The sequence below is a fragment of the Parambassis ranga genome, chromosome 17, assembly GCF_900634625.1.
Source record: "Parambassis ranga chromosome 17, fParRan2.1, whole genome shotgun sequence".
In the NCBI taxonomy this organism is placed as follows: domain Eukaryota; kingdom Metazoa; phylum Chordata; class Actinopteri; family Ambassidae; genus Parambassis; species Parambassis ranga.
The window spans coordinates 3,212,983-3,451,343 of NC_041037.1; the positions used below are offsets into that span (position 1 = coordinate 3,212,983).

General features: G+C 42.7%; 7 protein-coding genes across 11 annotated transcripts; 3 read left to right on the forward strand and 4 right to left on the reverse strand.

The window, feature by feature from the left end:
• Positions 1–265: 265 nt before the first annotated feature.
• On the reverse strand, positions 266–24,958 carry LOC114449525 (rho GTPase-activating protein 29-like). 5 transcript variants are annotated; one of them, XM_028427259.1, is made up of 22 exons: positions 24,794–24,958; positions 23,940–24,304; positions 13,583–13,726; positions 9,849–9,945; positions 9,540–9,612; positions 9,239–9,299; positions 8,471–8,620; positions 8,045–8,109; positions 7,849–7,959; positions 7,471–7,551; positions 7,026–7,193; positions 6,799–6,936; positions 6,351–6,538; positions 4,989–5,158; positions 4,653–4,742; positions 4,362–4,460; positions 3,566–3,729; positions 3,276–3,464; positions 2,870–3,007; positions 2,541–2,773; positions 1,822–2,122; positions 266–1,435 (listed from the first exon to the last, which is right to left on the reverse strand). In XM_028427259.1, exons 2-22 carry the CDS (start codon positions 24,232–24,234, stop codon positions 278–280), a joined length of 4,113 nt encoding a protein of 1,370 aa, XP_028283060.1. In that variant the 5' UTR covers positions 24,235–24,304; positions 24,794–24,958; the 3' UTR covers positions 266–277. The 5 variants fall into 5 exon arrangements, with proteins under 5 accessions (XP_028283060.1, XP_028283062.1, XP_028283061.1 ...); XM_028427261.1 differs by lacking the exons at positions 13,583–13,726; positions 23,940–24,304; positions 24,794–24,958 and adding an exon at positions 10,638–10,923; XM_028427260.1 differs by lacking the exons at positions 13,583–13,726; positions 23,940–24,304; positions 24,794–24,958 and adding an exon at positions 10,232–10,550.
• Positions 24,959–26,002: 1,044 nt separating this feature from the next.
• On the reverse strand, positions 26,003–37,521 carry LOC114450081 (activin receptor type-2B-like). The gene is made up of 11 exons (XM_028427988.1): positions 36,940–37,521; positions 34,775–34,982; positions 32,633–32,748; positions 31,977–32,128; positions 31,743–31,886; positions 31,426–31,569; positions 30,330–30,478; positions 30,132–30,246; positions 29,873–30,011; positions 29,543–29,673; positions 26,003–29,272 (listed from the first exon to the last, which is right to left on the reverse strand). The coding sequence occupies exons 1-11, from the start codon at positions 36,989–36,991 to the stop codon at positions 29,078–29,080; spliced, it is 1,545 nt and encodes a 514-aa protein (XP_028283789.1). The 5' UTR covers positions 36,992–37,521; the 3' UTR covers positions 26,003–29,077.
• Positions 37,522–40,353: 2,832 nt separating this feature from the next.
• Positions 40,354–42,228, reverse strand: LOC114450114 (gamma-crystallin N-A-like). Its single transcript, XM_028428053.1, has 4 exons — positions 42,208–42,228; positions 41,829–42,077; positions 41,269–41,414; positions 40,354–40,623 (listed from the first exon to the last, which is right to left on the reverse strand). Exons 1-4 carry the CDS (start codon positions 42,226–42,228, stop codon positions 40,488–40,490), a joined length of 552 nt encoding a protein of 183 aa, XP_028283854.1. The 3' UTR covers positions 40,354–40,487.
• A 2,520-nt stretch (positions 42,229–44,748) lies between these two features.
• ly97.3 (lymphocyte antigen 97, tandem duplicate 3) lies at positions 44,749–45,995 on the forward strand. The gene is made up of 4 exons (XM_028427889.1): positions 44,749–44,840; positions 45,092–45,159; positions 45,406–45,528; positions 45,734–45,995. Exons 1-4 carry the CDS (start codon positions 44,791–44,793, stop codon positions 45,838–45,840), a joined length of 348 nt encoding a protein of 115 aa, XP_028283690.1. The 5' UTR covers positions 44,749–44,790; the 3' UTR covers positions 45,841–45,995.
• Positions 45,996–46,458: 463 nt separating this feature from the next.
• On the reverse strand, positions 46,459–52,364 carry LOC114449757 (Ras homolog, mTORC1 binding). The gene is made up of 8 exons (XM_028427587.1): positions 52,065–52,364; positions 51,371–51,442; positions 49,797–49,864; positions 49,602–49,684; positions 49,286–49,342; positions 49,052–49,099; positions 48,694–48,775; positions 46,459–47,239 (listed from the first exon to the last, which is right to left on the reverse strand). The coding sequence occupies exons 1-8, from the start codon at positions 52,114–52,116 to the stop codon at positions 47,147–47,149; spliced, it is 555 nt and encodes a 184-aa protein (XP_028283388.1). The 5' UTR covers positions 52,117–52,364; the 3' UTR covers positions 46,459–47,146.
• Positions 52,365–60,883: 8,519 nt separating this feature from the next.
• On the forward strand, positions 60,884–62,533 carry LOC114450002 (leucine-rich repeat-containing protein 30-like). Its single transcript, XM_028427890.1, has one exon. It carries the CDS (start codon positions 61,162–61,164, stop codon positions 62,053–62,055), a length of 894 nt encoding a protein of 297 aa, XP_028283691.1. The 5' UTR covers positions 60,884–61,161; the 3' UTR covers positions 62,056–62,533.
• Positions 62,534–69,639: 7,106 nt separating this feature from the next.
• Positions 69,640–219,218, forward strand: LOC114449324 (receptor-type tyrosine-protein phosphatase mu). Its single transcript, XM_028426882.1, has 35 exons — positions 69,640–69,752; positions 104,610–104,732; positions 117,751–118,025; positions 121,283–121,361; positions 122,956–123,071; positions 124,752–124,926; positions 130,710–131,003; positions 144,672–144,980; positions 147,113–147,222; positions 151,458–151,659; positions 152,081–152,183; positions 161,524–161,797; positions 164,021–164,057; positions 164,701–164,775; positions 167,166–167,301; positions 169,062–169,091; positions 177,965–178,182; positions 181,313–181,393; positions 181,916–181,942; positions 184,941–185,134; positions 186,512–186,520; positions 189,400–189,487; positions 190,736–190,812; positions 198,245–198,281; positions 204,651–204,748; positions 207,009–207,125; positions 208,725–208,879; positions 209,108–209,243; positions 211,173–211,322; positions 211,704–211,877; positions 213,593–213,724; positions 215,576–215,701; positions 216,762–216,925; positions 217,076–217,211; positions 218,588–219,218. The coding sequence occupies exons 1-35, from the start codon at positions 69,680–69,682 to the stop codon at positions 218,639–218,641; spliced, it is 4,584 nt and encodes a 1,527-aa protein (XP_028282683.1). The 5' UTR covers positions 69,640–69,679; the 3' UTR covers positions 218,642–219,218.
• The last annotated feature ends 19,143 nt before the right edge of the window (positions 219,219–238,361 follow it).

A 238,361-nucleotide genomic window follows, 5' to 3' on the forward strand; every position in this document is an offset into this window, starting at 1 on the left:
TATTTTGTAGCAAATTTATATTTTGACACAAAACATTCACTTTGAGGTCAAACTTTTAGCATTTGCTTGTGTTGAGAGCCGACCACCGCTGACACAATGACTTCAACATGTAAAATAGAATATATTAGTACTTATAACACTTTCATGGTTCACTTTCACAGGCCTACATTTCCTCCCCTTCTCAGCTTGCTGTTTATACACTCCCAGTATACACTATGGCACAGATATATTAATATTTACAGATATAATATGTTCATAATTTTTGTTTTTTTTGGCATCAGACAAAGTGAGCCTCTCTGTGTTCGAGCTCCTGCAGCCTCCGTGGTCGTAATCTTTGGTACACGGGTTTAGTCTCACTGGGACTGAGGTCGTCAGGGCTGCTGGGGGGAGGAGACTGTGGGGGTGAAAGGGTGGAGGAGGTCGAGACCCCAGGGTCAATGGCACTGTCGGTGGAGTCCTGTGTCTGGAGCCGTGTCTTTGTGGGGCTTGTAGGGTCAGGGGGTGGGGTGACTGCTTGGGTGGGGAGGATGGGGGAAAGGGAGGGGGTGGTGACGGTGGTGGTGATGGTGGTTACAGTGGTAGTCCAGTTTGGAAGCGTCCTAGCTCTGCTGGTAATGGAGGGCGGGGGCTTGTAGAAGGTTTCAGGTGGAGGCTGCAGAGTCCTCGGTGCCCTGAGTGTTAGTGGAAATCTTGCTGAGCTGCTCGTCTCACTCACTGAATTTTCTGTGTCATTTTCCCTTTTAGAAGCCCAGACAGACTTCACTGGTATCGTGTAGGTGTTGTTGGAGAACACAGTACTAACGCTACTTGTGGTAGGCACGACGGAGGCAGTGGTTACTGGGACAGGCATCGTGGCCTTTACTGGCTGCGGTCCAGAGCTGGCTGATGGCAGGTTGGCCACTATCATAGCAGTCCTGGGTGTAACATCATAGTGCTTGTACTTCCTATCCCAAGTCCTCCTCTGCATTGTCTGCGTGTCAATAAAAGGAGTGATGTAGTAGGTGCTAACCCTGGAGGAGCCACTTTGGCGAGCTTTCTCTGGCTCTGGCATTTCCTGTATACTTTCAACGACGGTGCAGCTCCCATCGACAGTATCAGCGGTGTTCCGGTTATTCCTCTCGCTGATCTGAGCAGGGGCGGGTAGGCGTTCCAGCGGCATGCTGATTGGACGAGACACTTGTCGAGTACGGTGTGTGCGTAGCTGCACCTTTGGTGCTGTGGTGGTGGTGGTAGTAGTGGAGGAGATGGCGCTACTGGGACGGCCAAACACTAAGGTTGATCTCTGGACTTCTCCTCCACCAGAAGTCTGGATCCCGTTGAGTCTGTCCAGGGCTGACACCTCTGTTTTGTCTCTTCCTGGCTGGACCTCCTGCACCTCACCCAGGATGTGTGAGGATGGGATTACTGAGGAGTATCTTTTGAACACTTTAGCACTCTGAAATGACAAAAGTATTTTAGAACTTTATATTTGATAACTATCACTTAAGGTTAACTGATTTCACATAAAATAAAAAACAATTTCCTATTGTGTCTGTTATTATACCCCCATCATCAAACACACACAAACACACACATATTGGAAAAATATATTATTATTAATGTATAGTGTCCACAGCATTGTTGTGATTGTGGACAACATGGATGTTTATTATACTACTTTAAGTCCACCAGGAGTCTGTGCCCCATACATCCACAGTGTGTTTACGGGATAATATAGTCTGTGCTGTTTTTTCAAATACCCGCATGCACCCAACAAACTGGTAGTTGGTACTGTAGTTACAGTCTGACAGCCTTAAGTACAACCCTTCAATCAATCCTCACCTCTTTTATGTCCATCAGGGAAGTGGAGTGTCTGCTAAGCTGCCGCACCTTCTCTTGAGGGGTGAGCCTTGGGGATGCCTGGCCAGCAATTGCAATGTCAGAGCCAGGGAGCAGTGATGCTTCAAAGACCGTGTGGAAGTGTCGCACCAGCAGCTCCACCATCAGTGCCTGGTAGGGATAGTCCACCAGGGAGGACAAGGACACCTCGGCATCCGTCTGCCGTGGCTTCACCAGTGTAGGGCCGAAGATTATGCCGAGGTTACTCGCGGTCATCTTGTTCTCCTCTGCCTGTTCAGTTACTCTGTGGTGGTAAAGCATTATAATGAGTTGAATGTGTAAATCATAGATAGACAGAGGAGTAGTGTGAGTGAAGGTTAACTACCATCAGTAGTGAAGTGAAACCTGCTTCAGAAGCCACTAACATTTGAGGTCACATCTGTCATTGTAATAATCATCAAGTCTACTCTAAGCCCTGAAAAAACAAATCCTTTCAAAGCCAGGAAATTACAAATAGTAAAAAGAATTAATAGAAGTATCAGAGCGATCTTGTTTTAAGACGACATCGTTGCTGGTTTCAGATTTCAGAACACAGCTTAATGAGAAAACACAGAACTGCTGTGCTACTTCCTCTGTGCTACAGGGAAGTCTCAGTTTTCCTTTGCATGGTATGAGGAAGTTTGAATGTTGATGTGCTCTGGTTTCTACTTTACAGCTCTTACCTGTTTAGATGTGCTATAAGGTAACGCAGAGTCCTGTAGTTGGCTGAAGGCAGTTGGCGGAGAAGATCTCTAATCTTGAAAATCACTCTGTTCAGCTGGATGCTTGGGCCATCTTTCTCTCCTGCCTGCGTGCCCTGAGGTTTGTCGACCTCCTCCACTATCACCCTCTGACACTCTTTTGCCAAGCCGATGAAATCGTTGTAGAATCGATACAGGATCAGCGGCTCTGGTAACTAAAAGAGTGACACAGCATGAGATTTAACCACAGGGTAAAACCTAAAAGATCAATAATTATTTTAAATAACATCAGGAACGAAATGAAGACCCACCTGTCTCAGGTAGAGTTTGAGAACATTGCTGATGTCATGAGGTGAGAGGTCAGACAGCTCTACCAGGTCCTTCCCATTTTCAAACGCCTGGCACAGTTTTTCGACACGTGATTTTGCACCATTTACTCGATAAATCCCCTGTGAAAGCAAAACAGATACTTGAATGAGGAACTTTGAATGTGATATGACTGAAACTTTAGTATCCATTTACACACTAATCAATTATTCATTCAACATTTACTAAAGTAAAGGGTGCTGCAGTATGTTCTGGTTATGTACTGTAAGCCTAGATGGGTAAATGCTTAAAATAAGCATACATCAAGGTCAAAAAACATAAGGTAAGATAATAGTGTTAACAGCTTGAAATATATATGTATATAAATCACTCCACTTCAGAAGGACTTACCTTGATGTTGAGGGCTCGACTCTCGATCTCAGATGTGCACTTCTTGATTATAAAGGGGATACCGTCCGAGTTGTTTTTTGATGCTTGAGCAAAGTCGATACCAAACAGATGTAATCTGCCTTGCAGCTTTTTATGTCCACACTGGATAGCTAGCGTCTCCAGACACTTCTTATGGCAAGCCAGAGAGCACTGAAGAAGTCAAGAATGGTGTTTTTTTCTTATTAAACGTATACAACATTAAACAACAGCATAATCATTACAGTTAATAAAAAAGTATGTATGTTATGTACCTCTTCACACTCGGCTCCGTGGAAAACCACCAGACTGTCGCATTCTCTGCATTTAGACGGGGCTCGTAGTTTTCTGAGCTTATGGGTTTGAGCAGCTTTGGACATCTGAGCATTTCGGAAGGGACCGGGGGAACTGGCTGTCTCTGTCACCATCTCTGCCAGACCTGAAAATCACAGCCGCTGATGAAAACCGTTGACAGATTCTGACAGTAGGAAGACAGCAAAAACTAAACCTTTGTTGACACTGCCACTATACACAAACAGTGTACTAATGTTTCTTAATTCAAGTAAAGAAACATTGAGTAAAACAAGGTGTATTGTATGATGTAGGTTTAAATATACATACAATGGGCTGCAAAAAATTAAACCATGAAATTCAGCACACAATTATGTTCACAAAAAAAAAATAGGTCAAATAGTGGAGCAGCTTCCATTCACAATGAAAGAATAAACACACTGAGTGGAAGAGGTCAACACAGATACAGGAAGGCTAAGCTAAAACCACAAGCCAAAACTAACACAGCCCCAACCTGTGCAGCTCTGTTGAGTGTAAAAACATTCGATTAAACGCAACTCCACCACCATTCAGACCAGTTCAACAGTACCCTGCATTATGCAAGATAAAGAATTGTGCAACAGTCTCTCACTATTTCTCCTTCCTGTCTTTAACTTCCCTGTCACATAAATGGATACTCTGACCAACTCTGTTATTGCAGCCTAAAATTAGCATAACGCCAAGGCAGAAAAGTACACACAGTCATAAAGACAAAACACAACATACACAGACGTGTCTCACCGTTGTCTGATGGTGACGGTGGCTCTCTCTCATCTAGATCATCAGCAGAGGACATGGTCCCGGTGGAAGGAGTTCTGGGAAGCCGGCGCTTGAAGTCACCTGCACATATATACACATGTACATTTTCAACATAGACTGGTAGAAAGACACAGAGGGTCAGCTGCACAGGAAAGAGGTAGAGAGTGATGTAGTTTCACTAAAAAGATAATCAATAGTACAGTAGTATATAATAATAATTTGTTTCATGTTCTTCAGGGGCTTATAAAAATAAATTATTGTAGATCCTCTTACCTGGACTGGCAGTGGGGGAGTCCATGGACCTCGACTCACTGCTGCCTCCAGCACTCTCCGAGTCGCTGCACATCCCACCCTGCCTCTGCACTATGAAAACACACACAGACCACCAGTCACAAACAAACAGAATCACAGTCATGCAGCCAAATGACAGATTTGTGTGATAATAGCCTCGGTTTAAGTTATTTTCAGCAACAAAGCAGTCACACAGATATTCCAGACTTGTGATGAGTAAGTAACACACAGCACTAACTGTTTTGGCTTTATCCCTGTGAATGTTTCCATGACTCAGACAAAGGGGTCAGGGCAAGTATTATATATTTAAGTACGTACTTTGTATGTCTGTGCTGCTGTTGGACCTTCGTTCGCTGATCTTTGCCGGCCTGAGTAGGGCATTGTCCACTTCATCTCCGCTCAGCACGTCACAAGAGGTGATGGATGCCTGTGACAGGTTGCCGTGGGAGGAATGCATGCTGCCCACTGACCTTTTGTTGAACACAAACCTGGAGAAACAAATCAGGCAGCATTTAACATTTTGTGTGATGAATTTAACAGCAAGAAAGATTTTTTTATTGTGCCATCGGTCAGTATTATTACATTACACAGTGGGGGGTTTGACAGGGCCGTTGATCAACAGCAGTGACTCAACCTTTTCACCAAGAACTGAAATTTTTAGGCTATTGTTTTCTAGGATAGAATAACAGCAGTGTTAGCAGGCATCATATTTCAAGCTGCCTGATTAAAATATGTTAGAGCATTATAAGCATTTTACCCCTTTAGGACAGCTTTTAAGTCTTATTTCTATCCTTTAGAGTCCTCTCAGGGTATTGTTTTGTCATAATTCTACACATATGTGCTGATGAAGCTGATGCTTCTGTTGTTTTGTTGTGAGCGATTGTTAGTGGGGGTGTTTTCAGAGGGAACTATTGCAACAGTTGACACTGAAAGAAAACTATAGGAACAGAAACTGAAATTAACTCTGGCGGTGGACTGCGGTAAGCTGTCATGTCAGGTTAAAAATTCCAGTGTCTTCACAATAATGGAAGTTTAAACTTGGCTCAGCCACAAAGACATTTTTCAATCATATCGACACCTGTAATTTACTCTTCACTGTACCTAACACCACATCATTAATCTTACATTTAACTTAGTGGTATGAAGTAAGTATGGTTGTAAAGTATTCCTAATTTTCTCTGAGGTTTTGAGTGTGTATGTGTGGGTGGCAGATTCTGACAATGTAAGTAAGCTCTAAACCAAGCCAAATTCTCATGCTCGCAATCTTCCCTGCTGCATTCAGCTTGTGCCACAGATATTTCCTGAGGAAGGCAAGAAACTTAACATGCATTCTGTCTCTCCTAGATTCTCTCCCTCTCTTCCTCTCACTCTGACTCACTGCTACCTTTTGCTAAAAGAAATGAGCAACTTCAAAATGGTTGGGAGCAGCTTAAAGATATTTCAAAACCTGCCGTCTGAAACCTCAAGTTTAATCCAAAATATGACCTAAAACTACAAAACAGCTGCAAAAACACCACCGACCGTCTGTATTATGATGACTAATTCTGAACCACAATGCACCATCATTAAGAGTGTTGCAAGCAGGTTGACATCAAAGATGTTACATTCATATTTGGCAAAGTCATTTGAAAGTCATTTTTTCAGTTCTCTTCCTGAGCGTAGACTAAAAATTCTTTGTACCTGGCATTATCAGAAGAAATGGAGTCTGAGTGAAGGCGCTCTTTAGGCAGGTTTTTGGGCAGGTTCCGGGCAAACTCTGCATAACATTCGCCTGGTTCATACAGCTTGGCACTCTCACTCAGGACCTGGTAGTGGGCAGGGAGTGACACAGTCTGCGCCTGCTGCATCTGAAACCAGTTCACGGTCACCTGAAAAAACATGAAGATTAAAGGAACTAAGTTAGCCTGCAAACAACCCACTGACTGACTGAAAGCATGGAATACCCAGAAAATGAGAACTGGAGTGATCGCAGTTGAACACACAAAAGTACAGCAACAGGAATAATGTGGTTTTTATTTTTTACAAATTTGAAAATGTCAAAATCTGATGAGGGATTTCATTTTAAAATCCTGTAAAATGCCTGTATGTTAGAAATATTTAAGGCAAAATGAATGAAAGTACCACTCACAGCTTTAAGTGTGAGGTCACACTGGAAGATCATCTCTCGAATCTGAGTGAGGATGGTGCTCTTGGCGTTGACCAGATCCATTCTTCTGACGCCTGCGTCAGCCATACAGCTCTGGTACTGGTTCTGGGCCTCCTCTGCCTTGAATGGACAGAGAAAAGTGGGCAACACTGTGCAGGTTTTCACAACAAATCATCAGTGTCACCAAGTAGTGGTTACTATTTGTGTACCTTCTGCAGAGCCTCCTCCTCTAACCTCCTCTTCTTCTCCAGCTGTTTGTTCCCAGTATTAGACTGCTCCTCCTGGGAGCGGTTTGTAGATGACTGGGCTTTCTGGTACTCCTCCCGTCTCTGAGTCTTTAGCGCCCGCGCTTTACGCAAGGTTGCATCTGCCTCTTGCTGCAACAAAAACCCCACATGGATCAGCCAAACGTCCCGCATTGTTATAATTAGACAGAGGTGTGAAATGGTTATCACAAGTATGATCAGACACGGCTTTGTGGACATCTCTGCATAATTATGAAGCAACACAGTAAGATTTGTCTAATACAGAGCGAGCATTTTGACAGAAATCTATTTTATATTCTATTATATTAAATTCTAATTTCAAACATTTACTGTAAAATACTGAGTAGTTTGTGGAGCTGATGTATATTTTCAGGGACTCTTTACATACCATTTTCTTTTGTTCTCTCTGCCACTGCTCCTTGATGTCTTTCCTTAACTTGTCGAGTTCATTCTTGCGAGCCAGAAGAGGCTGAAAACAAACAGAAGGTCAACAATTACCAGAGGTATTTCAAGAGGGCCTTCTGTTTTTACTCCAAGGTAATTTGCACATGCTTTATATTCTGTAACAGGAAGGACATACAGTATATCTGCTCAGATCAGCAGGTAGTCATACAGAAAGTGTCCATTAATGGCCTACAGTATAAGCAAAATTCTACAGGACTTGCATTTATCAGTTTGAAAAGGACAACAGTTATATTGAGGTTTGATTAGGACTAAGATAAGGTAATGGACCTGGAGAGCCACCACGTCTCTGGATCACTCTTACCTGTATAAATTTATTGCTTTGAAGAGCCACTGTGGTTTGAATGAGCAGCTGGTTGTATTCGATGTCGCTCTTGAACGTGGAAACATAGACATCGCTGAAAGGCATGTAGTCCTAAGCAAAATGAAACAAAGAAATCCTTTCAAAATATCTTTCAAATAAACATTTGATTTTTTTAAAGGTGTGTCTCTTTGGTTACCTGTTGACTAGCCAGTGTCTTTGCAGACTCTGCCATTTTGGCATAGTTTTTAGCATACTCGACATCTGAAAGAGAACAATTGTACAAAAAGGGTAAGGAACTGCTTATATCTGTAATGACGCATTATGTCTAGTCTATGTCTGCTTTGAGTGACAGGTACATGCCATCTCAAAACTGTGAGCTGCCTGTGTGCATGGCTGTTCACTGTCCTTAAGTGTTACTTTGCCCATATTTAGAAAGTTAGACAGACTCTGACAAGGAGCTCAAAAATGAATGCTCTTCAGAAGGTGATACTATGAAAGGTGTTCGTCTTTATCCACAGTCCATGATTATTTCAGATATAAAGGGCAACAGCCAACATTCCAGACTCACTATTTTTAACTTGAAAATATCATTTACCAATTTTTATTTAGCACATTGTCTTACCCATGGCCAGTCGTTTCTCCATCCAGGCCAGAAGGTCTTTGATATACCTGGACCAGGCCTTGGCATAGAGTAGAGCAGACTCCACCCCACTGTCATTCTTCAGCAGAGTCAAGTCTACTTCTTCCTCCCGTGACAGCGGCACCTCTGGGCCTGTAAAGCCAACAGAGGTAGCACACATACAGCACATAAGAAATAAGAAATTTCCCAATTCTGGATTGATGGATCTCAGTTCTACGATCCAAGCAGACGTGTGTGGGAGGTAAAACTAAAACAACCAACGTGGTCAGTAAAGTTGTCAGTGTAGGAGGATATGAAAGTGCCAGGCATCTTTTAAAGTACTCCTTAACGGTATGATTTTCTTTTTACTGGTTTCACTGTATAACCTCTCCTTGCTACACACCCTTCTGATTCAACACAAACCCCATGTGTTTCCCATCCCACACTGAACTACTCTTCCACAGAGCAAGGAATGTCAGCTATGTGGACAGAGAGGGGGGAACCGTGCATCTAGCATGAAAAAAGGAGCAGAAATAACAGGGGTGGAAGCAGAGGTTTAAGGCGGGTCTACCTCAGGCATTCAAGAGTCCAAACCCTAAATCACTCAGCTAACTCACAAACTGACACTTCAGGCTGCCTTGGGCTGCAAAGCAAGCATCACAAGCTTTGTAAAGAAACCATTAATAGCTATTACATTTCAAGCTGTTTTTTTTTTTTTTGTTGTTTGTTTTTTTACACACACACAACAGATAGAATGTGAATGACACTCACCCACAAGTTCACTTTTCTCTGAAACATATCCCTCAGGATCCTCAGAGAGGTTGTCAAAAGACTGTGAAAAAGACATTTCAGATTAAAAGGAGGGGAACGCAGACATACAATTAAAGACAGACATCAGAAGCAGCTGAGTTTTCAACACCCCAATTAAGCACAGAAAGCAAGTCTTTGAGGCTTTTTAAAATGGAGGCGTGGTGAAATTGCTGCTTTGAGTGCACCCTTTTGAAAACTGTCACATTTCAAAACAAAGGCAGTGAATAAAACGAAAGATGGGAAAAGAAAGACGATGTCTCACCCTGCTTCTCCCTGTCTGGGGGATCCCCAACCCTGAGCTGCTGTCCACATCTCCCATAAGGAAGTCAGACACTCTAAAGGGTAGATTATGTATGACAGAACACATGTCAAACATACAGTCTGATATGGGCATTTAAAACAAAAACAGACATACTATTTACATATATAGCACAGGGATAATAATAGGCTTAAAAAGACCATGAAGCGCCAGTCTAAATTCAGCCCAGCATTCTCTGGCTGTAGCACAAAAAAGCAATAAAAAAAAAAAAAATCCTGTGGTGTTGAAAAGGTAAACAAGCATAGTACTCACACATTGCCGAATGTGAATGCCAAAGTGTCAATGGATGCGTGTATCTCGCCAAATATAGCTTTTTTGTTTTCTGGGTTCACTTCCTTGAAGTTAACGCCTGTAGAGAGTGATAAAATACACAAAAACTTCAGCCAAAGGAAAAAAAGGAATTACAACCCACTTTTGTATGCATATCTTTCAACAAAGGCATAATAAAGCCTGTGTGTGGCTTTAGAACAGACCTTAAACACCAAAAGAAAGACATGGAGAAGAGATCACATAGGTCACAGCCATCATAAGGATTACAGCTAAACGTCATGTTTTAAAACAAGTGCTGACATATGTGATGACATGCAAAGTCTGACCCCGTTAGAGCAGAAACAACAAAAGGCAATGTCATGTACACTCCACACGTCCTCCTGTCCGACCAGCGTCTCCTTGGAACGGCTTCAAAGTCATTCAAGGGTGGATATTTAAGGAATATTCAGAAACAATCCCAAACTTTTCCTCCTCTGTGCATAATCCCTTGGGCCATCATCCATGCTGGTCATGCTCAGAGCAACCAATCAATTCTAGAGCTATTGACAACAAGACCTCCAAGTTCGCAAACACTTGTGCATTGAGCTTTCCGTCCCAGAAAACGCGACTCAGCAAGAACACATTTTTTGCAGAGAGCAATCGGAGAAACCAAAGACACAGTCAGTGAAATCCGACTAAGCGGAGTACTTCCTGTCTGCCCCGCAACAGGAAACACTCACACAGCTTGAGTTCTGTGACATGTAGCACGATAGACAAGCGTACAACACTTACCTTTTCCCTTTGCCACCGTCAAAACTGAGAAAAAAAAAAAACTCCAAACACTTTGAGTTTTCAGATTGCTCTCTAATTTTTTTGCTTCCGTTTTCTCTTTATGTGTAAATTCCCCATCTGTGTTAAATGGGTAAATATAAATTCCAAGCCTATGAAGAAGCACAGAAAGGTCATGGCGTCTTGGGTTGGGGAGGCAACCCTTGCGTTCCAGGGAGACTCTTGAGGACACCGAAAGAGAGGAGGCGTGGTGTGAGCCTCCCTGCTGTGCACCTCCCTGGCCCTGAATGCTAGCGTACAACTCTGCGCTGACTTCTTCCTCAGGACATCCTGTGGGTCTCATAACAATGATTTCAGAGCTCTACCCCCCTTGTCATGACTGAAATATGGAAACTGCATCATTCAAGAGCAGGGCTTATTGTTTTCTCACAGTTGAGCTGAAACTGGAACTATTTATCAGTGAAAAAATGTCTTTAGTGTGTCTTGACCTATTTTTTAACAGATAACAGATTTTAAAATGCCAAAAAAAATTGCATTGAAAGGCATTAACACCATGCTTTTGTCACATCCATTGCCTACAGTACTTCTACAATAGGTTACATGGGAACATAAAAAAATGCCATTGACAATACTGAATGCAGTAAGGCTGACAGCTGTAAGCATGTTCTTGGGTCAGAGGAGAGACAGAAGGCGAGGAAAGAATTTCAACAAGTTGAGGAAGTTAACACTTTTATTGCAATGCCCTGCAGATTTTTTATTTTTTTGCTGCAGAAGAGGGAGGAGAAAATGAACATTCTCTCAAAATGTGACCAGGAAAGAAACATTTTCTGTTTAAAGAGTCTGTGTCATACCTTTGTCAACACAAGAGCAGAGGAGACAGTGATAGTAGTTGTCCATACCCACAGTGAAATGCAGCTAAGTGGAGGTGAACATATTACAAACGTCAAGTTTATTACAATTTTTATACAGTGTCAAAAGAAACACTGTAGGAGAATAGGTTGAGTTGATAATACGGCATTTGAAACAGGTTAGACAACCATGTGTTTGGAGAAGGAAGGAGGCAGATTTTTTTTTTTCCAGTAAATTTTGGCAGCTGTCCAAATGCCTCGGGCGTCATGACCAGCCTTCAAAGAGAAACACAGGTGAAGAGACAAGACACTCTGAAGACAGATAATACACTCTGAAGACAGTGAGGCGCACAAGGCCTGTCATCAACGGAGGCTTTGAATCTCCATCTGTGATGTCTGACTGATTCATCCCTCTTTTAGGCTCACTCTCTGTGACAAGGTTATGTTGCCGACTGGCCATTAGGGACAATCCATCCAGGGACTGAATTGATGTAAGGCACCCCCTTGTGGACAGGGAAACTGTAGATATTTAATGTATTTACCGCAATGACAGAGCTTCCCTTGTAAGAACAATGGCACATGGCGCTGCCTCGTTCAGCATCACTATTAGTGTTTTTGCATTCCGGTTTTGTCTACTTCTAGCACACCAAATATTAAATATCTTTGCGATACACTTTTCTAATACATATCATTTTTGGGAAATCACATCACAAAACAGATGTTTTTGCAAGTTCACATAGCTAGGTTTGTATCAACCAACATTATGTAGAACTGTGATACCAGTGTATATTTACAAAACTGCATATAAATAAATCTGCATGTAAATAAATCAGAACAGAGTATAGCTTCAGGTAAAAAGTACAGCTACTTATTAAGACAAACACTTTAACTTAGTGAACTAATAGTGATCTGGATGTTGAAATTAACACACTTGTGCTTTCTCTTCCAAATCTTTACCCTTTTATACAGCCAACAGCACGGTTTTGTTGTTGGAATCTTGCAATATATTGACAAATTGCTGACATTTTGCTAGCTTTGGCTAAAACTAGTAGTTATCAGTTCTACTTTGCTGTTAAAGCAGCTGCCTACACATGAGGCTGTGTTGTAAAATCTCAGCAATTTGCCGATAGCTGTAACTGAAGAAATGTGGTGTTGGATCACAGATTGGTGAACATGCTTAAGCAATCCATCATTTTAGGTACCGGTGGTATTTGAAGTATTTCCCAATGTGGTAGAAGCAACTTCGGCCAATTTATTGTGGATGTGTCAAATGAAAGAGTCACTTAGGTTCACTGTAACAATTTGTTTAAATGCTTTTCAAATTGAAGACAACTTTAGCTGTAAGTCAGGGCGAATTGGTTGCTTTGCCTCATTCTTCAGTCATGTGACTCAAGTTACTATGTGTCCTATTAAGGTACAGTCACAGCAATGCCAACAATTCCTTTAACTTATCTGGGTAGCTTTTGTTTCCTTTTTACATTCTAAACATTGTCAAAGCACCACTCAACAACCTGCAGGTTGTAGACATGCATTCCAAAGGAGTAGGTCTGAACTCAGATGTTCTCGATAGGGCAGGTTTGACAACCAGACACCTCACAACAAGAGAAAGACAAAGAAGAAACGTGGACATGCTTGATAGACAAGCAGCCTGCCAAAGGGCCTCCGCAGCCGCTGAAATATGGAATGCAAATTACAGCCGTGTAGTCTCCACTGAGATTCTTGTGTGCAAGTCAAGTGAAGAATTACCCTCGCAGTGTATCACATTTCGAGCACATGAACTCCAAATTTGAGACCTTCTTTGTTTGTGTCCATTTAGGAGATAAGAAATGGATCTCTTGCTTAAGGAATAAGTAAATAACTTTTCACACTGTGAACCCTTCACAAACATATTTCTGGGCCAAATCTAACTAAGCAGAGATCAGTCAAATATTCCTGCAGGGTGTTTCCCACACTGGTCAGAGAATCTGACGTACATGCCCTTATCCTAAACCAGTGATGCAGTCAGATTTTAAATTTGATATTTTTTTATGAAAACAAATCATTTTTCATTGCCTAGGTACCTGTGTGTTCACCCTGTTATGCTAGTGAGTTATTACAAACCTTTGACTTTAGCGATGACTGTGCCAGCTGCTCCCAGAATGTCTACAGAGTTGAGGGTCTGGTGTTTGCCGATGACTGCCTTCAGGACACGGACTAACTCTCCCAAACGCTCCTGCACCACCTCTTGAAGGTCTTCCAGATTCTCTGTAAAAATGGAAGGGGCACATGTTAGTTAGCCTCGTTAGGTAAGACAAACGTTTCATTATGTTTTTAATGAAACTATCATGCATAGTTTGTAATCACACATTTTCATCTATTAGTCACAGTTACTATCAACATATTGTATTGTGGGTCACATGTCAGACAGTGTTAAATTAATTCTTGGCATTCCTTTTGTCATAGCCACATACACTATTTTGCCAATGCATTTTAAAACTATGACGTATCCTTTCAGGGCAAATGTTACGCTACATGTTCAGTTATGTTATCTCCACTTGTCTGCAGGTGTGAAATGGAAGACAAAGCTGGTTGTGGTTGACAGACAGTGACGCAACTTCTCTTATGCTTCTTCAAGGCAGAAGGTGACACCATGTAGAACGGAAGAGATGTTCACTGTAAACAAGTTTAGCTGTAAGTCGTGGTTGTAACATTCATACAGAGGTGAACAGCATGATGCAGAAAGCATGATGTGCTTCTGGTGTTTTTGAAGTCACATGTGTGTGGAGTCATTCTACAAATAATGTCCCAGTTCATAAGGCTGTGTATAACACTCTCTGTGTGTCAGTCAACACTTCTGAGCCCTGAAGGAGTAGAAACACAAGGGTGTAGCTTGTAAGATGTATGCAAATTAAATGGGTCTTAACAAAATAAGAATGAAGAAATTAATTTTTTCATCATATGTTTTCTGTGACAGTCAGACTTAAGAAAAAACAAAAAAATCTTGAGAGGCCTCCAACACCAGTGAGGTTACAGAAGATGACAGGAGGAAAAGAATGTACAAAATGCATTCAGTTTACTCCTCTCCTTATTTTAACCATATCACATTCTATCAGTCATTCTGCTATGAACGGCATGTTTTTGCTAAAGAACCAGGAAAAGCAGTGAAGAGAAACACCCTATTTGCTCATCTTCATATATCCAAAGGTGCTTCGTATTTGCTGCTAAATGATAACAGTATTAAGGACTAAATAAAATAACTTTAACAAGGGTGAAACCAAATGGGCAATCAACAATTGGAGAGGAAGAGTGTGTCTCCTGTTCGGATCCATGCTAATCAGTGGAGGCTCTAGCGCCAGACAATAGGTGAGTTCATGTCTAACTCCCTGTTTTGGAAGAAGTGGGGGCACCGGCTGGAAACAGAAAAGTCATCTGTTCTTCATCAAGGCTACCCTACCAAGCAGGAGGGTTGAGACCAGGGACTGGATTTATAGGAACGTTAAAAGGAATTACAGAGGGAGTGAAAATGAGAGCCTCTCTACTTCTCTCTTGTTCATACACACACACACACACACACACACACACACACACTAATTCTACTGGCTGTTGTAAAACATTGTAGAGGAGACATAATCCGTAACTAAAACATAATCCCCAGCCATCTGTGATGCTATTTCACCAATGACAGGAGGAAGAGATGTTAACAGCTAAGCAAGAAAATAACAAGGTAGCGGTAAATTTCTTAAAAATTTAACTTAATAATAGTCAGCAAAGCCTCTCTATAAATCCAAATTAAAAAAAATAACACTGAAGTTTTTCATTGGAACAAAAGTCAAGTAATGTGTGACAGTTTAAATTCAGATCCTTTTCCTATAGAGATCAAACTGAACAGGACCGATTATAATGATGCTTTAATTTGCTAATTTGCAAACAGCTTAATTATGTCACAGTGCATGCTTGTAAAGGGCATGTTGGCGTTACACATGCTGGCTTGTGTTAACTGTCTTATACAGTGAGTTTGCCATGTTGGCTGGTCCTATTATGCAGCAGTCAATTTGGCACAGTGATTATTTCAATATTGCACAACAAAATGTAATGCCTCTGGACTTTTCACACAGAAGATTGAGGCAGCTTGAACAAGCTTTAGCCCCTTCACACAGACATCACATTTCACTGCCATGCAGAAGGCCCCCTCTTCGTGCCACCTTTGCTCACGTACAGACCTCTCACCAGCGTGTTCTGCCATGCCACCGTGGACATTTGCGCAGTTGGTTCGGTACTGTGACTACCTTCACTGCCAGCTCAGAGGCCATTGAACATGTTGTTTGAAAGAGGGTCCTGTCACAAACATCCACCCAAGGATTAAAGTTAAAGGTGTTCTTTACAGCAGGGGGTTCACCTGCTCACATGCCTCAAGGTGAGAGGTCTTTGACCCTGTGACACACACTTTGAAGTCTACCTCCCTACCAACCCTGATAAAAGGTCTTCATTAAGCCCCCTGCTCTTTCTTTTGACCCTCCTTCTTAGCTGTGTCATCGGGGTATTAGTGATTAGCTCAACGGCTTTTGAAGATTTTTCTATATCAAAGACATGTGTGGGACGGTTATTGGCATATAGGAGGGAGCCCTAATAAAGTGCACACCTGAGAATTTTCACTCGGCATGACTGAATGTGATGCTATGGAATCGAAGCAGTCATGTAAAATAGGATCATCCATTTCCTTTTCCTCTGTAAAGAATTTAATTAGACTAATCTATTCTTCATAGAAGCAAAGGGGAACAAACCGTGAGAAAATAACAATAGCTGTGATGTTGTGGCAACAAAGACAGAGGTCCTGTGCCAACCTGCGAGGGTTGAAGCCAAAAAAGACATGTTTTTCCCATCCTTCGTTAACAGTAGCAGCCACTGCAAGCTGTCACGAATACAGCAAAGAGTTAAAACACTGCAATGGAGTGGCACAAACAAATAAATAGCACCCAGCCATTTTCAATTACGGATAATCACAGCAAACAAAGACCATGTCCGCACTAATGAGAGCAGAGATACGCTCATCTGTTACAGCAACACATCACACCGCAGAGAGCTGCCAACCGTTAGCGGTGGAATATGTAAGAAAATATGAATGTGCTCACAAGGAGAAAATAGATTTTATAAGAGTGCAAAGTGTTTTAAGCCAGCTGTGGCCAATGTGTTCAATTGGGCTACTTAGATCATTGTTAATCATCCTTTCACACCCACAATAAATAATAAAAAAATGGAAATAAACCTATAAAAATAGGGTCAAAGTTTGTGTGACGGCTAATACTAATCACCATTATTGTTGCTCTTTAAATTGTGTGCGACTATCTGTGCTTACTGTAGCATGAGGCAGCTGGTAAAATCGGTGGTGAGTGCTTTTTGTCACAACAATGACATCAAAAAGCGCACTGGAAATTTGCTGCTGATTGTGGGGGCCGTTCCATTGTTTTGGTAGAGATAGTGTTGAAGCATAGAGCCCGGCCATATTGTTTAAAGGAAGACCCCCTGCCGGTGCCAGCGCAGCTCAAATCAGCCTCCTCTTTCTTTATAGCAGTGGGATGAGCTAGTGTCCAAGCCACGCTTCACGCTTGGTCTGCTTCATTTATTCGTTCGCTACAAAAATCAAGACCTCCTTCTCATACAGTATGTATTTTTTCATGCATATTTAACTCCAACAACCAAATCTTTGAGATCCGTTGTTCAAAAAGGAACGTCAATTGATGCTGATTATATCTTTTCTTTTGATAGACTAATTGATTAATTGCCACAGCTCTACAGCAGAGTTTAGACTGGGATATTGCAGCAAATCTGTCACATGTGCCTGTAAGTCAGACTCACTCGACATGCTTCTAGTCCTTCTGATCCAGAACTCATGACAGCAGTGTGTTAAAAATAAAACAGCAGTAAGTGATTTAGCTCTAATTGTACTGAACATGGGAAAGAGGTGTTTAGAAAACAAGGCAATCGGGACAGTTTCTGACAAATCTTAGCATCAGATAAGAACAGAAACGGCTTAAACTACTTTGCTCTACAGAATAATCATCTTCCCTGGTGTCAATCTGTGTGCTCGGTAAGTTGCAAACACTCCGTCTTGTCATTAAGACCATATTGCCTTTGGAGTTGTAAACAGGTGTAAGTGGTGACTCAACTTCAGCACTCAAACATTTGCTTTTTAAAATAATCTTGCCTCTTAAATGTTTTGTGTGTGGTGGTCCTATTGTCTCCGACAAAGCTCATTGTGAGACTGGTGCAGAGAAAGACCAATCTAATCCAAACCTTAGGTGGCCTGACAGAGGTTACAGCCTCTGCTCCCCCCACTGATAACAACAGGCAATCAACTGGCCCGTCTGGACACGCGATCCGCTCGACATGAAACAAGTCTCGGCAGCTATAGTGACACAGGGCTGTTTGAGAAACAGCCGCGGGGCTTTACTGAAAGACCTAGGAGGACACGTCCCTTCTCCAGCATCCCTCCTCCTCCTCCTCCACTGCTTTTTCTAGAACGAGGTAGGTCGAAACATTTACACCCATAACAAAGGGATTCCTTTATCCCAGATGTGAGTCTGTCTACCACATTCCAGGTTGTTGATGCACTGTTCTCTGTAGTGACTCAGTCATCACCCCAAATGCTCCCCTCAAAATGGAAACAGCCACTTTGCTGTCCTATAGATAAACTAAGCTAAACTCAGATTATCCCCAAATCTCTTCAATCACAACAGCAAAGCCAGAAAACATAAAATACTCACTGTAACTGAGTCCACTTGCATCGCTGAGCTGCCTGCAACCTGATCTGCAACAGGTGGAATTGTTTGGTCAGGATTCCTTCTCCAAACACTAATTTCCCCCTCTGTCCAAACAAACACGGCATTGCTGGGTGCCTCTGTCTTTCCCATGCCTTGTTTGGAGACAGAGCGAGGCCCAGACATCACACAGACAGTAAACAGCAGGCACTCCATAAACAGCTACCAGCTCTCAGACCATTAGTGAGCTTCACTCTGTGAGGTCTGGGGTTCACTGCTAATTTTTGACACTTAAATGTTTGGGGGTACTTAATGGCAGGTGCAGCAAGATGACATTCTTGAATCGAACACAAGGTGTCAGCTACACAACTGATTCTTTCTAAAGACAGCGATCCAGAATGGAAACTGTGATTAATGCTTCGTGTAGCAACTACAATTTCAATACACCCAATCGGTCAGTTATTTTCACCATTAACCAATTTGTCTAAAAAGGAAATCGCAATTTTAACTGACATTTTAATTGCTTGTGTTGTCCAATAAATAGTTTTACAACCAAATAAAATCCTTTTTCAGAGAAACACAAAAAACAATGATGGCATTAATATTAACTAACCCAGCAGCATCCGGGTTTGACTTTCCATGCATTACCCAAACCCCCTTAGCTCCACCTACACTCCCATTCTTTGGTAAAATTTGGATTATCAGAAGTTAGGCAGGGTCAGGGACAGTCAAGGTGGCGACAGCTAAGAGCCGCCACACTGAGCTTCAAAACAGGTTTTCAAGTAAACAATGGGTAACATCCCAGAAGGTGTAGTTCTGATAATTCACAAAAAAAAAATTCTGCTCAAGGGGGTAATGTTGTAATACTAGATGGTAGACAAGATGACTTCACCTTAAGAATAGTGCAAGGACTTCCGAGTGAACCTCCACCACTTAACTGAACAAGTGACATCACTTACTACAGCATGGGAATGTGTGTTGGAGATTACTCAATGGGGCATGAGACATGACTAATTCTTTTAGACGTTTGAAATCAGGAATCTGAGCATTTGTTAGGACAGACACTGTTGTGTCTCAAAAGTCAAAGTACAGAAAAAACACCACTAGTTGTTTTTGCTTCTTTAAAAAAAAAAAAAAAAAAAAACGGTCTGGCTTACCAAACAGCCCCAGAGGCCCCTTCACTGCTGCAAGTCTGCTCCGCAGTTGTAAATTTCTGCAGTTCTACCCAATCACCAGCAGGAACGTCAACTGATAGCAGGAGCTCCGCCGGCTAATCCTTCCCTCGCCATGACCAATGTCCTACACAAACATCCAGAGCCTATAACCATAAATCCCACCCCAGGAAACACACCCCAACCACAATCTTGCACAAAACATCCTTCAGCATCACAGGGCAAAGTTACGGCCCAACAAATCTTTCCTTTCTTTCTCCTAAGAGCAGCAGGCCGTTAAACCATTATGTGCTAGATTTCGGCTTTTCACTCGATTGAAGGCACCACCTGCAAGTGGCTACTTCAGTTGGCACAGGGGTTTGAGAGATGGAGATATTTGTAGAAGCTATTGCAGGATGTGCTTTCTCTCAGTAGTGGTGGCTTTATGGCTATTAAACAAGACCTTTAAGTGGTTTAAACATTTAAATTTGTCAGAATAAAAAAAAAAATGCCATGACTCCAAATACAACACAAGCATAGACTTATTTATATGCTAATCCTTCAGACAACTCAGTCACAGACTGGCACTGTGAAACACTGAACAATGCAGTTTAACAAGAGGACAGCCAGATCTTATCAGAGTGTCATGATGACACCAACAGTACAAGAAAGCCACAGTTTTCATAGTGGACCTGTGAGTCAGCGAGACATGTTCTTCCTCATTAATAAAAACAAACGAACAAACCTTTGAAGGGTTCTTCTTACACAGCAGTATATTTGTCTGAGGAACAGTATCTACAGCAGGGTTCCACAGTTTGTTGGTGGTCAAACAAAAACAAAGCACAAAAACACCATAAGTTTATAACCTCACGTACAACTCTGCTGTGAGATGTTTGTTCTACCTGAAGTGTGGGGGTATGCAAGCAATGGAGCGCTTTTTTCACCTTAGGCTAAACACATTGAATAAGTAACCCAGACTCTTGAGGATAGAATCCTTTCAGGGAACAGAATTTCAGATGGTGACCTGACGGCTATCTATTGTTGTAACGAGTCATCTAAAGTTAAAACCTCACCCTGTTCAGCCCCTTTGGCCTGTACACTATCCATAACTTCTACCCCACATTTCCCAACATGCATTCCTAAAATGTTTTGGCTTGATGAAGGACAAACCACTGAGCTACTTGGATATTTTTTAGCACTTCTGGGAAAGAACTATTTCAGTTATTTTGTCCCTTTCTGCTCAGCAAAAACAAAAAATAAAACAAAAGATACGCAATGGGCCAAAAAAATAAACTTGTGTCAACTTGAGTTTGGTTAAAAAAATACTCAAAAAAATGCACATTTTCATGCTGTTAATTACTGAAATATTCGTAATTTTGTTAATTATTCCTTTCCATTTTTTTACTTTTTTTTATATGTTTTCATCATCAATGTGCCTCACACCTATCATTAGTCTATTGAAGGCACTATAGCCACAAGTGAACATTTGTTCTAAAGGAATGCAGAGTATGCAGGAGCGAGGGGGATGGGAGGGGGACAGCAGCTCGGCTGTGTGTGGAGGAGTTCTTTTTCATGGCAATCAAAACCATTAACTGAACCATCTTCTGCAACAGAATACAAACTTGAACGAAAAATCCACAATAAAGAACATTTTTACTGCATGGGCCCCAAAGCACTGTGCACAGCAACTGCTGTACTATATGTATTAAATGCTTGTAGCACTGACATCAGGGGGATTTAAACCTCTCTGGGTGCATGCCCGGGTTAAAAGCATTTCAAGAAAACATTTGACTTACCGCAAGAATTTACTAAGAGGTTTGAGGCATTAGTGTGAGTGAGATTCGCTGTGTATAAAAACACAATGATGATTTGTGCTAAACCTGCCTATTGGCAATGTCCTATTCAGCATGATGCAGAGGGACAACAGGTTTGATGATCAACAGCGAGTGTTTGGGGGGTCACTTACTCAGTCAAAACTCATACAACACCACATTCTTTAGGCTGTATGCATTCTTTGACAGATGGATTACTGTTAGCCAACCAGTCTTGTGAGCACCGTGACTGTGGTTAAGGTGTAACTCAACATCACACCTGACCTTGGGGAATCTATAGGCGTGAAGCTGCTGATGAGAATGTGGTGGGTAGTTAACTCAGTCTTATGGTCACCCCATGGGGTTCCCTCGTGGGTTTCTGTGTACACATACTGCCTCCAGCTAAAAACTGGTGGGAGCCCAGAGAGGAAAAAAATAAGAATCTCCCAAGCTAAACTTCTCTGTGTGAGGAGCTATGTGAGAGGCACACTGACACAAACTTGCCATCCCTGCAATGAGAATACAATCTCATCAGGGTGCATGCCTTTCAGCAAAAAAAAAATAAAACAATGTATTGGTTGCACACAGTGCAGTAATACAGTGACAGCTCTTTCCAAACATCAAAAGAATAACAGGAGCACTGACATCTGCCTTGCTAACCTCCTCCGCAACCTCCTTCAGCTTTCTTCAGCCACGCTGAGAGACCTGTCACCGTAAGGCTGTTTGTCTTCTTGAAGCTAATACATGCTGCTAATCACACAAAAAAACACCGTAGGCAGAGATGGAGTGGAATGCAGCTGTGCATGTAATGTGGCTTAGAAATATTCTAATTTATGAAAGTGCACTGCCAGACTTAAAAAAGTCCTGTTCCACCGTTGTGCTGGTGATACCAAATTAGAGACATGACCGACTTTACATCAATTTAAAACAGACTTGCACAGTCTGTGGATGTGAAGCACATTCACACACATGTGACGGACAAGATGTTGTTATCCTGGAACACATTACATTAGCAAATTGCCATCATGGAGTCGTTAGTCACTGTAGACAAAAACAAACATGTTTAAATAAAGCAAAGGCACGAGCCTCAAGTTTAACACCGAGTGTTTAAACACAGAGATCACATGGACCTGGCCATTTAAACATGATAATCTACTGTATGTTTCTCTTAAAGAGACAGCTGCCAGGAATGCACTATTTAAAGCAAACAAAAGACAGACAGGATGTACTCTACACAGAGCACCTGGAAACTCAAGTTTAGAATGCAAACTTTAAAGACTAGTCTTTAAATCACATTTTAGTACGGACAAGTTATTTTCATGTCCCTTTCCCTTTTAAAAATCGGACGATGCTTGGTGTTTCACCATGGTCCTGTACCCAATTAGTAATCAAAAATCACTCGTTGTATACTTTTGAATGGAGAAGAAACCACACAATAGCAGCAGCATCTTGTATGAGTCACTGCTTGTGTCAGCGTGTATGAGAAAAGAAAACACAAAAATAAACCCACTAATCCAAATAACATTATAGGGTTATAGGTATGATTTCATCCCAGCTGCTGAATAATGGTCGTTGTTAACGGGGAGGCAAATACCCCAAATGTTTTCGTGATGGCTCAGAGCAACCCTCAGCACGATGCAAGGCAAGGATCTCTGTCTCACAGAGGCCTCACTCCTCCAACCACAGGAATGGCTAAACAACTCACTCCTACAGCCAGACCTACAGTAGTACTACCCCCTAGGTATGTATCATGTACTAAAATTTGGGACAGTAGGATGCACATACTGTATTAATTTCACATTTCCTTGTTTTTTCTTACACGTTACTTAACTAGAAAATACAGAGATTTCCTGGAAATGAAAATGTTGCAGCCCTATATTAAGACAGAGCAAGTATCTGTCTAGTGTTTATACCACTGTAGAGTAATTTGTGTTTGTGTGGGCAGAGTGTTTGCCTGCGCAAATAAGTGCCAAGACATCAAAACCCAGTGAGAAAAGCAGAACGAAAGTAAGTAACCTTCTTGTGCTCCTCAAGTGTGTGTAGTTGACGCTAAACACTAACAACACTGCAAACGCTTCAGCATGTTAGGAGTGAAGCTGTTATCACACTATAAACTGACACTCCACAGGTGGTTCTGGCTGACTTGTCTTGAAAGATCACAAAAACAGAACACAGAACCTTCCTGGGCATTTTGTTCAAAGTACTTTACAGCATGCAACTTGTATCTAGCGTTTTTTTTTTTTCCCCCAAACGGAGTGCATTAAAGCAGAGCAGGGGCACTGTCAGTATGTTTACAACAATGCTGTTTAGTTGCGTTAACACATTGGTATTTGTGATTCCATTGGACAACTGGCTAAACAAAGACATGGTATCTGGTCAATACTTGTATATCCCCAGTGGTATTCGCTGGCAGAGAATTTCAGCTATCTATAGCATCACTGGTAAACATCGGATTTTAAGGACTCAGTTCAAAGAGCAAGGGGTTCTTTACCTGACAATCAGCCACCACTAACAGATTCTAGAGAGAGATTCTAAGTGAAGTAATCTGTCAGTTGGAAACTTTCCTTTCCTTCTTATCTTCTTATATTCCTGTCCGATTTACACATTTGGTGTTATCTGTGGTTAACACCTCCATCTAGGATGTCTAAGAAGTCTCAATTTAAGGAGAACTGAAAAGATGGGCACACCTTATTTTAAATAACATTGCCAATGGTGCTTCATGCTTCCTCAACCTCCACATTCCACCTCCGTCTGAACTCACCTTTACACTGAAAAGCATCTTTGAGGTTGAGTAACACATCAGCAAACCGCCGCACGTCATTCACCAGCTGCATCACATATTCTGGGTCCACTCCTGGTGCTCCCATCAGCCGGGATGTGAGCCCCATGCTGCTCAGAGGGTTGGTGTTTTTGGAGCTACGGCCCATATCCCACGTCCTGGTGGATCTGGCAGAGAGGGATTCTGTATGGGGCTTGGACAGGTGTCGTGGGGGTCCCTGGGTGTGCCTTGACCCACCACCACCACCACTACTAGTGCTGCTGCTCTTCCGTAGCATCCCAGCAGCCACCCTTAACAGCAGGCCAGCTAGCCCCTGAACTCACCACGCTGCCCTGGTACCTGGACGGCTGAAAGACAGAAATTGATGTGTGTGATCGAGCGTATCCAGACTATTTATCTCTGACGTGCTGTTAGTCATATACAGTAACCAAAAGTTTATTTTAATGGAAACGATGTGCACCTTTAATACTGACTTAACAGTCGTATAAAGTTATCGCTATTGATGTTGGTATTATATGAATATTTTTTTTTTTACTTTTCTGTTAGCTTACATAGCTAACGTTCACGTTCTATTTGTCAAGTGACGCTAACCGTTAAAACTTCTTCACATTTCCGCAAAACAACTATAAATTAAAAAATGGAGACTAAGCACACTTAAATAAGTTCATTAAAAACTGTGACAACAACGACAATTACGCCACTTAAACTTATCTTCGTCTTGTCGGACAGTTTAAAATGAGAAATGATGCTGCTGCTCCCCTCCCCGGTACAAAACAACCGACCCGGCTCATAAACTGCTTTGCTGGCAGAAGCAAAATACTCTTTTTTTTACTCACCTGTTTGGCAGTTTACTGACATAATGGCCGCAATGTCCAAACTGAACTTTGATTAATGGAGGCGATGAAAACCTAAAAACATGTCCGTTGACTCCCACACGGGCAGAAAGTTGTCAGCTTTTGGTTGACTGTACATGAAGTAGCTGACTATCGACAACTCTTAAGTCAATCGTAATTTACTCGTCGGTTTGTCACATGACATGTTTGTACGCGCTGTGATTGGCTAGTCCCTCTCAGGGGATACCGCCGTGATGCCTTCAAATGCTGGTGGATTTTTCAAAATGTTGTGGATCGCAAATAAAACGCACAGCCACAACTCACCTACAACTGGATTAGTGTAAAAGAAATTTGCTGCGAAAATATAATATATGCTAATCAAAGCGTGGCTAAATGCATGTTTAACTTGTTACGTTGCTTAAAAGAAAGCCCGCATCACATTGTAAACTATGTCCGTACAAAACGGATTATACGGATGACGTGAATGTGCCGGTCATATTAAGGTATTTCAAAGAACTAGAAATGATAATTAATTTGTTTGATAACAAATTGCTTTGCAGCAATCAAACTAAATAAATTGCTGTTGCTAAAGTAAAGTCAAGTACAAAGTTTTTTTAAGCTTGTTTACTGGCCTCTAACAACTAACAATAGCTTTACTAACTCACTAGTAAAATAACCAAAACAAAAAGAAAATGTGTCCTTAGTTCCAATCAGGCCTTAAAAAAGACAGCATTTGGCGTCTATTACATGTTTATTCGTTTGATTATTTTGTTCTTCTCTTAATATAGACTTTTTAATATCTACTTTTTATGGTGGTGATGTATTATTCTGATACTGGTGTTACCTAATTATAAATTATCCATATATTTATTTTGTGTACAACACAGGTTTATGTAAAGAAAAAAGGTTTTTGGTGTGTATTTAATATTTAGAAAATATCACTAGTAAATCTAATATACTAATTTAAATAAGAAATATTGTTACATTGCACTTTTAGTAGATTTTAATATGTTCTTTCTATAATCAGGAAGACACATTGATGTCTCATATCAGAATTGATCCATAGTCTATGATAAACCACCTCAAACCACTGGTGCCACTGCTGCCATCTAGTGTAGATACGTAGCTGCAAAACATGTCACCCATACAACTGATAGTGTATTTTATATGTAATGTGTCATGTATCAAAAATGATGAAACACACTCAAAGAATTCAATTTACATGGTTAATCAGGATTTGTCTTTATTTTCATATACAAAAAGATGGATGTATTCTCATCTAGTTTATATTTCTAAGCATTTCAACTCACAGATAAAGTTACCATTCGTACGGTTTTAGTGAAACCAACACACGCACACCACACACACACAGTTCACATAAACAGGGAAGGTCACACAATCCAGTCAAACATCCATTCACACTACGAGTAATGAACAATATGTTGACTGTAAAAGGACTTTGCTTTCACAGGATCCACACATGAAAAGGAAGAACCCCTTTACATTTGTCAAGTAAATATATACACAATTGATAAGGTTTTTTTTTTTTAATCTTTTTTTGTTGTCGAAGATGAGACTGACTCTATGTTAGTGTTACTAACGAGGTACTGCATGAGGTAACTGGTTTTCTGTTCAGAAGAGCTGGGTGTAAGACAGCATTTGGAGGTAACAACCAATCATGGATTGGAGATGTCCTAATGTGACTTGTTTTTCTGGCACAATTCGTGAAAGCACCTGGGCCACGTTTTGGCTCACGCACTAGAATTCAACCCATACCATATTTTTTTCTAAGAAGAAAAAAAAAAAATTCTATCCTGTGTCCTCACCACCAGGACATGATCCAGGTGTGACGAGATGGTACTTTATTGGACCGCAGAGGAAAACCCTGCAAAGTCACCACAGCTGAGTTGAATGACTTGAACCATGATATTCAAATGACTATTGCTGTATAATAAATATTGCTGGACCCCTGGACCATGCACGTGCCACTGTTTACATGAATCCCCAATGGTGCTGCATCATCAGTCGATCATGTGGTTACAAACACATTGATGACACCAATAAAAACATTTGTTCTGTATTGATTATTTTTCTTCAATGTCCTTTTTTTTAACCAAAACTGCACATCAGCAAGCGTTATAGACCACTGTTAAAAATCACCATCTTTTCCACAGCACTAATCAAAGCACAACAGATGAGCCTGTGTGTTGTTCAACGTGGCTAAAACTATCACAAAACAGGTCTGAACACCACACCAGCAGATTAATATTGAGGCAATACTGTTCAAACAAGTGGCCAATCACAGAAGCCGCCTGCACCAAACCATAAGGAATTTCTGTTTTTTTTTTAAATATATGATATACACACTGAGTGTTCTAATGCAAGTGCTACCCACACAGCTTCTGATCCAGAGGAAATGATACCATTTATCACTAAAATCAGTAACACAACCACCACTCTTGGGGAAAAAAAAAAAAAAAAGAAAACAATCGCAGGGCTAGTTGTTGAAATGACCTAAATATGTAGAGGTGGAACTGAGAAATCCCTTTCTGTGATAAAAGAACAGTAATGCCCTGATTTTGTATTAAAAAAACCCCAAAGAAATCAGTGTTCGGCAACTGTGTGTACACATATTTACAAGAATCTGCCCATCTTCTTTAAGTTTGTAGAGCATTAACACTGTGAAAACTGGACAGGCTCTATTTAAAAACAATCTCCACAGACAGAGGCCCGACCAGCTATAAAATATCTCGACTACGAAAACACAATAAAATACATAACACAACTTGATATACATGTAGAAAAAGCCTGAGGTACTTGTCAGAATATTTGAGGTCAGTCTGGAGGAGTAAGCAGCTGAGAGCTTACCCAGTCAAATAACACACACACACACACACACAAAAAAACACAGAATATTAGCCTCACACAATATCGTGGATAGTTATCACGTGTTAGTGTTATATTAACAAAGAATACATGTACATCTACAAATCCTTGAGTATCCTGGAATAGTCACAGCAGCATAACGGACATTCAATGTATGGTATTCATGTTATGGTACAACTATGGCATTGCATTTGAGACAAAGGCAACCATTTGAACTCTCCTTGCATGACATACAGTGACTGAGGTATCTGGGGACTGGTGTCCGACTGAGTCTATTAAACAAACACCCATGGAATTTAAAAAAAAAAAAAAAAAAAAAAAGACAGACATGTTGCTTACTCAAGTATGGCCCTCGCAAGGATTAACCCCACCCCAAGTACCTGTCCATGATTCTTACTTTAAAAACACACCCTCACATCATTTCATCTTTATACGTACATACACGCACACACACACTCATACAGACAGTTAAAATTAAGAATTTGTAACATTGCAACTCCAGACAGCATCTGTCAATGCCCCTGGCACTGGCAAAAGGAGTAACTCTGAATTTCAACAATTAAAAAAAAAATTTCCAGGAATATGTCCATGGTAGCTAGCTGGATAGCTTGGCTCTAAACTTAGAGAAAATGTTCCAAAGAAGCCAACCGGATACCTGAGAGGTAGTTCCCCCGAAGGACAAGACACTCATCCCGAATCTTCCAAAAAGTCCAAAATGTCCCATACCAACTGCTCAGCTCCCATTCCACTCCCTCCTTTACAAGAAAACAGCTGTGCTCCGATGATTTTTTTTTTTTTTTTTATCTTTTTTTTTTTTTTTTTCATTCTGAGGAATTCACAGGTTTAAAATAAAGGAGCGCACTCAAGAGTTTTAAAAATCAAGAAGCTTCGACCCCTGAGGAAGATGAATATATTTCGTCTAACAGTCTCAAAACGGTTCATCCGAGGTGTGCAGCACATCGTCTGAGGTTTGGAGCAAAAAGAAAAGAAAAAAAGGTTCATTTCATTTGGCCGCAGACGATCATGACCACGACAGGGGAAAATGACAAAGATGAGGTAATAAAAAAAAAAAAACAAGACTAACACGAAAGAAACACATGAGGTAAGGACAACATTAAAGATTTGACACATGGGTGTGATCAGATGTGCCCATCGCATAGCTTATTACTACTTCAACTACAGCAGATGGATGTGTTAGTAAGATCTGACTTCAAACACGGACAAACATTAGAACAAAAAAAATACCAGTATTGGGTTAAAATAGCAGCTGCATTTAGGGTGCTAGTTGTTTTTTTATGTTTTTAAATATTCACGGAGATCCGCTGAGTTTGGATTTGAAAAAACAAAAACAAAAAAAAACTAGAAAGTCAGGAGCTCAGGTGAAGTATGGTTGTCACCCGTTCAGGTGCTGGACTCTTTGGGAGGTAGGTCCTCGTTGATGAGAGGCATCACAATGGAGACCGGGCTGTCTGAGGTAGTGCTGCCAATCATCCTGCCGATCTGGCTGATGCGCTCCTCAACGCAGCCAGCCGAGAGTCGTGCCTCTGCGTCATGGTCCCAGCATTCTTCAATGGTCTCACACATCTGGTTCAGACCCTGTGGTCATGAAACAAAAGTTATAAAACAGCGTATTTGCAGGACTATTTTCTTTCTTTGGATTAAAAGAAAGATCTTTTGTTCACATTCGGAATCTCTTATTTCCTCAATTGGCTGCATTCTTCACATTGGTGAGGGATAATAAAACCAGAACTGATTTGTAAGACTATGACCTCAATCTAGCAACTGTACTTTTACTGGAAAAAAGGATGTGTGACATCCTGGCATTGCTGTTGGAATTACTGCAGGTATTCTTCCACCATTACTCACAGGATGTTTGAGCCAGCAGTCCTTGATGGCTGGACGCATCTTTTTGTGCACAACCACATCCTGCAGATCCTCCAGGGAGGGATGCTGGCCTATTTCATCCTCAAACGGCAGCATGTACTCGCCAACTGTACCTGAGGAAGGGACAGTGGACAGCGTCTCAGCAAACTGTGCCACGTTTTTGGAAAAGACAGCAAAATCTAGACTGCTGTATGTTAAAAGCAACTATATCCATGACAACCTAGATGAGAATCCTTTGTTTATTACACTGGCCTGAAGCTAGGTGACCTTTCACCTGTGGGTGAAGCAGCATTCCTGCCCTGTTTGACTCACCGTCTGTCTCTGTGCAGCGGGACACCAGCTCCCACAGCACCAGTCCCATAGCATACATGTCTATCCTCAGGAAGGAGTCTCGCTGAAAGTTGATGGCTCCTTCAAGCACCTCTGGGGCCATGTAACGCCTTGTACCCACCTGAACAGGCAACAGATACAATGCAGATGGTGAAGATAACTGCTTCCAAATTAAATTCACTACAAACACAATGACAGTAACTGTCTGCATGTATAATGCACAACTGAAGTGACACCATACCTGGCCATGAGTGTCTCCAGGAGGTTTTCCTGGTTCAAATCTTACAGCCAGCCCAAAGTCTCCAATGACTGCAGTTAAATCATCTCGTAGCATCACATTCTTACTCTTAAAGTCCCTGGAGAATGAATTTTACAACAGTCACTACAATGCCACAATTACACATGCATAGTCATTGATTCAGGCTACTGGTTTTCCTACCTGTGCGCGATTGTTGGTTTGGGCCCCTCTCCCTTATAGCTGGGAATGTCCTCATGGAGGTAGGCCAAACCGCAGGACATAGTCTCTGCTATGTGACACAGCTCAGTCCAGGTCACAGTGTTACCCTTCAGGTGGTCTGTCAATGAGCCCTGCTCACACACAAAGAAGGATTAAGGAACAAGTATTAACAGCTGCACGAGAACCTAATTTGTAATCCATTTCTCTGAAGCGCCGCTGTTAGTCAGTGACTGAGGAGTGAAGGCTCATTTACAACATGTTTGTGTTATGTTTGCATAGCTTTCCCCTCTTCAGAGCAATGGAAGAAGAAGAAAAAAACAAATAAGCTCTGTGTGTTTATGCTTGTAAAAATCATTTTCAGTGTCAAAAGAAGATTTTGTCAATTCATTTCAGGCAAAGCAGCCTACGTTTCTGTGTCTTTCTTTCTTCCCTTACATGTTTGACACTGCCATCAAGTGGAACCTGAAACCTTCAGACAACCATAACCAAGCCTAACAGCTACTAGATCCACAAAGGAGCAGGACTAGTTTTCTATTCCAACAGCCATACCATGTAGCTTGGAAGAATTAACCATCTAAATTCATCACACACAAACAGAAAAGTAAATATTTATCTCAAAAATACACATTTGTACCACAAGGACTACGAGGTACTATGAGGACAAACTTTAAAGGTCATCACACAAAAACATAATTGCAGTTATGGCCATTTTTGTTTAATTCCATGATTGACTTCATTTTTATCACATAAGTACTATTTGAGGTATAAACACAGAATTACCTGAATTGGTTTTTACACTGCATCATGGCAAATACAGTTGTGTGAGCAGCAAAATTCTATTTCTTTTAGCTGTACCAGGAACAGACTTATGTGATAAAATCCTCTTTTTAATAAAAAGCTGTGATGCTGTTTTTTTTTTGAGGTAAATAAAAGGCTCAGGCAATATTGGAAAACATCCGGCCATTCTGGTCAACAGAGCAGCCCCTATACCTTATAGAGAATTAGCTTTGTGGTGGTGTATATATAGGTGTGTGTGTGTGTGTATGCACTGTATATGGGCAGAAATGCTCCGTCTCACCCTCTCATGAAACTCTGAGATGAGCCACAGCTCCGTCTCTAGGTTAGTTCCGTGCTTCTCCGCAGCAATGTAGCGTAAGATGTTTTCATGTCTCATCCCCGGGGTTAAAAAAATGTCCCGCTCATTCTGCCATGACTGCTTATCCTGTTACACAAACACCAAAGAATGTATGTTTATGACTAGATGATTTAGAGAAGCACTTTTGAAAAAGAATGGGGTTTTATAAAGCAGAATACAATAAGCATAGCAAGAAGGCAATAAGCAAGCAAGAAGGCAGAAAATTCCCAGCTGCCTTCAAATTTATATTGTTTCCATACCTGAACAGGGAAGATCTTTACAGCAACATATTCGCTCATTAATTGAGCCTTCCAAACACAACCAAAGCGCCCCCTAGCTTTGATTTCCAGCAGCTGCAGTGGTTTCAAACCGACTAAGGGTGATGGGGGAGCTGGACCTGGATCCTGAACAGGGAGTAACAAACATATCACTGCTGATCAAGTAACAATACACTTTAAAAATGAGAGTCAAGATCTGACTATGACCAGCCTCACCTCACTCAGGTCTACATGGCCATAGGGAGGTTTACGGTGTCGGTACATCCACAAGGCCAGAACGAGGGCCAGGGACAGCACACAGAGTGGCAGCAGGGAGTACACCAGCACATTGAGCAGGGACGGCACTCGGGGTGGAAGCCGAATTTTCACTGTCAGGGAGGAACAGAATAATTACAGCGCGTCAGCTTTATGACATGTAGGTTATTAGCAGCATCACAAGCATCCCTCACTGACAGCAAGAGCTGATTTTCAAAGACAGGGTAACATTTTATATACGCATCCAACCTTGATCCTCGGCTGGCAAATGACTGATTAGAGAGTCTAAAGAAATGCAGCAAACTGGGAAGTGGCAGCTCGCAGTCAACTAACAATCATTATTATATTATTGTATGATACACCATCAAATATCACAGATAACCTTCTTTTACATACAGCACTTGTCAAATTCAATTACATCTCATGCAGGCATTTTGCAGCAAAAACGATGAGTGAGAACCAAATTATCCTTGAAAGGTTTCATAATCATGTTTTTGCCCACACATGCACACACACACACATATCTGCTCCCACTAATTAAGAGGGGAGGGGGGAAAAAAGCAATGACCCACTGTATGATTTACTTGTACTATGCGTAGGATGCATTCACCACTCACCTCGGTTGCCACTGCCAATCATGTCAGGAAGGTGGGTGAATCGTTCATTGCAGTAGTTGCCCTCGCAGCAGCAGAAGAAGACCTGAGGGTTTTCCTCCATGGACACACACTCTTGCCTAAAACACGAAGTGAAAACACAACATTATGGTTCTGATGACAAAATGCTAAGACCAAAACAATGCATTTTGCTTTATTTTTAAATAGCAAAGACCAGTGAGAAGAAGATTTAGCTCAGAGATAGAAGGGGAGTATGCTGAAAAAAATAATGTGCTGGTTTTAGGTGAATAACTTCTCAATCGGACATTTTACTTCATTTTTCTCAACCTTGATCAAGTAAAAAAAAAATTCAAATTCAGGGGAATGACAGGATTTCTCACCCTATATGAATCTGAAGCTGAGGATACCGCCATTAATCACTGTGACATTGTCTCTTTTGGAGCTTAGAATGTCCCACCTGCTTCATTGCTTTTTATTTGCTACAACTATTTTATGGAGTTTTTTCCCCAATCGGATTAAACTGATCAGTGATAAATGTACTTTTTCAGGTTTGATTATATTCTTCCTGTGGTTGAAATAATTATATCCAGAAGCTCGGGCTGCAGTTCCTGCTGTTATATGTAATCCTGCAAACCTCTATAAATCCCATCCTAACAAAGACATGTTCTGTGTTAAACATAGTCACACAAATTTCCACTGTGTACTTCTTCAACAACTGTAACTATAAATAAAATCTTTCAAAGGCTACTAGACATTTAATGCACACAAACACAGACTTGTCTTCTAGGATCAATTAATTTCTCTCCAGCTTTGCTTCATGAGCCACCACATGTCTCCTGCTGTGGCTGGAATATTAACAACCACCAAGTTTGATAGTGCTGCACAGGTCTCCACTGACTGCTGCTGATAAACGCTAGTTTTAAAATTCTCCTCCTGACTGGCTCAATCCTGAGTGGCCTGGCGCCACCACCATATCTATCTGCCATCATCAGGCTGTGGACACTGAGCTGCACTGTTATGCAGCTGATCTGGACATTTGCAGACGGAAGAAATAAGAGGTGTAGTGGTTGGTGACACGGTCCTTATCTTTGGAAATGACTTCCTGCTGCATCAATGTCCATTTGCATGCCTTATCTATAATCATTGTAAAGTTAATAACTATCAGGGTTCGACAAAACAAGCAATCTGAAAATGTCTTAGTTGGGCAGAAGGGGCATGTCAGTCAAACACTTAGAGCAAGTCATCTCCTCGTGTGTACATATAGCAGTTCTGTGCTGAAGACAACCACAAAACACAACAAAGCGTCAGCCATTTATTATGATCCAAAGCCATACAGCTAAGCAACAACTAGCAGACTAACTACCCATGACATGTATGACCCTTAGACAGCAGCAACCTACCAACTCCAACCATCATATCCCACTCAGATAGGATTTTGCTTGCAATAACATTAGCAAGGAGCCAGCTATCTGTAATGTTGCGATTCTGCATCTGGATCTGGAGCTGGCTACTTCCAAACATTCGCTGATAAAGTACTCTGGAAATGGTAAGACAGCGATAAGTTAGCTAGTGTTCCACACTGAGGCAAGACACCTGGGAGTGAGAATAAATATCACATCCCACAGGCTGTTAGAGGCAACGACATAATTCTTTGCCACATAATGTGATAACATGTTGCTTTGATTTATGAAATGTTTTCTCTTCAATTTGGTTGTTCTACTGCTCATTTAGTTTATATTGACTAATCTGCTGATACATTATTTGCTCTTTAAAATGTCACAGTGAAAAAATGCTTTCAAACCTTGCCAGGATATGAGAGGACCTCTTTAAATTGCTAGTTTTGTCAATACACAAGGCTACAGACAAAATATATTCAATTTTCAGTAGGAGAAAAACTGCTTTCTCTCACATTTGAAAAGCTACAACCAGTAAATGCTTGTACAAATTGCTTCAACATCAGATCTTTTATTTTTATCCTTGGAAATGCTACACAAGATGAGGAAAAAGGAATGTGTTGCACTACATGTGGGTACTGAGGCAGATGTTTCTGCGGTGCTCTGTGCCAGTCCCCTCTGGATATGAGCCATATACATAAAATATGAACGTAAATGCACAGTGGTTTTGACCTGGCTCAGTAAACCTGACCTGTCATAGCAGTTGAAGTCGTCCAGCCAGCAGCCTTTCTTCACCAGCTTGATGGTCCCTGAGGAGTTGAGCCAGGAGGCATAACAGTGCAGTCGCTTGTCCTTCTCTCCCTCGCAGCGCTCGAAGCCACTCTGGTTGGTCCTCTCCGTACGCCAGTTATCATTGTAGTACACGCACTCTCGGGTCTCCGCCTCGCCAAGACTGTACCCTGCAGACGGACAGAAGGCCTCAGTCAGGCTCACATCGTAATGAATTGAAACTCAACGGCGGAAGCACAGACATATGGTGCAGGATCCACTTTGTGCCATGAAGGAACATCTATGAGCACAGCCTCTATCATTTCTCTGGCTTGTAGCCAAGTTTGGGAGCTCTCTGTTGTAAAAAAAAAAAAAAAAAGGAGTTCCTCTGGGCTAAGAAATTGTTGCAGAATGCTAGCTCAGCCTAATCCCATTTACTAAGATCTTTTAGGAGAGTAAAAACTGGAAAAGAAAGGAAGAAATTACAGAATTTAATTAGCTATAGAACAAAGATACGCCCTGCTGAGGTATAGAAACAGTCTTTCTATACAAGAAGCATCCTCTTTCAGTCACATCTGGAACGACAGATAAGACGACCTTCTTTAACAGGAAGTACTTTCTCTAAATGTAACAATAGCTGTCAGTCTCCCACTGTTGAATTCTTTATAAGAAAGGTCTTATTATTCCCCTTATACGATTTAATTTTGGACACATGCACACACACACACACACACACGGGACATATCTGTGATGAGCACTAAAGCAGATAACATGTCATTCACAACATGGCGTGGACATTAATGCCTAATCTTTGTTCACAGGGGGAAAAAATAGTGCCTGTCTCTTTAAATCCCTGCCTATAGGAGCCTGCCCATCCCCCCAGTGTTACCCCCACCAACCCATTACGCACACACACACACACTTGCACACACACACATACATACATTTGGCTGTCCAACTGCATACAATGGACTTCATTATAGCACACAAGGATGCATACAATGACCAAACATCACGCTCATTACAAAGGATAGAAGGAATAAAGGTAGTAAGGATAAAATATAACCACACACACACATGCACACACAGCAGTGATGCTCAATGCTCCATTGAGTCGAGATGGCATTTCTGATATCTGTGGTCACATGATCCGGGAGGACTTTTACTACAACATGATTCCCCAACCCCCCCCCCCTTCCCTCTGTCAGCTTTTACACCACAACAACATGAATTCTGGAGAAGCAGCTTACTGTACACTCCTAATCTATAAAGCAAAAAAAAAAAGGCATTAGGCACAGCTACTGCTATTTGGCACACAGGAGACAGCTGTGCCTCAATGAAAAGGTTATTAACAGTTCATGAAACACCTAAAATAGATATCCTGTTTTTTTAATATATATATATATATATGTATATTAGTAGTAATAGTAGAGGCGGAGAGGATTCAGAGTATTCAGATGTGTGTGTGTGTGAAGTAAAATGTAATTTCCCTTATGAGTTGCAAACAAACCAAGACAAAAACAAGCCTCCAGTTCAATATTATGTGGCATCAAGAGATAGACTGTGTGTTACAGTTAACCTCAGTTCTCTTTAAAACCTCTAGCAGATGAAGTGTGTTCCTCCAAAGCTTCTTGTTCAGGCTGTGACCACAAACAAGGAAAAGAGTGTGCAGACCTGAGATGTAGCCTCTAAGGTTTCAGGATGTTGGTGCAGCTGCTGCCTTCTATTCCTGTTGTGGAAGGCGAGGGGACGCAACAGTTTTATATTTGGAAGCATATATATATATATATATATATATATGTATATATAAATAAATGTATTCTGCTGAATAAAATATGAGGGAAAAAATGTGGTGTAAATGGGTTAAATATAAGGTGGAGAGCAGCAGCTAGGGTTCGAGTGTGAAATATGTGTCTTTAAGGAGCAAAAGGCGATTATAGTGGGGATAATAAAACCCACAGCTGAACGATAGCTCAGCCCTACCCACTGCCAACAAAGTTTAAAACCAACGTCAAGTCGTTTCAAATGCAGACAACTACACACACAAAATACACATGTGGGACTCGGGACTCGACAAAAACTGTTCAAAAAATCTGAAACCAACAACAACAAACAGCAGCAGGAGCAGCGGCGGCGGCGGCGGCTTACCTGCGCATAAAGTTCCCAGAAGAAGTGAACAAGTCAGCCATGAAAAAGACATGTTCCGTGTTAAATACAGGACAGAGATTTCTCCCGCTTTCCGTCGCGAACATTAAAACTCAGGTTGTCCAAAACATCAGTCCAGGATCAAAACGACCACAGGCCTCCGGTCCCTCCAGCAGCCTAACCACCACCACCACCACCACCTCCTCCTCCACCACAACGCGTGTCAATAGCCGCGACGCTGCAACAATGTTGCAAGGAAAAAAAGGGATAGGAGCGAATAACTGACTGCCGGGCTGTTAGTCCGTTAATATGTGCAGCATTCCGCGTCCTAAGTTGATCCACAAACCGAATGGGAAGCCGATAAACCATCCGAGGCGAAGGCTCAGCGCTCTTTTTTAAGGTTATTCAGCTGAATAGTAGCACCGCTGCTGCGTCGGGAGGTCGGTCGGGGTTTACATGCATGTTACTGATCTGTGTCCAAAATGGCTTCTAAATGGGGAATGGGCTGCAAACAGGGAAACCCGGATGTGTAAACACAAAGAGGGGAATTCAGGCAGCCGACGAGTGACCTTAACACGACACCGCGAATACACGCCTGAAATTACTTTATTCATGCCTCCTAACGAACATTAGCACATTTTTTTTTACACACGTAACAAAAGAAGTTGTAGTGCCGGAGAAAGACGTGCGGTTTGTCCCGGTTACGAGCGATATATAACACTTGCACTTTCTCTGGTCCGGGTTGGATTTGACAGTCTACTTTTCTGTTTTTATCATTTCGCCTCGGGTTTAAACGATATTTTTGATCGAGCCTATTTGATTTCTCGGTTAAAACAGATGCGAATGCATTGGTTAATACTCTTTATGAAATAAATAAGAAGTGGTATTACTGAAATTATATTTTAACAACTAAGATTAAGCACAGATTGCGTAGACAAGCTTTAAATTAATCATATACTATCATATAATATCATATTAGACATAGGCTATGGATAGTAATACGTAGTAAATATGTATATATATTTAAAGGTACAAGAATGTTAGTTTAAATAAAACAATTTTAACAATTTAAAACAATTAAATTATAAACAAATTAGGTTGGCATGCTAAGCTAGCTAGCGGTAGCATCGTCCAACTAGTTGTTTATTTGTTAAAAAGGTATTTTCTTTTTCTGTGAATTACAGAATACATACCATTGAATGTAATCCACGATGGTCTTGGTTATAATAGAAAGTAAATTTCAACTGCTTTTGACTACTTCATTATCATTTTCTTGATTAGCTAGCTAGCTGCTAGCCGACGCTGCTAACAGGCTAATCTGCTGAGAGCTAGCAAGGTAGTTTGACCAGCTAAACTCTATGAGTTAGTTAAGTGTAATAATACAGACAAAAATAATCCTTATGCAAACCTGTTACTTTTTAAATAATAATAATATAACTTAGTATTACACATAATTCTGTTACAGTTAAAGGTTCCTCATATTTTCTAAATTAGCTGTGTCTATGGAGCCTATACATTAGCTGCACTGTATATATTTACATAATGTACCATAGTCTTCTGTTAAAGTGAGTGCTATCTCCTGTAGCCGCACATGTAGTAGCTACAGTATAAATTCTGAGGTTTCTTCTATCTGAGTGATCTTTTATGCATAAGTGGCAGTACTAAAAATAGCTGACCTAATTTGAAGTAACAGGGTACAATAAATGCTATTTTAAATGTATTCCTTCTAATTACCCATTTCACTGCCGCATTGTGTTTTAAAAAAAATAACATTTATTCCACACTAGAATAACTGAAATGAAGCCAAACTAAAGCACAGAATACATCATGGAAAGGTATATATGGCATTAATCTTCCACAACCTTTCAAACATGATCTATATTTATTTAAAAAAATGCATAAATATTCTATAACATTGTGTAAATAAATTGTGAGAGAGCTGGTCAGGCAGTGGGCAACTCATCAAGTCTCCCAGCCACGAGCAATCACTCCTACAACTATTTGCCCTCGAAACAAAATAAGGTTCTTTTCTTCTTCCTTGATTGGATATACGTCTCTTTTATAATCCTCTCCAGGATCGATTGCGTACCTCCATTATAGCTTGTAATCAAGGTGTATTTATGACAGGATGGCCTCCTATTGTAATAAAATACCCGGGCATGCAGCTTGCTTCCCAGCATTTAAGACACACTTTTTTTCCAAACTGAAGTCTTTTGTGCAAAAATAATGAATCCCATCAACAGTGACATTGTTAAAATGCCATTAGGCAGTGCTCGCAGGTCCCTCTCCCTTTCTCCTCTTTGACATCCAGACTAATGACATGTTAGTGACACTCCAGCCAATTCATGCGGCAAATGGCCCAGGAATACAGTTAGCCATAGGTAGTCACCCTTAAACTAGTGCCACCAAGTGTAACCCGAGACAAAGCATTTCCTTATTAAGCTATCCTGTATTGACCCTGTAACTCAATAGAGGCCATGAGCGAAACCTTGTAAAGATAGATGTTCTGTTGTCATGACACTTGGAAGAGAAAGAACATGAGTGCTCGTTAAAGGTCCACCATCCACAGCCGTGGTGTGACATCCCTACATGAATGAGAGCGTAAGGGAAGTGATGCAGTGTCACATAAATAATATGAGATAATACAGTTGCAAAGGACAGAACGGCCTGTTATCACCTTTGCTGCAATGTAAATAGTATAAAAATATGAGTGGAATAAGACTGGATAAAGCTTAAAAAATAACTTTAGGTGTAAGATTTGTGTATTTTTGTCATATCCACAGCATGCAGACACTTTTGTGTGTGTTTTTGTTTGTTTGTTTTCATCAGGGACGCTGAAAGAGGTCCCCGTTGTGATCACTTTGAGAACCCTGAGGTAAGCGTCACTATACTATTCAGTAAAATAGATAAATGACACTAGGTGGTAGCAGAGCTCCCTGGGGCAGGTGCGGCTCCTCTGTCGACCTGTGCAATCTCTCTCCTTCTCTCTTGATTTATAAACTCTATATGCTGCGAGGACACACACTATCTATTGTTCCCTGCCAAACACTCATCTGTGTGTTTTAATTAGATTTTTTTTTGTTGTTGGTGGTTACAGGGTTGCAGTTTTGTTTATACCATTAGAACAATAAAATTCCCATTAATCTGCATTAGAGTGGTATTCAGAATATCTCATAAAACTTGGTAATGGATCCATTAGAGGAAAGGCCCAGCACTTAAAGGGTTTTTAGTTATGGCATATAATAGAAAGCAATTACCTGAATCATAGCCTGTAGCATTTAATGAAATGTGATGGTGAAGTTAGGAGTTGCAAACTCAGCTAGGATAAAAGGAGGAGGGAAAAAGTAAGGCGTTGTACAATCACTCCTTTATTTCAGCTGTTGAATAATTCAGTACAAAAATAAAACAACAAGCAACGTCAGACATTTTCTTCATCTTTTATTAGTCTGCAGCCCCACAGAGTCGCTGAGAGATAACGTGGAGGCGCGGCGTGCTTTTCCTCAGTGGTGGATCTTTTCCCTGCAGTCACGTTGCCGTCGGTGACGACGTTTTCAAAAGTAGTTTGCCACCCTGCGGACTGACTGGATGGTGGGATTCTCCGCCTGCCACTCCATGTGAGAGCAGTAGCTGCCTCTCTCCACGATGTACATGCGGCCACGGTAGTTGACTTCCTCATACAGCACCCAGCTGAGAGCAAAAATAAAATCAAAAGCTTTAAAAGTTTTAAATATTAAACTTCTGCTTGGCTGATATGCTGTATAGGATCAATGTCCAGGGATTAAAGAGCTAGTTCACCACATCGTATGCAAAGGATGCCATTATTAAATCTTTGACAGTGGAGATGATGATGTAAACATGCTTGAAACACCAGCGGCTGAACTAACCAGCGACGCTCTTGTCTTCTGTCCTTACATGTTTTACTTTGATATTTTGATTTAATGTAAATCTTGCCTGGATTTCTCAGGAGACATCAAGTTATCAGAGGTTGCCCAAAACCTTATTTACAAAGGGCCAAACATTAATCTGGATGGAGGGCTGAGACATAAAACTACACACTGCCTGTGTGATAAAAGCTAATTTATGACTTCTTTAAAACATATTAAACCTGTTCAGGGTAAAAAGTGTTGTAGGATATAGTCGTCTGTTTTGTGTACATATAATATGTGCAGATATTCTTTGCCTTTAACTAACAAAAATAAGTAATTATTAACACTGTTAATATCCAGAGTCATAAAATCCTAACATAAATAAAGGCTCTCCTGCACCGATGTTGCATGTAGCCCTCCTACTCATATGTCATAGAGTGTGTCTCAGCAGGACAAAGATACGTACGCTCCATCTCCATACACCTTGATGGAGTTGACACAGCTCTTGGTCAGGCCTCTCGCCTGCAGAAATGGACAGTCGTCGCACAGCTCCACACACTCGCCGCTGAAGTTGTCTCCCTCGAACAGCTCCATCCTGTAATGCTCTCCATGCTGGTGGGTGGAGAGGAGGGAGGAGGGGAGGGGAGGGGAGGGAACGAGAAGGGGGAGGGGGGTGGTGGTGGTGGTATCGACACGCACTCTCGCTGAGTCATAGCAACAATGTTCGACTTCACCTCTTTACAAGGCTTTCTCCTTTATGTGACAGAGGCCGCATTGTGTGTGCAAACACTTGCACCTATAGAAATGTAAAGGTTAAGTGTAGGATGGTGTGTATAGGCCGCAGTCTGAGTGGCTTTCTCTCAGCTGATGGTGTGAAAACCTCTAAGCTGGCAGTGAGAGTTTTTAGAATCATCCAACAGATGCACTCACAAGAGGCTGCACATATGCCAGCATTTTTTTTTTACCAACCAAATATTTGTCTGTCCCTGGGGTCTCTCTCTCTCTCTCTCACACACACACACTTACCATCCTGATTGGCCTGCAGGAGCCCATGTGATCATTGTGGGCATTCCAGCGCTGGAACTCAGGGTACTCTCCATGCTCCAGTATGTACTGCTGTCCCTTGAAGTCTGGGTGGTCGAAGCAGATGAAGGCCCCACTCTCCACGCGGACAGAGTTAACCCTGTTCATGAAGCCACGGTCCTGGAAGTTGTCACAATCGCTGCAGATTTCCAGCTTCCTCCCAGTGAAACATTTTCCCTCATAGAACACAATCTGTTTTCGCCACAGAACAGTGAAGACAGAATGTTTGTGTCCTCACATCACACATCACGTGAAAAGATGATGTCTGAAGTTGGTGTGTTTGTGTTTTACTGATGTATTGAAGACTGTGGCAGCTACTCACCTTTCCTGAGTACTGAGACATTTTTCCACTGTTAGCTGTTCCAAATTACTCACACAGTCTAAGAGTGGAAAAAGTTTGGACTCCCCGATATATATGGCCGACGCAGAATGCATTGGTATCGCGAGGTGGGGGCAACAAAAGCACAACAATGGGGGGTTTAGACATTTTGCCTCATGGACAGTTTCCCTTACATGGGCCAGTGCTGATATTGGAATTTGGCTCTGGAGAGTGAAACAATAGAGTGAGAGAGATTCTGCTTTGATTGGGCTTTGAGAGCAATGTTTGACCGAGTCGCGGGGCTGCAGAGTAATATTTGGGTTGTGTCCAGAGGAGGAGGGTGGAGAGATGGAAGAGGAGGAAAACAAACACACACAGAGGGAGAAAGTTAAAGCAGAGGTGAAAAGGGACCCAGTGCAAAACAATAGATCTGTCTTCTGACGAGCAGCAGCAGTAGTGAGGTGTGGTCCTATAGTAAGGCTCAATGTGTTCATCCAGCCATGGTGGAAGCCAGGCAGCCTAAACATCTTTACATGAAGGCAAGAGAGTGCTACAGCAAGACAGTTTCCTTGCTGCTGATGCAGAGAGGATCTGTGGATCGATTTAAACCGTGACCCTTACAAATGTGGGAGGAGAGTCATGGTAGCATCATCAGACTCCAGCAAAATGAAGGTCATGCAGGTGAAGCAAAACAAAACCTGTTTTATTGTGTTGTCTGAGCTCACTCTGTCTTCCAGTGGCAGACTTGGGTGGGCAATATGTTAGGATCCACTTACAAAAATACAATACTGTCTAATTTTGTCTCTGTCACGTCATCACCAGGAAACATGAGGTTAGATTGTTGTCGTGTGGTTGTATGAATATATAGTACACTTTAAATGTGTTGATCAGGATGGAAAAAATGGCAGAAAAGTTTCTTGCAGATGGAAAAAATGTCCTTTGTGAAAAGATTTGAGATGATCCCCTTTAACCACAATGTTTTCCTACACTTAAAGAGAAGCTGGAACACCAGACATCGATTCAAGACTTCCTGGCTCGGAGCTTGCCAACCTGGAGGAGGTGGTGAGGGACAGAATGTTGTCAAAATCATGGACAATCCCTCACACCCTGTCCATAAGACTGTGGACAAACTGAGAAGCAGCTTCAGCAAACCTGCTGCTCTAAGGAACAATACAGAGAATCATTCCTGCCTTAAGACTTGTTCACTCATTCATTTGTACCTGTCAGAGCTGTCGAATGCATCATCTCAGGTGCACGTCAGACCTTTTCAGTCACATGAACTGTGTGTTTCTGCACATGTGTGTGCTGCTATGTATGTGTGTATATAAAGTTTTTCACTGTATTTTTTTGATATATGCTGCTACTACAACCTAATTCTCCTGTCCCCATACTACATCCACTGTGTTTGTTAATTTTTAGGCCAGAACCAAAAGAAGTCATTCACGGTTGTGTTTCTAATTTGGTGCAAAGATGAGAGGTTTATGCTAAACGGACTGTGCAAACAGACTGGTGGGAACACCTGGCAGAGTGTACGCACAGATAACACAAGGTTAACAAAAGTCATCAGCACACTTGAAGTTGCTTTGCATCAATACTGTGTTGGCAGACTGGATATTCTGGCAAGAAACAGAGTGCAGAGCTGGGGCATGAAAGCTGCAGCACCTTGATGAGTGGATGTGAAACAGGTGCGCAGGTGGATTGGCAGCAGGAGTTACCACGTCCCAAAAAAAACATACACACAAACAGAGACAACAAACAGGGGGACTATGTATAAAAATGGAGAGACCCTCTGTGGGTCACCTAGGGTCCCTGCAGAGGGGTTATGAAGATTAGTGTGATGACTCCAGACTCCCCATCCTCTCAGCGCCTGACAGTACCCAAGTGAATTTATAAGGCCCAAAACTGTAATAGGCTGTAAATATGTTTATTCTGCTGTAAACCTGAGTATTTTACTATGGTGGTCTATGGAGATTTACTCATGTTTGGAGCCAGCCTCAAGTGGCCATTATCATTTTTGTATGCTTGTAAGTTGCTACTTGCAATGTGGTGCTAATTACTCAGAAAGGAACAACAGTCTAGTGAAGCTAGGCTCGTGCTTAGTGTTAAGCTAACACTAGCACCCTTTTGTGCAGCGACTGTGTACATCTTCACCTCTAAACGAGGCTATTCGCCATTTGTTTTCTTTATCAGATTACTATCAAGAGACTTTGCTTTCTCTGGAGCCACTTCCTGTCTGGTGCTGATGTTGGATAAGAAGCAAGGTGTTTAACCCCTCATCTGGGTCAGACATAATCCACCTAAAGTAAACACACCTGTAGCTTTTGACTGATATGCCCTCTGTTCTTACAACTAATATAAACCTTTATTTGTGTCTGTGACAGCGGCATACAGGACTATTTGCTAAACGTCTCATAAATTAAACAGTGGTGGACAAAGGGTGGACAGCTCTTGCATAATGCAGGAATCTGAGGATTGGGAAACTGTAACCCCTGAACAGAATGTACCCAGGGCGAGCGAGATACAAGGCATAATGGGCCGTTACCATGGCAGGACAAAGTGTGGACGGGTATAAAAGAGGCAAAGTCGATGAAGACGCCCCAGTCACTGGTAGAAACTGAGGCAGACAAACCAGCGAGGTATGGAAATATGTTTATTAGATCAATTTTAAGGCAATATTAAGTTTTTATTGATATTTATTTGGAATAAAAATGAAAAAAAAATAAGTGAAATGAATCCTAATTATGAATTAAATAATAATAATAATAATTAGTTGTTCCTTAATAGACTTTTTTTTATATTAAACTACATTTTGTGCTTTTACGGTCATTAAATCAGTAGTTTTGAAAGCACTGTGCATGTTATCAAATCTGTGCTTTATCTCACTCAGGCTGCTGCAGAACGGAACAATGAAGCTGTTGGTCTTGGCTTTAACCATCGCCCTGCTGTTTACAGCCGGTGAGTCTGTCACTGATTCTCCACTGTATAAACACAACCTCAGCTGCTCTTTGCTGCATGAGATCACAGCCTGGGCAGACTGATCAGGTGCAATCATACCCAAAATATACTGATGGTCAGACAACAGCGCTCATAAGATATGAAGAATGTAAAAATACAGTTTTTTTTCGCTGTGTCCCAGAGTTCAAGACTCATCTAAACATCCACATTATGAGTTAATGGTAATTTCTCTGTTTTTATTCTCAGGTGAAGCTCTCAACTGCCACCGCTGTGTCCCAAGAAGGGCCGGAGAGGACTGCGAGCTCACTGTAGAGACATGTAAACCAAAGAAAAATGGCTGCGCTGCTGCCGCCTTCCTCAGAGAACCATGTAAGTTTCTCATAACACTGAAATATTAAACAGTTCTACCGTTACCACAATGGCTCAGGAATGAGACCTGCACCACACTAATATCGAATATATTCAGTAAAGCCTAACAGAGAAGCTCACATGAGAAAAAATAGCACATCTAACAGGATCAGATTGTGTGAACTGTATAAATGCCACACTCCCTTCTTATTTTCTCCTTCCTCAGATGGCCATTACCAGAAATGCATGGCTCTGTCAGACTGTGAAATGCTAAAGCTGAACGCCTACATTAACATCAAGTGCTGCAATGAAGACATGTGCAATACTTTATAAAATTCAAAATACTACAATGCACTGCAGTGGAGTGGGCACTTAACCCCCTGTGACTCCTGCAGACTGCAGCTGCTCCCAGGTGTGAACACATGAAAGCAGCTATTTTTAGACACTGTGTAATTCCATCATCCAGTCAAATAAAAATGAGAAAAGAGCATGTGTCTGTGCTCATTCTTGTGTCTTTTAAATGTTTTAATTATGTCTATAATCTTCTAACAGCAAGAATAAAAGGTTTGTTAGCCAGCTAGACAGCCATTTATCTGGCATTGGTTGTTTCATGTCTTTCAGTTTTATGTATAAGCACAACATGAACAGCCTATTGTAATATTGTTTAACACACAAAACCATGGAGTAGTGCAGATCAATGATGTGCTTAAGTGATCAAATCATTGATTCTTCTTCAATTAGACCCTTTAATTCTCAAATTAAGAAGAACAAATGGTGGCAGCAATTACTCATTATTACCCAGCCTTGCATGTTTATTCACTCAGTCCTTTGTCCTTCTACACAAATAAAGGAACCGCTCTCTGGCGAAACCACAATAATCCACAAACCAGCCTGCATACATAACCACTTTTTGCTTTTAATGATTACAATCAAAAACATTTGTACAACATTTTCAACATTAGAAAATGGATGCAGATTTCTTTTGGCTGACAGGTAACTGCTATGAAAACAAACCGAGGAGAAGAGAGGTGGGTAACTGCGTAGTGATGGAAGTAGAAAAAGAGCTGTACTGTATATTGGAGGGAGCAAACAGCTGCTGATGATGTATCAGAAGAAATGTTTAGGCCACCGTGTTTCAGGGCGAATGCATGGCAGATGATGTGACAGTTGTCTTATCATTTAAACAGATAGGGGGCCTGAAGCCTAAATGGAAGCTGCATAATGAGAAAGCTAAGATGCATCAAGCCACTACTACTCTCTGGTCAGTGGAAAACATTTTTTCTGATACACCCGTATGATGTTCTGTGTTTTGCATCAGTGCCGCGCACAGAGATGGAGGGGTGGATTGTGGGAAATACAGTATATAAGACAAAGGGAAGCGACACTCATCCTTTTCTTTATCAAACACACACAAAGAAAAACGAGGATGACGAAAGGGAAGGGGCAAAGGAAATACTGATAAATAACAGTGGAATCAGAGCCATAAATAGACAGTATTGGATATTTAGGACCCTGGAAGAGAAGGGTGGGGAGGAAGGGGGGGCGGGGGTGGAGTCAGCTGAGGTGGAGGAGAACTGGCAGCTAGCCTTCAAGTAACGGGATATCCCAGTGCAGTGTCCTGTGTGTTGATTGGGCGGCTCTACATCATGGAGCAGGAGGTCTTTCCTGGCTGCACGCCGCCATCCATCTTTTCTGCTTCCAGGATCATCCTTCGGAAAACCTCCACGGCCGTCTGAGAGAGAGCGTGAGAAACACACACACACACACACGTTGGATGCTGTCACATGCCGTGGTCACACCACTTTGAATTTCCTACATCCAGTGGAGCCTCACAGGATTTATTCTCAACAGAGACGTCATTGTTTTGGAGTTAAGCACCACAGCATCTAACTTCATTTAAAGCTGATTAACAGACTTCCTGCATGTTGAGAAACACACAGGAAACAGAAGGAGCTGTTTGTGCTACACATGTTCCAAAGGTGACATGTACTGTTTGCTTGTGTTGGTCCGGCTTTAGGCTCTGCATTGTGCAGTGTTTTCAGAGACCGTGGATGATAAATGTTAACGCCAAACCAACTGGAAACACACCATTGTAACACATGTATCACACATGGGAACACAGACTGTGTGGGTGGCTCCAAGCACACCTGCTGTTCTGGTTCATGTAGGTGTAGCAGCTCAAGTGGCAAAGGGGCCGGCTGAAGTGGAATATAAATCAGAGGTGGGTGAAATCTGCAGTCACATCAAATGGCTGATGCATGACAAATACACCTCAGTGAGTAGAGTCCTCCCATAGAACCCTCTCACGTATAGCTTGAATAATAAACAACCGCTCACATCTGAGCCCGGCTATGGCTGCATTATTAAAATGTGGCAGCATTTGCACCAATGATTCCAACATGAAATGCTACTTATATTCATCCTGTAGCAGCCTGGTGTCATCTGCATAGAGTTTAATGAGGGTAAACCGAGGCTGCAGATTTATCAACATATATGTGTCCAATCGCTGCACTCAGGTGGCTGCAGGGATTTAATAAGATGGAGGGGAAGCAGCTGTGGACATGAGATGACGTAATCATCGCTTAGCACAAGTAGCAACAACTCACTCTGCAGTGCACCTCTCACTTGTTTGCTTCTCTGCAGGCTTTAGTGAGTAAAATTTCCTGACCTGCAGTCCATAATTTAAGTCAAGCTACAAAGACTCTGGATATTTCCTATGATGCATTCAATAGCTGCATTCCTATCTATCCTGCTGCATCAGTAGGTATTGCCTGTCTGATAAATGTCTTTGATTCCAACTTGCTCTAAACTTTTGTTTTTCTTTATAAAAAAATGTGTGAAATGAACTTTTTAACAGGCTGATCACACTCAACCTTGGTCACTACTTGATCAGCAGTCACATTTCTCACATCCATCCATTATTTATGCCTCCTTATCCCTTTGCAGGGTTGGGTGCAGCTGACACCACGGTTGCCAGTTAATGACAGGCAACCGACAGACACTTAAAAGACAGGCAAGCGTTCAGACTTTCATTCACCCCTGCAGCAATTCCAAGTTGTCATTTAGCCAAAACTAATTATACTGTAGGAGGAAAATCACACAAACTGAGCTGTGCTACCGCTGCTTTGTCTTTGAGTTTTTGAGCCTAAATGTATTTCTACTCACGTGATGAGAACCCCCACTTACCTGGTTCTCTTTAGCTGAAGACTCCATGAAGGCAGCGTTCCAGGACTCAGCTAATGCTTTTCCTTCTTCACAACTGATTACTCTAAAAGAAATGACAGAGACAGCAGGCCAGTGAGGAAGATGAATGCCTATATAGATGACTGCATTGACTTGATGCTGTTTTAGTTTGAACTGCCAGAGATGCACAAACACACAGAGACATAATGCGGCTTCCATAACAGAACAAATGGCTTCTGCCTTCATTTAGGAAACTGAATAGAAATTACAAAAAGCTTAATGTGCTCTTTGATCCATGTGCATATCTAAATGACAACAGAGCAAACAGTACGATGAACTGAGTGTGTTTTATAGGACATACCGCTCCATATGTAGGTCATTCTTGTTTCCAACAAGCATAATTGGAACTCTGCATTGAGGAGAAAGTAAATGTCATGTTATCAATAAAACAGTGGAGTATGACAAATAGAGTATTTTTTAATCATGTAGTCCACAATGCACAAAACTAAATGTGTATTTATGTATTTGCACCATTCACAGCTTTTCCAGAACCAAGGTCCCCGTGGACAGCTGGACAATAAGAACTAATACTTACTGAACTTTTCCCACCATGTCCAACAGTTTTTCATGGATAACTTGTACAACTTCAAAGCTGGAAGAAATGAGAGGAAGTCTTAATGAACTTAATAAAATTTGGCATTTGTGTAGCTAACAGTCATATTTCATAGCTAGTGTTAGTTGCCACAGTGTGGTGCTGAAACACAGACTAATAAGGTGCATTTTTCTGATTTGTTTCTTTAAATATTACAATTTTTTTCCACAGGCGGTGTTCTGGCTGAACTAGTAAACTTAAGACAATGCTCAATGCAAGTATCCTTCCCTGCACAAATACTTTCTAATACTCTACATACCTTTTATTAGATGTAACTGAATAGACCAGAATGTAACCATTGATGTCTATGGAGTACGTCTGTGGGAAGATGGAGTATTCATCCTGGAAAGAAATAATTGTGAGGATATTAGTAAGGGATGTTACAACACATAAGGCACTTACATAAAAATCAATGATCAACTGACAGGATAATAGAAAGTGTACTGAGTGATACCTGCCCTGCTGTGTCTACAAGCTGAAGATGGTACTCCTGTCCATTTATTGTGATCATTTTAGTAAATGCTGCAGATGAGATAAAAAAAAACAACAAGATTTGAACACACAGAGCAATTTATTCCTCTCAAAATAAGACAAGTGCAGCTATACAGTGCTCTCCAGCCGTCTTTATTATCATTACTTTATGTTTTCGGTCTTGCAGATCTCGAGATATATGAGACACAACCCAGTTATAGATCCACTTCGGTAGCACTGAGTTCATTCAGCGCAGGATTGTCAATATCTGCCTGGAGATGGGTCATACAATCTGTAGCAGGATGGAGGGAATGCACAGCCTGCAGCATCTCTCCGCTGATAGCGCTGACACTTCACTTTATGTTAACCGTGCCCGGATTATTTATAGATATGGACCACACATATGAAAAAGAAAAAGAAAAAAATCCAACGAGCGAACATGTCAGGGGAAAGAAAAACAGCCTGCAGGTAACACTTCAGACTCAAATCTCTGGAGTGTCTGCGATTATGTGTGTTTAGGAAGCTGATGAATTACTGTATATATATATAAATATATACATATATCCCCGTCCAGCCATTTCCTTCAAGCAAGGTTACCATTCTGAGCTAGTACAGGCCGTTCAATGCAGGCAAACACCGCACCAGCTGACTCCTCAGAAGTTTCTTGGGAAGGAAGTTTCTGGTTGAAAGTGTAGAAGCTGGTGAAATCAGCTGGTGTGGTGTTTGAACACATTTGTTTGGAGGGAACATTGCACCCCGCTGGGTAACAACAGAGTGTTTGCAGCTCATTATTATCAGGGGGCACAATTCAGATGTCACAAATGAATAACAATGTGCATTTATGAAAAACAAATTGAGGTTTATACGGATGACATGATTATTATTAACTCATTTTTCATGATTTTTGAAGCCATAAAGAACACGTTGAATATGTTTACCTGCATTCAAACATACTATTAGGTCATTTTAACATGAAGTACTAAGATGCGAAGTTATATGTCAGTTGTCAGAGCAGGTCCATTAAAAAGCCAGTGTTTCTGTCAGTATGATCAGCACTTACATACACTCAAAGCACTTTACAACATTTCTCTACACCAGCGGAGGCGGAGCCACCATTGCATGGCCCTCGCCTGCCATCAAGAGCAACTTCAGGGTCCTGCCTGAGGACACTCTGAGGTGAATATTATTCTCAAACGTGAGCTGAATGAAGGCTTTAGGTCAGAACGATTACTTATATCATCACATGAAATAAAATAAAGAGCAGAAACTGTAGCACTATGCACGTTTTGCTTCGTGTTAAGATCTTCTTATATCCTGTTGTCAGGTGCCCTAAGGATGAAGTGTCATCTCCATGGCAACTGAACAACTACTCACAACTCCACTGATATTGTGAGCTGCTGCAATCAATAATCTTATTATTACATCTGTTGGATCTATAATTTAATACAACAACAACATACACAATGTTCAGAAAGTCATGTGAACTGTGCTGAATATTTTCCAGGCGGGAAACCCTGCAGTGTGTGTGTGTGACAGCTCATATTAATGACCACTTACTGTTTTCTATTGTTGGGTCATAAGAGTCCACAAACTGGCCTTCCACAAACTGAATTGTCAAGGAGGACTTTCCTGCAAAACACAGATCAGAGTTGTAAAAAAGAAAAGGTGGAACAGAATAATACAGATGTGAACCTGCTACGTATGAAGAGCAGCATCACTGTAAACTATGCAGCCATTAAGCCCAGCACACGTCTGGTTTTGGGAGGATCGTCGCCAGTGCTGGCACGCTGGCTGGGCCTGCTATCTGTGTGTGCCATCTTGCCATCCTCAACATCCTTTCACCGCATGCAAACTGCGCTCTCTCTGCACTCAGATGCCATCAAATAAGGCGCTCAGTGATGCGTCAAACCTCCGCCAGGCCTGTGCGGAGCATGGCACTGACTATAACATCGCATTAAAGTCAGGAATGATGCTGCATGTAGTTTTAATACAGTTACAGTTACATGATGACAGGCCCTCATCATGAAACCACAAGGCCACGTCTCACCTGGTGGCGCTGTGAGATGTTGCGTGACAGGTCCCACTCCCTTATAATTTAAGTCTATTATAGGAGGCGTAAACCGCTCTCATAATGGGGCTTAAACTGACCCGAAAGGCCGCGCAAATCTACCCGCACGGTCCCCATCCCGGGCCCCGAGGAGGTGGCATCCTTAACACTGTTCTACCGCGTCGTTGTGCTCACAAGACTCACCTACGGATCTGTACCCGAGGATGGCGATTTTTCGTGATTTCGGCTGCGGCATGTCGTCCTGGTTATCGCATCTAGTCCTCGGGGTCTACCGCAACCTCCAACCGGAATGGCATCCAAATTCAAAGGGCGTAGAGATCCGTCATACAGGCTCCAGATGAACCCCTGCAGGCCTCTCCTCTGCTGAGTTTACACCGAATTTCACCTCCGACGCTGGAAAAAAGATGTAATTTCAGGTCATACGGAGGAAAAAAAAAAGCATGGAGTATCTATAGATCTACAATAACTGCGTCACTCCCCTTTGCAATGTAATGAATAAGTAATCACTGCTTCGCCCTGAGTGGCTACAAGCAGGATGAAGGCAGGAACTAAGGCCCTGTGTAGAGCTCTGATTGGATGAAGCAGCTGCTCGTCAAACAGCAGTGCCCTGCTCCTGAATTCTGATTGGCTGTGACACGGTTCATGACGTGCTGGGTGGTCGGGTGCAGTGTCATTCATATGTTTGGGGTCAGGGAGCAGCGCGAGACTGACCAAGACCGATGAAGACGCCATTATTTTTTAATATATATATATATAAATAAATAAATATATATATACACGCAGACGGTTGAAATTCCGCAGTGAACTCAATGACACAAAGAGCTGCAGTAAGTCGACACAACAACAGCAACAGCGACATACAGAACACCATGCACAATAGGAAAGTGTATTTAATTAAACACCAATTAAACAAATCCAATAAAATGTAAGCAGGTTTAAAAATAACCTGATAAGATAGTGTTACATCTTTTTTTTTGGCATTTTCTTTTAAACTTAGTAAAATATGTAATGTTCAGGAATGTTTCCTTTTTCACAAAATGTTATGCAAAATATAACCTGTGGGCACCATTGTTTCTCTACAAAATAAATAGAAATATAATATATTATCAGCGAAACATCTGTATTTGCAGATACAGGCCTTAAAATGAAATATTAGCCATCAGCTAAATATAAGCAGAGAACATGGTGAACACATCGAGGGAAGGCAAGCTTTATTTACATAGCACCATTCATACACAAGGCATACGTACTGAATCCTGCTTCACTCTGACCCTGGGTACACACAGTAGGCCCGTCCCTGATGATCTCAGACGTCTGGATGGTTCACAGGGAGCCAATAAGTCCAGGATGTGTATTCAGTGCTTTGTAGACCAGGAGTAAAGTTTTGAAACGTATCCTTTGAATCACAGGAAGCCAGTGCAGGGATTTGAGGACCGGTGTGATGTGGTCCATTTTCCTGGTGTTACTCAGAACTCTAGCAGCAGCAATTTGGACCAGCTGCAGCTGCCTGACTGATTTTTTGCTAAGACCTGTGAGGACACCTACTGAAAATAAATGCATGAATAAGTTTTTCTGCCCTTAATCCTAGCAATGTTTTTCAGGTGGTAATAGGCAGACTTAGTAATGGCTTTTACATGGGTGTTAAAGTTCAGGTCTAAGTTGAGAATTGCACCCAGATTTCTGGCTTGGTTTGTAACCTTCAGTGACATGGAGTCAAGGTGATCTTAGCTCTTTCATTTTTTTGGGGTCAGAAATGACGTCAATAATCGTATAAAAAAAGGACAAACCTGTGTCAGAAAACAAGTTCATTTAACTACACAAAGGCAGCACAGTCCCTCAAGCTAGGGGAGAAAACTTATAGTAAAGACGTTGAATAGTATCAGTATGTTGGATAAAGTCCACATCGTACATCCCTACAAATAACCATCAGAGAATATATCTGGATGCTGCCAAATGAAGAACCTACGGTGAGTCAGGGAGTGAGTGACTGAATGATGTTTCAATCAAATCAAATGATCTTCATCACACTTACATTTTATGTAAATAAATGTACATCCTCATCACAACACTACAGCTGCCATATCTCCAGTTCAATTAGCAGATATTGTTTGGTTTTAGAGGGTAAGATATTGTTAAATAAGAGTCCACATCTGCCAGTAAATGTGCATAAACATAGAACTCTCCGTTGCTTACATCCACTGTGGCCAGCAGATGGCCCTATAACACCACTTATATCTCCCACAGAGGCCTCACAGAGTACCACAGATACCAGTTTATACTGTAACCGTAGAAGCATCGCCTTCTAATTACCGCTTATTTCCAGCTCTCATTCCTGCTTCATACGACGCCCTGTCGTTCAAAACGTCAGCCTCACACATAAATCAGACTGCACACATCCCCTAAATTATCTGAGCTAATAGTGTATTCCATTATGGACTTTAACATAGCCAGACCTTAATATAACCAAACCACAGGCACGCAAACAATACCATAGGCACTCAGGTCACAATTAGTGGGTTAAGCCTATATGTAGACAGTGGAATCCGAGGCAGGCGTGGTGAAGGTGGTGAGAGTCCTCTTGGCTTTTATACTTGTGTATATAAGTGTGTGTCAATCAAGTCTTTTGGTAGAAAAAAAAAAAAAAACTCTTGAAATAATTATATTATTTCCCACAGGCCCCAAGGCAGTGCAGTTTTTCCTGCCCTGTGACCGATGAAATCCCCTGATTCCCTGTCACGTCCTGGACCATTACTACTTAATCACAGAAATGTCCAACTCCACCCGTCAGTAAGACCCAACTGTTTTGCCTCCACACACACTTCTCAGCAGTAGAGACAAGAAATCACTGGTGTCAGCAATAGGCGATTAGTTCTGCATGACATTGGGTGTCAGGAAAAAAAAAAAAAAAAAGGTGAGCGCAATCACTTACACACACTCATGCACACATGAACACTGTCACACACACACACACACACACACACTCTCAGGAAATTATGATGACCAAGAATAGGTCACAGTGGTAATACAGCCATGTTCTAGCCAGGGATTACAGTGTGCTGACACAGGGTGGCATAAATACCCCCCCCTGCAGGAGCAACAGGTGTCCAACAAGATTGTTTCACTTTAATAAAAGGTTTACACAAGCCTCAAAGAAATAATACATTAAGCTGTTTTTAGACTTGTTGGCATTTTATTGCTTGATCCCACTTCTTTTTCATGCCACAGAATTAGGGAGATGTGATCAAGGTGTCGGCGGTGATCAGTATTCCCATCACGAACCATGCAGGCAAAAAAAAAAAAAAATCACTTTGGTTTTCTCTCATTTCTTTGCGAGCTAGTGGACATGCAGCTGGAGCTGGTGTCTCTGAACCCTGGGTGCGAGGCACCGGCGCCAGCCTCTTTCAACTCGCTGTGAAAGCACCCCTGGCTCTGTTAGTATGCCAGCCTGAGCACCAGTCAGCCACATCCTCCAGCTGGGTCTGTGCCACCACTGGGCACCTGGACCCTTCTCGCTGTAACCTCATGAAATGGAATGCATATTTAAGTCAGAGGAGTGAATTCTTTTTTTTCCTCGTGTGCCATTTCTCAGCAGTGTGTGAGCCCATAGCTGCAGGATGCCAGGGGGGACGCCTGCATTCCTTTCACCTACCTGTTTTCTTTTTTTTCTGACATTCACAAGTCAGGCTGTGCCTCAGCTGTTGGACCATGTCCAGAGTCACACAGGCCTGAAAGACAGCCATCGTTATCCAACCCTCACAAGGTGTCATTGTAGGGATCCGATGATTACCATATCAGCACCACATGAAACATTTATGGCTTGCTGGCAGTGATGGTCTGGCAGGCATCCTAATTTCTCGAACAGAGCTTGTCAGATCCAATTGTCTCAAGTTCGGCTGGCATGAACAGAAAAATCATCAGCACTGAAACCTCCAGACTGCCACTGGTGGTCCAAATGAGTTTTTTTTTTTTGCTACAACACCTGAAATAAACAGTCTGCAGTAAGGCAAGGCTGTCTATTCCGCCTGGCAATGATCTCTCCTCTGCTCTGCTGCTCAGCTTATTCATTCTAGTGATGCACACATGAACAACATGTTCAGCTGATCATGGGTCACAGTCACTTTGGGAATCAACACTGATTTAAACATTTTAGTATAATGTCTACTAAACATTATTGAACTGAACCACTGTCACACTTAACTAAAGTTAAATCCAAGTTACTTTACTTTGACATTTTTGTTTATTTGTTCTAGTTGACTGATTTATTTTAATTTAAATAAATTTAATTCAGTTTGATTTAATTTACATTTTTCTTTGTTTTTCATTTTATTTTAATCTTACATTTTATCACACTGTTTTAATCTACCTTATTGATTTTAATGTATGTATTTACAGTTTTTCTACCTTTTATTATAAATATAATTTTACATTATTTCAAATTGTATGTTAATCTGCATAATTTTTATTTAATGTAATTAAATTAATAATGCATACATTATTTTATTTTATTTTATTTAATTGTGTATTTCACCACATTGTTATTATTTAGTTTTTTAACTATCCATTTTTTATAGTGAGGGTTATATATTCATCCTATATTTTTTCTTTCAGTGGTTTCAGAGATGCCTTGTTGATGAAGAGCCATACGGTGCCTTGCCCTAATATAGATATTTAACTATAGCTACTCCTTCAGCAGTCTGGGGTACCCAGCATGGGAATTGTCCCATGGTGGCTGATGCCTGCTCTACATATATTAGATCCCACACATTTTAGCTGACATCAGGTTTTGTATGAATGCATGTTCTGGAGAGAAGTTTGCTGTCATCATGTCCCACATCTCTGCTGAGGACAGAGGCAAGGTCGGAGCGGACACATCAACCTGCCAGTCCAAAGCTGTGACAGTTTATCTCATCAAACCGTTCTAAATGTACAGCCGTTTCTGTTTAGCACTCTGCAGCCTATAGCAGTGAGCAGGTGAGACCCAGATAGGCTGCTCACTGGTACTTCATCACCCTGCTTGTTGTTGTCACGGCCACAATTGGTTTGTACTCCCCATCTGCTGTATCAGCAGACTCGCGACTGATTTGGTCACTTTGGAGCCCCGTTAGCTTTGCTCACTGTGCTTCCCCCTGTTGATTCCAGCCATCATTACAAATGGTATCTTTATGCGGTGGAGTTAACCCGGATAGTGCTTTCCCCTGGGTGCCTTTATTATCTATTCATCATGTTGTCCCAGTTTATCTGCAGATGAATCTGGCTGCTTCACTACAGATCTAACCACAGACACCTGGCACGCGGCCTGGGGCAGGAGATTAGGAGATTACCTGATGCTCAGTGGAGGTGTTTCACTTTGAGTTGATAAGGAGGTGAAAAATATTCGAAGAAGATGCAGAGTAGTTATGAATATGTGCTTCCCTCACACTGATATGTCTTCAAAGTATGCTTGAATGTGTTAACGCCGGCTTTATTTGCATGCCGACAATTTGCACAGCCAGCCAGGGGCGGCGTCAACTTGTCCAACCTAGTAACTAAATGAACATTTGAAACATTGAAATGAAATGTTCTTGGCTTCTTTATTCAGCCTCTGAGCAGACTTGTTGGACACTCCCTCACATTTCCTCCCCACACACATTTGCATTGCTGAGTAGATCCTTTGTGTCACCTGGAGGTTTGGGCAGAGCAGCACTGCAGCCAATTTCCAGATGGCAAATCAAATGTGCGACATATCCTCCGTTTTTTTTTTTTTTTTTAACTAAAATATACAGCCACAGACTCCATTAGCGAGGGTGGGATGCATACATGTGCGCAAATGGAAAGTGGAAAGTGTCCAGTGGTGTGAATATTCACATCTGCACCTGCTGAATAATAGACGATTATCAGCTCAGGTGGCTCGTGTTCTCGTGCTTTCTCCCATTTCGTGGTGCTAATTTGGTCTGGTGATGATTCAAAAGGCAATGCAAAATGCACATTCCTTGTCTCTCAGACCTGATCTTGTATTCTGTCTAAAGAGCCGAACATATTCTTCAGTGAGAGCAGCTGGCTTTGGGGAGTAATGTGTCTGCAATATAGACTCTAAAGAGCCTCAGGTCTTGGCAGGTACTCCTTACATTTCAAACGGGACAGAGACACCTACGGCAGCTTCTGTGGCAGTAAGGCCATATATCATCTGTCATCGCCACAAGCCTCCACAGTAATGAACAAGTAATAATGGTATATATCTTGAACCAGAGTCTCTAAAGGTAGCTCATCCAGAGTCATTATTGTGCCACATAACCAGATGAGCTTTCTCAAATGAGATCATTTTTGTCGCCCTGAGGACTGGAGGGTGTAACTCTTCTCAGAGTGAATAACTCATCCTCATTTGGTGCTAATGGGACTCCGTATTAAGGTGTTATGTGAATGCAAGAGGAATGGTAAATCCCATTTTCATGTCATTTAAATCTCAAGCTGTTTCCACACATCTGTTTCTGGTAGATTCATTTTTTGGGAGGGAAAAAGCACTTAATGAAGATTCATGCCACACCAGATTATGACGGAGTGTTAGTCAGCTGTGTGTTATAGAGAGGTATGTCATGGTGACATCTTTCTGTCACACAAGCAAGCATTATTCCCTGTGTCCATTCATCCTGCCCACCTACCTACCTACCTACCTCGCTCCTATCACACCCCCTCCCTCCATCTGTCCATCCATTTCAGCTCTTTGCAGGTACTGCGATGCCACAGTTAACCCATAATGAGGGATATGCATATGAAGCCGAGGTTTTTCTGCATATTTGACAGCATGTGTTCCGAACCCCGCTCTGCCACTCTGGGGATGTGTTTGCTCTGACGGTTACAGCTGAGGTGTCATTTTTCATGTAAATAGAGGACGGCAGGATACAGCAATCCTGCTGTTAGTGAAATTATCCGTGATGGCACACATATACACACGATCAGCACTGCAGATCTCCCCCTAAAAACTAAAGACTTTGTGATAAAGTGTCTTGCTGCACACAGAGGAATCTACCAGTCAGCTACTTTCTACTAAAGTTATTGTGATGTGAAGGTATTAACTGAAAAGGTCCAAATGAGACTTGCTGCACAAGCAGCTGCCTGAATGGTCAGTGCACCTCAGCACCAGCTCTGTTGTCCAATTCAGCAAACACATGGTTCAACCTGTCAGTTATAAGTGCTGATGTAGCTCAGAGCAGAGCCACCAAGTCCCCAGAGCTGGATATCACTGCTAACTGTCATCCTGGGTCTTTGATTACTGGACTGGGAGAAGAATGATGACTAAGGCCACTCCAAGTCTGGTCAGACTGTGTAAGGTTGTCTAGGAAGGTGGATCATGTCCAAGAATACACTCCATTACATTTATATAACATGTTCTCTAGCTGATGTTTTTAACCCCAGGTTCTGTTTAAACAGTCCTTTTAAGCTATTTTTAAATGTCTTGTAACTGTGCAGAAAAAAAGGCCATTTTAGGCAGATCCTGAAAGTTTTATCCAACATTTTATAACCATGCATGAGTTCTGCAGGCAAGATGTCGGCCTGCGAGGCTGGAATCACACAACGACAGGGTTTTATATGAAGACTTCTGAGAGCTATGAAAGAAATTCCAGCGTAAGGCAAGTGAAGCTAAGGAGAGCAGCACCCTTCCACCAAGACAATACTCTACAAGTCCAGTGGTGATGGCCGCCATCCAGAAATGTGGACAGAACTCATCCAGCACCTGATTTGGCATCCATGGACTACTCTCTCTTCTTTAAGAGGAAAAGAGATGAAGACAGAATCGTCCATTTTGACAACAATTTTCTCCTGCACTGCTTTCTGAGGACCAGGAGGTCAAGTTTGCACACTACTGCTGGATCACTGGGCAATAGTGGCTCGGTGGTATAGCAGGGTTGTCCAATAACCAGAAGGCTGGTGGTTCAATCCCTAGTCACTGTTGTGTGTCCTTGGGCAAGGCATAGCCTTCAGTGTACTCACTGGTGTATGGCACTCTTTGCTGGGCTGCCTTAAGCACCCACCATTGTGGGACTAATAAAGGGTTCTTAATTTAAAGTGCACAAACATGAGGGGGTGCTACATTGAAAAATACATGCATGGGTCTCTTTTTACTTTGGATCACAAACTTAACAAATTTTGTTTAAATTACAAAGTAGATGGATTAAATTAGATAACAGTGAGTGTGTTTTTTTTTGTCTCACCAGATGCATGTTGGGATAGTTGCCCTGCTTTGTGACTCAGAGCTTCTAAGACACACACAGAGACTATGCACACAAATCACAGTAAGGACTGAGACGTTACAATGTTTGAAATTTAGTCTGACGTTGTAAAAGGAAGTGGAACAAATAGCTTTAAGTGAAGACTCTCTTCAGGGAAAATGCATTCGGAACTTTTCACCTCGGTGTGTAAGTTGCTTAGGGGAAAGACAAATTCAAAAATTAAAATGCGCTGCAGCATATTGTCTCACATAAAGAGAGATTCTCCCCTCAGGGGGCAGCATGAACGAGCAGCAGAGATTTCTAGGAACATACGGGAATGTTCCATGTCCTGTTTGCACTTGAGATTGAACCACATCTAAGAGCTGTTGCTGTTTTTTTTTTTTTTTGAGAGATGATTTAGTGTTTTCACGGCTGCCAGCTTGGTGCCATATTTAAGTTAAGAACATGCACAAAGGCCGACACATGGAAAAAATGTGAGAGGAGACAGAGAGAGAGAGAGAGAGACAGTATGTAAATATATGAGGCGTTTTGAATTAAAAAAAGAAGCTATAGCAGCTGTAGCCTTCAATATATGAATAAAATAAACATGTTTGTGCACCATGTGTGACAGCATGTCTGAGCGCCGGTGTATTTCTGTGTGTTAAGCTATGAGATCATGGCAGTGACCTCAGCTGATTGAGCTCACCCTACATCCTATCCCCAGTCTGGCCCTCCTGTTGTGGGTGGAGAGCTTGGTGCTATCTGTGGACTTGAAAAGTGACAGGACCAGCTGGGGAATGAAATCCAGTAAGACAGGCAGTTGGTCTGGGAGACGCAGACCACGAGTCCCCACAGTGCTCTGTTACAGCAGACTGCAAGCAGCCAGGACTGAATGTGACGGCTGCCAAAACATCAGGAGTTCTCCAACAACCAGACATTACACCGCCACTGGAACCGATGATGTTCTGCGTGGACTGTTCAAGAACCCTGGAGATCAATCAGAAGCCGTTACCCTCAGCGATCCTCTCAATGCTCCAAGAGTTGGTGATTCAGCTAATCTTGTTATAAGTGATAGAATAAACAGCGCTGAGAGGACGATGGGCGGGAAGCAATCTCGCAGTCTGCCCAACAAGGAGCTGGATGAGGTGAGTCAAAGGAGAAAGAGTGTGTTCAGAGACAATCAGTCCAGCTTGTCGTCAGCTGCTGAGCGGATCCGCAGACACACCACAGTGCACTTTGGTTACAGCACCCTGAGCTTAGCCATGAGGGGGCTCGATGAGACGCCTGCTGAGCTGTGGGAGCTCAAAGAGCTACAGAAGCTAAACCTGTCCATGAACTGCCTCCGTTCTTTGCCCCCTGCACTGGGTGCCCTGGAAAATTTGGTCATCCTCAACCTCTGGGGGAACAACCTGACCAGCCTGCCACCGGAGATTGGCCAGTTAAAGAAGCTGCGTGTGCTCTTCGCTTGTCGCAACCGCCTGAGTGAAGTCCCGGAGGAGCTGGGCTCCTGCAACTGCCTGGAGGTGCTCAGCCTGGCAAACAACCAGATCACAGGCCTTCCCAGCAGCCTAGGAACCATGCACAAACTGACCAAACTCAACCTCAGCCACAACCGCATTGTTCACATCCCCACCTGCGTCTACAGCATGAAGGGCCTGGTCTTCCTCCACCTGGCCTGCAACCGCCTGGAGACCATTGCAGACCAGATACAGGACCTGGTTAACTTAAAAATCCTTATCGTGGAGGGGAACAGCATTCACACACTGCCTAAGACTCTGTGCTTTCTGGAGTCTCTGGAACTGCTAAACGTTGACTTCAACGACCTGCAAAGTGTACCCATGGAAATGTACCTGCTGAGCCGGCTCAGGCGGTTGGCCTGCCACCCGCTGGATAAAGGACTCCATATTATCCATAACCCCCTCCTCAAGCCTATCCAAGAGGTGCTGCAAGGAGGACTCAGTGCCCTCTATAACTACCTCAAGCCCTCATGAGGGAATACCACTGTGTGTGTGTGTGTGTGTGTGTGTGTGTGTGTGTGTGTGTGTGTGTGTGTGTGTGTGTGTGTTGTTGTTGGCACACATCTGACTCTTGGCACGTGGTAGTCATGCTCTGAGGGTCTGCTGTTACCTCAGACTGACTGCCTACTATAGCATTACATAAGACAAATGACTCATGCTCAGTGATAATGGACTTTTAATTACATTTAGATGTTCCTGTTTATTTTTTACATAATAGAAAACACTGGATATAAATAATCAGCCGGTAACTGCTGTGTCATGTTTGTAAAGCTGCAGCAAAGGGGGTCAAGACGAGTCACTCAGCTCACGCAAAAAAAATTCACAGGTCTACATTTGGGTGCTGATCACTGGTCAGTTGATCTTGTTGGGCCACTGGTGGGTTGGAGGGGTGGAGGTGTGGGGGTGGTGGGGATAAGTTCACCACTCTCTTTGTTGCATTCAGGTCACAGGGATCAGGTGTGTAAAGTCAGTGGAAAGAACAGTGGAGTTGGAGGTGGGGGAGGGTCTCTGATTAAATGTGGTTCCACTCCATCAGGTCAGAGCAGCAGCTCCCGTTAGACAAGAACCAACAACAACAATTGGTAAACAAAAACATGATGTGAGTGGATGTGGACGGGTCTGGGACATGATATTCAACTGAGTTCAAATGTAATGTAAATAAAGATTTAAAAGCTCCTGACAGAATTAGGTTGTGTGTACTTAACACAGTACATGAAGTAAATTTACACTGTAAATCTTTTATTAAAACAGTCGGCATGTGTGCCAGTTTAATCAGTGTCCCTGTGATGTAACTGCTCAAAGATTTGAAGTTAAATATGAAAATATTTCTGGAAGATAAACAGTATTTTGTAGCAAAAAAAAGGTGTGAATTAAATTAAGTCTGACACAGAATCCCAGTGGAATTACATGACTGCACTGTGTAATGTCCGTGTTTTACTATTTAAAGGTGAAATAAATGAAATTTCCCTGAATGCCACTTTAACAGTAACTTTGATTTTTGCAGTGATAGTGTGATGCAATACTGTAATAACACATGAGCAGGCTATTTCACCATATTCTTTAAAACAATGGATTACATAAAGGGATTTCTTATATGTGTGTTATTCACTCTGAGTATAGTTTAAACACTGACTAGGTCAAACTGCTACTGAACAGGCTAATAATTTAGCTAACAAACAAACAAACCATTCACAATATGTAATCAGTTTAAGTCAAGTTATTACAATTCTATTACATGTCAGCTATTACTATGCCAGGAAATATTTAAACAATTGTTTAAAATACATGTTTTTGGTCTGTGAATTAACTTCCTGGTCAATTTTCTTTGTTGTCACTGATTTTATTTTAAGATTACCATAACTGAAAGAGGCGATTAGAAGCACTTAAAAAAATCACCTTAAGTAAAAGAATTATTAAATACTTTTTTAAACAGGAATCCTCCCTTAACATTAACAACATCAATTTTCATGTTAATAGTGCTATTTTGAGAAAGAAAATACTGAATGTTTCCAGTAGATAATATCAACACATTTCTATTGTCACTATTGTGGAGAGGAGGGTTTATTTTGAAGGGTCTCTGCCACAGGTTATTCTTTCAAAATAAGAGTTGCATGGTCACTTATAATGTGGAACATTCTCCCACCGTCAGTACAGTCAGCATGGCAGCAACGGCAAAAAAGCGACCTCTGTTGGTCCGTACCTGTTACTACACCACTAACAGCAGTTTGCTGCTAAGCTCTCTGCAGTGCTCACACACACACACACACACACACACACACACACAACCCATGCATTCATGATAGATGAGCCTTTCCTGAATAAGTCTTTGTCCTAGATAGTGATCATGGGACATGTTGTCAAATAAAGATGTGAGTCAGATGACCTGAATTCAGGTGTTACTATTTCAGTGATAATACAATAAAGAACGACGAGGTTCGCTGGAGTCAAGTCATTTATTTCACATCAAGCGACTAACAGTAACTAACACATGAAAGTTTAACTTCCACATACAAACAGTCTCTTGTGTATATTTAAGCAAAGCACACGGAGACATGCTTTGACCAGTTTGACATCAAATTAAAATGATCCTTTGCTGCTTGGCAATCAGTGCAGTGGTGGTCAGCTGTACACCAGGGATCCAGCATGACTGCAGTTACAGGTCTTTGTAGGATTTGCTGATCCTCTTTTAATTGCTACGTGCTCCAATAACTTTGCTTTATAATGAGACGCTGTGCGGGATGTAACAACTGAGCAGATTGGCGCCTGTTCATTCCGAGGGCTGTTTTGCATTCATAAGCCAAAGCTTCAAAGACAGTTTAGCATCACTAGCGGCCAGTGACTTGCCATAATGAAGGACAGCTAATCAATCTCATATTGAGCCTTTGACAATCAAGGTGCGGGATAATCACAAAAAAAATCAACGTTGTCTGGATGCCACATGAGGAGAGAGTTAATATGTCTTTGTTCTGTCACACTGAGACCCCTTGAACTGACTGAGGTGATCGGCATTTATTGACAGAGCTTTATACTGTCGATTACAAAGCGTCATTTAGCTCATCATTCTTGTATTTAACTGACGTAAACTGTCCCTGAATATGCAGGAGAATAGATTTTTGGCCCAGGGGTTGCTTCTCTCCCTCCCGCTGGCAGCACCCATCCTGGATTAAATGTCATCATCATCATCACCTTTTCACAAACTCAGGATGTTGTTCAGAAATCAGTAACAGTGAGTCACGGGAACAGCGGACCGCTGTCACCACCTTTGAGGCCTAAATATGGAATCTTTTGATCCTGGTCTGGCATCAGTTTTGGAGGCACTTCCTGTCTTCCAATCAGTATAATGTCACAGTTTCTCTGTGTCTTGCTTTGAGAGTGTGATGAAAGTAAAGCTTGTGAAAGGTTACAGGATTGAAAAAAAAAAAGCAGCATCTATGCCAAGATCGGGATTTTCAGTGAGTTTTTTTTCTAGCACCAGTCAACAAATAGGACAGGGATTCCCAGCCAGCGGTGCAGCTGCCTCTCAGCTAAATTAGTAATACAAATGACTAATTTAATAAGAAATATATATAAGATTTGGTTCAGCTGTAACATCCAAGCACAGCCTTCTAGAACAGGGATCAGGCGTAAGGTATCGGCTGATACACAACGTCTAGGTATGATGTCATTATCGGGATTGAAAAAGTTAAAACAGTACACCACTATTTAGAGAAAATAAAGGTTAAAGATGTGACTAGAAGTCAAGCAACTCTTCCTCTTGTGTTCGGCTCTGACAGCACCGATAAAATCTGGCAAAGTGGCTCCTTCTTCATCTTGGACAAAGAGGTAGTCCTCTGAGGTTTGCAAAGTCAGGTAATTACAAGGGTAGGCGCTCAAATCCACACACCTGGATGGCAGCCATCACCTCTGTGGACTTTTGGAGTGTAGTCCTGGATGAAGAGCACTCTTCCTGCTGAACTGTTTCCCATTGCTGTGTAGTATGTCCAGGTCATTGCTGCAGAAGGTGCTTCTGATCAGGCCTGAGAACTCATGCATGCCCAGCTCATTGTCAACATACCATCACTGTGTCAACATCATGTCAGTGGGTTTCTGTGTGGTGACGGTGACCAGCACTTCCAGGATGGGGGGTGTCATCTTCCAGGCTCTCCTCTTCTTCACCGTGCTCGAAGATGTCCTGAGGTGAAGTTTAAGTGCACGTGGATGTTACAACTCTCTCTACTGTAGGTCACAAACTTATCAATCACCCATCATAATGTCCCATTTTGTATGCACGATAAATAACAGCCACTTTAAAATCTGCGTGGTACTTCAGGGACCTGGAAGTATTCGCTGAGCATTACTTAAGACTGTGTTTATGGCTAACCGCTGAGGCACACCCCCTCCACACACTCGCACTCTTTCTCTCCGTGCATCTGTAAGTGCAAACAATGATGTTATCCATTCAATTCCCCCGACAGCTTCTGCTCAGACTGGCATTCATGCATTCCTTGCTGGCAGCATAACCATTGCAGCCAAGACAATATCACACCACAAAGAGACGTGTGGCGTTTCCAGCCGTTGTTTGTGGACTTGCACACACAAAAAAAACAACAACTGGAGCCATATATCCTTGACGACAGGAGGTCATTCTGAAACTAAATGTAGACCCGTGTCAATCTGGCTGCATTTTAATTAGCCATGAAAACTGCTGGTACAAGTGAAACGGCCACGTGTGTGTTTATGCATGCAAAAACAATAAGGAATGACATTGGTTGACTTTGTCATTAGTTGCCTCTCCGTCTTTCTGTTTGATGTAGCAGTGAAAATATCCCGCCGTTGTTTGCACTCGTCGTCTCAGATAAGACTCATTTTGAACAAATATTTGCATATATCAAAGTGAAGCATTGATTCATCGAAGCAGGTAAAAAAAAATAATGTGCACGGCCAGGTCAACTGATGAAGAGCTCTTGAATGTCAGCCTGTGCTTCCTTTCAACAGGATCAATGCATGAAGCTGATCAAAAAGGACACACAAGGTGAACTATGATTAGAAATACATCAGCCAAATGATTTTAATGTGCAGAGTTAATATATTAAGGCGTCAAGTTGAGCATGAAAATGCATTTTAATGCTGCAGTGTATTAACGTCCTGTGAACAGAATCGTGATTTACACTGTGTGTGCACAAATATGACGATGTGTTCATCAGTGAGCACCAAACAGCCATGCTGTGCATGGCAGCGGTGTTTAATGGCGGACACAAATGCAGAGGAGCCAGAGGTAAAGGACAAAATTCAGAGTTTAATACAGGCCAAGGTTCGGTACATGGGTCAGCCTAGCAGAGGTATCAAAAAGGGCAAAGGCAAAAACGGTAGTCAAAAATCCAGTCGAGGTCAAACACAAGAAAATCCAAAAACACTAGAGAACACAGGAGAATCACAAGGGCCAACAGGCTGCCACGAAGGCTGGTATGCTCGGATTACTCACAAGACGAACAGGCAACGAGAGGGAGGCAAGACATAGGCTGTGTTCGAAATCACTCACTAATCACTATATATGGCCCTATAAAGAGCCTCCACCATTTTGTAGTGCTGTCTGAAATCTTAGTGAGAAATTATAGACCCCATATAGGGCCCTCAATGTATCCCACAATGCATCTTGAAAAGTAGTGTCCATCCAATGGTCACAACTTTTAGCGATATGTACCGTCATGCATTGCGCAGACCGGCGAAAAGAACGGGAACGGACATTACGTCACCTGTCTTATAAATATAATAATGGTTTAAAGAATGCAGCATGACCAGCTGTGTTTGTTTTACTCATGATTTGCCATAAAACATTTATTGTTATTACAAATTATAACTGCTAACAGCAGAGTCAGTTTAGCCGGCAGAGATCGGCTCGTTTAATTTACGACAAATTTCCGAAAATCACGGAGGTAGTGTCCGAAAATGCTTTCACAATGAGTTCACTATATGGTGCCCTACATTTTACTCCCCATATGGGGAGTAGGGAGTAGGGAGTGATTTCGAACACAGCCACAGACTATATACAAAGGAAGGCGGGAAGACAATAGGACACAGGTGTGACACATTAGGGCGGAGCAGGTAATCAACAGGAGGAGGGAGCACACACGAGGAAGAGGAAGTCAAGACACCTGAAACAAGAGGGGAAACAGTGAATACAAAATAAAACAGGAAGTAACATAATAAAACCAGAACTAATGCAAAAGTAAATGAACTACAAAATAAAAGCCCTGGCTCAAACCATGACAAAAACACTGCTTTTGTTTTTTTGTTTTTTGTGGTGAGCCGTATCATCGCCACCTGTTGGCCATTTGTTTTTTATGTTTTTCTCGCTCGTCCTGGTTCTCTCTCTCTGGTGCCTGGTGAGGTGGCAGTGCTGGCTGGGCGGAGCACCGGGCTGATTGGGCACACCTGTCTCCACTCCCCTCTTACCTGCCGCCTTCTTAAGGACCTGCCTCACCCTCCTCCTCGTCAGTTCTTCAGCTTACCTTATGGTAACAACACCGTGCTCTCGAACTTTCCTGTTTGATTCCTCGTCATCCTAAAACCTGTTCCTCTTTTTAGACGCCGCTCAGCCTGGTCCCGTCCAGCTCAGCCTGCGCCCTCCAGAGCACCTGCTCCTCAGTAGTTTTTTCTCCTTCGGGAAGTTTTTGGTTCTTTTGTGTTTTACAAAATAAATGATTATCATTCGAGTCTGCGCTTGGATCTCCACATTCAAAAAACAAACTAAGATATTTGGTTTGGGTGATAAAGTGTGGAGAAAGAAAAACACTGTGTTCCAGCACGGTGGTGGTAGCATCATGGCTCGAGCCTGTTTTGCTGCACCTGGGCATCATTCTGGAAAATGACAGGATGAATCTCAAGAGAAAAAGTAGGTTGTGGAGAAAGTAGGACGACAACAACACATGTAGTTCTACAGAAGAAGCGTTAAAGTAGAAAGAACGGTCAGAACCTGCTGTGAGAATAATTTTGTGGATAATTTTCTGAAATAAATGACCAAAAATAACATTTCTCTGATCTGTTAGATCTCTTTAGGGACTTTTTTGGATCATATTTATGCAGAAATGTTAAATAATTTACAAACCACTGTATGTCACATTACCCCCCCCCCCCCCAGCTAGAAATATGGTTTATATGTTTAAACAAAGAGCCATAAATCACAGTGCACACTTCATTTTAATGTTATGTTTAGGTTCTCTGGCTCTCTGCTCACAGCTTCACACATTGTTTTACCAATTTAATTCTTCACCACTTTTCCTATTTTTTATTAAATGTGTGACAGATCTAGACACTCCTGTAACTGCAATAGGTTTTCACACGCTCTGTATCAATGTTTGGTGTGGACAGACGTTCTTACAGGACACTACAGTCCCTCAGACACAGATAAGTCTGTTTAATCTCATGTTTTGGACTGTTTGTCCATAAGAGGGAGATAGAAGTGTGAGGCAGCACTACGTGTGATAGCCAATGAGGAGATTACAGGATGCAGGCATGTGTCAGCTCTTATAAAAGATGGAGAGATATAACAATGCTTCCTTGTTTTTACAGTGTTTGGATGCAACTGAAAAATAATGATAATTTCTGCACAAACCATCCCATTAAAAATCAATATGAACACACTGACTGCTTGAGTTAAACTCACGGTGCCAATACTTCACTTCAGCTAACTTCAGCCCCCGCAGCTGTTCGACATGAACACCAATAAGAGCCACAGTTGGAGGTGGGAGGTGGGGACACTCACAGGCGGGACTCACACCTGCCCTCTACCGGCCAGATAGAGCGCGCACAGCCGCTGCTCTCCTCCCGGAGCTGCCGGACCACTCAATCCAGGCGTAATTCAGGAATCAGGACTCACTCACACACACCACGGTCTCTCCTTCAAGTGAGAAGCGAGCCCCGGCAAGGAGAAGCCGCGTCGGCGCACAGACCTCCTACTCAGTGCCCCGACAGCGCGCCACAGGGACGGAGGGCAGGAGGAAAAGAAAGACACTTTAGGTTTGACACTTCCAGAAAGTATAGCTAGGATTTAAGTTCCAGCAACAGACAGAAGAGTTAACCCCACGGCTGGGGGGGTTAACGCTACGACGGCGCTGCCGACATGGATAAAGTTATCAATTGGTTGTTTGCTGCGATGACCCTGCTGCTGTCCGCCCGGGGGGAAGTTTTTAAAGGTAAGGTCTATCACCTGGAGACGTTTGCGCGCACGCCGACCATGTGTGTGGTCTCCCCTTGTGTCTCACCTGGGGACGCGAACTGAAGGTGAAATGCACTTAAATGAGTTTCTGTGAGAGTTTAGCTGCAGTTTCTCGGAATGAATTGGAACATTTGAGGCAGTCTGTTGTGAATGTGGCGATTTATGGACAAAAATCTCTCCGCTCCACTCTTAAGCGTGAGTTCTTTTTACCTCTTGGCTGCCGGAGTGCGCAGCGAGCAGGTGCGCTGCGGGCTGCTCCGATCCCACCACCACCGGCACCACCACCACCACCACCAGCAGCAGCAGCAGCACAGCGGAATGACTCCAGTGTTCGTGTCTAACTTTATCTTGATAAGTTGCTGTCTAATGTGATTAACCTCAAGGGATTCACGCACCGCGAGTGTCACCGCGCGTTGCCGCGTTCACGGCGAGGCGTTAAGCCCAAAGGAGACCTCCATGTGAACTTCAGTTCTGGTGCCAAAGAGCCGGTCTAGACTGTTAAAAACGCAGCGTCTCCTCCAAAGTAGCTTTTATTGTCTCTTTAAATTGGGTGCGTAAAGCCGCTTTTAATCCAGCGCTGATATCGTGGCTTCCACACTGTGTGCTGCCTTTACTGCAGCTTTTAATGTCTTTGCTTGCCTTTTTATTTAAGTGCACTTCACTATAAGGGAGGATTTACACACGTCTTTGCAGTTAACGTTGATTTTTGTTGAATGAAAGTGTTAATTTTATTTGTAGGAGTTAAACTTCTGCTCTGGTGGATCAGTAGTTTCGTGGTTATTAACTTCTCGACATGTACAAGAGCAGCTGTGAAATGAATGTTATTCATCCTGGCAGTCAAAGTGAGGAGCAAAAAGTTCAGGAACTCATTTTATGACTTGTTAGAATGACTGAAATAATAGTGTGAGCTTTCACCTTCAATATAATGACCGCAGCTTGCCCAAGGGGGACTCACCATTCAGAGGCTAAATGAGCCCCTATAGGGCTGATTTCTGCCATTTCCACAATGACATTATCTGTGTGTGTGTGTCTGTGTGTGTGTGTGTGGAGGGGAGGGGGGGAGCACATTAGCCCATATTTATGCCAATCAATGTATCTGAAGGTGATCCATACTGCCAGTACAATTAAGAGCTGCATCTGAAAAACACAATGCATTGAACCTCTGGATGTGTTGCATTGCACTGCTTCGACTTTGAGGAGTGTGTGTGTGTGTGTGTGTGTTCTGTTGTGGGCTTCAGCAGACAGCCGGAGCATTTTTCACAGAGCCTGTTGGGGGCAGCATGGTACACACATAATATGATCCTCAGATGATGAAGTCAGTGGAGGACCTGGACTCAGCCTCATAGATCAGAATTCAGATGCACTTTAGAAAGTGTTTGTGTCAGCGCTGTGGCAGAAGTGATCCAACTTTGATGTTTCAAAGTTTTATTTTTAGTGTGTGTGGCTACTTTTTTCTTATTTTGATCTTTTAGATAGATTACACCAGAAGACTTTTATGGTTAAAAAAAACACTGCTTTCATCAAGCTGTGTAAACTCCCTCAGTCAATTTTTAGTGACTGAGAACTCCTTTACCCTGCAGCTCAAAGTATCCCCAGTCCATTTTTTTTTTTTTTGCGTTGGGTTTATCAGTCTTGCCCGCTGGCAACCTCAGGAACGGGAGATTTATTGGAGTGAGCTGCACTGCAGGGCTCCCAGTGGTGCTGAAACCATCGATAAATGTGCTCCTAATTGCACAAGTGTGTGTGTAAATATGTAAACCAGGAAGAAATCAATTGGACGTATTTTACTCTCCTCGGCTAGGTGACGGATTAGCCACACACGGATGGAGGGGTAGAGGCTAAATATGAGCCTGTGAATGCAGCGCGAGGCATTTGTTATATGGAGAGAAGGCGATAACAGCTCATGTGATAATTAGATCAGTGAGGTAACCAGAGCAGCGGTCTCCTTCAGAGCTCGGTATCTGCACCTTGTGACTGTGCAGCCTCAATTCGATCACAGTGAGCACTCCTTTAGAAGTCTTTTCATTTGCCAGTGAAACAACAACTCCATAATCAGAATTGCACTGTATCAGTTTCATCTCCCTCCTTTGTGAACTTGTTTATGCACCTGCATATCTGCTCTCAGTGGCTCGGTATAGAGACGAACAGCCCTTTTGTTTTATTCCCTCCCCTGTTGCATTCACAATGCCCACTGGATGGTTCAGACAGAAAACAAAAAAAAAAACAACAACACTATAAATCATTTGTTGTGTATGGCCAGGGCGTTTGTTTTCAACATTATGAGGACAGCTTTTTTTTTTTTTTTTTTTTTTTTTTTAAATCCAGAAGGCCAGGCCTTTGATATCTATACTCTGTCTTTTGACCGAGCACATTAAATTCCAGGGAGCTGCACGCTTTGTTATGTTTACCACCTCCTTCCAGCAGCTATAAAATCTGCCTTGTTTTCTGATAGGGCAGAGCGCTGCGCTGAGAATAATGCCCGTGCTCGCAGTGTGGAGAGCTGTAGTTTGTCACCGCAGAGTGACTGCTTCTGATAGCGGTCCTGCTTGACCGATCCTGATCCTGATCCAAGCTGTGACTAAGGAGTAAAACAACACATTGGCTGCTTGAGAAGATAAACAGCACTTCATTTGAAGTCAGGCAGTAATTTAGATACTTTTTCCACTCATGAAATGTTTTTTTTTCTTCTTCTTCTTCTTCTTTCTCTCCCAGCTGACTCAGATTTAATAGAGACTTTTCCGAAAGGTGTCCTGAAGGGTGGCAGCTTCCTTTGTGTGAGCCAGTGGAGAATGAAATTAAATATGCATGTGATTTTTTTAATTTTTTTTTTTTTTAATATGATGGCTTCAACAAATGTTGGAGGAGAGAGCGAGAGAGAGAGAGAGGAAAAAAAAGCTCTGTGGTGATTGATGATAGTACAAAGCAGAAAGTGAGGTGTCTACATTCTTCTGTAACTTTGCTTTTCAGACACTTTTATTATGATGATAATGAAGGCGGTGGAAACACATGGATTTACTGAAGCTGTTCAAACACTGCGGGTATTTGTGTGACTTCCTAGAAAAGGGTCCGCTGAGTTTGTCAGCAGAGCTGCTTTAAGACTCATCATGGCTGGAAGGAGGAGGCAGGAAGATTGGGGGGGGGGGGGGGTGTCACTTTAAGAACTAAACTTTAAGAAGTTGAACATATTAAGTGTGGCTGTAAAGAGTCAGACCATCCATTTGAAGTGACTAGACTGACAGTATTATTCACATTTTATGGGTAGAGAGAGGCTCTAATTTCTATTGGTGCTAAGGTTTAAAGTCGTTATTTTTTTTTTCAGGTACATGTGGTGGATGATAACGCGGCGTTGTTCATGCAAAAACACCTCTTTCCTCCCCCCAAAATACAGTATCAGCAAATAAACATTAGCAGTGTGTTAGGAAACACCACTCTAATCCAGCATCAGCTCTGTCGGTGGCTTTGTAAACAGAGATGCTAGCTTGTAGCTGAACATGCACAGAGCCATGTAGCCATGTCTTTGACAGGTCCAACATATGAACTTTCTATGCTGAAAGATTAAATATGCAAAAAATGGCATTTAAGATGAATCCTTGTTTAATCTTCTACAGATCCGTACAGTAGTGAAGTCATGTAACTGGTCAACACCACCAGGAGCAGCACTCACACACAGTTCCTCTTCATTGCCAAGGTTGTGTTGATATACAATGAATAGCACAGTGTAAAATATGGTCATAATATAAGACTGTTCAGGTTTTCCTACATGTTTTATTGAGCTGATAAATAATCACTGAAATCTGCAGCGTTCTTCGCTCTTTTTGGCCGCAGTGAGCACCCTTACCGTAACACTTTGTATAGGCGTGCATCTACAATCCTTGTCAGCTGGCTTGACCGAGCTTTTTTTATGATGATGGCAATAAAACCTGTCAGCGATCAAGACACAGTGTGAATATTTATATTATACAAAATCTGTGCAGCAACCAAGTACGGCAGATATTACGTGACCTGCATGTGGAAAACGATACCAATGTCTGGACCGTGGGGACGTCTGTGACGAGCTGTGGCCGTGGTCAAAAGCTTCTCATGGCATTCATTGTTTCATTGGACCTTTATGAGGCAAACCAAGAGTCCCTGTCCTGCATCACACATGAGATTATGTATCATTTTTTACTATTCTGATTAGGAGTATTACATCAGAATGACAGCATGGAGAAAGGGCACACAGTCTGACACATTATTCAGCTTTGTTTCAGTGGGAGAAGTCAGCATCTGTTCTCTGTGCGGCGCCACGAGGGATCCTAGAAACACAGCAAATCAGCAACAGAACAATTAATCCAGAATGGACTTCCATTATATTTAACAAGTGTGAAAACAAGCTAAAAAATGAATGAAAGTGTTTCTATTTGGAGGCTTAATAAGTTGACAGAAAGGGCAGGTCTGCGTTTGCACTGATGCATTTTTGTTTTGCTGGCTCTGTACTCAGATCAGATCAAACGGTGGTGTGTTTAAATCCACCTAAGATGGACTGTTGGAACTGGATAATGCACTTATAAAAGCCTCCATACTTAATCCTTCAAATCCTAAAGTGTTCTTGTCAACATCTGGATTTAAACTTGGTGTAATTGGTCTGTTTTTATTACTTTTTTTAATATATAATGCAATAGTTGGGGTCATATCCTTTCAAAATAAAAGTCCCAGACATAAATGGACTCTATGAATTGCAGCTTTTTTCGCTTCTTGTTTGTTATGGACCTTTTTTTTGCCCTCAGGCCTTTCAGGAGTGAAACATATGATCTTGTGGTCGGATGACTAACCTGAACATTCCATAAAAGCACAGCTTTCACTGTGATGCTGCATTGTCCTCAGACCTCTGAGAGTTCCGTATTGTTTCTTAACCACTGCATTTGAAAGAAAAGCTTTAATTAAAGGACAATAAAGTAAACATGTGACTGTCACTGTAAAGTGTGCAAATTGGCCGATCATGAGCACTTCCCTGCAAAATAAAGTGAGTAAGAAGTCTAGCAATATGGTTCATCGTCTTCATATCCCTGGAGTGCCACTCCACATTCAATCATTAGCCGTTGCCACTTCACATTCAATCGTTAGCTGTTGATTTGCAAGTGACTTTATTTACATTCTTGAGAGGCAGTAATAGTTTGAAGTTCATCCTCCGAGGCGGCTGATGTGGCTGTGTTATCTGGGAGCTCTGCGTCGGAATGATAATGCCTTGAGAGACGGGACTGTGTGAAGGATGCCGGACAAACAGAGATGCTCTAATTATACACAGCTCCTTCTTCAAATGAAGAGGATAAAAGCTAATGAATCACACACAGGCCAGCGCAGGGGCTGCCTAATGAAGAGAGGGTGAGAGACAGAGGGGGAGTGTTTATGCGTGTGTGTGTGTGAGAGAGAGAGAGGGTGTTTGTGTGTGTGTAGCATGCTCGAATAATTCTGTGATCTCACCACCATATCTTAAAAAAAAGTCCTTGTAGGAAAAACAACAACTTACTATGCAGCGAATGGTGTTTACAGAAGGCTGCTTTCGTTGTAGGTGGCTCGGAGAATCCAGGCTCACACTGGAAATACTCACTAATTAATGCTCCAAGGGTCTCAATTGTTATTAATGGTGACAAGATGGAGGAGGGGAACGAGGGAGGAGAAGGAGAAGCAGTTTAAATCAGGACATTATTACAGCGTGTCTGTGATGAGTGTTAGTTGCTCGTTTTTCCTCTTTAAAGTCACAAAAAGTCAGCACGTCCTTACAGGGAGAGCGTGATACACACGGCTGCATGTCTGGTACCCACCTGTTGTCATAACAATACAGTTGCATGTCAAATGTGTTGTTCAGTGATAGCCTACTGGGGTGAAATGCAAAGGTTTTGGTGTAAAAATGTCTGTTTAAGCCACACTTCTGTGTGTCTTTTCCTGAAGAATCAAGTCATTTTAATGCTTAACGCTGAACAAAAACAAAAGTGAGGTGTCGGACAATCAACCTCCAGAAAGTCTGGAGCAACGTTATGAAGGAACTCAGGACGAACACCAGAGTGGCACTGATGTTTACAGCTCTGTGATGTATTTGATCAATAAATCAATATCTCATGGTTCAATCTGTGGCCTAATAAGCCAAAAAGCTGTGACTGTGTCTGTGGTTTAGTGTCGCTTTTCCTTTGTTCTTCTCTTGTTTTTGTTACTTCTGATGGGTTTCTGAATTTTTAAAAATGCTGCGTGGTATCTTTTGAGTGTAAACCAGTAGTAGGCCCCCTTTCTACCTCTAAACCCGCCCTTATAGAGCTGCTGTGGGGAAGTTCTGATGGTGGAGATACAATTGAAAGCGACGACTAAAGAGCCACTTCTGTGGACTTCTGCCTGTATTTATTAGAGGTGGAGCGATTAATTGGTTGAATTTTGCCAATAACATTATTGGCTTATTGGCTGCAACATAGCTCAATAACAAGCAGGCACATCTGCAGGTATCTCATTGGTTGTTGCTGTGGAGGCCTCGTGTTCTGCTCTTTTATTGATTTAAGTGACGTGCTGTTCTGTTTCTTAACAGTTCATAAGGATGAGGGGCAAAAATTATTTATTAGTTTTTATTTATTTAATTTTTGTATTATCTTTTTTTAATTGCCTGCTTCAGGTATTTAATTTATTAAGTGCACAAAGGTGCAGACTGGAGATTCAGACCAAGAGTGAAGTTGGTTTGAGTTTGAGTCCAGCTTTTATACTTCATCACATAGAGGGAAAAAATGCCAAAAAAGGCCAAAGACACAAATACAAATCTGTTTCTAATGATTGGCATGGCAAAAAAAAAGCCTTCTTGCCTTTATTCTGCTAGTTTGCATGTTCAGCTTGTAAAAAACGCGCCCGTCTGTCGTCCCTCGAGTGCGTTAAATGTGCCGTCCCTGTGTGAGTCTGTGTCGGTATCGGTGACGAATGACTGGCAGTTCAGCAACTGGGTTTTACAGCCAGATTGAATTGACCCCAGCCCCCAACATTCTTCACCTACGTCTTCAAACTCCTGCTGGGTCCATTCAGAAGTGTAACCCGTGGGTCATTATGTGAATTGAAATGGATTCTGATTGTTTGGTTCAGGTGAACACGTCAGCCTTGATCTGGAGATTCATTTCAAGTCTGTCAAATCAGAGTTTGCCGCCTTTTTACTGCCACGCTGATGAAGTTCATGGGACGAGTGCAGTCGTTTAGTTGGAGGAGACTCTGCTTCATGCTAGGAAGCTGTCTGTGGAGGCTGCTCTCACCCAACGAGGTGGTGGCGGCAGTGGGAGGAGGAGGAAGAGTGAGGAGGAGAAGGAAGAGTGAGGAGGAGGAGGGGGTTACTGCTGTTTCACCTTGTCTCCTGTTATTTATTAGGCTTCTGTCAAGGCTCAGGCAGCAGGCAGGTGTACACCCACCAGACCCCGCTACACCCTCCCCATCCAGGCCTTTATGAGTATAACCAGGGGCAAAATTCTCCATTACTGTCAGTCTGAATCTGTTGCCGTCACATTAGCGCACGTCACGCAGTCATTAATGCATTAGGCCTTGTTTGAGTGCCAGTTATTTGCATTGGCTTTTACGCTGTCCTTGTGCTAAAAGCTGCCTTGGCTGAACTTATTGACCATTTAACTGTTCAATAATGAAGCGATCCCTGAGGATGAATTAGGCCACAGTGGTCCCGTTAAAAAGTGGTTATTAGCATGTAGGGGTGGGGGGTGGGGGGGAAGAGTGCATATAATGGCATTTTGATCGGGATGTGCAGTAAAATTCGGGTCTTATTTGTCTACATGACGGCATGTGTTTAATACAGAGGCACCCCTGTACCATATGATTGCGCCGCTAACAGTCGAGTACACTCTAATCCACCCTTATCCTCCACTTCTTCCTCCCAAAGCAGAATGCACCTGATTATGCTCCTATCGGTCACACTCTGCAGCCCATTTGGAGGCTGTTATCTGTTTGCGGTGGAGACTCCTCGGGGAAGCAAACAGCCGATAAGAGACTGTTGTTCTGTAAACAGCCCTCTGACCTCCTCGAGCTGGGCTTGGCTCCTTCTCAATTGGTCTCTTTTGTGTTGGCCCCAAGCGCAAAACCTCCGCGTGACTGATTCCCCAGAGGGAGGTTTAATGGCATTACTGTACGCTCTGCAGTGCGCAGGGTGGTCACTCTGAGGATGTCGGAGCCTGAGGGAAGAAGGGAGATGGGGGGGGGGAGGAGGAGGGAGGAGGAAGAAACATGCTCAGACATTCAGGGATGATTATGTGAATGCTCCTGGAGTTAGTTCATGGGAATGGAATTATCAGGTGGTGTTTTATTTTACTGTCAGTCACTATTTTACTTTTTAATCAAACCTCTTATCATGACGCTGGAATCTGACACAAGTCCAGGACATTAACAGCTCCTCTGGGGACAGTTTGGTCCACTTGCTTGCCCGTCCCCTCTCTCTTCGTCTCAGCAAATAATGCTTTGAAAATCAGTAGCCACGGGCTGAACTGCAGCTAACTGTTGTAGTAAATCACGCTGGTGTTAAACACTGCTACATGGAAAAACAGCTACAGAGACACACAGCTGCAGGGCTGGTGTTAAAGACGGAGCAAACACAAAACAATAACTGGAAAAGATGATGCTTGGCTTGAAGCTTGACTCCCACCCTGTAATCAGAGTTTGCCACGCTAAAGAAATTACAGGGCACAGGAGTCATTAGGAGTGTGGGTGAAGCTGCTGCATTGCAAACGGAAACAAAGTCGAAAACACATGTTTTTGGAATAATGCACATCTGAATAAACAAAAACGGTGGAAATCTGACAAGTTGATTGTAATGATAGTACGCCGCCGGCCGGGTGGATAGGACCAGTTGAGTGTGATGTCTCAGAGACTTATTGGTATCGGCACAGAAAGAGGGAGTAATTAATGTGGAAAGCCCGAAGCAGCGGCTGGTTTTTCAGCAACGTTATCATCAGTCCGACTGCCTGGGTGTCATATATCATGACAAACGGCACAAGTTAGAGCAGAATTAAACAGACATGATTATTACCTTTCTAGGAAGCCGTACAGGGAAACAATAGTGGATTTACACTCTTAATGTAGATTTTACTACACTTTATATCCACACTGCTGGAGCTATGCTTCCACAAAAAATGCAAATATGTCTTTTTTTTTTCCTCCTCTGCAAAGTCTTTCAGCAACTCCCAAGGCTGCTGAAGATTTCCTTGTTGCCATCCCCACATCTCAGGGCTAAGTGGAGCCTTATTCATAATCTGATCCCAGCTGAAGGCCTGAGAAGTCCGGAGCAGAACAGGGTTCCCTGTTTTGTTGTCTTGATATCACATTGTGTCAGCTGCTCTCCCACCATCGGGCCTTATTTTGGAGAAAAATTTTGGAAAAAAAAATTAGCTTGTATGTTATATGTTATTGTTATGTGGCCACATCATATTAAGGGTCAAGAGTGAGAAAAGACGAGCAAAATATTTCTACTTTTTTTGCTCACTTGTGCACTTCAGATGGAAATATGACAGGTTCTTGCTGTAACCTTAGCTAGTTATGTGTTGGTTGTTGACTTCTAAATCTAATCTGTGTCCATTTTTGAGCACTAAAGGTCTGCTAGCTGCCAGTTAGCAAAATAATCAAATCAGCAAAAGAATATTGAAAGTGTAACATGATGCTTTTCTTATGTTTGCACAGTAATGGGGTAAATAATTAGTAACTAGAATATCTGATGTCAGCTGCATTTTATTCCATTTTAACCCAGGTCCACTTTGTTCTGAGTTATGTCTGTGGTTCATCATACTTGTAGACATATTTTATCCAGAGGCCCTAAACTGTAGTTTTGTGCCACAGTTTCTCAGTCATAGACAATTTAAACTTTACCTGCAGCTCCATAAGGCCTGAGGATTGCTGTGGGTCTACTTTAGCCAGCTCCAGCCTGATATTAGTGGCCAGGATGTCGCTGCATAGTATCCCCCCGAGAGGAAACAGTAAGGGAAATTTTATTCAGCATGTGAACGTGAGCAGAATTAGGCGCTTATATTTGTGAATTTTCTCTACAAAATTCACAAATGTTGTGTGTGTTGGTCAGGCCAGTCATGTGGCTGGTGTCTGGGGCTGCAGCTCCACAGTCTTATTTAGTCACCAGGAAACCTGCAGCATCAAACGGTGGCCCGGTAAGGCAGAGGTGCACAGGCTGGGTTCAGAGAATGAATAATTCACTCCCATGAGCCCAGGCTTCTTGGCGTGAGACTAATATTCAACAGCACCTGTGTGTCTGAAAATCATCCCTGCCTTCAACCCAGCAGTTTCATTTCCTTGGGGAAAAGTTTACCCCGGCATCACCCCAGCTGTGCTTCCTCCAAAACTGTCAGAATGGCACTGCTGTGGCTGGAAATGTACGGAGGAAATATAGATCCATGTACAGTAGACTCGGCTGCGTGACCAGACTCAGGAATGGTGAGAATATAATGAGGGCAGGGTCCCAAGGTGTTATTTTTTGGGACTAAAATGCAACGTATGATCAAACACCGAAGCCAAGTACAGAAATCTGGTGCCAGGTCAGATTGATTTAGGACAATTGAGGAAGTTTTGTCGTCACATGGTCTGTCAGTGATGATTACAGAGCTTGTGATCATATCTCATGAATTCTGTGGACTGTGTAAACCAGTGTTAATGTTCCTATATGACCTGCTGTGGTCACATGAATAACATGTAAATCCTAAGGACGACTGTGCACAAATAAAATGGTGTAGAAGCTTGTTGCAGAAGGCAGATGTGGCTCTGGCTCCAAAGTTGAGTCAATCAATTCAAAAAGAAATAAACATGTTTACAGCCTGGTCTCTATTAAAATGAAAAAAAAAAAAAAACTTAAATTGATGCACAATTATGGGTGTGACCCATTGAGTCCAAGGCGGGTGCCGACTCACAGCACTAGCTTCCTGCTTCTGCAACTGCCCGACTGCCTCAGCTCTACTGGCATTCCATCTTTGCCTGTATTCAGAGTTTAGGCAGAGGCTGCCAACAAGGCGATGGTAAACAAGTCTTCAGAAGCCTACGGGCCTGATGTCATGGACACTTCACCCACAGTTATATAAGGTCAGTGGTTTTAACCTAAAATGACATTTTTTCCAAACAAACAGCAACACAAACTGAAAGTAAACTGATGGAGGAGACGGGGCATGAATCCATGTTTGGCTTTTTTCTTCAGGGACACTACAGGTGTGGTTGCTGTGAGGGGGCCGTAGCATTTCCTAATGGCTGGAGGCTAATATTAAATACCAGTCAGGGGAAACAGTTGTTTAATAATTTCATGAAATAAACCATTTTTGTTTTTGTGTTAATTATATTTTTCATTTTAAAGGCAGATGCCATGATGTAGCCATAGGCTCCAATTATGAAGGAGGTGTAAATGTGGGTCAGGTAGTATCAGGTAGCCAGGTCTCAAAAAAAGAATTTCTTTGAAAAGATTCCATGAATAATGACCCTAAAGCCATAAATAACAAAAAAAAAAAAAAAACACAGCTGACTCTTTGCTAACAACATCTGCTGACATCAGTCAGGTATCAAACTAAAATCCTGGCATTATTTGGCCTCAGGTGTAATAGCATCAGCTAATATAATGTAAACACTGATGGAGTCTCCGTACATATTGTTTTCTGTTGTGTTTCAGTTGCATGCTAAAGCTGCCATGACTTTGAGATCAAGCTGCCGAGTCCTTCTCTCTTCCCATCATCCTGCGTTTCATCATTCAGCCTTCATTTCTATAATTGTCTGAACAAAAGACAGTTGAGCGCTGACAGATCATCTGCATCCAAGCCTGCGCGTGTGTGTGTGTAGGCGTTTGTGCACATAAACACGAAGCCTGTGTTTACAGTGTGTGAGTCTGGAGTGCGCTCACATGTGTTGTTGTTGGTGTCATGCTTGTGTGTGTGTGTGTGTGTGTGTGCTGTGTTTTCCTCGGCGTCCCTGTGTGCGTGTCAGGTAGTAGACCCGTCTCAGGCTTATTATCAGGAAGGTGACAGAAGGCGGCAGGCAGCAGTGCCAATGCCTTAATGAAACCGAGGCCTTGGCTAATTGGTGACACCGTGGCGCGAGGGAATGAGAGAGGCAGTAACCAGACTGGCAGGACGAAAGGAGAGGACAGCGGGTCCGGCCCTCACACCAGTGAATTAAGCCTGTCATGTTCATTTGTAGAGCACACAGGAGGAGAGAACACCTACACTCTCCTTATCAAAATCCTGCAAATGCAACTCCCCTTCCCTGACCAAAGATAGCCCCGGTAACCTGGTAACCACATTCTCTCTTCAGCAGAGTTTTCCGTTTCAATCTTCTCCCTTTCATTATACCTTGTCAAGTCTTTTCTTTTTATTCTCACTTTCAAAGGACCAGGTTCGGCAGGAATGAACCTTAGTCTCCTTTCTCCGCGGGGATTTCTGTTCATATACAGTGGCACGTATTGAACTGGAATAATTTCACTTCCTCTCTGCTTTGTATAACTGCGTGACATAAATTAATCAGTTTACTGACTTTATGCACTTGTTTACATTGAAGCTATTACCTGAGAACGTTTCAGAATTAGACGGCAGGAAAGTCATTTCCTGTATTTGTGTCACATCGGTTTTGCCCCGCCCCTTTAAGAACGTGTCCTTGACCCATCTTTGAATGTTTCCATCATCCTCAGCGAACTAATTTTAAAAAGAAAAACATGACTGGTAGCTAAGAAAATATACATTATGCAAATATAACCCGGATACATACAAATTTGGCCGAGGAGGGCCACACAAATGCAAAAACCCACAACATGAATGTAAGAAGCTGCAAAAAAATAATGATCGACAACGAAAGATGATCTCACTGCTGGACTCCACGATCTTCTGCCTACAAATGAATCGCTATGCGTTTGCCATCTAATGCTAGGCTTTTATAAAGCTAACTTAGCAATGTTAGCATTAATGTATGGTGGGAAAGTACAGTGAAAACACTTTTCACACTCTGTTTTTTTAGTTGCATGGCCATTCTCAGCCACCGTACATTTACTCATAAACCCGAGTGTGGATCATTTCATACCAGCACAGATAATCTGTGCTTTTAACCTTTAACATTAGCCGGTAGCTATCACTTGTGCAAACACCAGCGTATGCAAAAACAAACACAAGTTTTCCTACCTAGACTAATACTGGGGGTTTTCTTTGTTTGTCTCTTAGGATTTCAAACCTTATTTGTGCTGTTCAGTACTCATCCCATCTTTCCAAAACGCTGCCCTTATTAATCCACAGATGACTCTATAATGCAGAACTTTCACACACATCCCTCTGCATAAAATCAATATTTTTTTTTTTACATAGCAGCCCTTTAAGCTTTGACTGGATGGAAGTGCTGGAGGTTGTCGGCGGTTCTTCCTTCCTCACTCCAGGCTGCATGTCTGACCCTTCTGCCTCACAGAAAGCCAGTTTGGCTCCCTAATGTCCGCAAGAGCTGGAGGCCTCCTTCCAGGGTGTCGGGGTTGACCTTTCTCTGTTGGTAGGAGGAGGATCGTGCAGCCGGCCTCTATCTGTCATGCCCCCAGCTGTGTTTATGCCTCGGAAAAGGACCACAGGGGCCTGCTCTGATGCTGCGTTAGAGTAAAAGCAAATGAGGCACAGTGTGCACTGTGTTACTGTGCTGGTCTCACACTGATACTGATGGTCGGAACTCGCTGCATTTATATTCAGCACTGATCATTATCTGTCTCTGAAATTCAGAATTATAAAAGCCATCCAGAGGTTCATTCTGAATAATGACCACTCTAACATATAACCAGCAGTTCATTAAGTTAAAGAATGTGTATGGAAGCAATTTCATCGCAGCTTAGGAGAGATTAATCCTGAAACTAAAAAGGTGTTCAAATCCCCTGTCTGTCCCCGCTGCTCCACATCTGAGGCTAAGCCTATTTGTCCTGAAAGATCGTGATGAAAGCTTGGGGTTGGGTTGACCATGTTGTTTTAGACCCTCCATGTAATGACCTGATCAAACATCCGCTGTGCTCACGGGCTGACAAGCATCACAACAAATCAGACTTCCTTCCACTTCACTTCCCTCCTTCTGACTCGAGTGACAGATCCAGCCCGAGTCTGTGATCTGGCTGTCCTCGACTACATGGGGAGATCAAAAGAAGGCAAAAACATTTACATAAAAGATTATGTATGAGTTGTAATTAGTGCCTGCCTCAGCAGTGACAACAGGAGGAGGAGAGGAAAAAAAAAAAAAAAAAACATGTGATTTTTGGCTGGAAGATGAAACAGAGGTGGGGTGAGATCTTTAATAACCAGGTCTGAGCTTTAGCGTCACACTTCTAATTGAAGAAATCCCCAAAGATTGTCCGGCTTTTCCAGGAGCACCTGCCTTAAATAAAAGTTAGATTAGGATTAGTCTTATTCATTTCTGTTAATGCATTCATGCACATTGGTTTTTTTCCTCCAAGATAATTACCATGTTTTACTTCGATAGCTGGCCTCCTAATTTCATATGCCCAAGTGTACGGCTGCATATCTTTTTTAAATGCACAGCATCCTGCAAAATTGGGTTATTTCACTCTCCTCATTCTGATGAAAATCATGTGTAGTTGTCATATTAGATCAAGCGGCTACATAGTGATTTAGAGTGAGTGATGCAAGCTTATTCCTTTAGGCAAAAAAGGATTTTTTTTTTCCTGGTTTACTACAGTGGGTTGCCGTATTTATCGTACGTGCAGAAATGTTCTGAGGACGTGTCAATTGGCCAGACTCTAAGACAGATCTCTTTAATGTGTCTGTGTGAGAGCATGTCATTAGAGGCAATTTCCCCGCCACAAAGAGGGTCAGGCAGAGGGGTCAGATTGTTTTGTGTGCTCATTGGACTATTATCTAGAATTGTGGAAGAAGACAATTTTTGAAATTTCATTTTAATCGTCGTAAGTAGCTCGGCGTGGTACAAGTTCATCTCGCACACTTGTAAAAGGGTACTATTTTCAGAAATTAAATAGGACGCCCTCGGATGTGTTCACCTTATCTCATGCTAATACACTAGCGCACGCACACGGTGGTACAGTAGCGAGGCACAGAGGCTTATCCTCCTGTGGGAGGAGCTGACATTTACTCTGAAAATTCACCTTTAGTTTCTGCCTCTGGATTTATGATATCACTCTCATCTGGATTCTATCACAATTTTTCATTACTGTTACCAGTGTGTGACTTTCTGTCGTCGGCCCTCAGATTTGTCTGCATGCTTTGGTCTGTAAATGTACGCAGCATGTAAGCAGCTGTGACGATGTCAGACCAGGTGCCAGGCGATCCTTTGGCTGCAGCAATGGAGCATTCAAATCCTTCCTTTAATTAATGTTTCACCCGAGTTGCTCCAATTCTGTCAATCCCTGATTCCAGGAGGAATATTATCCTTTTGCCCGTTAATAAGTTTTTAAACATCCTTTCAATTTACTTGGGAATATGTAAAAACATGTTTAATATGTCTACTGCTGTCCATAGGATGGTAACGGCAGATTCTTTTTCCAGGAATTTTCTTCTTAGCTGTTTTGTTTTCATGTATTTTCTTGACTCAAGAGCACAACAGTACTGTGCTCTGCTTTCAGCTCGATGATGGTTTGACTGCACATTTGTTGCAAGCCAGAACCAATCACATGATCTAATGTAGCCTTGGGGTTGTGTAATTTCTTGAAATAAATGTCATGTAAAATGGCTCCCAGTTTGGGTCCAAAGACATGCTGGATTCCACCCCAGTGGGCACGCATGATGCTAATGCTCCCTAATATCTGGGAGCACACAGTCTGAGTATCAGTGGTAATGAGGAAAACACTTGAAAACACAGATAATTCCTTCAAACATGCACGCTCTGTTAGGCAGATCACATTGTGTTGCTGCTTGGTGTGAGGTATAAGCTCGGCAACAATGACAAATTAGGCTCTTAAATGACACCAGGCTCGGCACAAAGGCAACAGTGATCCCACAGTTAGTTCTTCCCTTGGATGCTTCTTCTGAGTCATACAGTAAACAAATAGGGGCCTGTGTCAATCAGATAAAGAGACAACTTCTAAACACAGCTTAAATAAAATTAATATATTGACAGATCTTCCATCAGCCACGCTGCATGACGGTCTGCTGGAGAAGCTATGCAGACGGGGATAGGTGCAGGGATCAGGCCTCATGCCCTCGATGTCATCCATAAGCTGTTTGTTTGGAGGCAGCTAATCCTGATCTGCAGCTGGTTACCTAGACCTCCAGCCCTCATTACAAATACTGGAATTTCTTTAACATGACTGGCCACTGCTGCTACTACTGCTACTGCTACTACATCCTGTGGTACAGTGGTGTTACACCACCATCACCAAGTTTACCGCTCTTCTTTATATCGTCTTGATGCCATTTGTAGTCCCATATAGCAGCTCATTAGCTACTGCATAGAGACGTTAAAAAATCATCTATTCTTTGAATTTTTTTGTGCTTTTCTGTAGTTTAGATTTTCTTTAGCCACAAATTTGTACTTTCTATGTCCAAAAGTATGTCGGGGTCTGTGGATGGCCCACCATTTTTTATGTCCATGAGGTTGTCCAAGAGGGTGCAGCAGCTCTTGTGGATGACATTGAGCCAAATTCTCTGTGTATTGTAGTGTATTATAAGTTTGTCCACAAGAAAACAACAGCCTGTTTAATGTTACATTTCTCAACCACATTTGAGTTTTAGCCTCCACCTCTATGCGTTTGTTTTGCCTGCACCTCACCAAATAAATATTTATCTCCACCTAGTCCAACCTTTGATATCTACATGGCAGATGATAGCAGCTGCAGCCCACCCGTGTTCCCTGCATGTTTCCCTCACACTGATGTTTCTGTAGCCTGAGGACACAACGTGGGCCTCTGGAGGCAAGGTGTCTCCGGTGCAGAGGCAGATCTGCGGAGACAGGGAACACTTGGGAAGACGGATACCTCACAGCCAGGCGCCGGCTGCCATTTAACAGTCTCACCCTGCTTTGAGCTGACATTTCTGTTTTACCATCTCTCGTCCGACTCACCGCCCCCCCGTACCCCCCTTGCCCTGCTGCTGTCATTGCAAACTTGTGTACAAGAAAGACGTGGGGAGTGTAGATGTGATAGCGGGGGAAGGAAATGCTTATTCCAAAGCACAAGCACAGAACCTGTAGCCTCACAGTGTACATGTCTTTGAATTGTCCTTCTCCTCTGCTCAGCCAGACCTGTGCAGAAAGTGAAATGCTGCCTCGCTCCCGAGGGAGAGCACCGAGCCTGGTGAGCTCCCCGCGGCCAGGCCAGGTGCTTCTTCTGCGAGTCGTGGGGGCAGCACAGATCTGCTGTACCACGGGAGGGAGGATTGACACGATAACATAGCCTAGCAGCTCCCCCCGCGCGCCACCAGGCAACACGACCACACAGCTTAATCCTCTCTCCACGAGGGCAGAGCTGAAACACTCATTCCCTCGCTCCTCGCTCAATCCTCTGTCAAAACAAGGGGGTTCTGTCAGCCATGAGGGGCGTTGCATCCCTCTCAGTCCCTGCCAACGGAAGCGCTATTACTGCCTGCCAATGCCCCAGGAAAAAAAAAGAATACCCAATATGCATATTATTCTAATACTAGCCGTCAGTGCCTGGAATTACTCGGCATGATAGCATAATGAATGCGGTGCCTTGTAGGTTTCTACATAAAGCTGTTTTGCCACTTGGATGAATAATTCATATGAGCCCAGAGGCAATGAATCAACCAGGCAAGAACTAAGAAAATTAGCTACCAATTAGTGTTTGTTTATGGCCGGAGTGGGTTTTACTCTTAATGCCCTAAAACATACATGCAAAACAAAGTTTCAGTGACCGCTGTGACCTTGGTGATACAAATGAGCAGAGGCTGGGATGAATCAGATGACCACCACCACCACCACCCCCCTCCCCACCTCTCAGTCGGGTTGTGTGACTCCGTGACTCCTGTCTCAGTCGGCCTCCAGACATACAGTATCAGAGTCTGCCTCTCAAAGCAGATTGATTTCATCTCTCGACACATGATGTGTAAGGGACTTTGTTGACTGAGGGGATGTGATGTGAGGTTTTGATGCTGCCACCAGTGAGCTAAACCTCTGTCTCCTTGGAGCGTGCAGACCCACCCACCCCCACCTCCTCCTCCCACATCACCCCCCCAGGCTGTTCTGGGCCCAGCACACACTGGCAGCCTGCCCAGATACATTGGTAGTCGTTAGTTGTCACTGGAACGATGTGACACTTCGCTCTGATTCGCAGGGACTGTTGTTGAAAGTGATCGTTCCTGCCAAGAAGAAGCCCTCACCACGGATAAATGGACACTGAACAACATGTGAACGGAGAGATAAAAATGGCAGAGAGAAAAATAAACTAGTCGGCCTGGAAGTCTGGCCCCAGCGTCTCACCTTTCGGGGCTGGTGAGGTGGTGGAAGGGGAAGACGGATGTAGAATTTGCGCATCCTTCTTACTTATCACAGATTTCACATTTATCTCTCTTCATGTTAAAAAAAAAACAGCAATTTGCCTCGTGTTGAATGCTTCACTCTTAAAATTTTTGTGATTCTCAAGGTCAGTCGGTAGAGGAGATATCTCCTGCCAATTCAATAGAAGACGGAGATGAGTGTAGGATGGGTTTTATAAGAATCTGACAAGCTGTCGACAGGAGGATAAAGAAAAAAAAACCCTGCCAGAGATTCATGAGGATAACTCTACAGCGTCTGCGCTCCTCTTTTCTTCCTTTGTAAGGCGTTGATTGTGAGGAAATATGCTGCTGCCGCCGCGGATGTCTCGTCTAAAGTGCTTTTCATGAGCTCCAAATGTGGAGCTGCAATGAGTCAGACATTGTGTTGGCCAGAAGATAAGGGAGGCCAGGTGACAGTCAGTGTCTCAGATTTCTGTGACTTGGGGGGGGGGTCTGATCAAGTCTGCGTTTAAGTTTTAAAAGAAAAGGCTGAAAAGACCTGAGAGTGGTTTAAAGTCTCCTGAGTGCAGTTGACGCTGAATGCAAGTGGAAGTAATAAGATTATTTTGTTCATTGTGCCTTCCTGAACAACAAGGATACTATGGAATATATGTGTGGAAATGTTGATGCTGGTCTTCGGGTGGTTCACATTCTCGTGTTGTCCAAATGACTGCTGTGTCTGTGCTTTGAGTGCTGGCCAAGCGGCAACCTTCGGGGCTCAGACTTGAAGCCCATGCGGAAGTGTCAAAACTTGTAATTCACGCTGCAACCACTGGGGGCTGGCTCCAGAAGCGAGTCATTTCCCATTGACTCCCATGTTAAAATGGCCGACTTCACAGCTGAAATGAACATGTTTACAGCCTGGTACAAAAAAAACGCTCTGGTCTCAAATGATGGGTTCTCTTCTAGTGTCAATACAGGGGGTGAATTCGTTTACAACTCACTGGTTTATTTATATTCAGACTTAAAATTATGCATAATTATGTGCGTTGCCGCCTGAGTGACAGACGGTTGCCGTATCACAGCGCGAGTTTCCGGCTTCCACGATCACCCGCCCCCCTAAACTCCGCTCGTGCTCCCCCTCTTTGTCCATATTTGGAGTTTTAGCGGACATGACGCTGCCAACATGGCGGCGGTCTGAGCTTCCCGGAGCCTCCCATCGAGAAGCTCTGTCCATAGTTTTTACTGTCAATGGTGCTGGCCCATACCGACACCCATAGTACTTCCTTTGTAGACATTGCAAACATTGATTTCTGGTAGTTAGCTACAGCTAGCCAGCTTCCAGGTTTCCTGGAACATGCAGGCTGAATGATAAAATAATATAAATAAGCTTAACTGAAATAAGAGCATAGCGGCTCAGTGGCCCACAGCCACGGCGCGTGCGAGTGGAACCACTATGTCGCGATGTCACCGTGACAAATTGATTTTCTTGAACGGGGTGTCAGATCCGGTCTCTCAGTTGAGCAGCGGGGGGAAACTTGTTGACTTATTTGAGCGTCCCTCTGTCATCTTCCATGCTATGGAGATGATGTGAATCACTCATGAATCACTGTGCTATCATGTCTTCTCCTGAAATTTAAGAGAAGACAGCTCTTGTCACAAACTATTGTCGTTTGTTCCATCAGACTCCAGTCTAAGTGCCCGCGTTGTGTTCTCAGCCCAGTAATTAGCCACAGCCTTACAACCCCTGGATAACGCAATTATATCCGCGGCTGCTACTTTCCTCCACACCCACAGCAATAATGAATGAACTGCAGGTTAATGAAATGTGTGTGTGAAATGGAAGATGCCTCTTGAAAAGTTTCACACATCTAATTCATTAAGAGCTGAAGCCTGAAGGCACAATCCACAAAAAAAAGAAATGTTCCAGCACTAAATTTACCGCTTACTTTGCAACTTCTCACCTTAATCATTAGAAAATTTAGCTTGCAAATGTCAAAGTGAGGCACAGCTTGTTAATTTTATGCACAAGATGGATAATACATTTATGTGTGTGTCTTCTTGAAACTACAGCTGAATGTTCAGCCTCTCTTTTTAAGGAGAAAATGCTTTTCAGGCGCCAGCTATCATCATATTCACATTTGTCTTTGGGGTGTTTGCCAACTCTCAATCTGTGGGATAACTTTGTGTTGTGTGCATTGTTTGTATGCATATGGTTTATCCTGAATGCCAGACTGTTAGTTAAAAGTTTCCAATATTTAGAATGAGAGCTGTTTTAATTGCTGGAGAGGCTCTTTATGCCTGTTTTTTTTTTTTTTTGCTGTACTGCAGCGTCAGGTCAGCCCCACAGATGGTCATAGTGTAAAATTCCACTTAAACATCTGGGCTTTGCAGAAATATCCACCGCAGGTCTTGCTGGCCATATTTTGTGTAATCGCTCGGTGTACTTTCTCAGATTCATCTCGCCATATGGAAGCAGGCTACACCAGGGTAAACTAAAAGCTTCCCTGTAAGTTTCACAGGTGGGAAACCAGTTTCTGGTTTTCTTCCAATCTGCATCCGATGAGACAATAAAACATTGTAACATAATGTTTTCTTAGCTACTGTGCAAAATGATAATCCATGCTTACTCAGGCCTTCTGATGTCACACAGCTTGTTTTGAGTTCCTGTTGGACGCCCTTATGGTCGTCATGTTTGCAGGTGACAGTTAAAACTCCCAGTTAGTACAATTACATGAGGTAGGTGGGTTGAGCAGGAAGCTGTGCATCAGAACCTGTCTTGTCACTCAGACTGGTCACATCTATAGAAAATTACAGCCAGAAAACAGGTTTATTTCTGCTGTAGAACTGCCCATTTTAACATTGAGGTCTATGGGGATGGACTCACTTTTAGAGTCACCCTCAGCAAAGGGGAACTACAGTTTTTTTATTTTGGCCTTTCTCTGTGTTTGCACGTTCTCCCTGTGCCTTCTTAGGGTTTCTCCGGGTGCTCAGGCTTCCTCCCACAGTCTAAAGACGTGCTTGTTAGGTCAATTGGTGACTCTAAATTGCCTGTAGGTGTGAGTGAGAGTGTTGATGGTTGTTTGTCTGTGTGTTGCCCTGTGATGGACTGGTGACCTGTCCAGGTTATTACAGGACAAAGCTCGTTCAGATAATGGATGGATGGAAAGCCATCTTTGGCCAATAACACGTCCACCAGATGCTGAAGTTCACGCTGGATGGCCAAAACGGAACATATAACTGAATCAATGAACGTATTTCCTAGCGTCGTGGGACTGATGATACAGCCACAAAAGTCTGCCTCAGGATACTGGGTAGGGGCAGTGGTGGTAGAAGCAGTGTGCCTTTATTCAGGAGCTGGGGGTTTGTGTCTACCCTAAACCTCTGCTCTCAACACTGTTTGTTTTTATTTGCTGTTCTCATTCATTCTCACTCATGACTTTGATTAAAATGACTGGTAAAGGTTTAGTGTTAAAAAAGGTGAGGGGGGGGGGGGTGATAGGCTGGGTAAAGATGGTTTCTCTTAAAACGTGCATTCATAACACAAGACATTTTATATATAAAAAAAACAATCATTCCCTTCTGCAGCCACCATTTTCTGCTACCATGGCAACAGGTCGCGCCCTCATAAACACTTAGACCATGGCAGGAACATGGCAGAAATATGCATGTGTGTTCTGTTTTGAAGGACTGAGTTATCCACCTCACCTCTCCTGAACTCACAGTCAGCATGAATGAAACCAATTTGTTTTTAGCTTTTTCCTGTGAATCAGTCTGGCTTAAATTTAATTCACATTCATTTATACATGAGACAGATTAGAAGTTTTATTTGAGGCTTGTTCTGGTGTCGGGAATAAACCCTGAAGCTACCAGATTTTGGCAAAAATTAGCATCTCTACCACCCTCATCATCATCATCATCATCATCATCACCATCATCATCATCTTCATCCGCAGCTACACTCTCAGCATTGCCAGAGGGCAGCTGTATGTTTTCCAGTTTAGGTTAATCTAATGATCGGTGACATTGTGACAAGTTAATGTAAACAGAACGTGCAGTAGGAACCCCTCAAACTAATATTATATTATTAATTTGACTCCCATATTTTAGTCCTGAAGATGTTTTTATAGTTTTCTGGAGTGTTATATCGTCTCCTATCTTTCGCTCTCCCCTCTGTCTTTGTTCCCGTCTTTAATCCCATGACAGTGATAAGCCCTGCAGCGTTTGCATCTTGTCCCTCTTGATGTCCATGACATTTCTGAGACCATGTCAGAACAGTCTAAACATGGCAGTGAGTCTTCTGCACTGTCGGGGTGTGAAAAAGGGGCTTTGGCAGCTCTTCTTGTTTTTATGATTGATTCGACTCTCCTGGCCAAACCGATATAGGTCGAAAGGCCTGTGGGATGGTCAGGCAGAGCAGGCGGCTCAACGTGACGTGTGACTGGATCAGACGTTTTCCCTCAAATGTAAGAGAGTATGGTGACCTTCGTGGTCATTCAGATGGTAGCACTGTTTTAGAAAGACCTGAGGGATCAGATTGACAGATTGACAGATGGAGCTGGTTTTGTGGATGATTCCCCTCCAGGTAGTGGGAGGAAAAGTTCATCCTAATAATGCCCAAGTTTCTGGAACCAATCACTGACTGTTTAAAATGACTTCATGTAAAGTGACATGTCATGATAAAAGCTGTAATGTTGTGGCATGTTAAAGACTTTCTGGTGTATCTGCCTGTGAATGAGGACACAAAGACCACTCAGATTTGGAAATTTTTTTAACCATTAATTGGTCAAAATCTTGAGGGTTTCTCTCTCGAGCTGCCACATCTGCCTACTCCTCATTATTGCATATTGCAATAATCCGCGACACATGGCTCAACATATTTGTCGTGAATTGTCTGGGGGGTGTTGTTTTCAGATGTTGTCTCTGTGTTTCGGACTGACGGTGTGAGCGGTACCTCCGGATATGACACATGGTTAGTTTTATGCTGTGGAGGTTTGCTACGTTTACTAAGAATGAATTAAGATTGCTACGTTTGCACTAAGGGAACATGTGATTGTATTGCCCAGTGTTGTTGGAACATAGTGTTGATACAGTTGTAAAAGACAAAGTACAGAGGAAGGGTCGGGGATGGTCTGGGTACATTCAACAAGGTGGACTTTCAAGGGTCGAGTCCACCTGACTCTGCAAGCTGTTTGCATGAATGTGTAGAAATGTGCACATTTCGTCTTCAAGGACTGAAAGATTGACCTCACGTCACATTACCCTGGTGAGGACGGGCTGTGCATTGGAGCCGCTCTGCTCACATCTTCCATCCCAAATTTTTTTCTGTGAGACTAGACTGAAGCTGAGCTATAAAGGGACATGGATGCTTTGAATGTAGAGATCTGTTACATCTAATACCCCAGCATACAGTGCAGTTCCACCTGTACACTGCATGATGGTGATCACTCACATGTTTTTTGACGACCCATAACCCAGAACTAAGCATCGCATCAAATGAAGCAGACACAAATGTCACTCAAGTGTGTTTCTTGAACTACAATTACAGTTTATCCCTTTCAGTCTTTATCAGAGAAAGCTGTAGATAAACGGCACATCATTCAGAGAGCTGTGAAGAAAACACACATTACATCTATTTGTTGCTCAAACGTTACTTGTAGAGAAGCTCCTCTTATTGGTTTCCAAAGTACTTGGTGAATTAGCACTTGAATGCAAGTCATCAAACTGTTTGAGAGTACGTGGAGCATGCTCCTTTCATTCCTTCCTTGGCGGCCTGTTAAAGTGCTTCTTGGGAAGCAGTTTCAGTGATTACAGCAATCAACGCATCACACTCGACACTTTAAAATGAAATCTTAACATATTCGCTCTTCAGTCCAGCAGTAAATCAGACCAACGTGACCTTGTTAACGCGCTCGCTTCTTCAGGTTCATTTGCTTATTTGTTATGTGTGCAGCTATAGGTGGACGTGTGTTTACATGTGGCCTGAAGAGAGGCTGCTGTATGACCTTTGGCAGTTTACTCACTGTGGATTTTCATGTGAAGTCCAGTTCATTTAAGCCTCTTATTTTAGGGGTTAACTTTTAAAAATGGATGTACTGACTAAAGCGCTTCTTGTACATCTAAAATAAGTGAATATATAATTTTAATGGGGCTGCACTGATTATTCGAGTACTCGAGTATCATTCGAGGGCAAAATGCATCGAAAACTAATTTAGTTTTCGATGACTCGTTAGTGACGTCATCGAATGACATGCAAGTGCAACACATGTACCACCTTTGGTGCCACCCCCAAGTGGCCACCCGGTGAACTGCAGTTTGTGGTGCTTCTACCTGAAGGTTGCTGCCTGGTTAAAACAAATCCTTTCACATTGTTTAACACGTGTTACAAAACAAACTTCTCCGCCATTTTTTTTGGCTAACATGGTTGATGAGTCCTGGCCTCATTGGCAGATTTAACATGACTACAGCAGTGTGCTAGCTACAAAAGTGTAGAGTGATTTGACCAAAGTGTGAGTTTAATCCTTTTACACCTGATATAAACAGGTTTTTGACCTCTTAGGGCCACCATAGCTTTGCTTCAGTCTGCACGCTGCCTGACTTTCTCTAATGTAAATTTCCTCTTCTGTCCAGCTAGAACATGCTTGCGCTATGATTTTATACACACATTTGTCACAGTATTAATGAAAAAACCTGCAGTGTAACAAGAGATCAGAGAGGTGCTATGCCTGAGAAGTTCCCCGCGCTCCACTCTAATACCTGCAATCATTCACCTGGATGGAATAGTAGCTCCATCGTAATATTCTCCTGCTGGGGACACGACAGAAGGCGGCCAAGATTGGAACCCCGAAAGTTTCCCAGAGGAAAACCCGGCAGCGGCTCCAGCTCCATCTTAAACATTAAAGGTTCCTCTATGCTCTGATGTGTAAGGTTTTGATAGGACACTTAAATCAGAAAATAGGTCACGAGCAGTCGTACAATAATTGGATTTAAAAATTAATAACATTAATGAGACTCAGGGAATTCCTTTGTTTCCGTGACTTATTCATTCTACTTGACTGTCTGAACTAATAACATATCAGCTGAGCAGTCTAATTTGTTATACGTGATTGTGTCACTGCATGGAGGTGACCTGTGCTTGTTTTATTACATTTAAAAGTAGGTTAGTCATTTAAAGAAAGGCAGAATGTATGGCTTGATGTGAAGGAATGTGATTGATGTTGCACTTTTTTGTGACCATATGTTGCCTTCAATTGATAGTTGACAGAGGGCTGTAGGGGCGGAGAGGGAGGAGGACTCCGATGAAGACTGTAGCCTCAGTTCTTCCAGCTGTGCTATTGACGTGTGTGCCCAAATTTGATTTTGAAAAATGAGGCTTCAGAAAAAAACAGTTTTCAGGCCCGATCATTACCGTTTCTACATCACAGCTGAAGAATAGTGAGAACACTCAACAAAAAACACCATAATTACATTCTGACCCATGTCAATAATTATACTTTAGCGACTTTTGGAAGGACTCATTCATATTTTTCTTTGCCAGGAAGCATTCCAGCCAGTCATACAACACTTGGATTTAAAAAGACTTTCTTTGGCGTGACCGTGACCACGTGTCACTTTTATGGCTGGGCCCAAATATTTGACTGTGTGGCTGGTGAATTATCAGATGGATATCCAGTTTTCAGTTGGGGTATCCGTTCATGTTTTTAATGTGACAGCTATGAATAATGTTTCCTCTTTTATTTTTTTTTATAGAGATAACAGAGCTAGAGTAGTTTAAAAAATGCACTACACGACCAGCAGCGTGTGTGTGTGTGAAGCTCTGGATATTTGTAGCAGGTTCCTTATTAATCTCTAAAGCCCCTGTTACTCAGGCCAGCCCTCTTCATTTGTGAGGCAGCTGATTATCGACTAAATGTGCTATTTATTTATAATGTGTGTGTTTATGTCATCACCTGGCTTGATGAAGTGCAGCACTGTGCCACTAAACTCTTCTATGACTTAAGTGATTGTTATTGTGTTTGACTTGGTGCATCTCCAATTAAAAACAACCTTCCTGCCAATATGGCAGCGTTTTGTCACCGTGGAAATGGACAGTGGTGTCATTTACAGACATAGCTTTAGGCTACCAGGAAAAAAAAACCCTGTGGATGATATATTGTTAGCTGCTTCACATGGGGAGAGAGAAATGTCATGGTAAATGCTGTTGGTGATCTTTATTGGTCTAATTATCTGCATTGTCCTAAAATGTCATGGCTGTAGGAAGTGAGGCAATAAGAACAAAATCAAGATTCCTCCCACTTGTTTTTGAGATCCAGCCTGCAGACGGTCCTGTTGCCAAGCACAACAAGAACTGGCAGTAAATTTAAGAGCTGGCCTCATATGCTTTAATGCTTTCCACAGCGGCTCCCCCCCTCTGACCCAGGAGGATTAACCAGGGCATGGGGCTTTTCTCTTTCAGGTAGCTGATTTATGGGGCTTCTGCGTAGAGACAAAGGGTCTGAATGTGTTTGAAGTGTGCAGGTGAAGACCCTGAGATGCCACTTTGAAAAAGCTCCCACTGGGATTGAAATCTCTGCAGCCACACCTGTCAAAGCAGAGCTCAGACCCTCGTGTGTAACCCTTCACCTGGGCAGGCCGTGTTCAGAGACGTGGATTTAAATGCACCCACATACGTGATTGACGACACGTCATGACACGAAAGCAAAGTAATGATATTTCATCAAGCCTGAACGCTCAAGCTTTGCCTTGTGGCCTAGATTTTCTCTCCTCAAGAGGGATTGATTCAACCTTTCTTCTATTCTTCCACATTTTCTAATTAGCTTTAGCGATTTCCTAATTCTTTGACATTCAACCTTGAATTATTCCCTCCTCCATCACATAAAAAAACAACCATTTGTTCCAGTTCTGGAAAACCAACAAAGCATGTTAATGTTCTTGTTTATACCATGATCAAACATAATCATTCTCTCCTCTGGAGGGAATCTCCCTTTGGGCTCATTTCTGGCATTGTTACTTGCATGTTTGACAAATTAGACTCTGGGAAACTCGGCGAGAACAAGAAAGGGGAAAGTACTGATACTGACATTAGCATTTCATCCCCTCTTTGTTACACCATTCAGGCAGAATTCAAAGGTTTGTTGACTTAGCAGCTTTTGGGAGGATTGAGGGGGTTCAGTTTAAAGGGTCATGCATCCACTGTGGGATAGAGGTGTTGTTTTTTTCATTGCAGAGTGAGGCAAGAGGGGGTTTTTCAGCATCGAGCACAGCCACTCTCATCCTGAGGGCTCCCCTATCCAGGTTTGGATCTATCCTCCAGCAGAGGCCAGAGAATTTTCTCATCTCTTATACTGTCTTTCATTGATTGAAGTTCAGGCCCGTGGCCCATCGCACCTGGATCAGATGTGAAACCAAGCTGGAGGAAGTGTAAATTTCCAGTCTTACAGTATTGAGCTGAAACTGCCTTGTGAATCAATGCAGGTGGGTTAATACTACTTTAAACCATCTTCACAAGTTGATAGGAAGCACATCAACAACAGTAGGGTAGGATGCTTATAAAAAATCATTTTTCCTCAACATGCGTCTCCTCCTCTGTGCAACAAATAAACAGTGATTTGTGGTAATAAAGTGCCTTTTATGCTCAGTTGCCGTATCGTTTCTGGGGGCATATTGAACAGCAGAAAATAGGAAGCCAAACAAGCCCGTTTCTTTGCCGTTCAGTGTATCAACAGGCATTAAGCTGAATAGGAAACAGCCTTATTTTCTTTTTTTTTCTCTCTGGAGGGCAGCGGCGCTGAGACAGACAGACTGTAGCTCATTCTGTTCACAGAGACAGGAACGAGGATGCTGGGAACAATATGAGGAGCAGCCATTGTTAACCAGCATTGTTGCTGTCAGGAGCCGCACTAAACTAAACACTGTGCACAGCAGGTGGCTGTTCCTCAGTCTGCTGAAATCGATTAGATCCTATCCTGAATATTTGAGGGGATCTGTTGACCTTCCTGAAAAAGGAAGCTGTGATTCAAAATGAAGGAAAAAAAAACAATGATGTTAATGTTTGGTGTCATCACCGCAGGACAGCGGCGTGCAGGCGGACCTGAAGTCCTCATTTTTATCACTTAGGGAAAAAATGACAATGAGGATCCTCCATGTCTCTGAGTTAGATTCCATATTCATCTTAATTGGTAGCCTGGCAGGTTGCGGAGAATGGAGATGGATTTGAAGTCATTTACTGGAAGTTCTTGACAGGCGCAGTGGAAGAGAACGTCGAGCCCCGCGCTGGCATACATGGCTCCAAAATCATCTGTCAAGATTTAGCATATCTAAGGAGAAGGCTGCCTGTCATCTTCCATGTACGTCTAACCGTGCACCAGGGCGGGTTTGATCAGGAACTGCGCTGTACTCCTGATGTAAAGCACATTCATCAAGTTGATATTCGGATGACATGATAAAAAAAAATAGCCTGGAAAGCAAAGACTGGTTTTTAATGAGGGGGAGTTTGAGCCAAACATACCCCCAAAGAGGATTTTTTTAAATAATGAGTTTGTTTCTTCAAGAAAATATTCATGGCTGGTCTAAAAAAGAAGCACAGCGTTGGCTTTTTGTTGCGTTTGTTGAGTTTGTTCCGTCACACTAGACGTGGTTTGTCGGTTTTGTTTTGCACAACATTGCTGACAAGTGCACGCGGCTCAGCCGGGCAGATTATCAGTGGAAATCTCCACTCCAACTTCTTTATTTCCCTTTGAATCAATATGGTGAACAGCAAGACGTGATTGATAATGATATTGAGATTGATTGTCTAAATCCCCTTCCCACAGTTCAATGTCCCCAAACAGATAGTGTATATATACATGCAATTCAGTGCAGAGATAGAACTTGGCAGGAGCTGCCAATAGATAAGTGAAATAGGGCCAGAGTGAAAAGGCCTATCAGTCCCTGAGGGGCTTAGCTGCAGGATTCTGCAGCTCTACGCTGGCCGTGGTGGAGGGAGATAGTCGACATTGGTTTTAAATTACCCAAGATTGCCTTGTGGTTTGAGTCTGAAGGGACGCCAGCAGACAAGATGTTTGTTAAAACAAGTGCAGACAGTGAGGCGGATTGGGGCGAAGGGCAGACCTGTGATTTCTTCGCCCGACAGAACAGGTTGGAAAGCTGGTAATTGCAGAATTGGCAGTGGGGCTAAGGAGGTCCTGCAGCAATGATATCTGCCACTGAGGCTGAAGCGGTGGACGTTTGAAAAGGACTCGGCGTCCTCTCTGGGAGGATGTTCTAATGCCAGCTACATTAGAGCAGAGGCACGTAAGACCCTGCATGTGTTTAAATTATGAGGTGACATATAGATCAGAATGAATGGATATAAAATGACCAGACAAGAATGAGTCAAGTATTTTGCTCATTTTCTATTTTCATGCACAGCTAAGCTAACTAGCTTAAAGTTAATATTGAACAACACACTATAGTGGCTCCATCTTTGTTTAAGGAAAGCTTAAACATTGATATTCAACGGCACTGGTCATTTTTTTTTTTTTACATTTATTCATTTATGTTGATTAATTTGATGCTTTTGTCAAAGATGAAGCTACACAGTAGTAGTGTAGTTATTCTTCTGTTCTTATACAATAGAAGCCCCAAGTAAAAAAACAATGAGAGCTGCAAATGACTACCAGAGGATTCAGGTTGATTGGAAATGCCGAGTGTAAATCCTAGCAGCAGGGCAGCTGATGCAGGAGAAATAAGCTGTATAGGTGTGAGTTAATGTCCAGAAGGAGGTGACATCACAGAAGAGACGGGTGCTTCTAATGCCCGGTTTACACTGCGATTTTGGGCTGTCGCAGACGAAAGACGAGCATCGTAGGAGAATCGTGGAGATGTCTTTGGTGGGTTTGGGTTCTAAATCGGCGGTCTTGCGTTGCAATGTGAGACAGGTTCCACGGCGGCCGTTGTCTTGCAACCAAAGACAACCTGAGATAAAATTCCAGCAGCGTCACAAATTTAGGATGACTGTCTCACAGTGTGACAGCTGCTATGACCTGTCACCCCGCATCCAAATCCTCCTCGTAACCGATTCAGTGAATGGTCATCGTACAATGTGCACGCATCAAACTTGTCGAGTCATGCAATGGGCTTATAAGATCGCTAAAAATCCCGTTTAAAAGTGTAAACTGGGCATAAAAGATGGAGAGGGAAAGACAAAGGCAAAATTAGTAATACAATCTACAAAATAAGAGCTTCACAGACCTGATCAGGAATGTTGCAGAGCCGGAGTCATTCAGAGCCTCCATCATGGAGCTGTATTCACAAACATGTTTTATCCCTGACATTCACACAGCGCCTCACCACCGGACCAAACTTTCACACACAGCTTTTAATGCTGAAAGTTTACTTTTGTTACAGGTGCAATAACAAAAGGCCTTTTAAGTCTGACTTGAAAATCTTTAGGAGAAATTGGCTCCAGCATTGAGGGGTTGCAGTATTGATTCTGGCCTCTGGCTCCGTCCAGGAAAAGATGGATAGATTTCTTTGAAATGCACTCTGCGTGAGAATATAAAGACTATTGTGTGTTCTCACTCAGGAATAAATTGTTTCATGACATATCTGGGGCCACCTTTCTGGCTTCAAGCTGCTCGCTTCTCTTAAAAGGGGGGGAGAATGTTGACAGGGTGGAGCACATTCAGCTGCACTCCCAGACTACCCACACCTCATAGATGCTTTTATTGAAAGTTAAATCTCCTCTGGAGAGTTGGCAGCCTCTTGTTGGGATATCTATTTCAGCAGCTGTCGAGGCTGATTATATGTGGGGTTGTGCCACACGCTGGCAGCGATATATAAACCTCCTACAGAGAGAAGGACTGTTATGATGCTATTGACGGATGCGTTCATCTTGACTCATGAAGCGCACGTTTGAATTGATGACATGCAACATGTGATCAGGGCCACCGTCAGTGAAACAGTGAAAGCACACGGTGACGACGGGCGCCGTGTGATTCGTGCAGGACGCGTTGCGATGCTTTCAGGGGCGAGGAGCGGGTCAATAACGAGTTGGAGGCAGTATTGGAGAATTTCCTGATGCTAGAGTCTGATAGTGAGAACAATCAAAGCAATGCAAATGGATTTATTGCTTGTTCACAGCCTGTTAGCCTGTCTTCAAGGTACACAGTCCTTACAGGAACGAGTGTCGTCAATGAAAAAGGGGGAGTGTGGGTGTGTTCCACATATCAGATCCACATGAAATTAGCTGGAAAATACAGCCACCAAGAGACTACACAGGCTAATTTGGATTAGTATCATTTTACACTCTCATTATGACTGGATCCGTTATTGCTTTGCTAAAATTAAGGCTTTTTAATAGTCATTATATTAACTTCTGGCTTAAAAAAATCAGATTATTGGAGGGGTGAAGTAAATTATAGGTAAAGTTTCTTTTAATTTCTCCATAAGAAAATGTTTAATGTCTTTTGTATTCAAATGAAGTTGAGCAACAACTGAATCATTAATAGAAGAGAACCGTTAATGATGTCTTTGAAGAGGACTGAGTTTCAAACTGAGCCCCCCCCCACTTCCATTTTCCTGATTTATTATTAAACACAGTGACATTTAAAAAAAAAAAAAAAAAAAAAAAATGAAACCTCTCCAAATTAAACACAACACTGGCTTCTGCTTCTTGCATGTTCCTTTTCTTTCTTCTTCAGTGTTCAGAATTCTCTCCCCTCCACTTCCCACTGACTCGGAATATATTCCGCTCCTCGCCAGCGCCATCGATTTGAATATCAAACAGCAATAAAAGCCACCTCTTTGGGTTTGTTTGAGCTCCTCCATGCTGTGAGGAGGAAGGTGGGTGGCATGGGGCGAAGGATCCTGGAACTATTGAGTCAAAATATTGATGGAACAAAGCCAGTCCCTGTGACGCTGGCTGCAGCCAAAATACTTGTGTTCATGTACTCTCTCCAAGTTACGTCTTGGCAACACGCAGGATTTTTATTTATTTGGAGAGCAAGTTGACTGAGCCTGGAGTACGTGCTCTTTTTCAGCACGGAGCTCTGGACAGTCACTGCGTGGAGGTGAAGGGCGAGCGCTGCTCTCTGCTGTGAATCACTGAGGGTTTGTCGAGGACATTTGTTGATGATTTCAGATGTTTTGTTTTGCTTCTCGGTGTTCATTAGCTGTTATGCTAATGAACAGCTAACAGTTTACATTGTACAGCCGCTTTCTGTACAGTAGGTGGACTCTTTACAAACCCGCCTCCTAGAATGGTGAATATATAAGTGCTAATTAGCTTAGCATGAGTTTTTTTGTGTAGAAATACACCTGAAAATCTCTGCAAGCATTGCTGCGGTCCTTTTAAAGGCATCCCACTATCATTAGTTTTCTACCTGTGATTTATCTACCGTGACAAACAGCCATTGTTTGCTAATTGGCTTTAAATAATAGCTAGCTAGGGGAGAACAGCTTAATCACAGTGTGCTGCTGCAAAAAAAAAAGAATAAGGGGGAGATACTAGCTTCAGAAAATTAATTCATGTGTTCATTTTTAGCCCCAAAGTCACATAATACCTGCTAACACATGTAAACTGCTGCTTATGTAGTAACACACTGTAGCGCTAGCTTAGTAGCATATCCCACTTTTTGTGTCTACAAATGAGACGATATATAAGAGGATACGTCACTCTCTTGTGGCAAGTTTGAAGGAAGTGTGGGGGTTGACTTCTTTAGCTACATAGCATTAGCGAAAACTGAGCATTTAGCTTGTAGGCTAAACTCTCTTTGAATCCACTAGAAAGGTAAGATATCTGACATTTAGCAGCTGTAGCTAATGCTACATGCTAATCCTAATAATCCTTCACTACAGTTTACCACTGTTTATATGTGGCCATCTTGGATTTAGAGGTTGTAGTTTAGCATTACCACACGCTAAATGTTGTATTAGCATGTCAGTCACAGCTGATTTTTGCTAACCATTTAACCATCATTTGGCACTCCCGATCACGTATTGTACAGAGGGTTAAATTATCATACAAATATGACCAGTATCATGTGTCTAAAGAGTTTTCTTTTAACATTGGGCTGTTTTTTTAGTATTTAACACAATGGTTGGCATTTATGGAGACATAGCCTGTGCTGTAGCTAATGCTAACTGAACCACTTCAACCTTGGCCTCTGACGCTGAGATGGATGCTACACACAGCAACAGTAGTGACGTTATTTAGCACTTTTTTTTTTTAGTGTTGTGTGTCATTAAATCAGTTGTGCATGCTGGAGATACTGGAGATGTTGTTGTGCACAGCCATACAGTCTGTCCTATAGACTTGCATAGTTCCTACAGATCTCCTCCTCCTAACAAGGCAGTGATTATCTGGACAGCATTCCCTCTGCATTTCTTCACCCGTGATACTTCTGCAATCACTCCCACCTCTCCTCTCCGTCCGCCCCCTCAAAGAAAAACCCACACAAAGCCACAAATATATCATCAGCTGTTGCCCCCGTGCAGCCAGGTATTAATTATCCTGTGTTCTCCTCATTTGGCCACACATTTGCACATGTACTGTAAATGTCACCGGAGAGATAAATGGGAAAACAAAAATCCCGGCTCGTAGCCTTTATCCAGCAGAATGTCAGAGGGAGCTTGTAAGAGATGAGATATTGGTTTTGGCCTGGCATAGATTCTGGCTCGGAGGACAATCCCCAGAGGCCATCAAAATGTGTATGTCATCTGTGTTTAGAAACTTATTAGCAACGTGCCAGCAAACATTTTCCAATTGGCTGCTCGGTTTCTGGCAAGGATCAGGACAATATACATCTGTTTAGACCAAATGTAATCATGTATCTGTAGCAGGCACGCCTGAAAAACATGTTTCCAACTGCTTATTGTCCTGACTTTTCTCTTTTTGTAGATTTATGAGTGGATTGAAAAGCACTTTGGGGGGAGGGGAAAAAAAAGGAGCTTGCATTCTGTGTGTGGCCTTTAAGGTGCCAGGGAATAAAGGGGTATTTGTATTAATCGATCACACGCCAAGCCCCTGTTGAAGCCTGGCCCTAATGGTTGCTTGCTGTCATTTTGCGAGCAGCTTGTAAAAAGGATTAGAGTGGCTCAGTGGAGTAAGGGCGCATGAACAGCAAAGTTCTGTGGCCGGCCGGGAAAATAAATCAATTTGGGCCCGATGGTGGTGCAGTTTGGGAACATAATGTCTAACGATGATGGAGTTTGGACACTTCATACTTGTCATTGTGAAATTGGACTGCCATGTTGCTAATGATGGTAATGTATGTTGTGCCTCGCCTACTACAGTAATCCTTCACTCTGTCTCACTTAAATGCGTCTCATTGTCTGGCGTGTTGCATTATGAATACCGCTGAGGGAAGAAAAAAAAGCAAAGAATTTAATTTCTATATTCATTCATTTGAGCAGCAAGTTAATGGAAAAACTGTTTAACCATATACATTTGTTCCTTTTTGTCTCAGGCGACTGTGACTTCGAGAAGCCGCTGGCGGCGTGCGGATACACCCAAGGCCGAGATGACGACCTTGACTGGGAGCAGGTCAACACCAGGGAGAAGCCTCCATCTGATCCCTGGATGCCCTCAGGTAAGGATGGAGACACGGCGAAGGAGAGAAACGATCGCCATATTGAAATACATCATTGTAATAGGCTGACGGTGTCTTTCTGATGTCAGACTTGAACAAAGAGCTTTTCACTTCCTGAAGTTATAAACATGAGGTTAAGGCCAGGTGGAAGGTTCATTTAATAAGAAATGAACATAACACTGAACAAAAGATGAGTACACAGGAGAAGAGTAAACTATGCACCACAGTGAGCATTGTGATATTTTGTTATACAATATTGACTTTCTAATAAGAATAATTAAATTAACTTTTTAATATGCAATATCGTAAGAGCACCTTTTAAAATGTGATCTCTAAATGTTGGACTGTAGGAGGATCTGATTCAAGTTTGCTCATCCATTAGCAGGATGCTAACATGAATATGTTGTTCTTCAGTTGATTGATATATATCAGTATTGCACAAAATCTCAGAACAAAAACACTTTGAAAATTCAAAAATTCAGACAGATCTTTAAAATGATAAAGTAATCTACTGATTTTTATATCAAAAAGTGACAGCCATATACCAAAAACATAGATGTTGTGTTAAAACGGGACACTGCATTGGCCCAGTGTTCATTTTGGCAGCAATTTCTGATTTAGTTTTTATTTTAGTCTTGTGACTAAAATCAAATGACATTTTAGTCACAAGACTAAAATAAAAACTAAATCAGAAATTGCTGCCAAAATTAACACTTTAGTCATCAACATTTTTTAACTTTTAGTCTAGTTTTAGTCGACTAAATATCAAAGAATTTTAGTCGACTAAATCTGCCGTGGATTTAGTCGACTAAAATTCTATGATATATATTTTTTCATGAAATAATTAAGGTTTGAAGTGCAATAAAAACAGGCACAGCTTTAACTTTTGTTATTTGAAACTGCTCTCCCTGAATACACTGTTCAGTCATGACCTTCTTCATGAATCCTCCATAACTACAGCAAAATACTTCAGTGACCACCTAGAAACAGTGCGCATGCTGTAAAACCATTTATTTATCTTAATTTATAGATTTTGTCACATGTATCTTTGAACGGAAGTTAAGATGACTCGTCTGCAAATGTCGCTTCATGTTTGTTGTGTTTTTACCGCTGATAGTCGCTCCACACGTTTGCAAACCGTCTTGTTTGTCTTGACATCAAATGTGTCCGTGTGTCTGTTCTTCTCCTGTTTTGTGTTGCCATGCATGAGGACGCCTTCTTCCAGCATCGCGGGGTAACGTCCTTACGCAGAGATTGGCTTCTGATTGGCTCTTTGCCGCCGTCTCCTGATTCGTCCCTCCCTTCCACAAACAAAATTTGCTCTGATTGGATCTCGTCTCCATCAATAATATCATCTCGTTTTTATTCGTTGACGAAAGTGTCAATACATTTCGTCTTCGTTTTTGGCACCCTGCGTTAGTTTTTATTTATTTATCGTCTCATTTTTATCAGCAAAAAAAGGTAGTTAACGAATGCACTAACACTGCATTGGCCCTAGGTGTGAGTGTGTGTGGCGGCCTGTCCAGGGTGTACCCTGCTGTCAGAGCTAGGACAGGTTCCAGCCTCCGTCTGGCCCTGTACAGTCAAAGAAAAAGGATGGATGTAAAAAAAGTCAAAGGTGACTTGTTAAAAACCTGTATTCATATAGTATGGGTCTGATTAGCATACTTCCAGGTTCTGTCCTGTATGCTGATGTAAATCATTTCAAAGCACATTTTACATAACTTCTTATGTTCTGATCTTTTAAGTGAAATTCATCAACCCCAACACTTTTTTCTGATCAGGCTGTAAGTCTGACTGTAATTGGAATATACTGCAAGGCTCCATGTAAACAACGTTGGCATCAGAGACTAATACATATTGATTACAGCTTATATGTGCGTTTAATCTTGTGACTAGAAAACATTCCTCTCACACCGTTTCCTTCCACTCGTCCCGCTGTGGGCCGTTGATGTGGCGGGTCTGTGGGACAGTCAGACGAGCGGAGGCACAAGCACCATTTGATATCCATTTTAATTGACGAGGCCTATCCATCAGCAGCATATTGAAATTCATTAAAATGCTTTCCCTGCATTTTGTGTCTGTCGCACACAATTTGTCTCTTTAATGTTCCATTGATCGCTTTTCATTTGATTTGAAATATCAAGACTGCACCTCAGGAATCAGACTAATGGAATGATGTGTTTTTTTCCCCCCTCATGTTGTAACAAAGGTAGCATTGCAAACTAATGGATATTGTTTCCCCTCCTTTATCTGATGCCTAATCTCACAAAAGGCTGCATCACAGATAGATTGCACTGGGCCCCTCCAGTGACAGGAGGGGAATTAATTAGCAGGCCTTCACTAATTTTAAGCAGCCAGTTGCCCGGACCTGTTTGTGCGTTCGTCAGGTTGATGTGTGTTGAACTGCCCCGGAGAAATTACTTTCCATGGAGGTGGGGGAGGAAGTGTCTCCTTTTTCTCCATCGCAATTGATTAATGTCGGGACACACAGAGGCTGGGCAAAGGTTACAGCCAAATCTGCAGAAGCCCTGACCTACAAATTAACACCGCACGCTCGGTCTAAATTTAACATATCTGATTAAAATCCCATGTCTTGTTAAGAGGTGTCCCTGATTGTGCTTCCCGGTCTGAGTACACTTCAGACGGGCTTGTTTTCTACCTGCGTGTCTTGAATTGCACGTAATTAACAGGTTGCAGCTCTTTCTCCATTTCACAGTGTGAGCACTCAACCTGCTGCGTGAAATTGTAATCTCCCCTCTTTGACCACATTGAAAGGGATGTGAAATGTAGTGTACTTGACGGGTGAAATTGTTTTAGGGCTACTAGAGGAAGGGGTTGATGGGTAAAAATGCATTTAGGTGAAAGCCACACTGGTGGAAAAGCTATCTCACCTCTGATTGCCGCCTCGCTCTCAACCTGCACTTATGAATCTTCACAAAACGACCTTATCATACTCGCAGAGCAGATTGTTATCCTGCCTGGTGTGTGTGTGTGTGTGCGTGTGTGCCAGGCAGGGAATGGAACAGAGCAGCGAACAGAAGACATCACTACCTCAAACACCTTTCAAATTGGTTGTTGACAGTATCTGTCCAAACAGGGCTTCTTAATGTCACTGTGAATGCATCATGTAAATTGTCCCTCCTGCTTCTCAGAGAGTTTTACAAGTAAATCCATATTTATATGTCTTCAGTCGTCCCTTTAAACTCAGCACTTCCAGGTGAATGTTGTAAAAGAAAAAAAAGTTGTAATACCTTCCTGTTCAAGAGGGCTGCTGCTGTTTCCCTGGGCTGACAAATGAAGCACATGCAGGAAGTGTCAGTGAAACTGTAGTTCCTTCTACAGCCTGTGGGGACTTAAAGAGTTAATCCCCATACACTTACATGTTAGAAAGGTGGAACTTTACAGCAGGCAGCAATGAACATTTACAACAGGGTACAAGAACTTTATTAAAAGTTTCCTTTTTGTTTATTTTAATATTATAAGTTAAAACTTTGGGCGTGACATCATGATTAACAAGTATTCCGGTGCAGTGTGACGCTGCCAGCATGCTGATGGGCAGAGCCTTCCTCAAGGACTCAAAATTGATCAGATCATGATGATGCTCTGTCCATAGTTATGAACAGTCTGTTGATGAGATGTGTTGTGTTTGTTGGCCTGATTTACTTTCATGTGTCTGGCACAGCATAGAAATCGTCCAACAGCGTTGATCTCCTGTAGAAGCTGCAGGTTCTCGGCTAGCTCTGGGGCCTTCCACTCCCTGATGTGTCCTGTCAGTGGCTGTGAGGAGGTCCCTGTTGGGCTATAAGCCATTGGTTAATTTGCACTACCTGTTCCTCTAATGCTGGGCTGAGGGCAGTATTTTGCAGTTGTATGGCTCATTGCTAGCTGGTTAGCATTCAAATTTAAGCAGACATCCCTGCGACCCAGCACACAGACCTCTCTTACACATTATTTTTATTATATTCATGTTTTTAAAAACTTTTTAAACTTTTCAAGGTGCTTTCTTTTTTATATGGTGAGGCAAAGAGCACAGCATTGATGCCCTGTCATAAGCACATTACTTTGTGTTCCAACCATTCCCACAGTCCCTGACCAGCCCCGTGTTCTGTAGTCGTTGCTTCATTCCAGGACCTGATGATCTTTTTTTTTATTGAAAAGCTCCAGACATTGACCCGGAGCTGTAGCTGTAGCTTGAGTGCCACTTGAAGAAGTTGTTGATGAGATGAGAGTTCTTTAAAATAAATTGCTACTGTCGATTATGCAGTAGATTTTTTTTCTGTTTAACGACCTACAGAGGATACATTTGCACTCGTATGTATGAAGGTGCTTTGTCAGAGTGGTGAACACAGAGTTTGATGTCAGCCTGCTGTGCACTCGTACTGCCATCAAAGACTAAACTGGCCCAAATCCATCGCAGCGAGTAAATAAGAGTACCACAACAGAAAAACAAGCCCTCTGGTCACATGAAGAGGAGACAAACAGAACCTCTGAAAGCTCTTGGATGTTGGTGATCTGCTCCCTAGCTAATTGCTACGTCTGGACGGAGAGTCGCCTTGTTTATCCCTCAGCGCTGCACTGATTGCATGCTTTGGCTCCTTTTTTATGGTGGTTCAACCCAGTTCTGAGGCTCTGCGTGTCTGCTTGGGCACTCCCCAGCATGTTCTGCTCCCAAGCCAACTGGAGAAACCCCCAGCAGAACCGTCCCCGTCTGTCCTGTTATTACCAACAGGCCTCATCTGTCCTGGACCATGATGATAAGAATCATCTCGGCTCAGACTCATTCAGCTTTGCTGGATGCCCTTCTGTCAGCATCGATTTGGGATTGCACTTTATTTGTTATATAAACATTTATTTTGGTGCTGTAGTGTCAGAAGAATGGACGAAGCTGGAAGTTTATGTGCTGTTAAAAGTTTTTAGTGAGCCACAGCTGGTGCTGAAGCTGCTTCTTCTTCTCTCATGGTGTCATGGATGTTGCCAGCAGGAGGCTGCTGCTCCCTGACTCTCCCCCGGGAGTCATTCTGGGGAATAATGGCAAGAGGAGGAGAACGAAGGTCCTCTAACTGAGATTAATTAGGGTTTTTGTATTCTACTAGGCACAATGGCAAATGCAGCTCAGGCTAAATGACTTATTGTTTTATTCCTAATGTCTGTTCTAAATATGTTGCAGGGGAGAAATTGAATGTTTTTGTCTCACTGTTGCGCGGAGTCTTTGTTTTGATATCGCGTCCTTGGTCGATAATGACACCCAGACAATAGCGAAGTATTGGCAGAATGAGGTTTTTCATAGGATGAGGGTGATCTTCTCTCCTTCTCTGCTTCATAATGCAAATGCAGCTCACTCTTAGAGCCCGATGGGTGTTCTTTTATAAATATAAAAAGATCATCTTAAAAGGCAAACTGTTCACCTTCCAGTTAGGAGATAATGAATTTGCAAAGCCTCGCTCACAACTTACCTGGACAACAAGTGTTGTTTATGTTTGTGGAGGAAGAGGAGGAGGAAGCTAGCCACTTAAAATATGAGAGGACTGACTGAAGGACGTCAGAAATTTAATCAGAATTTAAATCACATCAGCAAAAGATGGGATTTGCTGTTGCGGAGGGAGGAGTGCCACATTGTGAAAATAAGCTAATTGCTTTTGAACCATTCACGACTGTGTGTGAAAATCACACCACCAAGGTTAGGAGGTTAAGGAGAAGCCCTATTATGTGATTAGGGGACAACACGGGACGGTAAATTACAACGTCTGATCAATCGGTGAATTAATTCCAGGGTATGAGAGACCACGTTTTTCAATTTATGGTGTTTGTGGGGGTGAAGAAGGGTCTGAGCCAACAGGGCGCCCATTACAACAAACAGGATTAGGACAGCACACTGCACTGCTGTGACGGAGGACATATTTGCATGCAGTATTTTTTACTTAGGTGTGCATAGTATGAACAATTAAGGCTAATGATAGGTGAGAACTCACTGTTGTGTAATGGGTTTGTATCAGGCAAATGGGCCATTATAGGACCCATTTATTGCAGCACAGCTCCAATAATGCATTCTGAATATTAAGATGACATATTAAGCCATTAAGCAATGCCGCTGATTGACATGCAGCAACAAAGAATGCTGCCAGCCGACATAATAAGGGTCACTTGTTCCACCTGACTGAAGTGATGGGGCAGAGACGTGTTCCGCATGATGGATGGTTTTAGGTGAATCTATTTGACTCTTGTCAAAGAAACCTGCCAGGCCCTTCTTATGGAGAGCCCTAAACTTATTCAGTGTTATTTTATCAGGCTCCTTTCATGTTTCAAAGGACACAGGGAAAGTTCTGGAAAATTGAGTGGAGGCCACGGCTGTTCACATTACCAGCCTAACCCTCACAGCGAGAGCATTTTTGATTGGTAGCAGACAGTGAGAATAGCCCTGTCTTCATTGACATTTCCGAAGCGGCGGCCGCGCTTTTCTGCGGCGGTGACCTCTGTGAATTTTATTAGCAAATGAGACCTGGAGGGTTTAGGTTTAAAGAGCGCCCCTTCATTCTGATTTCCCCCCACATAATGATTTTCAGCGAGTTCAGGACCTGAATGGAGGAGAAATAATGAGCGCCAGTCATTATTGCAAATTATATCCTCTGCTCAGACCATCACTCAACTCATAATTAATCTAAATACCTTCAACCTATAGACTTTGATGATTAGGATTAGACAGTACATCATACCACACTGTATTCCCATTAAAAAGAGTGTCTTCTGAGGAAAAGTGACTAAAGATATAACAGAAATGTCGGATGTACAGATAGAACAGATATTTTTAGGAATTTTCTACACATTTTGACATGCAGTACATTTTGATTACATCGTTTTTGTATAGTCACGTGTCTTTTAAGAGTATTTTCAAAGAGTCACTAAGATTTATCTGACAATTGTCTCCGGTCATGACTTAAAGACAGAGGGACTGTGCAGACATCAGACTTTAATGCAGGAAATGAGGATGTGCACTAAGCACGTTGATGAATTTCTGCAAAGCTGTCATTTCTAAATTGAGTTTGATTGTTTCACAGAAGCAGCAATTCATGCTGTATGACTCTTTACTAGACTATTAACGGATTACAGTCCCTGCTTAAACAGTTCCTTTAGAGTGATTACCAGTTTTCCAGCAGCTTCTTATCTTAGCAGAAGGAACGTTTCTTCCCATATGGACAGAGACACACGCTGCAGCCAACGCCTGGCTGCTCTGCCAGTCAAATGAGCTGTCAGGGGCAAAGGATTAACCTGATTGGAGCCTTCCTCTAGAGTACAATCACAGTTCTCTCTCAGAATTCCTCATAATACCAATAATACTAAGTGTGTTATTTGGAGAACTCGGTATGCAGATGTGTTTTTGTAGAACTCTCATAGCTTGGTCACTGACTCACAAATGCTGACCAGATATTCTGCCAAGCTGTAGCATAATGCTTTGTTTACTGATGAAGTAACAGTGTGCAAGTAGTGAAAGATGGAAAGTAAATAGTGCAAATAGTCATCAGCAGCTAAACAACTGCTCAATATAGTAACCTAATATTATGTAGACATTAAAACTCCTTTAGTGGGTTAAGTTAAAGCAACAAAACAACTTGTGAAAACTTGCAAAAACCAACAACTTGGTTAGGTTTAAGCAACAAGTTAACCATTCAAACTCTAACGATGGGCCGTCAACTAGTCCTGCACATGACCCAGACACAGTTTCTGGTTGTTAACTGACCATTAACCAACTATAGGGATCTTAGTCATGTGAGTTCCTGCAAGATCCACCCACAGAGGTCCTGAACACATAGAACTCAGATTCCCAACCAGAATAGTAGCAGAACTGAGGAAGCCACTTGGGGGAGTGGCGAATTGGATGAATGAGAGCATCCACAGATATATGTAAACACTGGTCATTTTAAATGATTCAATAGAAGAAGAAATACAATGATTATCATCAAAGATCAATTCAATTTAATTCAATTTTATTTATATAGCATCACAACTGTCTCAAGGTGCTTCACAGAGACCCAGAGCCTGAACCCCCTTAACAGCAACAGTGTTAAGAAAAAAACTGCCCTCTAACAGGAAGAAACCTTCAACAGGACCCGATTCATGAAGGAGAACCTTCCTGCTGACAGCAGCCTGAGTAGAGGAGGAGAAGAAGAGGTAGACAGGACAGAGAGGATGAAGGAGAGAGAGAGAGCAAACAGGGATATCTACATCTATAGGTGGATTATATGTTATAAGGTTTTTTTGTGCTACAGCCTTATTCAGCTGCAGTATCCTTGTTAATAATGACAAAAATATTCCAGAATAATGAAAGTCACAGTTTTCCATCTCAGCAGTGTGTCCTTCATTTCTAAAGAAAAGCAACATGAATGTATGTAGCGTCTGCAGCAGGAACACTTCATCTTCATCTCATTCATTTTTCACACCAGTCTCCATGTTCTTCACGTTCAGCCATCATTGTAATGGAAGGTGAAGGTGGCCTACATTGGAATAATAATAAATCTGTTCCTCAGAATACCTTAGACAATAGCCGAGCCCTGGCCTTTACAGAGTCGCAGAGACAGGCTGAGAGTGTGCCGAAAGCTCTCTATTTTTAATTGGTCTTGAACACGCCATTGTTAAGGCACAAGAGATAGAGAGAGAGGAAGAGAGAGAGAGAAAACACCCTTGTGCATCACTAGCACATTAGCACAGCACTAACACAATGTCATTATAATTTGCTCTTAGTCTCACTGGCTAATTAGCTTGTCATGGTGCAGCAGGTCCTGCAGAGTATGTGGTCATTAGGCTGGAAGAGCATAGAAACGGAATGACAATCAGCGTTCTGCTGTCATCTTCGTCACTAACTGTTAGACAGTCACAATGGCAGGATGATGAGATGGCACGCTGTCAGTCTGAATACTTTTTTACATTTGGTGGCGGTCAATAATGAGGAAAGGAAAAGCTGTTCTGCCCTTGTTGTGTTTGGCTTCACTGGCTCAAATCAGGACGATTTGTGGGTTTCAAATTTGGTGACAGGAATGTCAGTGTCAGGGCCGCAGTTCTGCATGATGCTGAGGAAGCTTTTTTACACTTACATTAGTATTTCTGTCAAGTAATTACAACATGAAGTGACTTCTAACGCACTGTTCCTATTGTCGTGTTAATAATTCATGAATGTAGTAGTAGTAAAAAATAAAGTACAAATGCTGCTGGAGGGCTCTGATATTTTCATCTCTAATTACCAACAAAGAGCAGAGCTGTGCATAAATTTCTTGTGCAACACTGTCACAACATGGCTGTTGGAAATGAATAGCAAACAGCCTGTTTTAATCATAAAGGAAAGCGGCGGCGCCAGCGTCTTTGTCTTTGTAACATGAGCGACATCTGAACAATTCATCAGCTGATTATTAGTGCAGCGCTGACATCACACCCAGGTCTGCTGGTGCGTCAAACGAAAAGAGGGTTCTGTGCACCTGAGCAGATGGCTGGACGTTATTAAAGAGACCCCAGAGCCCTCATATATAGCAGTGCCTGATTGAGGTTGGACAACATAAGTGTCTGAAAGTCGGCTCATCTCCTGCCCTTCCTCGTGTACTTTACACAACTTCTGTGTAGCCTCAGAAATAATTAGCCTCAACGCTTGAATCAGAGACAAACTGAAAGTGAATAATACATTAGAGAACAGCAGTGGTGATTCATAACAGTCATCATGCTGTGCAGGAAAATCTATACACAACATAGAAAACTCACCATTATAAATAGATAATAGATTTAAAAATGGCTTTTATATTTCAGTAAACAACACACAGAGATAATGGTGAGACACAGCAAAGGGCCAGTATGATCCTTAGATGCTGAAAATACATTGAAACATGAAACATGTGTGGATTAACTTCCATTTTAATTAAATATTTATTCCAATACTTTGTTTTGGCTGAAGAGTTGTCCTCAGTTGTCTTGGAGAAACTTAATTCAAAAGTTCCACATGTGAAGGACACAGTCCAAGAAAATAGGCCTAATTAAGTGTTGTTAAATGAGACAGACTGGCCGAAGAGTTCGGGCTGGAGGCCACTGTGGGAAGCGCTCAGCCCGAGTACACAGGGCTCAGGCTCTGCCAGGTGTGCCTCAAAATGTAGCCCTCTACCTCACTAACATCCTCTATTGACCAGAGTCTCTACATTTAGAAGGATGCACACAGACATAGTCTTCTTATTATCACTGATCTAAATGAGAGTCATCTCCATGACAACTGAGAAAGCTCCATCCCAATTCAGTCCCTGCGTCCTTCACAGTGGTACAGCAAGGTGGTCCCAGAGTTCGTCTTCTTCTTCCTGGAAGGATCCACTTGTTGGGTCCCTCACAGCCTGTCCCATGACTCACTGTGTGTGTCATGCTCACTTGTTTTGCCAAGAGAATACAGCGGGAGTACAGTTTTTAAATGAAACCTTCAACTGAGGCTTTCATGCTTATTTGGCGACAAGAGCGGCACTTTGTGATGCAAATAGGAAATCCTCCAGGCTCATTTAACCATATTTGTTAAAGTGTTGGCACAAAATTCCTAAAATATTATTCATCTTTTTTTTTTGGCTAAATGTAAACAATGTTTGTTTTTTTTTTTATTCACATACAGTACAGTGCACCTTCTGGCTCCATAATCCATTTGTGGCCCACATGGTTCATGTGACCCACACTCAGACTGAGTTTAGTGCTGCGTCGATATACAACCCCTCATCATTTATGATCCTCTCAGTGACCCGAAACATGTTAAGATCATTTAAAACAACAACTGCCTGTACCTGACAAACAAAGCCGACGAGGCTGACTAGGTGTCATCACAACTCACTGCTTCTCCTCCTCCTCCTCCTCCGCCGCCGCCGCCGCTCTCTCCTCCTGTTTCATTGTGTAAACATGACAGAACCCCCACTCATTATCTGAAGCTGGAGACAGATGGAATTGGTGAGCGTTACAAGAGCAGCACAACAAGACAAGTGGGCAAGCTCGAGTCATTGATGGAACAAATAGGGTTTTGTGAGCAGGCTGCTTGCCTGGCGCACTCGGGGACCAGGCCTGCTGATTTAGTTGACGTCGTTCACCCCTTTTAAACACCAAATGTTAAATTTAATGACGGAGATTCTGGTTCGCTCCGCCTCACACGCGGCAGCGCAGGTTGTTTGTCTCACCTCTAAGGCTCTCAATTCATTAGCACATCACCAAAAAAATGTATTTTAACATAAACGGAGTGTCTCCTGGCGCCGTCTCAAATGCGATTTATGCCATCTCGTTACCAAGCCAAGCTAAATAACATGATGACAAATAGAATGTGTTCTGCATCTCCTTGAAAGTTTGCCAGTATAATAATTCTCACTTGTGTTTTATTGGCAAAAGGGTAGAGGATTAGATTAACCTTTAATATTGAACCAAAGCGATAAAATCTAAATGGAGCTTTCTTGGCAAATAGATTTCAGTTTATTGATTTCTCATCATTTCCCTCCTCTATGTCATTGAGGGGAAAACACGCTTCCTAAATCTCTGGTGTTTTTTTTTTTTTCTTTTAGGATTTTTATTTTGATGAATGTTAATCATTACAGACTTTCTATTAATTCAAAGGTAAGAGCATTTTCTCATCAAATGTCACCAGCTCGAACTGTCTCTGCTGAAAGGAACACTCTCAGAGCAGCAGTTTACCTGTTCACTGCAAACTTTTTAGATTATTCCTCTTGTTTGGACAGAATATTCCATGCTACTTTTATATATAAATGAACATCGGTTGCATTCAGGCATCTACCTGGGTCCCCACAATGTTGGTAAATCTCTTTAAAAGCTCAGGTCTGTAGTGACATTCCCACTCTGCCTGCATATAGCAGTGAATGCTGTGTCCTGGGAGTGTAGCTGAGCTCATGATATAAAAGAACCCCAGATTTCACAGCTTCGTAAAGACTCATGCATGTGTTCAGAAACAGTTCTAACTACAAAGATTTGCAGTAATTTTGCACCAGTGTTATTCATGTTAGCAAGCAAGCTAGCATTGTTCATTGTAATCTCTATTAAAATTACAACCACAACCGACCCTGACATGTGGGGTCGTGCATAACTGGAGTTAAATAGCGCTCAAAAGAGAGTTTAGAGGGGTTTCGTCAGTCAACCGCTCTGTAAGGTGAAAAGGTCAAAACAAAGCAGTGTAGCATCTGACAGCCAAAAACATACACTGGAAAACTGGACAGTAGTTCACCCAAGACATTTAAACTCTGCTGTGTTTAAAATTACAGCAGTAAGAGTCGACAACACTAGCAGCATCAGTCCTGAGTCACAGACATACATGTGACTGTCATCATGTGGCCACTATTTCTAATAATTGGTGGTCAATCACAGTCACAAAACAAGTAAATGAAAAACATAGAAATGAAGTGAATAGATCAGTCCTATTATCAGACACCCAATCTAGTCAATATCACTGAAGATATCTAATATTAATATTTGATTAACGCACTCTTGCTGTCATAGAAAATTGTAAACAAAGATCACTGACTGTGCCTCCGCCTTCGTCTCCACCAACTGTACAAGAGTGATCTCACTTACGGGTGCTGCCATATTGGAAAAAGGCAACATCTTGGATCCAGAACTTGCACAGTAAAGGTTGGGAGGCGACACTACATCGTCACTGCTCTTCTCAAACATCCACCTGCCTCAAACAAAGAGCACTAGAGCACACATCAGTGAATGCTGTTAGTGTTTAGTCGGGTCCATCCACTGACATGGTTTATGACCTATTTTGGAGCCAACAACTAGGTAGGCAGTCAGACTGGGGTAGTTGCCTTGTCAGCCATCTCTGGTATAGATACAGATTTGAGTCATGAGGATAAGTCATGTGTGAGTTTATGTACAAATCTTCACTGCAAACCATCCACTAGTTATATATATAAGTATCCAGCATAATAAACATTTAACTTCAGTGCTGTAGAACCCTGCATAATTATTGATTAAAAATCTGTTCGACAGTTGGTCTCATGATACATGCTGCTTCTTTCAGGGTCAGCCTTCATGATGGTGAACACATCGGGGCGCTTCGCGGGGCAGAAGGCCTTACTCCTGACGCCCCAGCTGAAGGAGAACGACACCCACTGCGTCATCTTCCACTACTACATAGGAGGCAGAGACAACAGCCACCCGGGGCACCTGAACGTCTACATCAAAGAAAACAACAGTCCCATGGGGATGCCTGTGTGGAACGTGTCGGGTCCAGCCTCTCGCTCCTGGGGGCAGGTGGAGCTGGCCATCAGCACCTACTGGCCCAACTTCTACCAGGTAAGGAGATTAAATAAAGCCGTCTCATTAAAAATAACTAGGCTACACTCTCGAAAAAGCAGCTTTAAGCCAAAGTCATTAAAAAGTCTTTTCATTGGGTGGAGCAAGACAAATTTATTATGTGAGAAGGTCTAAACAATTGCACAAAAGCCCATTCAAAACACCTAAGATTATTGATTTCTGGCTCTACCTTGGTATCCATGGTAATCGGCTCTCTCTCCCTTCCATCTGAGCCTGTTCCCTTTTTCCAATTCTGAAAACTCATTTTCACTTACCAATGCACACGACTGCTGGCCGGGGCAAGGTGATTTCACACTTGCCTGGCTATTAGTCTTCAGCAGGCTTGTTCCATGAGTCCACCAAATGTTAATTGATGCAGAGAGACCCCTTAACCTCCCGATGGGAGACAGTCCCTCTGTGAATTATTTCATTATGGCCTGGCAGGGTTGGTCCACAGTGGAGCTGAGGGGAGTCCTCCTGCATGCTCATCATAGCCACTCTGATAACTTACTTAACAAGGGACACCGCTGAGCTTCTGGCCACTGAATGCAGGAGAGGAGGTTTAATGAGAGGCACATGGACAAAAGAGAGGCAGAAGAGGGGGGGAAGGCGACAGTTAAGCAGGGCAGAATGTGCTGCTGCGGTAATAGCCGCTGTTTTTGCCGTCGACAGGAGGGTGACCCGCCTGTGACATAGTGATGCAAAGCCAGTCTGGTCAAAGAGCCTGTAGTGGAAGCAGCTTGCGGTGTTTGCATGCTATTGATCTAAGTTACAAATTAAAATGTTGTGCATAGCTTCGGCGGCTTCAGACAGCCTGACTGGTCGGCTTATGTTTCGGCGAATCTCTGCCGTGTTCAGACCCATGATGACATATTGTGCTTTCCAGGGAAATTCCCAGCATCTGCTGCCTTTCAAAGCCCCAGAGGAAGGTTTGTCTCCGTTTGTAATTGTTCCAGACCCAAATTAATGACACGGGTAGATGCGAGGATGCTAATGATCTTAGCAACAATCTCAGTCAAGAAAAGAGAGACCAATGTTTGAAATTGTCACTAATTAGCAACATGGCACTAATTATAGGTATCTTTAATTGCATAGTAACCTACGCAATTGTCAAAGGGAAGCCACCTGATACTTGGAAATTATTTTTTAATTACCGGTAAGGGCTTTTAGTCATCATGAGCCTTTCAGGTTTTGATAATTACTCTTCTGTCAGGTCATCCCCAAAACTTTTAATTGAGATTGTCATACGCTTCCAAAACTGCTGCACATTGTGCGATACACTGTAATTTTCAACACGGTCTATATTTTGTCATGCACGTGCTGTTCAAACCCTATGATTTATCCTAGCAATGAGAGCCAAAAAAAAAAACACAAATGTACTCATCTGTCTTGATTTTAATACAGTAGAGTCCGAGGCAGAGCTAATCAATCCTGCTGTAATGTCGTACTTAGCCGGGTCCCTCAGGGAAAGCCGGTGCGGTGATGTAGACATTGAGCATTGGGTTCACTGTCTGTCTCTCTCTCTGACAAATGAGAATGGTGAACTTTGCTGTGACATCCACAGCTCTGTCCCGTGTGAATATTTTCACTCTGTGGGTCAGGCCCAATTATGCGCCACACTATCATTGATGTTGGAATCAATTATATCACAGCTATTAGGCAGCCTGACTGATGTGTGTTGAACAAACAAAGGATTTCAATTAGAGAGCGGGGGCCAGTTCATTTGTCTGGTGGCGATATATGGAGTGCTTGGCCTTTTAATTTCCTTTAAATTAGCCTGTAATGAGGGCATAATTGGCACCCAAGACATTCACTTTCATATTTCATGAGACAAAAAAAGAAATGTATAATTAGACAGCCTTATCTGAAGGCATCCTGCCTCCCTGATGACAATGGTACTATCTGTGCTTCCACATGACTCCGGCTACAAAAGGAATGTCAGGGATGGATCTGTGTGCAGCAAACAGGACATATGTGTGACTCCATACATGGAATATATCCATTAATATATATGTACTAGAAGATACAGGATTATATTTAGACAATCATGGCATGCAGAACATGTGTAGCTGCAGCGTGTGTGGTGTAATGGGTCTCTGCACCACACCCTGGGTTTTGGAAGGAACTGGCATTCTGTTTCCCTTTTTACCACCAGTGCAGACCATGGAGTGCATAACTCTGAAATTCTGCTGGGGCACGCCCTCTGTCAGAGCTCAGGACCATTTGTTTTGCAGGACCTTAAAATAGGGTCACGGCAGTGCCTGCACAGCACAGTTGCACTTGATTTTCCAAATTCTCTCTCAACAAACATGTCAGCTAAGTAACACAAGACACGGAGCAACTGTTAAGGAGGAGGAAACATTTTATTTTTACATGAAAGATTTAGTTCACTCACATTACAAGAAAAAAAAAAGAAGTTGGCATCTTGCTCTGTAAAACACCCTGATGTGTTTGTACCACCTGTGTCAACAGCTTTTATTGGTATTTAATAGAGAGCGCTTCCAATGAAAACTGTTGACTTTTGTGGGTAATCCAGAGTTAACCAGGAACCACCAGCTGTCTGTAAACTTAAACTCAGCCTTGTTATATTTTTAGTGAGGATTATTACAGAATTCAAACAGGCTGCCCTGTACAAATTACAGCAGTAGTTGTTAAATATTTATACCCAGGCTGTTTCATATCAACAGACAATGAGCCGAGTGACCAGTCAAACCAACATTATACCAGCTTATAATACCAGTACATTATGGGAGGATGGTCAACATCTGTGCTTACACCAGCATGTTCCTCCTCCCTTTGTCTTCTGACTTTGTTCTTGTCCCTCAAACATGTCAGAAGTGTTGCACTATAACATAACTATATGTTTCATTGAAGCTGCTTATTTATATGTGACCCCTCCGAGCAGCCCCTCGGGGACTAAACCCGAATGAATTCTGGGTAAATTGACCTTTAAGTGATGCTCTGATGTTTGGCGTCTTACCCCGGCCATACTGCTGTGTATTTGTCACAGACTGTGTGCTAATCGTCTCAAGGCTCAAACTTAATTTAACACTTGCATGTCATAACACCTATCAACTGTGACATATTGTGGAAATAATGTCAGTGGCCTGCAGCTGTGTCACCAGCTGCAGCCCGGCTAAGGGTGCATTAGCACGAGCTGGACTTCCCCGTGCACACGGACCTGCCTCACTCAGGTGCCATTTGGAGACGCGTGGCCATCTATCATCGGTGTTATGAGTCTCCTTTCTCCTCCTCAGATTGTGTTTGAAGCCGTAACCTCAGGGCAGCGCGGCTTGCTGGCCATCAAAGACGTCGTGGTCCAGGGCCACCAGTGCAGTAAGTCCTTTTTCCCTTCACCGTAAAAAGAATATCATCAAACAGTCATTGTCCTTTCCATGACACCCACCCAAATAACCTGTATCAGTGTTGTGTTCAAGGCCTCTCAGTCAAAAAAAGGCCTTCACAGAGGAGTCCAGCTCCCTTAAGATTTATGAGCACACGCTCAGAATGTAATGTTGGAGCGGCCATGTTAAATCTATCCTCGAAGAGATTGGCAGAAATAGTGGGAGGAAAAACATACAGTATGTTGTTTGGATTCTTCTATTTTTCTTCCCCCTTGAGGACATTCAGTAAAGTATCTCATCAACATCTGCTCAGAGTTGCTGGATGTAAGTACAAGCACTTCAGAGCGCACTAGAGAAGTAATGAACGTGTAATCACCAGCATATTTTAGAATTTCTCTGCTCCGGCTTTCGGGTGTCTGCCACTGCTGTGGGAGCGGGATAAAGGAGCCTCTTCAGTATTCCTCATGTCTATTCTTCTGAGAGTCACGTTAGTCCATATGGCACTCCTGGAGTTTATACTGAGAGGTTTTCACACTCCACACTCTAAAGTCTCAATCAATACCACACGGGTTTTCATCAATTGATTTATACTTTACTCTACCTCTCATAGCTGAAGTATCAAGCTCTGATTGTTAGGCGCTAATGACCTGCTAACCATTTGAAAGCAGCTGAATTCCTACAAATGTTATGTCAATAAGGTGGATTTATATAGCTATTGGTGTTGCATATAAATGTAGCCGAGCAAATCAATGGAGGCTTTCGAGACGTGGGCCGTGTTTAAATGTGTAAGTGTGAGCGGATCAATAATCCCCTCAGTGGCAATTGGGTTTCTTTGAGTCATAAGGAAAGTGATCAGAGCGACTCCTCGGTGGAGTGCGGCCGATTCATTTTCTATTTATATGACGGTGTGAAATATATCTAGCACAGAGGTGTGATTATGCCACCGGGTGGTGGTGGTGGTGGTCGTGGTAGGGGTCTGGCTGTCCCTCCATCATTAAAGAAGACATTATAGCGATGAGAAAAATAGATTTGTCTTTTTGGTGCTGGATGGATTGACAGGACACAAAGTTATAAAGGAGGTGCGGTTCAAAGACAAGAGTATAAAATATTAAGTGGAAGTGAAAGCCTCCATGATGAAAGTGATAGAATTAGCTTTTGCCAAGTCTTTAGAGATTTGGTTATGTTTCGAATCAAGGTCGCTCCACAGTATTGCCCCATTTTTCCATGCAGAATAGCGGTACTAATCAAAAATGTTCTACATAAGTTACTTTCTGTAAACTATCCCAGTCAGTGAACACACTGATATAATGAGCACAGCTGGAAAAAAAAGAGGAGTGCTCTTCTAAAATAAAATCTGTGAGAGGCAACAAAAATTAGTTTTAATTTTAGGTTGGTGCATGATCCTATGGTGGAATATTTGTGAATAAGAATTAAATAAAGATCTATTCACTGGTACTTTTTTCCTTCACAGTTCTGCTTTTAAATGGTCCACCCATGCCGACATTCATAAAACGTGAAGCCGTTGTGGGAACTTGAACTTCTCCTCCATCTCGGTCTGATGATAACAGATATTCTCTCTCTCATAGTGAATACTCCTCACTTCCTGACTATAAAGGGGGTGGAGGTCAATGCGGGACAGACAGCATCCTTTCACTGCACCGTTAACGGACGAAAAAGGGACAACTTTCGCCTCTGGCTTCAGGTGAGAGACATCAGGACTCTTCATTATACAGACTTGACAGCTTAGGTCAGTCAGGTCAACAAACATACTACACACTGGATGAGAAATTTAGGTTGTTCAGAGGTTTCTTGCTAAATCTCATTGTAAAAAAATGAATAATAAAAAAAACAGATGCTATTACTGCTGTAGGTTTGGCTCAGGTTAAACGTGACATTCATTCAAGTGTCAGTCAAGGACACAAATGTAAAAGGGAATTCTTTGAAATGGTTTTAAATGCATGTTAAGTAGAACTATAATTCCATGTGATGCACTTTTGAATGCTTCGTATAATGGCTGGAGATAAAATGGGTAGCCTTGGTGACGGCCCTTGAAATTCAGTTTTACTGGTAGACTTTGACTAGTGTAATGTCAAGAAGGTTGACAAATCGCTAACATTTCAAAATACAGGAAATGTATTCTTTCTTTCTCATTCTTAAACAGTAGTGGTGAAACAGCAGCGTTGTTAGCCAGAGCTAGCAAAATATGAGCAAACCTAATATATTTTACAGTGGGAAAAAATGTGGATTGTTGTACAGACTAGTGAACTTATGATGAAATCATGGTCATTAAAGAACATTTTAAACAGAATATTAAACAAAATACGACACAACGAACCCTTAAAAATGCATATTTCTGTTGCTAAGTGAGGAGGAGAGTGTGCCAAAAAGAGGAGGAAGTAGAATCACCTTCTGATTTTACACAGCGGTTAACCATAAACCTAATTACACAGAGCCCAATGTAAACACTCACACCACAGTCATGCACCATTGTGCTACAGCAGCCTGTAGACAAAGCTCTGGTTAGCGTTTTAACCACATCTCTAAATCAGTTTGCATCAATTTGTTGGAACTTGCTGGTAAAAGTTAACCACTGCTCTCAGGAAACAGAGGCGTGCTCCGGCTGAGACGTCCACACATTGCTTTATTTCGCCCTATGTGTTTGAGATTTTACCTGCTCTCCAGACTTCCAGAGGCCTCTGCATCATGGAGGCGGGGCGGATTACAATTGTTCGAGATCACCGCAGTATGGTCTTAACCTATATAGATGTCGGCTCTGTGGATAATGTGTACTATATCCGGCACAACTGAGCTGCGCAGCAGTCTTGAATTGACCTTGTTCTGAGCAGAGAAGGTAGTGCATCTGGCAGACATAGCCCTGCTGGCTCTGCTGCTAAGCACACTGTCACACATGTGATCAGTGGGAGCATGACGCTGGGTAAAGGTCCCGTGCCAGGTACTCCATCATTTTAACAAACACGTCCTCATTAGCACAGGAGCTGGAAAACAAACATTAAGTGAAGTCCCCCGATGACAGTAATGAAGAAATATTTCTAATGAACAAATGTCCCCCATCTGCCTGCTGTGAGGGGTGACAGCTGGGGAGAGCCCACTGTGTGCTTGTGCGCGCGTGTGTGTGTGTGCGCACGTGCATTCCTGTGTGATAAATGTATTCCTACAATCAGCCACCAATGGGAATGATAGGACACAAACAAACAGGCACAAGAACAAACCAGAAGTACACCCAAGCAGAGTTTCTGAAACACACAAGGTCAGGCCACTTTGCTTATTAAACCTTTCCATTTTGGAGGCTCACCCATATGTGTGTGTGTGTGTGTGTGTGTGTGTGTGTGTGTGTGTGTGTGTGTGTCTCTGTTCCAAACAGGGCATCAGTGGACGGGAGGCCCCAATGAAAGCCACTAAACCTTGGAACAACCGGCGCTTCATAGGCACTTTTGATGTGGAGAACACAACCAAGGGCGACTCAGGCCGCTACCGCTGCATTGTCCACTCAGACAAAGGGGTTGGAGTGTCCAATTACGGTGAACTAACCATAAAACGTGAGTATTTGTCCCAAAGCAGAGAAACATCCAAACAACTCATAGCACAGCAGGAATGTTTGTTTGTTTTTTTTTTACGTTCCACATGACCTCAATGCATTCAGCAGAAGGAGATAAACAGGAAGTGCTGCATGTGTGTGTCCTCTAAGGCCATGCTAAAAATACAAGCTTTTTATGTTGATTTAGGGCTTTAATAGTTGCGTCCTTGACTGAGCACAATTCCACCGAAAAGATCACAAAGGCAAGAGGCAGCAGGGTTTACAGTAACCTCACTGATATTTCACTCCTGCAGTCATTTGATATGAATTTATGGACTCGTCCGAAACTAAATCCTGCAAGGCCTCTCTTTCCTACAGCCCTATAGCCCGGTAATGGCCTTCTATATTTCTTCACCTCAATTTTCTCCCTGTGCTCTCAATTGAATTTACTGCACCCCCCCACCCCCACCTCCTTTTCTTTCTTTTTTTTGTCTCCAAGCTTTATGTGATTGATAGGTTTAATCCTGGCTGTCCAGATCGAGGTCTGTCAATCATGCGAGAATGGCTGGGCCCAGACACAGCAGAGTGTAGAGGGAGATAAAGTCTCTCTGCCCGAGTGTATCAGTGGGTTTCAACGGTGTACTCAGAGAAAAATTTACTGACACACTAGAGGCACTCAGAACCACATTCGCGCATAAATTCACCAACACGATCACATCTTCACACTCAGACGGCCATATTTTTCTGCTGATGGCGGTGCATGGTGTATTTTTTTTTTTATATTATTATTATTTTCACAGGGCACACCAGTTAAAGTGCATCTGTCATAAATATTTAAAATCTGGTAATTTTCTATGTGTAAGCATCTATCAAATCTCTGCACACTTTAAAATTCTACAGAGATTTCACACCTCAGTGACTTTGACATAAGCCGAGGAAGAAAAGAGGCGTTTTCACGCTTATAAGTGTCATACATAAAAAGCCGATATCTCCTCTTATCGTGGAAGTCATAAAACAAGTGCTTAACCCTCCGAGCACTGTGCCTGAGTTGTAAATCCTCCTTAAATGTGTTCGCTGCGTTTCCTGACTCGTTTTTGGAGGAGTGACCACGGAGCAGATCTGTGGATTACGAGCCCGATACAGTCACCCCCCCCCCCACCCCACCCCACCCCTCATTACCATACACTGCTTTTTCCTTCAACATGAGGAGAGTGAATGCTTGATTATCCCAGATAATCACTTCTGCCTTTCATGCCAGTGTTCCGTCAGATTTATGTGGAGGCGCTCTGCATGTATTCGCAGGGTGCTGTACGGCTTGGCCCAGCGCAGCCCCGTCCCTCCGTGATGAGCTCTCCTGTAGCGCAGCCAGTGGTTTTTGAAAGGGGGGGGGGGGTAATTACTCCCTGTCCTAGTGCTGGCTCTTTTCTTTGGCCTGGTTAGAATCACCTGGAGGCCAGCGTAGCATTCTGGGCTGCAAGTCGAGGATGCAGAGATGCAGCCGTGTCAGCACTAATGAGAATAGCCACCAAAAAAAATCGAAGTGTCGGCCAGTCAGGCTCGTCATTTTCCTGCGGCCAGCGCTCCTCATATCAGGAGCGATCGATTCTTTACTCACAGCCACCCAATTAGGGAAGCGTGCAACATAATGAGGACCTCTTGCATTTTAACAAGAGAGGCTCAGTGGATGTAACAGGCAAATGAAAGGAGGCCTAACTAACCTAACAACAGAGAGTGACAGTCCTTATTAGTGCTCTTTGTGTGGTGAACAGTAGGTGGGTGGCAAGACTTGTGTGTGATTGATAAGTTCATGCCTTGAGCCAATTTCAGAAAATCTTACACGTTCACAGCTCTGCATGGTCTCTTCCTACAACTCTTTCTCTGGCAATCGCTGAGCTCCATCTCCATCAGATGAATAGGATCCACAGTCCTGGATGGCAGTGTGGACATGAAGGGATGGAGCGCTGTCCCACACTGAATCTTGAGATCAGTGAGTTGGGCCCCTTAAAGTGTGTGACCCTGTTTTCCCCAGAGGCCATCACTTTGATGCAGACCTCACTGATTTAGCTTTGTTGTTGAGGGAAGACTCTGGGTTTTTCCACAGTTTAGGTTGTTCTTTCATCTCTGGTTAGAAGTGTTTGACCCAAGTCTCCTCCATGGATACAAATGGCTGCAGAAATCTCTCTGGATCCACCTAAAAAAAAACTGGCAGATTGTCTTTCAGTCGTCTCAAACTGACACCTTTCTCATATAAACATTCTGCACTAACTAGAGTGCATCTCCTTCTATGCTACTCTGGCTCATGAACTTATCAATCACCTCTCATACTGCTGTGCCTCTATAACAATTAGTTGACTAATTGATGAGCCAGGAGAAAGAAAATTGACAATTTAGAGAACGGTTTATTCATTAAAGACATTTATTAAGTAAAATGTCCCTCAGGTTTTTCTGTTGTTGATCGTTTTATAAATTGAAATATTAATGAAATAATTAAAAGGAAAACATCAACTGATGATAAATATTTCAGGGTTTCAGTCCTGCTGTGTTGCGTGTTTCAGAATGAGGATGTGAATACGTGCTCGTTTCTGTGATCGCTCTCTGGCAGACAGGAGCGGGCCGCAGCTGTCTCTGGGCCGTTTGCCTGTCTGGTCAACATCGTGACAGCAGCTGCTCGCTGACCCTAGCGTACGGTCACCTCTGTCATCTGTGCACCGTCACCCCATTTCCAGCTAACCCCACGGCTCCAGCCGAAGGTCTGAGGCCTCCTCCTCCTCCCCCTCCTGCTGCTGCTTCTGCAAGGCTTAAACACTCAGAAATAAGTTGTTAATATCCTGAAGTGTTCCAGCACTTGAGTGTGTTTCACATCGGTAATCCATTATTTCAATTGAATGAAGGATTACTGCACCTACAGGAATTACTTCATCACCATAAGCTGCTATTGCTTTTGTGAAGTTTTCCGAGTTAAATGAAATGCTTATTGCTGTAATGCTTGATGATTGCACTGTCCCAGCTGAGGCAGGAGTGATGCGGAGATACAGAGCCACGCCTGACTGCTGGTGGCTGATATAAGTCACGTTGAGCGGTAAACGAGTCATGACTGAGTCAGCGCAGCTCCAAACTTGCTCATACTTTGAGGGCCATTTGGTCGTGTGCATCACAAGGTGTTATGAAAGAATGACTATGTTGTCAAATGTGTGAAAAAACAAACAGGGATACTTCATGTGTTCCTGAGGTAGTTTTTAACAAGTTTTTTAGTTCTAATTTAGTTTAATTTAGTAATTAAACATGCCATCTGCTTTTATCCCCACAAAAAAAAAAACACAGGAAAGCTTTGGTCCTGTTTTTCAGAGACTGATTTGATGTTTTAATCTATTAAAAACCAGTATTTTATTTGTGCAGCCATTCTATGAAGAGTCATATCACAGAGTGAGCCTGTGCTGTGTTCTGTTCTTAAATTCTTAAATCAATCTGAGCGTATTGCCCCTTAATTCGGTTAAATCCCTTTTAAGACATAACAACAGACCATAAAAGACCATCAAAACAACCCAGATTTTGGGTCACCTCATTTTCCTGTCTGGCTCCAGCAGACTGCTGTGCGGCTGTGCAGAGCGGAGAAGACGGCCGGCTGGATTAGCCGGTTTGCTTTAGGTGATGTTTGACAGCAACGCTGGAAGCTTGGATTAGTGGGAGTTTAGGGACCTGTCGACGGAGGTCACGGCGGGGTAACCATCTGCTGAGGAGCAGCCACCAGTTCTCAGCCGGACACCTCAGCCTGCCCCTCATTTGCCAGAGGACTTCTTTCCTCTCCATGACAACTCCATGAGAGGCACCCAGGCGACTAATGGCATTACTTTGTTACGTGTGTGTGCTCATTAGGGCTGCGCTGCCGTTGGGACACACAACTATTGCAGTGTGGGAGATTCCTCGGTAATTCCTTAGCTGCTGGTCATAGCTGTTTGGTGATAATGGCAGGTTTTTGGTTGCACTAGGAGATGTTTTCTAAGCAGGGAGTACCTGTTACTGACAGTGTGAGGGTGGATTATCTGTATATTTAAACGTAAAGAACCTGCACGTCACAGGCTGTGACTTGGAAAATATACATCGTGCATTCCTTTACCTGCTTCCTTAAAAATATCCCACAGTTGAAATAACTGGTTTGACATTTCAGGAATCCTCATTAAACCAGAAATGGCAGAAAGGTTTAGGCAAGATTAGATAATATTGGTGACATAACAGAGAAAAGGTCATCTTCAAGGTTGTCATTGAGCAGCACGTTTGCCTGAAAAGACTCACACTGAAGAAGAACTTTATTAAAACAAAATATTGTTTTTCAAACAATTCAAACAGACACTGAAGGTTAAAAGAGCCTATTGTCTGTTTTTCTTTTCTTTATTGTATTTTTTGGTGAAGGGCTCTTACTTTGAAAGGCCAAGGCTCGTGTACAAGGTGACACACAGACTAAACAGTAAGAGTTTTATATAAAAATACACATTTTCTTAACACTGTAGGAATTGGAACATTTGTTAGTACTGTTTATTCCATAAAAATGAATTGTTGGTACTTCTCAATTTAATATTTAGCATATATATATATATATATATATATAAGGATATATAAGGATAGATTTAAAGGATAATTCTTGTGTTTTTAAATCGGAGTCCTGTTAGCCTTCATTCTTTGTCCAGGAGGTCTTTCTGCTCTTCTTCTAGCACGGCTGTTTTAGGAAATAACGGTTCTTTGCAGTAAAGTTTGTCTATTTTTAGTTTTGCAGTAACTTCATCATCCCCCCTAACACAGTCTGTGAAAGCTTTGAAAATTGTGGAGCACCTTTTGGTAGCCACAGTGCATGAACATAGGTTTTCTAGCTGTCCTCTATACTGTTGTCTTCACTCATTTCCTGATGCTATAGACATCATCTGTGTCCATACTGCCACATACACTACCGTTGAAAAGTTTGGGGTCACCAGGCCAGTTCCATAGCTTCTCTGATCAGAATAACAGTTCAGCTGTGCTAACATCATTTTGCAGGAGTTTTCTAATCATCAATTAGCCTTTTTAACACGATTAGCTAACACACTGTACCATTAGAACATAATGTGATGGTTGCTGGAAAAGTGCCTCTGTAAACCTTTCCATTAAAAATCAACCTTTTCTAACTAGAATTGTCATTTACCACATTAACAATGTCTGATTGGTAGTGTAAACGGTAGTGTAAATTCTAACAGTAAATACATTCAATAGAGGCTGTGTTTAAGTTTTCTCATCGATCCTTTTTTTTTTTTTTAATAGAATTACAAAATTCTGCAACAGCCCTGAGTTGAGAGATTAAAGCAGCTCCTGGCTCAGACAACAGAGATGACAACTTCAGTAGTTCAATTACCAGAAGGCTTTTCCATGCAAGGTCTCTGATTAAAATCAATATGTTGTTCAGTGGAAGCCGCATTTGCCAAGGTCTGGGTGACTTTATTTACACCTCGCCATCACTTTCAAAATATGCGTGATTACATGACTCAATCAGAAGACGACTGATGATGAGATGTTCCATTCATCAAGCTGGAAATATTGATTGTTGCATGGCTCCTGTTAAATACTTTGGTTATTGGAAAAGATGAAGATACTTTGCTTCAAGAAAACTGTGATGTTGTTTAAAAGAAGACATTGATTTCAGGCTACGTTCTTTTCTTGTAATTATTTTTTTTTTTACACACGAACGCAAACAACATAATTGTTTTCTGAACACTTTTCTACCATTTCACATTTTCACCACAGCTGTATAACATGAAAACAAACTTTGTTTTATTTCCACAGAGCCCCCGGTGCCCATCGCACCACCCCAGCTGACCGCTGTCGGCGCCACCTATCTTTGGATCCAGCTGAACGCCAACTCCATCAACGGGGACGGCCCGATTATTGACAGGGAGGTGGAGTACCGCACCGTGTCGGGCACCATGTACGACCTGCAGCCCGTAGACAAGACCACACATAAGATCGGCCACCTGGATCCAGACACAGAGTACGAGATCAGCGTCCTGCTCACCAGACCTCTGGAGGGAGGCACTGGAGCTCCAGGACCCCCTCTTCGGGCCAGGACCAGATGTGCTGGTGAGTCCAAAACACATTTACTGTCAGAACACCTCAGGGAAGGTAGTGTAATGACCGACCTACCTTCCATGGTCTTACTGCAGCAACGTCTGAACAGACGTGAAGCCCATTTTGGACCAGAAGTATGGGGGCCATATGTGGAGAAATATAGAGAAAGTGTGTGTTTGATAAAAGATAAAGTCAAGGACACCTGTATTGTGTGAACACATGCAGCAAGTAGCGTGTCAGTGTAGTACACTTTAGGCTTCCTTTAGCAGAAATAGGTTCCTCCAGGCATTTGCCTTCAGCTTGCTGGAATCTGTAACCTCTCTTTAACATAAAATTCGTTCTGCTGCAAGATATTTGAGAGTAATTCCTGCTTAAATCTGTGATTTAGTCAATGTATTTTTTAATTAAATAGCTCTTGAATTACATGACAACATAAGGGGTTGAATAATGACGTCACGTGTCTGATGTGGCTGTGATCCAGCCTTTAATTCTGGAGGTTTGTTTTGTTTCATTTCCCATCAAAAAACTGGCCCTTAACACTTCACTCATTTGGCATTAGAACTTCTTGCTCAAGTTCAGAAAACGGGTATTTTAGTTGACAAAAGACTTTTCACAACACTTAACTGTTGCTGTATAATTATTTGAGTCAAACTCCCAACTTCAGCAGTGCAGTCAGTAGTGGGGTGAGGACCTTTCTAAGAATCCTGACAATACAAAGTTAAGTAAAATCTACTGAAACCCACAGGTGATGAAAATAATAACAGTTAGGCACCTAAGTATCTAACAATTTGACGGTGATATTTACAAGCCTGTGATCCTCTGCTGCCTCCTAATATTCTGTGTTACCACTAAGAGCACTGACAGCTGAAAATCGTCGTTTCACTTTCATTGACTGTACTTCGCACACTTTCACCACAATGACTGCCTGATACAGCAGAGAACAGAAGCAGCCCACTCGATTAAACAGACGGCGAGATACTTGAATTCACAACAATTGTGTAAAAAGCAGCGGTCAAAGCAGTTCAAGCAGTCCATTCACTCACTCGATACTTTTTCTTTATTTTTATATTATGATTATTATTATTGCGTAAAGCTTGTTGTATTACACTTTGTACCGTTCCTAATTTACTTATACAAACAGAAATATTTCGCCCTCTGCATATAATAAATAGCCATCAGGGCTCCATTGTTGGTAAAGCCCCATTGTGCAGGCTCATTGCATTAGAAGTAAATAACTGCATCTAACAATTGCACAACATATATCATTGCCAGTTTACTTTGTAATTATATTTCCATAGTAGACAAAGGCCTCTGTTTTCTTATTGTTCCAGCCTAAAGATTTTGGACATTAATTGTGTCTTTTTTGTGTGTTTGGAGTAATTTATTCTGCACTGAGCACCTGGAACAATTAGAGGAGTTGTTTACATGTAACAGGAAACATCTGAAGAAATCTCTTCCCTCACTGTTTGTGATAATAAGTGATGATTTATAGTTGACATGGAGCTGAAAGCCGCCCTACCACATGGTTAACTTTATAACTGCCTGGTTTATTCTGCTTTAATTCTCCATCCTAACGCCCTGCAAGCTTCTTAATTCCTCAGCAACACAGATTGATGTCATGTGTGAGACATAGTGGCACCCTAAATTCGGATTATTATACAGCAACTGTGCATTCAGACTCTTAACATGTCCGTAGACACTCGGAGAATGCCTGATGATATTGTACAAATTGCCCTTCTCACAACATTAACCAGCTAAATTCCCACTGCTGTACCCGGATGCCAGCAAAACTATCCTAGCCTCAGCAGTTTCCTAAGCTAATGCCGTGTTAGTGTCCAGAGGAACGCTGATGAAAATAAGAATTTTCTCCCCTCTCGGCCCAGGCGGTGCCCCCTCTCCCCACTGTGAAGGTCGTGAGCTGATTCATTTTTAGTCTGCTTGATAGGGATGAATGGGCCTACCTGTGCAGCCTTGTGAGCCAGGCCCAGCTTGTGCACTTGGGTAGGAGGCGAGGTGTGGAGGTGGGGGTCCTGCCCCTTTGGCCACCCTGCCGGACACAGTCGGGGAGATTGATGGCCCCGGCTCCTGATGTGTGTTTGAGGAAGCGGCTCTTGATCTTGTCCGGCTCTCCGCTGGTCTTTCACTGACAGGCTGGGGCCTCAGCGGCGCTCCTAATTGAACGGTTAAGACTCACAGGGCTGTGTGATACATCACTGTTGATACAGACAGGCCCGGAGACTTGCTCCCTCTCTCCCTGCACTGCTGTCTGGAGGCGCTAATGAAAATCTGTGGCCACTTTGAGAGTACCATCTCTCACATAATTATTCATAGCCATGCTTTGGTCACTTTGCAAAAATGAGCAATGTTTCTGACGACAAAGGATGTTTTAATTCAATCTTCTGTAAAATGGAGAATGTATAATGCAAGGACGCCACAGATTCAATTCAGAGACGGGAGGGAAGAAAGAGGCAGCCTTGAAAGGTTTCCTTTCCCATGAAGCACTTCCATTACTCTCCTAGTGAACAACAAAAGACTGTCTTATCCAAGGCTCTGTGATTGCTTTAGGGGGGTTATTTGTGGGTTTCAAGGGGAATGATTCATACAACAGGTTTTGCTTTGCATAGCCTCATGTCTTTGGACTGTTGACGCCACAACTTGTTAACACGTGTCGTGTTCTCCTCCTTTTTCTCGGCTGTAAACACGTTCTGGTAGCTTTGCTTTCTTTCAGTCTGTGAAATTGTTTACCACTCTTGAGTCCTGTGTGCTCTCTAAGTGCTACTTGAAGGTAGAAGCTGTATTATCAGGTGCTGCCCTAGGTTCACAGCACCGCGCCCCTGCATTTCAGCAACGTTATTGAGAGACCATCACACACAGAGACGACCATTTCCAGCCCTCCCTTGGAAGGCATAAGCGAAACTGCTCCTGTGCTGTCAGGGTTGTACTTGAGTTCTGTGCACATCTGCTGATGACACTTTTTATTTATTTATTTTGATGGAGCAAGGTCTGCACATGGCCTGATTCTCTTCCAGGCAGCACTTGTTATGATCATACAAAGACTTTCATACTGGTTACCATGGTAGAAGAGCAGTCTGTCACAGTCTGTCTTGTGTGTCTCATCTCCACCCTGTGGCCTCTTGCCGTCACGCTGGCTCTCGGGTGCTTTAAAAAATGGCAGTACATGATGTCCATGCTGGGTCCAAACACCTGCTCAGACTCCAGCCTCTGCCAACTCCACATCTCCATCTATAAGTTCTCTCCATCTGCGCTCTGGTACCACGTGGGCGTAGTCTCATCTGTTTGTTTTTACTTTGCCATTCTGTTACACTGAGTGCTATTAAACACAGGGGAATCAGCGTTAATCAGGGATCAGCCCTTGCTTAAACACTCGTTTACAGCAGTGGAGAGCAGGGAGGAGCTGCACAATTATCTTCTCCCACACCAAGGCTGGTTATTTGCATTTAGCCTCCTGGTGAATTGAAGACCAGGTTTGTTTGATGCTCATAAGAATGACAATTGACCGGTAAAATCCAGTGTGATGGTTCATCTCACTTGTGCTTGGATGTAACTTGAATGAGGAGAAAATCATTTCATATAAATAATTATGTTATTGTTTTCTTATAACATTAAATTTAATATTGGACATCGATTGTATGGAATAAAGAAGTGATTGTGGCCAAAAGATGAAATCAGAATAATATTGCGACATTCAGTCTAGACATTGTTAATGTGGTAAATGACTATTCTAGTTAGAAAAGGCTGATTTTTAATAGAATATATACAAAGGTATACAGAGGTACTTTTCAGGCAACCATCACATTATGTTCTAATGGTACATTGTGTTAGCTAATCGTGTTAAAAAGGCTAATTGATGATTAGAAAACTCCTGTGAAATGATGTTAGCACAGCTGAACTGTTATGCTGATCATAGAAGTTATAGAACCCCAAACTTTGGTTTGGTGACCCCAAACTTTTGAACGGTAGTGTGTGTGTGTATAGACTAACTATAATTTGAATTGCAATTCATCTTTAACTTTTACTTTATTGTGTTTATTCTGGACTCTCTGCCTTCTTTGACGCTGCTTTACAAAAAACTCAAGGCGATTTACAAATAATAACCTTGAGTGAGAAACTGTTTACAAGTCCTGTCAGCTTGGCTTCAGCAACACAACTAAGATCTTTTACATTTTGAGGCTACACTGTAAAAAAAAACTTTGTTTGGCCCTGTAATTATTACTTCAATTATATATTTAATTCTACAAAGAAATAAGAATAATAATAATAATAATAATGCATTGGTCTTATATTGCGCTTTTCTGCTCTGTTGGGTAGGCACTCAAAGCGCTTACATTGAGATGCATTATTCTTTCACACCACATTCACACAGTGGCAGTGGTAAGCTACCAGTGGTAGCCACAGCTCCCCAGGGGGAGACTGACGGAGACGTGGCTCCTGAGGTGCGCCTACGGCCTCTCCGACCACCGCCGATTCATTCATATGCATTCATACACCAGTGAGTGCACTGGAGGCCGAACCGCCAACCTTCCGGTTATTGGACAACCCTGCTATACCACTGAGCCACTGAATTTATTGCTTTTACTTTAAAATAGCAGTTTTTGACTTAGTGATTTACTTGGTGATTGTTTGTAATTATGTGTACTCAGTTTTGTATGTAAATGTAATACTTCAATCCAAGTAATATTCACTAACCAACTTCATTGGCTTAGTTACTTGATATTTCCAAGTAAAATGTAATGGTCATCCCTGTACTTGGAGCATGACGTCAGAGCCCCTTTCCACATTTGAAACTGTCTGTGTAGTCATTTAACACACCTTTTGCCTCTTTTTAAAGCCCTACAGATTTCACTGTTGATTTTTAGGCAGGAAGTCATGCTCAGATAAAGCAGAATGCAAAGAAACAGTTAGTATGTGGAGACACGCCCCCGTTGTGCAGGAGGAGTCATCCACTTTTATTTGATTTCCAGGAAATGAGAACTCTACAATACAGTTGAGAATACATACAAATAGTGGCAGTGACACATGTGACTCATAGTGCACAAATAAAATTAACTCCCTCATGAAGCTCAGATTCATGAAGGCCTACCTTCTGCTTTTAAAGCATTTCTCCAATCATGGTGTCACTTAGAAAACATTCACCCTCATTTTATTGGTAAGCTTCACAGTGTTGGTGCAGTGTATTGTGAGCGAGTTATTTTAAATAGGATGAGATACATGAACTAAATTATGAATGTTCTTCTCTGCTTATCTGTATTATCCACAGAAGAATCCTATCTAAAGAACACAAACGCTGCTTTGTCCTTGAAGAGTCTGAACCACTCACAAACTCCTAGAAACACGGTCATGATAAGAATCATACACATCTGTACAGTTAACCTTCAAGTCCGTTGGTTCCATCCACCAAATGAAAAAAAGAAAAACTCTTCTTGCTGTTAAATGTTACAAAGAAATATCTGTTTTACTTTAATGCAATTTCTTCTCTCTGCCATTGTTCAGCTGCCAGGAGAGAGCTTTGAAAAGTGCAATCTACAGAAAAATACCCCCTTTTCTTCCAATGTACACTTAATATGTCAAGGAACCATTTATTTTGATAGACAAGAAGATTTAATGACCTGACTGGAGGACAGTTAAGGCTTTGTACCAGTTACATAAAGCGTCTGCCGGCGTTCACCTCGCCGCCTTTTTTTTCATTCACTTATGTCAGTTTGGGAACAATCTGTGGAAAATTCACAGGTCAGATTTCACCTTTGTTGAACTTGCAAAATTGCAAGTGGCCAGATGTTGTGAAAGCAGAGGTGTGAATGACCTTTTCCTTCAGAGAGAATTATTTATGTCCTATGTATGTTCACTGAAGCTGCACATAAGAAGAAGGAAGAGAGGCTGCAGAGCTGTCGCCAAGTCCAAGGACAGAAGTGATAACACATTTTTTTTTTAAAGAGTTGCGCTATTGTTAGCCCGCTAACCGTGTTAGCTCAGCCAGCTTCCAATCACACCTAACTGAATCAGTATATTTTGCCTCTGATTCTTGTCTAACGAAGCTTTAACATTTCCTTAACAAAGGAAGAGTGATGTCCTGTCAGCTGTAACTGTGATTTTTTTTCTCCCTCTGTGGCTGTGTGCTGGTCCGGAGAGAAAATTGCCTCTAACCTTTTATGATGGTTGCCTCTTTTTTTTTGCTAAGCTTAAGATTGAGCAGATCTGTCTGCCTGGGTCTTAGAGGAGAGGAAATTGTTTGCTAGGCATGTGTCTAATTAACAGCATTGTTGCCTTGAGCCTTGAATAGAAAGCACTTCACCATCTCAGATAACCGTCTGGTTTGTCACCCACAATGGGTGCCAGTCATGTGACCCTATAGGGTTTATATATTGTGCAATGAAAGGCCTTGGTTTGAGTCCCATTGAATGTGTGTGCTTTTGTCAGCCAGAGAGAAAACAGGGCAGATTGAGTTTGTGGTGTGCGGGAAGGTTATGGGAGGAGCACAATAAAAGTGTTTTTATCACAGGCAGTTGGAAGTAGAATGGCGAATTGTATTCTATGATATTGGCTCCGCAAAAGGCAAATTGTGTTTCTTTCAAGGACATGTCCTCAAACAAATGCTGTTGAAAAGGAAGGCAGAAAGAGACTTTGCATTCATAGCTGTTTCATTACTATTATTTCCCCTCACCTCCATCACTCCCATTCATCTATTCCCCAAACAGGACTCTGAGAACAGATGTGCACAAACGATACTCCCGTGACATCCACATAAAGTCTCTTCTTTACTCTGGAGCTGCTGCTTCTTCAGCTCCTCATAAACAATTATCATTGAGGTTGTTTGTAACCTCTATGCTTAAGCCTCAAGAGGATGATGAATAAAGTTTAGTCGGGCTTGGCAGGATCCTTATGTTAAAAAAAAATGTGAACTGAAATGCTTCTCAAGGTCTTTAAATGTTTCTATTCTCCGTCTTTAATTATTCATGGTCTATCTGCTGTAATTTTTGTCACAGATTTTCTCCATCCTTTTGCTGAATTATAGATGTCCCATCCCCCCCCCCCCCCCCCCTTTTTTCCGAGGCATCCAACAAGCACTCATTCAGTCTGCTTGTATAACTCTGAAACTCAAGAACATTTCTGCATCTCCTCAACTAAAGGACATGAATGTCAGGAAAGCTGCGATTTATTCCCACCTAGATAGCGAGATCTTGGATCCCATATATCTCCTAAGTAGGTGGCTCAAAAAAATGCAGCCACCATTTCACAAAGTCAAGCCCCTTGCTTTGATTTACACTGTGGGTAACACCCTGCGTTAAGCACGACACATGCAGGTTTTTTGGCGACAAATGACAATGGCACACGGGCCATCTGGGATGTGTTGAAGTTGAAGGATCACCTTGGTAACCTCCCACTGCTCCTGTAGAGATTGCGTCCCCATCTGTAAATGAGGGCTTGTGTTCTTCCTATTTGTAAGCCCTAACAGCAGCAGCCATTTTCTCCCGGAGGAAAGACAAAGGCCCGTTCTCTGACTGTAGTGATGTATACGCCTGTGTGTGGGCATGTCTGTGTGCTAAGACAGATGAGGGGGGGAGGGAGGGAGGGAGGTCATTCCACCTGTCACTCTGACCCCAATCAGCACACGGCATATTGGTGGAAACAAAATGAATGATTGATTTAACCAGTTCTACCTCCGCTGCCTCTGCTCCTCTCATCAACAGGCTGTCCATTTGTTTTCATCCGGTCGGTGGACTCGCTCTTTCCTTCGCTCTCTGTGTCTGACTCACACCTGCTAAGTTTGTTCTTGTTATTCCTCTAAAAGAACAAGCTTCACATAGACATTTATACCATTATATGTTGAATCTTTTTTTTTTTTTTGCAGTTAAAAGTGCAGTGTTTTTGAGCTGATGGAAGTTTAGGAGTCTGGAAACTGTACACCATGTCACCTTGGATGCCGACATCCCACATGCTCACAGCAGGGAGTGACAACATGCTGGAGACCTGCAGCTGAGTGGGAATACTTTAAATTGAATGGTGAAGAAAACAGAAGTTCTGTGCCAGATACGTCGTCTTAACCCAACCTGCCTGGTACAAGGCACAAGAGACATGAAAAGTCAACTGAAAGTAGTTGACGCTTGTGAAACACTTTATGACGCATCACGTTGTGGGTGTGTCTCCGTCGATCCGATTTGCTGTTGATTGCGTCCAAATATTGAAAGAAACTATGAAGATTCTGAGAAACTGAAGAGATATAAACACTCAATAAAGAAATCTTTGCTTACACAGTTGAGCTGGTGACATTGTAGGCCAGCAAAAAATAGCCTGGTTTGTTCATGAACAAGCACCGGCTCGGTATGACTTGACAGTCCTGAGTCTTGTCGTAGATCATGCGTGCTGGTGGAGTATGTCTTACTTTGTCTCACACACACACACTCTCACTCTCCCTCTCTGTTCAGGGCTGTGAGTAGGAAGGCATTCACCCATTCATCTCCACCCCTACAGCTTCAGGGGCTTCATCAGACAAGGTGGCAGCACGACCTGGTCCAGCGCTGGGGCTCATTCAGTGGTTTCAATTTGATCCAGAGCATTGTAGCCCCCCCCTCCGCCCCTCATCCTCACCCATCATGGCAGTCTCATTTATCATGAGGCCTATAAAGAAGGACTTGATAGAGTGAGGAGGGACGACCACCATTCAATAAATCCTTGTGATTATCCACGCCTCCAAGGTGTATGGGAAAATTGTCTGTGTGTGTGTGTGTCATGAGCATGTGGGCATTTGTCTCTGACTTTGTAATGGGTGTAGAGGGTGATGTTGGAACACAAAAGGGTGCGCGTACAGTGGCTTTAAAGTGCTATCAATTATAACATGTACACGTGTCAACCCCAAGGCCTCGTTTGACTTGTTGCATTTGATGGCAACAAAAACCTTCCACCTTCCTCCCTCCACTCTTTTCTCCCTCGCACACATTGACTCCCTCCATCTTTCCACCTCTAAACCCCCCCCCCCCCTCCCCCACACACACCCACTCCTTCTCCTCCTCTAGAGGATTGCATAGAGGAACACTGTAGGAGGGTGATGGAGCTTTGATTGTCGGTTATCAAAAGCTATCATTACTGTTCGCTTCTGTGGGATATGAAAATGATTTCCTAAGTGTAAAACCCATGTCATTACCTCTATGGTCACAATGCTATCACTGAGATGTAATAGAAAGAGGCAAACAAATGTGCTCACTTCCCAGCCAGCCCAACTCAAACAGAACAGAGTGAATAACACACAGCAAGCGCAGAGATAAGTGACACCAGTGCCGGGCCTCGCTGCCTACAATGGAACACTTTACATGAAAACATCCCACCGACCAGGGTTTAATCTTCGTCATGTTGTTTTGGTGCAGTCTTCCACAAGCCCTGGCTGACATTCTGACTGTCTGCATGCCATACTGTGAGAGTCGAGGCATTTTTCTTTTTTCATCTCCAAACAACAAGCACCCCCTCCTCCACCTCCTCCACCTGAGCGTTGTTTCATCCTGATGAGATAGCGAGCAAGCTCGGGAGCCACATTGACTTGCTTGGGGTTTCTAATCATTGGGGGGGAGAAGTCTTTTCTTCCTCCCTCACCCCCCCTCCTGGGTCTGTTAGAAGTCTACGCCTGCACCAGGCTTTTCTTGCTCTTAATCGATGCGGATCAGATAAAGATCCCGGCTTTCCGAACGACTCGTACGCTGCGAAGCCTGAGGAAGATCTGATAAATAAATCGCTCTTCTGTACATATGGCTGGAAAAGATGCTGAGAAACCAGACTTGAGCTGCTGTGCATGCATATGAAAAGTCCCATAAGGCTATAAACACACACTGCCCCCCACCCCTCATACACACACACACACACACACACACACACACACACACACTTGTCTCGCAGTAAAATGGCTGTGCTCCAGACATGGCCAATTTGTTTCCTTTCATCCAGGACTAATGTCTTGCTCTACCCAGGGGCTAAGTGCACCATTTGAAGCCCCCTCTAGGACAAGCAGTAGCAACATGCGGTTATTTGTTGTTTTTGTTTCATGTGTTGTGTGAAATCACGTTATCACTTGGGCTGCAGTAGCATGTACGCAGGGGCCTGCCTCAAATTAGCGGGAGGCAATAACATGCTGATAATTTCTAAAAACATTATTTAAATGTCACACTGTAATGACAAAAAAAATCACTCATAGTTCTGTGTAAATGTCAAATTCAAATTATTCAATTACATCGGCAAGTGTGGCGCAGGTGATAATTTGTCCACCGCTTGGAATATCAATCTGGCTCTTGCTGCAGCTGGTCCTTGTGTGCCCTGGCAAAAAAGATAGACCTCAGTAATTTCCTGCTCCAAGGGATGCTTTCATAGACATTATTATAACTCTATTCCACTAGAAATATCTGCCCTACTGGAGAGATATTAGAGTCATATATTCACTTCTTTCACCCCAATGTCGACCTCAGTGTGCCGTAGCTTCAGAGAATTGTTGTGCCTCTTAGTGCCTGGTCAATAAAACTCAAGCAGCAGCAGTCGTGGTACGTCGATGTACTCGTCCTCATCATCGTGTCATTCATGGGCCTGTTTGAACACATTTATATAGGATATTTCAGATCAGGCCAGGCAGGAAGGTGTTCCTGTGTTTCCTCGAACATGGCCATGAACAGACTCTAAAATGGACCTTGTTGTTCAGGCAAACAGATGATGTCATTCTGAGTCATGGGTTACCACTTCTGGTTGGGCGCACGCCACAGATCCTCACATTTTACTGCCTCCCTCAGACAGCTGGCATTTGCACTACAGGGAGCCAAGAGGGCAACAAACAATTAGCCTTTTCTCTACAAAACTCCAGGAAGAGGCTTTAGAATAATCACAAGAGCAGCTCACAGAATGGCCAATATTTCTTTATGCATGTACCTTTTCCTTTTCCTGCGTGTGCATCCAGGGTGAAAAGAAAATGTCTAATGGTCCTAGCAGCAATAAAAGACACATTAAAATTTTTATACAAGTAAGATAATTGCTTTGCCTTATTTCATTTCTCCTCTTCTTTGTTTGGCATGGGCTATTTCTCTGCCTGATTATATTTTCCACAAGTCCTCCTTTCTCTCTGGCATCTCTCCCTTGGCCAGAATTGGGGTGCAGTGGACATTATCTATGATGTTCCACAAAGATGGAAGTGTGACATTCTCTCTGAACGCTCCAGAAATGAGTCTCACACTCAGCCGCTCGTGCACGTCTGCTTGAGATTCACACTTTGGTGCATTTGTCGCTTTGAGAGCATCTGGTTTAATTTGATTTCTGTGCCTGGCCACCCTGCAATTCTCTGTGCTTTTAGTGTAACCGTTGCCTACTGAGTGCGGCCAACAGATAGTTCCGCAAATAAAGGGGTTTAAACTTCTATTTTCTGGATGGCTCTCCCAACATTGCAACCGATTTGAGGAAGCCTGTTTTCTTGTGCCAGTTCTCCCCACTTTCTGTGTGAGAATCTCTTTCTGTGGTGACATTTGTTTAAATGCCTTTTGTGAATCACTACATTTATCCACCAGTGGATGCCGGTTTTTACGTTTTGTGTCTGAATATTTTCACTTCATCACTGAGTCCTTTGAAGCTGGAAGTTTTACAAACCACTTTCTGCCAAAATGTAATACTTTCCTTCAAAACCATCAGTGGCCGTCTGCACCGGCAGGAGACCCCTTTTCAAAGTTGAACCATAAAATTTGAAGCAGTGGACTTGAGGAAAGGTTTCTCTAGGAAAACCCTTTTATGCACAAAATCTGCACAACATGCTGCCATCTCTTCATCAGGCACAGTCAATGACACAGATGGAACTCCAGCTTTACTCCATGGTCCATTGTCTATTCACCTTTGGTGTCTGTTCTGGCACGTTTATGTCCTGTTTTGACTTTAATAGCTCTTCTGTCTCTGCCTTGGGTGTCTGTGACCCTGTTGCAGGTTTATTGGTTGTCCATTCTTGGACTAGTGTTGGTAGGTACGCCACAAGATCTGTTTTTGTGGAGATGCTTGGGCCCGGTTGTGCTCTTTAAAGTCCCTCCTTTCATCACTACACTTATGCATCACTTCTTGGATTATTAATCTGTATATTATCCTGCACATACTGTAGATACTGTATATCTGGATAGATGCCAAATTGCGTTTTGTTGCCTTGTACTTGTGTAATAACAATAAAGTTAAATCTAATCTAATTAGTTTGCAGTTTGGCGGAGTCAGGCACCGACTGCACACTCTTCCTTGTAATAAATTCTTCTTGGACAGACAGAGACAGACGGAATGGACATTAGGACTTGCAGCTCTTTGTGTTTGCGTCATGTACTACATGCTGCACATTGATATCAGTTCGCCAATCTTTCTTCAATGGCTCTTGTTCTTCCTTCAGGCCCTTCTAATGCTATTTTATCTGTCGGAGCAGGAGCCATCACATCCGTTGTTTCTCCACAAGTGCTTCTCTCCCCGTTTTTCTCTTTGCAATTTCCTTTCTCACTTGTACAAGCATGTGGAGCCAGCTATAGATTTCCTCTCATATTCCTCTAAGTTAATTTAAAATTATTTTTATGCACTGGATTATAACCAAAAGGTACATGTAGTGGAATCAGATTAAGATGTTGTCAGCAGTGCTTGTTTGCAGATTCTTGCTTGTTTGTTATGTCCTTTACACAGTCTGTAGAAATGAACAGCATCCAGTCCAGTCTCCCCCCTCATGCACCTCCAGAATGTTAAACATGGCTGCCGTGGCTGCCTCTGAATTGCTGGACTGTGTCTCCTGGGGAACGGGGAAATTGAGCCCTGGCTCTTCCTAATAGGTGGTAAAGTGTTAAGTTCCAGAGAAATGGACTGCGAATTTAACCTGGAATGGAAATTGATCCCATTACCTTGTGCTTGGGCTGCTTTCCTCCCGTAGGAAAGAGAGAGAGAGAGAGAGAGAGAGAAGGCAGAGGGAACGCAAGAGGGGAAAATAGATGTAGCGTGGGGGGAGCAGAATGAGGAGATGCGGAGAAAGAGAGAGGGAGAGGGAAATAGAAAAAGGACGAGTCACAGAGAAAGAGATGGACAGAGAGAGGGAAAAAAAGATGGAGAGAAAATGGAGAAGTGAAAGGAAAAAGGCAAGGAGACACAGTGTATGTGATTAGAGGTGATAGGATGGCAATGGAGGTTGTATCCTGCCCGGATTGACAGGCTGGCTGACTCTGTATCAGTGTGGTGCTAATAGCTGACCGCCACTGGGCGAGATGGAAAAGAGAGTGGAAAAGGCGGAGGACAAGGTAGAAGGAGCAGAAGAACGGCACGCTCTGAAGGGATGATACACCTCCTGCTGAGGGTTTCCACCAACAGGCCTCTGCTGTCTCGGTGTGGGCAGCTGCTGTGAGACCAAGTTAGCAACGGTGCTGGGATTTGGCAGTGCTCAGTATCAGGCTGTGGCTTTGAAATTTCCAAATATTTTCTGGAAATATGCACTACAAACAGAAGAAATGCTATTTCAATATGAGTAGAAGTATTGACTGGGGCTTAAGTGTTATGAAAAATCTGTTACTAGCTCTTATTTGACCCAAAGGAACACAGTCTTCCCTCCAGTAATTTCTCTTGATTTTATTGAAACTATAGCACTGGCCTAATTGGTTACCCTGATGCACGCTCACACTCCTCTGCTTTTGTCCATTTTTTGCCCAGAGCCCATGCACGGCCCACGGCGGCTGGAGGTGGTGGACATCCAGTCCAGACAGGTGACGATTCGCTGGGAACCTCTGGGCTACAATGTGACCCGTTGCCACAGCTACAACCTGACCGTCCAGTACCGCTCCAGAGTGGCCGGCAAGGACGAGACCCGGGAGGAGGTGTGTTATGACACCCAGAGCCGCGATCCTCAGCACACCATCCACAACCTGACGCCCTTCACCAATCTCAGTGTCAAGCTGGTGCTGCGTAACCCGGAGGGTGTAAAGGAGAGCACGGAGCTGGAGGTTCAGACTGATGAGGACGGTGAGTGACGGGAAGAGAACGAAGGGAGATCAATTCAATGTTTGAAGCAACAGGCTACATGTAATCAAAATGCAGTTAACATTCTTAAAAACAGAGGTGGTAAAACATGGCTTTTTCAGCTGCCATTTTAAAAAGGATCAGTTCAAGTTGGCAAAGACAATTAAAATTAATTCTGATTCTGTTTTATTTTCATTTAGTTTGCTGGTTTTCACTGAAACTTGAACAATGCAAGGAAAACTGGATCTACTCCAGAGAAAACATCACCATCACAGTAACTCCTGTGTTCAGTCTACTTTAAGTAGCTCTATTATCTGAATGGTTTTATAATGTGTTATGTAAGGAATAATATGCTGCAAGCTAGTCATTACAGAAAATTAAACCCTGACAGGGTGATCCAGGATGTGAAGCGCCTCATTGTCCTGCTTATTACGCTCCTACTGACCAAAGAAATCAATTCAAAATGAAATTGCCAGGCTGCTTTAGATGATGTGTGGTGCTTCCAAATGATCACAACCAATCTGTTACACGCTGTAACAGTGTGTTCCTCAGCAATAACAGACCTCAACATGAACATTATCAGACTTTTTTTTTTTTTTAGCAAATTGGAAGTGGTGCTTCTTGGTGATCAGAGCTGCAACCGTTGTGTTATTCATAGCACTGGTCTGTTCTTCAGAAATAACAGACTGCAGGATATGACAGTAGACTTAATAAAGAGATTAATAAGTAGCTTAAAATAACATTATCTTACTTCTTTAGCTGACTGGATGTGGTTCTCCCATCACAACTGTGTCCATAGCAACAGGTCTGTTATCCATAGCAACGATTTTGGTCTCCTCCCTGGTGATCAGAACTGCATCCATAGCAACAACTGTTCTGTCATATCTGTATTCTTCAGAAATAACAGACCTCAACATGAACATTACCAGCCATTGATTAATGACATTTATCTTACTTCTTTGGCTGACTGGATGTGGTTCTCCCATCACAACGGTTTCCATAGCAACAGGTCTGTTATACATAGCAATCAGAACTGCATCCACAGCAACAACTGTTCTGTCATACCTGTATTCTTCAGAAATAACAGACTGCATATACATCAATGTTACATCCACAATCACAGGTAGTTATCTTTTCTTAATGTCTCCTCTATTATAGAAAGCACATCAGAGTAGAAACAAGCATGGCTCCAATTGCCGAATAACACCTCTGGTGATGTTTTGATCCTTGGGATGAGCAGGTGATTGTCACCTGATAAACAGGCGTAAACAAAGTCTGGGATTTTCCAAATGTGTTCCAGCAGAGCCCAGGAGTCAGACAGTAAGCCTCTGTGTTGTATATCCACCTCCTTCAAAGATGAAAGATCCTCTGTGTTGCCTCAGCAGACACAGGAAATGAACTCTACAGAAGTCTCAAGGAACCCCCGGCCGCCAGATAACAAACAGGCTCAGCTGACGAAAAGAGAGTCATGTCTGGCTCAGATATCTCTGCCTGGAAACTTGAAAGTGGCAACTGTGTTTCACAGTATCTGACTGCTCTGTGTTTCTGTCTGGATCTGTGTGTTTAGAGTCCCGTGGGATAAAGTGTACAGACAGGGTGTAGTTGTAGTTGCGTTCTTCCAGATATATCTGTGAGAAAAAAAAAAAACATCTCCACATCATTGTGTTTCGCTTACAGAATGAAAGCAACTCACATAAGGGGTTAAAGGACCAGATCTTTGGCAGTATCTCAGTACAAGTAAACATTGCAAAAAGATTAGAATTCCATCTACAACACTTCTTTATCTGTAAGAAAATTCAGTTTTGCTGTGGAAACGTGTAGCACAGTGTTTGTTTGTGAGTCGCAGCGACTTCAAAATCATCTCACAAATTCCTATTAACGTATCTTTGACTTTGGCTCATGGCCTTTGTGTGTGCTGGAGGTCCTTGAAAAGCTTTCAATTGATTGTTTTATGCACATCAAATAAATAATAATGGAAAAGAATAATAAAAGCTGCTTTCATCCAAGTTTTATTGACAGCATTTTAAGAAGAAAAGTTGTAGAGCAGAAAAATATCAAGTAAATCCCACTGTGTGCTTCTGCTACCTTCAAATTTTGCACGTTTTGAGAACCTAACGCGGTCCTTTCCCGCACAGTGCCGGGGGCCATTCCTCTGGAGTCCATTCAGGGCAGCGCCTACGAGGAGAAGATCATCCTGAAGTGGAGAGAACCAGCACAGACCTACGGGATCATCACTCAGTACGAGGTAAAAAAACAAACAAAAAGATAAGATGGCAGAATGTTGGAGGTATGGATCACCCTTTAGAGTAGTTTTTCTCGCTCTCCACCCTGTTAAATGTTTGCATTTCCTTTTTTTTTTTTTTGTAATGGGTAGTTTTGTGTACTGAGGTGCCGTAAAGGTGGAGCTGCCAGACAGAAGGGGGGCTTATTTCATAAAGAGGGATTTACTAGGTAAACTAGTTTTATTGCAGTAGATGATCAATAATTTTAGGACAACAGAAAACTGATTTACGGTCTGCTCAGCTTCGCTTTGAGTCTCAGTGGAGTGAATCCTCTTAAATGTATCCCTTTGTGTATATTATAATTAAACACAAATACAGCCTTTAAGTTTATGGAATTAAGAGCTAAACAAACTAAGCTGGCAGTATGTCCACTGGAACAGAACATTTATTTTCCCCCAGTTTAGTTTTTAGTCTTTTGACTGTCATCAATACTTGAACATCACATAATATAACATCACTGTAGGACTGTTAGCTTGAACACAAGTACAGGCACTGTCCTTCTCTCAGCTGTGGCACGCAGCAGTCACTTGTCCATGCCAGATGCAGGTTACCAGAAATCCTCCTTTTGGTTTAGGTGAGGGGGGTCAGGCCTCTGCAGAAGAGGTACAAAGCAGCTACACTCTGTGCTGCAGCATCAACTATGAATAATTCAGACAATGAGCGGCTCCATTTGCACATGGGCTCAATCTGACACCTTACAGTCTGTACCTAGACGACTGTTTAATGCCCGACTGCTTTGACACTTCAGGAGATTTCCGAGCTGTGGTGCATGTGTGAAGGGGGCTGTATGTTTCAGGTGTTTCAGCCTGTACTTGATGTCTCAGGTCTATAATAATAATGATAAAGTATGTATTGATAATATGTGTGTGCAATGTTGTTCTTATGACATTGGCAGATATTGGCCTTGAAATGATGAAATATCAGCCAATAAGACGTGTTTTAATGAAAGTAAGTGGTAGCATAGAAGCTCTACAATGGCTTTCCATCAACAGGTCAATAGCCCACTTTGAGTTTAGTTTAGTTCACTACAGGAAAGGCCTGATGTTCTCTGCAATTAGGTGGAAATAAATACAAGAATGTGATTTTCAAGGCTTTTCATGATAAGCTCAGCTTTTTAATTCTTCATTATGAAGAACGAAACTCGACTGCAAGCCGCTGTCATCGTCTGTTCTGTTAGATGACCTCTATAGAAAATGCAATTTCTGAAACGCACCTCAAACACCTCACATATTGGCACCGAGCGATTGTTGACACAAGGCTCTAGCCTCCTCCAGGAGAGCTACACAGGCTTGAAGAATACATACAGTCTCCGCACACACTCTCAATATACTATAATACACACGGATCCTAACCAGCTTAAGGTGGAAGTGATCCTCCGGCAGATTGATTCTCCTCTGTTGATATTCTCTCCTGTCACTGTTTGCTCACGCTTGGTATTTTGACTAGGTTAGCAATCATTGACAGGACTGTTTCTTATACGCAGACTGAATATTGAAAGCAATGCAAACAGAGCCACACATGTTCTGTTCTGTGACTGTGAGTGAAATAAATATTCCCTCGGCAGCACAGAGACGTTTTAATCAAAGCTGAAAAGTTGGAATCATAACACGACCCAGTTCATCCGAGCGTGTGGAGTGCAGTGCGGCGTCTGAAAACCTGCAGAACAATGCCCATTAAAACTTCCAGGCTCAATCTCTTTTAGAGCAACATGTTTTATTTGTTTGTCTGTTTAAAATTTCATAGCACAGGTAAAAGCTTTCAGGGTAGATTTGTCACATTCACTTATCTATTCCCAGACAAATGTCTGAAATCACCCACTTATAATCATGCTGCTACAATTACCTCTCTCAGCCTCATCATCGCAGTAATGTGTCTAGTTACTGCAGGAAACCATCGTCTTAGATTTTCCCTTTTAAAATGTAGTGCTAATATTCACATTGCTTTGTTTTAAACCAGGGATGACAGAAAACCTTGCAAGCCAGCAGCTGTGTCTGCTTTAAGAAAATAACCCTCCATGTATTCTGCTGCTGCTCCCCAGAAGTTGCTTTTTATAAGTCAGGACCTTGCTTTGATTTGACTTTATCAAAGAACTCAAAGTGAAATGTATCTGACAAGGCCTGATATCAAAGAGATTTCAGCTGCACTCCTTTTTGACCAGTGCTCTGTGAATTCTATTTTATTGGCACCCTGTTTTCGACAGAATGAGAGATGTGCAGCAGATTATTTACACATTTATATGTCAGTCATATGTAGCGATGCAAATTGAAAACACAACAAATGTAAATACAGCTGTACAGCATAGATGTAATAGCTTTTTATGTGCTTCCTGTATCTATAGTGGGCATCTTCCTTACATAAACGGTTCAGTAGGGACATTATCACCCATATTATCGCTCAGGACGTTGGTCCGGGGTGGCTGCGGTGTGTGTGTTTCTTTGCTTGTTTAGGCTCATTGTTTGCGTCCATCTTCAGCTGGTCTTTGGGGAGGCTGTGAGAAACCCTCAAGGTAAACTTTTTCTCCACTTTCTGGGTTACCAGGGTGACAAGTCCCAGCGGAGATGTCAGCATGCACTTATTCCCAATCTGGGTTACTTTCTGTTTATAACTCATCAAAATAAGTGATTTTACACACCTCTGGGACGACTACAGTGGAAGCTTAGAAGAAGAAGGCTTTACAGCTGTAACAGCCAGGCAGTGCTGCATTCCAGCCACATGAAAAGCGTTGTATTATTAATAGTAGCACATCACAGTTTTTCTGGTAGTCTCAGACTTTGCAGCTCAAATTTTATTGAGAATCTTCCTGAGACAAATATTGACAAATGATCTATGATTTCGAGCTCTGGCTAACATGACATCTTTGCCACTCAGAGGCCGACACAGCAGGTTGCCTGGCTCTCCCACTACATATGCTGTTTAATTTGGACTCTGTGCTTTCTGTTGTTTTATATCACTTGTAAAAGCTGCAGGCATTTTAAATCATCTAAACCATTCAGATAATTTAAAACGATCCGAGTTCAGGTGCATTTCCTTTCCTTTCATTTCATTTTACGACATTGTTTTTCATCGATGGCTACCTTTCCTTAAGAGTTTGACAAATAACGGTGCAGGAAATGATTTGTATTAGCATAAATATGACGTTTATGTGATTTAATACATCAGGTCGAATCAGCCCAAGTTAATTTGCTCAAATATTTCCTATTATTTTCCCCATCAGTTCCATTAGGGTTATAAAAACCTGTCCATGTGCCCAGTGTTGACAAGTCGTTTCAGACCCCCCCCCCCCCACCCCCCCTCTGAAATGTTATGATATAGGATTTGGCATCGTGGACTCGTTTCGCAGACAAAGACTAAACGAGAAGGGCCTCGGCGCATTTCAAAACTTGATGGACACAAATTATGCAGCACTCTAAACTCCCTTTGTGTTCCTTAATTGGAATTATAATGGAGGTTTTCCTTTACGAGCAGAAGCATTTTCTTAAAGTGGGACTTTACAGTTATTCAAAATGGATATTAGCAAAAACACTCACCTTAATGCTTCCCTCCAGAGCGGCCCGTGTTTATTAATGGAGAAGGAATACATTAAGTGTATTTGCTCTCTCCTTGAAACCACAAGCTTACATCAGCTTTGGCTTAAAACGACGTACCTCTGCTTTTTACAGTTAAATCTAACCCCTGTAATGAGACAGCCTGACTCCATAGTCCCTTTGTACCTCACTAATTTAGGAAATAAGCATAAAACCTTGTGGATGTGAAGTCAGAGACCTTAGGCTTCAGGACTGTTTTGCATTTGGTCCGATACATCAGGGGAACACACATCTTTTGGATTTTGCATGCTTGAATGTTTACAGTATCATATATGTAAACATATACATACATATAGAAGTGCATGGTTAAGTCAAGGGCACGAAAGAGCAGAAAGACAGTTTAAGACTTTCAAAATTGCTTCGTGGCTTCTTAGCCTTACTGAGCAGTGCAGAGGGAGAAGAGACTGGAAGGATGTGATAACACACACCATGAGTGGGATACAAAACCTCCACACAATAAGTACACTAAATGCTTTTGCTGTCTGAGCCGCTTGGATGCCTCGCACACACAAAACGTTCTCATCGCATGAATATAAATCCTCCCCCTTTACTGAACAGAGCCGAGCACCAGAGGCCACTCTGAGAATATTCATCCTCTCTCTGTCCTCTCCTAGATCTCCTACAAGGCGGTGAGCTCCTTTGACCCCGAGCTGGATCTCTCCAACCAGAGTGGGAAGGTAGTGAAGCTGGGCAACGAGACCACTCACATGTTCACAGGCCTCTACCCGGGCTCCACGTACTCCTTCACCCTGCGCGCCAGTACGGCCAAGGGCTACGGCCCCCCTGTCATCACCCAGTTCACCACCAAGATTTCAGGTCAGCAGGGTCAACTGCACAGGGAATCAGTAGTGCAGCACTTAAATGCAGCTGGAGGGCTTTATGTCCAAATGTGCGAAAGCTAACCTCCAAAGTTAGACAGAACTGCTTTTTACTTCTGCCTTGAAAGGTAAATCCTCTCACAATATGAATATAAATTACCACCAGAGCCTGATACATTTAGCAGGATTTCCTGCACTGTATAGAAATTATGCTTTTAGATTACATACACTGGGATTAATGTAGATGATGACTACGAGGCTAGTAAGCAATTTCACCCATGTATTAGAAATAAATCTCTTAATCTGCATATTTAACTGTCATCAAAACGTTCTAGACAGATAAATATCACTGAGGAAAACTATTTGATTCCTAGATGACAGTTGTTTCGGTCTTGTGAATCCTCTCTGCTTCTCCTCAGCTCCCTCCATGCCGGCATATGACCAGGAGACCTCCCTGAACCAGACGGACAGCACCGTCACCGTGCTGCTCAAACCCGCCCAGAGCAGGGGGGCGCCCGTCAGGTAGGCCCTCACAGTCACACACAGACAGCACAGCTGAGTGTAAACACAACAAAACAGCACATTACAACACCAAGAAACACCATCAACAACAACAAAGAATTATCAAAGAGCTGCTGTTTATCACCGCCCCACCGTGAAGGAACGTTTCCAGGGGATTTGCTACCTTACTCTACGTATCTGAGTTTTTATTTGTTTGTGGATTTTGATCCTGCGAAAAAGAAACGTACCCTTTGAAGATGAGAACAAAGCCGGCTGCAGCCAAGGCTAGCTTCAGGATCTCTTCCCTGTCTTTCATGTAGCACGCTGCCCACCCTGAGCTACCACGGGCTTCTGGGGGAGTGTAGGAATGTTGCCTGTTTGTTGCTGCTTCGTCATTATTAAGAAAGCGGTGCAGCTGCTGTAATGCTGTGCTGTTTGGTTTACAAAGGCCGCTGCAGGCTTCTGACAGATCTTACCTGATCATCTTTTTGTTGGTTTCAGTTGTTTGTTAGCTTACCTAGCACTGGAAGCTGTAGTGTAGTGATGAACAGTGATGCTCAACGTGCTTAACCACCTTTGAAAAAAGCTGAAGACACACTACACTTATACTGTACTGTACTATTTCCCAGATGAAATGAATAAACACACAGCTCACCTTTGTTATTTTCACATTGACTGGCATTAATTTGGTACAAAGATTGACACCTAGACTGTTCATGTTAAATTTTTACTAAGCTAAACCTTTGCCCCTTAAAGGTAGGGTAGGAGATTTCATTCTGATGCACTTTTTGTTAAATTAGTGTAACTTCTCTTTACAATCCAATAGCAACCAATTAGTTCGGCAGTTTCGCATTAAAATGAAGAATATTAATCGTCTGTGGAAGATATAAAACACTAAAAACATCAGCCAATCCTCCGGGTGGATTCTGCGTGAGTTTTGGCTGGTTGTTGGTTGTGGGCAGCAGTGGCTCAGTGGTAGAGCAGGGTTGTCCAATAACTGGAAGGTTGGTGGTTTGATCCCAACTCCTCCCTAGTCCCTGTTGTGTGTCCTTGGGCAAGGCACTTTACCCGCATAGCCTCCAGTGTACTCACTGGTGTATAAGCAATTGGGACTAACATGACACTAACATGTGGGTCTTCAGGTAATGCGCGCCAATCTGGCTGACTCTCACTGAGTTTTCAAAATCTCCTACCCTACCTTTAAAGAGTGGATTTTGTGAAGATGCTGCTGTGTAGCTGTCTCTTACATGAACTCAGCCTCAGGTGGCTGTTGAAGGTTCTGCAGTTTTTGGCATCTCTTCTTGTTTCTTTGCCCAGATGTTATTGTGTATATATTGGTGGTTTGTATTATGAATCAAACATAAATAATACATTTCACGTGGAAACACAGAGGGCAGTATGAAGCTGGGGTGAAATCCTTAGGAGCATTAGAGGATACCCTCACCCTTCCTAGGCTTATGGAAGGAGTAAGTAATGCGTAGTGAATTGACCATTAAAAAAAAAAAAAGGATCTATTTATGAGTTAACACTCATTCATGCTCTTAGCCTTTTGACATATTGTGCTTTCAGCCAGCGAGACCCTGAGAGAGTGGCTTACCTTCTTCACAAGAAGATGGATAAACACTTGGGCTTGCTGTAAAACTCAATTTTACACTATCAACTCATCTGAGTCCTTTAAAGATTACAGCCTGGAGATCTTTAGTCAGGCTTGTCAGCTCATGTTTACCGTATGCGCAGCTGCCCAGATTAATGCCTCCACAGCCAAACGCAGAGGCCTGAGCAGCAAAGACAGAGTGATGGCGTTTTAATTTTCTCCCAGGTACCATTCAGAAGGCCCGTGCACCGGCTGCCATTCTTTCAGCAGAGTAATTACAAACCTCTAATTATAATCAACAGAGTGTCGTGAATCGGAGCTTCCATTCATTTGCATGCTGGGCTCCTCTTTGTTTACCATTGGAAGGCATGCCACGCCACAGGAAGGGATGGGATTTGTCTTCAGAGACGTCAGTTTGAGACACTCACTCTGTTTGACTGCGCCGTAATGTCTTAAACAAACTGATTGTCGCTGAATACGTTTAAATAGGGGCACAATCACTGTTGGTGAATTATTAAATGCAGAGAAAATCCTGTGTTTTGCTTCATTTATCATATATTTTTAATGAGTCTCAAGATAATCCATTAAAAAAATCCATCAGCGGAGTTCAGTACATGGCACAAATACACCTCAGAACTAATTGAGGCATCCTTTGATCACAGCAAAGCTTTCCCACACGTCTAAACTTTAGAGGTCCTCAGGTACACGTCTCTTTCCTCACCTACGTGCTTCCCTTAAATCTCACCAGACGTGAAGGCCAGTGTGTTTTTTTTCTGTGTGCACCCGGTGTCTTGAAAAATAGGAATTGCAAAAGAAAGATGGTGGCGGCAGCAGAGGGGGCATCAAGCGGGAGAGATTATGATGCAGGGCCGAGGGGGGATGCTGCTGAGCCTTTTGAAGGTGTTTTTCAAGTGACACATGATGCCTTTAAAAATTTAAGGTGACTATAAAGTACTTTCTATTCAGAGGGCCAGAATTTGGGGCGGCCTGTTGGGATCTGCTGTCTATCCAATAATGATAAATGTCTAAATCTTCCTAGCTTAAAGAAATACAATCATCTTTAGACTCTTTTAGTTTACAGAGATCCTCAAAAATGTTCACCTGGAAAGCAAGGAGGCCTCAAATCACTGTTGTTGTTAACAAAGGACTTAAATTTCACACTATAGTCTGACTTAATTTTGAGTAGCCGTACTTTTCTAGAGTGATGGGAGTCTCATTTTGAAATCGAACACTTTATGAAATCAGTTTTAAAGCCTCCTATGAAAGGGGGATTTGACGAGGGAGAGCGCTGATCTGCAGCACTACAGAGCAGAGCAGCGTGGAGCATGATTCGATAACGCAATCTTGCATGTTGATTGGGTTTAGGAGGTAATAGAGCTGGAGAGTTTCCTACAGCAGATGTTTTGCTGTAATACAGGAAGAGGGAGATCACAAGATAGAAGAAGGCAAAAACAGACGACGAATGTCCGCTTCACTTCAGCATCCTGCAGTCAAATCATGTTTCTGATAGATCCGGGCAGACGTTGTCACTGCCGAGGCAGTGTAATATTTATGTAATTGCTAATCGGTATAACATTTCCAACTTGGAATTTGCTTCTAATCTCTGAGGAGGACACGCGTAGCCGGGAACAATTTTTACCAGAGGGGACACTGTTCCTTTAAGAGGATTAGTGAACTGTCTATCAGTCATGTCGTGTTAAACTAATGTTTGCATTGGGGCCCCCCTCGTCAGGGCCAGAATACGCCTCCTCACTCCGTAACATCAAAATAGCTGTTTACATGCCTCTGCAAGAAATAAATGATTTGAGATGCTTTCCTTATCATTCACACCACTAAATCAGCCCTTCTCTCGCTTTCTGCCATAACCTTTGCCTTGAGCAAGCTCATACGAACAAACACACACACAGAGAGAGAGAGAGAGAGAGAGACCTACAAAATACACAACAGTTTCAGAGGCATGTTGAAGAAAGCCAGTTCCAGTGTACTTTCTACCCTTTAGCATCAGATTAAATATACTTAACCATGGGCTGAAATCAGTTAAGTGATTTTCTACAGTCCTAAAAATAAGCACTAACTTTCTTTGATCACAGCATAGCGAACGCTAATAGCTGTGCCTAAACGTGACACAACTCACTGCTTTTTACGATTTAATGGCACATGTAATCTATGGCACCTCCTAATTTGTTTGCTTTATAGCTTCACGGACACCAGGGAAATATAAAGTGTAGGAAGACAGAGGCAGGATGCTGGGTCAGGAGGAGTGTGTTACTTAGCACCACTCTTAAATCAGACATATAGACATACAGAGCCAGCCGATTAGCATTAGAGAGCGAGAGAGAGAGAGAGAGAGTGAGAGAGTGAGAGGCAGTGATTGAAATGCTTCCCCTCACCTCATCTGCTCAAACAGCCTGGAGTTCTCCCTCTATCAGCCCACATGAAAAATAAATCTGAGTTTCAGGTCACAATCCAGTCGATTCCGAGTCAATCCGCCATAATTGGTTGGCGTCACACGGCGGCTGAGCTGAAATCTATCGGGCAAGCGAGGCTGGAGGAGGCCTAATTGGTGTCAGCTCAGGTTGCTGCGCTGCTGCTGCTGCTGCAGCAGGAATACAGGTCTGCCCCGCCGGACCCTCTGCCAGACCACCACCACCTCTAACAGCTTCTGCCATTATTCTCCTCCTTCTGCTCAGGGAGAGGTGCGGATTCTTTTCAAAATCAACCATTTTGTTTTCCAAGATGCTTCTTATGTTATTGTCTAATCTGTGTAGTAGATCAAACTGCAGTGAGTCCTCTTCTCTAGAAACATTCAAGTGTTTACTCGGTGTATTTGGTATTTTTTAAGCCCCCTTCCAGACATGTAACACTGCCGCCTTCATCAATCCATGACAGCATTTTGTCATATTTACATACATGTTCCTCATGGCATCACTCATATTTTACCCATGCTAGTCACATTAAGAGCCAAAGTAAGCATGCGATCATAATCCCTGTACGACTCCTGGGTGTGTGCTACCTCTGTCAAAACAATCTTTGAAATGTGATATCTGGTTTTGCATTTTTAGGATTTTGGGACTACTGCAATTAAAACACTGTATAGGCTACTGTATAGCATCTCAGCTTGGGTGCCAGCCATCCCACGCACTCAGCAGGGCAGTGAACGTCTGTGAAGCTCTTACAGGAAAGACAACATGCTGAGTGGGAAGACTTTAATTTGAGCAATGTCAAGACAAAAGCTCCCAAATATGCACACCATGGTGGCACCGCATGCATGACAAGTCACCTGAATGCAGCAAGATGTAGACTATTGTACTGTGCAAAAAAAACACACCAGCAGCTAGCAACATTAGCTTGTGTGTGTTGTCACGATTAGTCTGCAAATACTGGTTACTGTGTACAATAAGGCATCAGTTATAATACTTAGGCTAATGCTGTGATGGCAATAGCATGCTGTTCCTTTGTTTAGAATGCTAACACCCATGCTAGCCACAGGCTTAGGTTACAGATTGTAACAGAATGGGTGCAAATGCAAATGTGCAAACTACCACACTTTGTTATTTTACTGATTATATTGTGGTGTTTGAATTCCTCCGTACTACAGAATTTTATTATTATTTTATTTATTATTATTTTTATTGAATAGTACTCGAGTAATATTTGAGGGCAAAATACATCGACAACTACTTTAGTATTCTATGACTCATTGGTGATGGGAGCCACAGAGCGGGATGATCAGCGTTTTGGGTGCAAGAGGCCCTGGGTTTGAAACCCGGGCGACACACACACACACACAGGCGCCCACTAGCGAAGTAGCTATTAGCTGCAGCCGTATATGGGAAAACTATGACATTTACGTGTGATCCGATGACTCGAATAATTGCAAAAACAATTGGCGAGTTTCAAAATACTTGTTTGTTGCAGCCCTAATCCAGTGATCTGATAATATATCAATATTACACTTGAGGTATGTTTTGAATGCAGCACTGCTTTCACTTCAGTAAATGATCTGAATGCTCCCTCCATCGCCCGTATGAGCATCTTTCCGTTCCCCTGACTGGTATCAGATCAAAAGAAAACATTAGCTACAGAAGGATTTTCTTTGTTCTTGCTATCAGAGCCATTGTTGTTCATCTGCAGTTGTGTTGTTTTCTCATTGCTCATTCGTGTCATGTTAAATCAAGAAAATAGCTAAATGACTCTGGTCTGTCAAAATGACTCATCATGTAAATTGTGAACTGAGCGTGAGGTGACAAGGTGTCAGCTGCTCAAGGGCGTATTAACATGCCAGCAGTAATTACAGATTTAAAAAAACAACAACATCAACAAAAAAAACCCAGTAAATTATTGCAATTTTATCACCAGCATGAAACTCATGAGTCAGTTTTGCAATTAGGAAGCGGCTGATGTGTGTTTTTCAAACACTGCTTTAAATATTTTATATACGCAGCAACAGGAAAAAAAACACTTGAGGCAGTAAAACAGGTATGATTATCTCCATCACTTACAGAGATGAACGAAACATTTTTATTAAATTGCGAATGTATTGCGAGGCCGGCGTCAGGTTCTGTGTGGAAGAGGAGCAGTGAGTTCAGATTTCCACATTACAGGAGCTCTCTTACCCTTAGAGCCTCGTAGCCTTTGGCACTCGATATTTTGCCTGAGGAAACGAAGCCACTTCTACTCATACAGTGTCTGTCATTAAGTCATAGCACAGCCACATCATCATATCATAAGCTGCCCCCCTGGGAGGGTGGGGGGGTCTTATGATATGATGTCATAAGACCTTTGTTTTTATTTCACTATCTGCAGATTGATTTGGAATTTAAAGTATTAATATGGGCAGACTATCACCATCTCCATTACTGGAGGTGATAATGTAAATAAAAACATAGATTATCTTAAAATATAGGTAGTTTTCATCCATCACACCTGATGAGTCACATGATTGACAGCAGATATAATATTGAACGTCCCTTTACAGCAGATCTACAGTGTTTAGTCCGGCGCTGCCATGCAGCCTAATCATTTATTTTTCCGCTGCTGTGCAGCTACTTAAGTGGCTCCAGTGTACCGTATCCACCTGACCTCTGACCTCTGCTCTCAATAGGGGACAGTAATTAAAGGCTGCTTTCTGCTGCAGACTCTCAGCAGGATTAAATATTTCATCACCTCCCAACCCAGCGCTAAATAGGAGAGCTCTGAGGAATTGGGACACACCCACCAAGAGCAAAAATGGGGGGTTTTCTAATGACACTGCAAGCACCTTATGATAAACTATAGGGTTAAAGAGCACATGCTGTACACACAAGGGGATACTTAATCATCCCATACCAACCGCCGGGAACAATTGATCATCTCCAGGGCAGTTTGTACCGCGGCCATGCAGCTCAAGAGTGCAGCCACTACAGTGCAGATGTTTTAACAAAGATATGTTTATCTACTTGTTGTTGTAATAATGTGAGCGGAGGGAAAACGTTCAGGGTCACCCAGGCTCCTGCCAGCCTGCTCCCACTCTCATTTTTTATATGGCACGGCAGAATAGGACAAATAAACGAAATGAATGAGTGGTTATGAAGAAAGACTCTTATTATGAGGTGGCATTCTGTCCGTGATCATGTGTGCTCCTTCTTCATTATATGTCTGTACTGTAAAGCTCCAATAATAAGCTTAATTGGTTTCTATAGTGTCTTGTATATTATTATCGGAAGGTTTTGTATCTGAAGATGGAAGAGAACACTTGTCTATGTTAGGTGTGTGTTTGTACATCATCACAGCTAACTTATCTGCAGTTAGTTTCATCAAGCTGGAACCCTCAGGGATGAGAAATGGACATTAGGCAGTGTATGTAACTATGCATGGGGAGTCAGTGATGTCACCAATAGGTCTCTGTGGGCGGCTCCGACTGTCGCCATGTTGGCAGCATCACTGTCTCCTGAAACAGGCAAAGATGGTGGAGCTGAGGCAGGCGGGCAGCCCTGGAAGCAGGATGCTCCTACCTGTCACTCAAGCCGATCATACCCATAACTATTATTTATATAATTTCCTTGTACGATTAAATCCGGTTATTAAACATTTTTAGTACCAGGCTGTAAACATGTTTAACACTTTAACGCAGGAGTCCATGGGGATTGGCTCACCTTTGAGTCTTTATTTTCTGGCTTCATGTCGCTGTCCTGGAGGCTGACGCTTAGCAGTAAAACAGAAAACTGCAGTTCCACCCACGGGCTCTAGGGGCTGGCTCCAAAAGTAAATCAATCCCTATAGACGTCTATGTAAAAATGGCCTCAGCCTTTAAAATTATGCTTGTGAAATCTGCCATCTATACCGCTTATAGTCACAAAATCCAATCCCCCATTTTTTTAACCCCATCAAACTTTACCTGACTGTATCTAATACCACCCAGGAAGTATCCTTGACCTTCAGCAAACAAAGTGAATGCACTCCCTGTTTGCAGACATTTCTAAAGCTGTATTATTAAATGTTTGCATCCATGCTTCTGCTGTTTTTTCTTTCTCTTTGTCTGCTGTTGCCACCGATGTTCTGTGGAATAACTAGCATGATTGTCAGCATGGACAATACAAACAAAACAAGGACACGCACCTTAGAGCAGTGTTCCACGGTGGTTCAGCCGAGTACTCTTCGTTCATTCCTGGAGCAGTATACAGTAACTCTGCACCCTATTCTGCAGTAACGACATGTTTCTGTGGCTCCTTTTTTTTAAAAAAAAAAAAACTGCTTCCCAATCATGGCTGGTTATTCTCCATGGCAGCTGTAAACAGACTCTTTGTCACTCAGCGACTCAATAGATTTACCAGGTGGATGTGTGATGCATACTAACATGAACGTCTATAAGACAGTCAGTCAGTCTCCCCCTCCAGCTAAGTGACCGGCTCAGAGACAATGTCATCTCTGTCAGAGGCACAGAGGGCTGCAGTTTTGATCGAGCTTAACACAGGGATGCAGAGGAAATGGAAAGAGCCGTTAACCTTTTCAGTTGCTGAATAATGAAAAAGCAAATAACATCAGGCCCTGTCTGTGTCACCGCTCATATTTCTGGGGCTGTGTTTTTGAGTTTATCCAGCTAACCTAGATTTAAAAGTTATTTGTTTTTGTGGACTTCTTATTTTATCATTTTAAGAATGAAGGACATTTACAACCACAGTTTTGTTCATAATTAATTAATAAATTAAGGTCACTTAAACACAATGCACAGTTACTGCCAAGCTAGCTTTAAACATGTAGCTTGAATTACCCCATACCCAACCTCTCAAAGCTCCATTTAAAGGCTATTATGTGCTTTATAAACATCTCCATTTTATTTTACTTCCCTCTAAGCACAGGTGCAGGACCCTTGGGGGTGTACAGGAGGTTGCTTTGCCTGGTGCACACAACATATCAGCCCTTAACATGGCCATGTGTTTCCTCTGGTTGCTGTTATTTCTGACATTTTGGTGTGATGAAACATGTACAGTTATGCAACTATATTGGGCATATATATAATCACATATGTATTCATTTCATCCTAATCTTTAACTTTAACGTTTTGGCTAGTTATTTTTACAGTTATGCCTGAGCCTGTGACTTATGAGAAAAGTTGAGCCTGTAGAAGTGCTTTATTCTTTCTGTGAGATTTGTAGCCATTCATAAAGAAACATTTTCACACGTTGTAAAATCTTCTGGCAAAACGAAAAAATGCAGAACTTGCCAATAGCTTTGTGCAGGATCTTGCTCGTCCCATTGGAGCGTGTTCATGTTATTTTGTGTTTGCAGTGCGTACCAGGTGGTGGTGGAGGAGGAACGTCCACGCAGAGCACGAGGCACAGCGGAAATCTTGCGCTGCTACCCGGTTCCCATTCACTTCCAGAACGCCACGCTTCTGAATTCACAGTACTACTTCACTGCTCAGTTCCCAGCCGCCGGCATCCACTCGCCCCAGCCCTTCACTGTGGGGGACAACAAGACCTACAACGGTTACTGGAATGCCCCTCTGCTGCCACAGAAGAGCTACAGCATTTATTACCAGGCTGTCAGCACAGCCAACGGGGTGGGTGCCAGTTTAATTTTACTCTGATTTGTTTTTAGACTAATCTAACTGCAGGACAACTTTTGGAAAGTTTTTCTGGTAAAGAGATCATTACATTCACTGTAGTGAAATATTTCCTTAATATGTGCCTGTGTCAGTACATGTCACTGTGTGTGTGTTCAGCTTTGCAACATGATAATTAGATTAGTATAAGTAAAAGAAGGGATCAGTTTGTGATTTAATCATATATAAACAAAGAAAATCAAACTAATTTGAACACATGATTTGAAACTAAATTTAGGTTATTGGCCAGGAAATCCAAGTATAGAAAATATTTAACTAATAAAAACACATCCATGTTGAAGAAACCACTGAGAAGAAATGGTTAATAAACATGGCCGTCTTTCAAAAAGGCTTTTTAAATAAGGATGCAGACAAATGATTCATTTATTTTATATATTTTATTTAATGCATGCTTTGAGCTTTCAGACTAGTTATCTGCAGTTTGGCAGAACCTTAAAAAAACTGTTATCCTTGGGAGTAGTAATGTACTGTAGACACATGTAGACACATGCAAGTGTTGTGGTGTAAATGGATCAGTCTACCTACCAACCACTGTCGATGGTCACAAGCTTTGAGTAGTTACCACAGAATTAGATCGCAATGTACACTACAGGAGCAGAGCAGTAGGTAGGTCAAGAAGCTCGGAGTAAAGTGGCATGCTCCTCAGTCAGCTGATGAGCATGGGAGGAGATCCCAGGACAGAGCCAGCAGAGGGAGAGCCAATGTCAAACATTTTGAGATCCTCAATGTAAAACTGGAAACCCAAACCTGGAAAGATCAGAGAGTATCTAAGACAATAACCAATACTACAGGCCTCAGATGGATGCAGTGCATTGCTCATTGTCCACAGTCTGAACAGCAGGGTCACAGCTCTGTGCTGTGACACGCTCTCCTCCTCCATTACTGCAACCCTGTTCTCCTGCCTTTTCCAATGGAACCTTACGCCAAATGCCAGACAAGCCTCTGATCAGCGGCGTTTACAGAGAGACAGTCGTTAAGTGTGGAAGGCAGGGAGCAGCAATGGGATTACCAATCGCACAGGTCGGAGCCTTTGTCATCAAGTGGCACTTGGCAGGGCCCCCCCTCCGTGGAGCCACAGCAGACAGCTCAATGGAGGCTTCAAGAGCCCCGCCGATTGTGGTCCTGAATGAGAATCACCGCAAACAGCCTCCTTGAGAAACACCAGCATGTCTTCAAGGAGGGGAAACAAATAAACATGTGAGGCAGGACTGAATACAATTAGCAAGTTAGCTCCTGAGAGCAGAGCAGTCTGAAACCATGCCGCACTCACAGAGAATAAGAAGCGCGTGTGTTGACACAGCATAAGGCTCTGTCTGAGTGATGGAGGCATGGCTGACATTATTTTTACAGGCGGTGTTTTGATTCACAGTGACCAAATGCTCTCTCTTTTATGCAGCCTTCACTGTCTATACACAGCTCTGCAAGCCTTAATTAACATCCATCGGTGTGTTTGGGCCTTTTTTTAAATTAGCACTTAGAGAAGGTGCTCGCCACCAGTACCTTGAATATTTTCGCCTTCTGTTCCAATAAAAAAAAGCCTGACTTCTTGTAATGTTGCTTTTAATGAAAAGGACCATCTGACAGCTTAAAAGCTGCAGGGCTGGGAACACACATGCACCAGGGGTCACATGGCCGCTGTCTTCATCCTGCATCTCATGGCCTCTCTGCACAGCTCGCCCCGGACAAACACAGGGACTCATGTCTTTTGTGTGTTACTCATTGCCTCCATGTTCCTGTCTGAGTTCATTTTAGCCAGAACATAGTTTGTTTTTTTTGTGAAGGCTGTTGTCAGAGCTGAAACTCTGTTCCATATTCAGAAAGTCTTCCTGATGTGTCACTATGGAGCCCCTGCACGCTGGGCTGCTGTTGCTTGCTGTAGCTTGTCACAGAGCTCTGGTTCCTCCACAGTGGCTGACCACCTTGAGCCACAAGCTGCCGACAGATCGCTGCTGGCTGACGAATCGGCAGCTCAGCGCCGCTAATCTGTGCTGCGGGCCCTCTCGCTTAACTGCGTTTTGTGTCACAGTCATTGAGCTCAACAGATGATAGGGGTCGGCATGGCGCCCGGCCACGCTGGTTTTGTTGTAACTCAGATTGTAAGAGTGTGTCTTTGTGTGTCTGTGTTTCTTAATAATCCTTTTTATTGATGTGTTTGCACAGGAAACCAAAATTGACTGCGTTCGAGTCGCCACCAAAGGTAGGACTGTGTGAGTGTTAGTGCTGCCTGTGAATTCTGAAAACTAACCCCAATAGCATGTTTCTGTAGGTATTATATAGTTTTCACATGAATCCGGTCGATGTATTGATCATGAACATGTGTTTTTTCGTCACTGTGTGCTTGCTGAGGTCTGTAGGTACTTAGCTATGCTGCCCCGAACGTCCTGCTCCACACATTAAGGGTGATGAAGTCTAAGCGCCATTGATCCGGGAGCAGAATTGATAAGGCCAGAGGGAGCCGTAGTCACACTCCGTTCTGGGCCGTGGGAGGTCCTGTCACATGCCCTGCCAGTCTCGTATATTGTGCAGTTTGCACGCGGCTCGGCTATAGATTTCTTCCAGATGTCTCCATCTACACGGCTCGATAGGCCGAAGTCAGATAGTGAAAGTTTGCACGGGTCACAGAGGCAGTTTATCACCTGGAGGGATATGTTGAAGCGCACTCGCAGTGGTATTAACCTGAGTTTCGCTAACTTGGTGGAACAAAGTGTGAAATCTGTGTGTTTGCATGATGTTGGGAACAGTTGGTGCGGCTGTTTTCAGCTTCAGTGTGGCCTCTCTCTCTCTCTCTCTCTCTCTCTCTTTACTGCATGCCGTCCTGGATCCACTGACTCTATACTCAGCTGCCATACTCGTGACTCAGCTCACGACCCCCTACATCCGCATCGCCCCAGCGGCCGGTGACAACCAACTAACAGGTCAGACCCGAACAGCAGCTTTCTGACTGACTCACAGCACTTTGTGTGTGTGTGTTGTTGTTGTTTTTCTTGTGGCGGCCATATTCAACAGAAACAACAAAACCTGTGAATTGTTGCATGTGTGCGATTTGTGTTTATTGTCTTGCTATTTGCATAGAATCATTACGATCAGAATCAAAGACTTGCAGACACCTACCTTCATCTTCTCAGAATTAGTGGGACATGAAAGCCCCCGTTTGAGGTGCGATTGTCATTTGATGTGTCAATGTTGAGAGATTTTTTGACAGGAGTTAATCCCCTTTCATGAATATTTCTCATTATTTCTGGGAGATTAAGCAGGGTTGGTGTTGCAGCTCTGACAACTGTAAACAAAACCAAAAAAAAAAAGGAGGCTGAAGTGTAACTGTTCACATTCTCTTTGTGTTGTGGCTTTCCCAGGCAGAAACCCTAAGAACATACAGCTTAATATAGGGATTTGTGACAGCATTTCTGTAAGATTAGCCTGTAACAATATATTGAGGTAAAATCAGCTCCATCAGCCCAGACGTGACGGTGTCACCAGTCTTAAAATCCTCCTGCCTGAAGTAAAAGCAGTTGATGGCTGTTGATAACAGCATGCCAGAGCAAGAACAATATGTCAAACCCAGCCAGGGATGGATATTTACCTTTTTGATAGGGACAGAAAATGGCAATTCTGAAGAGAGCAGGAAGCGCCCTCTAAAAGATTTGTTTGACATAACAATTCATCATTCTAAATTTACCTCCAGTGACAAGGAATAATGGTGTTGTTCAGGTGGACAGTTGTGATTCCAGCGACGATGGCTTCCTCAGAGTGCCTCTTATCACTTCCCAAGTAGCAGATGCTGTTAAAACAAGCTGCTTCTCCCCCCTTCCCTCTCCCTTTGTGCTTCTCATTGTTAGCTATCTCCATCCTGGCTGATATTTAATGTTTTGGTTATTTCAGGCATTTTTATCTTCTCGGGTATTATCTTTCCCACCCTGCATCCTCACATTTTTTTTCCCAGCACAGCAACCATTTGCCTCAAATGTGATTAACCATGGGTAAAGATGGTGCGCACTTATCTGTCTCAGTGCAGCTTGATCCACAGAGTGCTGATGTCCACTAAGCACAGAACTGAAGGTGGAGGCTTCAAGACTTACTTTTCAGAACAAGCACCCTACTCCCAGCAAGCGGTCCATGGAATATCAGTGTATTGATTAATCAATGTCAGCCCTACACTAGGTCAAATCAATAAGGCTGTTCTGAATATAGAGATTTTTACTCCGCCAACAGCAAAGGGGTTCAATTCATTATTTGGCTCATGAGTCTGCTGTAGTATTTCCAGGGCTCCTTAGCCAAAATGCTAGCTGGTAATGAGTACAGACATTCTTCAAATTGCTTTTCGTCAATCAATTACTGTCAAGTAGTTAAACCACCAACTAGCGACAACATCGACTTAGCCAATGTGCTAGCTGTTGCTAGTTGATCATCCTTTTATGCCTTATCACACTTATAGCTGGTACATACATGCCACCTAGCAGGCTACCTCGTTAGCTGGCTGCAGACAGGGTTGCCAGATCTGACAGTTTCCAGCCCAAACTGAACGTAAAACCTGCCCAATCTGAAAAAAAAAAAACAGCCCAAATCACAACCTCCCTAGAATCTTAATCGTCAGACTGCAATATGCAGGAAAAAACACGTCATAAGAACATGTCACTTTGCTGCTGCACTAAATAACTAAACAAAGTTGCACAAAGAGAGTGCAATCAGGCAACAGTATAGACTGGCCAAGCCTTCCTGATCAAGGCGTCACGGAAAACGGAAAAAGATGTATTTAATACCAACAGAAATGTGATTAACCAAACACTAGAATCAAACTTACTGTAAAATTATGCAGGCAGGTTCTCACACACACACACACACACACACACACACACACACACAGGGAGATGAGTGTAGGTCTATCAAACGTTTCTCTTTAACATGAAATGATTTATGTTCATCAGTTGAATGAACAAGTAATTATTACTTCGTCACACAGCGATTCAGTTCAGACAGAACAGCACAGTGTTCCGTTAATGGAAATGATGAAAACATGTGGCTGATGTTTATGTTAATGTAGATTGGTTGAACTCTTCACTCCGCTGACCAGTAGGAGTTTATGTTGCCAGTGGAACAATGACCGTCATCATTGATGCCGCTCGATCATTTTTAAGCAAACTGATAATTGAGGGGGAGGACACTGCCGTTTTTATTGAATTTAATCAAATGACATTTGCTTTTTGCATAAAATGAAAACTGGAATATTTTCTAAAAATATTTAAAAGAAGCCCAATTGGGTGGAAATCCTTTTTTTTGTTGATACTAACATCTCACAATGTGTTTGTAGGAGCGGCCACTCACAAACCGGATGCAGTGGAGCCGGAGAAACAGACTGACCACACGGTGAAGATCGCCGGGGTCATCGCTGGCATCCTCCTCTTCGTCATCATCTTCTTAGGAGTGGTGCTCCTCATGAAGAAAAGGTAAGCTTCCCCCCCACACTTTTTACTCATTGAAATACTGTCTAAGATTTGTGCCAGAGGCTGAACTCACTCGCAGACTGCTCTCAAATATGTATTTCCTGTTTTATCACTTCGTATATTTCTCTCTCAAACTGTAGCATTGTCAGCGTTGTGGTAAATAATTAATTTGATTATGTTGATACGCCCCATTAAGGCTGTTTACAGCCATGAGATACAGTGTGCCATGAAAAATTAATCCCTTTCTACGGCACCCTCAAACAAATGTGCAGCGCTTCAGCGGCGTTGGAATGGGAATAGAAAGAATGTTTTCGAGTCCTTTACTATGGAGGGAGGCAGGGAGGAGGAGATAAGAAAGAAAATATGATGAAAGGCTCAGAAGGAAAGCGGATGGTCGCTTAGATGAAGGCTAAGTTTACATTAGCCCTGGACCCCATACTGGAGAGAGGTCTTCTGTACATATCCCAGCAATCAGAGGAGCTAAAGCTCAGCAAACAGCAGCCTCCTTCTGTCCACAGTGGGGTTTGAAATAACACAATGTCTGCAGGGAATTCTTCGGTGGACACTGACGCTGGTTTCATGCGATACAAAAGCATCGCCTAGTGAAATTGTTCTTTAACATCAAACTGCATGTCTTGAATTAAAGTGTAAAGGTCGGCAGAGTGGAGCAAGTAGATGTAGCCGAGCGGAAAAGTCGTAGATACTGTGCACTAATACAATCACTGAGTTCCGTGTTTATTTTTCGACTGTAATATAAGATACTTGATTTTCTACAGTGGGGCCTGTCTGTGCAGCACAGCAATCAGTGGGTGGGTGTGAAAATCAGCTCGCAGTAATGGAATTGTTTTCAATTAAGCCTTAATCAAAGCAGAGATGGAGATGGCTTCATTGGTTGAATCTGCTGTAATTTATTGTTACCAACAGGGAATCAGAGCTGTGTTTAGACATGCAGATCGCTCATTAGGCTTCCACCTCAGAGGTCAGATACGATCATTCTTATAGGTGTATTAAAAATATGTGTTGGAGGGATGGGGGGGGGGGGGGGGGTAGTGACAGCCTCAGTGTCAATTTAACCCTCTGAAACCCAAAAGCAGATCAGAAATGCATGCATAGCCGACACACTGTATTGTGTGTGACATGTCAGGTCCATCAGAAGATATAACAAGGTGTCACTAATTCCTTATGCGTGTATAAAAATGAGCCCAGTCAGCCATTAGCCAGTCACATGACAAAAAACAAAACGTTAAAGTGCAAAAAAAAAGAGTAAATATCTGGTTTGTAGAGGGATTCAAAATTCAACTACAGTGTCTTATGATTATTTGGTACATAGAAATGGATTTTTTTGTAAAATAATCATCAGAAAACTTTCTATTCAAACCTTTGTAAGCCTGCACAAAAGATGTTTCAAGTGTTCGAGTTCTCTTTACCACCAATATAAGTTTGTTTGTTTTTTTTTATAAATGAGCCCACATGAGTATTAAAATGTAGTGGAAGGAGCTGCTCAGGATTCAGAGGGTTAACACGTCTCTATTGTACTGAGACTCCCCTTTACAAAGCATGACACGACTCCAAGCGATCACCTCTGCCCTCACGATCACTAGTTTACCTCCACGTATGCCACCATTATCTGATTTTGTTCATTTCTTCTCTTTTTTCAAACATTAATATATTTTTACTTTTTCTTTCCTTTTCATTCCATCCCCACCCCCCCACCCCCTCCTCCTCCTCCACTGCTTAAATCCTACCACCACCCCACTCGGCAGAAGAACCTATCACTCCTACACTTACTACCTGTAAGTAACCACTTTGTGTAATGTTAGTGCCATGCTTCTCACCCACACACACTGTTTCCCATGCATGCATGCACAGAGCCATGTCATCCTCCTCCTCCTCCTCCTCCTCCTCCTCCTCCTCCTGCCCAGAGCTATTACAGAGGCCCAACTGTAATCTCTGCCGGAGGAGAGATGGAGGACGCCACTCCGCCGCATCTCCACGCGACGACCACATCACACTGTATGTCACATTGGCACCACTTCTGACAAAAAAAAAAAGCAGACAGACAGACAGACAGCAGCAGCTACACCCCCGCCAACCCGGCCTGCCACTGACATCATTTCTGCTTCAGTTTATTTAAGGAGTTTGTTTATCAAATGATGAACTAAACTGCCTTAATAATCGTACGAGTGCCAAACTCATGTTATGATGGAGGGGGGGGGGAATCAATCCAACAACTACTGCATTTTTACTGAGTGTGAATTTTTCATTTGCCTCCGATGATTTCATCTCTGACTTGTCAAAGCTGGATTTTATTTGAAGTGCCTATCACCGTGCATCCATGCCTCAGCTGTGCACAGAGCTTTAATGAAGTAGCTCGCATATTTTCTGTATACACTGATGAAATGCAATCAATAACTCAACCGAGGATTAACCCTATTTATTACACAGAGAATGTAAGCATGTCAGTTTGGCTCCATGTGCATGTGGTGGACTGTCTCTCTGCCCCTGCTCCACCCGCTCCATCACACCACGCTTTTTTCCTCTCTCTCTCTCTCTCTCTCTCTCTTTTCCAGCATGTTTTGTTTTTTGGGTTCTTGCACGTCCATCCCATCGATCCTCTGGTGACGGTGGAGTTGTGTCTTTAACTGACGAGATGTTTGCTACCAAACAAGCTGATGTGTTTTCTATTCAACATCATAAAACAACAAACGGACACGGCGCTCTCTTAATGTAAGAGATGATTTCGCCCTCTGAATGGTAAAGAAGCTTATTCTGCAGCTCTGCCTTTCCCCGATGTAGTTCATAGGCTTCCTTTGTGATGGATGCCGACTAATCTGTCTTGAGATGACTGTGATCAGAGAAGAGAAAGAAGGCTGCCTCACATCAAAGAACATCTCAGAATACACCTGGAGATAATACTACTCTGAATACTGCACGTGTCACTCATATTATATCACAGCCGTCTTGAATGGAAAGGCCCCGATGACTTAGAGAAGGGGTGTATTCAGAGCTGAGCACGCTCAGTGGCCACGCCGAGCAGGAAGGGACTGTTGTTGTTGTAGCTCTAGTAATTTTTCTTTTGTTACATACAGTGTGTTAACGTTGGTGTATGGAAGAGGAGGAGTGTGCGAGTTAGTCCGTTATTTATTCTGTAATTCAAGAGGAATATTAACCTTGAAGGCGTTCATTGATTGGCAGGTTTCAGATTACACAGATCAGAATATTCAGGCTCTGTTTGAGCAGATAAGGCTTTACAGTGTCACTGCAAACATATACGACCTTATTATCCTTCTATAGTCTCTTGTCAGAATGAGTTGTGGGTTTGGTGAAAGAAAAGGATGAAGAGACAGACTGACTGAAACCTCTCCAAAGCTGTCAAGATAACAACATGATGTACAGTCGCTGGAGATGACGGATTAATGACCCCCCCGAGGAAACGTGCTGCGATGGTAGAATGAGGGAATAAATAAATAAGAGCAAAACAAATCAGAAAGCAAAAAAATCTGTCTTTTAACAAACAGCCTACCAACCCAGTGTGTATACAGTATGTGACCAAAAGTAAATGGACACCATGTCAAGGTTTAAATGTGGGAAATCTTTATGTTGCAGTCTTAGCTTCTTCATCTTTATGTTGCAGTGTGTCGTTGGTGTTGGATGCTCACGGGTGAATAGGCAGACAAAAGTGTATAGATGTGTAGATTATTTCTATAGAAATGCTGTTGTTTTCACTCCCTGTGGTGTGTTTGTTTATGCCTTTAATCGATAAAAGTACTTGGTTAGGTTTCCTAAACCTGAATCTAAAACTTTGGTTAAAATACGTCCTTTCACTAGAACCTCCATGGTCTAGGTCGTAACCATGATCATCATGATTATCACTCATTATTGCTTAAAACAAAAAAAAAAAAAAAAAAAAAAACACTAGCAAAAAATAAATAAATGATAAATATTCTGAGCCTTTATTGTGAAACTTTCCACATTTCCTGTATGCTCGGCACTGCCAGGTGTATGTTTAAACAAGTTACACATGGAAGACTGTTATACACTATTTTAATAGTTTACACTGAGAGCAAATAATTATCTGGTGTATTGAGTTTAACATGTAATGGCAGAGAGAGAGAGAACCTGCAGTCATCCCGTCCTCTGCCTATCTACAGCGTCTCATGTCATATGAGAAGCTGGAATGAAACAGAGCGGGTTCATGTCAGCTAATTATTGGAAGGAGAACCCTCATTTACATTTTCAGGTGTTGAAGCAAAATCTGAAAATCTTGCACCTCGCCATCAGGTGCTGTGTATGGAGGGTGTTTAATCTTCTGATCAGCAAATATGTAACTAATATGTTGCACATGCTCAGACTTTATATTGTCAGATTAATTACAGCGGGCATTTTTTTAAGACGCTCTTCTCTGGAGCATTCCCTGAAGTTCATCAGCGGCTCTGATGACAGCCGGCCACGAGCTCACAGCACCTCTGTGATTGATGAAAGCCATTAATGCTCTCATGCATTCATCAAAGTCTTTTAAAGGCATGAGAACGTCCTGCAGTCGCCAAAATATGCACTTTAGGTATATTGCCAGAGGTGGCAACACGCACAACACAACATCAGTCAGACTGCTCATTAGGCATGCGGTTACATGTGTGATCAAATATATGACCGTTCTTTAATCAGGTGGCCGCGGCGCCTGCCGCGCCTGCTGCTGCTGCGGACAGCAGAGATCAATTGGCACAGGGCGATTGGGTCTTTAGTCCCACGAGAGCTGAATTCATCCATCAGGCAAGTTAAGCAAAAACATACTTATGTGTCACTTTCTGCCTGATATGTCAGGCCAGTCTTGTACTCCTCAGGTATGTGATGTGACTGTAGATCTCTGCCACATCTGTATCCCTGCATCACACCGGCCTTTATCGGCCAGCCAATCGCCATTAGTTCCCGGGTCAGATGACTTATGGAGCTGCAGACTGATTGGCTCCTTCAGTTCCTGATCAGCCGGACCGTTGTTAAGTCAATAGAAAACTAATATGTGTAGAAACAAATCCAAATACTACATAAAAATAATCATTAACAAGGTAAAAGGGTCAGGTGAATTTAGACACACATGTGTTTCCTGTGATACCGAGCCATCATAAGGATGCTGCTTTAAAGCAGGAGCTGCACAAGAGCTGCTTACATTGGTGTAGAATGTGCATGTTTCCTTCAGTTTATGTCTTTTAGTCCCTTTTTCTCCTTAAACAAGCTCCTCTACTGATACACATGACAGTCTCTGTTGACACAGTTCTGATGACCACATGTAAGATTTTTAGTGCCAAATAAAGTAATTTCTTCAGTAAGTAGACATGTTGGACGGCATCACGCTGTTACAGTACATCTACCCTCACATGTTGCTCTCTGTCTGCATATATGAGCTGAAGTCTGGTGCTATCTGGAGGTACTTTAATGTCCCTGCCTCACATGTTGATTTTTCTATCCTGTTGTGATTATATTCAAGTGAACCTATAACAATTTGTGTTTACACCGTGCAGTCATTAATGCATTCAGTCTATAAATATTGTTGCTCAGCATGTTTTTTTTCTACCTGATGTTTTATTGTATCAGCTCATAAAAAGCAATTTCATACAAGAGTGACATGTGGTCCATTTCCATCTGGCAGGTAGCCACTTACATCATAAATTACTTAAGGTGTACATGTATTGAATAGCCCGAGCGGTGAGCAGACCTTCATGCTACTGCCTCTGCTGCCATCAACAGTCAGACACTGCTGATTTGTTTAATAACTGTTTAGTTTCCTCTTCATTAGAACACATGTAGAGGCTTACTGTGCCAATCATCATAGTTATTCATTTCTCATAATCGTCTCCACCGCACTGAGCGTTAGAATAGGAGGCCTGCTAAATGTACACTGTATAACACAATGTGCTCAGGGCAAACATCTTCATTAAACCTTACAAGCTGAACATGCAGCAAGAATCACATTAATTGGTACAAGCCCTGCAGAGTTTTGCACCTACAAGCGGTGCATGTTGATGAGGGAGGGGAAGGAGGAAGAGCACCGCGAGCAGGCTGAAGGGGTGCCGTGCACGGAGTGATGCACTTTAAGTGGATATGTTTTAAAGCGGGATGTCACTTACACAGCGTCTGTCTGCAGGTGGAAATGCAATGTAGAGACAGTTTTTAGTTCTATGTACAGCTTTATTGGCACACCTGTATAATCTCATGTGAGTCAGAGTTTAAGCATTTTATAATGAGTCCATGGTCTCAGCTAAAAACAGATTTAGGTTTTACTCGAGTGCATTTTGAATCTCTGCAAGAATGGAAATGGATCATTTTGTTTTCTTTCTGGGAGGTAAATGGGTCGCGCTGAAGGATGGTACAAAAGACATGCTGGACTTTTCAAAAGTGCAGCCATTCTTAAGTTTGTAATGGAAATTCCTGGTTCGTCATGACCACAAAAAGAAAGAGAGAGAGAGAGAGAGAGAGAGAGGACAAGAAAGTAGAATTTCACTCGTGTATTTTAACTTTTAGGTATAAATGTATAAGATACAATGAGATTTTATTGTTAATTTGAGGTTTTCTCACACACAGACTCTTATGTTAGCTTAACTTGGGACTTCAAATTGGCCATAGGTGTGAGTATGAGTGTGTTGGTTATCTGTCTGTTAGCCATGGATAGCTGGTCGGCCCATTGACAGCTGGGATAGACTCCAGCCCCGCCATGACCCTGTAGTACAGAACACAGTGGGTTACAAAAATAGATGGAGGACCTCTGATGATGCCCAAATGCTGTGACATTGTCAGAAAAATGTTAAGTTACGTTGTAGTTAAAGTAAGGTATTCATGGGATTAAAAAATAATCTCTCTTTTTTTAATGGGAGCAGGACGTGTTTATAGATTGAGTGCCACAGAACGTACACCCACCACTAAAAGAATTTAGAGCGGAACATTAAGTTTCTGGTTGAGCTGCTGTTTGTAGCCTTTAGAAACAGAATTCAACAGCCAAAATTTGTTTTTGTTTGGGCATCCAGAATAACGCTAACTCCATCCTTGCACCACTCTGCATGTGTTTGTGTTGGTGTCATGGCTGTTTTTTAATGCAGCTGATTTCTGTGTTTGAATAGACAAGCAGCAAGGATCAAAAGACATGAAGGACACCCGTTTGTTTGAAAAATCAAATCTTTTTACACAATTAATGAAGGTGAAAATCGGGTAAATATTCTTCATTCAGAAATAGCTTCTTTGTGCTTCTATACCAGGGTGAAATGATGATAAACAACCTCATGGTAGATGGTGCGGGTGGAGAGAAGTTTTAAATAAGACACAGCACAAACAACTACTGAAATGCCCCCACTGGGTTAATCAAAGATGCTTCTGTTGCCCCTCCCAGCTGGGTGTCAGTCAACTAACACACATACACACACATGAACCGTGGACGTGTGTGGATGGTTTAATGAAGGCTTCTTTGTCCCAGTGTCACAAGGTTTAGGCTGCTCCGGTGCTGAAATAAGGCCCACCATGCTGAGCTTGAGGTTTTGAAGCTCTTGTTTTAGAAGTTGTAGCAGCATCACCTCCCACAGAACAGACGTTCTGGCAAACATGTGCAGACGCACGATCCGTGCAGCTTCCTTTTTGTTGTAACCGAAGTCGTGGAGTTGGGAGCTCTGCTCACTTAGATCCTGGATCTGCCAGGTCTGCGGTGCACTGAACTGCAGACAATCTCTCTTAATGAGAGACGCCTAATATAGTTACCTGTTGTGTTTGTTCCGGCTTTTACTTCTACAAACACCTTTGTTTGTCTCATTGCCCTCCATATAAGCAGAACAGAGATATTGGTGATTTTATTATCGGGCAGGCCTTCACACCGTAAATATTTTTGCCAAATCTTCCCATGTGCAGCTTTACGCTAACTATCCACGGATATAATAAATGCTCGCATTCATGAACACACACCATGCACATCCTCTCCCAGCATATCAGTCTCTGTAATATAGCCATCTATCATTAAATTTTCCCTACTTACAAATGAGGAGAGAATAGCGTGCCAATTAATCTTCATCTAACACCCACGGTGCCTTGCAAACATCCCAGTATTGCTGGTGCTTTCCTCATTTTGGCACCGGTGCCTGTGCTGCCTCGTTTATCTTCAGCGCTCTCGCTTCAGCTGTTACACGGGGCAGGAAAGAGGAAATCCAAGACTTAGCAGACGCAGAAATAAGAACAGTGATACAGTATTAAAACCTGGATTATAGTTCTTCTTAATTGTCTTCTCCATGAGTGCACGCAGTGCCGAATCAGTCTGGATTTTGCCTGGGGCGCATGTGGCTCCCCCCTCCTCCCCTCTCCTCCCCTCTCCTCTCTTCCTCCTTATAACGATATGAAGCAATAACAGAAAAAAAAGAGAGAAGATTGCCATTTTGTTCCCAGCTCTAATTGCAGATTAAAGACAAAAAAAAGTGAGTCTGGCTGACAGAAATGTCACTACTTTGTCACTTTGCTTTCTGAAGAACGGATCCACTATTAGCATCACGTTGCGGCCTTCAGAGCAAACGACTGTTTGAAGGCAGCAGGGGCCTGTTGCCATATGGCATGAGACAGCGGCGAAATAGAATAAACAGAAGAGATTTGCGAAAACAAAGCAGCAGGAGTGCATCATTAGACGGCAGTTGTCCGTGAGAGAGACTGCAATTCAAATAGGCAGAGGGGTCATGCAGAGAGTAACAAAGTGCGAGGATCAGTGTGAGGGCTGCCATAGTTAATTTTTACACCGCTCGCTCCCCTCCAGCTACAGAGCAGCACCAGGCTTCAGATGTGGCTGCTGCTACAATGTGCTCCCACTCTAGCTTCTTATGTAGTGCAGCTTCTGTGTAGCTCTAAGAAGGTTAACTCATCAGAGTGATAATGTGATGTGTTTTTTTATATGACCTTATATGTCCTCATACATTTGTGGGGCAGCAGTGGCTCAGTGGTAGAGCAATAGCCAGAAGGTTGGCGGTCATTGTTGTGTGTCCTTGGGCAAGGCACTTTACCCACATTGCCTCCAGTGCACTCACTGGTGTATGAATGTATATGAATCAACCGGTGGTGGTCGGGACAGGCTGTGGGCGCACCTTGGCAGCCACGTCCCCGTCAGTCTCCCCCCTTGGGGAGCTGTGGCTACATCTGTAGCTTACCACTGCCACTATGTGAATGTGGTGTGAATGAATAATGCATCTGTAAAGCGTCTTTAAGTGTCCTAAAAAGCTCTATATAAGTTCGATGTCTTATTATTATATTATTATGCAGTCGGTCAAAGGTCATGGCGAGCTTCAAAACACACTCAGAGGCTTTCCAAGAAGAGGACAAAAGCAATTTTCATATACAAACATCAGGCAATACATCAGGCAAGGCAGGCGATGATGCACCAGACACACATGGTGCATCATGATGGCTGGCCAACATCATGTTAGAGAAGTGAATACGGCACATCCTCAGGTGGCTTAAAAAACTTGATTAATTAAATGATTGATACGCAGAGTACTCGAAAGACCAAAAGGAAGCATTAGTCTATCTGAAATCTTCAATTCCTTTGTGAAGATGCTTTGTTGTCTTTTTATACCTCATGCTGTACATGGGTTAAGTGCAGCCCGTCCTTCCCAGCAAAACATAATATGAGGTTGATAATTCAGTCTAGGGAAACAATCATTTTACTATACATTTGATTACATTTGCAGCTGGATCTCTGTTGTTGGGGGTTTGGGTCTCATAGGCATAGTAGGCGAAAGTGGCAGAAGCATCTTTCTTTGAATTTGAATTGATCTTCAGCGAACCCCTGGGCATCGTTTTTAACATTTAACCAGGCATTTTAATGCCTAATCCCAACTGCAATGTTGTAAGTTTGAACCTGGGTGAGGAGTCCACTGGTGACCTGGTGCTCCCCCTGTGAACCCGACCAGTACCATCATCCATCACAATGTTTTTTATATTCTTCATATAATGTAAGGAAATGTAAAGTACTTTTATGGTTTCAGGATGTTGTTGCTTGGTTAGTACTAATATGCACCTGATGGGTTTAGGTTTTAGTGTCCTTGTTCAACAGCTGATGATTTGTTTGTTTCTTAATAGTGCCAATGGATATAAAGTCAGAGGTGTACCAGAGTTCTTTAAATTCATCCTCTGGGGACCGTGATTTGACTCTTCGTCTGTGTATGCGTGTGTGTGTGTGTTGCTGCTGCTTTGTGCAGGCTCCATGTCCTGACGTGTGTCTGTGTGTGTCTTGTATGTACACAAAGCTTTAATGATGTTTGATCAGGGACTGTGATTGCTTAGTAGTCTTCAGCACTTCAAGTCAAAGTGGGTCAATCAAAGCAGGTTGACTGTTTCAGTTCACCGTTCATAACTCTTAATTCTTCTACCCCAAAATACTCCAGCTAATTTTAAATCATCAGCCCTCTGATGTATTTGGGTTAGGGTGTCACACCTTTCCAATGTTCTCCAGGATTTATATTTCACTACGTGAAAAAGCATCTGGTGCCTAATAAAACCTAATGTGACCGCAGCCCCGGGCCGCATTAGCTCAGCCATCTCATTACATCTATGAGTCATCGCTACTGGCTTTTTGTATCAGATCAATTCCAGCGGCGTCATTCCTGCTTTTGTCTGATTGTTTTTTCTTTTGTTTTCCACTTTTTTTTCTATGAAGGAAATTGGCAAAGAAGCGTAAGGAGACGCTGAACAGCACCCGCCAGGAGATGACAGTGATGGTCAACTCCATGGACAAGAGCTACACGGAGCAGGGGACCAACTGTGACGAGGCGCTGTCCTTCATGGACACGCACAACCACACACTGAACACCCGCAGCGAGTGTGCGCTCACGCTCAACGGCCGCAGCGAGTGCACCCTCACGCTCAACGGCCGAGGTAAGATGACCCCCATGCCGGCCTACCTGCCTTTTCAGCAGGAGAGGGAGGGGAGGAGGGGAGGAGGAGGGGGGGAGAAAGCAATTTATTTGGGTTGGTCAGGTGAGAAAGAAATCAAAGCTGGCTGCACAGGAAATAATCACTCCAGCACTACAACTCAAACACACAACAAGCTCCAGTCCTGGTGATAAATCCTAATTTCCTCTCATCACTTTTAAGATATGACTGCATTTAAAGTAAAAAAAATCACAAATGTGATGAGAAAGCTTAGCGTGAGATCAGACAGTGTGGCTTTTTCTTATTAATTTGAGATGTTTTTTTTATCATTTACCCCATCCAGTTGCATAAATTAGCGTTGAAATGGATTTTTAATGAAGAACATCTCTTTGTTTCTCTGATTTCTGCCTTCTTTATTACAAACCATTTGACTGTAGCTCTTGAAAGTCTGCCTGTTGTTGCCAGTGATTCTGCGAGTCAACAGGGGAACGGCTGTTTCAAAACAGTTGAAGAGAATTTACATTTCATTTGACGTAAAAAAAAAAAAAAAAAAAAAAAAAAAAAAAGACTTTGATATGATTTTGAGAAAGATTGTTTAATCCTTCCTCACAAGCCCTCCAGGGCCTGCTCCTCCCTTTTTACACATTCCCTTTTAAATTTCTTTTGCTTCTCTAATTAATTTTTGTTTAATTAACTTAAATGAAATCAGCTTTATTATTGTACCACTCTGGATTCTGTTACTGCTACCTGCTCGATAGGTGTGGAGATACTTGTGTAAATGCTTGTTAACAGCCTGAAGCGAGTCTTGTATTTAGATCAATATTCACACCATCCTTAAGTCCCAATCCTGACCTCAGAGCTTATCAGTAAACATTAAGTGTGTCATGAGGTCCTAAACTAGCCTCCCCCACCGTGCTGTTTCCAATTCAGGGAGGAAGCACACATAACACATACAAGATGCGCTCTGTGGCGATAACCCATTAATTTTCTGTGTCCTAGGTTAAACTTAATGCTTTGTTGATGGACAGCTCAGCTAAGTCTGCACCCAGGGCCTGACCTGCTATAATCCCAGTCACAACCATCAGATTAAAACTGCACAGCAGCTTCTGTCTCCACACCCCTGCAGGGTCTGAGCCCCAAAGATGCTCTGACCTTGATTAACTGTCTGTTAGTGTCGATGTTCAAATCTGGCCCCTCTGTCTGCCAGCGCAGATCATTTAAATGCATTACTTCCTGTTCTGCCTGTCAGTGCGAAGCCCCGCTCACACTCTGTGACCTTACATTACTGTCAGTAGTGTCATTCTGGCTCCAAACATCATGGCTGACGGATTACGGTCCCGAACATACTGCCCTCATAACCCAAAGCCCCTTTAGCATGGCAGGTCTGTTGATGTTGCATTAAGACGAGATGACGATCCAGAGGGGAGCTGACATTCACTCCATCGCCCCGATGATGACTCTTGTGCTCTAACTGTTCTTCAGCGGTTCCAGTCTGTGTTACAGTTTCTCTAAACTTCATGCAGCAGCACGGTGTCACAGCCAGACAGTTCAGTGTAAAGCAGGAAGTAAAGACGCTGTAACTTTGCAGGGGGCCTGGTCACCTAATGATGATACTCTCTCTTTAAGAGATGGTACAGACATAAAAGGAGCTGGACTATCTCATTTAGGTCTGGCTGCCTTTTTTAACAACAAATGCTAAAAACAGAATTATTCATGTTTTCAGAGAATTATAGTCATTAATACACTTTGGAATAAAATACTGTACATGCACATGGACTGTATGGAGCCACAGAGAGAAAAGATATGAATCCATTCATTCCCAGGTTTGCATTAATTAGTTACCACTTTTTCAGTAATTTATTACTATGTTAATGCACAGAGGACAGAGAGAGCAGAAGATCTGTGTCTGTATACTGCGGCTACATGACCTGAACATTGGTCTGTATGCAGAAGAAGAAATATGAACTCTTATATAACTCTTATTCAGTGGTCTGCTGTTGGTTCACTACAATATTTAGGAATATGTAACATGGCATGAATTGTATTCGAAATGTGTAAAAACATGTTTCACTTCAGTTCCCTTTATAATGTCTTTAAAGGGTTTTCCTCTTTTCCAGTTTTACTCCCCAACAGTTTGTACTTTTTTTTTGGGTGACATTAAACGCCACATATGCTGAAGCTCTAACTTTTTTCAAGGAAATGCTAACTGCCTGGTTGGCCTACAAAAATCGGTCATACATGTAGATCGTATGTTTGAATAATCAGAATCAGAATTCCTTTATTTTTCCCAGAGGGAAAATTCTTTTTGTTACAGACATGCAGATCCAAGCAAGAATAAAAAAAATCAAAGATGGCATGACATTGAAATATATACTAAATATCTAAATACCTAGGTAGCATTTAAATCCCTGAAGAAGAAGAAGAAACATATTTACTACTGTATAAAAACCTTTACATAGTAAAGAGCATGACATGAATGTACCAGTATGAATGCACAGTGTCTGAGTGACTGTTACAGTTCATAGCTCAGTAGTTTGATTGAGACAGGCAGGAATGACTTCCTGTGTCTCTCAGTGGTGCATCATGGGAGTCGGAGTCTGTTGCTGAATGAGTTCCTGTAGCTGGTCAGCACAGTGTGGAGAGGGTGAGAGGGACAGTCCAGCATAGTCTTTATTTTGGACCACGTCCTCCTCAGACTCGTCTATCAGAGAGTCCAGGTCCTCTCCTTCCTGATGGACATTTTAAATGTGCTTCTTTGTATTAATTATTTACTGTTTAAATATGAATAAAATAGGAAATCAGACCCAGACAGTGCCGGTGATGGTGATGCATGTGATATAAGGACATTTTAAAGATGCTGAACAAAGAAAAAAAATAATAATATGGATTTAAGAGGTTTAAGTACGTCTATGCTTCTTATAGCTCACACCTAAGACTAGTGGGATGTAGCTGTGCGTGCTGCCATCACATTGTAGGGGAGGTGAAAGGAGATTTGTTATGAATTCAAATTAGAATTTTCCAGACTGTACAGTGAGAACATTTGCTCAACACAAGAGTTAAATGTGTGTTGTACATTCACACTAACAGACCAGACTACTAATGTGTCTTCTTCTCTTCTTTTGTCCATCTGTAGCTGGATCGTCACCGTCCTCCTTCACTCTACCAAAAGCCAGCACTCTCAGTACGTCCATCCCCACCAACTCCTACTACCCAGGTAAACACCAGCAGTGATGTTGGCATATTCATGAAATTAGATCTCTCATAGTAAATTAATATGTTTTATGTTCATGGCGTAACCTTTTTTTTATGTAAACTACAGATCAATATACTGTTATGTTTAACCAAACAGAGCTGATATATGCTTAAAAAAACAATTTCACAAATGAGAAGGCAGAAGAATGAACTTCAGCTGGGTTGTGTTTTGGTAAGATGGATTTTTAGCTGCTCAATTATGACTTCAGTTTCAACCAAATAATATCCATAATTGTGTGTCTTATGTAATCATATCCCAGCTCATTGATTAGACAGAGTAAAGGGCAGCTAGATATCTAATCAACTAAACTTGCTGTATAATTAGTTTTTCTGGAAAAAATATGTGACATGTTCCTGCTGCTTGGTGGGAAAAAAAACCTGTCCATCGTGAATTTTGTGAATGTTGTTGTTGTGATTATCTTTAATTTACTGCTGCTCTCTTTCCTCCTTCAACTTCTGCACTTGTGTTGGGGGGTTTGAGCAGATCCCTTTGTGCCAACTGCGATCTTAGGTGAGACACTTTCTCTCTTCCCATTGCTGTTGGTTCTTTATTCCGACCTCTATTTTAGAGAAACTCATAAAGATCATAAAGATGGCTGTTTGAAGATTTAACTGTGAGGCTGAAAAAAAAAGCACAGATTTCCTTTGAATTGTTTTTGGTTGGCTCTTTAATTAAAGATGGCTTCCTCACCTTCATACCTGCCTGCTGCTCCCTCCCCCTTTCCTCTCCACCTTCTCCCCCTCTCCTCCTCCTCCTCTACCCCCATCCAACGAAGGGGGGGGGGGGGTTGCTCTCCTGGGCTGAGGCTGGCTTCACACCATCCCATCCGCATTGCGTGTCGTGCGTGTGATGTCACATACGTGTTTGACCTCTCATATGCATGGACATAGACATGTGGACTGGATGTGGGGGAGTGTTACAAAGGGGGGGGGGGGCGTGACAACAACAACACGTGTGTGTCGGTTGGGGGGGGGGGGGGGTAACCGTGGCTACAGACAGAAGCCATATAGCAGCTACACTGAGACACAACAGGCAAAACAGTGTGTGTGAGAGGAAGACAGAAAAATGTTCTCTCTCTGTTTTTTAGCCTCCCCCACTGCTCTCTCTCCAAAAATGTCCAAAAACTGTTAAAGTTAAGCAGAGCTGCCCTCTCCTCCCCCTCCCTCCCCACTTCCTCACTATGCATTTAACTCCCCTCCCTCCCTCCCTCCCTCCCTCCAAAACAACAACCTTTTCTATTATTCTTTTTAATGTCGCTCCTCCCTGCCTTTGGCTAACTGCTATTGACCTACTTGTTTTTGTTTTGTTTTTACCCATGTTTATTCATCTTGTACAGCGAGAAAATAGAATTATATAAAAAAGGCCATTTTGTTCTTCTTTTAATTATTACTGGCCTTTTGTTGAATATGCAGAACAGCCCAAAGTGGCGGCGTTCTTATAGCAGCAGATGCTTTCCTGTGAGCGGAGCACATAATGTAGCTACTAAGTGGGGCACTAGAAGTGTAATAATTTAACACTCACGGCCAACTCTTCCCCAGCTTCACCATGAGCGCCATAACTTTTTCAGTTTTTTTTTTTTTTTTTGTTAGTGCAACTTAAAGCAGCATCTTTCATCAGCACTCCGGTGACAGCTGCTTATGTTAGTTCCACATTTAATGAAGCGTGAAACAATTAACATGAAATTACAGCAGCCAGAAAAGGTTACATGCTTCCATTTGTGACAGTCACAGCATTGTCTCATCAGTCGAGGTTAATGATCAAAACTGATTAGATCGTCGGAGAATTAGTTAGTGTTTTTGATTTCGACGCATGCTCTATTAAAACGGAAAAAAAAAAATGGGAGCGGGAGGGTATAAATACAGGTGTCACCACTAGCGCATGCAAATACAATTATAGCAATTAGAGAAAGGAATTCAAAATGTCAGAATACTCAGAAAAATAATTGGCGTCATCATTAAAATATGCAAGTGACAGATCTGAAACAATTACAGCTCCTTCCAAAGTAGTCCTCCATTATTTTCTCCCTTGAAATCCATGACTTCCTTGTTTTGTTCTTTTAGTTTTTTTTTTGTCTTGCACTGTTGAAATTGCCCCATCCATCCACTCAACACACCCCCACCCTCACCCCTCTCCCCTCCCCTCCCTCCCTCCCTCCTTGACTAGGCTTTCTACCGAGGCAGATTTTGAATAGAGAAGGCATGTGCTCGTGCCCTATAGCGTAGCTCAGAACCTTTCTGTAACAGGTTATCATGCTGTATTGTTGCTTATCCCCTCTCTCCTGTCTCTTCTCCTCTTTTTCTCTTTACATACGTAACCTCTTATGTATCTGCTATCTAAAAAGTGCCCATTAATGGTAAGTTTTCCTAAGTGGGCCCTGGGTTTTTTTTGGGGGGTTGGGGGGGAGGGAGGAGGCGGTGTTTACTCAGAAAGCAAGCCGACAGTGAGAGGCTGCTTCTGACATGGGCATTGCGACATTTATTGCATGACAAGTGGACATGTTAGCATCTCACCACCCTTTCGTATCGTTGCCACCAAGCCACCATTAGCTTAGCATGGTCAAAAGCACGTAACAGTGCCCCATGGCAGCATCACCACCATGCATTCTCCTCCCATCTCCGCTTCCCTCCTGGGTTCTATTTTTTTTATTTATTTTAGGTTTGTTTGTTTTTCATATTCCGGGGGAAGTTTGGGTGGCAGGGGTTGAATCCACGCTGTGTCTGTGTGATGCTTCTGACAGTGCCTGCTGCAACATGCTCACTGTGGCCCCACCGCACAACCCCCTCCCCGTCCTCCTCCTCCTCCTCCTCCTCCCTCACATCCTCCTCTTCCTCCTCCTCCTCCTCCTCCATGTTTCTGGACACCCTCCATCGTCCGCTGGCTCCCCACAGCATCTGTGCCTCATGTCTGCCGCTGACTGGATTACAGTATGAAAGAGCTGGAATGGAATCTGACTCTCTGTCCTAAACCTGCATACTGTACTGCCAGTAAAACAGAAATCTAAGTTGTTTTACAGCATCTTCATGAGGATTTTTATGATTGATCTCTCACAGTTGAGGGGCCACTCTATTCTGATAGCAGCCATGATAAATGACTGTAGTGTAAATGTGTATTTAAATTCAGTACAGTATTTTCCAGCCACACAGAGACAGATGGACGTGAACCTTCCCACCACATGACTCATCCTATTACTCAATGATGTTGTGTTGTTGTGATCATCCATAACAAACAGATTACTAGTTGAGAGTTGTTTGTCAATCTGGACGGTGGTGACATAATGCTTAACAGTAAATGAGATAATGTGCCATCTGCTAATGAGCAGTTTGAAGACTGTCAACACCTATAGGCTGATTATCTCACCTTTATCTAAAAGGTATAAAATACATCTGCCCCATTTACTGCTTCAAGCATTATGTCACCCGGATGTGTTTTTTTTTTTTTTTACTGATAAATAATGATAGTTTAGTGCCGTGCTGACCTGCCGTGTCATCTCTCTGTTTGTGTCTCGCAGACGAGAGCCAGAACATGGGCAGCGACACCAGCAGCCTGGTGCAGTCGCACACTCACTCCCTGAGGAAGCGGGAGCCCGTCGATGTGCCGTACCAGACGGGTCAGCTGCACCCGGCCATCCGCGTGGCCGACCTCCTCCAGCACATCACGCAGATGAAGTGCGCCGAGGGCTACGGCTTCAAGGAGGAGTACGAGGTAGGAAGCAGCCCGGCTGTCATCCCTGAACAGGTAAAGCCTGGTGATAGACTCGTGACATCTCTGCAGAGTTTCTCCATGTTTATGAGTCTAATACCAGGCTTCATCTGTGTCGTGGTGTCTGCCTCTGTTTTGCACCGCACAGCAGAACTGTTTTGTTCTCCCCAGATGCACTTTTATGATAAATTGTTAATGCACCCCTGTCTCAGTGTGTTTACGGTGTGATTCGTTTTGTTGTTCATCTGTTCCTTGTTGTCTGCAGCGACTGTGAGTGTTTTTGTGTCAAATGTTGCTGTCCCACTTCTCCTCTGCTGTAGTAAAGTAAAAGAAGAAGCTCCACTGATTCACCTGGATTAGGTCTGATTAGGCTCCAGCAATGGCAGCCGGCTGCTCTCTGTAGACGGTTGTCACACAGCGGCGTCTGTAATCCGACACCGCGCCTCTGACTGACACCAAAACAAAAAGATCCAGCCCCCCCAGAAGAGCATCACTCTCATTTCCACTCATTAGTGCGAGAGTCTGGCAGGCTTTGGCGGCACTCCAGCCTCCTCGCTGTCCCTCAGCACCGCACCAGCCAGCCTCATCTCACCCTGATGCCATGTTGTAACAGACTGGCTCTAAGCTATACTTTTTTTTTTTAAAGATCTAATCTGTATCACTTCAGCCTGACATCATGTTGGCTTTTTGCACTGATCCTGCTGCCTCTTACATCTTGCTTGTCACCTCTCCCCCTCCTCATCTTCTCCCCCTTTTTAACTTCATTCCTTTTTCCTCTGATTTTCTTATCTCCACCTCCTGTGCTCCTTCCCTTGCTCTCCGTCTCTCATCTTCCCCCCCACCTCTGCTTTTTTTTCTGCTATGTGTGGGCCAGATTTATCAGTAATTAACTCCCCACATTCCCCTCATGACTGCAGAATGAAATAATGCAGCCTCCCATTGCTACCTGCAGAATCAGATCATTGAGAGGTAGGAGTGCTTCAGGCTGCCCTCCGGGCCTTATCCATTATGAATAAAGGTGTTTTGGGGTTCATGCGGCCAAAATTGCACAGTCAATCAAAAGGAAACATCACCACTGCCCCCCCCCCCACCCCTGTCGCCCTGCCCGTCTCTTCGCCGTCCCGCAAAATTGGCCTGTTGGGATGCTTAGAGTGTGTAATGGAGCTCATTCTCACTTGGCTAGAGCGATTCATTTGTATGTTGTGTTCCGCTGCTGTCTTCTCTATATCAATCTGTCTTAAGGTTAATGCCCTTTTTAACCATTTATTTTATGATGATGAGATTGGAGCCCAGTGCACCTCTACACCTGTTGACTTACACTGTACTATATCTCTCTCTGACCCATGCTTCTTGTTATTCTGTACCTTAACTTTGGATCAGATAAACGAGGTAAGCCAATACTTTTGGTTTCTTTTTTTTTTAAACTTGTAGTTGATATCACAAACCTGGTTTTTAAAGCCCTGTGGGATTCAAACATCACACGTTTTATGATTCACTCTGAAAAGGGCATTTACCAACAGAAGCTATGCAAAGTGAGCAAAGTGTTTGACAGTGTTCAGTTGATACAGCGTCTCACAGTGTGACATGCATTCATTTCACAATAAAAGTTGATGTTTTTAGAGTTTCTAAGCTTGCATATAAATCATCAGATCTCACACGTGAGATTTATGGTGGATTCCTACATATAGTTGATGCCTGAATGTTTGTGAACCTTTTATGATTTTCTATATTTCTGCAGATATATGACCCTAAACATCAGCAGAGTCCTGAAAGTGGACAAAAATAAGTCAAGATTTTTTCAGTACCTGCTGAACTATAAAGACCCTAGATGCAGCAAAATAGGCCAAAACCATGATACTACCACCTCCATGTTTCAGGCCAGGATAAGCTACCTGCTGGAATGTTTTCCTTTCTTAGGCTTGTCATTTAAATCCAACAGTTCTAGTTTGGTCTTTTCCATCCACAAAACATTTTTCCAAGTGCACTAACTGGTTTGGTTATGGCATCAAAAACACATGGTTTGGTTGAGAAAACTGTCCTCAGGAAGCTTTTATTGGAAGATTTTGTCCCATCAGTTTCTGCAGTGAGATGTGGCTCAATCATTAAAAAGCACATTTGCAGTTTGGACCACCAATCGGACATCATGATTGAATGCTGGTCCTGATAAAGGATGCTGTCCAACACTTCACACTTTGCAGATCCATGTTGTATACTTTGTAGGAGCTTTATAAAGCCCTGTGTGATATGAGCCGTAACAAAGTATTTGCATGTCCTGATCCTCCTGCACGTTGAGTCTGAGTCAGGAAGCAGAAAACAAGCTTCAGCTGCATCACACAGCTGCCATCTCGTCCTTGTTGTGTTTCACTTGTTTTCAGCCTGAACAGAAATGTGTTGCTTCTAGCCCACTGTGAGAATCCTGAAAGTTCTTACAGCTCCAAGCTCCAAACGAGCACTGGTCACTTTGATTGAGTCTCCTCTCATACAGGCTATGATTCATTAGCAAACAGTCCTGCTTCTGTGTGTGTTACCATCCATTTTCTTTTTTTCTTGCTTTGCCATGCTGTGTACTGTATGTCAAGTGCTCTTGTTGCAGCTCTGTCCCATAGTGACTGTATGCAGAGAAAGTGTTGAGCTTTCCACTCACATTTTTAAGTGGTTACAGACAAAGAAACTGCACAGAGCAGACAAACTGTGCTGGGACTGCAGTGCAGCAGGTAGCCTGTAATTAAAAACATACTAAGTTGGATGTGTGCCAGTGGGAATAATTTGAGGATGGTGAAAAACTACCTGCACATGCACTGAAGTGAGAAACCTCAGGTGGAGCCGTAAGTTGTTTTTCTATCAGAATTTTAGGTAAGCTAATTAACAGGAGAGGATTAGAGACACTGAAAGAATGATGTGTCTGACTTTAAACTCAGAATATAAATTCTGAAGTTGATGATGAATTAATTTCTCTAAATTTTCCTTTTTTAGGATTAAAACTCTGGATATTTTGCTTCATCAGAGGTTTTAGAGTTAAGAAAAATGAGATTTATTTTAAAATTAAAACCACTAAAGAATCTAATCTTAGAACTTAATCCTCCCCCATATCAATTATTACCTTGAAAAACCTTCACTTTTCACTCTTCCTGTGACACTTCAGCATTTGACTTCAACATCCAAACAAACAGTGTGAGGGGTGCGACTCTCACAGGGTCACTCAGTGTAAGACAAAGAGCTATTTTAAAGCCGCCCGGTAACACCTCCTTTTGACTCGAGGATGATTTGTCTTCAGGTGCTTGATATTGGACCTGTATCCTTCAGAGTGACAGAGAGAGCGACATTGGCCTGTGCGTTTGCTGAAGATGTACTGCTGCTGCAAGGGGAGGCCTGTGTAATCCATCTCTGAGACATGCTTCCTTCTCCTCTGGAATGATGGGACATATTTTTAGCATATTAAAGCTGTTTCTCAGTGAAATCACTAATCCTTAAGACTTCATACAGGGGATATGTCCTTGTATGGTGTCTGAAAGGCCTTTATGTGCTAGCTAGACAAACGGCTCGCTGCCTGCCATAGCACTGAGATGAATGGAACCATCACATCTTAGAACACTGGTGATGGAAGACAGTGCCTCCTACTCCACGCGATAAGCAGCAACCTCCCATTCTGGAGTCTTTATTTGTGGACGGTCTGACTTTTTAAATGTACATTAGTCATAACAATAACATGTTTTTTGACCAGGCGAGTCTGCTTGGAGCCAACCCTGCTGAACAGCAGTGGACTGGCAGTGGAGATGTATTTTCATAATTTGGCTTAATTGTGCCTGGTGTGCCATCAGAATGGAAATCTCCCCAGCGAGAGATGATAAATATTTCATGAGGGTAATCTGAGCAGAGCAGTTTTGATCTGTAGACGATGAGCTGGCTTTATTTTTTTCCCCCCCTCGACATGCTGATTGAGTCCTTCAGATGAGGCAGACAGACAGCCGCTGCAGTTGCTCCTCCCGGCAGAGCGGCGTAGGGGGAGAGGTTTGAGTGCGACACCCGCTGCCTCTGCCCTAATGGCACTCGCTGTTTGACACAGCTCCGTGGGCTCCAGCAATCCTCCCTGTGTTTCATGTCTAATAATGATATGAATGTATCTCTCTCTGTGTTCCATTCTTTCCCGTTTCCTGTTTTTTTTTTTTTTTTAAAGCTGTATCCTTTATTCTGGTTATCATTTAGAGTGCTCACACATGACACCACATTTCATCTCTTCCTCTCTGTTCTCTGTTTTCTCTCTTTTTCAGAGCTTTTTTGAAGGACAGTCTGCACCGTGGGACTCTGCCAAGAAGGATGAGAACCGCATGAAGAACCGATATGGGAATATTATTGCATGTGTGTACAAAGCAGTTCCTCATGAATTTTTGTGTGCCGCTCCCATTCTTCTGGCTGATTTATTGGCCAGGCTGGTGTCTGGATAACTATAAGCTGCTCAAACAGAGTTTTATTATCAGCCAACGAGAGCAGCTATGACCTTTCCAATCTACTTGTGTATTCATCCTCCTGTACTGTCACTTCAGCTATGAGGAATAAGCCGTGCAGGACATGGCACGTACCTATAGGCAATGTTAAAAATGTGATATATAAGCTCTTAAACTGAGCTGTGATGCTAATTAAAGCCGATTGGAAGGCTCACTTAATCCCCTTTTAATCACTCCTCATAGAAAAACCTTGAAGATCTACTATTAGTGATTAAGTCCATTTAAAGGTATGGTGTATGAACAAAAGTATGTGGATACCCAGCCTGTCTGATGAAGGATGATGAGGTCAGGACAGGCCGACACACAAAGTTATTATCTAAATCCTCATTATATGCTGTGAAGCTGCATCAACTAGTCAACGAATGGAAGTTTGGAACAATTAGTCTGAAACATCTTCAAAAAATATTTTATTAAATATATTAAAATAATAAATAAAATGTCTACAATGTCAGAGAAAAATAAAACATTAGACCCTTGGTACCATAAGAATACATTTAGTGTCCAAATTCCAAAGAATTTTTATGGACATATTGATCACAGTCTGACCTCCCTATCTGACCTCTTCAGCATTGATCTCCACACCCATCAGACATCAGACCATGAGATGTGTGGAAACATATTTATATAATATATGGAATTCATAACTATATACATCATAGGCTTTTTATTCCAAATAATTCAGTGACATTACATCAGGAAAATGGCAGTTAATGTCTCCTTCTATGAAGCGATGCATTTAAAAATAGTCTCATAATACAAGTGTCTTATTTTTTCACATAAAGACTGTACGATCTTAATAACCTGGACAAGCATTTGTGGCTTTATAATGACAAAGATAAGAGATGGAAATTAATAAAAGGTGGATAGTACTATTCTGGTCAGGTGTCCTCAAACTGACACCAGTTTGGTTACTGACGTCACTTGACAGCCATCCATCAGCCATGTTACATCTCCACCTTTGTTTGTGTTTGTCCGGTTGTCGTCCTTTTATAATTTCTTTTTTAGTTTTTTTTACTGCCGCACCCCCCCCCCTTCTTCTCCTGACGCCCTCGTTAATATGATTAATTCAACAGTGGTTTCTTCCTCTCTGCCTCTCTTCCAGATGATCACTCCCGTGTCAGGCTGCAGGCCCTGGAGGGGGAACAGAGCTCCGATTACATTAATGCAAATTACGTTGATGTAAGTACACACACCAGCCAGCGCCACCAACGCAAAAGGTCACTGCGCTCCCTCTCAGGGAGAGAGAGAGGGGGCGCTGGTGCCGCCGTCGCAGGGAGCCTGGGGGACCGTTGCGGGTCCTGCTTGCCTGTCCATCACATGCGCACACACACACATGCACACACACACACAAACACACATTGCCTTCATATTCAACTTTAGAGGGCTGCTGTATCACTCTGTTCATTGGATATATTAAGAGGAATAAAGATCAGAGGCTGACAGTGCTGGGAGAGAGACAGCAAACCAGCACACTAGAGGGAAGCTGAGGTTATAGATTTGGACTTTGCTTTGAACAGAAACACATTTAGCACAGTTACAGTCATTAAAACTGGCAGAATACACATTCAATTGAATATCACAAATAGAAAAAAGATATAAATATCAGTCTGGCTCTTAAAACTTCAAAAACATTCCATACTTTGCAACATCATTTCGCTATTGTAATAAATGATTTATGCGAGCGCCTTTTATTTCTGGACAAAAAAACTCGGCTTGTGTCTTGGAAAAACGCCGTGACTCTTTAACACCTCTGTCTCAAACTGCCAAAGCATGCATGTTGTTCAGGTTAAAGAGTACAAGATCTACAAACTTTGTTGTCAGGTGACACAATAGTGACGCTTTAGGGGAAAAAAACACAATAACTGGCAATGAGACAGCGATTTTTTTTGTTTTTTAATCAGATTAATTTGCATTTTAAACCCTCACATATGCACTGATTTAGTGTGATTTACTTTTGAAAGCCAGAAGATGTGGTCATGGTTTATGGACACCAGGATTACCAGCTGGTTTCTAATGTCAAAGCACACATGAGCAGAGTTATTCTGCTGCCACCTTTGCTGCTGCAGCGAGAAAATCAATACTCATTTTAAGAAAATGTAGCTCATTTTAAAAATTTTTAACAAGCACTGTCTTGAAAGATTGCATGAGTGTGTTTGATCATCTCTCTGCTTCACATCCACGAGGCAGCTGTCTGCTTCCTCCACCGTTAGACACGCAGAAACTCTCAAGGACACGGCAGGTTTAGTTACACTTGCAGCACTGCTTTTTACATGCACTCTAGTGGCTTGGCATGCCTTAACAGTAAGTAAAAGTTATTAAAAGGTGGCGTGAGACACGGCTCCCGACAAAAACAGCTCTAACTCACTTTCTCACAACACTGAACCTCCTGATCTGACCTGATTTGCTGTTAATAGCAGTGTTAGTAGCAGGATGTGACCAATCACAGCCGCTCGCCGGCCTCCTCTGGCAGATGCTTCCACTCCATGTGTAATGGGGCTGCTGATGTACCCAGCTCCCTAAGTGGTTTTCTGCTCAGGAGAGAACCCTCACTCTGTCTCCCATCTTCTCCTCTCCCCGCCCCTCTAATGTGGTAATTTGTAATCTCTTGTTACGCCTTCAAACATAAATTCAAATGCTAGGTGTGCCACGGCAAATGCAGAGGGCTTAAATTATTTACCTTTCCCCCGCTATTCAGTTTATGGCCCATTATGCTGCGGAGAAAAAAGGTGCGCTGCAGAGAAGCCAACAAACAAGGCCCCATTATAAGATAAGAATATACGCATATTAAAGAGGGCCCTGATTGAAAAGGATTTCCACCGCTCCACCGGCTTCATTGGAAAAGTACTTAGTAGAAATGCAGGCAGATGGGTAATGATGTTTTTGCTCTTCAGAAAGCTTTTTAACCCATCTAAAAGCTTGTCCTGCCCAATAAACTCTTATGTGTAGAACATTTCCCACAGTGTTTGTTATTGTACTCTATTATACTGCCGATTATTCCCAGCCATGTATGAGTAAGCAGAGCCAGCCGTTTCTTTTCTCTGCAGCTGATGGAGTATTTTCACAAGCATTCAGGAGGCCAGGAAAACACAGTGTAATGGCCTGTTGGCTGTTGGTTTCCTGTGGGCGTGTACACATGATGTTGAAGTGATGCAATGATCAAAGGTGCTCCAACATGCGTCTCCTAAATGTTTACAGACAGCTATAATCTAACACTTTGTAATCAGTGTAACCACAGAAGTCTGGTTTTAGGATGCACGGCCTTTTTCAGTAACCCAGTGCTCCTGCACGCTGGCACCTCAACCTTGTGCTTTGTACACTAAAAACCATCCAGGAGTAATCTGGCACCAGGCCCCTAGTGACAGAGTACTTACCGTTTTTATTGCAGAAGTCACACTGTGTGCGATTTTGGCACAGAGCGCTCTGAAAAACAGTTTTTGGTGGCTTTTGACGACTTTTAACAAATCAACATCTACTTGAAACCGAGCATGTTACAGCCTAAATATAAGCTGCTCATCTCCAAACTGATTAAGGGTCATTAGAAGGAGGCCTGAAGAAAATGTGCAACAGCAGAAACTGCAAACAGAAGCGAAAGTTGTTGCAAACTGTTTGAGTGATTATGCAGAAAGTCAACGAATTTCGTGGTATTTTGCTTCAGGTATGTAAAAATAGCAAGTCAGCACTGTGAGGAATGTAGATCCATCCTATTCCACCTAATCCAAGCCGGCCCACAGAGATCGTAGCCACAACCTCCCATAGAGCAGAAGGGCAAACGCTTGCTTGATCTTTATTTTCAGTCTGAATACAGACTGTGTCAGCGGGGCCCCACGATCCTTCTGACTTTCTGGTTTTTACACTAGAGGTGTCAGAAAAGTTACCATAGAGACACGTGTTCATAACAACCAACCTTTTGGATCCTTCCATGTTGGGTCTTCCTCTCAATGTGAGGCAGAATTCACCTGGTGTAGTTTTTACCCACTGCCCACTCACCCCAGCTCCACTCTGCACCTCTTTGCCTGTATTTACATTGAAGGTAGGGTAGGAGATTTTGAAAACTCAGTGAGAGTCAGACAGATTTTGAAAGTAAACACACGCCCCTTTCTCTCGAGTTCACCCCGAAGCCACGCCTCCCAACCAGTCTGTGACGTCGGCCATCATGCACGTACCTCTCTGGTGCGTGCAGAGCAGGAAGAGAGTGACAACCAGCCAATACTCCGCGCAGGGTCCACCCGGAGGATTGGCTGATGTTTTCAGCATTTTATAGCTTCCACAGATGATTCATATTCTTCATTTTAAAGCAAAACTGCCGAACTAATCGGTTGCTATCGGATTGTAAAGAGAAGTTACACTAATTTAACAAAAAGTGCATCAGAATGAAATCTCCTACCCGACCTTTAAGTGGGAATTCTGCTAGACTGGGACACTGATAAGTCTAAAAGGTTTTATTTGAAAACTTGTAAAAACAATCTAAAAACTGGAACAGTGTCTGTTGTTTCAACCCCTTTACTAACTTGTGAGCTCCCCCTTTGAAACAGGAAGCTTTAATATACACTCAACAAAAATATAAACGCAACACTTTTGTTTTTGCTCCCATGTTTCATGAGAAGGACTTGAAGATCTAAACTTCATTCCAGATACACAATATTACCATTCCTCTCAAACATTGTTCACAAATCTGTCTAAATGTGTGATAGTGAGCACTTCTGCTTTGCTGAGATAATCCATCCCACCTCACAGGTGTGCCACATCAAGATGCTGATCTGACACCATGATTAGTGCACAGGTGTACCTTAAACTGCCCACAATAAAAGGCCACCCTGAAATGTGCATTTTGTTTCTGCTTTATTGGCGGTCTGGGGACTCAGAACCAGTCAGTATCTGGTGTGACCACCATTTGCCTCATGCAGTGCAACACATCTTCTTCGCATAGAGTTTATCAGATTGTCTATTGTGGCCTGTGGAATGTTGGTCCACTCCTCTTCAATGGCTGTGCGAAGTTGCTGGATATTAGCGGGAACTGGTGCACGCTGTCGTATACGCCGGTCAAGCACATCCCAAACATGTTCAATGGGTGACATGTCCGGTGAGTATGCTGGCCATGCAAGAACTGGGACATTTTCAGCTTCCAAGAATTGTGTACAGATCCTTGCAACATGGGGCCGTGCATTATCTTGCTGAAACATGAGGTGATGTTCATGGATGTATGGCACAACAATGGGCCTCAGGATCTCATCACGGTATCTCTGTGCATTCAAAATGCCATCAATAAAATGCACCTGTGTTCTTCGTCCATAACAGATGCCTGCCCATACCATGACCCCACCACCACCATGGGCCACTCGATCCACAACATTGACATCAGCAAAGCGCTCACCCACACGACGCCACACACGCTGTCTGCCATCTGCCCTGAACAATGTAAACCGAGATTCATCCGTGAAGAGAACACCTCTCCAACGTGCTAGACGCCATCGAATGTGAGCATTTGCCCACTCAAGTCTGTTACAGCGACGATCTGGAGTCAGGTTAAGACCCCGATGAGGACGACGAGCATGCAGTTGAGCTTCCCTGAGACGGTTTCTGACAGTTTGTGCAGAAATTGTTTGGTTATGCAAACCAATTGTTTCAGCAGCTGTCTGAGTGGCTGGTCTCAGACGATCTCGGAGGTGAACCTGCTGGATGTGGAGGTCCTGGGCTGGTGTGGTTACTCGTGGTCTGCGGTTGTGAGGCCGGTTGGATGTACTGCCATATTCTCTGAAACGCCTTTGGAGACGGCTTATGGTGGAGAAATGAATATTCAATGCACGAGCAACAGATCTGGTTGACATTCCTGCTGTCAGCATGCCAATTGCACGCTCCCTCAATGCTTGTGGCATCTGTGGCATTTTGCTGTGAGACAAAACTGCACATTTCAGGGTGGCCTTTTATTGTGGGCAGTTTGAGGTACACCTGTGCACTAATCATGATGTCAGATCAGCATCTTGATGTGGCACACCTGTGAGGTGGGATGGATTATCTCAGCAAAGCAGAAGTGCTCACTATCACACATTTAGACAGATTTGTGAACAATGTTTGAGAGGAATGGTAATATTGTGTATCTGGAATGAAGTTTAGATCTTCAAGTCCATCTCATGAAACATGGGAGCAAAAACAAAAGTGTTGCGTTTATATTTTTGTTGAGTTTAAAAACTCTTTGCGTCTCTCAGTACGCTGCACAGCTGCTGGTCTGGGGACTGCTGCCGGAAGGGGACTGTGTACATAGTCCTCCACCTGAGGCCATGGACTTATCAATCATACTCTGCAGAGTCTGCCTGCTGTTTGTCACTATGAGTCCATGTCTAATTGACTTCTGCATAATCCCTCAGCTGACTGTACTCTCATATAACTCATCTGCAACCCCTCAGATTCATTACTACTTGTCTGTATTACAACAACAAGGATGTTACATTTGCTAAATCACAGAAGAAAAACATGATGGAGACTGAACATTCTGGTTTTTTTTTTTAAGTGTATTTGGCAAAGAAAATAAGTAAACATTTTCCAGGTGATGGGGTTAGAAGCCCAGATTTGCAAAAACGACTCTATCTAATGATATTCAAATTGAAAGTACCAGCTCATGGCCGCAGGCAGAAACACTTCATGCTGCACTCCTTCCTCGCCCCGCTCTCACTGAGAAGAATTAATGTAAGTGCAACAAAATACAAACACCTCCTTAGTAATTTAAACATCCCTGGAAACAAAGCCTTTTCAATTAATAAGTTCAATATTGACATTTGTGTGTTTTATCTCTTTGTGTTGATCATGAAGGAGCGCTCTGATGCTGTAAGACACTGACAAAAAGCCCCGTTTATAGTACTCACCTGACAGTCACTGTCAGGGCCCTTCCTTTCTTTCTGCCTCTCTCTAATCCGACGGCGTACTGGGCCCCCACTCTACTTGACAGAGCATACATGAAAGCACAAACAAATCTCCTCCTTAGTCCAGAGATAAAGAAGTCATTAAAAATGGAGGACAGTTGAATAGCTGGAGGAGCCTTGTGGATGAGAGAGAGAGAGTGAGGGGAAAATATCCTTTGTGTCTTTCTCCCTTCATTGGAGGAGCGTTAATCACAGTCCAAGTTAAATTGAATATGAGTGAGATAAGCAGAGCAGCAGGGGTGGGAGAGCGGGAGGAAGTGGAGGGGGGGCGGACAATCAAGAGGAGGCAGGGCCGAGGAAGAGCCTTTAAGTCCTGATGTTTTGTTTCCTGCCTCGTATCTCTGGAGAGAAGACAAGGAATTGGACAAATAAAACTTGAAGGGATTAGAGTAATCCACGAGACTGGGGGCCTTTTGTACAGATCAGTGCTGTTAGTTGTATCTTGGGGATTATCAACACTTTGGCTGCTTACTCCAGAGGTGTGCAGCATATGCAGAGTGTGTATGTGAGAGAGGTTTTTGCATCATGTGCACAGCAGCAGCAGCAGCAGCATCCATCATGAGCTTTCAGTCATGCATTGTGGACTTAGTGAGAAACAATGACATGAAATGGTGCAAAAAAAACAGCAAACAGCTGGTACTCTGATGCAGAGTAAGGCGGTGATTGATAAGTTAGTGGCCTTAAAGGTAGGGCAGGAGATTTCATTCTGATGCACTTTTTGTTAAATTAGTGTAACTTCTCTTTACAATCTGATAGCAACCAATTAGTTCGGCAGTTTCGCATTAAAGCGAAGAATATGAATCATCTGTGGAAGCTATAAAACACTAAAAACATCAGCCAATCCTCTGGGTGGACCCTGCACGGAGTATTGGCTGGTTGGCTGCTCTTTTTCTGCTCTACGCGCACCAGAGAGGTACGTGCATGATGGCCGAAGTCACAGACCGCAGCTCGTCTTCAGGTACGTGTCCATGTGATTGGGAGGCGTGGCTTCGGGGTGAGCTCCGAGAGAAAGGGGCGTGTGTTTACTTTTGAAATCTGGCTGACTCTCACTGAGTTTTCTAAATCTCCTACCCTACCTTTAAGGCAGAGGCATGTTGGCGGTGTCTTATTCTGCCTAAACACCTGGTTAATCCAAGTAAGAATAAAGAGGTGGACCATGAGTACAGCTGAGGTGATTGAGAGTTCAGATCGAATGTCACTCAAAGCAGTCAAGTCCATTTTCACGGGGCGGCCGGGGTGTACGCCTTGAGTCACATGGGGAGCTGCAGTTTTTCAGCATTTCATGAGACAACTAAACATTAAAATGTTTAATTTAAGTCATGAACATGTGCATCCACCTGTATTTCACAGCTCTGACTTACCTAAAACAGAAAAACCACAAAGATTTTGACTTTCTGCATAATCACTCTTCTCTTTCCGCTGTAGGTCACACACTTATTTCACCCCAGCACAAATACAAGCATGAAGCATGAGTCCACTTTGAAACAAAACATTTGCAAATCCTTCCTGTTCAGTGATCCTCTGTATGTATTTTTAGAGGAAATAAGCTGAGCGTGTGTGTAAGGGTCAGCCTTCACTGCCAGAAAGCAGACTGAACATCAAAGACTGTGTGTGTTTTCCTCAGACAAACAGCTGGTCTATCAGGAGTCGGAGGAAAGTGACTCTTAGATTGTCTCCTTTTTTTCTCTCTCTTTCAGGGCTACCACAGGCCGAATCACTACATCGCCACTCAGGGTAAGAATAAAACTTTCTAAAAATTGCAGGGCTGTGTGGATTGGAATGTGTGGGCGGTGAGAATTTAAAGGTTGTCTGTTTGTTTGGGCGGATGGATGCGTGCAGGTGTTGACGAATATCGCTCTGAACACTCGCCGTCGTTGTTTACATACGCTTTTGCAAACTACTCTTTGATGCTCACTCAGGTGTGTGTTCAGGGAATCTGCTAACGCTCAGTGCACACACACACACACACACACATCTCTGAGCAGAGCAGAGCACACACTCTCTCTCTCTCTCTGTCTCTCTCTCTCTGTCTCTCTGTCTGTCTCTTTGCTTCCATCGGTGGTGTGGGAGCGATTAATCAGGCAGTCTGGGAGAAAGCTGAATAAATAAATGGATTAGCTGACATGTACAGGCACATTTTGTCACTGTGTTAATCTGGCCGGCAGATTCGCCGAGCGAGGAGCACTTACTGTGACCCCAGAGGTTAAGTCTGATTGATGGTTAATTGTTATGAATTCTGCATCGAGAGCTTCACTCCCACACAACAGGGCTGCATGCACAGGGATTTTGTAAAAAAAAAAAAAAACCAGTGGAGTAGAAAAAAGAGAGAGGCGTTTTTGCGAAGAGGCCTTAATGGATTCACAATCTGCTTTGGTGGAGCTGGGAGTTGCATAATTACCTGTTTATTAGCGCATCGCCTCTCTTCCTCGGTGTCTCAATTAAAACAACCCTCTGTTTGCTCTTACTTCAGAAGGAGACGGCATACCAATCAGGCGGCGGCGGCGGCGGGTGCTCTGTTTGTGTGTGTCCGCCTCCACGAACACAGCACCTGGTACGCGTTGACCACCGAGTCAAACCCTTTCAAAAACCGAGCCGTCTGTCAAGTGCCGACGCTCTCCGTCTCCGTCTCTCCCCTGTGGACCTTCAGTCCATGAAAACACGGCGCTTTTAACAGTCAACTCTTGCAAGAATTTCAACTGGATTATTATGACTTCTATAATTGTCCCAGAGTCATTAACAGCATTCCACATTTCATTTAAAAATATGCATATGGAGATCAGCAGTCAAAGAAATATTGCAAACAGAAGCCCCCCCTCTCTAAGATGAAAAGCTCAAGGAGCCAAACGTGTTTCCATTCAAGTTAATTAGCCCCTGTTTTCTCATTGAGCCTGCATAATAAGTGCTTATTTTTCATCGACTGTATCGCAAGCACGATAAGGCTTTTGACTGTGTAGAGCCATCCATTATGTGTTTCTGTGTGTGTGTGGAAACATCTGTATTCTCTGGGAGAGCGGGGCCTTTTATAATTCATCATCAGCTCCGGCAGACTGACAGGAAGGAAGGCTCAGTCTGCTGACACTGAGGCAAAGAGCAGCCAGAGATGATAGGAGAGCCAGACACAGACCTGTCTCTCTCAGTCAGACAAACTGCATACTGTAGCACCTGAAAAGAGCACCTGGGCATTGGCACACTCGCTGGAAATCAGGAAGTAGTCTCTTCTCTCTTCTCCCCCACCCCCCACCGCCACCCACCACCCGCCAGCCCCCACAAGTAAAGTTTTTCAGTGAGTGACACTTCCACTCTAAGTCCACTGGGACCAGCAGTAGCTCAGGAAGATGATGAGACCCGCAGTAGTGCTGGATAAGCTAAAAAATCTTTGTCATAAATTGGTTGTGGAGGTGGTTGGGGTTGTGCTTAATATGGCAGGCATGTGGGATAACATTGTCCCCGTTCTCTTATGCTATAAACTACAATGACACTCATTAGTTTGGGGTTTATTGACGAGTCCCTTTGCTCTGTCAAGGTGACGGCGGCAGGTAGAACAGCTGTCACTCCATAAAAGCCTCATCACCCAAGCTCTGCTTCTCATTATGTAGGTCAGTCTCTCATCCAGAGCTTTTTTTTTTCCCACTGCAGCAATACAACAACTGTCTGTCAGTAATTCTCCCAACTGCAGCTCACCTACTTAGCAGATTGAGTGTGTGCCTGCGCCTCCCACCGTGCCGCTGCTTTGCCTCTGTCCATCTTTATGTCCTGAGGATGGTTTAAATACTGATCAGACACAAGCTACTTCCTGCTGGAGACTGTGAATTACACCGACGCCACGGTTACAAACAGCTCTGATAAGTCCCCGCATCCTCCTAGTGATGTGCAAAAATATATTCATGATGCAGGAAAAGGGTTCAATTTCATCAAGTGTTCCCCCCTCTGGTCGTCTCTGCTCTACCCTCCCTACACTCACAAGCAGCAAATGTCACCAGGAGCGCAAAAGTTTTATTATTTACAGGTTAACATCTCAAAGCCCAATGGGGGGTGTGACAGGGTTGGAGCAGGAGGGAGGGAGAGAGAGCAAATCAATGATAAGTGAGTGTACATTATGCTAGAGTCTGCTGCATGTAATATTAATGGGCAAAGAGAGGAGAGGAACATCGCCTGCGTGTTTGTTTGCACACATGTTGATGGGGAGTTTTTTTGCGGCGTATACCTGGCTGGGGGATTTTTCTACAGCTGTCACACTCCCTGCTTGTGAGGAAGAGCAGGCCGAGTCCCCGAACGCAGCATCAGCTGCAGAAGCAGCATTAGTTCTCTGACAGCTGGAAGTGAAGCTCCTGCTGGTGTTCTTCCTCTGTGAAGTGTCTCCTCCAAACTTCTCCAACTAGGCTCCACGCACGCTGTACTACAAACACCGCTCTCATCTCAGAGTTCCTTAAGTGAGCTCTCAAACCAATTTCTCTCAAGGTGGGGAAGTCTTTGAGGCCCCCCCCCCCCCCCCCCCACCCACCATACGACTTGTTATGGAGATGTTGTGTTTAGGCGCACATTTAAGTAGCATTCTTTATTCTTTCCTCTTCATTTTTATTTAAAAATAGATATAACTTTAAAAATAAAAAAAAATTCAAAGGTAAATGAAGCAACATAAAATATATATTTGAACATACCACTGTAATCTGTAGGAAATTAGCTTAGAAGTGCTGAAATGTGGAAAAAAGGGCAAAGGCCAGACCTGGTTTGCTCCAAATTTCAGCCCTTCCTCACCAGGAAAACATAACATGAGGGACACAAAGGGACAGGATGCCCTAAAGTGACCTGTTGGTTCTCTCCAGTGGAAAAACACCTATATAAATCCATACATACATGGGCAGTCATTTGAGTGTGTTTTAGATGCAGCAGCCAAATGTGTGGCAGACGGTTCCTGTAAACAGCCGTGTCATCTGACACCTATCCTGAGTTCCTGCAGTGGAAAACAACCTTTTAACTGCAGTGAGAGACATGACAACGGTTTTAATATTGTGCTATTTTTCAGTAGAGACAAAAAAACTTGGCAACTTGGAGAACTGTCCTCAGTGTCATCCAAAGTTTGAATGCTTTTGTTCTTCTTCACCAAGAGACAACCTCACTTCCTCATCAGGTTCATTGCTGCCCAGCAACTGTTCCATACCTACTTTCCGTTTCTGCATGCATATGGAAACATAAACTGGCTGCCTGAAGCTTGGCAGGAGCCTCCTATTGGAGGATTTACCATATAATGCCAAGTGTTATTGTGTTACTGAAGTCCTACACACCAGCTGTCCTGCTTCTCAGTCTCCCTCTCCCAAACTTCTCGGCTATGTGTATCCTCCCTCAGGGACGAGTGTAGGAGGGAGAGGAGTGGGTGGTTCAATCAGGTTGGGTAGTTATTGGAGAGACTGGAAGTGAGTGGAATTGGAGATTGAGGTCCTACGGTTAAAATCAAGACGTAGCACCGCATGCGGAGAAGAAGAAGAAGAAGAAGAAGAAGAAGAAGGGAGGGAATACAAATGGAAGATACTGAGTATATTTGTTCCAAATTTCTAGATATCCAGTTGGGAGAGTTTTTGAAGTCAGTCTCTCAATTTTTGATTCTCAATAAAATATTTTCCAAAGATAGAGGCACAAACAGGCTGGCAGCAGAAACTGAGATGGGAGGTGGTGGTTGGTTTTCGTTTTTCATGGCTGAATTTTATTTTATTTTTATTTTTTTTATTTAAGTCTCAAAGTAAGCCAGAAGCTAAAAAGTCACGATTTGTTTAGAAGCAGAAATCAAACATGGCTTGATCAATCAAGTGAGTAAAATGCTGATGACACTTTGTTGGTACCCAGAGGGAAATTAGGTTGTTGCAGAACACATAAGCTAAGAACAAATCATTGGCAAGGATCCATGAAAAGAAAGCTACCATGACATAACCAGCAGTGTTTTCATAAAAGGAATTAAAAACATTTTATTCTCTCATAGAGTCTAAACAGTATTTTTACTTGATATTCAACTAAGCTGTAGTCAAGCCAGGTTCTGGGAATATAGTTTAAACTTTAAAAAATTGTGTCAGATGGAGATTTATTTGTTCACTTTCTTGTGTACAGTTTGACGTAAAGATCAGCACCACCCGAGTATCTTTGCCTCAGACTGGAACCCACAGAATCCTTCGTGGTACTGCTTACAGACTCAGTGGGGTGCCTGATGTTGTCGCCAACCTGGTTGTGACTGACTCTTGAATGTGGAGCTGAGGCACATTTTGTTGCCTCAAGTGGCCATTTGAAGAACTGCAGTTTTGGCCTTTTTGTGTTTTAGGCCCAGAGGTTGATGCTCAGCATATTAAGAGTTGAAGAATAACTCCAAGACGTTTCTGTGTCCAGGCAAAAAATAGTTCAGCACCTATATGTTTTATGTCGTTTTTTTTATGCTAAGCTAACCTTCATGCTAATAGTAAGTAATAAGTGCCTCACAATTTGATGTACTATTTGCTGGGTTAGTGATATATTTTGATACTCGTTACCTCATGACACTCGGCCCCAAAATGTGGCTGGAACAGCACCTGTCATGGCTGCTACTGCTGCTATCGTGTTTTCCATGGTAGCCTAAACTGATAAAGACACATACCAGATATTCAAAAGGCAGAAAGTGAGTGACACATTATTTTAAGTGATAGGCATCAATTCATAACTCAGAGGTGGACGAAGAGACGTGCCTCCACTGTTTCGAAATGACGCTGCATGACCTGATTTTTAACAGGTTCCTAGAGACTTGGGGGGGGGGGGGGTTATTATTAAATTTCCTTACCACGTAAATGACAACAGTTTGTGTATGTGCCACGTTGTGTCTCTGTGTGTGTCTGCATAATTTGTCATGTCTCCAGGTAATTTGGACCAGCGCAGGAGAATGCACAGTTGTGAAGATTTGCATTCACTAATTAATTTGTCAGAAGTAATTTTTTTTTTCTCCAGTTGGTGCTTGATTAAAACTAATATTAATAATTTTAATTAACCAGAATAATAATTAAATTCAACCCACAATTATTGCTCAGTGAAGTTTTAAATATTGGAGGCACTGAGTGGCTCTCTGCTCATTTATTTTGATGTTCAGCAGACACAGTCCGGGTCCGGTTCGGTGGAAAGGTTGGTTGGCGTTGGAACAGATGAGATGTCGTAGTAATTACTTTGAGCTTCTCTGTACACACACTCATACAGACACACACTCACAGGCTTTAGCTTCATCTTTACATTTGTGGAGGAGCTGGGGGGGGGGGGGGGGGTTCTGCCTTTGAGCTTGTGCGCTGCATGTCATGAATCTCTTCTCAGAAGCACCATAAATAAAACACTCATCTTTTATTGTCTGATCTGAGAAGTGAGGATGTAGAAAAAGAACAATATAACTGTCCTCCTGCTGTGTGACAGTAATACCTACAGATACCCTGTTTATGTTGTGTGTAAGCTGATCTGAGCAAGGAGCTTTGTTAGCATCAAACCCACATCGTGTATGTGTACATTAGATACACAGCGATCACACATGATGAAATATTGTGTTTGAAAATAATATTTTACCAAATGGGGCCCTACATGCAGGATGCTACAAGTAGAAGGAGAAGTTTAATACACAATAGCACACTCATGCTGTGTATTCTCTGCCTCAGCGGATTGGTCAGATTGCAGACAGCAGTGTGGGTTTGTGTAATACTTTTCAGTTTTGAACATTTGGACATTTGGTGCACATTAAATTTGTGGGATTTTCAACAGTTTTTAAGCTGATGTTCTCTCCAACAATTGGCTCAACCACAACAACTGACTTATCCAATCAGGCAGCACCCAAGACAAAAAAAATAAAATGTGGAGAATATATTTCTGTGGTATTGAATAATTAGAGTCCAGATGCAATTCTCTGATCAATTTGGGATCATCTGATTAAAACAGGCAATTGGATAATCATCTCAGAATCCCCAAAATTTAATTTACTAATATGGAACAAAATGAAATATTGGATTTTTTTTTGCAGTTTGTTATTAAAAAATGGAGTTTACAGTGAGTGTTTGAAGAGCTTGACTGAGTTGCATTTGAGGATGTAACATTTACCTCCTCCTCCTCCTCTTTTTTTAGGCCCCATGCAGGAAACGGTGTTCGATTTCTGGAGAATGGTCTGGCAGGAGAACACGGCCGCTATCGTCATGGTGACCAACCTGGTGGAAGTGGGCAGGGTGGGTATTAATTACACATTCAGCCAAACTGCAGATCTTAAATAGGATTTACCTGCCTCCCCTATACCAGCCGACTGACAGCCTAAAGTCAAAGGGAGACATCTTTTTTTTTTTCATCTTTGAACATCAGCGCCCAGATGTTTATGTCTCTGTGTGTGTGTGTGCTGGCTTAGTGAGGCATGGGACTCGCGTCCCGCCAGCTCTTTTTCCATCTATCTGATCAGTGAGAAGTGAGAAGAAACTGATTGATGGCCTTCATTACCAGAGAAGCATCCAGGCGACTGACTACTGTTTCATCTGAGCAGCTCTATAACAGGAGATTAGACTCCGCTGAAGCCTCCAGCTCCTACCAGGCTCCTCTGAGCAGAAACACCTCTTTAATGGTGTCCTCATTGTACAGAGAGGTGGGAGTGAGTGGGGCTGTTATTGAGTGTAGAGGACAGTTTATAATGTTCAAATTAATGGTAAAGCTCTCCCCTTTTTTTTTTGTTCATTACCGCATGTGGCCTCAGTCTGGGTAAAAAAAAAAAGGAACCCAGATCCCTGCCTCAGTCCTAATTTGTTCCACTTACCTTACGCTGTAGTTCCTCCTGGTTAGGTTATAATCAAAAGGTCTTAACGTACAGTGTAATGCTGTGGCTGCCGGGGGATTTTCTCCCTGAATCTCAGCCCCTTAAACACAGGCGCACCTTGATTTCGCTGATGTGCATTTTTTTTGGTGGGGCTTAAATGTAGCAGAGCTGATAATGATTCATGGGCCCATCTCTAGGTACCTCATTAGGCCCTTTCCTCTACAGTAGCTGAGCCCAGCCCCACACCTTCTCCACACCTGCTTAGCTGCGGTGCTGTCCTCGGTGGGCCCCCGGCCCCCAGACCGTCTGTTATATGATCCTTGTCCAATGGCGGGCGGTAGGCACAGTTGGTCACAGTGACGGTGGCTCCACAGAGGGGCCCCAATAAAAATCACTCCGCCATATCACAGTGGGCCATCTGCTCGGCACAGTTGCTGATGAACTCTGGGAAATCCTGGCACGCACACAGAGAAGCGTGCACAGCCTCTGTCCCTGCTGGCTTCACACACACACACACACACAGGGGCGGCGCTCGGCGCACTTTGATGTACGAGAGGTTTGGTTTGGAACTTAGAGCGCTGCTTCTTCCATACACGTTACACATATGAGTTCAAGACCTGCGTACACACAGTCACATGCTCATAAGTGTGACCACACAAAAGAACATCTGTGTGTATGCTGGCATATTTTAGCCCAAAGGCTAATTCCCCCCCACCCCTCCCAAAAGTAGGCGCCTGATTCAGAGTGATCTAATAAGGTAATGGCTTTTGCCTAATTCAATCTGGCTGGAAGCGGACGGTGGATTTGTGATTGTCATCAGGGATTAGTCATCAGGGGTGTCAGAGAGAGAGAGAGAGGGACCTTAAAGTCCCCCCTCTGTCTGTGTCATTCCACAAACCAAAATCTCATTTCGTTGGTAATCAGTGCATAGACGCCCAAAATGAAAATTGAATCTACTTGTGGCTGATGTCGCATTTATCCCTCATCAAAAATTATCATTCTCTGATATACCTCCGTGAGCTCAATCTCTATTATCAGCCTTACTCCCCCAGTATCAACAGTTTAATTGAACAGAGAGGAGGGGGGTGGTTACACTCTTCTGATACCTAATACAAGTAATATTTCCAGTGGGGTGTTTTAGATTTCTGTTGGGAAATCTGTTTTAAACAGCAGAGGGTTTATTATTTCATATCATTATTGGATTGTCATATCTCCCCCATTCAACACTGTTTTTTTATGTTTTTGTCCTATTTCTCCACACTCGTACTGAACATTTTTTTTTAAGGTGGAGAAATCTCACGTGGGCCCCGGTGCCTGTTCTGTTCGGCTCCAGGTTTGTGCGCAGTCCACCTTTTAGACTCATTTTTCTCCTCATTGATGTGAGAATGAAAAAAAAAAAAGCAATAAAGTGCGAATGAACTCTCCGTCGATACATAAGATTCCCATTTACAGCAGATCCTTGACCGGGGGCCGAAACTAATATGAAGCAAATCTCATTTTGATTTGAAAGACTGAAATATCAGGTGGCAAATGAGAGGTAATGTTACGTGACAATTATCCTTATTGGAAAAATTGACGGCTGAGCAACTTGCAGGGTCTGAAATGTGTGATGTGTCGTAATGAATGTGTTTTTTTGTTGAGCATGCAGCAGATGCTATAAGGCGCTTGCCTCTGTCTCTCTCTCTCAGGTGAAGTGCTGTAAATACTGGCCGGATGACACTGAGATCTACAGAGACATCAAGGTGACGCTGATAGAGACCGAGCTGCTGTCAGAGTACGTCATCAGGACCTTCGCTGTGGAGAAGGTAACACTTTAAAACACTTTAATACATTTTCAGCTTTTGCTTTCTTCATTGTTTCACAAGCTTCTCAGTACGAAAAAAAGTCAACCTTTGACCTATGAGCAGCTGAGGTGCTTCTGTTTTTCATTCATCAAGATGATAATATCGCCTTTAATTCATTTCATTTCATTCATTTAATTTTATCAAGGCTACAGCCTTATTTTAAACTTTTTTTAATATACACTACCGTTCAAAAGTTTGGGGTCACCTAGAAATGTCTTTATTTAAAAAAAAAAAATGTTTTTTTTCAATGAAGGTAACATTAAAGTAATCAGACATACAGTCCAGACATTGTTCATGTGGTAAATGACTGTTCTAGTTAGAAAAGGCTGATTTTTATTGTAATATATACAAAGGTATACAGAGGCACTTTTCCAGCAACCATCACATTATGTTCTGATGGTGCATTGTGTTAGCTAATCGTCTTAAAAAGGCTAATTGATGATTAGAAAACTCCTGTGAAATGATGTTAGCACAGCTGAACTGTTATGCTGATCAGAGAAGCTACAGAACTGGTCTGGTGACCCCAAACTTTTGAACGGTAGTGTATTTTAAAATGGATATGTCACAATATAGTGGTATATTTCAGAAATGATTAATCAATGTGATGGAAATACCAATAGATCTTTAAGGTGGGGTAAAGAACAGAAGGACTAAACCATCATACAGAGCAGGCACAGATTTAACCTGATGTTAACCAGTGTGTTGTCATCAGTTAACAACACGAATGGGAATGGAAAGAGTCAAACAATGGAAAGAATGAACACAAACTATTCCTTAATAACTGACTTTGTTGTGATAACACGCAAAAAATCCAACACTGGCCAAACACTGGTCAGTACGGACCACCTCATAGCACCATGGTAGATGACTATAGAAAAATGTAATACACATACACATTAATAACAACAAGGTTTTCATCCCATAACTGCTGTGCCGTCTACTGTAGAATGAGTCTAAATCCCTATGTACAGTTATAGTCTCTCCTAACACCCACTACAATCAAACATTGTAATATATTGTTAAGACCTGACATACATACATTAAAGTGTGCAGCTCGGGCTGCGTGTAAAAGAAAGTCCACACAGTGCAGCAGCTTTGAAAAGTATTTAGAGAGGATTTAACCCAGAGTATATTAAAAAGGCAGACTGCTGCTCCCACTGGAATCCTTCTATTAGTTTCCTCTTTTAATATTTCATTAATGTTAAAGTCACATTTTGATTTACTGTAATTTGTTATAACTCCAATCTTCAGTCATCCAAAGAATGAACTTAAATTCTTCAATTAAACTGTCGAAAAAACTTCATCTACATATCCACAGTGGCTACATCATCATTCTGACTTATTGTACACACACTTTGTCTCTGGAGGGACAGAGGCTTGACTGAGATGTTCTTCAGTGGGAGGAGGTTTTGAGCACCCTGTTTGCTGTCAGATAATAGAAACTTTGCTTCCGTGTCCATGAAGTGTGCAAATGTTTGTATTCCATTCAGCCCTGTGTTTGCTTCTCATGTCACCCTCCGCTGTGCTGTGTGTGTTTTACATGACGACTCTGTTCCTCAGAGAGGCGCTCATGAGATCCGGGAGATCCGACAGTTTCACTTCACGGGCTGGCCGGACCACGGCGTGCCCTATCACGCCACAGGCCTGCTGGGGTTTATTAGGAGAGTCAAGTCCAAGACTCTGACCAACGCCGGGCCCATGGTGGTTCACTGCAGGTTAGTGTGGAACTCTGATTTATGTGAGTGTTTCTGCTCCTAGGGTCAGTTCATAAACATTAAAATCAGATAAGGTTATTCAAATGAAGGCACTGACTCACCAGTAGTAGAGTCCACAACTAGGTGGTTAGCATGCTTTGCAGGGGACACATCTTTGAACCTTTTATATCTGCGACTGTAAGCTCCACTTCACCTGTGTGACCTCTTAATTTGTGTGTCCATGTGCAGCGCTGGGGCCGGCCGGACGGGCTGCTTCATTGTCATCGACATCATGCTGGACATGGCTGAGAGAGAGGGCGTGGTGGACATTTACAACTGCGTGAGGGAGCTGCGCTCACGGAGGGTCAACATGGTCCAGACTGAGGTACGGCAAATCTGCTTCCAAAGCAGCCCACAGAGACTCTTCAGTAAAAAATATGGAGGGGGAGTGGGACAGACGGTGGCCATCAAAAGTGGATTAAGTAGTATCTGTGAATAATTCGTAGCTTAAGAGCCACTTCCAACACAGCATTAACACCAGAGAAACAGGCATAGTCGCTAAAAAAAAAAAAAAAACATGTATTATTTTTAGGGACAAATTAATCATTGACTGTCGTTTATTAGTCATTAATTCTGCAGCTGAGGTGATGCAGGAGGGTTTTTTAATGATATTGCCAGTGACTGATGATGCCCATTATGTTTTAAAATGCAGTGTAATAGTTTTAATGTTTTTGCTGTCATTCACTTTCAAACAGCAGCACAAGTGTCACATTTCTCAATGTGCTTCATTATGTAACTGAACAGTCCAAAGAACAAGTATCAATTAATCTGTATCCGATGGCGCCGCTCGCTTTAAACATCAGCGTTCATATTTACAGCAGACGTGTTTCTAATGGCTGGTTAGAGCGTGTGGATTTTATTGTACATGAAGCTGCCGTCATTCACGCCACCTTTACATTTTTAATAATCATATCTCACAAAAGACTTTTATTGAGGTGTGCACTGCACGCCCCAACTGTTTCCTTGGCATACACGCTGTAATAAAAGGCTTTAGAGGCTTGTAACAAGAGAGGATTTAGCTCATAGCTAAAAAACATCTCTGGCTCATTCTGCAGCTTTATGCCGGTGTGGACAAGCGAAGGTCTTTGCGCTTTCCTGAACACTGGCCATCTGGAGGTGTCCATAGTGTCGTTGAATGCATCATTTCACCATAATTCCCTTTAAATCACAAGCGTCATTGGACTTAATGGGCAAATGTTTCATCGTTGACGTCCGAATTGGGATTTGAGCAACTGGAGACCAAATGTTGTTCACCCTGAGTCACTCTCCTCAAGTTCAGTGACCTTCAAAGTGTGTGTGTGTGTGTGTGTGCCTGTATGTTTTCCCTCGCAGGTGTTCAGGCTCTTTGGCACAGCTCCTCAGCCCTGCAGTCACACACCAGCTCACACAGCGTGGTCTAATCTGTCCACGGAAATGAAATTCCTTGTTGTTGTTTATTGTTCACGAAGCTCAGATAGGATCTATCAATTTGTGGATTCTGGTTGGAGATGCGTATCAGCACTGACCTGCTGACCTCGTTCAGGACAGTCAAACTCTCAGGTCAACAGTTCACATTCTGCTGTACGCCTCTCAATCTGTAATCCGGTGACCCCCGCCGCTCGTTTTTTTGTGGATTTTGTTCCGAAGTGACAAGGAAGTGTCAGCTGAAAATGTCACTTCAGAACAAATTTGCATCAAGCTTGGAGCAGTGTCACCGTGTCCACTGCTTGACTGACTGATGTGAGGCGGAGGAGGAGGGAATGTGTTGCGATTTCCCGTTTCTGCCTTCATGACATTAAGCGCAGCACGAGTTGTTATCGTGTTTGAGACATCGTCCTTCTCCATGCGTTGTACTCATGATCAAATCATAACCTTGCTGAGGTCTCAGAGATTTTAAAGAAAAACGGAAAAAGGTCAAGTTAGTTAAGAAAATACACTCTGCCGAGCCTCTAAATACTTTTGAAAATGTCAGAGTTTTATAACAGAATTATATCAGCTATGTACCAAAAAAATGCAAAAATATGTAATGTAACCTTTGAGCAGAGACAATGACAAATATTAGTCATAGAAACTGCTGTGGGGGTAAAGAATAATCGTGGTAAGGTCATGAAAAGGTCAGTGAAATCTTCTAGCGAAACGCAGCAGCCCCCCTCCAGCTCATGTGTTTCTCCTGCTGCTGGTACAAAAATAAAGAAAATCCTTCATATTTTTATCAGATCTTCTCATGAGTCTGAGACGTTTGATAGATCCGCAATGAGGATGCTGTTTTTTCCAGGAGCAGTATGTCTTCATCCACGACGCCATTCTGGAGGCATGTCTCTGTGGCGACACCACCATCCCTGCCAGCCAGCTGCGCTCGGTCTACTACGACATGAACCGCCTGGACCCGCAGACTAACTCCAGCCCCATTAAAGAGGAGTTCAGGGTGAGCATTGATTTGACATAATAATAAAAATAATGAAGCATTATCTTGAGTGCTGGATAAGTTGAAAACAACAGTAAACATGGTGTCTCTTGATGAGTGGTGCCGTCTCCCTCTGGGCCAATCAGTCACCAACACATCACCTTGCATTAATCTGAGATAGTAGCACCCCCTCCCGTGGACCAATCAGTGTTATTTGAGATGCATCGCCCCCCCTAAGTTTCATCACGGTCACATCAGGGGAGTCAGAGCTATCGCTAATGTAACTGATTAAAGAATTGCATTGTTAATTACCATATTGGGAGATAATTAGCACACTCAACATCCAAGTGCCTACCTTCCCACGTCGGTATGACAGCATGTAATTCTGCTTCAACCTGACAGACTCTGAATATGGTGACTCCCACGCTGCGGGTGGAAGACTGCAGCATCGCCCTGCTGCCTAGGAACCACGAGAAGAACCGGTGTATGGACGTCCTGCCTCCAGACCGCTGCCTCCCCTTTCTGATCACCATCGACGGCGAGAGCTCTAATTACATCAACGCTGCCCTCATGGATGTAAGAGCCTGACATTTCAGATTCTACCTCTGTTTACTGGCAGTTACAGAGACTGCTGATAATTACATTGCTGTAATTTTAAAGTGGTAAACTCACTCTGAGTCACAGGAAGAACATCACAGCTGCTGCATGTGTGTGAACTGAAACTTTCCCACATGTGGCTTTTCTTGTCAAACACTAATCACAGGTATTCTGCATTTAGTAGTTTGTAGAAAATATCGTAGCCTTCTGAGGCTACTGTGAGTGGTGACATTTCGGCCTTGTAAACAATGGGGCTCTTTGTGACTGTGTGACTAGTAAACAACTACCCACACACACAACAGTAAAATAAAAAAAAAAAATGCTGATGAAGTTAGCCATGAGCAAGACGAAGAGCTGACAAAATTTTCAGGGTTTATGCGAACATGTGTTTTTGTTATTGCAAAGGACTTAAGATATTCATTCAAATTTAATTAATTTAAATCACTTGTTGTGACTCTATAGCCCTCAAGAACTACTCAACAAACTTAAAGCTACTGTGAGAAATGTATGGCTCCCCCTACTGGCAGTAGGAGACACATAATCATGGCCATAACTGATATTTGATCTATTCAGAGGATTTACTGCCATCATCTAACAAAAAAAAGTCCGTCAAGTCAGCTGACATGAGGATTGTAGATGAGCATCTATGCCAGGTATTATGGTAGGGGTCCTTAGGGCAGCCAGAAGGGGCGTAGAATAGAATCATGGATGCTCTTTTGGACATGTCCCATTGTTAGAGTTGGATTTTAATAGTATAAGAGACACCGCAGTTATATATTTTCTTAAATTGATGATTTATACTAGCTTGGTCACTTATACCACTTAACCATTCATGTAGCTTTCTGTCTTACCGCCACACTGCCAGACTGTTCTTGGACAAATTGTAAAACATGTGTCGGCTGTGTATCCGTCACATTAACATACTAAGCCTGGGCATTTAGAGAGCGTTTTGAGTAGTGTTTTCAAGCCTTTGTCCTCACTTCATTCTCAGGCTGTAACTGTTCTTCTGAATGCAGAGGTTCTTTTTGTTAAATCTGGAACATCCAGAGTTCTTTCTTTGCCCTTTTCCTATTTTTTTTCTACCCATAGCTCCCGCTTGCTCCGTGCTGCTGCAGCCTGCTTCAGCTCAGACAGCACAGATGCTCTGCCCTTTAGCTACACTGACACCAGATTTAAAACAATGCCAAATACCTGTTGTTGGTGGACTCAATCAAACTTATTTTACACTTTTAAAGGTTTGGAGCTTCCCCCCATAATAAAAACATATATATATATTGTCATATATTTTTTGAGATAACACCACCGGACAAAATGTGCAGTGTGTAGCCATTTTCTAATGTCAAATGTATTCAGGGTGGACCTTGATAAGGCACATGCTTCACTGATGGACTTCTTGGCTCTTGCTTGGATCGAGCAGGTGACCTTTCAGGTACAGAATAGTCTCAGTCCCCACTGGTCTACCTTCGGGAGCCAGAAAACACATTAAAAGTGCAGTGTCCTATTATAATCTCCCTAGACATGGAATCTCCATTAGAACTCCCGGTGGGAGGTGGGTCAAAGGATGGAGGCCTTTTTTTTAGAAGTGTTTATAGGTTTATTTGAGGTAATGTGAGGGTTACAGAAGTTAAAATATGCACAGGATGGATCCCACATCAGGATTTTATAACTCTTCTTTCCCCATTCTCCTTTTCCAGAGTTACAAACAGCCGTCTGCATTCATAGTGACCCAGCACCCGCTGCCAAACACAGTGAAGGACTTCTGGAGATTGGTGCTGGACTACCACTGCACATCCATAGTAATGCTCAACGATGTCGACCCAGCCCAGGTAAACCCGACCTGATACACAAACAACACACAAGATAATCCTCTGGGAGACATTCATTCACACACAGATGATGCACAAAGCAGCTCTTTTCATCACAAGTCTGTATCTAATAAAACCCGGGACAGTGTGGGAACTGGATTGAAAGGAAGATTGCTTTTTTGTTTTGTTTTCCTTCAGAGGTAAAACCCAGGGATGTGTCTGCGTTAGAAACACTATGTGTATGTATACAGAATATGTTTGAAATGAGGTAGATGCTGCAGAGTGGAAGAGGACTTGCAATGAAAGGAGACGTGGAGAGACGGGCCCGTGGAAGAGACTCTCCACATTTCTCAGCCCGAGGCTCTGTCATAACACCGGGGGATCAAAGCCTGAAGCCAGGCTGCTCTCCCCATCCAAATCCCCCTTCCCTAGGTGACTGACTGACTGGCTGGATAGAAAAAGGCCTTTCATTCAATATTCTCACTGTAGCCAGCCCATCAGCCAGCCAAGAAAGCAGCACAGGTGGGAAGAGGAGGGGGGAGATGGAGGCGAGGGAGGTGGAGGCTTACTATCTTCTCCATCAACATCTTTGTTTTTGCATCTGTTGAATTTGTCAAGGTTTGACGGGCTCTCAAAGGAAGCTAGAAAGCGGTGCTTAAGCTGCCGCGCAGGCCGCACGTGCATGATATTCGTGTGTCCATCTGTATGCGGGTATTCAGGCCTGTTATTTGCATTCATCGGAGGTAGTCTATTTCCCCCTCTTGTTTGTTCAGGACTGTGTAACTCTGCGTGTAGACGTGTCTGTCAGTGTAGAATCTGTCCATCTGTGCTTCCACTCGTCTGATTCTGAGCTGCGAGGCCGGCGCTGTGCTTCACAGGTGCATGTTCTTAACTGGGCTTTCTCTCCCGAGGAGCAGAAATAAGGGAGATTTTGCAGCTCTCACGAGGCGCTCCCAGGAGTCTGTGGCTCTTTACAGCACTGATTATTAATATTTTTATACAAAATATTTGCTATTTTCTTTGAAGCTATTTGTATTGATTAACTAAGAGATTGTATGTATCAGGTAATTACTTATAGAACCCACAGCAGTGCCTTTAAGCAAGGCATTTATCTCCTAACTGCTTCCCTGCTGCATGTCCTCCTCCTCCTCCTCCTCTTCTTCTTCTTCTTCTCTCTTCTCCTCTCCTCTTGTGCTCTTCTTCTGCTCCTCCTCTATTACCTTCATCTTCCCCTTCTCTTTCACTGTCCCTCCTTCTTCTTCTTCCTCCTCCTCTTCTTCTTCTAAAGGTCTGACAGTTAGCTACACAGCTAAAAATAAAGCATAAATGGTTAAAATGTCTTACATACTGCCAAATGACTAAACCACCCTAACCACAGTCAGATCAGTTTTCATTAAATAGATTCCATCTACATCCATTGTAGACGTAGCTTCAGTTTATATGTCAGGGCTGTTGGAGGCCTGTGGAGAAGTGGATGGAGACAATTCACATAAGTGATTCATCTTCATCAAAAGTCTCAGCAATTCATTCCCTCTCTTCTGGGTTAATGAACTTATCCTTTATTACATTTTTCTTGCACAGAATGAAAAAATAGACTTTAAGAAACAATGTGTTTTTTCTCTGAGGAGATGAAGAATTAGTCAAGGTTACTGATTTGTCAGAAAAGTGTTTCAGCTCTTTGTTAAATGTTCTCGGCTTCTTGTAGCACATCAGACGTTTTAAATGTGTTTGTGTATGAAGAGCTGAAAACAGAGTTGTTGGATATGAAACTAATGAATCTTTTATTTTTTTGTCTGTCTCTGTGCTGGTGTGATTGCATTTGTGTGTGTTTTTGTGTGTGTGTGTGTGTGTGCACATGTCCATTTTGTTTAGCTGTGCCCACAGTACTGGCCAGAAAACGGTGTCCATCGCCACGGACCCATCCAGGTGGAGTTCGTCTCAGCCGACTTAGAAGAGGACATCATCAGCAGAATATTTCGGATCTACAATGCAGCCCGGGTACGGTGACACAGGAGGGTCATACTCCCAAAAAGTTTTGGAGATGCTGAAACTGTGATCAGGCTGCTCTGTAACTTTTGTTTGTCCTCCCTGTGGTGATCACAGCAGGCGCTTTATTCTGTGACTGCACAGCTCACCTCACACATCCCACTCATATGCCGGCTGGTCCATTCAAGCTGCGCAGAGGCATTCTCTTCTTTAACTATGCCACTGCACCAGTGATTGGACCGAGGTGTGACTGCCATGAGTCACTTGTCTTTTGCACAGCTTGAAAAAAACAATGGCTGTAATGAGTGGTTTCAGACATGGAAGGCCAAGGCTTCTCTTTGAAGTGTTTAATTTGAGGGGTCATCAAAAATTAATAAAGTCATATTTCTTCTATATCATGTAATAAGGAAAATAATTATTCATTTTCTTTCAGATAATCCAGAGAGCAGCTTGTTTTTATTGAAGAAATTCAGAGAAATAAACTTCCAAAACAGACATTTTAAAAATATCTGCATGGCTAGACACCCTGACGGAGCTGTTTTTTAATAATTTGGGTGGACTGACCCTTTAACTTTAGCCACAGAAATGTCCCCGCCCCATGCCGTCATCACCTGCAGTCACCTGCGTAAGCTCTTTATCCCGACAGTCTGCTCCGGGCTGTCAATAATCACTCCTCATATTACCATGCTGTAACGTCCTGCGGCCGGCAGAGGCACCAACAGCATGTTAAGTGCAATGCAACCTAATCACACATGATCACTGACAAGTGTTATTGATCGACAGGTCTGAGTGTGATTTAGAGTGCCTGTATCGCAGATTGGTTAACTATCTGTCTCCAGCAGCGACTGTGCTCATCTGTCAGCTCGTCATATCTTCTCCTTCATCTCCTTCACGTCCTCTTTCCAGCCTCAGCGAGGCTTAGCTCCAGCCTGCTCCATCCTTACAGTCCGATCACATCTCAGCACTGCAGCGATTAACCCCAAACCATATGTGTGTGTGTGTGTTAACCAGGGATAACCAGTGTGTGTCCTCTACCCTCCCCTCCCACCCACCCAATCCCTTACCCCTTCAGCCTCAGGACGGATACCGGATGGTGCAGCAGTTCCAGTTTCTGGGCTGGCCCATGTACAGAGACACACCCATGTCCAAGCGCTCCTTCCTGAAGCTCATTCGACAGGTGGATAAGTGGCAGGAGGAGTACGACGGGGGCGAGGGGCGGACTGTGGTCCACTGTCTGTAAGTTTGAGTGCAGCAGGAACTTCTCTTTATGCTGCCATTAAAAATGAAACATCTCCACCTACTGGCCGGAAACTATCACTGCATCAAAGAAAAAGCTGTTCTCTAAGCTTTCTCTGAATTTCTATGTGTTTCTCTCCACTCCTGTAGGAACGGAGGCGGCCGCAGTGGGACGTTCTGTGCCATCAGCATCGTGTGTGAGATGCTTCAGCACCAGCGCTCCGTGGATGTTTTCCACGCTGTCAAAACACTGAGGAACAATAAACCCAACATGGTGGATCTACTGGTGAGCAGCACTGCCTCATGGTCTTTATGAATCGATGTCAGACACTCCTCAAAGTTCCTCACAGATCGTATGCAACACTTTCCCTTCCATAATATCTTAGAAATCAAAAGTGATGGTACGATGGTTAACACTGAAGCAGCAGAGACTGAAATATGCTGACTTTTATGGGTCAAGGCTTCCAAAATGCTGAATCCTACATTTCCCATAATGCCAGCAACATCTTTTTATTTGACACATTCCATCCCTGATAAATGCCCACATCTTTCAAAGTCCTCTTAATGCAGACAAACACAAGCGGCCATCATGACCAGAGCTGCTCATAAAAGTCACTTAACTCTGCTTCCTTGAAGTCAGCAGGTTACCCAGCATTACCTTCATCAGGATGTACAGTTTAACTCCATCCACAGCTGGTGAACATTCACTTCTGCTGCACCCGCTGTTCCCTTCACAGTGTTTAACTCAGCTTGAATAAAGAAAGAAATGTTGTTGCTCTTGTACAAATTAGGTTGACGATATAATTAAAAGCTCTGCAAGTCTTCAAAAATCCAATTATTCCAGTACAGCGTTCTGCACCGCAGCCTCATGGAGCGGGGTGCTGCTGGTCAAGGCGAAGCAGTGGAGTCAAAAATGAAGAAGATGCTCTGACAGAATGTGGATAAAACTCAAATTAACTGATATTTATTTCAGTATTATCTGCAAGTTTTCATAAGAGGTACAGGAATGTGATGATTAGGGCTCTGTGTGTCTATGTGAAGTGATATAAAGTCACATAAAGGCAATAATGTGACACACTGTATTCACCTAATTTTGCGACCAAACTCCTTTTCCCCAGGATAAGGGAGTAGTTGACGTTTAGATAGTGATGTTGATGTCATCCTTCAGTTTCTGGACGTCCTAAATGCTGACTCCAGGATGCATCTGTATAGGCATACAAACAGAGAAACAAAGCTGTAGGCAACGTGACAACCAGACTAGTATCAACAAAAGACATCAAACATGGCGTGCAGTGGAGTAGCCCACAACATTTTAGATAAAAGGTTACGATTGGTGTAATCGGGCTTCCGCAGAGTGCATTCCAGACCCATTCCAAGGTGTACGGCTGACCGGGCCAGGTGCTGGCTGCTTTATCTGCAGTTATAGTGATGTGATCAGTTCTGAATGACTTAACCAATACACACCTAGAGGGGCCCCACTTTCAATTCAACTTTATTTTTATAGAACTCATGCATTAAACTGCTTAAATATTGTTTTTGTGTTATTTCATTTGATCAGTTATTGTGTACACATACTGTATATAATAGGAGAAGCCCTAACATTGTCATACATGTCCTCAGACTAACCACCCATCTCATGTTTTCCCTGTTTTCGTCTCTTAGGACCAGTACAAGTTTTGCTATGAAGTGGCGCTGGAGTATTTGAACTCTGGGTAACTCTGACCTGATGCACCCACCAGAGATTTGAAGCTTGGGGACATTTATAGACGACTGCAGCTCACATGTGTGCATTATGCTAAGAGTGTGTGTGTGTGTGTTACCGCAGTGAGGTACACACACGCCACCATACATGCAGCTCCTTTGACCAGCTCTTCTTCTTCGTCTTCTTCTTTTTCTTCTTCTTCTTCCTCTGTGGTCTAGACGGGAAAAGGTAGCAGAGATGCACAGTGTTAGATCATTTCGGTCAGTGCTGGCTGGAAGACGCCAGCAGGAGCACAATGAGTTGTTTTATTTTCCTCCTCTGCAGTGAGTCGCCTCCTCTCTGGATCCCTCTTTCTCTCCGTTTCCCTCTCAGCTGCCTGTAGTCCCGTGGTTGTTGCCTTGATTTTCATTGGACGACGAGCATTAAATACTCTCCGGTTTTCCGTGGAATGCGATACTCTGTACATAAAGTAAAGTGTCCATTTGACTCTCTCTGACTTCTGTTTCGCTCAGCTCATTATTAAAAGTCATGACATGCAGGAGCTCAAAGCCTAAATGTTACTAAATGTCCTGTAAATTTATGACTTCTTCTAGATGCTTCATGTTGGGGACACTTGGCTCAGTCTACATTTGCTTATCTTAATTCCTGTACAGGGATCCAAAGCTTTATTTGCACTTCCATTGAATTCTTGTTGTGCATATTGTACATATTTCTGTAGATTATTTATTCACGGTATGTACTTTTTTTGTGACTCGCAGTAAGTGACAATCATATGTTCTATAGGTTTGGTTTATTGACTGTATTGTGTGCTCTTTTGTTTTATTTGTATTTTATTTTTGTTTTTTTTTGGTCATCTTGAATGACAGAGTAATTCCACTGTAAAGAAAAAAAGATATATAAATGTATCTACAATATAAACATTGGATTATCTGCCTGTGCCTCGTTTCTGACTGGAGCTGGCAAAGACGACACACGGGTGACATCTGCTGGACAGAGGCGGAACTGCAGGCGACAGAATTTCAGGTTTCATGAATGAAATGATCATTTTTACATTTATTATAGGAATAATTTTGGTTTAAAGCATATTAAATGGATTTAAAAGTACTTATAGGCAAATGAGCTATCTTTAATTATATTTTATCCTAAAATAATTACTTTAAACCAATGGTGAATCCATGAATATGGGGTGATTTGATATAAGTTTAAATGTCTTTCACTGCAGATTTAAAATGTGACTTTTAAATGAATTTATAATGTATCATTTCTCATGTATTTAAATATGATGCTGTTAGATTCCTGAAAATGATGAAAGTACTTTAATACTTCAATTACTTCAACATTTACTTGCATTAATGTTATTGTTTAAAAGTTTATGGAGTAGTGTTACAGAACAGGGGAGTCACTCACCTCTTATTTTCCACCACACAAAAAATAAAATTAGTCAACATGATGGGAATAAAACTGTGTTTACATTGTTCTTGAAACCATCGCCTTGTGACGAGTAACAAACAAAATGGCAGCACAGCAGTTAGCTATTAGCTTCTTCGCTAAACTGCACAGAGCGGGACAGCTAGCCAGTAAACCTGCAGGTTGTAGGTCTCAAACAGTTGCGTATAAGCCATTTAGGTGGGTGTATATCTTACTTACACCACCATTCTGCACAGCGACTCTGCACACAGGCCTTGCCTCCATTCGTTGGTTTGTTTGTTTGTTTGTTAGCTGCACCTGCTAAGCAAGCTAGCCACCGTGCTAACATGGCTAACAAGTTGTTAGCCCGCTAGGTCCGCTACCAGGCAAACCAGGAAGTGTTCATCAAAACAACAATAGGGTAAGTTACTTTTTCGCTTTTAAATCATTTGCTATGATTAACTTACAACTTATTATATCTCAATAGCCGGGACATTAGCTATGATTAGCATGTTCCAAAACAAGTGTCCATTAATGTTTAGTTTTTGATTGAACTTTATTAAACTATTGATTCTCGCTATAATCTTTTGCAAAATACATCAGTAATCTTTTTTAACTTGCTGCATTAGAGTAATTTGTGGGTTAAAGTGAGGGCAGGTCACATATCCGATTCAATGGCAGTTTCTTTCTTGAAGATTATTTTTGAGTTTTTAGTGTGTTGTTGATGTCAGTCGAGCTTTGAGCGTTTTAGTTTGTGGTATTGTAAGATTTATAAGAATTATAACCTTGAAGTAAAAGTCAGTTTATTCTCATTTAGCACAGTTTGGTCCTTCTTTTCAAACTTCTTTACAAAACCACTTATTTCATGTTAAGTGACTTTGAGAAGTTGGGATCAAAACAAAAATGTCCTCACTTCTTATCAAGTGTTGTGTTTCTGTGTTTCTTTTCTGCCGTGAGCTACCAAGCTTTGACTCTTTATAACACATCTGCATTCCAAAGTTTAATCCCAGACTCACCCATTAGAAGCTTGTCAAGGTCCAGGATTTCAACACCGTCCTAACAAAATCTGTCTGGATGGTTGATTAGAACATTGGCTCCTTAAGTGTTCTGTAAAGGGAGGCGTCTTGTTTAAAGCAAATTCGTTATGGACATAAGACTTTTTGCTGGGCCTGAGTGACGGGCTTTTGTTTTAATGCATAGAACAAATCATTGTTTAACTTAATGGTCAACTAGTGGTGCCAGTCTCAAGTCGTTTCCTGTAAACACTTGTATATAAACGCTCAATTCTATTATAATTTAATGTAATTAGGATAAATCTAATACCACTCAAATCTGATGTTGATTGTGCAGTCTGTGCCTCTTTCCTCCCCCTGCTGGGCTTCCTGTGTATCTTTCCCAACCAGCTCACATTACACTATTAAGGTTTTGTTATACTGACACATCTGACTGGGTCCCAACACAGTTTATAGTGCCAGTATGAATTAGCCAACGGTTTTACAGCTGAGCCAGTGAAGCTGTTGTAATATTAAATCCAAATATTCTATAAGTGTCAGCCCCGGGCACTGCTGGGTGTGCTGAAAAGTCAGAACCAAACTAATAATGTAGGCCCCTTAGCAGCAGAGGTCATTATTAACAATTGGGTAGCAAGAAAGAAAGAACATGTATTCTTGGTCAAATAACTAGTCCTGTGTTTTCAAACTTTAAAACCTAATCTTGAGGAGGGCACAAGCCTGATGTGGTGACATCCTGCCTGTAAGCTTTCATGTTTGTTGGAGAATATTAAAGCACCTCTGCAAACAGCAGGCTGGATATGAAACCCTCTAAGATGATCTGCCAGTATAAACACCACAGAGCTGCGTTCCAGTCTGAACACCACTGCTGAAGGGGGAGGGTTACATTTATATATTGATTTGTGGACATTTAGTCAGATGTAGAGAACCAAAAGGAGATGGAAATGAAAAAAAAAATCATCACAAAAGTAGAAGAATCAAAATCAAAAGAGTGGGAAAAAATACTAAATAAAAAAATAGACTAACACCCACAAAATCAGAGTCAAAAGAGACACAACATTATTGCAGACAGACTCGAATGATCAACAAACACCTTAAAAGAGGAAAAACAACCACAAAAACTGCTTTAAACTGCTGCAGATTGACCAGCAGGCCGACTCTGGGGCTGATAAGTAAAGTGAAATTCATAAATGGGGGCTAATTTTGGCTCCTACAAAATTCAAACATCCACCTCTGACTATCAATGAGCTTAAATATCACATGTCACATCCATAGAGTGGTTGTGTGGTTGTGTGTAAATGAAATAAATGAAAGCAGTATGAGGAAATTAACCATAAAATGACATCAAGGACATTTGAAGCCTTTTTCTTTTCTGCAGTGACAGAATAACAACCTGCTGCAGCTCTGGACCACTTTCAGCCACAAGAGGTCACTGCTTTTGCATTTAGTGGTTTGCTACCCCTGTGAAATAAGGTTGTTATAGTTGTGCATACATTATGCAAACACTGTGCATCTCTTGGCAATTCTGCTGTTATTAGTCCCAGAGAACTTGGACAGCTAATGAGCAGCGCGTGATATTAAAAACATGATTTCCATGTTTTTCTCCTTAACATAGTTCAAAAACACAAAAACGTGTGGCTCCATGTTGACTGGTGTGTCTCTGCAGGCCCCAGCAATGCCTTGAAGACTCTGTTGGACAGGAAGGAAGGAATCTTTGGCTCATCTTCACGGAAGCTCGTCTTTTCCCTTTACAGACTGCTCCAGCTGGTCAGAGCTGCAGGCGCCGTGGCACCAGGGATGGTTTCATATTTCATTGAAAGACTGCTGGTGAATTATTCCTGTGTTCACATGTGGAACCCAGGGGTGGGGGAGCCGATGAGTCGTGTGGAGTGGAGGAAGAGGAGGAAGATGGAGGAGACTGGGAGATGCTCCTGCTGCTGAGCCTGGATGTGAGTTGATCCGCTGAGACGGTCCACATCAGATGTTAACTAAGTTAAGTCCGGAGGCACAGACACAACATATGGACACACACACACATATACAGTGAGCTACATGCAGCCATGTATTCAACAACAGAGAATTCACCAGGGTTAAGCCGTAAACCCAGAAAATAAAAGGACATTTTTCTTACTAACATACATTATTTGTGATGTGCTGCAATTGCAAGGCAGGGGGAATAATTTTGTATATTGTGCTGTATTATTTAGTAGCCTGATCTGTTTATCAGCTTTGTGCAGAATACTAGAACAAAATTTGAACCACAAAGACTGTAATAACCAAATAACACAAAAAGTGAAAATACAGCAGATGCAACAACCACAGAGAGACAAAAAATACCAAATGTCTTAAGAAGTGAACGCACAATAGAGGAAAAAAAACCCACAAAAAGATGCTAAACAATCCCAAAAGGAATGAGGAGCCTGAACTACCACAAAGACATTAAGATCAACTTTCATTCAAGATGTCATTTCTGCACATGTTTAATAAAAGCATCATAACATTTGAAAAAAAAACAACAGTTATGACCAGCAAATGAGACAATCAAGGTCGCTGCTGCAGATAAATTGGCCTTGAGGACTGTTTTCATTGCATCTTTCTGCCAGCAGATGGCAGTGTGGAGCAGGTAACATCACCAGCTGCACATCTCCAGTGAGCAGCAGCATATGGAGAAGTCTTCACTCTGTTATAGATTTAGAATACAATTCCTCCCGGTGTTCTCATAATAATTTAATGTCAAAGACTTTATTCCACAACAACAACTCTTTAAGAACAAGGAGAAGGATTTAGAATGTAAAAATAAGTTGATGAGATATGCCATGTTTGCAGTGTGATATTAATGATTCAGGTGCACGATACATCGATTTAATAGGTCTGTAGGATCACATTTGTCTTGCTCGCCTCTCTTCATAGGCATTCTGAATTTATGAGCATGTTTTCACACTGTGCTGATGTAACAATGTAATGAATAAGCCAATGAATAATTGATCTCTCCGCAATTGCCGATGAAAGATTAAGTGGTGTATTTTCTCATCATCAAGATGCTTGTTGAATTACAGGCAAACAACCTCCAGCAATCGCACATGCATCACAGCGCACGCACACACACACACAAAGGCATATTCACACACAGGTCAAAAGGTAGCTGAAGCAACTGGAGCGCAGCAGCCTGTTTCCATCTCCAGGGACTGGATTATTCTCTTCCTTTCTCCCTGCCTTCATGCCTTTATCTCTCCCCACGCCCCTCCTTTCGCTGTCCAACCTCAAATAATTGCACAAACCGGACTGTAAATCTGCGCAGGACAGGACAACCTCTTCACTTGCCTTGCCACTTGTGTTTTCACTGAAGAGACCTACAGGTGAAAATGTAAATTTCCGCTGACGTGATCTGAATTTGGCCAAATGTCAAAATATCTCCTGTATTTTTTTTTTTGCTAAAAGCTTCTCATCCTGATGTGCTCACATTTTTAGTTTTTTTTTCCTCCTGAAGGATGATGCAGCAGCTGTTTTGAGCTGACTTCCAATAACTCAGTGTATTTGCTTTTGGTTGCCATCGAGCGTTTTGCCAAGGGGGGAGTGAGCGATCAATCAGTGGACCAGCTCAACATACAAAAAGCGCCCCTGTCGAGCTCTCACATCTGAGGCAAATCCATATCTCATTTTTCCTCCATTTTCATGCAGATGGCGGGGGATACGGGAAGGAGTAAGATGTCTCTGCTCTCCTGACATTGTTCCTAACCCCCTGACAGCTTGATGTGATTGCATTGTCAGCCTTCTGAGTTTGCTGGTGCTGTAGTATTCTCTGTTAGAGGCTGGGTGTGTTCCTGGGCACAGACGCGGCATACATATTTCAGTAGTTTGAGACTACATTTTTCAGAAGTTGCGAGCTTAGTGTCAACCCACAAGTGGATAGCCTAGATTGCTCTAGTACCTGGTACTTTGTTCTGTTTTTGTTTTGTGTTTTGGTAAGTCCAACACACACCCATGTGCTGATGAACATCAGTTCCCATCATGTCAAAAATCCTTTAGATGCAAACCAATACTGGGAATCTGCCCGAGGTCAAGTCCTCATCAAAGTCAATCTAATTTCCTGCAACTCAGAGGGAATCTGACGACTTGGCCCCCATGTTGCCGTGGCAGCCAACAGCCCTTCACCCCCCCCCCCCCCCCCCCCCCTCTGCATATGATCAGTCTGTTGCCATAGCAGCCCCGTGGAGCTTTCCTGCCAGTCAGTCTAGCAGAGAAGACGAGTGAACCAGCGGTGCCCCCATCCAGAGAGGCCTGCATGTCTTCATCTGTTGCTATGGCAGCGTAATAGCGTTCTGGATAGATTTGGCATGGCAGGGAGTCAGTTCCTTTATCTTCCAACACATTATATTGAGCCGAGTTTGCCTGCGTTCAAGCGCTCGCAACATGGTGAGCAGACAAAGGGAGCTGAAGGGGGAAGAAGGTAGATGTCAAGATAGTGTATCTATATTGAGATCTAGAGCGGCGCTGAGCTTAAATGGGCGGCGTGCTCATTGGGTGCTAATTAGGAGCTACACAGAGATGGTGGATGTTAGGGAGACATGCCTGACAAGGTAACCTGGAGTGGACTCTTCAGCTGACTCACTTTGTATTATAATGAGTGGACGTGTGAAGTCATACAGTGCAGTCACAGTGATGATGTTTAAAATGTGTGCAAGGGAGGGGGGGGGGGGGCTTTACAAATCCCACTGTAGAGGTACATGATGGGAAGAGTTGTAGTATTTTGTTTTCTGTGGGAGGGTACTGCTGTTTTTGTTAACATCATTTTTTGTTTTTATTTCTTAGCCCAAATATAAAACAAAACAAAGAAATGATCTACCACCAACCTGCTTGATGATTTCCTGAATAATCTGTGTCCGTCTCTAGGCTTCGGCATACGCCGTGCCTTTGGCCAGAGGAGTGAATGTTGTAGGAGGAGTATAAAAGGAAGTATGGCAAGGTATAAAAACAATCACCTTTTGGCAGGTGAATTGACCCTTTAAAGGTGTTTTAACAGGTTTAAATGGGCTGGTTGGCGATGCAGCTTTAAGGATCCGTGCATGCTCCTGGAAACGCAAATCAGTTTTTGGCAGATCATCACTTTTTGGCACAACACGGGTCCATCGGGAATTCTCCTGAATCTCCCGATTAGCCACTTCGGGACTGATAATGGGTATGAAGTGTTCTGGCTGAAATGCTGTGCTTTGTTTTCACCAGACATGGCGGGGGGTATTGAGGCCAAACAACTCCACTTTGATCTCTGTCCATAGGACAACTGCTGTGGGTTGTTCAGATGCAGTTTTGTAAACCTTAGTCATGCTCCATGAGGTTTTCTCCTGAAAACCCTTCCAAATAAACCGTTCTTATTGAGGCTTCTTCTGATTGTGCTGTTATGGACATAAACATTAACATGCTCAGAGAGGCCTGTAGTCCCTGAGATGTAGCTCTTGGGCTTTTTTTTGTATTTCAGTGTTGCGCAGTTTGACCTTTGTGGTGAATTTGCTGGGACGTCCACTCCTGGGAAGATTAGCATCTGTATTGAATGTGTTCCACTTGTACCGTAAATAATCTTTCTCACTGTGGAATATTTAACTCCTAATTGTTTAAAGATATTTTATAACCAGCAACAATTTCTTCTCTAACACCATTGCTTATGATTTTTTTTCTCTTGGCATTGTGTTAACACACACCTGAATGCTTCACCAGCAAACGTCAGCTTTTATAGAGGTCTGCACACCTGCTGATTCATCAAGGACTGATGCTGCAGCCCTTACTGCAGCATTAAGGGGGGTACTTGTATTGTTCAAATGTTTTTTCTTTGACATGAATAATATAGAAAAACCACCTCCAGTCCATCATAGATATACTCAGACTGTAAAAGGGCTGCTCAAGGAAGTGCAGTTTTTTTCACCTCCACCACCTCGGCTTGTTCTCTGAGCTCAGAGCTTTCTTTTTGGGACAAAGATATTACACTGACTCACTATCTGACTAGCATGCTTGCTGCAGATATATTTCTGCTGCTGCCAGATACCCAATAACTGAATGTTTTATGCTTCTTGCTGCCTGTGTAGACTCAGTAGATGGAGTATGTGCAGCAATGAAACAAAAGCAGGTTTTACATTTTTCATATGTAATTTTTCATGGCTTTGAAGACTACAGAGAAAATTCTAATTGCCTTCACTGTATTATATTGAATGCAGAAATTAAAAAGAGAACTGTCCCAGGCACCTGAATAAGTAAAGCCAGAAACCCACTTGGCTTTAAAAGTCTGATTAAACTAAATAAATTACTGCATTTTCACCTCAGTTTTCTCTCTCTGCAAGAGGAGGAACACTGTTTTATTTAGTGTCAGACATACAATTGAGTAGACATTACATAACGTGTTCACCTTGAAATGGCAGCTGGTGTGTTTTGTAAGTAGTCCTTCATCTCCTCCTCTCATCTCACTGTAAGTATGTACCTATTCAATCAAGATGGCTGTGCTAACACGATTACATCATTCACCTTTCTTCAGCTGGCACCACACAGACAGGGATGACATTATGACATTATCAGCTGCCCTTTCTGGTTGTTCTCTGCTGTGGATCCTCACTGCCATGGCCTCATATACCTCACGGAGCCCAACTGGGAAGGCTGCCATGCTTTTCCTGTGATGAGATGATGCCACTGCTGGGACTTCGTCCATTGTCCCCCACCATGTGGTAACCTCGTGTGACTCACGTTTGACTCCTCTGACTCCCCGAGCTGGCACAGAGTGCTTGGCCTTTCATCGGGCAACTACATGTTTCTCTATTGTCTTCTCTACGGCACTATTATCAGAGGATGTCTTACTGCCTTGGTAACCTCTGATACCAAGGTGTGAAAATCAAGAAGAAATTCATTATTCTGAAATGTTCCAGACACTGCAGAGTGTGAAGTGTTGCAGCTACAACCTCTCATTGTAAAAGTTCATATTTCTGACTGCAGACTTAACAAGCATGGAGTGGAAGACAAATGCTCAGCACTGAGGTGTTCCTTTGCTTGAGGCCTGTTTTCTGTCAGACCTGTAAAATCAATAGATGAACACCACTCTTGTGTCTTTCACAAAGCAACTGGTTAGCTTAAATCTTGACGATGGTAATACAATCTACCTTCTTTTTCTCATCAATTAACACATCTCTTTGTTTGAAATCACATCCCTGACATTTTGCAGAGTGACTTCTTGTTTTGCAAAGCTTTGCACTGTGTCACACTGCCATTCTACCCACAGTTGACATCTGACATGAAAATCAAACCTCAGCAACATCCAGCCCCCTTGAGAGAACACCCCAGAGCAGAAAATGCCCCACAGTGCTGCTGGTTTCAGCCCACGCATGTCTTTTATACTCTTGGGACGTCTGTACAGTATGCTTCCCATTCCCTCCATCTAATCTTCATGTTAAAGTACATCCATTCATCTTTAGGACCTGCGGGGCTAAAACACACACACACCATCAAATGTAAGTATCAGTAATGTTCGGTTTATGTCGGAGGAATGCTGGCCTCTCTGTCTGGAAGATGTTAGGGGCAACATATGGAGCTGCACTCTCCTCAGTGTGAATTGCCTTTAGGAACTCCTCCTCCTTATTGAAGGAGCCATTTTAGCACTTTAGGCAGATCTGTCACCCGCAGATGAACTACAACAGCAGAACTGGTCCGCTCTTCCAGCTATAAACGGCAGATAACTGCAGCAATAATGCACAACTGAGTGGAAAATGTTTGCCTAGGTTTAATGTATTCCAGCGAACATGAATCACTGATGTCAGTCTCATGATTTGCTGTGTGAGCTGATTGATCTCTCCCGCCTTGTGTCAAAGATACAACCTGATGGCTGTGACACAATGATGCTAAGAGGTTTTTCTTGGCACATAAAGTCCCTCTGTAACAACATGCACATTATTTGAAAGTGCACAGGTTGTTGACGGAGTGTGCTCCTTCATTAATGCAGCCAGGGACACGACGGCAACTTGATTACAGTCACACCTCAGTTCAGAGCATCCCTCATATTAGAAGTAATAGGGAACTGACTTGCTGCATAAATTTGCTACAGAAAAAGCTTCAGGAAATGTGTGATGCAGTGTAGTGAAGCTGGGCTAGGATGTAAGATGTATCTATATCTTCAAGCTGTTTTGAAATAGCGAGTTTCTAAATTGCCTCTGGATACCTGTAGTGCTTTTGTGACAAGCTGCAGGAAGAACAATAGTGCAAATTAAACATTTTATAGAAGAAACAGCACAGGCTGATAGGCGAAGCAAACACAGCAAAAATGTGTGTATACTGTACACATCTGAAACCACAGTTAATTCATATTTGTCTGTACAAGATCATTTAACTTGGGCAGGGCAGGTAAACAGAGGAAGTAAAACAGAGACACAAGGAAAATAGAATTCCAAAACAAAACAGGAAGGGAACTAAAACTCCCTAGAGATGCGTCAGAACCCAAGAATATAAATGAACCAAACCAACCTGATCATTGATTTTCCTACAGACGAGAGGACGATGCACAATACGGCCCCCGTAATGTGCATTTACATGCAGCAAAGTCAGAGCACATAAGCAACTGTTAAGCACTGCCCTGCCTGTGTCGATAATGTAGTTAAAACAAGAGAGTCGATCAGTCATTGTCTTGCCACACTTGACTGCTCCAAGTGTGTTTCAGAGTCGCAGCAAAGTGATGAGTAGGCACGGTGGAGTGTTTGGTCTTAGGGCAGTGCACAGCCTGCTTTGCTGCTGCTGCTTCCCTGACTCTCCCCAGCAGCAAAAGGTGATAATGGAAGTGTGTACAATGTGTCTGAGTGGTTTAACACAACATATTGTGCTGGCTGAACTCATTATGTTAGGAGCCCTTTTGGATTGGGGGTTGCTTTCAGTACTGTTCAGTAGTTACTGTAACAAAATGTGGCTTTTTTTGCTCAGTTTTCAGAGAATATGACCTAAAAAAATCCAGTATGAATATGAGACATCTGGGTGTATTTCTGTTGATTGTGATCTTCATCTTCACATGGAGCTGGTGCCAAGTAGGCAGGTTGATGTTTTTACGTATATTGTACTAAGTAACATTTAGCAAGTTGTGGTGACCAGATTGAGGACATTGTAAAAGCTACTATTTTGTAGTTGGAAATGCCACAATGGTTTACTTGGTCAGTGACTCCAACAATGACATATATGTTGTCAATTACCAGAGAACGCACCAAACCAGAACATCTGGCTGACATTGAAACTACTTGGGTTGGGTTTCGGAAAAAAAATCTGTAACAAGCTTCTCCACCATTTTCTACAACTCTTGCCCCAACCAGCATATTTGCATCCTATTCAGGGTGCTAGCTACATAAACACTGGACAAGTCTTGTACAGTGTCCCTGTTACCACAGTTACCCATGTTAAATACAGGCTATGCCATTGCTTTATTTTGGAGCTATAGATGTGGTTTATTAAGAATTAATGGACACCCAGTAGCCAATCAGGTTCCAGAGCATGGTATAAATTAGGGGCAGTCTCTAATGAGGCATTATCACTCATTCTCACCAGAACACAGTATAATAATAATCAGACAGTGCTTCTGAGGCTGATAGGCATGTAATTAGTTGAGGTAGTTAAAGTAATTTGTACTTGGTGATGGCGCTAAATTAAAAGGTCAAAGAATCGCCAAAGTTGTTTATCCTGAGGGGGTCGTAAAGGTTTGTGGCTGTTAGTTTAATAGGTGTCTAGTTAGCTTTATTTTACCCATAAAACTGTCAATTCTAAGTCATGATGATGGCAAAGGAAAAGTTAAATGATTCAATTGTTTGGCTTAAAATATCTTTATAATGAATTGACCTCAACCTAAAAAAAAGATCTCACCTTTTCTCTGATATCTGCACAGACTCCTGGTACATATTAAAATTTTAAATTTTACCTCTTCTCAACCTTTGCACCAACTCTGCCCCAATCTACTTATTGAATATGCAGTTATGTCTTTAGGCAACTGCTAAAGGCTAAATCAAACAGCTTTAGGGTCAGACTTCTACATCAAAGCTGCTGTAATCATGATTTTTATGAAATCACTCTGCTGATGTACAAAGAGCCTCATAATAACAACATTTACACGGCTATGATAAATGCACTGTACACTATCAGCTAAACGGCAGGCAGGCACAGTGAGAATCCAGCTGATGAACGTGGCTGACTATTTAGCAGCTGCACGGAGAGATATTTCCCTCAGGAGCTGGTGCAATGCAGACCAATAACAGAACTAAAAGAAGAGTGAATATTGGATTTACTGTAATCAGGCAGCCAGAAACACAGCTCCAGAATGGAAGCCAATGCTTCTTGATACCTGGTGGATATTAAAATAAGCAGCACTTTGATAAAACCACATCACCATGATATGTGTGAGCTGTCCAAAAAATTGGTGGAAACATTTTCACGATGTTCTCTGCTTCCCTGTGAAGCATTTTGCGTCTCCACTGAAAATGTCCTAAATAAGTTTTGTCTCCTTGCACAAAACATTTCCTTTTTGCCGTGACAGTACTGCTTGTGCTTTTCTCACAGATACGAGGATAACAAATAATCAGCAGGTCTTCACTGTACTGCTTCTGTTTGAGTCTTGTTTTTTTTTTTTTTTCAATTGCCGATAAAATCAGCTAAATGCAGCCATAGTAATAAATTAATTCAGAGGTAAAATTACTCCTTCTAAAAGCACTTGGGACAGTTGAGATTTTCAGCTGTCCTTCCAGCAGGAAAGGTTAATTTGCCCGATAACACAAATGAGTCTGAGCTTTGCAAAGGCTTAATTCATTGGGAAATGTTGATTAGAACATTAGCATATGAATAGATGAATGACCTCAAAGATGCTCCAGATAAAAGCAGTCAAAAGTGCTTGCGTTAGGTCGACCACTGAGATGAAAAACCCCCTTTTGATTAGAAAATATGTTTTCTGGCAGTTGCTACACAGCTGCAAGTGTCATAATGTGGCATAACTTGATTAATGTGCTAAATATATGGAGTGGAGATCAGGTTTGCTGACGATTTATGTTGTCAAATTTACAGCATACCTCTCTCCAAAGTCTAAATAATGTAATGGAGTCTTGTATCAAGCCAGTCAGATCTATCGTCTACTGTCATTTGTGTCACTCTCTGTGACTCACAGTAGCGGCTGTGGTGACTCACAGTAGCCTTTTAAAATGATTAAAAGGCCGTAGTCAAAGTGTAAAACACTTAGAGGAAGTTTGCTTTTGTTGCTCTCCCGTCTCCAGTCTCCTAAATCAACTGACACAAAGTTGAGGTAACACCATATGTGTCACACAACAGAAAATAGAAATAGGGAGTGGAGCTGTGAAAAAGACAAACTGGCCACATTAGCCTGAAATCCATTTATAGGATTCTGCTGAAATGATGAACGGCTTCTTTTGCCATAGCCTACACGTTTTTAATACTGTGTTCTTGTTTTTTTTTTTTTCTAAGGCACTGTTCTTGTTTTCTACCCAGGAAACAGTGGGAAATATTTAGTTCGTTATTTCTCCACATAAATCAAACAATGAAAAAATGTCCCTTTTCCTCACTTTTCACTTTTCGACTGCTCTGAGAAGGGATGATGTAACTGAAGGTCAGGGAGCCGTGCAGCCAAGATGCCACATTCCTTCCGCTTGATTTACCTGCTCAGGTAATATCGTGTGACTGCTGCCGTATCCATGGCAATGAACCCCTGCAGATGCCCTCGACCTGGGCTCCTCTGACAGGCTGATTAGCATGCATGGATGAGGCCTGAGCTCTTCCTCTGATTGGGCCTGTCAGCTCTTGGCATGGGTTCTGGCTCACCCCTGCAGAAGACCCAGCTGGCTGTGTGCTCCCCTCCCATCAAGCTCACGCCTGCTGCATTCCACATGACTGGACTCGTCCTCTAGGAGCTGGAGAACATGCTTCTGTACAGTGAGTGTCAGTGGCAGCATGTCTCGCTGAATCACATGGCTTGTCTTACTGTGTATTTGCCACAAAACTGTTATAAGCAGAATCTCTCGAATCTGCAAACATAAGAAGATTTGGCTCCGCTATAAATCTGACATGTTCCTATGTCATCATATTTTTCCAGGTTTCTCTGGATGAGAGTCTTTCATCATTTCCAGGATCCATTTCTTTTTTTTTGCAAGTCACACCTTTTGAGGAGCTTGCAGGGTTGTGGGTTGAAAAGGAATGTGTGTACAGCCCGTCAGCTGTCACTTTTGCCCTCACGTTTGATTCTCCACTGCCTCTGTCCCTGCCCTCCAGCCCAGATAAAAAGGAACCTCTTCTAAGGTGTTTTCGTGAGGCATTATAAAATGGTTGCCATGGATACCCAGTCTGAACAGGCTCCATATACAGGCAGCAGAAGAGGAAATGACAGATGCAATATTTCACATATCAGAAATTCCCTTTTCTCTCGTCAGCACGCAGACTGATGGGCTGCTGTGTTTGAAATGCCAAAGATCAAGACCCCTAAAAAAAGCAGGCCAGCAATTTGTTCTGGTCCGTATTCGATGGGCCATTTGCTTCTTGCGCCACAGAGGTGGGTTGAATGGTATTTTCCGCCTCATTTGGTCTTTGTTGTCTCTCCCTGAAGAGATGACCTATATTATCAAGGATGGGAGATCAAAGAAGGCTTTCTCACTGATCTCATGAAGCTTGCATCTTACAAGCCCCGAGAATTAGTCCTGATTGCGCAACTGCCTCACTGCTCTGCAAAATGTGGCTAAACAGGGGAGAAAAACAGCTTCTTTTGTAGCTACTCAGCCTACAGGATTCATGATCCTGCAGTTTAGTGTGAGCAGAGCTTTTGATGCTGAGGATTGTAATTATCTTTGTTTTCTTGAGGTGGTGCTTCTTAGTGCTGTTTTATTATCCACGTTATGTGCATTTTCAGAGAAAGTGGTGGGAAAAAAAACGACTGTAAGGCTTGGCTTTTACTTTTTCTTCTGGCAAACTTTGGCAGTTCAAACTTAAAAGAGTTGTCCGACTTCCCTAACTGGGACTGTTTGCTATTACAAGAACATATTACCTCTATATTTTACCCATGAATTCCCATTAGTGCTACAAGCTGATGATATGTGAGCTAACGCTGGCCTCCATTCATGTTTGGTTCCTCTATCGCCTATTCATCAGCCGTTTATACTGTGGAAATGAAACAAGGTCACCAGTGGGATCCAGCTACCCGCTGGTAGCAAGTGTTCACCTGCTGTTCTTCACCCTCCTCCACCTGCCCGCACTCTCCTGATCCTTTCTCCAGTCTGTAGCCCAACTTCTGGTCCCTCTGCCTGATACAACTGGGCGCCCCGTTCCATTTCCAGTGCTCCACATGATGTCAGAGACGCATGGATGCCGAACATAGAAACGCAGATACCAGAACTGCCCATACGTCTCCATGACCTGTATCAGTCGCAGAACTGTCACGCATCTCATTAGCCACAACCAGAAGCTGCAGATGGACCCTATTGGTCATTTATCAACAGAAGGTGTTCTCCCCACAGTACTGAGCAGACGATGGTGCAGATGATGGTAACCGAGGGGGGAACTCTGGCATGATTTATGAGGATACCACTTTTTCAGATACTATTGTGTGGGATAATGAACAGAGTCTAGATTTAATCTGAACCAGAGGTCCAACAGATTGATGTCTTTGGTTACCTGATAATAATATTTTGGCCTTTAAACCCAAATTTTTCTTTTTTACCCTGTTGGTGAGATGATGACATCTGTTGTAACCGAAGACAGTCAAGCAGTTTTATCAGATTTGACTGGTGCAGCTCCTTCAACATTGATTACTCTCTGTTAGACCGACATACCTGCACAGGAGTGTTACTAAGATGGCTGCCAGGTAGTGAAACCAGCCTTGTCTCAGAACAGCAGAGCAACTTGTCACCCTGGCAACCTCTGTAGTAAATGTTGTGAAAGGGTGTTTTGTTTTATTTATTTATATTTTACCAAAACCATGCAACAAATCAAAGGGATACAAAAATACAAAACACAACAGCAAGTGTAAATTGCACTTTAAAAAAGAAACCAAAAATAATGATCCCACATGGGAATAACTCCCAGATCTGATAGGTGATAGTACTATGTATGACTAGATCCTCCACTACTGTCACTTCTAGTCCTGAATTGTGGACTTCTGTCAGCCTTTATACCTGCTTCAGCATAAAAATAACATAAAATTAGCATGTTACAATTTTGGATCCATGGATTTTATTCCATGGACCAGTGTAGCCGGTACAGATTTTGAGGTTGGTTTGATCTGTCTGCTCTACACACTCATAACAAAGTACAGTCATTTGCATGTTTTCCTGATTAAACATGCATTGACATTTTACAAGGATTACACTTTGAGCAGAAATGAGTGAGCTTGGAAAGAGAAGACAGACAGACACATTGTCTGATTATGTCTTGGTGTAGTTTTTTGATCAGAAAAATAATATGCCAGCCTTCTCCTTTAAGCACTAATTGCACATCTCCGCAGACACATGACAGATCCTTCACTCCTCAACAACTCACACAAGAGCAGTTTCAGTTTAATTGATGAACCATCATCTTTCTCTCTCTCTCTCTCTACTACTCTATGTCCTTATCTTAGGGCCTAGAAGGGAGCGCGACTTTTATCTCACTGACTGCGAGGCCTCTGACTCCTGCAGCAACTTAAGGCAGTAATGATGACAATGTCTCCTAAAGGGAGTTGATCTCTCACTGAGCCCATATTCCAGGCATCCACATTCCCAATTAGCTGTCCGAGCCTAAGAAACAAAATGAACCCCCTGCAGCGTCTGAAACGGCTTTAGATGGATCTTTCAGCTGCTAACCAGCACACACAAAGAGTGTCGAACGAGCAAAAGAGAGCTAGAGGACAAAGTGGATGTCTGTTTCTTTGCTGTGGCAGAGCAGATACAGTAACAAAGCCGGTTAGATTTCAGATGGAGAATCACTGGAACTATTTTTGACTCCACAGCATATGTGAGCCCCACTGTGGCGCACTGTCTCCCGAGATGCCTGCATGTATGAGAAATGATCTATTTTTTTGATAAGCATCAGAAAATAAAATTGTATGGAAGCAGATTTGATATGGCTTGAATAGAACTGTGTATAGGAGACACATCATTCTCAGCGGACGGGACGGGAAAGTGGTGTCTTAAATAACCGTGACAGACATGATATGATCACCAAGGAATAAATTGAATTATTGAATTACTGCTGCAGTGTGGATGGGAATGTCCCTCCCAGAGATTAAAGAGCCAGTAGACTGTAGCATAACGAAAGCTCTGTAACAGTCTCTTTCTCTTTTCACTTTCCCATATTCACTTTTCTTTTCTTTGTGACAGTGAAACTCCCTTGAGACCCTAATTCATCACTACACTCCTGAGTGGTGAGTTTAATTACCTGGGGATGTCGTGATAATAAATGATTAAGTATGTGAGAATAAAGTCGTTGGGGGAAGTTCGAAAGTCTGCAGAAATATTGCAGTTTGTGCAGGAGTCTGCAATCTGCTCTGTCACCTGTAGGTCATCTCTGCCATTTCTGCACGAGTCTGCAGTCTACACCGTTACCTGTAGGTCACACAAACAGAACTGCTAGAGGGCTAAGCCTGGATATAATTAAAGGTAGAGTTTGCTGACTGCTAACGCTATCTTGTCCTCTTGCAAAATGTTGGCTGTTCTCAGAACCAAATTTCCATTAAAGGTAGGGTAGGAGATTTTGAAAACAGTGAGAGTCAGACAGATTTCGAAAGTAAACGCACGCCCCTTTCTCTCGGAGATCACCCCTAAGCCACGCCTCCTAATCACATGGACGCGCATTACCTGAAGAACCTCTCTGGTGCGCACACAGCAGGAAGAGAGTGACAACCAGCCAATACTCCGTGCAGGGTCCACCCGGAGGATTGGCTGATGTTTTTAGCGTTTTATATCTTCCACAGATGATTCATATTCTTAGTTTTAATGAGAAACTGCCGAACTAATTGGTTGCATCGGATTGTAAAGAGAAGTTACACTAATTTAACAAAAAGTGCATCAGAATGAAATCTCCTACCCTACCTTTAATAGCCTTTTCTTATACGCCAAGCTGAAGCATCTACAGTGAGTGACATTATCAAAGGCTGTCTTAGTAGTATACTTTCTATGGCATGTGCTAGGTGCTAAACATGCTAATTTCTGTAGAGCTGTCTTCAACACAGTACATTGTCTTTGACATACCATCATAGCTCTGCTTTCTTAACGTGCTTACAAAGTGTGCCTTTAATGAACTTAATTAACTGGGCAGGTGTTGCTTAGCCTTTGACACCCCTGTTAATTAAGACCAAGCGGCAACCTTCGGGGCTCAGACTTGAAGCCCATGCGGAAGTGTCAAAACTTGTAGTTCACGCCGCAACAGCTGGGGACTGGCTCCAGAAGCGAGTAATTTCCCATAGACTCCCATGTTAAAATGGCCGACTTCACAGCAGAAAAGAACATGTTTACAGCCTGGTACAAAAAACCACTCTGGTCTCAGATGATAGGTTCTCTTCTAGTGTCAATTGTAGGGGGGGTGAATTTTTTTACAACTCACTAGTTTCAATTGTATTCAGACTTAAAATTATGCATAATTATGGGCGTTGCCGCTTGAGTGACAGACAGTTGACGTATCACAACGTGAGTTTCCTGCTTCCACGATCGCCCGTCCCCCTAAACCCCGCTCGTGCTCCCCCTCTTTGTCCATATTTGGAGTTTTGGCGGACGTGACGCTGCCAACATGGCGGCGGTCATCAACGTCCTGGAACCTCCCACCGAGCCTCAGAACGGCTCTTCAGAAACAAACGGGTGACGTCACGGAAGCTCTGTCCATAGGTTTTACTGTCAATGATTAAGACCCATTTGGGGGAGAGCATTCACTGCATCCCTGACCTTATTCTGTGGGTAACAAAGTTACCAAAAACTTTACTTGAAAAACAACTAAAGGTTTTTCTGCATAGGATTCCCAATCTACTGCCTGATACAAAAAGCAAAATCCTTTACTCTGAAATACAGAGATGTGTCGGGCTTAACTCAAATCTGGGAGTGTGTTCTCGAAGTGATTGCTGATTGGAATCAAGAGTTGTTGAGCGGAACTGTAATCTCTTGAAGATCAGATAGTACTGCAGGATTGATGTTCAGATAATGATGTGAGTATGGAAATGTATTCTGCAGCAGCTAAGACTGTTTTTTTTTCCAAATTTAAAAACCCTTAAATATACAGATACTGTTTGGATTTTAGATACATTGGTGACACTTCCACTAGTCCTCCCAGAAATGACATTAATACTTCAACCATGAGTCCCATATTCAGT

Excerpts from the sequence above, each read along its gene's own strand:
- LOC114449525 (XM_028427259.1), bottom strand. The coding sequence starts at position 24,234 with ATGCTACGGAAGAGCAGCAGCACTAGTAGTGGTGGTGGTGGTGGGTCA. Across the intron at positions 9,300-9,539 it reads CCCAGACAGGGAGAAGCAGG|TCTTTTGACAACCTCTCTGA; the intron begins GTGAGACATCGT and ends TCTTTTTCACAG. Across the intron at positions 1,436-1,821 it reads CCCTGATGGACATAAAAGAG|AGTGCTAAAGTGTTCAAAAG; the intron begins GTGAGGATTGAT and ends TTGTCATTTCAG.
- LOC114450081 (XM_028427988.1), bottom strand. The coding sequence starts at position 36,991 with ATGTCTTTTTCATGGCTGACTTGTTCACTTCTTCTGGGAACTTTATGC. Across the intron at positions 32,129-32,632 it reads GATTGGCAGTGGCAACCGAG|TGAAAATTCGGCTTCCACCC; the intron begins GTGAGTGGTGAA and ends CCTCCCTGACAG. Across the intron at positions 31,887-31,976 it reads GCCATGTAGACCTGAGTGAG|GATCCAGGTCCAGCTCCCCC; the intron begins GTGAGGCTGGTC and ends CTCCCTGTTCAG.
- LOC114450114 (XM_028428053.1), bottom strand. The coding sequence starts at position 42,228 with ATGTCTCAGTACTCAGGAAAG. Across the intron at positions 42,078-42,207 it reads TGTCTCAGTACTCAGGAAAG|ATTGTGTTCTATGAGGGAAA; the intron begins GTGAGTAGCTGC and ends TGGCGAAAACAG. Across the intron at positions 41,415-41,828 it reads CCTGCAGGCCAATCAGGATG|CATGGAGAGCATTACAGGAT; the intron begins GTAAGTGTGTGT and ends TCCACCCACCAG.
- ly97.3 (XM_028427889.1), top strand. The coding sequence starts at position 44,791 with ATGAAGACGCCCCAGTCACTGGTAGAAACTGAGGCAGACAAACCAGCG. Across the intron at positions 45,160-45,405 it reads CGCCCTGCTGTTTACAGCCG|GTGAAGCTCTCAACTGCCAC; the intron begins GTGAGTCTGTCA and ends TTTTATTCTCAG. Across the intron at positions 45,529-45,733 it reads CGCCTTCCTCAGAGAACCAT|ATGGCCATTACCAGAAATGC; the intron begins GTAAGTTTCTCA and ends CTCCTTCCTCAG.
- LOC114449757 (XM_028427587.1), bottom strand. The coding sequence starts at position 52,116 with ATGCCGCAGCCGAAATCACGAAAAATCGCCATCCTCGGGTACAGATCC. Across the intron at positions 49,685-49,796 it reads TTGTAGACACAGCAGGGCAG|GATGAATACTCCATCTTCCC; the intron begins GTATCACTCAGT and ends ATTTCTTTCCAG. Across the intron at positions 48,776-49,051 it reads AATGACCTACATATGGAGCG|AGTAATCAGTTGTGAAGAAG; the intron begins GTATGTCCTATA and ends CATTTCTTTTAG.
- LOC114450002 (XM_028427890.1), top strand. The coding sequence starts at position 61,162 with ATGGGCGGGAAGCAATCTCGCAGTCTGCCCAACAAGGAGCTGGATGAG.
- LOC114449324 (XM_028426882.1), top strand. The coding sequence starts at position 69,680 with ATGGATAAAGTTATCAATTGGTTGTTTGCTGCGATGACCCTGCTGCTG. Across the intron at positions 104,733-117,750 it reads TGATCCCTGGATGCCCTCAG|GGTCAGCCTTCATGATGGTG; the intron begins GTAAGGATGGAG and ends TGCTTCTTTCAG. Across the intron at positions 118,026-121,282 it reads ACTGGCCCAACTTCTACCAG|ATTGTGTTTGAAGCCGTAAC; the intron begins GTAAGGAGATTA and ends TCTCCTCCTCAG.